This window comes from Hyla sarda, chromosome 7 (assembly GCF_029499605.1).
Source record: "Hyla sarda isolate aHylSar1 chromosome 7, aHylSar1.hap1, whole genome shotgun sequence".
Lineage (NCBI taxonomy): Eukaryota > Metazoa > Chordata > Amphibia > Anura > Hylidae > Hyla > Hyla sarda.
The window spans coordinates 110859801-111148158 of NC_079195.1; the positions used below are offsets into that span (position 1 = coordinate 110859801).

A 288358-nucleotide genomic window follows, 5' to 3' on the forward strand; every position below is an offset into this window, starting at 1 on the left:
GGAATAATTTGACAAAATGGTCTGTAGAGCATAAATTAATTACTATGATTAAGTCCCAAGAAAAAAATGGTGGCTGAACTGGGGAACAGAGAATCTTAGAAACTTGCGTTTCTTGGATGAGGACAGATTGGACTTCTGTAAATTCATGATGAAGCCTAGACATTCCAAAATCCTGATGGTTTGATGATGTGTTGACAAGAATAGATTCTGATGGAGCTTTAATCAGTCATTCATCCATATACAAAGATTTCTTGCAACCTCAGCAACGCAGTCAGAACTACCACAACCTTCATAAATACTCTGAATGCTGAGCAGAGCTGTAGCTAGCTCTTTTTGTTCAAAGAACAGAAAATTTAGGCTTGCGACACCCTTACCGAATATTTTGTTTCATATGTTTCTTATGTAGCTTACAGGACTGTTTTATGCAGCGACTCACAAATTACATATTCACTGATCAGCGTTATTCTCTTTTTTTTTTCACTATCTGGCTATTCAGGGCAGAACCTGCAAGACAAACATATTAGTATTAGGCTCTGCACTTTTCCTGCATTGCCCTCCCCTTTTCCCCACAAATGATTCCAGCCTCCTCCAAACACAATGCCACCAGCCTTCCCACAACACACAAGGGGGGAGATTTATCTAAACCTGTGCAAAGGAAAAGTTGCCCTGTTGCTCATAGTAACCAATCAGCTTGCTTCTTTCATTTTTAAAAAGGCATCTGCAAAATGAAATAAGCAATCTGGTTGCTATGGGCAACTGAGCAACTTTTCCTTTGCACAAGTTTTGATAAATCTCCCACAATGTTTCTAGCCTCACTCAAATGCCTCCAGAACCCCCCCCCCCCCCACACACACACACACACAAGAACAGACACACACAATGCCTTGTTCCTCCAGCCTTCCCCACACACAATGCCAGAGGGGAGACAGAGGGGTCTATGGGTTAACTGTGGGGTGTACAGGGGTGAACGAGGGGTTTAGAGGGGAGACAGAAGGGTGTAAGGCGAGCTCAGGGAGGACAGAAACCTCTTGTGGTGGAGAGGGGTGTCCAGGGGTTACAGAGAGGTGTAGAGGAGTGAAAGAAGGGTGGGGGTGCACTACCTCAAGCTGAGTAGGCCCTGCTCCTTCCCTCCATCCACATCATTCTGCTGAGGGACCAGGGAGAATCCAGAGTCCAGAGCTGCTCCACAGGAGAAAGAGGATAAACGAGGATTGGAGCTGCAGCATCACCTGTCCCGGCACTGCATACAGACCTCCATCCCGCCCGGCCTGCATGCCTGTGACTCACAGGTGCACAGGCCTGGGCAGGAAAATAAAAAAATTATTATGGGGGCAGCTATCTTGCTAGAGCTGTTCCTAACAGAATTTTCTTTACAGCAGGACGTAGCCTACAATAGACAGGACCTTTCCTATTTGGAAACATTACTGGGAATTCTTTGTGACCTCTTCAGAGGTCAGTCTTAAGGGAGGGGGATGCTTATCTATTAGCAACAACTATTGTGTGTTCTTCTGTCATCTGTATACTAGTGTCACCTTTTTCTGTACTTGTGATGATAAGAAGGGCACTGCTGGGAAGTGATCTGTACAGAACAGGAAGTCTTGGCTTAGTTTTAGGCCTAATGGCCAGAATGAAAATGGCAAGATTTCATGATTATTTTAAAATATAGATTGTAAAATGCAAAGTTAGAAAAAACATCACCAAAACCCAATTTTTTTATATAATTGATATCAAATCTTGATTAAAGCATTATTTTTGCATAACACATTCCCTTTAAGGGCATCATACAGTTGAGTACAATTTCTGGAAGAGGATAAGAGCACTTCATACACATTTTTTTTTTCTTTCAGATTCTTTACTTACTAAAATCAGGAAAAAAAAATAAAAAATCTCAGCAACACTAGTGTGCCAGTGGTAGATTCTTTCACATACACATGCATGACTGGTATAGAAACCTACCAAAAGAAAAACAGTGGGAAAGGCCTGCAAGACAAGTCCACTAACCAATGCAGCCCTGCAAGAGTATCTTTCTCTCAAAGGAACAAATGTACTCAGTGAACAATTCCAAGAATTTGCTAAGGAGTATTTAAACTCAGAAGGGGGGCTGTTACTGAGACATGGTTTAATGAAAGGAATGACAGGGACATATCCATACCAGGGTACTCTTTAGACAGAAGAGACAGAGAAGGCAAGAAAGGAGGAGGAGTGGCCCTATATGTGAAAGATAGCATAAAATCGAACCTAATACAAGTTAGTGAGGCAACCATAGAGTCAGTTTGGGTTACGTTGCAGTTCCCTTGACAAAGTCGTGGATGACGAAACGTACGTTGGGGCAGGCAGAGATGGCATAACAATATGGGTGAGTGATTCTCATATACTATTACAATTGGGTCTTAGGTCTGGGTATTTTTTAGAGACAGAATGGTCTATTAGTACTCAGTGCACTTTACTTGCTGTAGATATACCAGTTACCATGCCCATGTTAAACTTATGATTAGCTACCCATATTGTCTTGCACATTATGCACCTTGTTGCATTACTATTGATTTTATATTAGCCATCATGCTTACCAATTTGATTTTAAACTTCTTGGTTTTTTCTTATGAGCATTTTTTGATAAAGATATTTTTAGCAGTAGCTATTGCTCCTTTTCTTGTCTGTATTCAAATTTTGGCAATCATGCAGTAGCTCGTGTAGATGTGATATATAGACCACCTGGCCAAGTTAAAGAATTAGATGATCTACTAGTTGAAGAAATATCTAAAATGACAATGAAAGGAAAAGTTATCATTATGGGAGACTTCAATCTTCCGGATATAAACTGGAAAACCAAAATAGCTAGTTCTGCCAGGAGTACAGATATTCTAAATTCCCTACTGGGATTATCTCTACAACAAGTGGTTGAGGAGCCAACCTGGAGGGAGGCCATTTTGGATTTGATATTCACAAATTGGGATTTGGTATATAATGTTATTGTTGGCGAAAGCTTGGGATCTAGTGATCACCAGTCAGTGTGGTTTAATATAAGAACAGTGAAGGAGCCACACCACACAAAAACTAAAGTTTTAGATTTTAGAAAAACAGACTTTTCAAAAAGGAGATTAGTCATAAATGAGTCCCTATCATACTGGAACAAATTACATGGAGTTCAGGAGAAGTGGGACTACTTAAAAGATGCTTTATTGAAGGCAACAGAAAATTGCATTAGACTTGTCAGTAAAAGCAGAAAAAGAAAGAGACCACTGTGGGAGTGGCCAAAATCATAAAAAACTAAAAACTAGCATTTAGTAATTATAAAACAACCCAGAGCAATGAAGATAGGGAAATCTACAAGACTAGGCAGAAAGAGGCCAAGCAAGTTATAAGAACTTTCTAAAGCGCGGGCAGAAGAAAAACTAGATCAGTCTGTGAAAAAAGGGGATAAGACATTCTTCAGATATATAAATGAAAAAAGGAAATTAAAACAAGGAATAACTAAATTAAAAACAAAAGAAGGAAGGTATGTAGAAGAGAATAAAGGGCTAGCCGACTGCCTTAATAATAAATACTTCTGTTCAGTTTTTACAGAAGTAAAAGAAGGAAAAGGACCTCAATTAGAGAGGAAAACTATCGTTTGATGCATGTGTCTTTACAGAGGAAGAGGTTCTACGTTCGCTGTTTAAAGTGAAGACAAATCACAGGGGCCTGATGGGATACACTCAACATTATTAAAAGAGCTTAGTGGTGAGCTAGCAAAACCGTTAACAGATTTATTTAACCAATCAATGGTAACAGGAATGGTCCCGGAAGATTGGAAATTAGCAAATGTCGTGCCCATTCACAAAAAAGTTAGTAGGGAGGAATCAAGCAACTATAGGCCAGTAAGTCTGACATCAATAGTGGGGAAATTAATGGAAACCCTACTAAAGGATAGGATTGTGGAACATCTAAAATTCCATGGAATGCAAGATGAAAAATAACATGGGTTTACTTCAGGGAGATCATCTCAAACAAATCTTATTGATTTTTTTGACTGGGTGACTAAAAATAATAGATGGCAGAGGGGTAGTAGACATCGCATATCTAGATTTTAGTAAGGCTTCTGTCCCACACAGAAGACTTATCAATAAACTACAGTCATTGAGCTTGGACTCCCATATTGGTGAGTGGATTAGGCAGTGGCTGAGTGACAGACAACAGAGGGTTGTAGTCAATGGAGAATATTCAGAGCAAGGTCTTGTCACCAGTGGGGTATCTCAGGGATCAGTACTGGGACCAATATTGTTAAATATCTTCATTAGTGATATCGCAAAACGTCTCGATGGTAAGGTGTGTCTTTTTGCTGATGACACAAAGATATGTAACAGGGTTGATGTTCCTGGAGGGATAAGCCAAATGGAAAAGGATTTAGGAAAACTAGAAGAATGGTCAGAACTCTGGCAACTGAAATTTAATGTGGATAAGCGCAAGATAATGCACCTGGGGCGTAAAAACCCTCGGGCAGAATATTGAATATTTGATATAGTCCTGACCTCAGTATCTGATGAAAGGGATTTAGGAGTAATTATTTCAGAAGACTTAAAGGTAGGAAGACAATGTAATAGAGCAGCAGGAAACGCTAGCAGAATGCTTGGATGTATAGGGAGAGGTATAAGCAGTAGAAAGAGAGAAGTGCTCATGCCGCTGTACAGAACACTGGTGAGACCTCACTTGAAATATTGTGCGCAGTACTGGAGGCTGTATCTCCAAAAGGATATAGATACTCTAGAGAGAGTTCAGAGAAGAGCTACTAAACTAGTACATGGATTGCAGGACGAAACTTACCAGGAAAGGATAAAGGACCTTAACATGTATAGCTTGGAAGAAAGAAGAGACAGAGGGGATATGATAGAGACTTTTAAATACATAAAGGAAATCAACATGGTAAAGGAGGAGAGCATATTTATAAGAAGAAAAACTACCACAAGAGGACATAGTTTTAAATTAGAGGGGCAAAGGTTTAAAAGTAATATCAGAAAGTATTACTTTACTGAGAGAGTAGTGGATGCATGGAATAGCCTTCCTGCAGAAGTGGTGGTGCAAACACAGTGAAGGAGCTTAAACATGCATGGGATAAGCATAAGGCTATTCTTCATATAAGATAGGGCCAGGGACTATTCATAGTATTCAGATTATTGGGAAGACCAGATGGACCAAATGGTTCTTATCTGCCAACACATTCTATATGTTTCTAAGAGTATGATAGACATGTCCATTTACTAGTAGAGCACTAGCTGCACCAGAATCAAAGGAGAACCGCCCCTACTTGAGCAGTTGACATCAAGAAAATCGCGTCAGGAGCAAAACAGTGCAGGCAGATTAACTGGCGGACATCACCTCAGATGGCCCCAGAGCCCTGTAGTCAGAGCCAAGGAGGAATAGGCCCAGTATGTGTTACCAACCAGGTGGGAGACTCTGGGAGCTGCACAAGCAAGGTACCCCTTACAGTTCTAGCAACTTAGCTAATAAAAACAGGAAATACTCAGCCATCATCTACTAAGAGCAGTGCTGAGATCTTCTCTATTGCCTGCAGAAGAAACAAAATGCTGGGTTTTATAGAGCGCCTTAAATAGTATTTACTTGATTACTCTTGAATGATTGATTATATTTGTTTCTTTTGCCCTTGAAGGAAGGGATAACAAATTAACCCATATGTTCCTGGGATATCATTGGACACTATGGAGTTGTCAATATCCATGTTTTATGCTGTTATCATTGTACACACAGAGGACATATCATTAACAATATACTGTGGGGAACAAAAGTTTGGGCACTCCAGGTAAGCATTTGTATTAATGTGCATAAAGAAGCCAAGGAAATATGGAAAAATCTCCAAAAGGCATCACATTACAGATTAGACATTCTTATAACATGTCAACAAAAGTTAGATTTTATTTCCATCAGTTACACTTTCAAAATAACAGAAAACAAATAAAATGGCGTCTGCAAAAGTTTGGGCATCCTGCAGAATTTATAGCATGCACTGCCCCCTTTGCAAAGCTGAGACCTGCCAGTGTCATGGATTGTTCTCAATCATCATCTGGGAAGACCAGGTGATGTCGATCTCAAGATTTTAAATGCCCAGACTCATCTGACCTTGCCCCAACAATCGGCACCATGGGTTCTTTTAAGCAGTTGTCTAGAAATCTGAAACTGAAAATAGTTGACGCTCACAAAGCTGGAGAAGGCTATAAGAAGATGGCAAAACGTTTTCAGATGTCAATATCCTCTGTTCGGAATGTAATTAAGAAATGGCAGTCATCAGGAATAGCGGAAGTTAAAGCAAGATCTGGAAGACGAAGAAAAATATCAGACAGAACAGCTCGCAGGATTGTGAGAAAAACTATTCAAAAGCCACGTTTGACTGCACAATCCCTCCAGAAGAAAGAGATACTTGTACAAATATGGTCTTCATGGAAGAGTCATCAGAAGAAAACCTCTTCTATGTTCTCACCACAAAAATCAGCATTTGACCTTTGCAAATGAACATATAGACAAGCCTGATGCATGTTGGAAACAAGTTCTGTGGACCGATGAGGTTAAAATTTAACTTTTTGTCCGGAATGAGCAAAGGTACGTTTGGAGAAGAAGGGGAACAGAATTTAATGAAAAGAACCTCTGTCCAACCGTTAAGCATGGGGGTGGATCAATCATACTTTGGGGTTGTATTGCAGCCAGTGACACAGGGAACATCTCACGAGTAGAAGGAAAAATGGATTCAATAAAATTTCAACAAATTTTGGATGCTAACTTGATGCCATCTGTGAAAAAGCTGAAGTTAAAGAGAGAATGGCTTCTACAAATGGATAATGATCCTAAACACACCTCGAAATCCACTGGGAATTACATCGAAAGGCATAAACAGAAGGTTTTGCCATGGCCTTCACAATCTGCTCACCTCAACATAATTGAAAATCTATGGATTGACTTGAACCCCTTAAGGACCAGGGCGTATGCATACGCCCCCTGTTTCCGAGTCCTTAAGGACTCAGGGTGTATGGATACGCCCTGCGTTCTCACACGGCAGGGACCGGACCGGGATGCCTTCTGATATCGTTCAGCAGGCATCCCGTCATATCGCCCAGGGAGGTCCTGAGGTCCCCCCATATCGGTGATCGCCGCAAATCGCGCGTCAATTCAGACGTGCGATTTGCTGTTATTCTGGGTCAATCGGGTCTCTGGTGACCCGGAAAAAAAAGGGTGAATGGGGTGTCCGAGACAGCCCCATTCACCCTTACTCAGCAAGAGTGAGGTGGCACGGGTGCCGCCTTGCGATCACGTGATTGATCGGTCGGAACGACTGATCAGTCACGGACCTGCTGGGGACAGCGATCGGAGCAGAGATCGGCACCGGAGGGGGTCTCCTACCTTGCCCTGGTCCGGTGGGGGTCCCCTCTGGTGTGGTGGTGGCGACAGGAGCAGCAGGATCGGCTGCAGCAGCGGCGGCGTCCCGGGGCAGGATACAGCAGGAGGTAAGGCCTCTTCACTTCCTGCTGTTGCTTAGCAACAACTCTCGGCATGCTGGGAGTTGTAGTTTTGCAACAGCTGGAGTTCCAACTACAACTCCCAGCATGCCCTTTTCTAGTCTGTGTATGCTGGGGGTTGTAGTTATGCAACAACTGGAGGCACTTTTTTTCTATGAAAAAGTGTGCAGCCAGCTGTTGCATAACTACAACTCCCAGCATGCACAGACTACCAAGGGGTATGCTGGGAGTTGTATCAGTGTTCCTCCAGCTGTTGCAAAACTACAACTCTCAGCATGCCCTTCGGCTGTCAAAGAATGCTGATTGTTGCAGTTTTGCAACAGCTGGAGACACATTGGTTGTGAAACAGAGTTTGTTACCTAACTCAGTGTTTTGAAACCAGTGTGCCTCCAGCTGTTGCAAAAATACAACTCCCAGCATGCACTGAGAGACTGTACATGCTGGAAGTTCTAGTTTTGTAACAGCTGGAGGCACACTGGTTGCGAAACACTGAGTCAAGTAACAAACTCTGTGTTTTGCAACCAATGTGCCTCCAGCTGTTGCATAACTACAACTCCCAGCATGTATGGTCTGTCAGTGCATGCTTGGAGTTGTAGTTAGTTTTGAATCAGCTGGTGGTTTGCCCCCCCCCCCCATGTGAATGTACAGGGTACATTCACACGGGCGGGTTAACAGAGAGTTCTGCTGCAAGTTTGAGATGCAGCAAATTTTCCGCCGCAGCTCAAACTCCCAGCAAAGAAACTCACTGTAAACCTCCGCCTGTGTGAATGTATCCTAAAAACACTACACTACACTACACAAAATAAAAAGTTAAACACTACATACCCCTACACAGTCCCCCCCTCAATAAAAAAAAAAATATCTTGTACGGCACTGTTTCCAAAATGGAGCCTCCAGCTGTTGAAAAACAACAACTCACAGTATTACCGGACAGCCACTGACTGTCAAGGCATGCTGGGAGTTTTGCAACAGCTGGAGATACTCTGCTTGGGAAACACTGCTGTAGGGTATTTTTGTGATGGATTCAAATCCCCAATTTAGTCCTCAAATATGCATGGTGCTCTCTCACTTCGGAGCCCTGTTGTATTTCAAGGAAACAGTTTAGGGCCACATATGGGGTATCTCCGTACTCGGGAGAAATTGCGTTACAAATTTTCGGGGGGCTTTTTCTCCTTTTACCCCTTATGAAAAGGTAAAGTTGGGGTCTACACCAGCATGTTAGTGTAAAAAAAAAAAGAATTTTCCACTAACATGCTGGTGTTGCCTCATACTTTTAATTTTCACAAGCGGGGAAAAAAAATTAAAAATTTGTAACACAATTTCTTCTGAGTACGGAAATACCCCATATGTGGGCGTAAAGTGCTCTGTGGGTGCACAACAAGGCTCAGAAGTGAGAGCGCACTATGTATATTTGAGGTCTAAATTTCTGATTTGCACAGGGGTGGTTGATTTTACAGTGGTTCTGACATAAACGCAAAACAATAAATACCCACATGTGACCCCATTTTGGAAACTACACCCCTCATGGAATGTAACAAGGGGTATAGTGAGCCTTAATACCCCACAGGTGTTTGACAAATTTTCGTTAAAGTTGGATGTGAAAAAAAAATATATAATTTCACAAGGCAGAATAGGAAAAAAGCCCCCCAAAATGTGTAACCCCATTTCTTCTGAGTAAGAACATACCCCATATGTGGATGTAAAGTGCTCTGCGGGTGAACTACAATGCTCAGAAGAAAAGGAGCGCTATTGGGCTTTTGGCAAGAGAAGGTGTCTGAAATTGAAGGCCATGTGTGTTTACAAAGCCCCCATAGTGCCAGAACAGTGGACCCCCCCCCCCACATGTGACCCCATTTTGGAAACTACACCCCTCACGTAATGTAATAAGGGGAACAGTGACACCCCACAGGTGTCTGACAGATTTTTGGAACAGTGGTCCTTGAAAATGAAAAATTTAATTTTTCATTTACACAGCCCACTGTTCCAAAGATCTGTCAAACAGCATTCTAGTGAAAAAAATCGAATTTTTCATTTTCATGTCCAACTTTGTCAAACACCTGTGGGGTGTTAATGCTCAATGTACATCTTGTTACGCTCCTTGAGGGGTGTAGTTTCCAAAATAGTATGCCATGTGTTTTTTTTGCTGTTCTGGCACCATAAGGGCTTCCTAAATGCGACATGCCCCCCAAAAACCATTTCAGCAAAATTTTCTTTCCAAAAGCCAAATGTGACTTCTTCTCTTCTGAGCATTGTAGTGCGCCAGCAGGACACTTGACGTCAACACATGGGGTATTTCCATACTCAGAAGAGATGGGGTTACACATTTTGGGGGGCATTTTCTCCTATTACCCCTTGTAAAAATGTAAACTTTTGGGGAAAACCAGCATTTTAGTGAAAATTTTTTTTTATTTACACATCCGACTTTAACGAAAAGTTGTCAAACACCTGTGGTGTGTAAAGGCTCAGCGGACCCCTTGTTGCGTTCCTTGGGGTGTGTAGTTTCCAAAATAGCATGCCATGTGGGGGGTTTTCTGCTGTTCTGGCACCATAGGGGCTTCCTAAATGTGACATGCCCCCCAAAAACCATTTCAGAAAAACTCACTCTCCAAAATCCCATTGTCGCTCCTTCCCTTCTGAGCCTTGTAGTGCACCCACAGAGCACTTGACATCCACATATGAGGTATTTCCTTACTCGATAGAAATTGGGTATACAAGTTTTGGGGGGCTTTTTCTCCTTTTACCCCTTGTAAAATTTCAAAAACTGGGTCTACAAGAACATGCGAGTGTAAAAAATGAAAATTTAGAATTTTCTCCTTTACCTTGCTGCTATTTCTGTGAAACACCTAAAGGGTTAACACACTTTCTGAATGTTATTTTGAATTTTTTTGTGGGGGGGGGGGGGTGCAGTTTTTATAATGGGGTCATATATGCGGTATAGCTAATAAGAAGACCCCTCAAATCCACTTCAAAACTTAACTGGTCCCTGAAAAATTCCGATTTTGAAAATTTTGTGGAAAATTGGAAAATTGATGCTGAATTTTGAAGACATATTGTATATGTGAATCAATATATAATTTATTTGCAATATCCATTTTCCTTACAAGCAGAGAGTTTCAAAGTTAGAAAAATGCTAAATGTTAAAAATTTTCATGAAATTTGGGGATTTTTCCCCAAGAAAGGATGCAAGTAACGATGAAAATTTACCACTACCATGAAGTAGAATATGTCACGAAAAAATTTCTCGGAATCAGAATAATCGGTAAAAGCATCCCAGAGTTATTAATGCATAAAGTGACAGTGGTCAGAATTGCAAAAAAGTCCTTAAGGTGAAAAAGGGCTTAGTCCTTAAGGGGTTAAAAGAGCAGTACGTGACGGACAGCCCACAAATCTCAAAGAACTGGAAGACTTTTGTAAGGAAGAATGGGCAAAGATACCTCAAATATGAATTGAAACACTCTTGGCTGGCTACTAAAAGCGTTTACAAGCTGTGATACTTGCCAAAGAGGGCAGTACAAGATATTAACTCTGCAGGGTGCCCAAACTTTTGCAGACGCCATTTTTTTGTTTTCTGTTATTTGGAAAGTATAAATGATGGAAATAAAATCTAACTTTTGTTGACATATCATAAGAATGTCTAATCTGTAATTTGATGCCTTTTGGAGATTTTTCCATCTTTCCTTGGCTTCTTTATGCACATTAATATAACTTTTTACCTGGGGTGCCCAAACTTTTGATCCCCACTGTAATATGCCATATATATAGGCATATTATATTATAATAGGCCATAATTTAGGAATAAACCCTAGTAGCAAGAATTTGTAAAGTTAGCTCTCAATATGGTTGTCTTCTGTCAGAACTCTGGTGCCCACAGATGAATAAATCACCAGTTAGGATTCTGACTAATCAGCTACTGGTCTGACTTCCACCAAGGCCAACCTTTGAACTGCGTGTTCTCTGTATTGTGTTTGTTGCTGTGACCTCACCTGAATTACTATTTCAGTGTATAAAGTCCATTTTCAGGCATTAAACAAAGTGCAGGCACACAGCACAACGTTTTCTCCAGACAGCTGAGCTCTCCAAGCAGTATGGGGGCAATTATCAGAGCCGTAGTGCTTTGTCTGGCACTTAGTATAGTAGCTAATGCAGACGATGTAACTCAGAATAGTACAAACACTGTAATTCCTCCTGAAGATTCCTCATCAGACTGGGGCCTTGGAACAGTACGGGATGGATTTGAAGCAGTCAATGGGTATTTTGATTCCTTTTTGGAACTCCTTGGTGGAAGAAATGGAGTTTGTCAATACAAGTGCCGCTATGGTAAGTGTTATTTAACTATAGCCTACAAATAATAAGTTAAGAAAGTATATAGTAAACCTACAAAACTTGCCCAAATATATATACGTAAAATCCACAAAAATTCATGTACAATCAAATAATATGCTTTATTGGAAACGTTTTTTGCACAGAACACATAATTGATAAATCCCACAAATACACAATAGATAAATTAAAATAAATTAATGGGGGAACATCCTGGATGACATCCAATCTCTACAACTAAATACTAGATAGTAGCAATTATGTAAATATGTATATATAAGATGGTAACTGTTGTATGGCTATACAACAAACCAGCCGGATTAAATATAAAATATAAATAAGGTTACCCGTGGCATATATGTAACACATATAGTGTATATAAATCAAAATTATATACACCGCTTCCGACGGCTACAAATTATATACACCGCTACACTGCATCCGGCGGCTGACTGCGGGAGGTGACGGGTGGGATCTGGAGCGGCGTGGCACAGCAAGCGCCATATAATTGTGGCTAGTACATCAGGAGATGTAGAGGAGGCCGTAGGAAGGCATCAACCCAGCAGCACAACTGCTACCTCCACCTTTGTGCAAGGAGGAGCAGGAGGAGTACTGCCAGAGCCCTGCAAAATTACCTCCAGCAGGCCACAAATGTGCATGTGTCCACTCAAACGGTCAGAAACAGACTCCATGGGGGTGGTATGAGGGCCCGACATCCACAAGTGGGGGTTGTGCTTACAGCCCAACACCGTGCAGGATGTTTGGCATTTGCCAGAGAACACCAAGATTGGCAAATTTGCCTCTGGCACCCTGTGCTCTTCAGGTTCATACTGAGCACATGTGACAGACTTTACGGAGTCTTGAGATGCCGTGGAGAACGTTCTGCTGCCTGCAACATCCTCCAGCATGACCGGTTTGGCGGTAATGGTGTGGGGTGGCATTTCTTTGGGGGGGGCTGCACAGCCCTCCATGTGCTTGCCAGAGGTAGCCTGACTGCCATTAGGTACCGAGATGAGATCCTCAGACACCTTGTGAGACCATATGCATATGCGGTTGGCCCTGGGTCCCTCTTAATGCAAGACAATGCTAGACCTCGTGGCTGGAGTGTGTCAGCAGTTCCTGCAAGAGGAAGGCATTGATGCTATAGACTGGCCCGCCCGTTCCCCAGACCTGAATCTGATTGAGCACATCTGCGAAATCATGTCTCGCTCCATCCACCAACAGACTGTCCAGGAAATGGCACCACAAACTGTTGCACCACAGACTGTCCAGGAGTTGGCAGATGCTTTAGTCCAGGTCTGGGAGGACATCCCTCAGGAGACCATCCCCCACCTCATCAGGAGCATTCTCAGGCATTGTAGGGAGGTCATATGGGCACATGGAGGCCACGCACACACTACTGAGCCTCATTTTGACTTGTTTTAAGGACATTACATCAAAGTTGGATCAGCCTGTAGTGTGGTTTTCCACTTTGATTTTGAGTTTGACTCCATATCCAAAGAGGAAATACGATTAGTTCATTCATTCAGATCTAGGATGTGTTTTCTTTCTTTTTTAAGCAGTGTACGTCAGAAAGTCAAAATTGATTTACTGAACAAATAGTAGAAGCAAAAAGTAGTTTGAATGTTTCTGGGTCATAAATTGGGAGCACTGGAAATTGGGCACCAGTGAACTAAGTCTCCATGTAAGTCTCCATACTGCAATGTATATGTACATCACATTCTCTAAAGGATTCCAGTACAGAAAGATTACAGACTGAGTAAGACGTAAGCAGGCTGTGTTCACACATTGCTCTTTTTATTTAATAGTGTACCCGGTTAGTTTTTTGCCTTTCTCCATAAATATTCAATATGCACCAGAAAGGGTGCACAAAGATTATCTCATTATACTATTCCTCTTCCACTGTTTGAAAAGGTGGTTTAAAGAGTAAACTTTTGATATTATATTTCTTATGAAAAGTTAAGCCTATATGCCATATACCTTCATTAATTAAAATCATTATTTCCATCACTTTTTTCTACTGTTTAAAAAGTGGCCACTAGGGGGTCTCTCTTCTATAGTGTTCAGCAGGCCCCGCATAGCCTCCGCATGAAGTGTGGGTGGGTTGGGACATGAGTGCGGCTCTGCTCATCTCTCGCTCCCTGCCTGTCAAGCATGCAGGCGGGAGCTAGCGTTGTGCATGCCGTGCACAGGGCTCTCTGAACACAGAGATATCCAAGGCCCCCCTGCCACTTGTCCCCGCCCCTCAGAAAAGCTTTGCCCAGCCGTCAGCGCTCACTGCAGCTTAGTGCAGCTCTGATGGTCCTATGTGACAGAGTGTGGCATAGTTATCTGACCTTGTATTACTCAATGTAAGTATATAGTATGGCACAGTTATCTGCTCCGATCGAGGTCTTATATTACTCAATGTAAGTATATAGTGTCTGCCGTGCTGTGATTGGCTCCCTGTTCTATGCTCACTCCCGAGCATAGAACAGGGAAGGGCGGAAGCGTTACTCGGCAGGCTTCAGGTGACATCACGCCTGCCGGGTAACGCCCTCATGCAGCAGAAAAAGCTCACAGGAAGTGAGCAGATTTTATAAAGCCATAATAATGGGCGAAATTAAAAAAGAAAAAGTGCAGTGGACTCAGGATGAAGAAGGGAACACACAAAGAAGAAAATAATCCCACTTTACTTAGGTACTCTTTAAAAAATTATGCTGGAATTTATTCTGGAAGTGATTATTTTATAACTTTGGTGAATACTTAGGTATAAGACAGAAGATGAGAGATGTAGAAGGGTGATGTGACTATCTGACTGAACAGGGGCTAGATGATTCTGATGACAGCCCTATACCTTCAGAAAGGTAGCTGTTACGCCGAGCGCTCCGGGTCCCTGCTCCTCCCGCGGAGCGCTCGCAGCGTTCCTCTGTCTGCAGTGCCCCGGTCAGACCCGCTGACCGGGAGCGCTGCACTGACACTGCCGGCGGGGATGCGATTCGCATAGCGGGACGCGCCCGCTCGTGAATCGCATCCCAAGTCACTCACCTGTCCCGGCCCCCGGCTGTCATGTCCTGGCGCGCGTGGCTCCGCTCCTTAGGGCGCGTGCGCGCCAGCTCTCTAAGATTTAAAGGGCCAGTGGTGCACCAATGATCAGTGCCTGGCCCAATCAACTTAATCAGCTTCCACCTGCTCCCTGGCTATATTACCTCACTTCCCCTGCACTTCCCTGACGGATCTTGTTGCCTTGTGCCAGTGAAAGCATTTAGTGTTGTCCAAAGCCTGTGTTCCAGATCTTCTGCTATCCACATTGACTACGAACCTTGCCGCCTGCCCCGACCTTCTGCTACGTCTGACCTTGCCTCTGTCTAGTCCTTCTATCCCACGCCTTCTCAGCAGTCAGCGAGGTTGAGCCGTTGCCGGTGGATACGACCTGGTTGCTACCGCCGCAGCAAGACCATCCCGCTTTGCGGCGGGCTCTGGGGAAAACCAGTAGCAACTTAGAACCGGTCCACCGACACGGTCCACGCCAATCCCTCGCTGACACAGAGGATCCACATCCAGCCTGCCGAATCGTGACAGTAGATCCGGCCATGGATCCCGCTGAGGTGCCGCTGCCAAGTCTCGCTGACCTATCCACGGTGGTCGCCCAGCAATCGCAGCAAATTGACCAACAAGGACAGCAGCTGTCGCAGTTGACCGCCACGTTACAGCAACTTCTGCCACTGCTACATCAGCAACCATCTCCTCCGCCAGCTCCTGCACCTTCTCCGCAGCGAGTGGCCGCTCCTAGCCTCCGCTTGTCCCTGCCGGACAAATTTGATGGGGACTCCCGACTTTGCCATGGCTTCTTGTCTCAATGTTCCCTACATATGGAGATGTTGTCGGACCAATTTCCTACAGAACGGTCTAAGGTGGCGTTCGTAGTGAGTCTTCTTTCTGGAAAGGCCTTGTCTTGGGCCACACCGCTCTGGGACCGCAATGATCCTGCCACAGCCACAGTCCAGTTCTTCTTCGCTGAAGTCCGTAGTGTCTTCGAAGAACCAGCCCGAGCTTCTTCTGCTGAGACTGCCCTGCTGAACCTGGTCCAGGGTAATTCTTCAGTAGGCGAGTACGCCATCCAATTTCGTACTCTTGCTTCCGAATTATCTTGGAATAACGAGGCTCTCTGTGCGACCTTTAAAAAAGGCCTATCCAGTAACATCGAGGAGAGATTCCTGCCAACCTGCAAGAACTTATCCATTTGGCCACCCGCATTGACATGCCTTTTTCTGAGAGACACCAGGAGCTCCGCCAGGAAAAAGACCTTGATCTCTGGGCACCTCTCCCACAGTATCCTTTGCAATCTACCCCTGTGCCTCCCGCCGAGGAGGCTATGCAAGTGGATCGGTCTCGCCTGACCCATGAAGAGAGGACTCGCCGTAGGGAAAAAAATCTATGTCTGTACTGCGCCAGTACCGAACATTTCTTGGTGGATTGCCCTATTCGTCCTCCACGTCTAGGAAACGCACGCACGCACCCAGCTCACGTGGGTGTGGCGTCCCTTGGTACGAAGTCTGCTTCTCCACGTTTCACTGTGCCCGTGCGGATTTCTCCTTCTGCCAACTCCTCCTTCTCAGCCGTGGCCTGCTTGTACTCTGGTGCTTCTGGAAATTTTATTCTGGACTCTTTGGTAAATAAGTTCTTCATCCCGGTGTCCCGTCTCGTCAAGCCGCTCTACATTTCTTCGGTCAACGGAGTGAAGTTGGACTGTACTGTGCGTTACCGCACAGAACCCCTCTTAATGTGCATTGGACCCCATCACGTAAAGATTGAATTGTTCGTCCTTCCCAACTGTACCTCTGAAGTCCTCCTCGGTCTGCCATGGCTCCAGCATCATTCTCCCACCCTTGACTGGACCACCGGGGAGATCAAGAATTGGGGCCCTGCTTGCCGCAAGAAATGCCTCACGTCTCCTCCCAGTCCCGTCAGGCAAGCCTCAGTGCCTCCTCCTACGCCTGGTCTCCCCAAAGCCTATCAGCACTATGCTTTGCCTCCTCATAGCCCCCATCCTGGTAACACTCTGCCCCATGCCAAGCTTCACCCTCTGCCCTCCCTCCCCATTCCCACTCCTGCTGAACTGTCTGCCTTTGATGGGGAAACCCTACAAACGCTCCCAGTGTTCTCGTCCCACGTGAAGCAATTGCCGGACAAAAAAAGGGGGAGACCTAAGGGGGGGGGGGGGGTACTGTTACGCCGAGCGCTTCGGGTCCCTGCTCCTCCCCGGAGCGCTCACGGCGTTCCTCTCTCTGCAGTGCCCCGGTCAGACCCGCTGTCCCGGCCCCCGGCTGTCATGTCCTGGCGCGCGCGGCTCCGCTCATTAGGGTGCGCGCGCGCCAGCTCTCTAAGATTTAAAGGGCCAGTGCACCAATGATTGGTGCCTGGCCCAATCAGCTTAATTAGCTTCCACCTGCTCCTTGGCTATATTACCTCACTTCCCCTGCACTTCCCTGCCGGATCTTGTTGCCTTGTGCCAGTGAAAGTGTTTAGTGTTGTCCAAAGCCTGTGTTCCAGATCTTCTGCTATCCACATTGACTACGAACCTTGCCGCCTGCCCCAACCTTCTGCTACATCTGACCTTGCCTCTGTCTAGTCCTTCTGTCCCACGCCTTCTCAGCAGTCAGCGAGGTTGAGCCGTTGCCGGTGGATACGACCTGGTTGCTACTGCCGCAGCAAGACCATCCCGCTTTGCGGCGGGCTCTGGGGAAAACCAGTAGCAACTTAGAACCGGTCCACGCCAATCCCTCGCTGACACAGAGGATCCACATCCAGCCTGCCGAATCATGACAGTAGCCATATGCATATGATAGCTCATACAGCCAACACTTAGCCCTCCTCATCACCTTATATATGAACACTCATTTATGTATTCTGAAAGGAGAGAAAGCTACTGCCAGATTCATCTTTTCCTTCCAGACACCTCTGTCAGAAAATGATCTCCCATAGAACAAAAGGTTTCAGTAGGTGAACACCCCCGACCCTTCTCTTTTCCCAACATCATCTATCAGGAGAGAGTCAAAAAGGCCCACATACACATTGCATGGTTGGCTAAAATTTGTGTTGCACTGACTTTTCTGTAACCCCTTGTCTATTAATACTAAATTACTCATAGGCTTTATGTTCCAGAGGAAGTTGTGGAGTTCTTTCTAATCTGTCCACAGTGCTCTCTGCTGCCATGCATGTCCATGTCAGGATTTTCTATGGGGATTTGCTACTACTCTGGGCAGTTCTTGACATGAACAGAGGTGGCAGCAAAGAGCAGTGAGGTCGGACTGGAAAAAAATGATACAACTTCCTGTGGAAGCATATAGCAGTTAAAAAGTACTGCAAGGCTTAAGATTTCTAAATATAAGTAATTTACAAATCTGTATAAATTTCTGGCATCGGTTGATTTACAATTTTTTTTCCTTAGTACCCCTTTAAGGGTGCATTCACACCACAATTCTTTCATACGGTGACAGATCTGGCTGGGAGATGTAAAATCCAGGCACTCCTGTACCCCATCTGGACCCAGCCCATATCTAATTCATTTGAATGAACTGACCGAAATCACATAGTGACTCCGTTCGGCTCTTTTTTGCCCCGTAGCCGGTTTTGTGACCAGACTGAAAACGGTAGTATACTACGGTTTTCAGTCTTGGAACAAATCCGAATATGACGCAAAAATGAGCCAACCAGAGTCACTATCTTACTCTAGTTGGCTCATTCAAAGGACCATTTATAAAATTAGCCAGAAATGGCAATAAACCATAACGGAAATTGATGCATTTCAGTCACAGAGTTATATGCTGCTAATCCCTTTAGGTTCTGTTGTAGCAGGGTCCACGGATAAATGTCTAGCTGGACAGCCCAATAATGATGCATTTTGCGTAATTTCAGTTAAACACAAATTTTAAATAAGTAATGGAATGTAAAATATAAAGCTGTAAACCTCCAGTACTATCTCTCAGTAAATACCAGAATGTAAACACCAGAAAAAAATTAAGCAAATAGTCATTGACTGGTATTTGCTAAGACACTTGCCTTATCTGAGACTCAGAATTAAAAATGTGTCTCTCCTTGACCCTAATTTTGGTATAACTAAATTCTGTATGTTAATTTTCCCTTAGTCTCCTCAGCAGCACAATGTGGGGTGTCTCTGCCCCTGTGAGCTAAAATAGGACTGGGATTTTTTAATCAAATTAAACAAATTATAGGGACCTCCCCTCTCCTTGACTATACAATACCCCCTTCACATCAGGACAGTGAGTAAATTATAAAGTAAAAAATAATAAGGGAGTGAAGCTTGTGCTGCTTAGGAGAGGGAAAACAAATTAAAGGGGTTCTCCGGTGCTTAAACATCTTATCCCCTATCCAAAGGATAGGGGATAAGATGCCTGATCGTGGGAGTCCCGCCGCTGGGGACCCCCGGGATCATGCACGCGGCACCCCGTTTGTAATCAGTCCCCGGAGCCTCCCGCCCTGTAGTCGCCGGTAATCAGTCCCGGAGCGAACACACTCTGGGGACTGATTACAAACGGGGTGCCCCAGCGGCGGGACTCCCGCGATCAGGCATCTTATCCCCTATCCTTTGGATAGGGGATAAGATGTTTAAGCACCGGAGAACCCCTTTATCATACAAAATGTTGTCTTCCCTGTCGTCCCTCAGCTGAACAATTTGGGGATTTAGCAAGAATAACCCCTAGGGAGAGCTCTCCTGCCTTGCAAAATTTTGAATGGTATTAGCAAAAATAGTTTCACTAGACAAGAAGGTATCAACTCTATAGTGCTTTAAGAAGGTTAAAGGTGAACTCCAGGTTGTAGACTGGCAAATATATTCTACAGGGACAGAATTACGTTCTGCCCAAGAGGCAGAAATAGACCTCGTGGAGTGTGCTCTAGTGAACTCCGGTGCAGTCAAACCTTTAGAAATAAGTATACAACCTACAAAATAGGACCACTGCATGTGAGTGGATACATAGAATAATAAAGATTATTAATTCTTGAATGATCTGGAAATGGATGGTTTAGATGCCTTAGCACCTTTCTTTCACCCCTTATGTAAAATAAGAAGGTTCTCAGATTTTCGGAAGGATTTAGTTCTTTCTAAATAGATCCTTAAACATCTTACCAGGTATAGGGTAGCAAAGTCCTTTTGAGAAGATCCAGGCTCAGGAGAAAACTGTGGAAGAGAAATCACTTGATTAATGTTTGCAAAAGAGGCAACTTTAGGCAGAAAGGATGGGAGAAATCTCAAATGGACTTTGTCAGGCAGAAATAAGAAGTAAGGTTCGACTGAAGCTAAAGCTTGGAGCTCACTAACCCTCTTGGCAGTAGTAATGGCCAATAATAAAACCTGTTTAAGAGTTAGGAACCTAAGTTCCACCTCCTCTAAAGGTTCAAAGGGTTGAGCACAAAGTTGTTGCAGGACTAACGCCAAATTCCATGGAGCAACAGTCTTCACAGATCTTGGACAAATCCTAGTGATGGCCTTAATAAAATACTTTACAACCAGCTCTTGAGTGAGACATCTATGGAGGGATGCTGATAAGGCTACTAACTGGACTTTGAGAGAGTCCCTTTTCAAATCCATCTTGCAAAAATTCTAGAATTGATGGAATAGAAGGAGAAGAGGGGTCATCTTGGCATCACACCATCTGTGGAGAATTCTTCTAATTCTGGCATAAGTCCTGTTAGTCGCCTCACTCCTAGAGTGAGATAGCATCTCGAGTATATGTCCAAAAACCCTCTGGCTTTCAATAAGGACCTATCAACCTCCATGCAGTCAGGCTGAATGTTCTGAGGTTGTGGCAGAGCTGTGTGCCCTGAGACACCAGGTTCTGCTTGGTGGAAAGTCTTCAATAGATTCTTCTGCTCATCTGGATGAGCTGTGAGAACCTGGATCTCTTTGGTCAGAATGGAATGATCACAATTACTGAGGCCTGATCCTGTCTGATCTTCATCAATACCCCTGGTATCATGGAAGTTGGCAGAAAAATGTAAGCCAGGTTGAAATTTCAAGGAATTGTCATGGCATTTATCCAAGAGGGTTTGTCCGCCGGATATAGCGAGCAGAATCTCTCTAGTTTGCGATTAGCTCTTGTGCCCATCAGATCTACTTCTGGGAGACCCCAAAGATCTACAAGCTGAAGGAATACTTCTTGATTCAAACCCCATTCTCCAGGTATTGTCAAATCTCTGCTCAAGCAATCTGCAATGACATTCTGGACCCCCTTTATGTGGACAGCAGATAACCTGAGTATCCGAGTTTCTGCCCAACGGAAGATTTTTGCTACCTCCTGAAGTAACAGAACTGATCTTGTTCCCCCCTGTTTGTTTATATAATAAACTGCTGACATTTTTTCTATTCTCACCTTGACAGCTTCTCCCAGAAGAAGGGGGGCAAAATGCAGAAGCGCATAGTAAATAGCTCTTAGTTCTTTGATATTGGATGAGAGAAGAAGTTCTTCTGGTTTCCATTTCCCAGCCACCTTTCTTCCCAGCAGATGGGCTCCCCAACCAGACCCTGAGGCATCTGTTGTAAATACTAACTATGGAGGTTCTATAAGCGACATCCTGTAGTGGGGAACAGCCCACCAACTCAGGGATCTGCAAAAAGCAGGAGAGAGTCTGAGTAGAGAGTCTAGGGAGGAAATCCTTCTGTCCCAGGTGTGTAGAATCTCTGTTTGTAGTGGCCTCATGTGCCAGAGTGCCCACGGGACAGCTTCTGCTGAGGAGGATAGGACATCTAAGCATCTCATGAGAGTTCTCAAAGAAACTTGGCAAGGAACCCGAAGAAATTGGTATCCCTTGGATATCCTGTCTTTCCTCGCTGGAGATAGATAAATCTTTATGTTGTGGGAGTCTAGACAGAATCCCAAGAAGGTTATTACTCCGACCGGAGTTAGGTAAGATTTCTCTAGATTAATTACCCATTCTAGCCTGTGAAGTAAGTCCTGAGTCAGGCTGGTGTGAAGGTGGAGTTCTTCCTGTGACCTGGCTAAAATGAGCCAGTCGTCTAGATAGGGGATTATCCTGATACCCTGAATCCTGAGGACTACCATCATGGAAGAGACCACTTTTGTAAAGACAAATGGGGCGGTTGAGATCCCAAAGGGAATAACACAAAATTGGAGATGGTGAAGAACTCCCCTGATGAACACTGCAATCCGCAGGAATCTTCTGTGGTTCTGGCAGATGGGTATATGGAAGTATGCATCTTTGAGATCCCAAGACGCAAGGTAGTCGTCTTTCTGTAGGATCGTTTTGACAGACTTTTCTTTACAATTAATCTGTTTAGATATCTGACATCTATCATGAGTCTCCATTTTCCTCCTGGCTTGGGTACAAAAAACACAGGAGAGTATACACCTTTGCCTTTTTCAGCTAGGGGAACAGGTTCTACAGAAGCATTTCTTCATCTTCAGAAGTGGATGATTTAGTCTCATCCACAATCCTAAATTCTTCATCAGAATGGACAATAGAGGGAGTCTCGCCCCGTCTAGGCCTCTTGCTTGCGGGAGGGGCTATAGCTAAGGAATCCTTTAACTCCTTAATAGACCCAAACACGAACTCTTTAACCCAAACAAACATGTCTTGCATGGATGTTTCCAGATTGGGTGGTAGTCTGGGACGCAAGAAGAGCAAATAGGGTAATCTGATCCGTCTGGTAATGGAACTTTACAAGATGTACATTCCAGATGTCTGCGCTTATGGGTAGACTTTCCATGAGGCTCTCTACATCCACCAGACCCTCCAGATTCCATAGAAGACATCTAAGGAAAAATTATATATAGAAAAAAAATCAAGTATTAAGTATAGCAGAGTAAAAGTAAGGGAACCCTTGAAAAGAAGACGTACATTAATAGAGATGATCAGCTCTTAAAGCAAAAAGTAGGTAGCAAAACTGAATGCAAGCAACAGAAAACCACTTAGTAGTATAGGCTCCAAGAGACTGAGCCAGAGTAAAAGGGGGGTTTAAATAGATGCCAAATTAGTGTCAAATAATTAGGCCCTGCCCACTTCCAGGTAACGGGCTTACTATTTTAATTCCTAAAAATAGAGAAAGAAAAAAACAGTCCTGCAGACCCCAATCCATCACCGTTGCGGCCCAAGGAAGAAAAAACTTCCGGTGACTTCACCGGAAGTGATGTGCCGCGGCTCTCAGCCCTCGCGTCTAGGCTCTGGCAAGATGGCGCATCTCCGGAAGTGATGCGCAAGCCTCCGAGCTCCAGCCCGCGACCTCCGGACCACTGGAAGAGGGCGCCCTGCACGGGGCTTCGCACGGAAAAAAGATCCTAAAGAGAAAGACAAGGTGATACTGTGGAAAGGGGCAGCTCAGGAGCATCCATGCTCATATCTGGACAGAAAAAAACTCACTGTCCTGATGTGAAGGGGGTATTTTATAGTCAAGGAGTGTGGAGGTCCCTATGATTTCTTTAATTTCATTAAATAATCCTGATCCTATTTTAGCCCACAGGAGCGGAGACACCCCACATTGTGCTGCTGAGGGATGACAGGGAATAGACAATTGCATTCCTAGTAACTCCCCAACATAATGCTTTTATTTGAATCACTCCCTCTAATTTTGGGTCTGATCGAAAGGGCTTAGAAAAAAAGAGATACATTTGTAAGACAAAAACCTTAAAATTTCCCAATGGTCTATATTTTATTATTAAATCTAAGAAAGCTCCTTCTAAAATTGGTAAAGGGAAGAATTCCATTAGGCCCAGATGTGTAGAACAGAAAAAGGTTTCAAGTTCTACTTTACACTGTAATTTCAGCCTGAAAATCTGATGCAAGAGGCAGTAATAAGGTCATTTATAAGAAAGCACCTAAGGTTTCGGATACCAAGCACCCTCTCTTGGATTAGATGCATCTATTTAATTGAATTATTTTTAGTACTCATCAATTCCCAATAAACTCTTTGTTGCCCTAAGGGTCTAATCACACGGGTGGACTTTTCGCACCAATTCCGTTTCTGCTTCCTTGGGTGGTTTCTGGCTTGTGCAGATCTTGTGTGGAATTGGTGTGGAATTGGTGCAGAATTGATGCAGAAATTCAGAAGTGTGGAATCCCATAGTCTATTGGGCTTTCATTTGAGGCGGAAATTCTGCCCGTGGGAATAGACGCTAAGGGGGAGATTTATCAAAACCTGTGCAAAGGATAAGTTGCCCAGCTGCTCATAGCAACCTACCAGATTGCCTCTTTCATTTTGCAGAGGCCTTGTTAAAAATGAAAGAAGCAATTGGTTGCTATGGGCAACTTTTCCTCTGGACAGGTTTTGATAAATCTCCCTTAAGAGTGCTCTTACACAGTGCTGTTTTAAAGGGGTACTCCGATGGAAAACTTATTTTTTTTAAATGAACTGGTGCCAGAAAGTTAAACAGATGTGTAAATTACTTCTATTTAAAAATCTTAATCCTTCCAGTACTTATTAGCAGCTGTATGCTACAGAGGAAATTCTTTTCTTTTTTAATTTCTTTTCTGTCTTGTCCACAGTGCTCTCTGCTGACATCTCTGTCCGTGTCAGGAACTGTCCAGAGCAGCATAGGTTTGCAATGGGGATTTTCTCCTGCTCTGGACAGTTACTGATATGGGCATCAGGTGTCAGCAGAGAACACGGTGGACAAGACAAAAAAGAAATTCAAAAAGAAATGAATTTCCTCTGTAGCATACAGCTGCTAATAAGTACTGGAAGGACAAATATTTTTTAATAGAAGTAATTTAAAAATCTGTTTAACTTTCTGGCACCAGCTGATTTAAAAAAGTGTTTTCCACCGGAGTACCCCTTTAAAGCAAAAAACAGAAGTGTATCACAATGAATTGAAAATAAAGAACAGATGCTACTTCTACTCATTTTTGAATTCACTTCTGGTGTGAAATGGATTTTAAAAAGATAAAGTAGAAGTTGCACTGGTTCATTATTTTATCTAATTCATTAAGATCCACACTTGGTTTTGGCTTTAAAACTGCACCTCAAACCCCAAACAAAGCTGCACTGTGTGGGTTCACACTACGTTTTCTCCCATACGGGAGCGCATACGGCAGGGGGAGCTAAAACCTCGCGCTCCCGTATGCCTTCGTATGCGCTCCCGTATGTCATTCATTTCAATGAGCCGGCCGGAGTGAAACGTTCGGTCCGGTCGGCTCATTTTTGCGCCGTATGCGCTTTTACAACCGGACCTCAAACCGTGGTTGACCACAGTTTTAGGTCCGGTTGTAAAAGCGCATACGGCGCAAAAATGAGCCGACCGGACCGAACGTTTCACTCCGGCCGGCTCATTGAAATGAATGACATACGGGAGCGCATACGAAGGCATACGGGAGCGCGAGGTTTTAGCTCCCCCCTGCCATATGCGCTCCCGTATGGGAGAAAACGTAGTGTGAACCCAGCCTTAGAGTATGCTTAAACTGTGATACCAGTCAAAAATGAGGCTTTGGTTTATTGAGTAACATGTAAAATATTTAGTGTTCAACAGGTCAGCTTTCTTATAACTGATACACCTGGTCACCTGCATAAAGAAAATCCTCATTGGAAGTATTCTTTTAGGGTATGTTTACATGTACACAGATTTGATGCACAGGATTTTCTGCTGCAGATTTCAATGTAAACTAAATGACTGAGCACAGCTTCTAATCTGCAGTTACAAATCCTGCACATCAAATCTGTACAGGATCCTGTATGTGTGAACGTACCCTTAACACACTTAACAAGGTAGATAGTGATATCAATATCTGTGTGTTATGCCACGCCCCCTCCCATAGACTTGTATTTAGGGGGCGGGGTGTGACATCACGAGGAGCAGAGCCATTACATCACGATACTCCAGCCACTGTATTGTGAGTCATCAGCCACGGAGCAAACTTAGCTCCGTCCAGCTGATGACTCGGGGGCTGCAGGAGAGGTCGCGGAGGTCCCCAGCGGTGGGACCCCCGTGATCAGACATCTTATCCCCTCTTCATGCATAGGGGTAAGATTTCTAGGGGCGGAGTACCCCTTTAAGCAAGTTCCACATTTCCCAGTAAATTGTATAAGCTTCAAGGAAACCTATCATATTGCAAATACAGTATGATCTGCAGGCAGCATGTTATAGAGCATGAGGAGTAGATTTATATATAGTTTTGTGGAAAAGTTTCAGGATAACTTGTTTTTTATTACCGTAATGTAAATCTCTACTCATTTTGAGATAAGTCATGTGGGCAGTCCTACTCAATGATTGACAGGTGTCCCCAATTACAGAATAGAACCACACACTTAACTACTTAGCCCAGATTGAGCAGAGCCTTACATGGATAAATGAACTAATATTGTAAATCTTTTTCCACAAAACTATAAATCATTCTGTTCAGCTCCTCCTACTTTCAGATTGGACTGCATTCTCAATGTGACAGGTTCCCTTTAAGCCACTAAGATAGCATAGATTTTACACCTAACTTAACCAAGAAAGTACACAAAATAAAAACTCAGAATTGGCCCAGCTCCCGAGACCTCTATGACTTTAGAATGAGTAAAGAAATTAAGCGGATCCCTCCAGGGAACAAACCAGGATAGAGGCAGCGCACAGGACTTCAAAGGTAAAATGGTTTATTTACCCGGCATGCAACGCGTTTCGCTGGATAACCAGCTTCATCAGACATGCCTGATGAAGCTGGTTATCCAGCGAAACGCGTTGCATGCCGGGTAAATAAACCATTTTACCTTTGAAGTCCTGTGCGCTGCCTCTATCCTGGTTTGTTCCCTGGAGGGATCCGCTTAATTTCTTCGCCTGTGTGTCCAGGAGCAGCTGCCGCTCTTCGCCCGTTGCAGGGTCACTTCACGCCTTCACCATAGTTGTACTTGGTCGCAGTAAAACTAGACTTGGTGAGCAAGTTTTCTTGTCTATTATCTTTCTTTTACATTACGCTATCACACTAGGAGCGCTCTCCTTGTCTGTCTATTTAGAATGAGTAGGGAGACAGTGCAGCCCTAACCAAACCCAACTGGATCAGAACAGTAAGTTTTGTCTATTCCAATTCAAAATTCAAAGCAGGGGTCCGGAGAAATAGGTAGACATCAAAGTCCAGGCAATGGTAGTACAGGCTTCAGGAACACAAACGCCAATAATTTAATCTGGCACCCTCAGGCAGCGTGGAACACTAGCTTGAGCCCTGATGGCCCGTCGTCTCAATCTGCAATACATAAGGTGTCACTCTGGTGCTATGGCTGCCAGCTCAGCGGGACTGGTTAGCCTCTTGCAGCCATAGCACCAGAGCTTCTGTATCGCAGAGTGAGGAAGACCAGTGATGCTGCTGGATAGGGGTTAGTTCCTCATACCAAACCTTAATTTTACAGTCCAAATGTCATGATTATTATTATTTTATTAATGGATTTTTACAGCTTTTAGTATTATATTATAACTATCATTAAAAAAAAAACCTTTGACATGTCACAGATCTTAGTACTAGGACCCCAACCAATCAGGAGAATGAGCAAGGGTAAGAACGTAGTAGCGTGCTTTACTCCCTCGGGGATCTTTCTCTCTCTGCCCCATAGACTAATGGAATAGCAAAACAAAGATCGCAAACTTATCCCCACTCCTGATCATTGGGAGTCTAAGCACTGATGGGGATATTTATTAATGTTGCCTGTACAATGCTGTTTTTCCTGACAGAATTTGATGTGCTTATTTTGGCTGTTGTGCATCAAATTTACTATGAAGGTGCAAATATTTGCAGCTTTTGGTTTCAGCCTTCTGATTTTGCTGGCTCCAGACACAATGAAAATCTTGCCTAGACATGGAATTAATTTGTTGCTTGTTTAGAGACAATAATCCTTTTTATGTGCCCTTTTGCCAAAAGGCAGAAATAGTAAATATCGTCCACCACTTTGGGAAGTATCCATTGCTGTATTTCACAGGCAGTTAAAAAAAAAAGGTATATATTAAAAAGGCGCAACAAAAAGGCGCATTAACACACTGCGCTCAAAGATGCGTCTTTTTGCCGCTACAAAAACAGTATAAACACAATAGTTAATGTCCCCTCGAGATCCCAACTGATCAAACCATGTAACAAGTTTTTTTTAAATGACAGTAAGACTTTAAACTCATTGGGAGCTTAATTAATCTATACCCAGTGAGCTCCACCATTGGTAACAGTTTCAAGGCAAGTAGAGTAAGCAGTTCAGTTAGGCCTCCTTCTATCTTGGTAGTCACATGTCCTTTGGTGAATACTCCACTGAACTAAGTAAGAGATACAGTATAATACAAAGGCAATGCATGTACTCAGTTCCATAAAATGGAGAGCAAAATGCTCTAAACCAGTGTCAGGGTTCTATTCCCTTAAATATGTTTACAGGACCCCTTCAAATACAAGACCAGCCAGCAATGTAGGATGGGGCAATTCTAAAGGTTTCCCGGTAGGGGGAAATTTTTGTCAGAAGTTTCTCCATGATAAAAGGGTTGGAATTTACTTTCATAGACAAAAAATGTCATTATAAAATAAAGGCCTTGTCTACAGATAACAGAATGTAAAGCTGGCAAAAGATATGAAGAGATATGACAGATTCAACAATGAACAATACACTTCGCTTTCACTGTAAAGGTCAATCCTTTTCATCTATCATCAAACATATCTTTTCCTGTAAGAACATGTAGACCTTTACTAGTGATTACATTTATAAAAACATCTCTAACCAGCTCCAGATAGGAAAGGTCAGACAATTCTGTAGAACAAGCACCGCGATCTATTTGGTAAAAGTAGTTGCAAAATGGGTGACAAACACAGTCATGGCTGTAAATGTTGGCACCCCTGAAATTTCTCAAGAAAATGAAGTATTTCTCACAGAAAAGGATTGCAGTAACACATGTTTTGCTATACACATGTTTATTCCCTTTTTGTGTATTGGAACTAAACCAAAAAAAGGAGGAAGAAAAGCAAATTGGACATAATGTCACAGCAAACTCCAAAAATGGGCTGGACAAAATTATTGGCACCCATTCAAAATTGTGGAAAAATAATATTGTTTCAAGCATGTGATGCTCCTTTAAACTCACCTGGGGCAATTAACAGGTGTGGTCAATATAAAAATCCCACCTGAAAGCAGATAAAAAGGAGAGAAGGTCACTTAGTTTTTGTATTGTGTGTCTGTGTGTGCAACACTAAGCATGGACAACAGAAAGAGAAGAAGAGAACTGTCTGAGGACTTGAGAACCAAAATTGTGGAAAAATATCAACAATCTCAAGGTTACAACAAGTCCATCTCAAGAGATCTAGATTTGCCTTTGTCCACAGTGTGCAACATTATCAAGAAGTTTGCAGCCCATGGCACTGTAGCTAATCTCCCTGGGCATGGTAGAAAGAGAAAAATTGATGAAAGGTGTCAACACAGTATAGTCCGGATGGTGGATAAGCAGCCCCAAACAAGTTCCAAAGATATTCAAGATGTTCTGCAGGCTCAGGGAGCATCAGTGTCAACGCAAACTATCTGTTGACATTTAAATGAAATGAAACGCTATGGCAGGAGACCCAGGAGGACCCCACTGCTGATACAGAGACATAAAAAAACAAGACAATGTTTTGCCCAAATGAACTTGAGTAAGCTAAAATCCTTCTGGGAAACTGTCTTGTGGACAGATAAGACCAAGATAGAACTTTTTGGTAAAGCTCATCATTCTACTGGTTAACGAAAACGGAATGAGGCCTACAAAGAAAAGAACACAGTACCTACAGTGAAATATCGTGGAGGTTCAATGATGTTTTGGAGTTGTTTTGCGGCCTCTGGCACTGGGTGCCTTGAATGTGTGTAAGGCATCATGAAATCGGAGGATTATCAATGGATTTTGGGTCGCACTGTACAGCCCAGTGTCAGAAAGCTGGGTTTGCGTCCGAGATCTTGGGTCTTCCAGCAGGACAATGGCCCCGAACATACGTCAAAAGGGGCACCAGAAATGGATGGCAACAAAGCGCTGGAGAGTTCTGAAGTGGCAGCAATGAGTCCAGATCTAAATCCAATTGAACACCTGTGGAGAGATCTTAAATTTGCTGTTGGGAAATGGCGCCTTCCAATTAGAGAGATCTTGAGCAGTTTGCAAAGGAAGATGGTCCAACATTCAGGCTGAGAGGTGTAAGAAGCTTATTGATTGTTAAAGGAAGCGACTGATTTCAGTTATTTTTTCTAAATGGTGTGCAACCAAATATTAAGTTAAGGGTGCTAATCATTTTGTCCAGTTTCTCCATTTTTGGAGTTGTGTGACATTGTGGGAGATTTATCAAAACTTGTCAAAGGAAAAGTTGACCAGTTGCCCATAGCAACCAATCAGATCACTTCTTTCATTTTTCAGAGGCCTTGTTAAAAATGAAAGAAGCGATCTGATTGGTTGCTATGGGCAACTGGTCAACTTTTCCTCTGCACAGGTTTTGATAAATCTCCCCCATTATGTCCAATTTGCTTTTTTTTTCTCCTGTTTTTGGTTTAGTTCCAATACACACAAAGGGAATAAACATGTGTATAGCAAAACATATGTTACTGCAATCCTTTGCAATTCCTAAAATTTTAGGGGTGATAACATTTATGGGCATGACTGTATATTGGACTTTAGATGATTCGATAGTGAATGTTTCATGTTCATACAAAGTTTCTTTTGAATTTCTTCAAGGTAAAGCTCCGCTTCCCCGACCAGACTACAAGCCTCCAGAACCCAATGGCTGCAGCTCCTATTTCCTTGGTCTCAAGGTACCAGAGAGTGTATGTACTACTAACATCTATTCAAGTAGACACAATTGTTAACATTATTAAACATTAAGATGGCCATCATGCCCCCTCCAATAGACTTGCATTTAGGGGGCACGGCCGTAATGTCACACGCCTCCGGCGCTGCTGCCGACACTCCAAACGAACTCCGGGTGCAGCAGGGAGATCGCGGGGGTCCTTTGGATAGAGGATAAGATGTCTAGGGGCAGAGTACTCCTTTAAGGTTTCTAAGTAACCAGGTTTCTAATTCCTGTTACCTATGTCAGCCCTGCTTTTGCTGGGTCTGGCTATAATTCTCCTGCTTATTAAAGCTGCCAGCTTCAGATTTCTGGGGCAAAAGGCACCTTCTGATGATGTCAGACCAGAAAGTAGAGGTTCTTTTGTATGCCTTGTGAGTTTCTAGCTATACTGATTCCAATTCCATCACGGAAATGATTTTCTAATGCTGCCTACATTTTCCACATATCTGGCTTTGCAGAGAGTCAGGGTGGAGTCTCATCACTGCACATGGTGATCTAATAATCTGGAAGTGGGTTAGGGTAAGTTCACATTGTGTGAAATTTTGATGTCTTTTCTTATTTAAAGTCTTTTTTTTTAGAGAAATATTGCTATTAGGTTAAAGTGATTTAACCTATCATCACAACCGAGGTGTTTTATGAAGATTTGAAGTTTTCAGGTTATATTCACATGTTGCATTTTTACAGCTTTTTCGTGGTGTTTTGTACCACATTGTGCCTTGTGTTTTTCTGCAGGTCCATTTAAAGGGGTATTCCAGGCCAAATCTTTTTTTTATGTATCAACTGGCTTTGGAAAGTTAAACAGATTTGTAAATTACTACTATTAAAAAATCTTAATCCTTCCAATAGTTATTAGCTTCTGAAGTTGAGTTGTTGTTTTCTGTCTAACTGCTCTCTGATGACTCACGTCCCGGGAGCTGTGCAGTTCCTATGGGGATATTCTCCCATCATGCACAGCTCCCGGGACGTGACATCATCATTGAGCAGTTAGACAGAAAACTTCAGAAGCTAATAACTATTGGAAGGATTAAGATTTTTTAATAGAAGTAATTTACAAATCTGTTTAACTTTCCGGAGCCAGTTGACATATATAAAAAAAAGTTTTGCCTGGAATACCCCTTTAATTTAATTAGAAGAAGCCGGCTCGGCTTCGAAACACATTGTACATTTATTCTTTTGTTAAATTTTATACATGTTGGCATAGCACGCCTTATCATTTGGCAGTGCCCGATCATGCTCCTTGATTTGGAGTGTGGAGTTGGAGTTTTGCCATTTAATTTAATGTAACAGTTGCAAAAATGTCAATATTATATCCGCTGCTTGTAAACTTAGCGTTAATGTGATAACTTGCATTGTGAGGGATTGCAGACAATAAACAAAAATGATTTGCCAAACCATTATTATGCAGGTACGGCTTCATTAATAAATAATCTGACAATCTCTGTGCCATTTGGTATTTTATAAATAACCCAATTTGTGCTTCCCTGTAACAAAGTCACCTTTGCAGTTTCAGCATTACATAATTATATATCCCTCATGAATATTCATAGCAGAAATGGGAGATTCCGTAACATTTTCTGTGTGGTCTGTACTCATAGGTTATAGAAATTGCTGAGCAAAACGAAATGCGGCAGGATCAAGCATTCAGGCATAAATATTTGTTGTGAGCAAATACTGTGTGCCGGCAATATAGTGCCACTCTGCTGACTGCACACACTTGTTTATTAGCCTCCGTATGCAGGTGTTGTCTGCAGAATAATTCAATGAATCCTAGACGCAGTGAAAGGAAAAAGGAAATTCTACATACAAACAGTGGTACTGCAGATCCCCTCCAATGTCACTCTTACACCAAACCTTCCAAAAAGTAGAAGATATTTATTTGACCCTCCCTGAGTTTGTTACACTAAGTTTATATAGCTGAAGTAGGTGATGTCCAGCTCCCTTCCCAAGCCCGTAGCGCCCGGACTGGCGTGGGCAACGCCTGGATATGTAAGTACAATTACAGAGGAATGTCCAGCGCAGATAGATGCAGAACGGTGCCCTTTATTGCAATAAAACTTCAGTACATGTAAGACATGGACACCGTTGACGCGTTTTGGCCCTGGCGTCGGGCCTTAAGGCCCGACGCCAGGGCCGAAGCGCGTCACCGGTGTCCGTGTCTTACATGTACTGAAGTTTTATTGCAATAAAGAGCACCGTTCTGCATCTATCTGCACTGGACATTCCTCTGTAATTAAAGGGGTACTCCGCCCCAAGACATCTTATCCCCTATCCAAAGGATAGGGAATAAAATGTTAGATCGCGGGGTCCCACTGCTGGGGACCCCGGGGATCGCTGCTGCAGCACCCCGCTATCGTTACTGCACAGAGCGAGATCGCTCTGCACGTAATGATGGGCAATACAGGGGCCGGAGCATCGTGATGTCACGGCCCGCCCCCGTCAATACAAGTCTATGGGAGGAGGCGTGGCGGTCGTCACACCCCTGCCATAGACTTGCATTAAGGGGACGGGCCGTCATGAGGGGTGGAGCCATGACGTCACGCTGCTCCGGCCCCTGTATCGCCCGTCATTACACACAGAGCGAACTCGCTCTGTGCAGTAATGATGGCGGGGTGCCGCAGCGGCAATCCCCGGGGTCCCCAGCAGCGGGACCGCAGCGATCTGACATCTCATCCCCTATCCTTTGGATAGGGGATAAGATGCCAGGGGCGGAGTACCCCTTTAAGGCCCGACGCCAGGGCCGGAACGCGTCACCAGTGTCCATGTCTTACATGTACTGAAGTTTTATTGCAATAAAGAGCACCGTTCTGCATCTATCTGCGCTGGACATTCCTCTGTAATTGTACTAAGTTTATATAGCATTATACACAGAAATATACAATCTTATCAGAATTCTTAAATCAACCACCCCAAAAAACTTTTTATTTTGGTCACAGACAGCCAAGACTCTACCACCTAGCCTCAGGGCTCAGTTCAACTAAGGGCCTATTCACACTACGCATTTTCTGAGCAGAATTCTGGTGAATTTACGGTGTGGCAGCCTCCTTATATTTTCAATGGGATTCTGCTGCATCATTAACACAACGGAATGTTCTGTGGTGGAACGTCCGCCGTGGAAATTTCGAATCCCAGAAAGAGTTAAATGGGCACTGTCATTAAAAATTTTTTTTGCTATTGCACTCCTTATGGCAAATAAAACATATTTGTAATGTACCATACTTTGTTTAAAAAAAAGATTTCTATGTTTTATTTGTGTTTAACCCCTTAAGGATGTTTTTTTTCCTCCTTGCCTTCTAAAAATCATAACTCACATCCACAGACTAGTATGAGGGCTTGTTTTTTGCGTGACCAGTTGTTCTTTGACAACACTCACTTTACCATTAAATGTATGGCGCAACCAAAAAAATACTATTTTTGTGGGGAAATGGATAAGAACGCAATTTTGCTAATTTTGGAAGGTTTCGTTTTAACGCTGTACAATTTACGGCAAAATAGACCTGTTTTCTTTATTCTGTAGGTCAATATGATTAAAATGATACCCCATGATTATATACTTTTCTATTATTATACCGCTTAAAAAAAATCGAAAACTTTTTAACCAAATCAGTACGTTTAAAATCCCTTTATTTTGCTGACCTATAGCTTTTTCATTTTTCCGTATAAGCTGCGGTATTAGGGCTCATTTTTTGCGCCGTGATCCGTAAATTTTTTAGATACCACATTTGCATATATAAAACTTTTAATACATTTTTTTATACATTTTATTTGGAATAAAATGTTATATAAAAGCAATTTTTGACTTTTTTTTTTACGTTCACGCCGTTCACCGTACGGGATAATTAACTATATATTTTAATAGTTTGGATATTTACACACGCGGAGATACCATATATGTTTATAAAAATAATTTTTTTACACTTTTTGGGGGTAAAATGGGGAAAAACTGACAATTTTCATTTTTATTCAGGGAGGGGATTTTTCAAATTTGTTTGCTTTTAATTTTAACTTTTATTTTTACACTTTAATAGTCTCCATAGGGGACTATTTATAGCAATCATTCGATTGTTAATACTGTTTACTCCTATGCATAGGACATAGCACTGATCAGTGTTATCGGTCATCTTCTGCTCTGGTCTGCTCGACCTCTGTCTGCCGTTCTGGATGATCGGATTTCCATGGTAGCTCTGCGGGCAATCAAATCATCCATTTTAGTGACTGCACTGCCGCAGATTCCGTGATCTGTATTGATCACGGCCTCTGAGGAGTTAATGGCGGACATCCGCGCGATCGCGGATGTTGGCCATTACTGGCGAGTTCCTGGCTGCTATCAGCAGCCAGGACCTGCCGAGCATGGCTCCGATGCTCGCAGTTATGTATAGGACGTAAATGTACGTCCTGGTGCGTTAAGTACCACCTCACCAGGATGTACATTTACATCCTGCGTCGTTAAGGGGATAAAAAAGCTGCCACTAGGTGTCTCCCTACTTGTCCAGAGCACATTTCCCCCCTCTTGCACAGACTTTGGACTCCTGCTGGCCTGTAGCCAGGGACCCGCCGGTAATGGCGGACATAAGCGATCACGCCGATGTCCGGCATTAACCCCTCAGATGTCGTGATCAATACAGATCATGGCATCTGCGGAAGTGTAGCACTTAATATGGATGATTGGATCCCGCAACACTGCCGCGGGGATCTGATCATCTGTAACGGCGGCCGGAGGTCCCCTCACCTTCCTCCGGCCGTCTCCTGGGGTCTTCTGTTCTGGTCTGAGATTGAGCAGACCAGAGCAGAAGGTGACGTTAATACTGATCAGTGCTTTGTCCTATGCATAGCACTAAACAGTATTAACAATCAAATCATTGCTATAAATAGTCCCCTATGGGGACTATTAAAGGGGTACTCTGGTGCTAAGACATCTTATCCTCTATCCAAAGACATCTTATCCCTTGTCATGCCCCCTCCCATAGGCTTGCATTGAGGGGGCAGAGCGTGACGTCACACAGGGTCGGAACCGTGACTTCACAATACTCCGGCCCCGTGATCGGCAGTCATCAGACCCGGAGCAGCGAGAAAGATCACGGGGGTCCCCAGCGGCGGGACCCCCGCGATCAGGCATCTTATCCTCTATACTTTGGATAGGGGATAAGATGTCTTAGTGCCGGAGTACCCCTATAAAGTGTAACATTTTTTTTTACAAAATGTAAAAGTAAAAATGTGAAAAATTCCCTCCCCCCCAAAAAAGTAAAATGTCCGTTTCTCCCATTTTACCCTCAAAAAGCGTAAAAAAAAATTAATAAACATATATGGTATTGCTGTGTCCGTATATGTCCAAACTTTTAAAATATAATGTTAATTATCTTGTATAGTGAACGGCGTAAACGTAAAAAAAAGAAAAAGTCCAAAATTGCTGCTTTTTTGTCACATCATATTCCAAAAAAATTTATAAAAAATGTATTAAAAGTTTTATATATGCAAATAGGGTATCAATAAAAAGTACAAATTACGGCGCAAAAAATTAGCCCTCATACTGCCGCTTATATGAAAAAATTATAGGTGGTCAAAATAGAGGGATTTCAAACATAATAATTTGGTTAAAAAAAATTGAGATTTTTTTTAAGCGGTACAATAATCGAAAAATATGTAATCATGGGTATCATTTTAATCGTATTGACCGACAGAAAAAAGAAAACGTAATTTTTATCGTAAATTGTACAGCGTGAAAACGAAACCTTCCAAAATTAGCTATATTCTGGTGTTCTTTTCAATTTCGCCACACAAATAGTATTTTTTGGTTGTGCCATACATTTTATGGTAAAATGAGTGATATCATTACAAAAGATAACTGGTCGTGCAAATGACAAGCCCTCATACTCTTCTGAAGATGAAAATACAAAAGAGTTCTGATTTTTAGAAGAAGAGGAGGGAAAAATGAAAATGCAAAAATAAAATTGGTCTGGTCCTTAACCCCTTAAGGACTCAGGGTTTTTCCGTTTTTGCACTTTCGTTTTTTCCTCCTTACCTTTTAAAAATCATAACCCTTTCAATTTTCCACCTAAAAATCCATATTATGGCTTATTTTTTGCGTCGCCAATTCTACTTTGCAGTGACATTAGTCATTTTACCCAAAAATGCACGGCGATACAGAAAAAAAATTAATTGTGCAACAAAATCGAAAAAAAAATGCCATTTTGTAACTTTTGGGGGCTTCCGTTTCTACGCAGTGCATATTTCGGTAAAAATGACACCTTATTATTATTCTGTAGGTCCATACGGTTAAAATGATACCCTACTTATATAGGTTTGATTTTGTCGCACTTCAGGAAAAAATCATAACTACATGCAGGAAAATTTATACAATTAAAAATGTCATCTTCTGACCCCTATAACTTTTTTATTTTTCCACGTACAGGGCAGTATGAGGACTCATTTTTTGCACCGTGATCTGAAGTTTTTATCGGTATGATTTTTGTTTTGATCGGACTTTTTGATCACTTTTTATTCATTTTTTAATGTTATAAAAAGTGACCAAAATACGCTTTTTTGGACTTTGGAATTTTTTTGCGCGTACGCCATTGACCGTACGGCTTAATTAATTATATATTTTTATAGTTTGGACATTTACGCACGCGGCGATACCACATATGTTTATTAAATTTTTTTTTTACACTGTTTTATTTTTTTTTATGGGAAAAGGGGGGTGATTCAAACTTTTATTAGGGAAGGGGTTAAATGGCCTTTATTAACACTTTTTTTTTACTTTTTTTTTGCAGTGTTTATAGGTCCCATAGGGACCTATAACACTGCACACACTGATCTCTCATCCTGATCACAGGCGTGTATTAACACGCCTGTGATCAGCATTATCGGCGCTTGACTGCTCCTGCCTGGATCTCAGGCACGGAGCAGTCATTCGTCGATCGGACACCGAGGAGGCAGGTAAGAGCCCTCCCGGTGTCCGATCAGCTGTTCGGGACGCCGCGATTTCACCGCGGCGGTTCCGAACAGCCCGACTGAGCAGCCGGGATACTTTCAGTTTCACTTTAGAAGCGGCGGTCAGCTTTGACCGCCGCTTCTAAAGGGTTAATACCGCACATCGCCGCGATCGGCGATGTGTGGTATTAGCCGCGGGTCCCGGCCGTTGATTAGCGCCGGGACCGACGCGATATGATGCGGGATCGCGGCGCGATCCCGCTTCATATCACGGGAGCCGGCGCAGGACGTAAATATACCTCCTGCGTCGTTAAGGGGTTAAAGGAGTATTCCAGGCAAAAACTTTTTTTTTATATAACAACTGGCTCTGGAAAGTTAAACAGATTTGTAAATTACTTCTTTTAAAAAATCTTAATCCTTCCAATAGTTATTAGCTTCTGAAGTTTTCTGTCTAACTGCTCAATGATGATGTCACATCCTGGGAGCTGTGCATGATGGGAGAATATCCCTTGCATGATGGGAAAATATCCCCATAGGAGCTGGACAGCTCCCGGGATGTGAATCATCAGAAAGTAGTTAGACAGAAAACAGCAACTCAACTTCACAAGCTAATAACTATTGGAAGGATTAAGATTTTTTTAATAGAAGTAATTTACAAATCTGTTTAACTTTCCGGAGTCAGTTGATATATAAAAAAAAGATTTTGCCTGGAATACCCCTTTAAGGCCAAAATGGGCTTGGTCCTTAAAGGGTTAAAGGGGTAATCCAGTGGAAATTAAAAAAAATAAACTGGTGCCAGAAACTTAAACAGTTAAATCATTATAAATAATACAGAAAAAAAGGGTGGCACCTAATGGTAAATAGAGTGCAAAAAATATTTAAATGGAAATATCCAGGAATGTTGATAAATAATCAGTGTTCCTAATACACATGATAGTGACAATCCATTGTTAAAACTTGCTCCATGTGTTACGGTGGTGCCAGGACACAGGTAAGTAGTTTACACAATGTATGTAAAAAAGGAATAAGTCCGGCAACTCACCGTTGATACGCTGACTGCTGCGAGGCTCAAATCATATTCATGAGGCGGAGATCAGTGTGGGAGACTCAGGAGGCAATTAACCGGTTGATTTCGTGCAAAAGCACTTCATCCGGCCTCTAAATTACGTAATTGCAACCCCACTTATATATTCGGGTCGAACTTGATCACATGACCCGGTCCATATAATAGAATGAAAAAATATAAACTTTATTAGAATGTGCAAAAAATAGCAAAATAGTGCACTCGTATAAAAATACTATTGAACAAAGGATATATCGCTTAAAAATGTAGCGATTATGGTATATTAATAAAAGGAGAGAGATCTACTTTCTCATTTAAACCTGCCGGCCCTTGTGCTCCAAGGCGGATAATCCATTTAGCCTCCGCCCTGATCAGCATCGCGTCACGGTCTCCACCGTTCTCAGGTATTTTAACCCTCTCTAGACCACCAAATTTCAAATGATCCGTCACATTGTTATGACACTCTTGCATATGTGATATCAGGCGGGTTGTACCTCTGCCAGTTCTTATTGTATAAAGATACTCACGGAATCTTGTATTCATTTGTCTTTCCAATATAGAATTTTCCGCATTCGCATACAATATAGTATACCACATATGATGATTTGCAGGTTATCAACTCTGGAATTTTATGCACATATCCACCTAGCGTGATTATTTCAGTAGCTGCATTAAATCTGCAGTAGCCACAGCCTCCGCATCTTCTATTGCCTCTCGGCCCGTATTTAGTTAACCAGTTACCTTGCATTTTATTTCTCTCATTATTCCTTTTTTTTTATATAGTCTGCAATTGTCCCATTTTTTTTATATGTAATTATCGGATATTCTTTTGTAATGTCTGAAATATCAGTATCTTTCTGTAATAGGAACCAGTTGTTGAGAATAGCACGTCTAATCGCGTCATTCATTTGACTATTTTTAAACACAAAAAAAACATCTTTCTTCATTATTCCTTTTTTTCTTATTTCTGTTTACTTTCAATAATTCTTTCCTGGAATATTTGTTGATCTTATTTCTTGCTTCTTGCAGGACTCGACTAGGATAACCTCGTTTCTTTAATCTGGAGGTAAGTTCATTAAGCTGTTGTTCACATTTACTTTCCTCACTGTTGATTCTCTTTAATCGTGTCATCTGACTAAAAGGTATAGAGTTCTTTATTCTGTCCGTATGAGAACTATCATAATGCAAATATGCATTCTTTGCTATCTGTTTACGAAAGCCTTCGGTAAATATCTCATTGTCATTGATAGTAATGTGGACATCTAAAAATTCATGGACATCTCCTCCAAATGCACTGGTAAATGTCATATTCTTGTTATTAACAAAATTTAGATATTTCACAAAATCCTCAAAGGTCTCTTTAGAGCCCTCCTATATAAGAAGAACATCATCTACATACCTCATGTAACCCTTTATATTGCCAATATAAGGGTTAGATGTTCTGTAAATATATTCTCGTTCGAAAGCTGCCAAAAATAAATTTGCATATGTGCATGATGTTGGTCACCATAGCCACTCCGTACTTCTGTTTATACCAAGTGTTATTATACTGAAAGATGAACTTTGTGAATAGTGGATCCTTATTTGTCTCCTTTAGGACTTGTTGGATCGCCTCCATACCCTCATCATGTGGGATGCGGGTATAGAGGCTCTCCACGTGAATTGAGCACAGTTGGTAACCAGGTTGCCATGGGAAATCACTCAGAAATCATAGCAGATCCCCCGTATCTTTGAGATACGATGGGGTAGTACTTAAAATAGGACGTAATATCCAATCGATATACTTTGAAAGGTATTCGGTTACACTACCTATACTGGCCACAATTGGCCATCCAGGCGGATTAATCCAGGTCTTATGTACCTTAGGAAGTATATATATTATTCGTTTAGAGGGATTGGATGGGATAAGTTTTTCTGCTTCTTTTGTGCTGAGCACTCCTTTTGTGACTTGAGAAAGGTGCGTAACTTATCCAATATTTTTTTCGTGGGGTCAGCACTGAGTTTTTCATATGTATTATCGTCACTGAGCTGACGTATAACCTCATTGTCATATTGTTCCGCAGACAATATGACAATGCTACCTCCCTTGTCTGAGCGAGTCACAATGATATCAGCATTCGAAGCAATCCAATCCAATGCCTCTCTTTCTTGTCTTGATAAATTAGGAACTTGTTCAGGATAGATCAATGCTTTCACTTCTCTTAAAACCGCATTATTAAACAAATCTAAAGGAGAACCGGGAGCAATGGGAGGATTAAACGAAGAAGGCTTACCCTTAGTAAATCTGTTACCATCACCTTCGCCATGTGTATTAACATCGGCAACTGTGGTGGAAACGTCACTATCGGACAGAGTCGCGAGTAAATGTACAGTTTGCAATTCTGTAGTGTTCAAGTCATATGTGGGTATAAAACCCAGAGGGCCTATCGTACATGGGGTATTTTCTTTACCATGATCTACATTACCAGTGCATTTGGAGAAAAAAAATTTCTAATGGATTTTCCTAAGTGCTTTAAATAAATCAATTTCAAAGGAAACAAAATCAAAATTTTCACTAATACCGTAATTAAGTCCTTTGGATAATACCTTATAACAAATCTGTGAGATCTCAATACCAGATAAATTTACTACCAGTCTATCTTCTTCTAACTCCTCCAGGAAACTGTCTTGCGTTTGTAGTACGGATGGTGATGATAAGTCTCTCTGTTTCTTTCTCTTTCTTCCACCCCTCCTCTTTTCTCTAGAATAATTTTAACCAAGTTATTAGCATGAGAGATATGTGCTGCCTTCCAGGTGGCAATAATTATGGGATCATTAAGGAATTGAGAGGGTGTTTTAAATGCCCGCAACCCGCGAGGTGCCCGGCCACAGTCATAGTAGGCCTTCAATGAGTTAATTGTCCAAAATGTACGTGTCTTTCTCTCTGTGAGGTTAAAATCCTGTTTTTAAGTGCTTTAACGCTTAAAATTTGTATTTCATTTTGTGTGTTGCATACGTTAAAAAGTCTTCCACATCCGATCTTCCTGCCTCCATTGCTTTAACTTGGTTAAAATTATTCTAGAGAAAAATCAACAGGAATACATTAATATTACAGAAGATCTAATTAGATCTAAAAAATAATATAGAACAAGAGTATCAGAAAATCAGTTCGATAGTTTTTTTTTAGGAATATAGAGAAAAATAATTTAGTACTTCAAGCAGAAATAAAAGAGAAAAAGAGAGATAAGTTCCTTAGAGACAAGAAAGACTACGATACTAAGAATGATTTTCCTGGAAAACCAGCATTAATAATAGAGGCGGTAAGAGGAATTATAGGAAGAGAAACAATAGAAAGAAAAGGAGTCCCGATTATTGGACCACAGAATCAGACACCTCAGATGAGTCATCCAGAGATGCCCCTAATGCAAAGAGTGAACAGGGTCCTAGTGGCCCTTTAGAAAAAGAAAGAGGAGGGGTGGAAGAAAGAGAAAGAAACAGAGAGACTTATCATCACCGTCCTTACTACAAACGCAAGACAGTATCCTGGAGGAGTTAGAAGAAGATAGACTGGGAGTAAATTTATCTGGTATTGAGATCTCCCAGATTTGTTATAAGGTATTATCCAAAGGACTTAACTACGGTATTAGTGAAAATTTTGATTATGTTTCCTTTGAAATTGATTTATTTAAAGCACTTAGGAAAATCCATTTGAAATTGTTTTTCTCCAAATGCACTGGTAATGTAGATCATGGTAAAGAAAATACCCCATGTACGATAGGCGCTCTGGGTTTTATACCCACATATGACTTGAACACTACAGAATTGCAAACTGTACATTTACTCGCGACTCTGTCCGATAGTGACGTTTCCACCACAGTTGCCGATGTTAATACACATGGCGAAGGTGATGGTAACAGATTTACTAAGGGAAAGCCTTCTTCGTTTAATCCTCCCATTGCTCCCGGTTCTCCTTTAGATTTGTTTAATAATGCGGTTTTGAGAGAAGTGAAAGCATTGATCTATCCTGAACAAGTTCCTAATTTATCAAGACAAGAAAGAGAGGCATTGGATTGGATTGCTTCGAATGCTGATATCATTGTGACTCGCTCAGACAAGGGAGGTAGCATTGTCATATTGTCTGCGGAACAATATGACAATGAGGTTATACGTCAGCTCAGTGGCGATAATATATATGAAAAACTCAGTAATGACCCCACGAAAAAAAATATTGGATATGTTATGCACCTTTCTCAGGGAGCAAGTCACAAAAGGAGTGCTCAGCACAAAAGAAGCAGAAAAACTTATCCCATCCAATCCCTCTAAACCAAAAATATATATACTTCCTAAGGTACATAAGACCTGGATTAATCCACCTGGATGGCCAATTGTGGCCAGTATAGGTAGTGTAACCGAATACCATTCAAAGTATGTCGATTGGATATTACGTCCTGTTTTAAGTACTACCCCATCGTATCTCAAAGATCCGGGGGATCTGCTACGATTTCTGAGTGATTTCCCATGGCAACCTGGTTACCAACTGTGCTCAATTGACGTAGAGAGCCTCTATACCCGCATCCCACATGATGCGGGTATAGAGGCGATCCAACAAGTCCTAAAGGAGACAAATAAGGATCCACTATTTACACAGTTCATTTGTGAAGCATTGCGGTTTATTCTAACAAATAACACCTTTCAGTATAATAACACTTGGTATGAACAGAAGTACGGAGTGGCTATGGTGACCAACATCATGCACATATCCAAATTTATTTTTGGCAGTTTTCGAACGAGAATATATTTACACAACATCTAACCCTTATATTGGCAATATAAAGGGTTACATGAGGTATGTAGATGATGTTCTACTTATATGGGAGGGCTCTAAAGAGACCTTTGAGGATTTTGTGAAATATCTAAATTTTGTTAATAACAAGAATATGACATTTACCAGTGCATTTGGAGGAGATGTCCTTGAATTTTTAGATGTCCGCATTACTATCAATGACAATGAGATATTTACCGAAGGCTTTCGTAAACAGATAGCAAAGAATGCATATTTGCATTATGATAGTTCTCATACGGACAGAATAAAGAACTCTATACCTTTTAGTCAGATGACACGATTAAAGAGAATCAACAGTGAGGAAAGTAAATGTGAACAGCAGCTTAATGAACTTACCTCCAGATTAAAGAAACAAGGTTATCCTAGTCGAGTCCTACAAGAAGCAAGAAATAAGATCGACAAATATTCCAGGAAAGAATTATTGGAAGTAAACAGAAATAATAAAAAAAAGAATAATGAAGAAAGATGTTTTTTTGCATTTAAAAATAGTCAAATGAATGACGCGATTAGACGTGCTATTCTCAACAACTGGTTCCTATTACAGAAAGATACTGATATTTCAGACATTACAAAAGAATATCCGATAATTACATATAAGAAAAATGGGACAATTGCAGACTATATAAAAAAAAAAAGAAAAAAAGGAATAATGAGAGAAATAAAATGCAAGGTAACTGGTTAACTAAATACGGGCCGAGAGGCAATAGAAGATGCGGAGGCTGTGGCTACTGCAGATTTGACGCAGCTACCGAAATAATCACGCTTGGTGGATATGTGCATAAAATTCCAGAGTTGATAACCTGCAAATCATCATATGTGGTATACTATATTGTATGCGAATGCGGAAAATTCTATATTGGAAAGACAAATGAATACAAGATTCTGTGAGTATCTTTATACAATAAGAACTGGCAGAGGTACAACCCGCCTGATATCACATATACAAGAGTGTCATAACAATGTGACGGATCATTTGAAATTTGGTGGCCTAGAGAGGGTTAAAATACCTGAGAACGGTGGAGACCGTGACACGATGCTGATCAGGGCGGAGGATAAATGGATTATCCACCTTGGAGGTTTAAATGAGAAAGTAGATCTCTCTCCTTTTATTAATATACCATAATCGCTACATTTTTAAGCGATATATCTAGAGATGAGCGAACTTACAGTAAATTCTCGGCTCGGCAGTTGATGACTTATCCTGCATTAATTAGTTCAGTTTTCAGGTGCTCCCGTGGGCTGGAAAAGGTGGATACAGTCCTAGGAGACTCTTTCCTAGGACTGTATCCACCTTTTCCAGCCCACCGGAGCACCTGAAAACTGAACTAATTTATGCAGGATAAGGCATCAACTGCCGAGCCGAGAAGTTCGTGACGAATCGAATTTACTGTGTTCAATAGTATTTTTATACGAGTGTACTATTTTGCTATTTTTTGCACATTCTAATAAAGTTTATATTTTTTCATTCTATTATATGGACCGGGTCATGTGATCAAGTTCGACCCGAATATATAAGTGGGGTTGCAATTACGTAATTTAGAGGCCGGATGAAGTGCTTTTGCACAAAATCAACCGGTTAATTGCCACCTGAGCTTCCCACACTGATCTCCGCCTCATGAATATGATTTGAGCCTCGCAGCAGTCAGCGTATCAACGGAGAGTTGCCGGACTTATTCCTTTTTTACATACACACAGATTTGTAAATCACTTCACAGTGCTCTCTGCTGACCTCTGCTGTCCATTTTAGGAACTGTCCATAGAAGGAGAAAATCCCCATAGCAAACATATGCTGCTCTGGAAAGTTCCTAAAATGGACAGCAGAGGTCAGCAGAGAGCACTGTGGTCATGACATCAGAGGAAATGCATTTCTTTTTTGGATTTCACTTTAATATACAGCCCCTAAAAAGTACTGGAAGGATTAAGATTTTTTAATAGAAGTGATTTACAAATCTGTTTAACTTTCTGGCACCAGTTGATTTAAAAAAAAAGTTTTCCTCAGGAGTACCCCTTTAAATTGTGGTGTGGTGTCGGGGTGTGAGGTGCAGGGTAGATGCAGGGCAGATGTTATGGCCCAAGGGGCAGATGGTATTAACCCCTTCTTGTCGTGACGCCAGGGAGTGGTTTAGCCTTAACCACCCGAAGGTAATACCGCTGATCCTGGGTTAGGCAGGGGCAATGAAGACACCAACGCCAGATTAAGGATAATGGCAGCTTTTCTGAGGCAAGACAGGTGATTTAGTCTTTGCAGTACAGCCAAATATCCCAGGGAGGTGACCAGTGACACAGGGGGACCTCGCAGGCTTGCTGGGAGTTGCAGTAGTTAAACTAACATTAGTGCAGGCCACGGCAACTACAGATGGACTTGACTTAACAGAGATGGTGACTGACAATAAGATCACTTGACTTACTGATGACCCACTTGTGGCTGCAGGACTTTAGGCTTGAGGCCTCCAATTCTCTGGACACAGACACTGGATCAACTTGACTGCACTGGACCTCAGGAGGAAAGAGGAAGATTGCAGCCCCTCCCCTGGTTATATAGGGGGGCTGTGCAAGGAGCTCATAGGTCACATGAGGGGTCACCTGGTTACTGGAGCCTCCTGGGTAACAATCATGTGGTACAAACATTAAAGAAACAGTATACTTTTATAATACAAACATATATACATTATAGTGATACTATAAGGGGGACCCTGGGGACATGCTGGGACTCTGCCTGACAGGGCAGGAGGACAGTGCGGGGCCACACCATCCCGTACTGGGACACCACAGTGGAATGTGATTCTTCACTGGTCCCTGCTGTGATATTTACCAGTACACTACAGGAAGCTAGCACCTCTACTACTAAAGGAGTACTCCATCTAAAATTAACTTATCTCCTATCCACAGGACAGGGTATAAGTAGCTGGTCCAACCACCAGCCACCAACCACTGTGACCCCCACGATCTCAGGGATGGGACACCCCATCTGTCTCAGTGGGGAGTGCATGTCAACTACCGGTAGACAGCAAGCGAACCATTCATTTTTATGGGAGCACCGATAATGCCCGAGTGCTGTTCATGGGTCTTTTCAGTGCCAGCGCCTGTTCAGGAGATCGTGGGGGGTCTAAGCAGTTGGATTCCCCGCAATCACTTACTTATCATGTGGATAGGGGATAAGTTAAAGGGGTATTCCGGGCAAAAACATCTTGTCCCCTATCCAAAAAGGATAGGGGATAAGATGTCTGATTGCGGGGGGGCCTGCCACTAGGACCCCCCACGATCTCCCTGCAGCACCCACATTCTATGCGGGGATGTGTGTCCAGTTTCAGAAATCTCTGAGTTTCCTGGACTGGAGAGTGGAGACGCAACGCCACGCCCCCTCTATTCATTTCTATGGGAGAGGGCATGAGAATCTATATGCCCCCTCCCATAGAACTGGGGGGTTAACCAGGAGAGTTGTGGTGTCTGGGGTGTTGCGGTGATGTGAGTGCAGGGTCTGGAGGTATTAACTCTTAGCTGTCATGACGCCAGGGTGCGGTTTCCTTAGTGTTAATGGTCCTACCTCCAACCGTCCCAGAAACATCAGGGAAAATAACGGAATGTCCACAGCAGACTTTATGAATAAACTGAAGAACTTTACTTGAAGATTTTATGCAACAGTCTTTATACATAACAGTCTTTTAAGAGGCAACCGGAATGCAGGTTCCTCACAGGTTTTGCTGGGACTTTGAAGCAATGAGCTTTGTTGCAGGCCACTGTGCTACTAATTATAATATTTTAGCTGGTAGTAGTCACACAGGATTTGGTAGATTGAGCTTTGTAACTCACGGTTTAGTGGCTGCAGGTTCTTAGGGTTTGGGCCTAGATGAATTGAGATTTCTGCTGAGATGTTTGGGCTTCTTTAGTGTCCAGGTCTCAAGAGAGTAAGAGAGAGAATTTAGTGGCTACAGCCCTTTATATAATAAGGGGCTGGACTAAGCTCATTGGTCAGAAAACCTGTAAGTCCTGAACCCAGTGAACTCTGGGTACATCGCATGACCCTGGAAGGTCCTTGAACAATAGTACATTACAACTGTACATCATGTGACCCGGGAAAGGTCCTATACATATATATTTCCTATACATTAATATTATCTTTATATATTAAACAATATACAACTTATATGAGGTGACCAGGGGTAAGCCCTGCAGGAGAGCCCTATGGGAATGAAGGGACTCTGGCTGAGGGGACTTTAGACAGGGACAGGACCAGGTCCTGTACCGGGATACCACAAACCCCCTTACTTGAGAAAAGTCGTTCTCGACGTAGGTCCCCTAAGGTAGAGGGACGGAATGGCCATAGGGTTGGATGCAGTCCTGAGCATTAATACAAATGTCCATATTCAGACTGTTGAGGAATAAGTGCAGAAAATATATATAGTCTCTGTGCATGTAAGAATAGTATAGTAGTATGAACTTATCTATATCCTTTTGGTATCTCCATTTTAGTTTACTTTATTATGCACCTATTGACTATTCATGAAATTTAATAACAAATAACATTTGATTTACTTTTTTTTTCTTCTTGACTGACTAATACACGACTAGAAGTATGTATAATGAATTTGATGTTTCTACATACCATAATAAATCTCACTGTCAAATTTTTTCTTTTTTGACATACCTTAGATATTATACCACACATTATTATACCACCTATTATTTTCTAGAGTTATACACTGGTTGCGGATTGGGTTGCCTGAGGCTTTCTGCCCAATGCCTTAGCTGCTAGGGTCTATTGGTACTACACACTTACCCCTAGAACTGTGGATTTGGATATGTGTATTTTTAGTTAGCTGCAGGAATACCTTCTGGCCAGGAAGAGCATCCTGAACAAGTAAAAGACAAAAGAACATATTAGTGCATGACATTAGTGCATAACAGTGGTATGGACTGAGATATAGCATGTCCCTAAGACTTAGTTTTGTGTTTTTGTGAGATATATATTTTTTTCTGAGTTACGTGTACTGAATTCTGAATGTACACTGATGAAGTTTATGTACTATGTGTACACTGTATTTATGAATGTTGTCAGTCTTGATACCTAATTGGTATGTTTTTGGTAGGCACTAGTGTAGGGTGGCATTATTGTTACTTCCATAGGAGCTGGGAGGACACCTTTACGTAAACACTATAACACCTGAAAAAGATATGTATTTTGTGTACAGGAATTGGATATTTCTGTACAATAGCCACTTACATTTGTTTGACATTTTATTTATTAGAACACAAGGGCTACTTGATAGTAGCACAACATTTGATGCATTCAGGTAACATTTACCTGCTGTTGGGTGCAACATTTTATGCAAAAAAATATATTACTAGGAGGATATTTACAATAAACAGACACACAAGGATCAGCTTTCCACCTACGTTATGAGTAAAAAAAAAAAAAAAACATCACGGCTGTTACTAGAGCTGGGCATAAACTTACAAGGATCTCCTCAGGCAAGGAGTCTCTGGGCCTGGGGCCGGGCACAAGCTTAAGAAGCGGTTACCTTGCTGAACGATGAACTTCTTGGCATAGTCCTGCCAGGCACTTCTTCTTGAACAGGTTACCAAATGAAGAAATATGTAGAAAATAAAGGTACTGGAGTACCAACAGTTAATGGCAAGCAGAGAAGAAAAATGAATTAAACAGGAAATCTTCTTGACTCCCAACCTTGCCTATCAGCATGCTTCCGGCTCTGAGACGTGTAGAGGGGAGCACGAGGTTGGGATTCTGTCATGGGGTTGAAAGCAGTGTCCCATGAGACGGTGAGTCGAGACTGTTACACTGAGGGGTTAACGCTCACCACAAAACTTATAGCAGCCGCTTAGGCAACTTGTACTACCGTTGGTGCCGGTTGGTCTGCCCTCACCTCCTTGGGTCGAGTAGGCCGCGGCACTTCCGTCGGTGCCTGCTGTTTAGGCCACACCTCCGGGCATGGAGAAGGCCTAGGCACATCTGTTGGTGCCCATTGCTTAGGCCTCACCTCCTCAGAGGGAGTAGGCCTGGGCACATTGTCCGCTGGAGCTGCTGCAGAAAAATAGGACCTCGGCATATACTTGGGGCCCATGACGGGTGCTCTGTACTCCTCCTCTTCACAGGCTGTTTTAGGCAGCCTCAACGTCCCGATTCCGTGGGATCTGTGTCCCTGTCTTCCGAAGGGAAGTACGCGAAAGGAATTTGTGTCGGGTTCTTTGGTCTTGTCACACCTGCAGCCCATTCACCCCGCAGACTTTTGACTGGGGTGTATTCAACAATCTCCCCTCACTCCAGGGAGTGATAACTTTCGGGCAGGTAGTCCCGTTGAATGGCCCTTCTGTTGACCAAAATTGTCCCTCCGTGTCGGCAGTCCAGGAGAATCCTGAAGCCTCTGGCTTTGTCAAAATTGACCACTGTGGCGCGTCAGCGCTCTAAGGGTTCTTCACCCTCTCATGGGTAGTCCAACATGTGGATATACAGCGCTTCTAGTTTCTTGGTGTCTCTCTGCTGTTCCACACGGACCTCATATGGGGGCGTTTCAGCCCATATCTCCCCCTGTGTTCGGCCTTTAGCTTCTCCATGAGGCTACCGATTTCAGCCTCCCTGCGGGCCCTTTCTGCTTCTGCTGTGGGGACCGGTGGAGGAGACTTCCCCAGCAGGGGAAGGACGTGGTCCCTCATGTACTGTATTAACGCCGGCTCATCGCTAAACAGCCATTTCGGGAGAGGGGGTGATCGTGGGCGTGAGCTAGCTGGAGTCACCTGGGACAAGGGGACTTCTCTCTCTGGGCTGGATGATGAAGAAAAGGCGGCTTCCGCCGTAGTACTCACATCCGAGTCTTCGGTCGGGATCTCGGCCCAGGATCCCCATGTGCGGTGGTGAGGGGACAGCCTCACCGGTGATGCAGTTGTGTATGTCCTGGGTGATGCCCCTTTCGGGGTAGCCAGCCACTCGTCATCCTCCGGTAGCGGGGGTAGGTTGTAGGCCTCCTTGGCCCCAACTGACAGCTGCTGCAAGCGGTCGGCAAGATCTTGAAAAAGTTGCTCTGCGGCAGCGACAACTTTCCTCTGACTCGGCGCCATGTTAGGACTCTCTTCACGTGTTGCGGTGGGCTCCGTCATCTCTGTACACCTTGCTGCAATCTCGAGACTGTAGAGGTCTGGCCGCGTGGCTGCTTTTATATGGGGCTCCCACAAGATGGTCGCCAGCCGGAAGGATGTCATCGGTGCAGCTCTGACTTCCTGTCCTCCGGCAAACACAAGGAAAAGATTACAGTTCCACTTCGGCATTGAAACGTGTACGCAGGGGCGGGTCGCGGACCAGCGAGGGACTTTTTCGCGCACTTTTCTGGTAAGTCTTTAACACTTTCAGGTACTTGTTGTAGCGGAGAGTGCAGCATGGCTGCGAATTTTGCACATGGCCACAGAAAGACAATCTTCACCTCCCCACTTACTTTTTCTTGCGCCCCTGCTAAGCACAATCTCAACAGTAAAGTCCTGTACACTTCTGGGCGCAATTGTATTTGCTACATGCGATAATTCTGGACAGTTCAAAAAGCACATCTCTGTATAGGGGGAGGACTATGGCTTTTGTCAGGGTAGTAAAGTTCTTTAACCCCTTAAGGACCAAGGACGTACCGGTACGTCCTTGGTCATGCTCTTCTGTTATAACGCGGGGTTACACAGTAACCCCGCGTCATATCATGGCGGGCCCGGCGTCATAGTGAAGCCAGGACCCGCCTCTAATAGCGCGCAGCGCCGCGCGCTATTAACCCTTTAGCCGCGCGCTCAAAGCTGAGCCGCGCGGCTAAAAGTGAAAGTGAAAGTTCCCGGCTAGCTCAGTCGGGCTGTTCGGGATAGCCGCGGCTAATCGCGGCATCCCGAACAGCTGACAGGACAGCGGGAGGGCCCCTACCTGCCTCCTCGCTGTCCGATCGCCGAATGACTGCTCAGTGCCTGAGATCCAGGCATGAGCAGTCATGCGGCAGAATCGTTGATCACTGGTTTCTTATGAGAAACCAGTGATCAGCATAGAAGATCAGTGTGTGCAGTGTTATAGGTCCCTATGGGACCTATAACACTGCAAAAAAAAAGTGAAAAAAAAAAGTGAATAAATATCATTTAACTCCTCCCCTATTAAAAGTTTGAATCACCCCCCTTTTCCAATAAAAAAAAAAACACAGTGTAAATAAAAATAAAAATAAACATATGTGGTATCACCGCGTGCGGAAATGTCTGAATTATAAAAATATATCATTAATTAAACCGCTCGGTCAATGGCGTGCGCGCAAAAAAATTCCAAAGTCCAAAATAGTGCATTTTTGGTCACTTTTTATATCATTTAAAAATGAATAAAAAGTGATCAATAAGTCCTATCAATGCAAAAATGGTACCGTTAAAAACTTCAGATCACGGCGCAAAAAATGAGCCCTCATACCGCCCCATACACGGAAAAATAAAAAAGTTATAGGGGTCAGAAGATGACAATTTTAAACATATTAATTTTCCTGCATGTAGTTATGATTTTTTCCAGAAGTCCGACAAAATCAAACCTATATAAGTAGGGTATCATTTTAATCGTATGGACCTACAGAATACATATCAGGTGTCATTTTTACCGAAAAATGTACTACGTAGAAACGGAAGCCCCCAAAAGTTACAAAACAGCGTTTTTTTTTCAATTTTGTCGCACAATGATTTTTTTTCCCGCTTCACCATAGATTTTTGGGCAAAATGACTGACGTCATTACAAAGTAGAATTGGTGGCGCAAAAAATAAGCCAACATATGGATTTTTAGGTGTAAATTTGAAAGAGTTATGATTTTTTAAAGGCAAGGAGCAAAAAACGAAAATGCAAAAACGGAAAAACCTCCGGTCCTTAAGGGGTTAAGGCACACACCCGTATCCTGTTCGTAAGGTGCCAAAAGAGTTGTGGTGAACCAGGAGAGTTGTGGTGTCTGGGGTGTTGCGGTCATGTGAGTGCAGGGTCTGGTGGTATTAACCCTTAGATGTCGTGACGCCAGGGGGTGGTTTCCGCAGTGTTAATGGTCCTACCGCCAACTGTCCCTGAAACGGCAGGGAAAATAACGTAATGTCCACAGCAGACTTTATGAATAAACTGAAGAACTTTACCTGAAGATTTTTTGCAACAGTCTTTATAGATAACAGTCTCTTAAGAGGCAACTGGAATGCAGCTTCCTCACAGGTTTTGCTGGGACTTTGAAGTAAGGAGCTTTGATTCAGGCCACTGTGCTACTAATTATAATATTTTAGCTGGTAGTAGTCACACAGGATTTGGTAGATTGAGTTTTGTAACTCATGGTTTAGTGGCTGCCAGTTCTTAGGCTTTGGGCCTAGATGAATTGAGATTTCTGCTGAGATGTCTGCTTTAGTGTCCAGGTCTCAAGAGAGTAAGAGAGAGAATTTAGTGACTACAGCCCTTTATATAATAAGGGGCTGGACTAAGCTCATTGGTCAGCAAACCTGTAAGTCCTGAACCCAGTGAACTCTGGGTACATCACATGACACTAGAAGATCCTTGAACAATAGTACATTACAACTGTACATCACGTGACCCGGGAAAGGTCCTATACATATATATTTCCTATACATTAATATTATCTTTATATATTAAACAATATACAACTTATATGAGGCCACCAGGGGTAAGCCCTGCAGGAGAGCCCTATGGGAATGAAGGGACTCTGGCTGAGGGGACTTTAGACAGGGACAGGACCAGGTCCTGTACCGGGACACCACACATGGCGTGGTGTGATGTCACAAGGAGGCGTGGCATTACGTCACATGTCCAGTCCCGGAAACCCTGAGGTTTCTGAAACTGGAGACCCAGCCCCGCATAGAATGCCCCCCGCTATCAGACATCTTATCCCCTATCCTTTGCATAGGGGATAAGATGTTTTTGCCCAGAATACCCCTTTAATTTTGGATGAACATCTCCTTTAACTCTACCCTTACTAAAACCTTCAATTGAACTGAGCATCTGTTTTTTTTTTTTTTTTTTTTATAAAATTCTATTGCGGTTTGTAGTTTGCTTAATATTTTACCACAGGAATCTGTAGTAAATCATTTGCTCATCCTGTTAACACAAATTACAAAAGTTTTGGCTTCTTTTTATAGAGAGCAATACAAATTGGATCTTCGGCATTGCTGGGTGTATACCTGAGACATTGTTAATACCAGAGAAATATGATCTGGAAGCACTACACAAAGAAAATCAAATATTGACTGAATGTAGACATTGTAACATTTTAGTGAATCTCCAGTGTTTTCTTTGGCTCCGAAGACAAGACATGCCCTGCCAGGCTGATAAAATGGTTACTGGAGCTGGGAAGACTGATCGCCAAGTTGTAAAGTAGCTGAGTCTGTAGCTTGTTGGCTTTCATTGTGTTTGCTTTTATTAAATCATGCATTATAAAGTGTATCTGTCATGAGATAGGAGATTTATATATATCTCCTATCTCATCACAGATACACTTTATTATTTAAGTTTTCAACATATGTTCCTCCTGCCGAGTTATAATTTCTAAAAGTTCCATTGGCTATACTGCCTCTGGTCAATGATCTGTAGAAGAAAGTTTGATCACTGGTTTCCTTGCTTAATGTCTACCTGTGGTTTTAAAAGAATTTAAAAAACCTGCATGGTTTGGTTACTGTAACCCTTCAGAATCGGAACAGTTGAATTTTTGTTCTCTCACTGCTGTCATTAAAGGGGTTGTGCGCTGCCCTGCAGTTCGGAGCTCCGCTCACAGCGTCCGGAAGTTCATTACTCCGAACGCTATGTGCGGGCTTTCGTGTTCGCAGCCGCCGGGGGTGATGTCACGCCCGACCCCTTCGTGACCCCTTCCCATAGACTTTGGTAGAGGGGGCGGGCGTGACGTCACGAAGGGGCCGGGTGTGACATCACGCCCGGCGGCCGCGAACACGGAAGCCCACACACAGCGTTCGGAGTAATGAACTTCCGGATGCTGTGAGCGGAGCTCCGAACTGCAGGGCAGCGCACAACCCCTTTAAGTCCTTGACAGTCTACTGAATGGCTCAGAGCTATTTCTCATTCTCTCCATATCAGGGGTGGGACAAGAGATAGGCTGTTTGGCAGTGGTACACACAGGCACTTCCTCCCTTACTTGTCTGGCCTACATTCTGAAATGTCATGATATAGTGGTGGTGAAAATGCACTGAAAAGGCTGCAGGGTACGGGGGAGGATTTACATAGTACAGTGCAATAGCTAGCATGTGGGGAGAAAGGCGCTACCTGAGCAGAACAGAATGGGTTAACTTAGAGCTAAACTATTGCTGCTGAGATGGGAGGGAAGCCTTATTTTACCTTTCATGGACAGTGTGTATTCTCTTGAGGTTAAAGAAAGCCTTAGCTTGCAGGTACACAGCCCTTGGTCACTCTCCTTCCCCCTTTCCTTCACATAGCACAAGCTAAGCCTCACTGTCACTTTCTATGTTCCATCTTGCAGTCTCCGTCAATAGAGATGAATTTTCCCTAACAGGCAGTAGACAGTAGATAGCAGAGAAGTGACACACCTAGTGGCCAAGACCTTAAGGGTACGTTCACACATACAGGATTCTAAGCAGATTTGATGCGCAGGATTTGTAACTGCCGATTAGAAGCTGTGCTCAGTCATTTAGTTTACACTGAAATCTGCAGCAGAAAATCCTGCGCATCAAATCTGCGTATGTGTGAACGTACCCTAAAGCTGTTTTTCTGGACTAAGGAGTCATTGTTTATTTTTACAATGAACTGATTTACATATATGTTGTAGATCACACAGGCTATAAAATAAATGGAACTTGAAATGACAGTGACCATTTAACAAACAGTAAAAATGCTTCCTCTGAGTTTATGCCCTGGATTCTTCCTACTTTCTCATATATTGTAAGACATTCATCAAGGTCATATAGTAGTGAGCTGAAGAGGTTACAGGGAGATGAATCCTGTAAAGAGGCTGACAAAAGCATTAACCGATGCTGCAGTGTCAACCGGATAGAAGATCTGCAAGCATGGAATAGATTTTCCAGCAATTCTTATTTTCCAGCAATACCTAATACGAGTGGGAAAAGCATGTCATTATTAACATAGGAGGCCTGATCAACTTCACTAGTCAATGAGTTATTGAGAATAGAGTAAGAGATAGATGGGAAAAATAGAATCATAAAATATTTATCATATTTGACAAGTAAGGTCAAAAGCAAATATTCCAGTGTAACTGAAAAAGCCAGTGGTTTAAAAGGCACCGACAACAGGCAAACCAATGTACTGGCTCAGTAATAATCATTATAATGGTACTCTTAGCAGTACAGAGTATTCCAGCTCATCATATGGAGTGTCCTGTGAAAGCAAGTGTCATTTCACAATGTATTGGCTAATCTGAGTAACCAGGAATTGACATAGAAGGAGATTTATCATTCTTTTCAAACATATGGCTTTTATATGACAATTATTTTTTTTTACTTACTTTTGCTTATGTGCAACCTACTGTATTTTTCGCCATATAAGACGCTCCGGCATATAAGACGCACCCAATTTTAAAGGAGGAAAATCTTGAAAAAAAAGATTCTGAACCAAATACAATGTAAAGTATAGGACAGTGATCTTCAACCTGCGGACCTCCAGATGTTGCAAAACTACAACTCCCAGCATGCCTGGACAGCCGTTGGCTGTCCGGGCATGCGAGGAGTTGTAGTTTTGCAACATCTGGAGGTCCGCAGGTTGAAGACCACTGGTATAGGAGGTAGTACTCACTTGTCCCCGCCGCTCCGGACCCGTCACCGCTCGTCACCGCTGCCCTGGATGTCGCCCTTCATCGCTGTCGCTGCATCCCCGGGGTGTCCCCATCACTCCGGAATGTCTCTGCTGCCCGGTATCCTTGCTCTCCATCGCCGCCATCATGTCGCTACGCACGCCGCTCCTATTGGATGACGGGACGGTGTGCGCGACGACGTGATGAAGACGAAGGAGAGCGCCGCCATGTAAGGGATCCCGGCACGGAGCAGTTATTCGCTGATCGGACACAGAGGAGGCAGGTAAGGTCCCTCCCGGTGTACTGTAAGCTGTTCGGAATGCCGCGATTTCACCGCGGCGGTCCCGAACAGCCCGACTGAGCAGCCAGGTTAGTTTCACTTTCGCTGCAGATGCGGCGGTCAGCTTTGATCACCGCGTCTGAAGGGTTAATACAGGGCATCACCGCGATCGGTGATGTCCTGTATTAGCCGTGGGTCCCGGCCCTTGATGGCCGCAGGTACCGCCGCCATATGACATGGTGTATTTGCCGTATTAGACACACCAACTCTCCCCCCCCCAGTTTTGGGGAAGAAAAAGTGCATCTTATATGGCGAAAAAATACGGTATTTATCAATTAGTCGCACGACTTTGATAAATAAATCACATGTAAGCAAAACCCAGGAAACCCGATTACAAAAGCATTTTTTTAAAGCAGAAAAGTTTTCCCTTATGTTAATAGCCAAAGTTCTTTATCTACCCTTTATTACCAGTAGTGTTGCTAGAGAGTGACAGGGAAGGGGGGCATACCGCATCGGGTGACACCCTACCTGGCCTGCCTGGCACTACATAGCTGTACTCCAACTATCCTGCAACATCCCATCCACCCTCCTTAGAAATGTAAAAATATTTAAAAAAAAACATACTATGCCGCACCATGAATATCCGTACTCTGGAGGCTTTTTTGTTTAATTTTGAGCCCGCATTTTGTGACATTGGTGGGCGGAGTCTTGCATCGCTGCGCTGAGGCCGGAGTTTACATCAAGAAGGAAGACAGCGCAGCACCAACAGGCACATAAACAATAGTGTAGCCACAAAAAAAAAAAAAAAAAACTGCTCAGTACGTTACCCACCCCAAAGTGTGCATGAAGCTGTATTACTATGGATGTTTCTTTTTTTTAAGGAAAAATGTTAGTGCCACATATGGGTTATTTACGTAAGCTGAAAAAATTCTTACACAATTATTTTGTGCCTTATTCTATTTTAACACAACATTAATTAAAAATTCAGTGGGTACGCCAGCATGTACGTGTCCTAACATTAACAAGGTGTGCAGTGTGTATTTTCAACCTTAAAATGAATAGTTATTAGTTATATAATTCTTTTTTTCTATAATTAACATTAATGTAGTAGCATACAGTATATGCATATGGCACCGCTATCTGCCAGGGGTAAAATATGCCTCGACATACGCAGAAGAAATCAGAGGGTAGCTACGGATTTCTGCTTTGTATTATGACTCATATGACCATGTGCCTTTTTGACAAATGAGAGATGCACTACAATGTAGCTGTACAATGGGGGTACTGCTGGGTGGTAGGCTGTATTAGTAAAATACCTCAAAGGGGTTGTCCTTGATTAGAAAAACGCTGCTCTTTTTTTTTTTCAAAAACAGCACCACTCCTGTCCACAGGTCGTGTCTGGTATTGCAGCTTAGCTCATTTAAAGTGAATATGACTGAGCTGCAGTACTACACGCGACCTGTGGACAGAAGTGGTGCTGTTTGTGCAAAAAAAGAAGTATTTTTCTAATAATGGGCAACCCCTTTAAAGTGGTTTTCACCCTGTAATCTACTTCATTTTTTGCAACACTCCAACAAGTAAACAAGCTGTCCTTTGAAGGAAATAAGATACTTTTAATAGATAGATATGCCAGATCTCCACTTCACTGGTTAACAGACGGTGGTCCTGAGTAATGAACCCCCTTTATAAAAGGGAATCTGTCATCAGTTTCACCTGCACTAACCAGTTGGTAGAGGCTTGTAGTGCGGATGAGCCACATCAAAATCCCAATCCCAAGTAATCCCAGTGTGGCCGGAGTCTTCATAGTAACGCCTCCTGCAGAGTGGAGCTCCATTCTGCAGCAGAGGAGGCTCAGCACAGGAGAGGAAGTGTAACTATGAAAATGCTGACTGGATGCCAACGTGCACCATCTTATGGAACACCCCACGGGCACCAAGCTCTACGTTTGCTTATGCCGAATACCGGGAATTACTGAAGAATAGGGACAGAGCGAGGAACGGTAGTTTTCTCCTCATTGTCACCCACACTACGAGCCTCCACCTACAGATTAGGGCAGGTGATCCTGAGAACAGATTCCCCTTCATTTAGAATACTATAAGAGGGTATATAGAAAAGGATTCTAAGCCAGACAACTGGTAAAGATAACTGTAAAGATCTGTTCTGTTTCTCTTTTCAGTTGGATATGGGCATCCCAGCTATGACAAAATGCTGTAACCAGCTGGATATCTGTTATGACACTTGTGGGGCAAATAAATACCGCTGTGATGCAAAGTTCCGCTGGTGTCTGCACTCCATCTGCTCTGACTTGAAGAAAAGTCTGGGGTTTGTCTCTAAAGTTGAAGGTAAGTGGGACCTTATGTATAAGTATTTCCAAACTGTATATTTTTAACCATTCATGGACCATTCATAACTTTATCCCTTTTCCACCCTGTGTCCTACTATGCCATCATGGTAAGCAGATGCTTTTTGTGAACTGGTGTTCTAGTACAGGGGTTTCCAAACCTTTAAGTATGAGGCCCACGTCATATATTTTATACATTTTTGAGGGATAAAGAAAGAAAAAAAAGTTTTCGAAATTAATACGATTAAAGCTGTATATTACTAGAAGTTTTGTGATATTAAAAATGACAGAAAATATTTAATGAGTCTGTGCCCCAGAGACCAATATTTCATTGTCACCAAAAAAAAAAAGCATGTTTCCCATCCAGTGCCCCTCCCCTCAGAATGTCCCCTATTCATCCAGTGCTCCACCTCAGCATGTTCCCCATCCATCCATCCACTTCAGATTAGCATGTTTTCCATTCACCAGCCCCTCTCGATTAGCATGTCCCCATTCATACTGGGCACCCCTCAGCATGTCCCTCATCTATCAGCATGCCCCTCATACATCCAATGCCCCCTCAGCATGTCCCCCAGTATGTCCTTTTTCACTCATGCAGCCCGTCTTCTTACTTGTATTGGGCCGCAGCTCGAGTGAAGCTGGGGGGAGAACGCCGCTTCCGGGTGTACGGAACGCGGCCCTCCCCACCAGACCTAGAAAAAGGAGTTAGACTACGAGGATAAGTTCATGAATATTCATGAGCCGGGCGGCCTCTCCGCCCAGCTAGAATGACGTATAGCCGAGTCCGAGATGAAAACACCTCCCACTGAGTCCCAAGCCAGGAAATAACAGAAAACTAAAAATAAAGATATCTGAAGAAGCGCTGAACCATTTTTAACCTGGTAAGAAGCGTTTTAATCAGGATCACCCGCACTACAAGCCTGTGTAACAGGTTTAGTGCGGGTGATTCTGATGACAGATTTCCTTTAAATATTCAAAAAAATGTAAACAACCACATTACAAAAGGTTTTTAATTTTCTTCAGTAACAACATATAACATGCCCATTTAAAGCTAACATTTAAAGATATTTGGAAAAACATATTATTCTATGCTATTTAGGTGTTCTTGAGTTGAGATTTATATTTTTCAATGGATACCTAAATAAAACGGAGTAACTTTGTAAATATACAGTCATGGCCATAAATGTTGGCACCCCTAAAATGTTTCTAGATAATAAAGTATTTCTCACAGAAATAGATTGCAGTGACACATGTTTTGCTATACACATGTTTATTCCCTTTGTGTGTATTGGAACTAAATGAAAAAGGGAGGGAAAAAACAAATTGGACATAATGTCACACCAAACTCCAAAAATGGGCTGGACAAAATTATTGGCACCCTTAACTTAATATTTCGTTGCACACCCTTTGGAAAAAAAATAACTGAAATCAGTCGCTTCCTTTAACCATCAATAAGCTTCTTACACCTCTCAGCCGGAATGTTGGACCACTCTTCCTTTGCAAACTGCTCCAGGTCTCTCTTATTGGAAGGCGTCTTTTCCCAAAAACAATTTTAAGATCTCTCCACAGGTGATCAATGGGTTTTAGATCTGGACTCATTGCTGCCACTTCAGAACTCTCCAGCGCTTTGTTGCCATCCATTTCTGGGTGCTTTTTGGGGTCATTGTCCTACTGGAAGACCCAAGATCTCGGACTCAAACCCAACTTTCTGACACTGGGCTGTACAGTGTGACCCAAAATCCATTAGTAATCCTCAGATTTCATGTTGCCTTGCACACATTCAAGGCACCCAGTGCCAGAGGCAGCAAATCAACCCCAAAACATCATTGAACCTCCACCGTATTTCACTGTAGGTACTGTGTTCTTTTCTTTGTAAGCCTCATTCCATTTTCGGTAAACAGTAGAATGATGTGCTTTACCAAAAAGCTCTATCTTGGTCTCATCTGTCACCAAGATGTTTTCCCAGAAGGATTTTGGCTTACTCAAGTTCATTTTGGCAAAATGTAGTCTTGCTTTTTTATGTCTCAGTGCTAGCAGTGAGGTCCTCCTGGGTCTCCTGCCATAGCGTTTCATTTCATTTAAATGTCGACGGATAGTTTGCGCTGGCACTGATGCTCCCTGAGTCTGCAGAACAGCTTGAATATCTTTGGAAATTGTTTGGGGCTGCTTATCCACAATCCGGACTATACTGTGTTGACACCATTCATCAATTTTTCTCTTCAGACCATGCCCAGGGAGATTAGCTACAGTGCCATGGGTTGCAAGCTTCTTGATAATGTTGCGCACTGTGGACAAAGGCAAATCTAGATCTCTGGATATGGACTTGTAACCTTGAAATTGTTGATATTTTCCCCCAATTTTGGTTCTCAAGTCCTCAGACAGTTCTCTTCTCCTCTTTCTGTTGTCCATGCTTAGTGTGGCACACACAGACACACAATGCAAAGACTAAGTGAACTTCTCTCCTTTTTATCTGCTTTCAGGTGTGATTTTTATATTGCCTGCACCTGTTACTTGCCCCAGGTGAATTTAAAGGAGCATCACATGCTTGAAACGATTTTATTTTCCCACAATTTCGAAAGGGTGCCAATAATTTTGCCCAGCCAATTTTTGGAGGGAGTTTTCCCTCCCTTTTTTTTGGTTTAGTTCCAATACACACAAAGGGAATAAACATGTATATAGCAAAACATGTGTTACTGCAATCCTTTTCTGTAAGAAATACTTCATTTTCTTGAAAAATTTCAGGGGTGCCAACATTTACGGCCATGACTATATAGCTTTTCTGTTCTTATGCTCTTGGCTGTGATCCAGGCTACAACACATGATCCCAGGGACCATTTAATGTATTTGCAAAAACTATTCAAGCTGGATATAATAACTGACTAATAGTATGTATCTATGATTTGTGCTTTGTTTCCTTGCAGCCTGTGAGTCAGTGGCTGACACGGTATTTAACACTGTCTGGACCTTGGGATGTAAACCTTTCATGAACAGTCAAAGATCCTCCTGCATCTGCAATGAGGAGGAAAAAGATGAACTGTAAGAACAATAGAGGCTTCAAGCAAACATCATAGAGGATTGCTGTAGTGCATAGCTTGGTGGACAATGTAGGGACCCTACAATGGTGTGCGATTATCTCCTGGCTGATTTGTAGGTTAAGTTTCATTAGGCCATCTGGATTTTATAACTGCAAATGTGAGACCCTGAAAGCCCGTCATTTCAGGAATGGATTTGGGAGTTGCCATTCTTCTTTCATGTCCAGACACACATTTATCTAATTTCCTTCAGAGAAAACCTTTATTTATTGTGACATTCAGTGTTTGTTATCCCATGGAACTAGACAGAACAACCTTTTGTATACAACTCGCAGTAACCACTCAGCCAGAGACATGATAGTCAACAATTCCCATTGGCTGTAATCAGGTTTATGGCCTTAGTTAATTAACATAAGTAGAGAAGGTCCGGAATAGATCACATTTTGCCATGAAGATCAATTTTATTTCTTATATTGTACAGCAGAAAAGCTCTCTGAAAAGTTGTGTGTGTATGGCGGTCTGTGGTGTATACCAGCTAGGGCTTATGGAATGGAGATTTTTCTATTTTCCTACTAATTAAAGGGGTACTCCGCTGCCCTTCTTCGGAAGCTCCGTTCCCCAGCATCCGGAAGTTTCTTGTTCCGAACACTGCGTGAGGGCTTCCGTGTTCAGGGCCGCCCCTCGTGATATCACACCCGCCCCCTCGTGACGTCACGCCCGCCCCCTCAACGAAAGTCTATGGGAAGGGGGCGCGACGGCCGTCTCGCCCCCTTCCCATAGACTTTCGTTGAGGGGGCGGGCGTGACGTCATGAGGGGCGGCCCTGAACACGGAAGCCCTCACGCAGCGTTCGGAACAAGAAACTCCCGGACGCTGGGGAGCGCCCGGAACAAGTTCCGTAACAAGAGACTTCCGGATGCTGGGGAGCGGAGCTTCTGAAGCAGGGCAGCGGAGTACCCCAAATTAATCCGCCCTAGAGTCATAAAATCTCTCTCATACCACAGCAAGACTGTATACATGGTTTTCTTATCTGTTCACATTTGCTCAAGAGGTAGCATAACCATGTTTCCTATTTTATATTTCTATACCAGTATACAAGAAAGTTTAATCCCATTTCGATGCACCTGACTCTCAATAAAGAAAGATTTGATTAAAGAGAAGAATTGTTATTTTTAGGTGTTGCTTTGTGCGCACAAAAAGTCGCACGTGTGCCTAAGCATTCTCTTGTGCGACTTTTGTGGGTAAGCAAAAAGTTACAACAGCCTTACCATAGCAAGTTTCAGTTTTCACTTTGCAGTGGTCCTGAATTTAGGATGTGCAAAAGTGTCATGTAGGCAAAAAAAAAAAGTTGCAAGCCCCCTTCAAAAAGTTGCAAGTCTGCTCCAGGTCTGACCTGGAATACAAAACTCCCGTACGTGAGCAAATTAAAAAAAAGTTGCAAAAAAATTGTCTCACAAAAGTCTCAGCTGCCACTTTTTTGTTTTGCTTATGTGCTCCATATTTATCAACCCCCTGTGATAGTATGATAAATATGTAGCACATAGGCAAAAGTAAAGCAAAAAAATAAAAAATGCCTTCAGAACTTGCTTACCAAAGCAACAATGCTAAACGTCCTCCATAGTTTAAAGGAAATCTAGAGAGAGGAAGGAAGGCGCCTCATGTGCGGGATCAGCAGATCTTGTTAGTGGGGGTGGGGGACGGTGATTCCCAAGCCGCTTCCCAAAGTTGGTTGTGCGCCCACACACAACAAGGTAAAATGCAGAAGAAATATAAAACAAGGTCCACTGCAGCCCTCCTGGGTAGAAGTAAAAAAAAAAACGAATGACCATGGATTCAGGAGTTCGTCCGGCGCAGAAAGGAACCATCAGGAAGCCAAGTAAAATCAATGGATTTATTAAATGCAACGCGTTTCGCTGCGCATGCGCAGCTTCATCAGGTATGTTGAATGCCTGATGAAGCTGCGCATGCGCAGTGAAACGCGTTGCATTTAATAAATCCATTGATTTTACTTGGCTTCCTGATGGTTCCTTTCTGCACCGGACGAACTCCTGAATCCATGGTCATTCGTTTTTGACCATAGTTTAAAGGGGTACTCTGGTGGGAAAAATGTTTTTTTAAATCAACTGGTGCCAGAAAGTTAAACAGATTTGTAAATGACTTCTCTTAAAAAATGTTAATCCTTCCAGTACTTTTTAGCTGGAAGGAAATTCTTTTCTTTTTTGGAACACCGTGCTCTCTGCTGACATCTCTGTCCATTTTAGGAACTGTCCAGAGCAGTATATGTTTGCTATGGGGATTTTCTCCTACTCTGGACAGTTCTTAAAATTGCCAGAAATATCAGCAGAGAGCACTGTACTACAGAGGAAATTATTTTCTTTTTGGAACATTCAGCAGTTATTAAGAACTGGAAGGATTAAGATTTTTTAATGGAAGTAATTTACAAATCTGTTTAACTTTCTGGCACCAGTTGATTTAAAAAAAAAAAAGTTTTCCACCGGAGTACCCCTTAACGACGCAGGGCGTAAATGTACGTCCTGGTGCGATGGTACTTAACACACCTGGACGTACATTTACATCCTATACATCACCGCACGCATCAGAGCGATGCTCAAGTCATGCGCAGCAGGTCCCGGCTGCTGATAGCAGCCAGGGACCCAACGGTAATGGCCGACATCCGCGATCGCACGGATGTCCGCCATTAACCCCTCAGATGCAAATAAAAACAAAACCCATATTCTCCTACCTCACTCTCTTGGTGGTTACCCCCACTTATTACTCCTCTTCTTATTTCTAAGACAATGACGACCTGCTCAGCCAATAACTGCCTGCAGTGGTGTCCTTAGGCCGTGATTGGCTGAGTGGGCAGTCACTGCTCAGAAGTAGGAAGAAGAGTGTGGAGTTGAAAGATGTCACAGGGGGGAGCCCTAAGGAGTGAGGTAGGTGAGTACATGTTTTTTTATTTTTACATTGTGCCCAGCAACATAAAAAAATTTAAGCATTCAGTATACTCATTTAAAGGAATAGTCGTATGAAGATAAACTTTATTTGCAGATGGAAGCTGTGATTGCTGGGTAGAATTGTCATCAGCTATAAATTTCTTTTGCAAAGCTCAACTAACACATGGATGACAAGTTCACCAGAGTGAGAACCTCTGAGAAGTGTTAGCATCTCCCTGCTATGGCACATAAAGGGGGCGACCCTAACAGGAGACCCCACTCTGTGATATTAACATGTCAGGTATTGTCTTTGCGAGACCAGTTCTTTAAAAAAACATACCATGGGTACAATTTCCTTTCTTTTTTTTTCATTTATTTTTATAATATTTCATGTTATTTACAATCCGAGATTTGTGAGTTACAAAAGCCTTTTACTGAAAAGATCATAATATGATGTAAGAATTCAATCCCACTGCTATTTTTCTTGGAATCTCATCATATATTACACTTGTAGGTTGACCCCTCATAGATGTACCTACAGCAGTGGTCGTGCCATTGATATTGAAGTTGTTACTAAGATCTCTGTATGTGCCTGAAAACATAACGGGACATCAGCAGGAGGAAATTGGTCCAGGACAATATCAAAAACCAACAACTAGGGCTGCCCCTATCTGATAACAGAGGTTTTGAATACTAGGTCACAGTGCCTTTGTTATGACATATTACCCAAGCAGAAGTAAACTATCTAGTGCATATGGCTGATTTCTAATAACTTGTCAAAATTTTGGCTGTTTTTTTTTTAACGCTACCAACAAAATAGAACCAGATCATGTAAAATGACTTTTATTAACACATATGCAAAAAAATACATACAATAAAAATAATAAAAAAGAGGATAAAATAAGGCACTACAATAGCAGTCACAGAAGATGGGAGCAGGCAAGTGGTGTAGCCCTACATGGAGTACAGGGAATAACTGGTGTACCATAGAAAGTACAAATGTAAACATGGAAGAGGTCACTGGATATTATTGAAAAATGTCTATAAACATATGGGTAACAAATAATGTAACAGTGACACAAAGAATGTCCTAAATGGGAAAGAATACAATAAACAGAGAGTAGCCAAGGGAGAAATGAATGAGACACCATAAAGTCCTCCTGCCATGCAGCCACACACCTACCTCCTCCTACCCCAACGTACGTTTCGCCTGTGCCACGCCCCGACGAAGCACAGGCGAAACGTACGTTGGGGTAGGAGGAGGTAGGTGTGTGGCTGCATGGCAGGAGGACTTTATGGTGTCTCATTCATTTCTCCCTTGGCTACTCTCTGTTTATTGTACTCTTTCCCATTTAGGACATTCTTTGTGTCACTGTTACATTATTTGTTACCCATATGTTTATAGACATTTTTCAATAATATCCAGTGACCTCTTCCATGTTTACATTTGTACTTTCTATGGTACACCAGTTATTCCCTGTACTCCATGTAGGGCTACACCACTTGCCTGCTCCCATCTTCTGTGACTGCTATTGTAGTGCCTTATTTTATCCTCTTTTTTATCATTTTTATTGTATGTATTTTTTGCATATGTGTTAATAAAAGTCATTTTACATGATCTGGTTCTATTTTGTTGGTAGCGTTATGTTATAGCGGACCAGACGTGGTTTCTTTACTTAGTTGCTGTGTATGTATGAATTGTGGTTTTTTTTAACCAGTTGTGGGGCTGTAGTTTGACAAATACTGCTTCTTATTCATTCTGACATTTATGTAAGCACAATTGTAAATGTCTGTATAGGTCTAGCAGAAGTGTGCCATAGGTTAGGGTGCATTCACACCACATTTTTTTTGTTACAGCCACCGGATACAGCTGGGAAATGTGAAAACCGGGCACTCCACTATCCCCGCCAGACCCGTCCCGCATCTCAATAATTTTCTAACTGGACTGAAAGCGATTATATGCTACGGTTTTTAGTCTGGCCAGAAAAAACGTATACAGGGCAAAAATGACCCGACCAGAGTCACTATCTGACTCGGCTCATTCAAATGAATGAGATGCGGGCCTGATCCAGATGGGATACAGGAACACCCGGTTTTCCCATTTCCCAGCCAGATCCGGTCACTGTAACAACAAAACGTGGTGTGAATGCAGCCTTATACAGATTTTCTATGAACAGAATTCCAGCTCTTCGGAGGAAATGAACTCCCAACAATCCAATGTTACAGCACAGGATAGCAGTGCTACTGCCCTCCCTTTAGGAGGAAAACCCATAGAGGCAACGGAGAAAGGAAAGGTCAGAGAAGTTCTGTAAAGTGAAAAACCGTGTCATGGCACCAATAAGCACCCTCCTTACATAGTCAACTTGTCTAATGTGACTGTCTCAGAAGTAGTGCTTCCTAACTTATCCAAAGGGTTAAATCTCATAATAATTGAGCCTATCAAAATAGATCAGTTGAAAATAAATCTGTTCTTTGATATTAGACTATTTAAAATTAACATAGATTTATTTTTCTAACAGCATTTAAACTCCAGCTGTAGGAAAATAGGGTAAGATACTCTGTCCTGTAGGCGCTCTGGGGTTTAGAAATTTACCAGCGAGGAGAATGAGTGCTCGTGTATTTTGGCAGCCATGATGAGCATTTTGGTGGTCCAAGTGTTGATACTTTACTGGAGGGACTAAATCAAAATTTAAGCCTCTTATTCCTCAAGGATATATATATATATATATATATATATATATATATATATATATATACACACACTCAAGTCTGTGATAAACAGCATTCTGCATTAATTTATCCTTAAATGAAAGCATTCGACTAGTTAGCAGCCAAGGATGACTTGGTTGTCTCTAAGGCTGACAAAGATGGCTCTATCGTCATATGAAACAAAGCAGACCATGACTGGGCAGTCAATAGGCAGTTCAAAAACACAAATATTTATGAACCCTCGTTATCTCCTACTTGTGATCTACTACTTGTTTGTATAGGGTTAGGTCCTTTCTTCGAATTTCAGTGGAGAAAGAACTTACTTCAAAAGGGACTGATGCCACAAAGCTCCCAAAAAGGCTAAGTTTCTACGTGTTTTTTTGTGTGTGCATTTTTCCCCCCAAAAAACGCCAAAATAGCCCCATGCGGCCAGATGTTAGCTGTAGATCAATGAGAAATCACAAAATTATTTTTCCACTTTGTGTTTTTCAGTTTGGCGGTTTTTTTTTTATCCTTTTGGCGGTTTTTCACTCTTTTTTAGCTCCTTTGCAATTTTGCAAAGTCGCAGCATGTTGAGCCTTTGGCATTTTTCCCCCCTAAAATCGTGGCTTTTTTCTCCCATAGAAGTCCATGGGAGTAAAAAAAACGCCAAGAAAAACGTCATGTGGGTCTTAACTTTGGCGTTTTTGCTTGTGTTTTTTTTATTCTTTTTTGGACTTAAGCGATCCAAAAAAGTGATGGGGTACCATTAAAAAAAAAAAAATAAATAAAGATACAGTAGTGATGGAAAAAATTGTATCTAACAAAATTTATTTTTTATAACAAAATTTTTATTATTTTTTAAAACAGGGATAAATTTATCTGTGCAGGCATGGCACTAAAAATTTAGCCGTCAGTCTGTTCCATGCTGAGAGTAGTAGTACTACCTAAAAATTAAAAAAAAAAGGAAAAAAAACGCACACACTGTATTAAAAATTCATTACAATTTTGGGAAAAAAAGGCAAAAAAAATAAAGCCAAACACAGGAAAATGCTGTGGCATTTTTTTCTGGCGCTTTTTCTCGGCCACAAAAAAAAAAACAAGTAGAAACTTAGCCTGAGATGTATACATTACCCAAGGTCCAAGTAGAGTCAAGATCCAGGTCATCCGATCATGGTGGGAATCGACTCAAGTGACTAAAGCCTTGTCAGGATATTTTGAATGGCTACTTTCACCACTACTCAAAATGATCCCTTTCTATCTCGGGGACATTGGGGATTTGATTAAAACGTTGGCTGGGTTTCACTTGCAGAGCACCTAAAAGTTTGCATCAATTGACAATGAATGCCTGTACACCCGCATCTTCTTCATTTTGGAAGCATAAACAAACGAACATTCATGACAATTATAAACCTATAGTTAACTAGTCACCTTTAAAAAGAATAAGACAATAGGAGTTTATATATAAATGAGAAAAAACGGGGGAAGCAACTAATAATATAACTAACTCGATAACAACGGTGTTACCTAAAAGTAACTATTTCTGTTAGAAATGCCCTGTCTGTGAAAACTCTGTCTAACTCAAAGCTATTTAAGACTAGGAGTTTATAAAATATATATTCCCATGCGGGATGTATTATATAGGAAAGACAAAGAGTCAGTAGTGTAGCCGAATAAAAGAACATGTCTACTTCCTCAAATCCGGCAAAGGAGTGCCACCATTCATCGTACATATGCATGAGACACACGGAGGTGATGCCCAGTGTTAAAATATGCCGGTGTACTGAAGATTTCTGTGTTTTGATATAAAATGTGATAGATGACTCAGCACATTTCAGTGCTGCACTAAGGTTGCTTTATTGGCGGACATGCGCACACCCGTCCTCTGCCATTGGTTCTTGGGGTGGGTGTGCGTGTGTCACATGACCAGCCCCACCAAGTGGAAGGGGTATTTTTAAATACCCCTTCTTCAGTGGTATTACACCACTGAGGAAGGGGTATTGAACTCTGTCTTTATACCCCGAAATGAGTTTGGTTATGATAGCTATGCAATAAAGCACTTGAAAAATTGCCATTCATGCTTTGTGCATCTCTTGAAGAAATAGAAGTGCTCCACATCACATTCCAGCAAAGAGAGAAACCTGCAAAAAACATGCAAAAACATGCCATACTATACTCAAACAATTTACCTGAACAAGAGAACGATAAGAGACTTCATATAAAGAATACAACTAGAGCGCACGCTCTATCCCGCCTGGTCAGCTGACTGCCCACCTCACACGCCACCGGGTAGCTCGCTGGAGTGAGCGGTCGCACATAGTGTGATACCACCACTGCCTCCAGCTAGAGCAGAGGAACATCGCCAGCAGACAAACGTGGAGTGGTGAGTGGCATGCTGTGCCCAAATCTTTTCATTTGCAGGCATCAAACATCGACTCCTGCCAGGAGCGCCTCATTACATAGCGGGACTTGGCCATTTGTTTTCACTTTGCAGGACTCATATTGAATGCATCATTACAATACAGCAGAGCATTGCTCCATTTACTTTCTCTATAGGACCCACAGTACATAAATATCTATCCACCATATGAGACTGTGAATATTTAGCCATTGATTGCTACATGTTTTTATTTGCAGGACATTATCTACAGCATCTGCAGAACTATATTGTTTTCATTTGCATGACTATTTGTTACAGCATTTATGGAGCACAATCAATCTCAGTAAATTATCTATATATTGTTTTAAGGCTACTATAATTATAACTGCATATCCTTCATATTTTTACAGTTTGAGTAAGACATACCTGATAATATCAGGGTATACTATTGAGAATTCATGTGTGTGCGCCAACTAGGGGTATTAAATGTTATTTAATTTTATTTTAAAGTGCACAACCGTAGGGCCCTGCGGTTTGTGCTATATTCAATTTTAAACTGTTATACATGTTGCTAAAATTTTAAATAAATCACACATACTTAAGATTGGTCCAGTGAGTCCTACATTTTTTAACCTAGCATATTGATTACTGTGAGCTGCACAAACAATCTTTCATTTTTTACATATTTTTCATACCTGTATGAGAGATTCTTTCTTCCATTGTGCTGAACAACACTTACAGGGGTACTCTGTCGCTAAGACATCTTATCCCCTATCGAAAGGATAGGGGATAAGATGCCTGATCGCAGGAGTCCCGCCGCTGGGGACCCCCATGATCTTGCACGCAGCACCCCGTTACAATCAGTCCCCAAGGCACGTTCGCTCCTGGGCTGATTACTGGCAATCACGGGGGCCGGAGCATTGTGACGTCACGGCCATGCCCCACCCCCGTGTGATGTCACACTCTGCCCCCTCAATGAAAGACTATGCGAGGGGGCGTGACAGCTGTCACGCCCCCTCCCATAGGCTTTCATTGCGGGGCGGAGCGTAATGTCACACGGGGGCGTGGCCGTGATGTCACAATGCTCTGGCCCCGTGATCGCCAGTAATCAGACCCGGAGCAAATGTGCTCCGGGGGACTGATTGTAACGGGGTGCTGCGTGCAAGATCACGGAGGTCCCCAGCAGCGGGACCTCCGCGATCAGGCATCTTATCCCCTATCCTTTGGATAGGGGATAAGAGGTCTTAGCGCCGGAGTACCCCTTTAAGAAGCCAGATGGGAGGGGATACACAGGGTGTCTAGGTCCTTGGTCAAAGGAGAGTGTTGCCTGATTGCCGCAGCTGTGCTCGGAGAACTTTGTCTTTATTCACATTGGGGGAGATTTATCAAAACCTGTCAAGAGGAAAAGTTGCTGAGTTGCCCATAGCAACCAATCAGATCGCTTCTTCCATTTGTTTAGAGGCCTTTTCAAAAATGAAAGAAGCGAGCTGATTGGTTGCTATGGGCAACTGGTCAACTTTTTCTCTTGACAGGTTTTGATAAATCTCCCCCATTGTGGATAAGTGTGCCATATATTGTAGCTCTATTTATAGGTCTAATAATGATCTTAGAAATGCATTGCTTCCAGAATAAGACACAAACACAAAAGGCTGAAACATTGTTATAATCAATAAGGTGAGATTCTACAACTTTCTGAAAGAAGATGTAAATAAAGTTTTAAGTCATGAAACATAAATAACATTTTGTGTATGGAAATGGTAATAACACAATGTTTATAAATGAAATAAATGATTACCACATGGGCTCTGAATTTGTCCAAAATAATAAAAAATAAAAATTACAGGTGTATACTCATGAGCAAAGGTTATCCCCCACATACTGGGACCCCAACTGATTGTGAGATCAGCAACGTGCGTGAAAGGCCAGTGCTCTATTCATTGGAGGACATTAGTTTTCTGTTCTTAAAATCGATGTGGGTGGCAGCAGCCAGTTCCCCAGTAATCCACTAGTTATCCCCTATACTGGGGATACTGTGTAAATGGGATATCATTTTGGACATGATAATACAGAAATCCAAAAAGGCAGTCTTAAAGTGACACTGTCATTTCATTGAAATTTTACATATCATGAAGACATGTGAGGGTCCGAAAACAGAGACAGACACCAATCTCTTGACTAAATCATCATAACTGCTTGGCTAAATACATTGCCCCTATGGGTGCTGTCTGCATTTGTTGGCTTTCAATGAAAAGCTGAGGCCGCCCAATACCTTGTCTATTGGGGATCTTTACTGAGGCCAAGTGCTTAATCGAGATGTGGAAAGAATCTCAGCCATTTGGCAGCACTAATAAGGGTCCTGAAGTGTAAAAAGTATTTACTTAGTGTAAAGTATTTACAATGGATAAAAAATGGATCAATAAAATAAGTTTTGAAGCATTTTATATACAGCACTGTGGTTCTGAATGGAAGGAAAAAACTATTCCTCCATGTCTATTACTATGGGGCCTCCAGTGAGCATGTGGCTTGACAGGTGGCTTGTTTCTTCTTCTATATTGGCTGATCTGCGCATTCGACGGCGACAGCCTTGAGCACACCGCGATCGCTCATCTGTGGCTCCACAGACCAGAACTTGGCAATGTAGGAAGACCTCCTGGATGATAGAAAACAAGAAAAGTTGTAAGTTGGTTTGTAATACACACACAAAAAAAAAACAATGTTCATCTCAAATTTGGTTAAAACCGAATGATACAACAGTAAAAAGAAAAAAATTAAAAAACTACATATTTTATTAACATTTTTTAACACAATCTAGTCTGAACATAATCTACTATATACATAGTTATCATCAGGGGCGGATTAAGAGCATCACGGGCCTGGTGCTGAAGATTTTGGTGGGCCTAAAGTTGACACAACTGGGTTGAGGCTATTTGTGGGTTTTAGTGCAATGCCATTTACTTACATTATGTGCAAACAGCATGATACACAGAGTGTGACGTAGGTAGGTATTTAATTGGGTTGTTGGCTGGCTAGATAGGTAGCGGGGTCGGTTGTAAGCTTGCTGGGTAAGTAGTTTTTTTTTATTTTAATCAGAACATTTTTATTAAACATTTTAGCATAAAACTAAAACATACAAATACAGAAAACCCCAGTCCCCGTGTCTTTCTTTCACAGTGGATCCGACACAATAGTACAGAGAATATGGCAGTGCAGCACCGAACCTCTACCCATGGGCGTGGAAAATAATTGCTGGGTAAGTAGTTAGGTAAGTAGCTAGCTAGGTAGCCATGTAGGTAGCCAGCCAGGTACGTAGATAGGAAGGCAGGTAGGTAGGTAGCTATCTATAATCCCTATCAGAGCAGTTTTTACACATTGGTGGGCCCAGTGTAAGACTTTAGACGAATAGTGGTGCAGTTGCCCATAACAACCAATCAAATCGCATCTTGCCTTTTGAGAAATGAAAGAAGCGATCTGATTGGTTGCTATGGGCAACTGCACCACTCTTCCCCTGTACAGGTAATCTGCTTATAGGCCTGTATGTTTATAATAGATGATCTATTATAACCAGGGCCAGATTAAGGCTGCCTGGAAGACGGAACACTTCATTATGTTGGTACAGTTCCCCAGATTAGGTGCAGCATAGTTCCCCACATTAGGTGCAGTACAGTTCCCCCACATTAGGTGCAGTACAGTTCCCCCACATTAGGTGCAGTACAGTTTCCCCCACATTAGGTGCAGTACAGTTCCCCCACATTAGGTGCAGTACAGTTCCCCCACATTAGGTGCAGTACAGTTCCCCCACATTAGGTGCAGTATAGTTTCCTCCACCTTAGGTACAGTATAGTTCCCCACATGAGGTGCAGTATAGTTCCCCCACAGACATACACCCTCCAGCCATATACAGTGTATGGCTGGAGGCTGTATGCCTGTTTACTGCCCAAGTGTTCCGACCACCACTCCTCCGGTCTGGGGACCCCGGTGACAGGTGTCACAGTCTACTGCTAAGGCTTATGGGCCACAGCAGTAGGTCCCGGGACCGGAGGTCAGAACACTGAAGATGACGTGCCGCTGGTGACTTACCATGCGCGAGTCCTCCTCGATACTCTGCTCCACTCTGCTTTACTCCTTTGGGCGCACGCACGGGACGTCAGTGACGTCCCTGCGTGCGCTACCTCCCGGTGGCCCCTGCATTTTTAAAGTTAACACGAGGGCCGCCGCAGAGAGGTAACCGCCGGGACATCCTTGTGTCCTGAAAAGATTTTTCGGTACACAGGGATTTCCCGAATGTGACGGGGGCCCCCTGCGGGCACGGGATATCACATGGCTGGCCCTCTTTTTCTGTAAATATAGCAGACCGTCCGTGCTGGGCTATTTTAACGTAGGGGCCTGGAGCGACAGCTTCATCCCCCCCCCCCCCCTACGTTAATCCGGCCCTGGTTATCATAGAAGAGATACAGCTTTCAAATGTTCTATTGTATACTGTAGACATACAGACGTTTATATAGTTCTTTTATATTATCCCACTAAAGAACCACATAATGCAATAAAGCAACTATTATACTCAGTAAATCATTGATTTTCTGGCTGATTCAGGATATTAATATTACAACTTAGCAGCTAAATGTATGGAGAAAATAATCACCCTAAATACTAAAAGGACACCAACAAATGTGGGCAATGAATACATGTTTCCAACAAGGATTTTAGGTTGGTTACATAAGGTGTATAACAAATACACAGACTGCACTTTACCCTGCTATGTATATGGGGGTTCAAGCATTTACTGTATTGTAAAGATGAATGGGATCCTCACAATATATAAGAAATTGTAAGAGACTGATAATTCTTTCTATTATGAAGATACAGGCTACGGTAGGAGTGACTGAAAGATATCTTCCTTGTGTATTTTATGTGTGTAACATTAATGTGAACATAGGGACATAAGAGAGGGGTCCATAGCAAAGAACAAAATGGGCTCCCTATGGCTATGTTCACACTGCGGAATTCCGTGAGTGAAATTCCGCACAGTGAACGTTAGCATCTGTGTGAATGGGTCTTCCGCGAGATCAGTTCACGCTGCAAAATTTAAGCTGAAATTGTTCCGCGCAAAGAAAGAACATGTTCATTCTTTGCGCGGAAGTCTGCAAGCACTGCATAACCATCAATGGTGATGGCGCAGTGCCGCACGGTCCTACCGCCGCCGCTGGCTGCCAGGCTGAATCACCGCTCGCTGAATTCCGCAAACGGAGATTCAGCTACAAATCCGTAGTGTGAACATACCTTATTGGTGAAAGGAAACCTAGATAATGTTTCCCTCTCCAGGCTCTTTTAATGACCTTTGGGCTTATTTGCATTGGCTTGGCATGTTGCTCACATTAGCACAGTGTTTTGCACGCCCCGTCCTCAAGTACCACCAGCAGGTCATGTTTTCAGGATTTCCTTAGTCTTTCACAGGTGATATGACTATGATCAGTGCATCAGGCATCAGCACAAGTGTTCTCTGTATGAGACATCCTCAAACCATGACCTGTTGGGGGTACTTGATGACTGCCCTTGGGAAACACAGCATTAGCATTTACCTTTACTGATATATCTATCTATCTATCTATCTATATATATATATATATTTATTTATTTATTTATTTTTTTAAGTATTTATTTTGAACTTTTGCATAAACAAAACAAAGATAAAACAACAACACTCCAGAGAGCTCCCCAAAAGCGCCATTACATCCACCAGGAGAATAATACAAGGCAAGACAGCAATCACAAGCAAGTACAGGGAAATTATGAAGTCCCTGGAGTAAACAGCCCAACGACAACCACACACACACCACTCAAACACCCACGGGAACCCTACCACACCATTCAAGGGTAAAGTGCCATACAAATTTAATGGGGAGAACTCACATGTGCAGAAGGCACAACCAACTCCCCCAAGATCAACCAAGGCATCCAGACTTTATCAAATTTTCTGTACTGATAGCTTTTAAAAATATTCTTATAAACAAAGATTTTTAGTGATATTAGGCCTCATGGTACTGGATCTTCCGTGGATAAAGCTTATTTTAATACTTACCTGCACGGTGGCAACAGCTCTTGATCTGGGCATTGGAGCCTACAAGGGGTTCAAAACGCTGTCCTATGTGGCAGGTAAGATGATCTTTTCCCTTAGTAAAATACTGTAAAACTATTTGTTCACCATATGGTGGTATTATTGGTCTTTATGTAGTTGTTTCTTTCAGGGCCCTACATTGTGACCAAAATGATACTAATGTATCCAAATAGTGACTAATATATGCAAACTGACCAACTGCGGCTACTCTTGTGGCTGTGATTAAAAAAAAAGTGTACAAACCAAATGCTCCATTCTAAATGGCCAAAAGTAACGTTACACCCCGGAAGGGGGCTCCTATAACCATCTTAAGAATTACTGTAATAACTAAAACTTACAACTTTTACATCTCTCATCTGAACTGTAAAAGACTAAACCACAACTCCTATAGAGCCCCCCTCCTATAGAAAAAAAAAGCAGGGGGAGTGGCGCTACATCGGAAACTCCAAGCTTTCATGTTCAGAACGCCGTCCTGGAAATCCCCCCTCCCCGATAGGGGATAAGAGGTCTTATAGATGTTGTAAGATGTAAAGGTGTTAAATAGGCCTTGATGCTGGCATAGTGATGAAGTATTCTGGCCTTTATACATCACTACATTTGTACTATATGAACTATAAACTAACGATAAGATAGACAGTTTCAATTATCTGTTGGTAATATGTGTTCATGGTATTGGAGGTAGAATGTATCTCTTATAAAGTCATACGGGTAAAATTCGCCTTGGTATAGTGGGTTTTGTTCAGTAAAGGCAAGTTCATGCTGAAAATGTCAGCTGAGAAACTCCAGGTGTAAACAGTTTTGCAGCAGCCTCCCATTGCTGTTAATGGAATTCTGCAGAAGAATTTTTACTTGCAGATATTCTGCTGTGGAATTTCCACCAAAAGAATCAATATTAGAGATGAGCGAAGATATAGTGATTCAATATGTCACAAACTTCTCGGCTCGGCAGTTGCTGATTTTAGCCTGCATAAATTAGTTCAGCTTTCAGGTTCTCCGGTGGGCTGCAGACTCTCTCCTAGGACTGTATCCACCTTTTCCAGCCCTTTTCCAGTCAATGGGGACGGTGCATGTCTGCGTGGTCATAGCGGTGACAGCACCAGCTGCACTTAAGATCTCTGTCTGGGCAGAAATTCTCAGTGTGAACTGCCCCTACAGTATGATGGAAATATGTATGTTCATCATATTTGCTCTGGATGGAGTGGTGTATACCATGTCACTTTTAGAACTGAAACGTGTTTTGTGGAGTGATGAATCATGCTTCTTTATCTGGGCTTGGTCTATGTCGCATAGTTTAAGTGAATGGAAATCTTAATGCTGCTTCATACCCAGACATTCTGGACAATTGTACACTTCCACCTTTATGGAAACAGTTTGGGTTTGGCCCTTTTCTGTTTCAGCATGCCAGTACCCCAGTGCACAAACCTAGGTCCATAAAGGCATGGTTGGAGGAGTTTGGTGTCAAAGAACTTGACTGGCTCACACAACACCCTGACCTCAACCCCATCCAACATCTTTAGGATGAACTAGAATGGCGATTGTGAGCCTCTCAATGGAAGTGATTATCATTGCAAAGGTGGGACCAACTCCATATTTATGCCTATGCATTTAGAATAGGATGTTGGTGTAATGTGTACTTCTGTCCATATATTGTAGGCAAATTATTTGACTACTCCATAGTGCCTATATTTTTCAAAGGAAGGGGAGCAATACACATGCCTTGGGGCACAATGACACCTGACAATGGACGACATATTTTCTGCAGAACCTGACCTGGCACACAAGATGGGTGTGCTCTGGGGTCAGTAATTTAGGGGTTTGGGGTGTGATAATTTACAGGTCTGATTTTGGGATCTTGACTTGGGAACGTATCAGTGCTTAGCTGTTTGTTACGCTATTCCTACATCTGTAAGGGCTTGGCACACAAGACGACAGAGATGTGTTTCTTATTTTATTTGACTTAGCAGAAAGTTTTGTCCATTGCTTTAAGTTTGATATGAAGCTTGGGTTAGGCAATTTAAAGTCTGCAATGGGGCACAGCCTTTCTGTCTCTGCTTTAGAACAGTTTTAATTGCTTGCACTTGATAAATTTGCTTTGGAATTCAGGCTCATGCACAGCATTAATCTAATGCACTGAGATGCCCAGTATAGATATGTAGTTAGTCCTCAAGTATTGATGATTATGCACATACCTATCACTTCTTATGAACAGAGGTGACCTTTATACCCACACCTATTATCTAGAATACACTAACGTAACAAAAGCCTCTCTCATCTGCAAAACAACTCTCTTTAACCTGTTTGGATACAAAAACTGTTTAAATCATTTTATCCCAACCTGGAATAAATGTTAGAGACTGGGTCAGGGGGTGGCATATTAATGAGCTGCTTTGCAGGCAGCAGAGTACAGTGCTAGCTCCAGCAGCTCCCATAGACAATGAATGAAGCATTGTGACTCCAAAATCATCCTCCTCCTTAGACTCTGTGCCACCTCCCTCATCTTACTCCTCAGCTTCCATTACCTTTCTCTCAGCCTCCTCCACAGCCTCTGTACCCTCCTCTCTCACCCTCCTCCTCCAAAGTGAAACCTGGGACCTCCAGGAGAGAACGGATAACTTCAGTCACTGAGAGACCACAGATGCCAGGTAATAGTGAACAGAGTTTATTCCCTCAGGCCTGTTGAAGTGCTAAGGCGGGAAACACATTGCATGTTGGGAATAAACTCTGTTCACTTTTACCTGGCATCTGTGGTCTCTCAGCACCCGAAGGTATCTACTCTCTCCTGGAGGTCCCTGGTTTCACTTTGTTTTCTATTATGGAAAGGTGGCATTCTTTCAAGCTCTCGTCCTTTGTTGTGCTGGGGTCCGCACAACCTTCATTGGTAAGCGCCCATTCACATGAAGCAATTTGAGTGACAAACGCAGTTTTAAACTATGGAGCGCTTTTTTTTGCTATTTTAGTCCTCCTCCTCCAAAGCCTCCATGCCCCTATCCTCCTTCTCAGCTTCCTTGTTTATATTCTCCTCCTTTGCCTCCATGTCCTAATCCCCTGTCCTCCTCCTCAGCCTCCAAGCACTCTTCCCTCAGCCTCCATGCCATTCTCTGCCTCAGTAGCCTCCATGCCCTTATCCTCCACCTTAGTCTCCTGGCATTCATCCTCCTTCTCTGCCTCCACATCCTAAACCCTCATCCCCTTCCTTAGCCTTCGCTCTTATCTTCCACCTCAGGGTCTGTGCCTTTCTCCCTCCCCCTCCTCTTCAGCCTTCAAGCCCTCCTCAGCCTCCATTTCCTCCTCCCTCATCCTCTACCTTCACCTCTGAGCCCTCCTCCCTCATCATCCTTCTCCTAGAATCCAGGTCTCTCCATCCTCTTTTTCGGCCTCTTTGTCCTTATTCTTGTCCTCTGCCTCATCCTCCCTGGCCTCCTCCCTAATCTTTTTTTCTCAGCCTCCATGTCATCATCCTCTTCAACTTCCATGCCCACATTCTACTCCTCAGCCTCCAATCTTTTTGCTCCCCTTCATGTCCTTCTCATAAACCACTGAGCCAACATGACCTGACAAAATAGGAAGGGTAGGCTGTGGCATTTTCTGACTCTGGCCTGATGAGTCTGTCTTATTGTCCAATGTCTGCTATAGCCAGCCATCAACTTTTACCAACCTAGTGGGGCCTGTCTACCTAATGTTGAAAACTATCTTTCTACTGGGGACACCTACCTACCAGGATAACTTGTTTACTTATTTGGGGAACCTGCTTACTGGGGGCATCTATCTACCAGAGGAACCTGTCTATCTATTGGGGGAACCAAACTACCTAATGTGAGAAACTATCTACTGTGGGCATCTACTTACTAGCGGGACCAGTCTACTTCCTCGTGAAACTGACCGTATGGGGTAAACTACCCACTGGGGAACCTGGGAGGATCCTGGGAGGATTTCCTCCTGGTTATTGGCAACAATGTTATATGATAATTACATACAGAGGGGTAAAAAGTAAATTGCTCAAAAAATAAAGGGAACACTAAGATAACACATCCTAGATCTGAATGAATGAACTAATCGGATAAAATACTTTCGTCTTTACATGCATAGTTGAATGTGCTGACAACAACATCACACAAAAATTATCAATGGAAATCAATATCAACCCATGGAGGTCTGGATATGGAGTCCCACTCAAAATCAAAAGTGGAAAGCCCCATTACAGGCTGATCCAACTGTGATGTAATGTCCTTAAAACTAGTCAAAATGAGGCTTAGTAGTGTGTGTAGCCTCCACTTGCCGGAATGATCTCCCTACAATGACTGGACATGCTTCTGATGAGGTGGCGGATGGTCTCCTGAAGGATGTCCTCCCAGATCTGGACTAAAGCATCCGCCAACTCGTGGACAGTCTGTGGTGCAACGGGGTGTTGGTGGATGGAGTGAGACATGATGTCCCAGATGTGCTCAATCGGATTCAGGTCTGGGGAACGGGCAGGCCAGTCCATAGCATCAGTGCCTTCCTCTTGTAGGAACTGCTGACACACTCCAACCACATGAGGTCTAGCATTGTCTGGCATTAGGAGGAACCCAGGGCAAACTGCACAAGCATATTATTTCACAAGGGGTCTGAGGATCGCATCTCGGCACCTAATGGCAGTCAGGCTACCTCTGGCAAGCACATGGTGGGCTTTGCGGCCCCCAAAAGAAATGCCACCCCCAAACCGGTCATGCTGGAGGATGTTGCAGGCAGCAGAATGTTCTCCATTGCGTCTCCAGACTCTGTCACATCTGTCGCATGTGCTCAGTGTGAGCCTGCTTTCATCTGTGAAGAGCACAGGGCACCAGTGGCAAATTTGCCAATCTTGGTGTTCTCTGGCAAATTCCTGCACGGAGTTGGTCTGTAAGCATAACCCCCACCTGTGGACGTATCACCCTCATGAAGTCTGTTTCTGACCGTTTGAGTGGACACATGCACATTTGTGGCCTGCTGGAGGTCATTTTACAGGGCTCTGGCAGTGCTCCTCCTGCTCCTCCTTGCACAAAGGCGGAGGTAGCGGTCCTGCTGCTGGGTTGTTGCCCTCCTACTGCCTCCTCCACGTCTTTTGATGTACTGGCCTGTCTCCTGGTAGCGCCTCCATGCTCTGGACACTATGCTGACAGACACAGCAAACCTTCTTGCCACAGCTCGCATTGATGTGCCATCCTGGATGAGCTGCACTACCTGAGCCACTTGTGTGATTGTTGACTCCGTCCCATGCTACCACTAGAGTGAAAGCACCGCCAGCATTAAAAAGGGACATCAGCCAGGAAGCATAGGAACTGAGAAGTGGTCTGTGGTCACCACCTGCAGAACCACTCCTTTATTTGGGGGTTTCTTGCTAATTGCCTATAATTTCCACCTGTTGTCTGTTCCATTTGCACAACAGCATGTGAAATTGATTGTCAATCAGTGTTGCTTCCTGAGTGGACAGTGTGATTTCACAGAAGTGTGATTGACTTGGAGTTACATTGTGTTGTTTAAGTGTTCCCCTTTTTTTTTTTTTTGAGCAGTGTATTATTCAGCCACCAAATGTGAAAGTTTTCCCACTCAAAAAGGTGAGAGGCCTGTAATTTTCATCATAGGTATACCTCAACTATGAGAGTCATAATGAGAAAAAAAAATCCATAAAATCACTGTCTGATTTTTAAAGAATTTATTTGCAAATTATGGTGGAAAATAAATATTTGGTCAATACAAAAGTTAATCTGCATATTTTGTTATATACCCTTTGTTGGCAATGACAGAGGTCAAACGTTTTCTGTAAGTCTTCACATGGTTTTCCCACACTGTTGCTGGTATTTTGGCCTATTGGCCCATTCCTCCATGCAGATCTCCTCTAGAGCAGTGATGTTTTGGGGCTGTCGCTGGGCAACACAGACTTTCAACTCCCTCCAAAGGTTTTCTAAGGGGTTGAGATGTGGAGACTGGCTAGGCCACTCCAGCACCTTGAAATACTTCTTACAAGCCACTCCTTCGTTGCCCGGGTAGGGTGTTTGGGATCATTGTCATGCTGAAAGACCCAGCCACATTCCATCTTCAATGCCCTTGCTGATGGAAGGAGGTTTTCACTCAAAATCTGAAGATACATGGCCCCATTCATTCTTTCCTTTACACGGATCAGTCGTCCTGGTCCCTTAGCAGAAAAAACTGCCCCAAAGCATGACGTTTCCACCCCAATGATTCACGGTAGGTATGGTGTTCTTTGGATGCAACTCAGCATTCTTTCTCCTCCAATTACGACGAGTTGAGTTTTTACCAACAAGTTCTACTGACCATGTGACATTCTCCCAATCCTCTTCTGGATCATCCAAATGCTCTCTAGCAAACTTCAGATGGGCCCTGACAAGTACTGGCTTAAGCAGGGGGACATGTCTGGCACTGCATGATTTGAGTTCCTGGCGGCGTAATGTGTTGGTGATGGTAGCCTTTGTTACTTTGGTCCCAGCTCTCTGCAGGTCATTCACTAGGTCCCCTGTGTGGTTCTGGGATTTTTGCTCGACGTTCTTGTGATCATTTTGACACCACGGGGTGAGGTCTTGCGTGGAGTCCCAGATCGAGGGAGATTATCAGTAGTCTTGTATGCCTTCCATTTTCTAATAATTGCTCCCACAGTTGATTTCTTCACACCAAGCGGCTTGCCTATTGCAGATTCAGTCTTCCCAGCCTGGTGCAGGTCTACAATTATTTTCTGGTGTCCTTCGACAGCTCTTTGATCTTGGCCACAGTGGAGTTTGGAGTGTGACTGTTTGAGGTTGTGGCAGGTGTCTTTTATACTGATAACAAGTTCAAACAGGTGCCATTAATACAGGTAACGAGTGAAGGACAGAGGAGACTCTTAAAAAAGAAGTTACAGGTCTGTGAGAGCCAAAAATCTTGCTTGTTTATAGGTGACCAAATACTTATTTTCCACCATAATTTGCAAATAAATTCTTTAAAAATCAGACAATGTGATTTTATGGAATTTTTTTTTCTCATTATGTCTCTTATAGTTGAGGCATACCTATGATGAAAATTACAGGCCTCTCTCATCTTTTTAAGTGGGAGAACGTGCACAATTGGTGGCTGACTGTATACGTCTGCCCCTCACTGTCACTCCCTTTATTGAAATTTAGTTTCTGCCCATCTGACTGATTCCCTGAATTCTCAGACAAACTATAAACCCTCATTTCTCAATAACAGAAGAAGTATCAAGAAACTGTAAATAGGTATGTGGTCAGGGTACACTGAGCTTTTAAATGATACTCCAATCTAATTTTTTGGTTGGCCATAGATCCTCTTGAAGACCCTAGCAATGTCCCTGATGTAAATAGTATTTTACATAGCAAGGCATAGGTGGTTGTTCTACCTCACACTTGAAGTTAGCCTATAGTTGGTGGAGGTACCCTGATAGGTTAACAACACAATACCCTAGACACCCTTAGGCTAAGTTTCCACTTTTTTTTTCTGGCAGTTTTTGGAAAACTGCCACTGCAGTTATTGAGCCAAAGCCAGAAGTGTATTCAAAAGGAATAGGACATATAAAGGAACGACTTACACTTCTCCTCCCTTATGGATTGACTTCTGACTTTGGCTCAAAAACTGCAGTGGCAGTTTTCCAAAAACTACCGGAAAAAAAAACAAGTGGAAACTTAACCTTAATCTGGCTCTGAGCCAGAGCTGCAGCAGTAGAAGCCTAGACAAATGGGCTGGGTGACCTAGAAAATCTGGCCTAATAGATCAAATGGGGGTTTAGTTTGGAAATAAAATTTATGCCAGTAATGTAGTGAGTACATTCCCTACATCCCTGTAATTTGCACATCATATTGGCCTGATACATTACATAGCACACATCACTTGTTACATGACATGAAGGATCGGCCTCCTGGGCACTTGTAATAGAGCTGGGACATTAAAACAATGCAGCCTGCACGGCCACAACCCATGGTATGTTTCTACTGTGCTTCTTGTCCTCTATTTAGTGCTGTCAGCAGTTTTGAGGGCTCAATCTGCTGACAGACTCTATTTAATGGCTTCTGCTAAAATTGCTGCTGCAACTATTCAATCCAGGCTCAGAGGAATATGAAATCACCAACGTTATAAGCTTGTTACATTAAAAAGCTTTTCTTTTATAAAGTACTGACCTAAAATGTGAACTATAACTCGTGAGGTCAACTTGTGGCTAGAATTTTCTCCTTTTAAAACTGAATGTAACTGTAAATGCCAGTTCTGTATCCAAAATTAATGGGGTCGATATATGCCAGACTTCAGAGCCATTTGTTCTTCTCATTTACAGTTCATTCTGTTAAATTGAATTAGAAAAAGCAACAACTTCTCTAATTTTGGAAAGTGAATGACTATAATTATTATGAGGATTTCCAGTATAATTAATCATTGAGGGTAGTGTATCTACATGCTCCTCTTCACAGCCCTAGTGAATAGCATAGCAGCTTATTATGGGTCAATGGAATACTAAGCACATATACATAGAACGTAATGTAAAACCTGGATTTACATTTTATTATCCTCTGATATATCATATTAAATCTCTCTGCATTCTCCTTCGCTCAGGATTCTCAGCATACTTATAAGAAATGACATCACCGGTATAACTAGCATTGTTCATGTGCTTTATATTCATTAACAATCAAAGAAATTCAGTTTAACTATCTATTGCTTATTATTCCATTTGGATCCATCATTCACATTGTGAAATATATGAAAACTCTGACATATACCTTGTTGTCTTTTCCAACAAACTTAAACACTGGGACCTGGAAGTGTTTGGCCAGATGATCTTTTGATGTATATTGCTTGACAGCCTCATCTGAGACACAACTGGGGAAAAAAGAGCAAATTTTCAGATGACATGTCAGCCCATGCTGTAGTACATGCTACATGTAAAACTGCAGATCTTCACATGTTATTGTTTCGCTTGTGTTTATCTCTAATAAAGTCAGTGAGATTAAAGGGAATCTGCCAGCAGCATCACCCGCACTTACGTACTGTTCATGCCTGTTAGTACAGGTGACACTAATAACAATAATGGTTATCTTATCCTTTTAAGTGCCGCCGTTCCTGAGAAATCGATAAAATCAATATATGTAATTAATGCACTTGGGGTGTGCCTAACCTCAAGGTGCACTGATTTGTCTTCCTGGTTGGTCCCCTACTGCGCGTAGTTGCTACATGCTGAGATCCTAGTCCTGACCATCTTGGATTTTAGCACATAGCAGCTACGTTCAGTAGGGGAATATTTAAATATCGGTATTTATTAGGGGGTGTAAGTAAGGAACCAGCCAGGAAGAAGAACCGGTTAACCTTGAGGCTGGGGAATGCATTAGTGCACCAAGAGCCTCATTTACATATATGGATTTTTAATGGTTTCTCAGGAACGGTGGCACCTGAAAGATAAGGTAACCACTAGAGACGAGCGAAGTTACAGTAATTCGATTCGTCACGAACTTCGCGGCAGTTGCTGACTTTAGCCTGCATAAATGAGTTCAGCTTTCAGGTGCTTTGGTGGGCTGGAGACTCTCTCCTAGGACTGTATCCACCATTTCCAGCCCACCGGAGCACCTGAAAGCTGAACTCATTTATGTAGGATAAGTCATCAACTGCCGAGCCGAAAAGTTCGTGACAAATCAAAATACTGTAACTTCGCTCATCTCTAGTAACCACCATTTTAATCAGTGTAACCTGCACTAATAGCAAATGCCAGCAGCTGACAGAATTCCTTTAAGACCTCCCAAAAATATTTTCTAAATACCTTTGATCACTGAATAGTCACAAAACCCATTGGATTTCTGTAGAGGAGAATCTGCTTCCCACTTTCCTTAGGATTCCATTTTTTTTGTTTGTAGTTTAACATGGATATTCGTGTTCTGCCCTTCATTCTCTTTTTCTTTACCAGCATGAAATAGGTTAAAATATCAGTATCCACCTTCACCTACCCTTCATTCAGAATTCACTTTCTGGATGTTTCTGTCTCAGTTTATGGTTCAATATTTTGTATTCCAAGTTTTATCTAATTGACTCTTCCTTCAGCCCAACATTTCAACCAAAAAGCCAACAATCTCATCGGAAGAAGTTTAAAAAAAAAACCCACAGCTGCCCTTTTCCAAAACCAGCACCACACCGGTCCTGTGGTCATGTTTAATATTCTATGGAATTGAGCTGCAATACCACACACAAACTGAAATACAAGAGTGGTGCTGTTTTTGGAAGAAAGCAGCAATGTTTTTTAACTTCTTAAAATTTTTAACTTTTGTACCTTCAGAGTGTGGTCGAATATCACCTAATTCTCTCTAGGTGACCTTTTCTTTTTCATCTGCTAAACTGTTGTTCATGATTTGCTTGGAAGAGGTGTATGGTTTGAGAACAAGTAGAATGGAAATGCATTTAGTATATATAAGTGGTGGCAGTAGAGTACAAAGTTTTCATACACTGTTATTCATTCCCACATGTACAGAAACAAGTTCCTTGGGGTATCTCTTTGAGGGAAGGTTGGTAGTATAAGTCTGGTTGGTGGAGAGGCTAAGGTGAAGAAGATTTGAATCTCCGGCAATTGTATGATATACTCAGTTACAGGAATAATGATGCTTGTTTACAAAATATTTTCCTTTTCAGGAACCATATGAAACTCCTACATCAATTTTATGTTTTGGCTACCTAGTGGAGAGATCATGCAGATGCCCAGCTGGACTGGATTATGATGTTAAAATATATGTTTTTATGCAAATATTATGCAAAAATTGGTGAGTGTGAAAAAAGTGTAAGGCTATGTTCACACTATGGAATCCAATGCCAACTCGATCAGTCGGCGCTAAGACCATGCAGACACTGCTGTCCCCAAATCTAATAAATGTAGTGAAAGCACCTCATGTTCTAAAAATAATGGTAATTTTTTTTGACTGCAGTTTCTGTGATAGGAAAAAAATGACCAGGTATGAACACATCCACAATTCAACTGTATTAAAGGTATTTACACTGTAGCAATCATTTATAAATAAGAAAAAGGATGCTAAAAAACAATCTCATCATGTGGAAAAATGATACAAAAGCAAATAACTAAACATTGATTCATCGTTTTCAGTGATATTATCCTATGGGTAGACTATGACCCTACCATACTGTTTTAGCATTATATAGCACATAATTCAGTCTGAAGCATCAACATGATATTATATTTATAAACATATCCTATTGTACTATAATAATAAATTATTTAATACTTGCCCATCTTTTATTAGATAGTATTTCAGGATTTCATCATTTTTGGAAGATGGGGTTGCAAAACAATTCTCCACAAGGGTTGCCAGTCCACCGACGCGCATCAGAGGTTCAATGCCAAAGTAAAGCGAATCTCTGAGCTTAAGTGTTGGCAGAGTTTCCCTGTAAGGTTCGTCAAAGTCTTTATCCTTGAAAATTTCCAGGGTGAAGGGAAATGTCCCTCTGTTGCGACCTATAATTTCGAGGGGTGTGTTTTTAAGATTGGGTACATATCCTTCTGTGATGGTGTAAAGTCTGGGAAACTCACATGTAATAGGGATTATTATTTTGCTTGTACGAATAATAATGTCCCCATTGCTTCCTGGGGTCTGCTTAGGCATACCTGTGACTAGGTTGGTAGCAATAATTTTATCACTTACTACCTGTAAAAGATGGAAATACTTGAAGTCAACGGCATGTGGTAAACAAGTTTCTAAAATAAAGCAAAACATAATACATCAAATTCACTCCAATACAATTGAAACTAGACAATTTTGGATGCAGGTTTACTACTATAACTTGTTAAATATCCTAACTTTCCCAAAAGAAAATGAGAATGTTGGAAGACATATCCCAATTTATGGTAAGACGATATGTACAACCGGGGCTGTGGTTAGGGCACCAATTCTCCTCCTATTTCCTACAGTAACACATGTAGGTAGATCAGAAATCCCTACGATGTCAACTTAGTATTATAAGCCCTTTTTCGTGATATTACTTGCTGACATAATGCTGACAGGCAGAGATTATATAAAGCTCTTGGGCACCAGTGTATTTTTTTTTTTTTTTTAGCAAAGTCCTCAAGTACCATTTAATAAACTGGTGTTAAGAGGTATTTGGGTACCTGAAAGCACTAATACTGAGCAACTGCTAGCTCCCCTACAGCTACACCCCAAGGGAATGGCATCTTTAAAATTGGAACCATTGTTTCAATGACTCCATAATGATGTTGAAGGTTTAAAAACTGATGTAGCTGGAGAGAGATGGAATTAATAAAGAGAAATTGCTTTAGATCTCAAGGAAGCCGGGCCCATAGCCATAGGAATAGATACTCAAATAAAAGCAGCACATCCAAAAGAAGGCTTCAATGGAGCTGGGTGCAAGCACAATAGAACCTCAGTGTCCCGGATCACAACTTGTATAGATTAAATGCAGCACTCCCAATTAGTGTTGAAAAAAAGACTTGTGATTTATTCCATGATGCCGACAACGTTTCGGCGGTGAGAGATTGCCGAAACGTTGTCTGCATCATGGAATAAATCACAAGTTTTTTTTCTCAAATCACAAGTTTTTTTTTTCTCAACACTAATTGGGAGTGCTGCATTTTCTAATCCATAGGAATAGAAAGAGAGAATAATTGTTTATTCTACACACATTGATAACTGTCCCACAAGCCTTGAGGTTGAAGTTGATATTGACATGGGTGCCGTTAGAAACACCCTTGCAGGAGGAATTGGTAAGCGACAGTTCAAGTCCACCAACTAGATCCTTTGGAACAGAGACCTCTATGGAACTTGGCTTGCATAACACTGGAACTGAAAGACAACGTAGTGAAACATTAGAAAGTGTATAACCTTCATTGTAAACTTCAGCTATTTATTCTGCTGGAGAACCAGAACGAATCAGGTCACAGTGAGAAAATGCAATTTGCGATTACTTCTATCACCTTTCTAGTATGAGAATCCCTGGTGGTTATTAGCAATAGAATTAAATGTTCAATCCCAGACAGATCTATGTAACAAAGCAGAACATTAACTCTCTGCAACAGGTCAATGGTCTTCTATGACTTTCACACCAATACACACTGAGAATGACAAGTGCTGGTAACAAAGTCTGCACACGGTTAGTAAGTGTGCATCAGCCCAAGCCACTGCATACAAAAGATGTGGAGGATTATGATCTTTACTTGGAAAGAAGACACCCAGCATTATACAAGTATAACACAGCAATGCTGTCTGGGCTGCAATGTCAGATACACAAAATACAGAATACTGTTGTTGGCACAAAATGAAATAAAAATAATAAAAAACATCATATGGCATTTAATTATAGCAAGCACTGCTGTGTTCAGTAGAGTCAATTGCATTGGTCTATGCCATTTTATGTTAAACATGAGCTCTAGGTATATTGATAATATTGTAACTTAAGGTTATTATAACTTTACTTAAAACCTTTAGTATAAGCTTATTTTGATAGAAAAATAAGTATCCCCAATACAACCTGCATAAAAAGTCTTAACATGACATAACTGGATAGATCGATATAATCTTTTTGTTGTATGATACCTTGACATGTGTGGTTATCCTCAGACAGGATAAGCCCCCGTGGGCACAGACAATGGTATGAATCCCCCAATGGTGCACAGGTATGGCTGCAGCCTCCATTATTGATCTGACATCCTTCAATATCTGATGGAAAAAGATAAAACAAGCACCTTATTGAAACATGGAGAAATTAAAAGGGGAAAATAAGAATAAATTTACAAGATACTTAAGGAATGCTAGCAGGCAGAATATATATATATATATATATATATATATATATATATATATACACAAGCACATATACACACACATACACGGCAGTTCAATGATGCGGATGCAAAATCTTAGCACAATCTTGTAATACCTTTTTGATTGGACTAACAGTATTTTGTAAAAACAAGCTTTTGGGAGTCCTCCCTTTATCAAATGAAGAGGAGACACAATGACTCCCTTACTGTCAAACAGCTTTTAGTAAAGGAAAGACTGCTGACAGCTGAAGCAGAGCTTAGTGGGGTGTAGGGTTATCTAGGGGACTGGTATAGTCACTACCCACTCACAGACTTCAATGACTATAAGGCACAGAGCACCCACTAACATGGAGTAGTGAACCGGGTCTTGGTGGACCGGGTCCCAGCGTTCCGACCCCACCATAGCATGTCCTAGTGGGAATGCCTCAGTTGATTATAGATGTGAGAGTCAACCCACCAGTAAGTTGCACAAACAAAGGTGGTCAGATTAAAAAAAAAGAGGTTAAAAAATTATGGACACCGTACAAAGCCGTCCAAACTCCTGAGACTTGCAAGAGACTACGGGTGTTCCATGTATGGATTTGGAGTAGGCTTGCATGGGACTTTCACAAAATTTGTAGATTGAGCAAAGAGAACGAAAGTCTCTGTGTAGACTAGTAATTGCGCCCAGGTGTGGATATCCACCAACTCCACAAAAGACTATATTCACAATAGAAATGTATGGGCTTCATAATGTCCGTTTAAAAAAACTCAGGCACTCACGGTTAGATGAATTCTTTTTCTTTTTGGTTTTATTCCAGAAGTTCTGTAGTTTTTTCACAGCTTATTGATGGTAAAAGGCAAACATCCATCCTAACAGAGGTCTTACACACTAGTTGGGAGCCATCAGGGTCTGACGCGACGTTTCATAAGGGGGCGGTCCCCCAAAATGTCGCGTCAGACCCTGATGGCTCCCAACTAGTGTGTAAGACCTCTACTAGGATGAATGCTTACCTTTTACCATCAATATGCTGTGAAAAAACTACAGAACATATGGAATAAAACCAAAAAGAAAAATTATTAATCTGAGTTTTTTCAAAGGACATTATGTAGCCCATACATTTCTGTTGAGATTGCAGATTGAACACCCCTAGTCTCACACAAGTCTCAGGCAACGGTGTGGAAGTTTAAGCATATATTCTGCAGCAGAAACCATCACTGGATGTATGCTTTGAATTTCCCAATGAATCTAAACTAAAAAACTAATCAACTTTGTAATACTGGCTCTGTCACCCTACGGCTAAGCACCATTAGCGGCATTTCTGTTATAAAATGGTGGGAGTTTAGTGGGTGAAAAATTACTGCATGTCCGGTATTTTTTTTCCTGCTACCTCCTCCAAAATAAGGGACACCCGATGGACCCCATACAAAGTCAATGGAAGCCGATGGGACCCGTGGGTGCTTGTTGTGCTCTGATCCGTTTAGAGTCCATTAAGCACAAATAAATAAAAAAAGAGCCTAACAGACCCTTAATGAGACGGAGCACAGCTGTAGTGTGAACCTAGCCTAAGCCTTATTTAAAAATGTTCTAACATTTTGGGACATTTATCAAAACCTGTCCAGAGGAAAGTTGCTGAGTTGCACATAGCAACCAATCAGATCACTTCTTTCATTTCTGAAATTAACTTTTCCTCTAGACAGGTTCTGATAAATCTATGTGTGGTAAATCAACAAAGATATTGGCCCAAATTTATCAAACTGTATGAGAAAATAAATGGAGTGATTTTCCCACAGCAACCAATCACAGCTCAGGTTTCACTTTCATGGTAACTGAGCTGTGATTGGTTGCTGTGGGAAAATTACTCAATTTTTTTTCTCACACAGTTTGATAAATCTGGGCCATTCTGTATAGCTTAATCCTGTAGTCTTGTAACATAGTGACATAGTGACATAAGGTTGAAAAAAGACCAGAGTCCATCACGTTCAACCTATAACCCTACTGAGTCCCTACTGAGTTAATCCAGAGGAAGGCAAAAAAACCTCATACTAGAGGTAAAACATTCCTTCCCGACTCCAAATATGGCAGTCAGAATAAATCCCTGGATCAACGTTCTGTCCCTATAATTCTAATTTACATAACCAGCAATGTTCTTACTCTCCAAAAATGCATCCAGACCCCTTTTAAATTCTTTTACAGAATTCCCCATGACCACCTCCTCCAGGAGAGAATTCCACAGTCTCACTGCTCTTACAGTAAAGAACCCCTGTCTGTGCTGGTGTAGAAACCTTCTTTCCTCTAAACGGAGAGGATGCCCCATTGTTATATATACAGTCCTGGGTATAAATAGATCATGGGAAAGATTTCTGTACTGTCCCCTGATATATTTATACATAGTTATTAGGTCTCCCCTAAGCCTTCTTTTTTCCAAACTAAATAACCCTAATTCTGATAATCTTTCTGGGTACTGTAGTCATCCCATTCCCCGTATTACCCTGGTTGCCCGTCTTTGAACCCTCTCCAGCTCCACTATATCTTTATTGAACACTGGTGCCCAGTACTGTACACAGTATTCTAAGTGTGGTCTGATTTGTACAGCAGAAGAATTATTTCCTTGTTTCCTTGTTAATGCACCCCATGATTTTATTTGTCTTGGCAAACACTGGTCAACACTGGTCACTACAGCTAAATTTACTGTTAACTAAAACTCCCAAGTCCTTTTCCACGTCAGTCGTCCCAAGTGTTCTCCTATTTAATACATAATCCCAGGCCGGATTTTTCCTCCCCATGTGCATTACCTTACATTTATCAGTGTTGAACCTCATCTGCCACTTCCCAGCCCAAGCCTCCAACCTAACCAGATCCATTTGTAACAGTGCCCTGTCCTCTATTGTGTTTACCGCTTTACAGAGTTTAGTATCATCTGCAAAGATTGCTACTTTACTATTCAACCCCTCTACAAGGTCATTAATGAATATATTAAATAGGACATGACCCAATACTGACCCCTGTGGTACCCCACTAGTAACAGTCACCCAATCAGAATAAGTACCATTAATAACCACCCTCTGTTTCCTATCACTGAGCCAGTTACTTACCCACTTACACACATTCTCACCCAGCCCCATCCTTCTCATTTTATGCACCAACCATTTATGTGGAACCGTATCAAATGCTTTGGAAAAATCCAGATATATGACATCCAGCGATTGCCCATGGTCCAGTCTGGAGCTCACCTCCTCATAAAAGCTGATCAGGTTAGTTTGACAGGACCGATCCCTCATAAAGCCATGCTGATATGGAGTCATACATTTATTTGTATCAAGATATTCCAAAATAGCATCTCTCAGAAAACCCTCAAACAATTTACATACAACCGAGGTTAAACAAACAGGCCTATAATTTCCGGGGTCACCTTTTGTCCCCTTTTTAAATATTGGCACCACATTTGTCATGCGCCAGTCCTGGGGAAAAGTCCCTATTACTATAGAGTCCATGAATATTAAAAATAGAGGTCTGTCTATAACACCATAGAGGTTGCAAAGGTCGCCATGGCAACCGGGCCCGACAGCCAGGGGGGCTCGCGGGCCCCCCCCTGCCACTACACTTAATGCTGACAGGTCGGCACTGCGCGGGCCTGGGGTGGAAGGGGGCGTAGCTGACAGCAAATTCCTTCATACCGGACCGTGTCCTTTAGAAAATGAGCACAGCAGGGCTGGACTGACCATCGGGTCATCTGCCTGCTTTAAAGCATTTATTTTTAATGCATGCGGCTGTGGCCGCCCTGCCTCTATGATACCCCATAGATAGTTGCAGGGACTGCTGGGAAATTACATGCCGCGCGCAGTCACGCACATCGGCTCCAAGCAAGTGCCTGCACTCAACCCTGCCACATTATACTGTAAACGGAAGCAGCAACCCGCCTCATACATCATCTGCGGTTACATGCACCACAATCTCATCTGGCGCCGACCCCGCTACTTACCTGGCACCCGGTAAGCAGCAAGCCGCGGCAGTGATCCCCAGGAGCCGGGTGAGTGAACTGTGGGGTGAAGATACAGAGGATGGGTGTGTATGTGTATATGATAGATGTGTCTGTATGTATGCATGTATGATAGATGTGTCTGTATGTATGCATGTATGATAGATGTGTCTGTATGTATGCATTTATGATAGATGTATCTGTATGTGTGCGTGTATGATAGATGTCAGTATGTATGCGTGTATGATTGATGTGTCAGTATGTATGCGTGTATGATTAATGTGTCTGTATGTATGCGTGTATGATAGATGTCAGTATGTATGCGTGTATGATTGATGTGTCTGTATGTTTGCATGTATGATTGATGTGTCTGTATGTATGCATGTATGATTGATGTGTCTGTATGTATGCATGTATGATTGATGTGTCTGTATGTATGCATGTATGATTGATGTGTATTTATGCATGTATGAAAGATGTGTCTGTATGTATGCATGTATGATAGATGTGTCAGTATGTATGCGTGCATGATTGATGTGTCAGTATGTATGCGTGTATGATTGATGTGTCTGTATGTATGCATGTATGATTGATGTGTCTGTATGTATGCGTGTATGATTGATGTGTCTGTATGTATGCATTTATGATAGATGTGTCTGTATGTATGCGTGTATGATATATGTGTCAGTATGTATGCGTGTATGATTGATGTGTCAGTATGTATGCATGCGTGTATGATTGATGTGTCTGTATGTATGCATGTATGATTGATGTGTCTGTATGTATGCGTGTATGATTGATTTGTCTGTATGTATGCATGTATGATTGATGTGTCAGTATGTATGCATGTATGATTGATGTGTCAGTATGTATGCATGTATGATTGATGTGTCAGTATGTATGCATGTATGATTGCTGTGTTTGTATGTATGCTTGATAGATTTGTGTAATACTACAGCTGCAGGTCTGAAGAGGAGGCCTGTTGCTGTCAGCATACTTATTTATTTTAATTCTGGGCCCTTAAAAATAAATAAATAATAATAATTTAAAAAAAGCTAAGGGCAAGCTCTGGCCGCTTTTCCCCCTGCAGGAGCCTCACTCTGGGCCGGCCGTTAGCGCAGTAAGATTGGGCAGGGACACTGCCCCCTTAAGAGCAGAGGGCTGCTGCGAGCAGAAATGCCCCATGCAGGTAAACACATCTGTTCCAAGCCCCTGACAGGTCCCTGCCTGCAACCGCTGCTACATCCACAGCATCTGCAGAAAAAGCAGCAGCCTCTGCTCCACTCCATCCCCTACAGTCACCAGCGTATAATCTCCTCTGCCTCGCTGCATCCCCGGCACCTGGTGAGTGGCAGGCCATGGTGCAGATCTCCAGGAAGGTGAGAGGTTGGGGATGTGTGTATGTATTATAGAATGCGTGTATGTATGATATATGTATGACATATGTGTGTATGTACAATAGATAGATGTATGTATGATGTATGTGTGTGTATGTATGATGTATGTGTGTGTGTGTATGTATGATGGATGTGTGTATGTATGATGGATGTGTGTATGATAGATGTATGTATGAATGATAAATGTGTGTATGTATGATAGGTGTGTGTATGTATGATAGAGTTGTATGTGTATGATATATGGGTGTATGATGTGTAGATGTATCATACATCTATCATCATACATATACACATCTACCATATATACACCAGTCACATACACATCTATCATACTTAAATACATATACTGTACATCAATGCAGAGGGGTGAGGGGCCAGGGTGTGTTTGGCTACAGGTCAGATATTGGGCTCTGGGGAAGGGGGCAGAGGAGCCTGGAGCAAAATCTGGGGATCTAGGGAAAGGGGAAGAGGAGCATGTAGGAGGACATAGTAGGGGGGTCAAAGGAGCCTGGAGAGGACTTAGAAGTCTGAGAGGGGGGTGTGGAACAAAGGAGCCAGGAAGACGACAGGTTGGATTCAGCTAAACTGAGAAGAAACTGTCTGAGGACATTATTATTATTATTAGCACAGTGTGTGGCAGGGTTATATTCAGAGGGTACAGTGTATAGCAGGGTTATATTTTGTGGGTTTTTATTGAGGGGCATTGTGTGGCAGTATTATATTCAGGGGCTACAGTGGGTGGTAGTATTATATTCATGGGCCCAGTTTGGCAGTATTATAATCAGGGGATACAGTGTGGGGCAGTATTATATTCAGAGGGTACAGTATGTGGCAGTATTAAATTCAGAGGGCACAGTATGTGGTATTATTATATTCAGAGGGTACAGAGTGTGGCAGTATTATATTCAGGGATATAGTGTGTGGCAGTATTATATTTAGGGGGTATAGTGTGTGGCAGTATTATATTCAGGGGGTAAAGTATTTGGCAGGATTATAATGATTTTGTCTTTATACAGAGGATGAGGATCTACTGACAAAGTGAGCAACCAATGGTGTCCGGGTGGACTCTGCAGAGAAGATGGAGCTGGAAGACGTCCTGACATCTGGACCAATTGAAGAAATAAAGGAAAGACAAGAGAGAAGAGGTCACTCAGGTCACTTTGTATATTCTTCTGACTGTCCCATCAGCTGGAGTCACTTGTAAGGTCTGCAGTGATGATGGCTGTATCCATGCTTGGCTCTTCAGCTGTTGCAAAAGTACAACTCCCATAATGCCTGATGCTCTACAGACATGATGGGAGTTATAGCTTTACAACAGCTGGAGAGCAACTGGAACCAAGGTGATTGGTGGGGGTCCCAACATTCGGACCTCCACCCAAAAAAAATGGGCTGCTTATTTTAAAATGCCCGGGTGTATTTTTGATACCAGTCCGGCCCTGTCTGTTAGTCACTTATATAGTTGTGTATTCTCTTGTGCCATTCTGTTTTAGTTGTTTAAATGCTTTATTTTTTGTCATTTATTGCCCCTTAACATTTTTATTCATCCATATTGGTTTTCTTTTATTCCTGACCCTTTTATTCCCATAAGGTATATACATCTTACAGTGAGAGTTTAAGATATTTTTAAAAGTCTCCCATTTAGTGTCAGTATTATTGTTTTTGAGGACATTATCCCATTTTATATTGTTAAGGGCTTCTCTGAGTTGGTCAAACTTTGCCTTCCTAAAGTTCATTGTTTTTGTGGCCTCTCGAGAGATTCCCTTATTGAAGAACAAGTTATAATGTAATATATTATGATCACTATTTCCTAGGTGTCCTTCAACTTGCACATTAGTTACTCTGTCAGGTCTGTTGGTTAATATTAAGTCTAGTACGGCGCCCCCTCTGTTCGGGCTCTGCACCATTTGGGACAGATAATTGTCTTTAGTTATAGTCAGAAACCTGTTTCCTTTAAGAGATTCACAGGACTCAGTCTCCCAATTTATATCAGGATAGTTATTTGTTACCTACTCTGTGCTAATATACAGCTGGTAAGATAGAAGAGAATAGTCATGTGTTCTAGTCATGACCAGGTTTTGTCTTTATAGGAGCTGAACGAAATGGTTGGAAATGGTTCACACCTATTGTAGAGTTGCTTCATTTTGCCTTTTTTATTTCCATAGAGTGAATACATTTTTAATGTACCCTCATGAATAATATGGGAGCTCCAGCATTAAATGTTTTGAAAAAAATGCCCCATACAATGCCCAGTGAGTGAGTAGGTAGACGCCAGTTATAATATTATAATAGTATAGCTGTTAATCTTACAATGACAATATTATATATTTCTTAAACCAACTCCCAAGTGGGTCATGACAATGGAATTCCATTCCTAGCCCCTGGTCAGACTGTAGCTATGTCTCAGTGGAGAATCAGAAAGGATTTCCAATGGAGAACTATCCTAGTAACCTGGTCAAATAGTTATACATAGGGGAAATGTCCCTCTGGTCATTCATTTCCAAACTCTAAATTCTGTCTGGCTATTGGCCAAAAACGCAACAAATTAAATGAAATTGTTAAAGTTATCCATTGTTAGCTAGACGAAAGAACTTGACCAATTGGTAACCCACAATTACTATTGGGGGAGATTTATCAAAACCTGTGTAGAGGATGAGTGGTGCCGTTGCCCATAGCAACAAATCAGATCGCTTATTTCATTTTTCACAGGCCTCTTTAAAAGTGAAAGAAGCGAGCTGATCGGTTGCTATGGGCAACTGCACCACTGTTCTTCTGCACAGGTTTTGATAAATCTCCCCGTGTGTGTGTACAGCCGCCTATAAACAAGGTCTCACAGCACAGTACAGATAACCTGCTATAGGTTTCCTAAGGCAACCAAAAGAATTTTCACAAGAACTATCCATATACAATAAATGGGGAAATAAAGCTATCTACAGAAATACAATAAAAGGAAGACTGAAAAACTTTACTTTTACAGTAGACTGAGCTATTACATATGAGATATTACATTTTTAAAGGAAGGTAATATCCACAGCAAGAGACATGAAAATGTAATTACCTTCACAGGTCTTTCCATCTCTGCCCAGCACTCGTCCCTTCCCACAATCACAACGATGAGAGTTCTTCAGATTGATGCAGGTCTCACTACATCCACCATTATCATGCTCACATTCATTTTCATCTGTAATACAAATCAATCAAAACAAGTTGGCTTAAAGGCGTACTCAACCCATATACATCTTTTCACCTATCCCCAGCGGTGGGACCCCTGCGATCTCGGCTGCAGCACCCCAGACATCTGGTGCATGGAACAAACTTTTCTCCGTGCCGAATGACTGGCGATGCGGGGGCTCGTGACATCACGAACCTCAAGCGCTGCTCTCGATTCTCTAAACGAATGCCAGATGCAGCAGGGAGATTATGCAGCGGCGGGCCCCCCATGATCAGTCATCTTATCCCCTATCCTTTGGATAGGGGATAAGATGTCTAGGTGCAGAGTACCCCTTTCAGGTTTAAGTCATGAACAGTTGTGAACCTTATACATCTATTTTTCCCCTAAAAATGTCTCCTTTGTCTTTAACTCCTTAATGTATACTGCCGTACATATATAGCATTTTGTTACATTGACACCAGCTCCTGTGCTAATGTCATCCATAGCAGGTACCGTAGCCTTGTGTTGCCGGGCTCTTGCCGCAACAATGATACCAATGAAAATGTTAACTTATTTCACAAAAATGTTTTGGCACCCCAAAGTCCCTACAACTTTATATGATGCCTATAAAATAGCCAAAATAAAAGAAGACCCCAAAATTCACTAGGTTCTCCTTCATATCGAAGGCCTGTATGTAAGTCATGTAACGCTCTAGGGCCACATGAGATATTTCCAAAAACGTAAGAATTAGGGGAACAAATGATGATTTACATTTCTTACATGTTGTGTCATATAAAATATGGAATAAAATGGAATATTGGCAAAAAAAAAAAGAAAAAATTTTAAGTCCACCTCCACATTGCTTTAATTTTCTATGAAACATCCACAGGGTTAACCCCTTAAGCACCAGGGGTTTTTCCGTTTTTGCACTTTTGTTTTTTCCTCCTTACGTTTAAAAAAAAAATCATAACTCTTTCAATTTTGCACCTAATTTTTTTGCGCCACCAATTCTACTTTGTAATGACATCAGTCATTTTACCCAAAAATCTATGGCAAAATGGAAAAAAAATTAAAAAAAAAAACCATTTTGTAACTTTTGGGGGCTTCTGTTTCAACACTGTACAATTTTCGGTATAAATGACACACTCTTTATTCTGTAGGTCCATACGATTAAAATGATACCCTACTTATATAGGTTTGATATTGTCGTACTTCTGAAAAAAATCATAACTACATGCAGGAAAATTTATACATTTAAAATTGTCATCTTCTGACCCCTATAACTTTTTTATTTTTGAGAATATGGGGCGGTATGAGGGCTCATTTTTTGCGCCGTGATCTGAAGTTTTTAGTGGTACCATGTTTGTGTTGATCGGACTTTTTGATCGCTTTTCATTCACTTTTTCATGATATAAAAAGTGACCAAAAATACGCTATATTGGACTTTGGAATCTTTTTGCGCATACGCCATTGACCACGTGGTTTAATTAACTATATATTTTTATAATTCGGACATTTCTGCATGCGGCGATACGATACCACATGCTTATTTTTATTTACACAGTTTTTTTTAAATGGGAAAAGGGGGGTGATTCAAACTTTTATTAGGGAAGGGGTTAAATGATCTTTATTCACTTCTTTTTCACTTTTTTTTTGCAATTACACTGCACACACTGGATCTCAGGCACTGAGCAGTCATCTGACACCAGGAGGCAAGGTCAGGGACCCTCCTGCTGTGTCTCCGCTGTTCGGGATGTTGCAATTTCGCCGCGGCGATCCTGAACAGCCCCCTGAGCTAGCCGCCGTTTTAGTTTCACTTTAGACGCGGCGTTCAACTTTGAATGCAGCTTCTAAAGGGTTAATAGCGTGCGGCACCGCGATCAGTGCCGCGCGCTATTAGCCACGGGTCCGTGGCCCCGCATTATAGAACGGGAGAGGACTCAGGACGTACCGGTACGTCCTTGGTCCTTAAGAGGTTAAAGGGGTTATCTAGCATAAGAAAAACAGAGCTGATTTCTTCAAGAAACAGCACCACATTTGTCTGCAGGTTGAATATGGTTTTGCAGTTCAGTTCCATTGCAGTGAATGTTGCCAAGTTGTAATACCACACACAGCCTGTGTGGTGCTGTTTTTGGATTAGGTCTGCTTTTCTATTGCTGGATAACCCATTTAATAAACTTCCTAAATGTCATTTTAAATACTTTTGTTTTTAAAAATGGGGTGATTTATTGTATGAACCCACAGGTGTGTGAAATACACTTCAGTACTGAAATGAACTTTCCCAGAGGGGCCTGACGAAGTGCTGATTGCGCGATACGGACCGTCGCCCAACCCTCTCCCCCACCCCTCTGTTTCCCTCCGCTCTCCCAGGCATGTTTGTACGCTGTCAAGCTAATATGAAATAAAGAAGCTTGCTGACATCGATTGACCTGGTGAGTGCTCCACTTCTTTCTAGCCTATTATGGAATATGTATTTGGACTGTTTTGTGTGAGCACCAGGAAGGTCTGCCCATAGAGAAGAGTCTAGCGGATTAGTGGATAGCGAAGTAGCAGTGCCAGATTGCATGAAGTGCTATCTATGTTTAACATTTCATGAAGTGCCTGTGCATAAGTCTCTAGGGATTTTATGGAGAGGACATTGGATCAGAAATATTTGTTGAATTGCTGATATTGCACAATTTAGTTCTTTTTTCCTCTTCTATATCTTTACTTATTCTGTATGTCCTTTACAAGTGATATTAACAACTCTGCTGTCCTTTCTCTTCTTAAGATGCCACCTTTGTAATACAATTCTGCAGGAATAAATGAATGGATCAGTAATAGCTGCTGGCAGATGATTTTTCCATCATGTATCAAGTCCGAGGTGCTATAAATCAGAATGTACTCAGAGTCTGCTCTTGTGGCAGATAGAAACTAAAAATATACCAGGCCCTTCCCATAGAGTGATCTAACCTGCTTAATCCTTATCTCTAAAAAGACAATCCTGAATAATAACTTAGTCCTAGTACATTCTAAGAGACCAGTGCCTGATGTATTCATGACTGAACGCTGTAAAGACAACCGTTGATAAAATTTAAGCCCAGTTGCCAACCTAAATTTACATTTTTTTTCTTGACAATTTAATAAAAAACCACAGGCCAAAATATTTTACAGACAATTTGGAAAACCATAATGAATAATAATAATAATAATAATAAAAATCAAGACATTTTAAAAGATTACAAAGGTATACATGGCTGCATAAACTGACAACGTCATTAGCAGTGTGTACTGTGAGCTGTAAAACGATGATAATTCCAATCACAATGTCCTGCTAAATGACCAACAGTATTCAACTATGAGGAATGTGAAATGATGTAATGCATTTGTTTTTTTATTTACTCTGGACTATGAGGGGGATAGTTGCTTCCTGGAATTCCTCAGAAGTCCCCACGTAATCTTAGCAGTTTATTACAGTATCTCACATAAATGAGTGCACCACTCACATTTTTGTAAATATTTTATCTTTGCATGTGACAACACTGAAAAAAATGACTCTTCTACAGTGTAAAGTAGTGAGTGCACAGCCTGTATAACAGTATTTAACCCCTTAACCTCTTCAGGACATAGGGCGTATGGATACGCCCTGCATTCCGAGTCCTTAAGGACCGAGGGCGTATCCATACGCCCGTGGGAATTCCAGTCCCCACTGCTAGCCGGTTGGGGACCGGAGCCGGATGCCTGCTGAAATCGTTCAGCAAGCATCCCGGCATATCGCCCAGGGGGTTCATTATGCCCCCCCTTGTCGGCGATCGCCGCAGATCGCTGGACAATTCAGTCCAGCGATCTGCGGCGATTCCGGGTCAATCGGGTCTCCAGTGACCCGGAATTACTGGCTGTTCGGGGCCGTCGGAGACGGCCCCGAACAGCCAGAGCCTGCAGGGGTGAGGTGGCACTGGTGCCACCTCACGATCGCCCTGATTCGTCGGCCGGATTACCGGCCAACCAATCAGGGCGCCTGCTGCGGGTGTCACTCCCGCAACCCTCTTCCGGAGGACGTGAGCGGGTGCGGGACGTGCACCCCGGGTGCTGAGGACCCCGATCCCCGGCGTCAATGTTGGGATCGGGGCCCCAGGAGCAGCGGCGGCGGCGACGAGGGACTGACCTCATGCGGCTGGATCGTTGGAGGTGAGTGACAGCCTCCTGCTGTTGCTTAGCAACAGCTCCCAGCATGCAAAAAGGGCATGCTGGGAGCTGTAGTTATGCAACAGCAGGAGGCAGACCACCACAACTCCCAGCATTCCCTTATGGGCATGCTGGGACTTATGGTTTTGCAACAGCTGGAGGCACATTTTTTCTATGGAAAAGTGTACCTTCACCTGTTGTATAACTACAACTCCCAGATTGCACAAACAGCTAAAGTGCATGCTGGAGTTGTAGTGGTGCATCTGCTGGTTGCATAACTACAACTCCCAGCATGCCCGTTGGCTGTCGGTGACTGCTGAGAGTTGTAGTTTTGCAACAGCTGAAGGCACACTGGTTGTGAAACTCAGAGTTTTTTCTTTTACCTAACTCAGTGTTTCACGACCGGTGTGCCTCCAGCTGTTGCAAACTCCAACTCTCAGCAGTCAATGTACACCATGCACCGTACATGCTGGGAGTTGTAGTTTTGCAACAGCTGGAGGCACACTGGTTGTGAAACACTGAGTTAGGTCACAAACTCTGTGATACATAACCAGTGTGCCTACAGCTGTTGCAAAACTAAAACTCTCAGCATGTACAGTCTGTCAGCGCATGCTGGGAGTTGTAGTTTTGCAACAGCTGGATGTCCCCCCCCCCCCCTCCCAATGTGAATGTACAGGGTACACTCATATGGGCGGAGGATTACAGTAAGTATTTGGCTGCAAGTTTGAGCTGCCGCAAATTTTCTGCCGCTGCTCAAACTGCCAGCGAGAAACTACGGTGAACCCCCGCCCGTGTGACTGTACCCTAAAAACACTACACTACACTAACAAAAAATAAAATAAAAAGTAAAAAACACTACATATACACTTACCCCTACACAGCCCCCCTCCCCAATAAAAATGAAAAATGTCTGTTATGCCACGGTTTCCAAAACGGAGCTTCCAGCTGTTGCAAAACAACAACTCACAGTATTGTCGGACAGCCGTTGACTGTTCAGGCATGTTGGGAGTTTTGCAACAGCTGGAGGCACACTGTTTGGGAATCACTGGCGTAGAATACCCCTATGTCCACCCCTATGCAATCCCTAATTTAGGCCTCAAATGCGCATGGCGCTCTCACTTTGGAGCCCTGTCGTATTTCAAGGCAACAGTTTAGGGCCACATATGGGGTATCGCCGTACTCGGGAGAAATTGCCTAACAAATTTTGGGGGGGTATTTTCTGCTTTTACCCTTTTAAAAAATGTAAAATTTTTGGGAAAACAAGCATTTTAGGTAAAAAATTTTTTTTTTTTTACATATGCAAAAGTCGTGAAACACCTGTGGGGTATAAAGGTTCACTTAACCCCTTGTTACGTTCCCCGAGGGGTCTAGTTTCCAAAATGATATGCCATGTGTTTTTTTTTTTTTTGCTGTCCTGGCACCATAGGGGCTTCCTAAATGCAGCATGCCCCCAGAGCAAAATTTGCTTTCAAAAAGCCAAATGTGACTCCTTCTCTTCCGAGACCTGTAGTGCGCCAGCAGAGCACTTTTCACCCCCATATGGGGTGTTTTCTGAATCGGGAGAAATTGGACTTCAAAATTTTAGGGGTATTTTCTGCTATTACCCTTTTTAAAAATTAAAATTTTTGGGGAAAACAAGCATTTTAGGTAAAAATTATTTTTTTTTTTTTACATTTGCAAAAGTCGTGAAACACCTGTGGGGTATTAAGGCTCACTTTACCCCTTGTTACGTTCCCCGAGGGGTCTAGTTTCCAAAATGGTATGCCATGTGTTTTTTTTTTTGCTGTTCTGGCACCATAAGGGCTTCCTAAATGCAACATGCCCCCCAAAAACCATTTCAGAAAAACGTACTCTCTAAAATCCCCTTGTCGCTCCTTCCCTTCTGAGCCCTCTACTGTGCCCGACGAACACTTTACATAGACATATGAGGTATGTCCTTACTCGAGAGAAATTGGGCTACAAATACAAGTAAAAATTTTGTCCTTTTACCCCTTGTAAAAATTCAAAAATTGGGTCTACAAGAACATGTGAGTGTAAAAAATGAAGATTGTGAATTTTCTCCTTCACTTTGCTGCTATTCGTGTGAAACACCTAAAGGGTTAAAACGCTGACTGAATGTCATTTTGAATATTTTGGGGGGTGTAGTTTTTATAATGGGGTCATTTATGGGGTATTTCTAATATGAAGACCTTTCAAATCCACTTCAAACCTGAACTGGTCCCTGAAAAATACCGAGTTTGAAAATCGGAAAATTGCTGCTGACCGTTGAAGCCCTGTGGTGTCTTCCAAAAGTAAAAACTCATCAATTTTATGATGCAAACATAAAGTAGACATATTGTATATGTGAACCCAAAAAAAAAATGTATTCGTAATATCCATTTTCCTTACAAGCAGAAAGCTTCAAAGTTAGAAAAATGCTAAATTTTCAAATTTTTCATCAAATTTACGGATTTTTCACCAAGAAAGGATGCAAGTTACCACAAAAATTTACCACTATGTTAAAGTAGAATATGTCATGAAAAAACAATCTCGAAATCAGAATGATAACTAAAAGCATTCCAGAGTTATTAATGTTTAAAGTGACAGTGGTCAGATGTGCAAAAAACGCTCCGGTCCTTAAGGCCAAAATGGGCTCCGTCCTGAAGGGGTTAAAGGGGTACTGTACTCCGGTGGAAAACTATTTATTTTATTTTTTAAATCAACTGGTGCCAGAAAGTTAAACAGATTTTACAAATTACTTCTATTAAAAATTCTTAATCCTTCCAGTACTGAGCGACTGTATACTGCAGAGGAAATTCTGTACTTTTGGGATTTCTTTTCTGTCACGACCACAGTGCTCTCTGCTGATACCTGCTGTCCATTTTAGGAACTGTCCAGAGCAGCATATGTTTGCTATGGGCATTTTCTTCTGCTCTGGACAGTTCCTGACATGAACAGAGGTGTCAGTAGAGAGCACTGTGGTTGTGACCGAAATGAAACCCAAAAAGAAAAGACCTTCCTTTGTAGTATACAGCCGCTAATAAGTACTGGAAGGATTAAGATTTTTTTAATAGAAGTAATTTACTAATCTGTTTAACTTTCTGGCATAAGTTGATTTAACGCCCCCTCCTATAGACTTGCATTGAGGGGGCAGGCGTGGTGTTATGAGGGGGTGGGGCTATGATGTCATGAGCTCCTGGCATCAGCTCCAGTGTTCGGAACAGTTTGTTCCAAACGCTTAGCAGCGGAGTACCCCTTTAAGATTTTGTCTCTGCCACATGAGGTCTAGCATTGTCTTGCATTAGAAGGAACCCAGGGCCAACCGCACCAGCATATGGTCTCACAAGGGGTCTGAGGATCTCATCTAGGTACCTAATGGCAGTCAGGCTATCTCTGACTAGCACATGGAGGGCTGTCCGGCCCCAGAAAAAGAAATGCCACCTCATGCTGGAGGATGTTGCAGGCAGCAGAACGTTCTCCATGGTGTCTCCAGACTCGTCTGTAACATGTGTTCAGTGTGAACATGCTTACATCTGTGAAGAGCACAGGGTGCCAGTGGTGAATTTGCCAATCTTGGCGTTCTCTGGCAAATACGAAACATCCTAAACGATGTTGTGCACAACAACCCACCTGTGGATGTTGGGCCCTCATACTACCCTCACGGAGTCTGTTTCTGACCGTTTGAGTGGACACAATGCACATTTGTGGCCTGCTGGAGGTCATTTTGCAGGGCTCTGGCAGTGCTCATCCTGCTCCTCCTTGCACAAAGGTGGAGGTAACGGACCTGCTGCTGGGTTGTTGCCCTCCTACAGCCTACTCCACGTCTCCTGATGTACTGACCTGTCTCCTGATTGCGCCTCAATGTTCTGGACAGTACACTGACAGACACAGCAAACCTTCTTGCCCCAGCTCGCATTGATGTGGCATCCTGGATGAACTGCACTACCTAAGCCACTTGTGCGGGTTGTAGACTCAGTCTCATGCTACCACTAGAGTGAAAGCACCGCCAGCATTCAAAAGTGACCAAAACATCAGCCAGAAAGCATAGGAACTGAGAAGTGGTCTGTGGTCACCACCTGCAGCACCACTTCTTTATTGGTGCTGTCTTGCTAATTGCCTATAATTTCCACCTGTTGTCTGTTCCATTTGCACAACAGCATGTGAAATTGATTGTCAATCAGTGTTGCTTCCTGATTGGACCGTGTGATTTCACAGAAGTGTGATTGACTTGGAGTTACATTGTGTTGTTTAAGTGTTTCCCTTTTTGAGCAGTGTAGGTTTAGTGAGGGTGATCTTGAGTAAAACTATGTATTCCTTACTCCAATCCGTTCAGCTGTTTCCGAGACATAACAGAATATTGCAATATGCAAATTAACTCAACCTGGAGACTGGTTTGAACCTCTGACATCATCCCTTGGGTCCCATTCACGCTTCCTTGCTCATCAATATTGATCTTCTTCTCCTTGGTTGGCAGGGAGGTGCGAGCAGGACCCAGGGACCTCCAGTGCAGTTAAGAGTTTATCTGCATATTGCAAGATTGTGCTATATTTCAGGAACAGCTAAAAGAACTGGGGCAAGGAATACATTGATCAGGTTAGTGGGGTTGATCCATCTGTCAGTTTCCCATTAAAAGCCATAAGGGTATTTTCACACGCCAGTATTTCCACATGTGGATTCCACATCAAATTTAAGTCCATTAGGTTTCAATGGGATTCCGCACTCCCATTCACACTTCAGAATTTCAGCATATGGATTCCACACCGATTTTGCGTGAAATTCTGCGGTGTGATTATACCCTAACTCTTTCAATTTTCTATCTACGGAGAGCTTGTTATTTTTTGTGTGACCAGTTTGTATTTTGCAATGTCATGTCTAATTTTACCCTAAAATCTATGGCAAATCACCTCAAAAATTATTTGTGTGTTAAAATTAAAAACAAAAATGTAATTTTGCAACTTTGGGGGAGAGGAGGGGGTAGTTTTCAAGCACTGCCCTTTAAGGCTAAACTAACACATTAGTTTTATTCTGCAACTTTGTACCACAATGATACCCAATTTATCTAGTTTTTTTTTTATTTTACTACTATAACATTTTGTTTAAATTAACATGCTTTAAATTGGCCTATTGTGGAATATTCTTTTTTATTTTTCCATTTGCAAGGATGTATGAAGGCTCATTTTTTGCAATACCTCCATTTTCTTTTTATATATATATATATATATATATATATATATATACACGCCACACAGGATAATAAACATATTTTAATGGTTTAAAGCACACATGCATCAATACCTAATATGTTTTGTTTGTTGTTTTTTATTTTATTAACATTTTTGTATTTGAAAAGGAAAAATTTTGCTCCTCTGTATTCATACATATTGTATTCATACTTGCTTGTTTTTTTCTTTTCTTTTCAGAAACAGATATACCGTAGAAATACAATATAAAAAAAGAGACTAAAGATTTTCTTCTTACCCAAACATGTTTGTCCATCTGGACCTAGAACTGTTCCAGAACTGCATATGCAATCTCCATTGTCCAGACATGTTCCTCCACACTCCATCTGATCACAGATATCATAAAAGTCTAAATAACAGATACAGCGTTAAATAATAACTAGCAATAAACCAAACAATTGCTGAACTGAATCATTTGTTGGTCCCCAGTTTTAGTAGGTAACATAACACACTCACAACTGGTGTATTTCCATTGTTGAAATAAAAGTGACCATACATTTTCTATATTGATTACTGTATTGCTGGAAGGCATATAATTTGGGTGTGTAGATACCCCTGTACTTTATTGTCTATACTTTTTATTCTGATTTATAGGGAAGCATGCATGTATGCAAAGCTTTTAACATATCCAGTAGGTTTCCCTATAAAAACCCCCCCAAAGGTTAGAATGCAGTTTTAAAAGGGGTTTTTCATGTGTATAAAAAATAGCCCAATAGAATTAGGCTACTACTAAGGGGGTCCCTTCTGGTCTACACCGGTCTTTGTTGCAGCAATGACATTACATACATCTACATAACCACTACAGTCAGTCACTGGCCTCAGCAGTGAACCTGCCATGTACGGCCCCAAACCGCTCTGTCATCGGCTGCAACAGTATAGTGAATGGACATAATGAAATTGCTGCAGTAAACTTTGAATGGCTACTGAAGAAAAAAAAAGGAAAAAAAATATATGTTTTCAAATCAACTAGTGCCGGAAAGTTAAACAGATTTGTAAATTACGTCTATTTAAAAATTGTAATACTTCCAGTACTTATCAGCTGTTGTATATTACAGAGGAAGTTGTGTAGTTTTTTCTAGTCTGACCAGAGTTCTCTTTGCTGTCACCTCTGTCAGATTGGAAAGAACTACACAACTTCCTCTGTAGTATACAGCAGCAGAAAAGTACTGTAAGAGACTGTCCACAGCATAAGAGTTTTGCTATGTGGATTTGCGCCTGCTCTGGACAGTCCCTGACACGGATAGAGGTGGCTGCAGAGATTACCCTGTCTGGCTGGAAAGACTACGCGACTTTGTCCAGAGCATACAGCAGCTGATAAGTACTGGAAGTCTTTAGTTTTTTTTAAACAGAAGTATATTAAAAATCTGTATAGACTAGCAGGCACCTCGACATCATGGTCCGAGCACCAAGGGGTTAATTTTATTTAGTTAATCACTTTGCAGGATGTCAGACAAATTTTTTAAACTTCAGAAACAAAGCCTTTAATGTGAGCACAAAAATAATTAAACTCAAACTCTTAATGGGTCTATCCTGAGATTAAAATATTTACAATATAGGTAAAAAGTATGTGAGTGGTGTAGGTCCAATGGCTAGGGTCCATGTTCACCAGAACAGAGGTCTCTTTCCCCGTGTGTGTGAATGGATTGACTGTTCAACATGGGCTCACTTGTTATTCGAGCTACGACAGTGTAGGAGGGAGATTTATCAAACCTGTCCAGAGAAAAAGTTGCTGAGTTGCCCATAGCAACCAATTAGATATCTTCTTTCATTTTTGAAAATGCCTCTGAATATTGAAAGAAGCGATCTGATTGGTTGCTATGGGCTACTCAGCAACTTTTCCTCTGCACTGGTTTTAGTAAATCTCCCTATAGCTGTAAGACCCACAGAGAAAGGATGCAGCAGCATGAATGCTTCACACAGGTGAACAAAGGACTCGTTTTGGTAATTTGTGGGGATCCTAGTGGTCGGACCCCACCAACTAGATACATATCACCTATACTGCGAATACACATTGAGTTTTAATCTTCGAATGACCCCTTCAAACTTAAAAAGTTCTACCACATTAGATAAAATATAAAATCTACAGGTTAAGAGCTGATTATTGAAGAGAAAAAACAAAGAACACAGGTCCAGATTTAGCAACAGGGTTTACAAGCCAGACAGACAGTCTACTGATGCAGCAGAATATCCCAGTGGCTCCAAGCAGTTTGATACATTTGATGCAGTCTGTCTAAGGGTATGTTCACACTGTGGAACGCACGCTGAATCTCTGCTCGTGGAATTCATCAAGTGGAGATTAAGCATGGCAGATGGTGTCGGTTGCTGATGTTAATGTTCACTGCGCGAACGTACCCTAACTTTCTTGTCAACTTGAAGGCACAAAAAGTGTCTAAAACACATAAGAAATGTGTCTTTGGTAAAGATACATTACAATGCACCAATATGTGCCATAGCTGAACTGCTATGTTGAGCAGCAGAGAGAATAGTAAATGTGGCCCACTATTCTTGTTATCAACTAAAAATTGTAGATAAGTGATCCTATTATTGTAGAAACCCTAAGGTCATATGACAACAAAAATCTGTTACAAACTATAATGCAATGCATGTGTAAGGGTGCGTTCACACGCTATTACTAGCAGTGGGTTTCCCGCTGCGGGAATCCCGCTGCGAGTTACGCTACCATTGATTTAAATGGGTCCACAGACAGTCCACAATAGTGTCAGATTTGCGGACTGTCCGCGGACCCATTCAAATGAATAGTAGCGTAACTCTCAGCGAGAAAACCCGCTGCTAGTTACTAGCGTGTGAACGCACCCTAAATGAGGTTTCTACATTTACATGTATCAATTTTATTAATCAAATGAATGCAACATGATTGAACAAGTGCCACTTGAGAAGCCTTGGCATTGGTGTGCGCGCTCAGGTATGTCCTTCATATTAGGGTTAGTTATAAGTCACTGTTTACATCTACCACAGTAGTGCACCTAAATTTATGTATTACTCTTAATAGTTACACATCCACAATTTTAATCAGGTGTAGGGTGCCATTTTGGCACTTGTCTGCTGCAGGCATCCCCCATTGTATGCACCTCCAAATCTAATGGGCCTTAATCACTATTAGGGTGCATTCACATGCTAGTAACTAGCAGTGGGTTTCCCGCTGTGAGTTACGCTACTATTCATTTGAATGGGTCTGACACTATTGTGGACTTTAAATCAATGGTTGCGTAACTCGCAGCAGGATTTCCGTAGCGGGAAACCCGCTGCTAGTAATAGCTTGTGAACGCACCCTAATAGGTAGCATTTTTGGTGCACCTGTGAGGCCGACAACATATCAGCCAACTTGGGTGGGGCTCATAGCCTTCTTCCCTCCTCCCACTGTATGCATGCTTAGCCACACTGGAGGTAACTGGGAGCAGGCTGTGAGTCGGACCTAATGCCGCTGTAATGGCCCACTGGCCTCTGGTATTGCCCATACAGCATAGGTAGGTTTAGTGTTATGTCCTGTGCCACTTGAGAAACCTTGGAGTTGGTGTGCGGGCTCAGGTATGTCCTTCACATAAGGAAATACTGGCTAATGTCTCAATTTTAACATCAGTTTTAGGGTTAGCCATATGTCACTGTTTACATCTACCACAGTAGTGCACCTAAACTTATGTATTATAACACCTTCAGAGTTTGCGTCAGTACACAGTAAGGGTCTGACCACCATGAATCCTTCAGATCCAACAGGAGCATTAAAGGGGTACTCCCCTGGAAAACATTTTTTTTTTTTTAAATCAACTGGTGCCAGATTTATAAATTAAAAAATTGTAACCGTTCCAGTACTTATCAGCTGATGTATGCTCCACAGGAAGTTCTTTTCTTTTTGAATTTCCTTTCTGCCTGACCACAGTGCTCTCTGTGGACACCTCTGTCCATTTTAGGAACTGTCCAGAGCAGGAAAGGTTTGCTATGGGGATTTGTTCCTACTCTGGACAGTTCCTTTGTTCCATCTCTGGACAGAGATGTCAGCAGAGAGCAATGTGGTCAGATATAAAGGAAATTCAAAAAGAAAAGAACTTCCTCTAAAGTATACAGCGGCTGATAAGTACTGGAAGGGTTACAATTTTTAAATAGAAGTAATTTACAAATCTGTTTAACTTTCTGGCACCAGTTGATTTAAAGAAAAAAAAAATGTTTTCCAGTGGAGTACCCCTTTAAGCTTTTCTAACAGGGGACACACTATGATTGGATCCCTAACAATTGGACATTGGTGATATATCCTGGCACATGCTATCATGCTATGTTATGAGAAAGCTTCTCCAAGCATACCATGCATGAAAATAATTCCTTTACTTATGATACACGACATTCATGCCGTAAATTCAACTTGAATTTTACAAATCAAACTTAATTTGTGAATACTAGAATACTGAGTACTTACGCCCACAATAGACATGGAAGCAAACATTTGGCTTTGTTAGTCGATACACATAATACCCTCCTGTACAGGCCTTGATGTCCACAGTTGTGTTCCATTGGCAGCAGTTATTACTGAAGCTGGCACAGGCTTGTCTTTGCACAATTCCCTCTGATTCACTTGGGTGGCTTCCATTGAGCCAGATTGGGGCATGTGTGCCACAGTGGTTTTCTGGGATACAAAATGTTGGCATGGCGTCTCCTGCCATACCAGTGAAGCGATACCACTCCCCATCCAGGTGGTTGTCGCACATTGGTTTGTCTTGAGATTCATTAAATAAATGGTCTGTGTTTCTCCAAGGTTCATTCAGACTAACATAAGCCGAACACGGATCCAAGGCTTGAAATAAAGGAGAGAGGTGTTCAGAAATGTCTACTGTATGTAGTAGAGATGTACGAACTTACAGTAAATTCGATTCGTCATGAACTTCTCGGCTCGGCAGTTGATGACTTTTCCTGCATAAATGAGTTCAGCTTTCAGGTGTTCCCGTGGGCTGGAAAAGGTGAATACAGTCCTAGGAGACTCTTTCCTAGGACTGTATCCACCTTTTCCAGCCCACCGGAGCACCGGAAAGCTGAACTAATTTATGCAGGAAAAGTCAGCAACCGCCGAGCTGAGAAGTTCGTGACGAATCGAATTTACTGTAAGTTCGCTCATCTCTAGTATGTAGTAAGTGTAAACAATGTGCCAGAATACACACAAATGAAATACATTATTGTGCATATTTTTAAATACACTGCTCAAAAAAATAAAGGGAACACTAAGACAACACATCCTAGATCTGAATAAATGAACTAATCGTATGAAATACTTTCGTCTTTACATAGTTGAATGTGCTGACAACAAAATCACACAAAAATTATCAATGGAAATCAAATTTATCATCCCATGGAGGTCTGAATATGGAGTCACACTCAAAATCAAAGTGAAAAACCCCACTACAGGCTGATCCAACTTTGATGTAATGTCCTTAAAACAAGTCAAAATGAGGCTCAGTAGTGAGTGTGGCCTCCACGTGCCCGGATGACCTCCCTACAATGCCTGGGCATGCTCCTGATGAGGTGGCGGATGGTCTCCTGAGGGATGTCCTCCCAGACCTGGACTAAAGCATCTGCCAACTCCTGAACAGTCCGTGGTGCAACGTGGCGTTGGTGGATGGAGCAAGACATGATGTCCCAGATGTGCTCAATCAGATTCAGGTCTGGTGAACATGTGGGCCAGTCCATAGCATCAATGCCTTCCTCTTACAGGAACTGCTGACACACTCCAGCCACATGAGGTCTAGCATTGGAGCAACCCAGGGCCCACCGCACCAGCATATGGTCTCACAAGGGGTCTGAGGATCTCATCTCTGTACCTAATGGCAGTCAGGCTACCTCTGGCAAGCACATGGAGGGCTGTGCACCCCCCCCCCCCAAAGAAATGCCGCCCCACACCATTACTGACCCACCGCCAAACCGGTCATACTGGAGGATGTTGCAGGCAGCAGAATGTTTTCCACAGCATCTCCAGACTCTATCATGTCTGTCACATGTGCTCAGTGTGAACCTATTTTCATCTGTGAAGAGCACAGGGTGCCAGTGGTGAATTTGCCAATCTTGGTGCTCTCTGGCAAATGCCAAACGTCCTGCACGGTGTTGGGCTGTAAGCAGAACCCCCACCTGTGGACATTGGGCCCTCATACCACCCTCATGGAGTCTGTTTCTGACCATTTAAGTGGACACATGCACATTTGTGGCCTGCTGGAGGTCATTTTGCAGGGCTCTGGCAGTGATCCTCCTGCTCCTCTTTGCACAAAGGTGGAGGTAGCGGTCCTGCTGCTGGGTTGTTGCCCTCCTACGGCCTCCTCCATGTCTTCTGATGTACTGGCCTGTCTCCTGGTAGCGCCTCCATGCTCTGGACACTATGCTGACAGACACAGTAAACCTTCTTGCCACAGCTCGCATTGATGTGCCATCCTGGATGAGCTGCACTACCTGAGCCACTTGTGTGGGTTGTAGACTCCGTCTCATGCTACCACTAGAGTGAAAGCACCACCAGCATTAAAAAGTGACCAAAACATCAGCCAGGAAGCATAGGAACTGAGAAGTGGTCTGTGGTCACCACCTGCAGAACCACTCCTTTAATGGGGGTGTCTTGCTAATTGACTATAATTTCCACCTGTTGTCTGTTCCATTTGCACAACAGCATGTGAAATTGATTGTCAATCAGTGTTGCTTCCTGAGTGGACAGTGTAATTTCCCAGAAGTGTGATTGACTTGGAGTTACATTGTGTTGTTTAAGTGTTCCCTTAATTTTTTTGAGCAGTGTACATGAGACTGAAAATCCCTTTTTATGAAAAAGCAAAAGATACTATGCTGTAGTATACAATGAAGGTACTACTACTGCAACATGTAATAGCATATTGAGAAAAATATTAGTTAAAGTCTGTCTTAGAGCCATTTAGAGCTGCAATATTTGTGTATTATTCTAGAAGTTTAGGTAGATATGTCCTTTAAATACTGTGCTTTAAGGCCAGCATATTACAGCTACAGGACAGCTGCAGGGGAAAAAATGAACAACATTTTAATACTGACCATTTGAAAAAATATAATGCAGTAATAAAAAAAAGATGTCAGAGGTGTCTGTGGCCTTTAAATGTATTTAAAAGGGTATTCCGGGCAAAAACTTATCCCCTATCGAAAGGATAAGGGATAAGATGTCCGATCGCGGGGGCCTGCCACTGGGACCCCCCGAGATCTCCCTGCAGCAGCCCGCATTCTATGCGTAGCTGCATCTGCAGTTTTGGAAACCGACGGGCTTCTGAGACAGGGATGTGACGTCACACCACGCCCCCTCCATTCATGTCTATGGGAGGAGGTGCTGCGGCCGCTACACCCCCTCCCATAGAAATGAATGGAAGGGGCGTGGTTTGACATCACGTCCCCATCTCGGAAGCCCGGCGGTTTCCGAAACTGCAGACGCAGCTACGCATAGAATGCCGGCTGCTGCAGGGAGATTGCGGGGGTCCCAGCAGTGGGCCCCCCCACGATCAGACATCTTATCCCCTATCCTTTCGATAGGGGATAAGATGTTTTTGCTCGGAATACCCCTTTAAAGTGAATGTAAAAAAAAAAGTGTATATATATATATATATATATATATACTTAAATTAGGAACCAATTGTTGGCTTATACAAACATTATATTTGACCTTTGGCTGATACCCAAAGCAATTACTGTACATTGATTCTGTACAACCAATACCCCCACCCCCTCCCCTCCCACCCAGAGATTCAAGGAATCTTAGTATTAGTATTTTGCATCAGTATCTTTCCATCTTAGCTTTTCTTTAGGTTAATTGCACTTCTAGCTTTGCTTAAAAATACATAATTAAAATACTGACCAAAATATTTATCATGCAAATGTTGCCTAAGGCTGTGTTTTCAAACATTGCTAAAAAGGGTCTTGCATATATTATAGCTACCCTTTAGGTTTTACAAAATCCAATCTAACCAAAATCTGCATCAAAATGCATTGTATCAACATAAATATACATATATAAACTAGCAAGAAAGACCAGGCACCGCCTGCGTGGATTCCAATAAATATAGCTGACAGGCAACAGGGTGGGAGTATCAGTCCTTAGCAGACCAGGAAAATAGGGAGTGCTTCACGTAAGTAGGTATGTGGAATATAACAACAAAAAAAAGGAGAAAAAGACGGAGCACACACCTGGAAATCCTGCTGTTCGGTCAGAACGTAGATAGGACATCTCCCCAAGATGCGAGCAGTGCTGGAGGGCAGGAGCGTGCACCCGGATTGGTACAGGCTCCTGCCCTCCAGCTCTGCTCGCATCTTGGGGAGATGTCCTATCTATGTTCTGACCGAACTTGAATAAATCGTTGCAGCAGGATTTCCAGGTATGTGCCCCGTCTTTTTCTCCTTTTTTTTTGTTGTTATAAATATACATATAGTATAAACCATTGAAGTAGAAATCATCTTGAGTATACGAGAGTTTCTTGATATAGAAAGGGCTCGCACACTGTTCACAACCCCAAAAAGAGGAATTTATAGACTGTCCAGACAATTTTTATTGTACCCCAATCATTTTTTAAGGAGTTTGCCCCATGATATGCATTATGGCATCATTATCCAGCATTTTTAATAAGGGAAAACCACAATATGCCTATATAAGGCAATAGTGGCTATTATCACGGTCCGTTGGCAAAAACCAGTTGGTTTTCATTGTAGCAAAACTTTCAATCAGATATGAAACTATATAATGAGCATTATAGGACAAACACATATACACAGAGCGTACATTGATTGGATCTTTAGTATATATTTGGTTATGGGAAATGATTGTACAGTTCTGCGTTATAAAAGTACTTAGGACATATAATGATACTCACCCAAGGGGGTCACTTCAATAAATCTGAGGTAGAAACAGAAGCTCAGGAGAAAAAGCATTATTAAAGATCCAAGTGTAAACTGAAGACCAAAACCTAGATCTCTTTGTAAGGAACGTTGTCAGATAGTCTGTGTCCTCTCTGCCTCTGAGGAACAGATGATCTTGTTTTTCTTTATTTATCACTATGACCTCTATGTTATCATTTTCGGTGGACACATTATCAGAAGGAAGAGGATGAAATGGGCCCAACCTCTGACCCCTCCAGCACGGATCTGCCTTGTAAACAAGGATATTTTTACTGATTGATCCTGATGTCTCATCCTCTCATTGTCTTCACAAGCTGGAATTCTCGAAATGATACATTGTTATCCGCAAGGGAACCCTGAGATGGGACACTCAGGAGACAGGTCATTAGCTGAAGTCAGCCCTTCCGTTCATCCTGACCTAAGTCACATGCTTATTTAGAATAGCGATGGTCCATAAATGGCCTTATAGAAGAAAAGAATATGGAGGTTTAAATCATTACCATAATCCTTATTGTGTGCTCTAAATATTAAAGCTGGCCTTGGGTGCACAGTGGATATCATGCAAGATAGATTTGTCTATCTTGTAAATGACAGCTGAAAGCAATAATAAAATTTTCATTTTTGCACCTAAGGTAGTGTGCAATGATCCTGAATTTCATATATAGCTGCATGATTTAGTTACGCATTAAGATAAATCCTTATAGTGTGTTCAGCCATCCGGCTTCCTTGTCAAAATGACTTGGTTTTATGGCTTTAAAAAAAAAATCTTTAAAAATATTCTTGTCAGGGATGGATATACCTGTAGGCACAATAAAGAAATCATGGAAAAGAGAACGTGTATAGAGAGGATACTGCTCTCATGTTGTGAGAAGCCTACAGTGCTTTCTCTCATAGAATTAGAAGACGGACCTACACAGCAGTATATATGAGGTTAAAGATGTCTAACAAAAAAAAAAATGTATTTCCTTTCTTGCGCAGGATAGGGGATAAGTGTCTCAACGCGGAGGTGGGGGGGTTGGGGGGTCTCTAACACTGGAACCCCCGCAATCTCCTGTACAGGGTCCCAGCTCTGCTCCTGTAAAGGACATTTCGTCAGCTGGTCGAGTACAAAATGCGCATTAGCAGAGCCGTGGCCTGTACAAGCCGGAGAGCGCGGTGGTGGTGGTGGTGCGGTGGGTGGGGCTTGGTATTGCAGCTGTTAGAATGTCCCCGCCTTCTCCCCATCCTCACATTTCTAGTGAGAATAACAGATGAATAGCATAACATGGAACTCTAAAGAAAATTGTTCCAGAATTGTTACTTCCTGGGGGATACAATGTTCTTTTTCCTAATTCCCAGTTTTTCTGGTTTAAAAAATAATGGCTATTACAGAAACAATCATTTACCTAATAAGTTCTTATGAACTTATGAACAATCAGACTCCTACAAAAACTGCATTAGACACTAAAGTCATGCTAAATATAAAATCTTTATTAGATCAGTAAACACAAATGAAATGTAATTATAAAATATGGACAAAGCAGCATTCAGATGATACATTGCAGGGTACAACAATATATAATGACCATACAAGCATATAACCGAAAAAAGAGGTATGTGTACATCTGATAGAGCACAAAATGAAAAATAAATGGTGCACAAAGCAGACACAGTTACAAATATGCACATTGCCTGTTCACACCCAGAAGTCCACTTCACTGCCACAATTAAATTCACCAGGAATCACAAACAAATAAGGTGACTACGTTCTCCAAAGTAACCTCGCTGTCCCATAGACCTGGAAAAGGGGATACAACTATGTCCCAGTCATTACAGCGCTGAACAAGCTAATGCCCCACAAGTTAGAAGGATCCCCACCAAATAAGGAAAGTCTATGTGCAGCAAAAGATAAATAAAAAAAGGCATAATAATGCTGATGGGCAACGTGATGTAGCATCACCAAGGTTACACCCCGATCGGCAGTGCATGCAGGACACAAGCCCAGCCGTTCAGCCAGACCAAGATAACACATATACAGAGTAAGGGTAGGTAACACATGCTATATTTGTTGCCTATTTTATATATCTGACTTTGCTACCCATTGACTTCAATGGGTAGAAAAATATGCCGCGGCAAATACTCCACAACATATGTTACCGGTGACACTCCCCTAAGTGGACAAACCTCACGACAAATAATGCAGCAATAAAGGAAAAAAATAAGAAAAAGTTCCATAAACGTGATAAAGTGCCAAACATGCTCAGTGTCACACTGCGTGAACAAAAAATAATGAAGTACATAAAAATATATATATTGTAATATATGAACTGGTCAACCCTCTACGTGTACATTAATTGAAAAGGTACATACAATACTGTATATTGTGCACAAGTAAGTATGATACATAAAGTGCATATTGCAGTCAATTAGAAGGGAATCCTCTTGAGACAAATGCCGATCCAAGACTATACACAGCAGAAAGGTGTTTTCTTGATCCTCAAGTAGAAAATATATGGACAAGAAGCCCAGAAGAAAAAAACAAAGACAAGAACAAGTAAGCAATTATGTTACACAACAATAACAGCGATCTATAAGTATAAACAAAGGGTTTAAGAGGGACAAAGACAAAGAAACAAAAGGGAGAAGGGTGGGAGAAAGGGGAAACTAGCGTCCTCTTATATCTGTTATTGTTCATTTATGCCAGCATCCACCAGGGAGGGAAATCCAACCAAGAAATACAGGGCGACACTAAGAATTGGCTATTCTGGAATAATGAATGGATCGGTATGTACAAGACTTTTAAAACTCCACCTACACCTCCCCAGTGTATTGGGATTTAACTTGCGACAATAGTCGCAATAAGTTCCTCCACTCTGTGGAACAGTGAAATGTCTGCAAACTGTTCAACCAAGGAAAGAGGTCCTGTGTACCTGTCATTAGCAAAAAATGTTTATATATTGAAGATAATACCATTATATTTATATCCGTAATATAAATTGGTTAAAAAATGTGTATACCTCTACTCCATAGTTCTCCATGTTAGGACTTTCATTCAGTGATAGAGCTATGCCTATTGATTTGTGATATAAGGCCTCATTCAGATAGATGTGCCCTAACCATGATATAGCACTATGATGTGAGTCTTAATGCTTTAGTTTAATTGAGATTGCTCTTTTTCGATGAAGCTGTATTGTTTGTTTTGCAATTGACGCTGTTTTATGAAATGTATTCCTGTTCTATTTTCACTAAAAGTTTTTAATGAGAAAAAAAAAATGTGTATACTTTTGGGTGAAAAATGCTGTCCCTACAGCTATTTCCTGTGTGTCTCTGTGAGAAGACCAAATACAGGAAGTGTGGGTGGAACAAGCAGAGCTCTGTGCAGGCTCCTGGTTGTCAGTCAGCCTGCTGTGTGAGCCGAGAGCATGTCACAGAGCCTCAGTGTACAGAGCCCTGCTTGTCCGCCCACACTTCCTGTATTTTGTCTTCTCATAGAGACACATGGGCAATAGCTGCCGGGACAAAATATACACATTTTTTTAACCAATGTATATTACAAATATATCAACTGTTATTTTCTGCATTATATAAAAAGTTTTTGCTAATGACAGGTACAATTTAAGTTCAACTTAAGTCTTTAGGCCAAACCCTGGTGAGATTAAGTAGATTAGAGTTCCATATATTTGGGCCACCAAACCATTAACTATCAAGAGTTCCAGACAGTCAGTGTACCGTTTACACATTTGATGTGTATAGGATGAACACATGTATCTAATGTGTATGACAGGGAGCAGGGAGTACTTTCTGAGGTAACTAGAAATTAAAAAGAAAACATTACTTACTTTAAAAAAAGCTCAAGTCCGTGTAGTAATGTTCCCTAAGACCTGTGTGCATAATAATAGGACTGTTATACAGTATATATATATATATATATATATATATATATATATATATATATGTATATATATGTATATATATGTGTGTGTGTGTGTGTGTGTGTGTGTGTGTGTGTGTGTGTGTAAAATACCTTTTGATCTATGGATTATTATGCTCAGTCTTTTTGCACTTCTCTTGAAGGCTGGGGGCATTTCTTCAGGAGCATGACTAGCTCCTTTCCTCCTCCTTGTCATGAGATCTGCACAAACAATTTTACATTTGCAAAGCTTTGTGCCTAATGTGCTTGCTCCATATAGCTCTAATGCAGCCATGTGGAACTTATATGGTGCTAGTACACAAGAAATACCTTCATTTTGTGGCAAAAAACATATTTTTTTTTACATTTGCACAGCTTTGTGCCCAAAGTGCATGCTTTTATTTTATTTTAACCCCAAAGCAGTAATGTGTAACCTATATGGTGCAAATACACAAAAATAAGTTCATAAAATGAAAAATGAGAAACTATTTTGCATATAAATAATTATAGAGCATTGTATTGCTTGTCAGTGTGCACAGAAATGCTGCTCTTCTGAAACGACTGCAAGCTGTCTAACACTGGTGAAAGCTGGCTGATACACTGCGCTGAGGTACAGCAGGGAGCAGAGCAGGGGAGAACCCCACTCTTACCCAATCCCCTTAGCAAGTGGGTCCAAAATACCAAGTTGCTGGGCCAAAAAGACTTGGTTACCAGGGTTTGTTTGCAAATTTAAAGAGACAGAAACCCCTAACGGCAGTTGTTTAAACCAAAACATATGTACATAACTGTAGTCCAAGGAAGTGTTAATCTCAATTAGAGAACCTCCTTTAAAGGTTATAAATAGTTGTTGTTTTATCAGAAATTCATACTGGTTTGGCGTAGGGCCAAAGCTTTGTTCACACGCAAGAATTTCTGCATGGAATTCGGCATGAAAATTCTGCATTCATTTATAGCCAATACACTTCAACGTGATTCCGCTGTCCCATTCTCAAAGCAGAATTTCTGCTGCAGGAATTCCAATGAAGTGGATTGGCTATAAATTCATGCAGTTTTCTGAGCAGAAATTATGCCTTATGAACATAGCCTATGTATTCCCCTGGTTTTCACCCATTGTCCCGCTCCAGGATGCGGAAGCTGGTCTAAGCTGCAGGGAAACACTAGGTCGCTGCCACAAAAGTGCTCCTGGTAAGTGAAAGCTGGCCGAGCAGGCCAGAACAGTCTGGAGCCAAACCCCCTAGATACAGGTAGGTGAGTGCGACCTGACACTAAAATGAGAACACAGCAGGCGGAATCAGATGCAGCAGGGCTAACCAGGTGGTTTAGAAGAGCTGGTGCTGTTAAAACAGCAGAGTTGAATAGCTCAGTGCAGCTTGGTGGAACAAGCTTGCCAGCATATAGAGGCAAAGTCAGACAGTCTGAGATGATACCCTGGAGAGGCTAAACTGGAACAGAGGGGAGTCCGGTAGAGACGTCAGAAACAGGCATGGGTCAGAGAACTGGAATGTGGGAACACAGCAGATAACACCTTCGCTTACAGAAACTACAGTATTGCTCAGGCAAGGAAAGGAGGGCAGAGAGCCCTTTAATAGGTGATGCATGTCAGGGATTGAAGGGGAGCAGGATCAGCGGCGTGCACGAACCCTTAGGCTAAGCTTCCACTGGCAGTTTTTGGAATACTGTCACTGCAGTTTTTGAGCCAAAGTCAGAAATGTATTCAAAAGGAATAGGACATATAAAGGAAGGACTTCTCCCTTATGGATCCACTTCTGACTTTGGCTCAAATACTCCACTGGCAGTTTTCCAAAAACTGCCAGAAAAAAAAACAAGTGGAGACTTAGCCCTAAATTGACAGACCTCATGAGGCCCCTACTGGATGCACCAGACACTGTCGCTGCCTGTAGAGGGAACAGTCCGGAGCCTGCATCGAGGAGAAGGAGGAGCCGTGCATGCAGTTATTTTCATTTTACATGAGAAAAGGGGGGGGGGGGGAGGAGCGATAGTTACTCAATTATTGAAATTTGAATATTAATTTGTGGCAAATTATAAAAAGGAAACTTTTTAAGCTCCACCTCTTTGCAATATAACATCGGTCATCATGGTTGTCTCACTAAAAAATTCCAGGCCAGGTTGTACTACCTGACTACACAGTCACTGCACATGCACTTACATTTAACCCCTAGAGGACACACAACATAAATGTAAGTCACTGGACCCTGGTAATTAGCGAACAGCCACATACATGTATACATATACATTGCGACCATTAACCCTTTAGACATCATGATCAATACTGATATCTATATCTATTTTTCTTCAGACATGATTCATCCACACAGATATAACTAGTCTGGATACGAATAGTGTATTGATCAAATGTTACGTAAACAAGCTTGTTCCCGCCCAAATTTTCCAAGATTTACAATTTGACGCCTAACCTAAGATTTTGGCACGAAAAAAACTAAAATGGAATGAAAACCCCCAAAAGGGGTGTAAAAATGAACTCTCCGATAATTTTAAAGCAGCACGAGGGACCTTTGAAAACGTGAGGAGAAAGAAAACATGATTAAAGGAGAGCTACAGCCATAGACACTTATCCCTTATCCACTGGATAGGGGATAAGTGTCTGATCGCAGGGGGTCCGAACGGTGGGACCCCCTGTGATCTCCTGTACAGGGCCCCAACTCTGACGCAGCTCTCTCGTGTAGCAGGCGTGTCGGCTGCAGCCCGTCCATGTATCTCTATGAGAGAGGTGAAGATGCAGCATTCTAGAATCCCCGCCTCTCCCATAGAGCTGTATGGAGAGGGCGTGTCGTTGTCCTCAGTGAGGTCGACAACATGAGCATTAGCCGCGGTAATGCCGGGTCCCCATACGGGAGATCTCGGGGGTCCCAGTGGATAGGGGATAAGTATGTATGGCTGCAGTACTCCTTTAATATTGGAATACACAGAGTAGTCATTTTTAAATATGTTCACTATTTTTGGAAAAGACACCACAAAAATGAATGTTGGAAATGAAAAAAAGTGTCCATTTTGGGATTGTTCAGAACAAATACCTAACCACGACGTGGCTCAGAACACAATGCTTTGGTTCTTTCTAACATTTCCTATATAGCTACAGTCATGGCCATAAAGGTTGGCACCCCAGAAATTTTTCTAGGAAATTAGGTATTTCTCACAGAAAACACATGTTTTGCTATACACATGTTTATTCCCTTCTTGTGTATTGGAACTAAACCAAAAAAGGGAGGAAAAAAGCAAATTGGACATGTCACACCAAACTCCAAAAATGGGCTGGACAAAATTATTGGTATCCTTTAAAAATTGTGGAATTAAACTCACCTGGGGCAAGTAACAGGTGTGGCCAATGTAAAAATCACACCTGGAAGCAGATAAAAAGGAGAGAAGTTCACTTAGTCTTTGCATTGTGTGTCTGTGTGTGCCACACTAAGCATGGTCAACAGAAAGAGGAGAAGAGAACTGTCTGAGGACTTGAGAACCAAAATTGTGGAAAAATATCAACAATCTCAAAGTGACAAGTTCATCTCCAGAGATCTAGATTTGGCTTTGGCCAGAGTGCGCAACATTATCAAGAAGTTTGCAACCCATGGCACTGTAGCCAATCTCCCTGGGCGTGGACGGAAGAGAAAAATGGATGAAAGGTGTCAACGCAGGATAGTCCGGATGGTGGATAAGCAACCCCAAACAAGTTCCAAAGATATTCAAGCTGTCCTGCAGGCTCAGGGAGCATCAGTGTCAGTGGGACCTATCCGTCGACATTTAAATTAAATGAAACACTATGGCAACCCAGGAAGACCTCACTGCTGACACAGAGACATAAAAACGCAAGACTACATTTTGCCAAAATGAACTTGAGTAAGCCAAAATCCTTCTGGGAAAATGTCTTGTGGACAGATGAGACCAAGATAGAGCTTTTTTTGGTAAAGCACATCATTCTACTGTTTACCGAAAATGGAATGAGGCCTACAAAGAAAAGAACACAATACCTACAGTGAAATATGGTGGAGGTTCAATGATGTTTTGGGGTTGTTTTGCTGCCTCTGGCACTGGGTGCCTTGAATGTGTGCAAGGCATCATGAAATCTGAGTATTACCAACGGATTTTGGGTCACACTGTAAAGCCAAGTGTCAGAAAGCTGGGTTTGCATCCGAGATCTTGGGGCTTCCAGCAGGACAATGACCCCCAAACATATGTCAGAAAGCACCCAGAAATGGATGGCAACAAAGCGCTGGAGAGTTCCGAAGTGGCAGCAATGAGTCCAGATCTAAATCCCATTGAAGACCTGTAGAGAGATCTAAAAATTGCTGTTGGGAAAAGGCGCCCTTCCAATAAGAGAGACCTGGAGCAGTTTGCAAAGGAAGAGTAGTCCAACATTCTGTCTGAGAGGTGTAAGAAGCTTATTGATGGTTATAGGAAGTGACTCATTTCAGTTATTTTTCCAAAGGGTGTGCAACCAAATATTAAGTTAAGGGTGCCAATCATTTTACCCGGCCCATTTTTGGAGTTTGGTGTGATATTATGTACAATTTGCTTTTTTCCTCCCTTTTTTGGTTTAGTTCCAATACACACAAAAGGAATAAACATGTGTATAGCAAAACATGTGTTACTGCAATGCTTTTCTTTGAGAAATACTTCATTTTTTAGAAAAATTTCAGGGGTGCCAACATTTACGGCCATGACTGTATATATCCTCTCCTAAAGGGGTACTCCGGTGGAAAACTTTTTTTTTTTTTTTTTTTTTAAATCAATGCCAGAAAGTCAAACAGATTTGTAAATGACTTCTACTACAAAATCTTAATCCTTCCAGTACTTATTAGCGGCTGGATACTACAGAAGAAATTATTTTCTTTTTGGATTTCTTTGGATTTCTTTTCTGTCATGACGATAGTGCTCTATTGGCCAAAACTCCACTGTAAATATGTAGTAATTCCTTTAATTGTTGTGATCCTTTACTGTTTGTAAAATATAGGATTCATTCTGTATGTGAACTTTTTGTATGTGACTCCTCTGTCCATTTTAGGAACTGTCCATTTTAGGAACTGTCCAGAGAAGGAAAAAATCTCCATAGCAAACATATGCTGCTCTGGACAGTTGCTAAAATGGACAGAGGTGTCAGCGGAGAGCACTGTGGTCGTGACAGAAAAGAAATCCAAAAAGAAAATAATTTGCTCTGTAGTATACAGCTGCTAAGAAGTACTGGAAGGATTAAGATTTTTTAATAGAAGTAATTTACAAATCTGCTTAAAGGGGTACTCCGGTGGAAAACTTTTATTTATTTATTTATTTATTTATTTTTAAATCAACTGATGCCAGAAAGTTAAAACAGATTTGGAATTTACTTCTATTAAAAAAATCTTAATCCTTTCAGTACTTATTAGCGGCTATACACTACAGAGGAAATTCTTTTCTTTTTGGATTTCTTTTCTGTCATGACCACAGTGCTCTTTGCTGAAACCTCTGTCAGGAACTGTCCAGAGCAGGAGAAAATCCCCATAGGAAACATATGCTATGGGGATTGGACAGTACCTGGATCTGGACAGTTCCTAGAATGGACAGAGGTGTCAGCAGAGAGCACTGTGGTCGTGACAGAAAAGAGATCCAAAAAGAAAAGAATTTCCTCTGTAGTATACAACCGCTAATAAATACTGGAAGGATTTAATAGAAGTAATTTACAAATCTGTTTAACTTTCTGGCGCCAGTTGATTTAAAAAAAAAAAAGTTTTCCACCGGAGTACCCCTTTAACTTTCTGGCATCAGTTGATTTTAAAAAAAAGTACCCCTTTAAATAAAAACTATGAATCACAGAAAAGATCAAGAGTAACTACCAGTAACAAAAAATTTCAAACAAAAACAACTAGAATGCTTAGCATTCCAAGATTAGGTCATGCTAACCCGCTGAACTGGCTACAAATAAATTCAGACAGTCACCTGTTAAACATGATGTATAGGGGGCCTCATTTGAACGATGTTGTGTATAAGAGATAACACTACATTTCCTACCAGTGGTTATCCAGTCAAGGACATTTCAGACCTTACATCTTGTAAACAACCTGTCAGTTTTGCCAAAATGAATATAATTTATCAATGTAGCACAGATATTACAGGAACCCCCACTAGTTTCCAGTAAGGCACAAGCTGCCTAACCTCAGTGTACATTCACAGCCAAATACTTTACAAATGAGTTTATTACTTTATCATCAGCCGGTCTCATTAATAATGTGCTCAAGCAAATGGCCAAATAACAGTTTAGAATGATATTTCCACAGAGGCACCTGTAGGCCACAAGTAGTATTACACCATATCAAAAATAAAGATGACAGACACCCTTGGGGTCTATTCACATGGCAGAATTTCTACATGCGGATTCCTCCTCAAATTAAAGCCCAATAGACCTCTACGGGATTCGGCACTCCCATTCACACTTCTGAACTTCAACATTTGCGGATTCCGCACAAGCCAGAAACCAACCAATGCAGAAGCGGAATTGGTGTGAATGTGTGGAAATTCTGCCGTGTGAATAGACCCTTAAGCAGTCACACTACCTTTTGATATAGTGACCAGTAGATGTCCAAACAGCAAGACTCTTCCACACCCACTAGTAAGGGTCTATTCACACAGCAGAATTCTTGCGGAATTCTGCCTCAAATTAAAGCCCATAGACTTCTGCTAGTGAAAATTCAGAAATGTGAATGGGAGTGTGGAATCCCATAGAAGTCTATGGGCTTTAATTTGAGGCGGAGTTCTGCAAGCGGAAATTCTGCCATGTGAATAGACCATTACAGTTAAAGGGGTACTCCGGTGGAAAACTTTTTTTTTACTTTTTAAATGAACTGGTGCCAGAAAGTTAAACAGATATGTAAATTACTTCTATAAAAAAAATATTAATCCTTCCAGTACTTATTAGCAGCTGTATGCTACAGAGGAAATTCTTTGCTTTTGAATTTCTTTTTTGTCTTATCCACAGTGCACCTCTGTCCGTGTCAGGAACTATCCAGAGTAGCATAGGTTTGCTATGGGGATTTTCTCCTGCTCTGGACAGTTCCTGATACGGGCATCAGGTGTCAGCAGAGAGAACTGTGGACAAGACAAAAAATAAATTCAAAAAGCAAAGAATTTCCTCTGTAGCATACAGCTGCTAAAAAGTACTGGAAGGATAAAGATTTTTAATAGAAGTAATTTACAAATCTGTTTAACATTCTGGCACCAGTTGATTTAAAAAAAAAAATATTTCCACCGGAGTACCCCTTTAAAGATAGGTAGATTAACAAAGCAATCCATCACCTCTGTAGTGCCCTGGGAATGAAGTATTTGCAGTGTGTACTGTTTTGTTAACTTCATCACAAATAAATAAATGATTTGCCTTAGGAATGAGTGTAGGAAGGAAGGGAATACTTTATATGTATCACAGAGGGGTACACAATAATAAAATATAGCTTTTAATGGATACTTTAAAACAAAAAAAACCACAACACACTTATACTTAGTGTAAGGACACCCTTAAAAAGGGGCACTGAGGACTAGTGCCCTGTCACAGGGAATGACAGACTGTTGGGATGATATACGTCTGTATGAGGATTGTAAGGGAGAGTAGGGCCAGGACAGGTATAAAGTCCCTAGTTGACCCTAATGGGGAGATGTGGTGAGGTCTACCCCTACTCCCACAGGGACTGCCGGGGCACTCGCCCTAAAAAGAGCGACCTCTGCCCCGAACTACCCCTTGGACTACACCCTAGAAGTCCCTAGGTGATATAATTAACTTCCTTGCACTGGTATCACCCGACGAGTTTCTCCCACATCGGTGGCTTCCTCAGGGGTTAACCAGGCAAATAACAACAGTAGTTTAAAATTACACAAGGAAAACAAAAAGTGGTATCACCATTAAATACAGGGGCGCATAAGGAAATAAATCACACACGGTGTATTAACTTTATGTTGTTTAATACACCGTGTGTGATTTATTTCCTTATGCACCCCTGTATTTAATGGTGATACCACTTTTTGTTTTCCTTGTGTAATTTTAAACTACTGTTGTTATTTGCCTGGTTAACGCCTGAGGAAGCCACCGATGTGGGAAAAACGCGTCGGGTGATACCAGTGCAAGGAAGTTAATTATATCACCTAGGGACTTCTAGGGTGTAGTCCAAGGGGTAGTTCGGGGCAGGGGTCACTCTTTTTAGGGCGAGTGCCCCGACAGTCCCTGTGGGAGTAGGGGTAGACCTCACCACATCTCCCCATTAGGGTCAACTAGGGACTTTATACCTGTCCTGGCCCTACTCTCCCTTACAATCCTCATACAGACGTATATCATCCCAATAGTCTGTCATTCCCTGTGACAGGGCACTAGTCCTCAGTGCCCCTTTTTAAGAGTGTCCTTACACTAAGTATAAGTGTGTTGTGGTTTTTTTTTGTTTTAAAGTATCCATTAAAAGCTATATTTTATTATTGTGTACCCCTCTGTGATACATTTAATCTTTTTATGGTACCCTTGGTATCCCACAAGTGGACAATCTGTGAAATTGAATACTTTACATGGATAAAAATATTGGAATACCCATATTGCAACAATAGGAGCTTTTAGGACATCGTATTCTTTGTCCAGAGAAATAAAATTGAGTTGGTGCCCCCTTCTGCAGTTAGAACAGCTTCCACTATTTTGAGAAGTGAATATAGTTGTATAGGAAAAACACAGCAGAGCTCCTGATAGCGCAATATGTTTGAACACAAATGGAAAGTTGAAATAGGTGAGAGAGAGCCCTTTGTGGGTAACCGCTCACCTGGGCCTGTTGTGTGGATAGACACAACAGCTAATAAGAGCAATCATCGATGACTGTGGACGGTGCAGCCGCCGGGTGCCAGTCTATGATACAAGATCCACTGGAGCAGGAGATATGGTAGGTATACGGAGAAGAAAAACACCCCGGACTTCAGGCGCAGAGTAACCGTTACATAGAGAAAGTAATACTTGTGCTGGTAGTAATTGGTACTAGCTTCACTTTATTCTGATACACGATCTTGGGAGAGATGAAAAGAGAAAACAGGGGGGGGGGTGTGCTCCCTTGTAATCTATATCGACTTGTTGTGACCCTCCACCCCAAGTGATATACCTATATACCTAAGTGATATATCACCTATTTGGGTGAAGTAGCTCTGACCCACGGCTCCTAGGGGTTCTGGCTCAAAGAGACCAGTGTAAGTAAGGATTGGGTAGGTTTAAGGATGGCTGCCACACTCGGACCAGATCTGGACTCCCCTATAAGGGCCAGCAGAAGTATGCAAGTAACAGGAAAAAAGAATGGTCTTGGAGGCGCTGCTTAGAGGGTTGTCACAAATTGGAAATACTCAGGTCAGCACAGGACAATAAATAATTTCTTCTTGACAATATGGACGACCTGTTCGGCACACAAGGAGTGTCTTCCTCAGGTCCAAAAATATAATGCACTTCTCTAAGATAGTAGAGTGAGAGGGTGCTGGTAGGAAGCGCTGGCGTTGTCTAATAACAAGTTATTATACACCAGTCAGACAAAAGAGGAAGGAACCAGAAAGAGAAGACATAAAAGAGGATGTAGGGGCAAGGGAAGAAAAAAAGAAGGAACAGCTTGCTAAACAAATCAAAGAAAAACAAAACAATAAGAATTTTTAATTTATCCACTCACCTACTGTCAGAAGGTAATCTGCTAAACTAAGGCTTGTCCTAATGCCCTAATACTAAAATTGACAAATTTCAACTATATGATAGAGAAAACTTACTTTAAAACGCCATTTCTCCATTCAAGAACATGGAGGAACTAAGGGGCCTATTAAGATGAATTCGACTGAACCAAGCATGGGTCCAACTTTGTGCCCCCCCCCCCCCCCCCCCCATTCCTACTGATCTAAACCGAAAATCTTCCTTTTTTCCTCTACACCACAGAGGCAATCACTTGGAGACTTTCTTAGAATCCACCAAATGTAAGACCATCAATGAAGGAGTAAGTATACAGAAGAATTTAACAAGGAATGAAAGCGAAGCACTAAAGTCTCTTTCCAAGAACATGAATATAGTGATTAGGAGTGCCAATAAAGGGGGCGGGGTAGTCATCCAGGATCGGGAGGATTACATTGCGGAACCTAATAAGATTCTATCTTATGAAAGCTATTATCAGGTCCTTTAATCAGACCCTACCAAGGAATTTTCTGATGCATGTAGTGTGCTTTATCTGCATGGCGTTATCTGCAGGTGTGATTACCAAAAAGAGAGAGATTTTCTAATAGTTAGACATCCACGGATGTCAATTTTCTATCACCTGCGAAAGGTACATAGGTCCCTTGTGAATCCCCCAGGTCACCCTATTATTTCAGGGATTGAATCCATAACCTGCAACCTTTCAGAATATGTGGATGTACACTTTCAACGGTTTGTCTTGGATCTGAAATTGTATCTAAAAGATACAGCCACTTTAATCAAAATATTAAAAGATTACAAATGGAAGGAGGGCTACAGGTGGGCCACCCTGGATATTATGGCCTTATACTCCAACATCCCCCACAACCTCGGTATAGACACAGTCATTTCCGTCCTTGAAGGGGACCCTACTTTGCCTGTAGAACAAAATAAATTTATTATCGATAGTATCGATTTCATTTTACATCACAATTTCTTTATATTTGACACTCAACTGTATCTTGAATGCACAGGGACCGCAATGGGGATGCGCTTCGCGCTGGCTTTTGCAAATTTATATTGATATACTGAATTGATACGCGAATTGATATACTTGAACAACCCATGGTCTGAAAAGATCAAATTATATCGCCGTTTCATTGATGACCTGTTGTTCCTTGGGGATGGCACCGAAGTAGAATTTGAGGCATTTGGGAACCATACAGTCATGGCCGTAAATGTTGGCACCCTGGAAATTTTTCTAGAAAATTTAGTATTTCTCACAGAAAAGGATTGCAGTAACACATGTTTTGCTATACACATGTTTATTCCCTTTTTGTGTATTGGAACTAAACTAAAAAAGGGAGGAAAAAAGCAAATTGGACATAACGTCACACCAAACTCCAAAAATGGGTTGGACAAAATTATTGGCATCCTTTCAAAATTGTGGAAAAATAAGATTGTTTCAAGCATGTGATTCTCCTTTAAACTCACCTGGGGCAAGTAACAGGTGTGCGCAATGTAAAAATCACACCTGAAAGCAGATAAAAAGGAGAAAAGTTCACTTAGTCTTTGCATTGTGTGTACGTGTGTGCCACACTAAGCATGGACAACGGAAGGACTTGAGAACCAAAATTGTGGAAAAATATCAACAATCTCAAGGTTACAAGTCCATCTCCAGAGATCTAGATTTGCCTTTGTCCACAGTGCGCAACATTATCAAGAAGTTTGAAATCCATGGCACTGTAGCTAATCTCCCTGGGTGTGGACAGAAGAGAAAAATTTATGAAAAGGTGTCAACGCAGGATAGTCTGTATGGTGAATAACCAGCCCCAAACAAGTTCCAAAGATATTCAAGCTGTCCTGCAGGCTCAGGGAGCATCAGTGTTAGCGCGAACTATCAGTCGACATTTAAATTAAATGAAATGCTATGGCAAGAGACCCAGGAGGATCCATCTGCTGACAGACACAAAAAAGCAAGGCTACATTTTGCCAAAATGAACTTGAGTAAGCTAAAATCCTTCTGGGAAAACGTCTTGTGGACAGATGAGACCAAGATAGAGCTTTTTGGCAAAGCACATAATTCTACTGTTTACCGAAAACAGAATGAAAAGAACACAGTACCTACAGTGAAATATGGTGGAGGTTCAATGATGTCTTGGGGTTGTTTTGCTGCCTCTGGCACTGGGTGCCTTGAATGTGTGCAAGGCATCATGAAATCTGAGGATTCCCAACGGATTTTGGGTCGCACTGTACAGCCCAGTGTCAGAAAGCTGGGCTTGCATCCAAGAGCTGGGGTTTTCCAGCAGGACAATTACCCCAAACATACATCAAAAAGCACCCAGAAATGGATGGCAACAAAGCGCTGGAGAGTTCTGATGTGGCCAGCAATGAGTCCAGATCTAAATCCTACTGAACACCTGTGAAGAGATCTAAAAATTCCTGTTGGGAAAAAGCACCCTTCCAATAAGAGAGACCTGGAGCAGTTTGCAAAGGAAGAGTGGTCCAACATTCCGGCTGAGAGGTGTAAGAAGCTTATTGGTGGTTATAGGAGGTGACTGATTTCAGTTATTTTTTCTAAAGGGTGTGCAACCAAATATTAAGTTAAGGGTTCTAATAATTTTGTCTGGCCAATTTTTGGAGTATGTTGTGACATTATGTCCAATTAGCTTTTTTTCCCTTCCTTTATAGGTTTAGTTCCAATACACACAAAGGGAATAAACATGTGTATAGCAAAACATGTGTTACTGCAATCCTTTTCTTAGAGAAATACTTCATTTTCTAGAAACATTTCAAAGGGGTGCCAACATTTACAGCCATGACTGTATCAATTCAAATGACCGCAACTTGGTCTTCTCAGAAACCTTCTTCTGAGGTATCAGTTGAATACCTGGATGTGGTGATATCTTCCGAGGGGGAAAAGATCATCACCAAAACCTTTTTTAAGAAAGTCGACTGTAATAGTCTTTAAGATTACAACAGCTGCCATTTTTTGAAATGGAAGAAGAACATTCCCTTCGGTCAATTTCCTAGGGTTAGTCGCAATTGCACAGACTGCTGATTTTAAGATCCAGAGCCGGACAATTAAAGATAGATTGGAGGAAAAAGGATACCCGAAGAGTTTGATAAAAGCAGCATATAAGAAGGCCATGCGGGAGAGACACAGACCCAGGGAAGAAGGATCCACTGATCAAGTTACCCTACATGAAGCAAAGAATGAGGACTTTTTTGGATTCAATTTTATTACTAACTAGCTTAGTACCCGAAGTTGCCTGGTTTTTCCTTCCTAATCCTTGTTGTGGAGGAAAATCAACAGAGGAAGCTTTTGACTTCCCGTCCTTATATATTGTTGTCACATCCCGACCTCCTATCCCGTCCTCATATCCCATCCTATTATCTCAACCTTCTAACCCGAGCTCATATCTCCAGCCGTACGGAAGTTATGTGGGAACATACATTTCCCATAGATTTGCATGGGACATTAAACAAAAAACCCAACCCTCACAAATGGGGGTAGTTAAGGGTTAAATTAACTATCCTATATTTTAAGTGGACATATAAGTAACATGTGACCAACTATTATTGAAATATCTCCAGCCGTTTGGAAGTTATGCAGTAACATATTTCCCATAGACTTGTACGGGACTTTGAACAAAAACCCAGACCCTGGCAAATGGGGGTGGGTAAGGGTTAAATTACCTATCCTTTGTTTGTTGTTGACATGTTGGCAGGCTGCAGCGCTACCCCAGCTGTATGAAAAAATACACACAGGTAGAAAGCAGCTGGCACTGCACTTTCTCTTATTTCCCCTCCAGCCTTTAGGTCCCGCCACAGTCACTCGCTGTTGCTTGGATGTCGGTGGTGCACAGCTCAAACAATAAAGAAGATGCAATATGGCTTGAAGCAGAAGAAACAAGCAGCAGCTCACCGTACTGATAGCAAACAAGCTGGTTTATTACAGCATATGTGGGATACAAACTAACAGACTAACACAAACGAGAAACGTCCGTTTCGCATGAAAAGTGTTTCTTCCGGCTCAAACAAATGACATACAAACACTTTCTTATATGCAATCAACAACTGACAACAGCTGAGAGAGGGCGCCAGCTACTCCGCTCACTTCTATGGCCATACTCTTCAGGTGACGTCTACATTACATCAGCATGAATCAGGTGCTCTGTTGCCATGGATACGGGCTGGAAGCGATGCCGGCGCAGAACGAAAAACCTCGTCATTTGACCCATCTTGGCTTCCCCTCGTCTCCACAGCAACCCAGCATCCCATGACCATCTCGTCACTGGGAAGGAAGGTGCACAAAAAGAAGAGAGGGTAAGTACTATGTGACTTGTGACATTAAAACAATGGTTAAAAACAAAAGGATACTATATTACAAAAACATACTCATATCAGTGTTATCATTCAGTCCTGCAGTGCCTATGGCACCCGTTCTCAGGATCCATCTAGTTTCGCGTTGCAGGAGGAGTTTATCCCTATTGCCCCCATTTGGTAGGCAATTAACAACTTCAAGACCCGCAAATTTCAGGACTGATATCTCACTATTATGGGCTTCCCTCACATGCTGAATAAGTCTAGGGCATCCTACTCCTGTAGTGATGAATTTTAGATGTTCTCTTATCCTAATATACAAGCTCCGGATGGTCTTTCCTATGTAAAAGCGGCCGCACACACAGGTAATTACTTAAACCACAAATTTGGATTTGCATGTTATAAAGTCCCTCACCTGCCAGGTTATCGGGGGGATAACCTGGCAGGGGAGGGACTTTATAACATGCAAATCCAAATTTGCCCCCCCCACCCCCACCAAGGTGATGTTTTTTGTTTCCGAATTATGGGGGCATTGGTGACATTGCTTACACTTAAAATTACCTTGGGGTCTCCCTCTAGACAACCAAGTGTCCACTGTGTCTTTAAATTGATTAGGGCCTAACAGGCTACCCAAAGTTTTATTCTTTCTGTATGAGAACAAAGGTTTATTGACAGCAATGTCATTCAAATCATGGTCTCCCTCAAAAAGGTGCCAATGGCGTCTAACAGCCGACTGAATTACCTGGTTCATAGAGCTATGCTTGAAAGAAAACAAATCTATCAGAACCTCCTGTATGTTTTCTATGGGACCTTACCTCATTTTCACTCAAGCTTCTTGCTCTGACCAACGCACTTTCAATAGTATCAGAGGGGTACCCTCTATTTAACAATCTGTTGGTCAACTTGAGTGCCTGTCTCTCAAAAGATTCTTCAGTGCTATTCAACCTTCTTAGCTGCAGGAATTTACTAAAGTAGATTGATTTCTTGATGTGAGTGGGGTGGAAACTTTGAAAATGCAACAAGGCATTTACTGCAGTGGGTTTGCGAAAACCACTGGTGACAAAACCCCCCTCCGTTATCTCCACCCTCACGTCAAGAACCTCTAGGGACTTGCCCCCCAAACACAGAAGTGAATTTCATGTTCATTTCTCTATTATTGTTCAGATACTCCACAAAATCACTGAACTGCCCCTCTTCTCCCATCCAAATTACAAAGATATCATCCATATATCTAAAAATGGATGAAATGTACCTGGAGAAGGGGTTATTCCTGGTGAAGATTCTTTTTCAAACATGGCAAGGTACAGGTTGGCTAGAGAACATCGCCGTCCCGCTAACCTGCCTTTACCATTGCTCACCGAACCTGAATGTGTTGTGCGAGAACACATACTCCAATGAGTCACAGATGAAGTTCATCAGATTGGCATCAGTTTCGATCTCCGTAAGGAACTCTCATTACCCGGACCCCCACATCTTGGGGGATCTGGGTATAGAGACTCTCAACATCAACGGAGGCGAGACTAGAGACAGGCATACAATGGACATTTTTGAGAGCAGCAAGAAATTTCCCAGTGTCCTTGAGGTACGTAGGTATCTCCGAGAGTTGAGGGTGCAATAGCCAGTCCAGATATTTACTGAGGCATTCCATCACTGAGCCAATTGAACGCCCCAGGGGGCGGCTCAGTGACTTATGTAACTTCGGGAGATAGTACCAATAGGGCTTTCTGGGGAACCTGGGTAGCAATTTGTTGGCAACATAATTAGACAATACACCTCTTTCCACATAATATCCAAGCAGCGACTGTAACCGAGTACGGTATCCACTGGTAGGGTCACATTTAAATTTTATGTAGGTACTAGCATTGTTGAGCTGTCTATAGAATTCCTCCTTCTATTGCTCAACGGACAAGACAACAATGTTTCCACCCTTGTTCGCTTTACGATAAATTAATTCCCTATGATTTCTCAACCATTTGAGTGCCCTCTGTTCTTTACTGGAAAGATTGTTCTGCTCCTCGGGATAAAGCACTGCTTTAACATCTTCTGTAACTAGTGAACTAAAGAGGTCCAAAGTCCCCCCTGGTTGAATAGGTGGGCAAAATGTGGACTTATTACCCCCAGTGAATACTGACTCTGCTGCTGTGTTAAATGAAGGCACAATGCTGTCCTCTCATAGTAATTGGGCTGCTTCGATAACCTCCTCCCCCAGATCTGTCATGACACTAAATCCCAAAGGGTCAATGCAAAGGGGCTTTTCTCCACATTAGGGACGAGGAGGTAGCTGGTCATTCCTCGCAAAATGCTACTTGAGTTCCATTTTCCTGACCGCTTTGAATAAGTCAATCTGAAAATTAACCTCATCAAATGGTTCCACTACGCTAAAGTTCAGGCCCTTCAATAGCAACATTACACAATCTTCGAGCAAGGCAACATCAGTTAGATTAATAACATTGATGGTATCTGTCTTACCAGTTTGTGCTATCTCCACAATACTTGTTTTCTCTTCTGGTTTCTTTTGTGGCGATTTGGGCCCTTTGCCCCACCCCTACCTTGTCTTCCTTCTGTGGGTGCCCCGTTTTTTGGACCCCCTGTAATGTGGCTTGCATCCTCACCAGCTGTGGGATCATCTGAACGGCTAGAATCCGAGTGGGTAGTCCACTGATCATTGGTCCTATTCCTCGGAACGATTCTTTCTTCTGACTTGTTTACGATTCCCCCACTCATAAATCCGGCCATTCTCAAAATCAAGCTTGTCCCCGAGGAACTTGTCTCTTTTCCGGTCTTTTGTTTCATCTTGAGTGATCAGTAATTTCCTTTCCAATTTTTTAATAAAGGAGGTGAATTGCTCCTCTGCATGGCGTGATCTCAGTTCAATTTTCGCCCGGTAAAGTTCTTGTGTCACACTGTGGTACTCTACCTCGTTTCTTTTGAGTACAATTCTCATGAGGTGTAAGGAGTGCTCTAGATGGGCTGATTTCCATTCCTCAAGGAGGCTGTCATCATCCAAGAACTGTGACGGCTCTTTGTAGGTTCTGAAACCTCTGGAAGCTCTGTTACATTCATCATAGGAGCGCAGAGAATTCACGATCCAAAAAAAGCGAACCTCTTTTTCAGACAATAGCATAACTTTTTGCTCCAAAGCTCTAAGGATGAGCATCTGTAAAGTATCCTTTAATTCACAAGCTGTGAAGTAGGCTCCTGCATCAGTACGTACCACACTGAGAGACTTGCCGACTTCAGGTTCTGAGGGTTCCCCGTCTGTATCCATCATCAAGCGGGTGGGAGGTAGGCTCCAACGCCAGCATGCTCAAGCATTAAAGCAAAAGTCCAAGTACTCACACACTGGTAGAAAGCAGCTGGCACTGCTGCCCCTTCCGAGAACACTTTCTCCCTTATTTCCCCTCCAGTCTTTAGGTCCTGGCACAGTCACTCGCTGTTGCTTGGATGTCGGTGGTGCACAGCTCAATCAATAAAGAAGATGCAATATAGCTTGAAGCAGAAGAAACAAGCAGCAGCTCACTGTTCTAATAGCAAACAAGCTGGTTTATGACAGCATACGTAGGATACAAAGCGATGCAGACTAACACAAACGAGCAACGTCCGTTTTGCACAAAAAGTGCTTCTTCCGGCTCATACAAATGACATACAAACACTCACGTATATGCAACCAACAACAGACGTCAGCTGAGGGAGGGCGCCAGCTACTCCTCTGGCTTCTCTGCCCACACTCTTCAGGTGACGGACACTTGGTTGTCCAGAAGGGAGACCCCAAGGTAAATTTTAAGTGTAAGCAATGCCCCCATAATTCGGAAACAAAAACCATCACCTTGCCATCAACCTGGCAGGTGAGGGACTTTATAACATGCAAATCCTAATTTGTGGTTTATGTAATTACCTGTGTGTGCGGCCGCTTTTACATAGGAAAGACCATCCGGAGCTTGTATATTAGGAGAAGAGAACATCGAGAGATCGGTCCAGAAATTTGCGGTTCTTGAACTTGATAATTGCCTACCAAATGGGGGCGATAGGGATAAACTCCTCCTGCAGCGCGAAACTAGATGGATCCTGAGAACGGATGCCATGGGCACTGCAGGACTGAATGATAACACCAATATGAGTATGTTTTTGTAATATAGTATCCTTTTGTTTTTAACCATTGTTTTAATGTCACAAGTCACATAGTACTTACCCTCTCTTCTTTTTGTGCACCTTCCCTCCTAGTGAAGAGATGGTCATGTGATGCTGGGTTGCTGTGAAGACGAGGGGAAGCCACGAAGGGTCAGCTGACGTGATTTGCTGTTCTGCACCAGCATCACGTCCAGCCCGTTTCCACGGCAACAGAGCACCTGATTCATGCTGATGTAATTTAGACGTCACCTGAAGAGTATGGGCGGAGAAACCAGAGGAGTCGCTGGCGCCCTCCCTCAGCTGACATCAGTTGTTGGTTGCATATAAGAGAGTGTTTGTTTTTTTTTAATCAGAAATGTTTAGAGTATTTAGCATTTTACAAACAAACAACAAATCAAAAGCCATATAACCTGTCCCCCCTCCCCCACCCACAAAATACACCCACCCCTCAATCCTAGGTCGCGTGTCACACCCTCCTACAAAAATTGAGGTAAAACTGCTAAATGGAAAAAATAGTGCATACAGTGCATGATCCGTTCACAGATTGCATAGTTATCGTACACTCACAACTCAACTAACAAGAACAGGTTAGCTATAAAAGTAGAGAAAGGAGGGTCACCATTCCAGATAGTCTGCATGAACCGCAGGTGAGCATATACATAAGGGGATGCTAAAAAATTACAAGGGAGACCCCATTCGGAAGCACGGAAAGAGTCTTACAATCGCAAAACAGACAACAGTACCAGGCGAACACAGGACTACAAAACACATAGCACAAAAGGAACACAGTGAAAACAACAAAAAACAAAAGGCAGACAAATGACCTCGCTCCCCCCAACAGCACTTCCATAGGGGTCCTCCGCAAATATACGGAAGGCAGACCCAGGGTATCAATCCAAGGTCCCCAGATAAGTTCAAATTTGTACATGGCTTTCCGTTTAAGATAGAAACCTAATAATTTGGTTCAGTTTCATTATAAGCTCAGATACAGTAGGTGGAGAGGCTCTCAGCCAATGTTGTGCAATCAATTTACAAGCCCGATATAAAATTCTATTGGTACCAATGTATAAGCTGCAATCCTCATCCAAACCATCTATGTATCCCAAAATACACGTTAAGGCAGACAAAGTAAGCGGACATCCGAAAACTCTCCTTAGCAATTGCCCCGCATCAGCGCAAAACTGTGTGAGAGACGTGCAGTTCCACATCATATGAAGCAAATGGACATCAGATATAGAGCATCTGGGACAGCAGGAGTCCAGGCGCACCCAATTCTATGTAAAAATACTGGAGTGCGATACACCCGGTGTAACAGGAACATTTGGGACACCCGTGAGCCTCTGACACTGCAAGACGCGGGGTCATAGTTAAAATCTGTACCCATTGTTCATCCGACAGGGGACCTACGTCCGCCTCCCATTTTTCCCTAGAGTGTAGGGGATAGGCCTCATGGTAAGAGGATAACAGTTCCTTATATAATACAGATATCACTCCCTTAGTAATAATTCACCACCGATGAGGGACCGACAGTCAAGCCACCCGCTCGGGACTGCACATCAAGGGCAGAATAAAGAGAGGTAAAGAGAATTCCTCCTGCAGCTGAGCAAATGACTTCAGGGTCGACCCATCATACAACTGGGAGAGGTACAATATCCCATAGGAGAGCCACAGAGCAATACCAGGCAGGGAGTGCAGTTAAGAGAGAGTGTTTGTATGTCATTTGTTTGAGCTGAAAGAAGCACTTTTCGTGCAAAATGGACATTGCTCATTTGTGTTAGTCTGCATCTGCATCACTTTGTATCCCACGTATGCTGTAATAAACCAGCTTGTTTGCTATCAGAACAGTGAGCTGCTGCTTGTGGTGATATGAAAACATGCAATTAGCCATTTAACCCCTTAAGGACCAAGGACGTACTGGCATAGGCGTGCGCAGCCTATTGCATTAGGGTGTGCACCCCAAAGCACAAACTCACGCTGCGCGCGTGCATATATATATATATATATATATATATACACACGCACACAGTTAGTATAGTTCCCCCACATTAGGTGCAGTATAAGTCCCGCCACATTAGGTGCAGTATAGTTCCCCCACATTAGGTGCAGTATAAGTCCTGCCACATTAGGTGCAGTATAGTTCCCCACATTAGGTGCAGTATAAGTCCCACCACATTAGGTGCAGTATAGTTTCCACACATTAGGTGCAGTATAAGTCCCACCACATTAGGTTGGCAGTATAAGTCCCCGCACATTAGGTTGGCAGTACAGTTCCCCCACATTAGGTTGGCAATACAGTTCCCCCACATTAGGTTGGCAATACAGTTCCCCCACATTAGGTGCCACCTAATGTGGGGGAACTGTACTGCACCTAATGTGGGGGAACTGTACTGCACCTAATGTGGGGGAACTGTACTGCACCTAATGTGGGGGAACTGTACTGCACGTAATGTGGGGGAACTGTACTGCACCTAATGTGGGGGAACTGTACTGCACCTAATGTGGGGGAACTGTACTGCACCTAATCTGGGGGAACTGTACTGTACCAGTACAGTTCCCCTACATTATGTGCAGTACAGTTCCCCCACATTATGTGCAGTACAGTTCCCCTACATTAGGTGCAGTACAGTTCCCCCACATTAGGTGCAGTATAGTTCCCCCACATTAGGTGCAGTATAGTTCCCCCACATTAGGTGCAGTATAAGTCCCCGCACATTAGGTTGGCAGTACAGTTCCCCCACATTAGGTGCAGTACAGTTCCCCCACATTAGGTGCAGTACAGTTCCCCCACATTAGGTGCAGTACAGTTCCCCCACATTAGGTGCAGAACAGTTCCCCTACATTAGGTGCAGTATAGTTCCCCCCACATTGGGTGCAGTATAGTTCCCCCCACATTGGGTGCAGTATAGTTCCCCCCACATTGGGTGCAGTATAGTTCCCCCCACATTAGGTGCAGTATAGTTCCCCCCACATTAGGTGCAGTACAGTTTCCCCACATTAGGTGCAGTACAGTTCCCCTACATTAGGTGCAGTATAGTTCCCCACATTAGGTGCAGTATAGTTCCCCCACATTAGGTGCAGTATAGTTCCCCCACATTAGGTGCAGTATAGTTCCCCCACATTAGGTGCAGTATAGTTCCCCCACAATAGGTGCAGTATAGTTCTCCCACATTAGGTTGGCAGTATAGTTCCCCCACATTAGGTTGGCAGTATAAGTCCCCGCACATTAGGTTGGCAGTACAGTTCCCCCACATTAGGTGCAGTACAGTTTCCCCACATTAGGTTGGCAGTATAGTTCCCCACATTAGGTTGGCAGTATAGCTCCCCCCACATTAGGTGCAGTATAGTTCCCCCCACATTAGGTGCAGTAGTTCCCCCACATTAGGTGCAGTACAGTTCCCCCACATTAGGTGCAGTACAGTTCCCCCACATTAGGCTGGCAGTATAGTTCCCCCACATTAGGTGCAGTATAGTTCCCAGACATTAGGTGCAGTATAGTTCCCCACATTAGGTGCAGTATAGTTTCCCCACATTAGGTGCAGTATAGTTCCCCCACATTAGGTGCAGTATAGTTCCCCACATTAGGTGCAGTATAGTTCCCCCACATTAGGTTGGCAGTATAGTTCCCCACATTAGGTGCAGTATAGTTCTCCACATTAGGTGCAGTATAGTTCCCCACATTAGGTGCAATATAGTTCCCCCACATTAGGTTGGCAGTATAGTTCCCCACATTAGGTGCAGTATAGTTCCCACATTAGGAGCAGTATGTTCCCCCACATTAGGTGCGGTATAATTCGCCACATTAGGTGCAGTACAGTTCCCTACAAAAGCAAAATAGACATTGAGGCCACCAGCATCTGGGGGTGCTACCTTCCTACTGGCAGGAAGAGGGGGTTAATTTGAGGGTACTACCTTCTTACTGGGGGGGGGGTTAATCTGGGGGTACTACCATCCTACTGGGGGGGAGGGGGTTAATCTGGGGGTACTACCTGCCTACTCGGGGCCCCAGATTAACCCCCTCCCCCCTGTAGGAATGCAGTACCCCCCAGATTAACCCTATCCCCCCACCCTGTTAGAAGGTAGTACCCCCCTGATGACCCCCTCCCCCCCCAGTAGGATGTAGTACCCCCCAGTTTAACCCCCTCTCCCCCCCTGTAAGAATGCAGTACCCCCCAGATTAACCCTATCCCCCCACCCTGTTAGAAGGTAGTACCCCCCTGATGACCCCCTCCCCCCCCAGTAGGATGGTAGTACCCCCCAGTTTAACCCCCTCTCCCCCCCTGTAGGAATGCAGTACCCCCCAGATTAACCCCCTCCCCCCAGACCCAGTAGGCAGGTTGGAATAACATTCACTCACTCAGCGCGGTAATCCTGCGAACCGCGTACCGTCACGCTCTGGGGCCGGCGTCCTTGAATACAGCGTGACGTCCTGATGGTCATGTGACGGCAGTAACGCGCCGTCACATGACCGGACCAACTGAAGGTGAGCCAGAGCGGAGCGGGGCACAAACAGGAGTAGGAGGCAGCGCTGTGCGGTGCGCCTGACGGACAGGCGCACCGCACAGCGGGGGAGCGGGGGTCTGGGCTGGTGAAGGACGGTCGGGCACAGATGGGGGGTGCTGCGGAGCGTCTTGGTGTCACCCGGTGCGGGTTGCAACGCCACTGGTGCCACCCCGTGCGCACGTCTATGCGTACTGGTACGTCCTTGGTCCTGCTCCGGTGATATAACGCAGGGTTACATGATAACCTCGCATCATATCACGGCGGGCCCGGCGTCATAGTGAAGCCGGGACCCGCCGCTAATAGCGGCTAAAAGCGAAAGTTGCCGGTTAACTCAGTGGGCTGTTCGGGATAGCCGCGGCGAAATCGCGGCATCCCCAACAGCTTACAGGACAGCGGTCCTGCCTCCTCGCTGTCCGATCGCCGAATGACTGCTCAGTGCCTGAGATCCAGGCATGAGCAGTCATGCGACAGAATCATCGATCACTGGTTTCCTATGATAAAGATCAGTGTGTGCAGTGTTATAGGTCCCTATGGGAGCTATAACACTGCAAAAAAAAGTGAAAAAAATAAGTGAATGAATAGCATTTAACCCCTCCCCTATTAAAAGTTTGAATCACCCCCCTTTTCCCATTAGAAAAAAAACACTATGCAAATAAAAATAAACATATATGGTATCACCGCGTGCGGAAATGTCCGAATTATAAAAATATATCATTAATTAAACCGCTCGGTCAATGGCGTGTGTGCAAATAAGTCCTATCAATGCAAAAATGGTACCGTTAAAAACTTCAGATCACGGCGCAAAAAATGAGCCCTCATAACGCCCCATACACGGAAAAATTAAAAAGTTATAAGGGTCAGAAGAAGACAATTTTAAACATTAATTTTCCTGCATGTAGTTATGATTTTTTCCAGAAGTACGACAAAATCAAACCTATATAAGTAGGGTATGATTTTAATCGTATGGACCTACAGAATAAAGATAAGGTATAATTTTTACCGAAAAATGTACTATGTAGAAACGGAAGCCCCCAAAATTTACAAAACAGCGTTTTTTTTTTCAATTTTGTCGCACAAGATTTTTTTTTCTATTTCACCGTAGATTTTTGGGCAAAATGACTGACGTCATTACAAAGTAGAATTGGTGGCGCAAAAAATAAGCAATCATATGGATTTTTAGGTGCAAAATTTAAAGAGTTATGATTTTTTTAAAGGCAAGCAGCAAAAAACGAAAATGCAAAAACGGAAAAACCCCCGGTCCTTAAGGGGTTAAGTGAACAGAGCCAAGTTTAAATACCACACAAAACCTGACCACTACCTTTACCATTACTGACCTGGGCCAACTCCAGGCTTCCTTAACCTGTTGGGGACCAAGGGGCGTACAGGTACTCCCTTGCATCCCGGTAGTTAAGGACCAAGGGCGTACCTGTACGCCCTTGGAATTTCCGGTCATCGGCGGTGCCCGGTGGTGATTGGGATGGGATGACTGTTGATATCGATCAGCAGCCATCCCGACACATCGCCTAGGGGGAGCCCGAGACACCCCCATAACGGCGATCGCCGTGATTCTCTGGTCAATTCTGACTGGCGAATCACATTTTTTCCAGGCTAATCGGGTCTATGGTGACCAGATTGCCTGGAAAATAAGGGTGATCAGTGTTGAGAAAAGCATGGGCAGAGCGGGGGGGGGGGGGGTGGGGTGGTGGCGATCCTGGTGAGTCTGTGGTCTTTCCTCTGTAAATTTATAGTACAGTAGACATATTGTATTTGTGAATCAATATATCATTTATTTCTATTTTCCTCACAAGCAGAGAGTTTCAAATTTAGAAAAATGCTAAATGTAAAAAAATTTCCTGAAATTTTGGCATTTCTCACCAAGAAATGAAGCAAGTAAAAGCATCCCCGAGGTATTAATGCATAAAGTGACCATGGTCAGATTCGCAAAAAACGGCCTGGTTCTTAAAGGAGTACGCTGGAAAACATTTTTTTTTCTCCTTTCTGCCTGACCACAGTGCTCTCTGCCCACACCTCTGTCCACCAGTTCCTGATTTGGACAGAGGGGTCAGAGAGAGCACCGTGGTCAGACAGAAAAGAGATTCAAAGAGAAAAGAACTTCCTGTGGGGCATACATCAGCTGATAAGTACTAGAAGGATTAAGATTTTTAAATAGAAGTAATTTACAAATCTATTTAACTTTCTGGCATCAGTTGATTTAAAAAAAAAAAAAAGTTTTCCCAGTGGAGTACTCCTTTAAGGTAAAAATGGGCTTGGTCCCCAAGGGTTTAAGGAAACCACTGAGGCACTGGAGGAAGGCTCTTCCTTTCGTATTTAAGATGTCCTGTCCCTAGGGTCCATCTCTCCGGTGGTGTGGTCGTGACACAGTGGAAAGTGCTAACAATCCTTCTAAAGGGGTATTCCCACCTTAAACTTGTTATCCCCTATCTATAGGATATAGTTCCAATCGCTAGAATAAAATTGTCCCCAGAATAAAATGTTGCGCACCACATGTGCACAGCTAGCAACCCATTGATTCTTTATTGCATAGGTCAGTGCTCGGTAATGTGCACCGGATCAATAGAGAATTAATGCGCACAATTTATTTTGGGAAACATGTTGTCCCTCCTCTTGGGATAGGTGAAAATCCCAGCTGTCTGATCCCCACCAATCAGCTCCTTATCCTTTTTTTTTTTTTTTGCCAGAGAACCCTTTGGCAGCTTATTTACAAAAATTGTATCCCCCACATTTGTAATATTATTGTTGTTATTTCAAATGTATATAATTTTTTTTTTCTCCATTTACTCTCACCACCTATCAGTATGACTGCTGGTCTGGAGTAGAATACAGAATGTAATTTAGGATCAGTACAGGATAAGTAATGTAAAGTATATCAGGCCTCAACCAATGCCAGGCACCAGGTTGCCATGGTGACACATTTTGACACTAACACCTGTGTTCTCATCAGCCCGTTTTATATAGTTGTCACAGCTGCCCGATCTTCCGCTCCCACATTTTGCCGCCGACCAATCGGTTTGTCCTTCGCAGTGCATTTCAAAGCTGAGCTGCCATTTAGGAGTCTGGGAAAAAGACCCACATTGTGACATCCATGCTCATTGTCACTCAACTTTCTAGGAAAAGAAAGAACCAAGAAATTTCTTGAGGTGACATTGATGACTGTGACAGAGGGAGAGATGCAAAAACACTTACAACTGATCAAATAACATTGCGTCCTGTGGTGGGCAGCATCCTAACTTTTTGCTGACTCCTAGATCCATATCAAATATATGTCAATATCCTGATCCTGAATCCACAAGCAGAATAGTAAATGTAGCTCAGGAATACAACACCAGATGTAACGCAGGACCAGTACAGGATTAGTAATGTATGTACATAGTGACTCCACAAGCAGAATAGTGAATGTAGTTCAGGAATATAACACCAGATGTAACGCAGGACCAGTACAGGATTAGTAATGTATCTACACAGTGACTCCACAAGCAGAATAGTGAATGTAGTTCAGGAATATAACACCAGGTGTAACGCAGGACCAGTACAGGATTAGTAATGTATCTACACAGTGACTCCACAAGCAGAATAGTGAGCGCAGATCTGGAGTATACCAGATGTTGCTCCTGAATTGCATGCTTTATTTAATATAAGATGTAACTCAACAGTAACATCTGTATACTCCAGAGCTGCACTCACTATTCTGTTGGTGGAGTCACTTTGTACATACATTACTAAATCTGTACTGATCCTGATTGACAGTCTGTATTACACTTCAAAGTTGCACTCATTCTGCAGGTGGGGTCACTGCGTACAATTGCAATACTTTTATCCTGTACAGGAGATTAGATTGTAATGTATATACACAGTGACTTCAGCTCAGGATAGTGACTGCATCCCTGGGAGTATAATAGAGGATGATCTCTCATGGAGGTTCCCTGAAGGCTCTCATCTCTCCGGGAATAGCCCCAACATGTAATAGTCACATCACTGACATCACCACAGCTCCTACACCTCCAGCATGCAGCATATGTTATAAAAAAAAAAAAAAAAAAAAAGGTTCTGGTTAGTCAGTCAATGCTGTTGTGTGTTGATTTCTGCTCCTCAGTGACTGTCCGATCAGGAACTGCTCTGTATCTGCTAGATGGCAACCAGAAGCCGCAATTACAGAATTATTATGTGTACCTCCCAAGAGAATTGCTTCATATTCCTGAGAGTATGTGTACCCCAGGTTAAGAACCGCTGCCGTATTCTATGGATAGTGGGGATAACAAGTGGGATTACCAACAAGAAATGCTGAGATTTTAGCTGTAGTAGCACTAACCTAGAACACCATATGACATTTTGTAATAGCTAAGGAAGGCAGATGGTTTACAAAGTTGCTCAAATTCAATTGATGGCCATTTTAAACTCCCAGACGATGCAGGGCATAAATTAATGGTCTTGCCGTCTAGGACTTAACGTACTAGGGAACAGATGTGAGACCTGGCGCATTAAGTAACTATGAAGCGAGCAAAGAAGTTGTGCTTACTTTATAGCATGAGTGCCGGCTACTATTAGTAGCCAGACACTCACCGCTAATAATACTGCCCATCATTATTCCTTAAAGGATTACTTAGTCTCAGTGCTGGAGCCCCGTACAGGAGATCACAGGGGTGGTCCCAGCGTTAGGAAACCCCACGATCAGACACTTATCCCCTATCCTGCAGATGTATTAGGCTCCAGTACTCCTTTAACATGCCGTAATGAATCAGCTAAGGTGATCACAAAGCTCCGATGAACTAAAATGGTGGCGGAGGGTCCCCTTACCTTTCTTTGGCTGCCTGATGGCTGATTCAATGATGCAGCTGTATCAGTGGAGTGCTGATCACACTGTATAATGCTATGAGCAAACATATGAATTCAGTACTGGTGCTCAAGATCCTATGGATAAAGCCAATATTTGCAGCCGGCAATGACTTGTAAAATTATTTAATGAAAAAATAAAATATTAATAGCGAAATGTAGATAAAATCGAATGTCAATGGGTGTCCCTCCATAGGTCAACACAAAATTACAAATATAAAAATGGTAAGAATAGTAGTAAAGGGGCAAAATGCAATGCACCTGAATGCACGAGAATTACTCTGCTACTGATAACCCACAATGAAACAAAGTCCTTGATACGGTAGCACTGAGCAACCGTCTGGTATAGAAAACGGTTAATCATTTATGCGATGTGTAATACTACAAATCCGATATAGGATACGTTCACACATACAGGATCCTGTGCAGATTTGATGCGCAGGATTTGTAACTGCAGATTAGAAGCTGTGCTCAGTCATTTAGTTTATATTGAAATCTGCAGCAGAAAATCCTGTGCATCAAATCTGCGTATGTGTGAACGTACCCATATAGATGATTGCGGCTCTGATACCATTAAAAGGAAATCTGTCACCAGATGACAACGGTACTCACCTTGTCCCGTTCATCTTTGGTAATCTTCTCCGTTAGTTCTGCTCCAGGCACCTGGCTTGGGGCACGGGCGGAGCTTAGTGACGTCACCGCTGCTGCAGCCTACTGGGTCCCGCTGAGAGAGAACAGCAGCGAAGACGTCACTAAGCTCCGCCCGTGCCCCAAGCCGGGTGCTCGGAGCGGAGCTAACGGAGATTACCGAAGATCCCTGCCACAGAATGGGACAAAGTAAGTACCGTTGTCATCAGTGTCACCTGCACTGTCTGTACCAACAGGTTAGTAAAGGTGAAACTGGTGACAGATTTCCTTTAACATCCACTGTACTAATAAGGCTGCGCATACAGTCAGATAGTAAGTTGGTACACTGTACCGCTCACCCAAGCTGTGCGTGCGTGACCTCTGGTTCTTGCACAGACCACGGCCTCCCACGGTCCTGGATGTGGGCCGTCCGTGCGTGCAGACCTAGATGGAAAGGGAAATGTTCCTCAACATAAATGGAGAGTGTTCTGGCAAGATAACTTGAAGTCACTCGCTGATCCTTGGAGTGTTGGTGTGCAGCCTGCCGACTTGTTAAGTCCTGGTGGCATCCTTGTGGTGTGAATGCGCGTCAGATAGAAAAGGTTCATAGGTTCTGATGGGGATATGATAGTAGATGGGAGTCAAAGCCATCTAGTGCAAATGTCCTTGTGGAAATAATAATAATAAAATTAGCAGAATATTGCTGATTTAGACACATTTCAAAACCATCTTAGGTTCCTTCATCAGTAAAAGCAATATTAGAATAAAAAACCTGACATAGCACAACTTATATAGAAACTCTGGCTCATCAGGAATTGACTTGAAGTTTGGGACAACATGGATCAAATGGGACATATGCATATGGCAGTGGCTATAGGAAATAATATAAAGTATATGGTTATTCATATAAAGAAGGAATTGATCATGTTAAAATATAAATATAAAAATAGAGATATACAGAAAATATACAGATAAACATATATGAATAAAAATATATAATATATATATAAAAATAAACGTGAACAACAGTGTAGATACTGATGTGGTTGCTAGACATGCAAGTTTGGCATAATACATGCTAGAAGGGCAAGGTATGACACCTGGCTGCAAAATGCGGACTGGATAACAAAGAACAAGAAAATAACTGAATAATAGAATATTAGAATATCAAATCTACAATGACCATGAAGACAAATAAGACTTTATACATGATGTCTGAAGGGAGAACCTATAGATACGGCCATATGCATATGTGCCAATTGATCCATGCCATGTTTTGTCCCAAACTTCAAGTCAATATCTGATGAGCCAATCAGAGTTCCTATATAAGTTGTGCTGCGTGTAAGGGCTTTTTATTTCAATATTGCTCTGATACTGCTACTGAAGAAGGAACCTATGGTATTCCGAAACGCGTCTAAATCAGCAATATTCTGCTAATTTTTTGCACAAGGACATTTGCACTAAATTGCTTCGACTCCCATCTACTATCGTATCCCCATCAGAACCTATGCACCTTTTCTATCTGGCGAACATTAACACCACAAGGACTTACCAAATTGTTAAGCTTCACACCAACGCTCCCAGGATCAAGAAGTGATTTCAGGTAATTAATTGAGGAACATCTGCCTCCCCATCTGGGTCTGCACGCACAGACAGCCCACATCCAGGACCCCTGGAGGCCACGCTCTGTGCAAGAACCAGAGGTCACGTTCAGCTCTGGTGAGCGGTACAGTGTGCCAATTTGCTATTATATGACTGTATGCACAGCTTTATTAATACATTGGATGTTACACAATCACCTATATGTCGAATTTGTTCTATTGCACATAGCATAAGTGATTAACCGTTTTACATACCAGACTTTTGCTTAGAGCTACGGAATCAAGGACTTTGCTTCATTGTGGGTATTATCAGTAGCAGGGAAGTTCTTGGGCATTCAGGTGCATTGCATTTTGCACTTTTATTTGTTACATTTTACTATTCTTACTATTTTTATAGTTGTACTTTTGTGTTACCCGATCTACAAGGGCCCTGTGGAGGGACACGCATTGTAACATTTGATTTTCTTTCTATTCCGTTAATTTATTTTATTTTCATTAAATATTTTATAAGTCCTTGCCGGCTGCATTTATTAGCTACATCCATTACCGAATTCATATACGTTTGCCCATTTTTTTGCACCAAGGGTGTAGGTGCCTATCTGATTAGCTCGATCCACAATCAGTGTTCCTAAAATGAGAGCCATTCCTATATTATTTGTATTATTTATAATGCTATGCAACTATTCAAATTTAAAAAATACTAAAGGCCCAAATGCAGATTTTTGTTCACATCTCAGCAAGACAAAAATGGTACTGACAAAAACTATAAATCTCAGTGCAAAAAATTTAGCTCCATATACAGAAAAATGTAAAAGTTATAGGGGTTAGTTAAGCATGCATATTGTTTAATAAGTGACTTTTTTTTTTTAAGTAGTACAAAAATAGAAGCAAAAATTGGACACTGTTTAAATAAAGTGCACTGTATAAAGAATAATAGTAAAAAAAAAAAAAAAATTGCTGATTTTCAAATCCCCCCCCCCCCCCCCCCCCAAAAAAAAAATTATGTTTTGGGCTTTGCCGTATATTGTAATGACAGCTTTCATTTTACTATAAAAAAAAAAAAAAGTACAAAAAGGTTGTGCAAACAACAAGCCCACTTATCGGTCTGTAGATGGAAAAATAAGAGTTACGGCTCTCAAAAGGCAGAGAGGGAAAAAAAATAAAAAAATAAAATTAAAATTGGCTGTGCTTAAGGCCAAAATGGGCTGTGTCCTTATGGGATTAAGGATGCAACAATTTTTACATTTTTTCTTGTCTTTCATATCCATAACACTCTCCATTTATGTTACAAAATACAATGGGCCCTGCATAAAACAAGCCCCATATGGCCAATGTGCACTATTACAAGCAATCGTTCGATAAGACTGAACAATACTATGCCATAGAATAGCACTGATCAGTGTAATCGGCAATCTGGCAGATTGTATAAGAAGCCTGAAGATCTGCAGCACAATGGTAAGTTGAAGACCTCTGATGGCAATTCTAACCCATCAACCCACGGCAATCGCACAGCATTTATAATACAAAGGCATTCATACTGTATAATTTCAAATTAGTTTCAATTGCAGCATCTAAAGGGTTAATGCCGGACATCAGCGTGATCACTTACGTCCATCATCACCAGTGAGTCTCAGCTGCCCATAGCAACCGAAACTTACCCGGTATACAGTGCACTCAGCACGTGAGTGCTTTATACACCATAGTGAATACATGTACGCCCAGTATTGTTATGTTAAGGGACTTTTTGGTTGCATTAAAAAGTCTTATTAGAACATAAAAAAATAAAAAACAAAACAAGAATATCTTACATGTTATAGCCTCAGACTTCATGCTATGCATTTGAAGTAGAAATTGGCAAATATCTGCAATATATCACATATATACACCCACAATTCCACGTGCAGTCTATGATTACAAGCAAAATAAGAAAACGTGAAAACATCGCCTCTCTCCTAACTTAGGAAGCAATCTGCAGGGAACAGACGAAGAGAAGTGACATGAAATATTTATTAAGAAATACCTCCTTGCAAACATGAAAGCTTCAGTCATTTTATTTAGAGAAAGAAATAAGCCACCGTACACTTTCACTTTTCTCAGCAGTTCATATCTTCTTGTGTGTTTTGAACATTGTTATAAATTCACACGTCTTATTCAGCATATTTTTGATACTTGATAACACATCAAGCAAAGCTGTACTGTGAGTAGAACTAACATAGTAAAAAGATGGATTTTTGCGCCACGATCTCTATGAAGGTGCAGTACAGGTGAGGTTTGTATAAAGAGTCCTTTATCCGTACGTTTATTTAAAGGAGAACTCCAGAGTATAAAAATTGTCGCCCATACTGCCAGCAGTAAAAAAAATAAAGATGTACATACCTTCCTCCGCTCCCCCGGGGCCTCCGGTAACCGGCTCCGGTCTCCGCCGTGATCCTCTTCCTAGTTGCCGGTGGTCAGAGAGTCTTACTGCGCTCAGCCAATCACCAGCCGCAGTGAAGTCCAACTCGGCCGGCGATAGGCTGAGCGGCAGTGTGACGTTTTCGGCCCCAACAGCAGGTGCCGATGTAGTGAAGAATTTTGTGTCCTGAAGCGTTCTCACACTGCTGCTCAGCCTATCGCCGGCTGAGTCGGACTTGGCGGCGGAGACCAGAGCTGTTTACCGGAGGCCCTGGGGGAGCGGAGGAAGGTATGTACATCTTTATTTTTTATCTGCCGGCAGTATGGGCGACAATTTTTATACTCTGGAGTTCTCCTTTAAGTCTTAGGCTGAGTTGGCACATAGTATTTTGCTTAATATTTTAGTGAAAACAGTCTAAAATACAGAAAATTTGACAAGTCTTTCAATCATAGTTTTGCAGTGTCCGTTTCACTCCTAGGATCTATCCATTAATGGTACTGGGGCAGGGAAAAACTCCTCACAGTGAATGACCATCTTGAATACAATCAGGGCCGGTTTTAGACTAAGTGTGGCCCTGGGCAAAAAAATGGGGCCCCCCAAATTGCAAGACCAAAGATCACTATGTTGAGCTCCCTGAATTGTGATGCATCTCAGCTAATGCGAGTAAATGAGATCGCGCTGCAAACCCCAAATGGCTGTGACTACAACATGAGAAACTTATTAATTCCATCCAGGATGAATTTGTGACTGCAGTAATTTAGGGGTTGCAATGTGACTCCATTTAGTGAAAATCTGCTCAGCTCCCCCTTTGGCAAGAAAGAAGTGCACGGACAGCTGTGGAGCAACAGCAACTTTTAAGGACACAGAGAAATCCAACGAAAAACAGCATCATAAAATGTATGGTCACAGAAAACCACAGGGTACAGGAAGCCATACATTTTATGATGCCGTTTTAAGGGTTAAACAAACCAACTAAAGAGCAAGAACTGATTTGTGCTGGATTTCTCTACGTGTGTCTACATTTACTTACATTAGCTGAGATTCAGCACGATTCAAGAACAACATGGCGATCTTTGACTGTGCAACCCATTTTTGACATGTAGCCCTAAACTAATACCGTCACCTTGTTCTTTATACAACAATAGTCACCACACACAGATAAACAGTAATCTTCTCAATGCTACACATCAGTAATAGTGCCCACATGTACTATAAGGCTATGTTCACACGACGGAACGTCCACACTGAGAATCTCAGTGAGGATATTCCGCAAACTGCGGGGCACTGGCAGAATATGCCAGTGCTAGCACGGCACAGGATTGCGCCGTCTCATACATGGCTATGCATTCTGTGCGGACTCCGCACAAAGGATGAACGTGTTCATTACTTGTGTGGACACAGAAAATGGAATTTCCGTGCTGGAAACATCTGGCATGGAATTTCCGCCGTGTGCACAGAGCAGCAGAATCCTGTTGAATTCAACGAATCAGCGGAATCTCCGTTCCGGATTCCAATGCGGAATCCAGCACGGAAATTCTGACGTGTGAACATGGCCTAACAGTGATCTTCTCAGAGCTGCCTGTCAGTAATAGTGCTCATTTTATTCTTCACACAGTAATAGTTTTCCTCTTAATGCCCCACACTGTACAAATGCCCCTTTTGTGCCCCTTACTGTGTAATAATGCCCACCTTCATGCTCCTTACTGTACTAAAGATCATGCAGAATAAGCAGAACATGTCAGTTTTACCATATTGTGCACTGCATAAGTACTAAAATCCTCAAAAAAGTTTAATTGCGCCATACATTTTATGGTAGAATGAAAAAGAAGAAAGGTACAAAAGTGTTATTACAAAACACAATTACCGTATTTATCGGGGTATACCACGCACCCTCATTTTTCCAAGGATATTTGGGTAAAAAAAAGTTTTTTGCCCAAATATCATTGGTAAAATGAGGGTGCGTGTGTATACCCTGATAGACTGTTTCTGAGCCCGCAGAAGCCCCCCAGGAAAGGCAGGGGGGAAGAGGCAGTCGCTGCCGCTTCTCTCCCCCTGCCTTTCCTGGGGTCTATAGTCCTGCTGCTGCCGCTTCTCTCCCCCTGGCTATCCAGAGACTGCCGCCGCCGCTGCACCATTACCTCCCCCATCCCCGTTTTTTTAATTACCTGTTCCCGGGGTCCACGCTGCTTCTGGCTCCGGAGGCGTCCTTAGCTGTCACTGTGCGCAGGGCCACTGACTGACGTTGCGTTGAAGGCGTCAATCGTCATTGCGCAGCGCATAGCAACAACGCAGGAGACCGCCGAAGCCAGAAGCAGCGCGGACCCCGGGAACAGGTAATTACAAAACTGGGGATGGGGGAGGCAATGGGGCAGTGGCGGTCTCTGGACCCAAGGATAGGCCTGGGCAGAATAGCGGGCAGCGACGGCAGGTCTCTGGAACGGCAAAAGCCGCTGCAGTTCATTGATTTAAAGCGCCCGCTTAAAATAATTGAACTGCAGCAGCTTATCGGCGTATAACACGCAGATAGACTTTAGGCTAAAAAAATTTGCCTAAAAAATGTGTGTTATACACCGATAAATACGGTAATAGTGCAAAAAAACAAGCCCCATATGGGTCTGTGGATGGAAAAATATAAGAGTTATGGCAAAAATCTAAAGGGGTTAAATCTCCCCCAACAATATCTATTACTGGTTCCACACTGGATAGGCAGAGATATACACTGCTCAAAAAAATAAAGGGAACACTTAAACAACACAAAGTAACCCCATGTCAATCACACTTCTATGAAATCACACTGTCCACTCAGGAAGAAACGCTGACAATGAATTTCACATGCTGTTGTGCAAAGGGAACAGACAACAGGTGGAAATTATAGGCAATTAGCAAGACACTCCCAATAAAGGAGTGGTTCTGCAGGTGGTGACCAAAGACCACTTCTCTGTTCCTATGCTTCGTAGCGGATGTTTTGGTCACTTCTGAATGCTGGCGGTGCTTTCACTCTAGAGGTAGCATGAGGTGGAGTCTACAACCCACACAAGTGGCTCAGGTAGTGCAGCTCATCCAGGATGGCACACCAATGCGAGCTGTGGCAAGAAGGTTTGCTGTGTCTGTCAGCGTAGTGTCCAGAGCATGGAGGCGCTACCAGGAGACTGGCCAGTACATCAGGAGACGTGGAGGAGGCCGTAGGTGGGCAACAACCCAGCAGCAGGACCGCTACCTCCGCCTTTGTGCAAAAAGGAGCACTTCCAGAGCCCTGCAAAATGACCTCCAGCAGGCCACAAATGTGCATGTGTCCACTCAACGATCAGAAACAGACTTCATGAATGTGGTATGAGGGCCTGACATCCCCAGGTGGGGGTTGTGCTTATAGCCAAATACCATGCAGGGCATTTGGCATTTGCCAGAGAACACCAAGATTGGTAAATTCACCACTGGCGCCCTGTGCTTTACACAGATGAAAGCAGGTTCACACTGAGCACATGTGACAGAGTTTGGAGATGCTGTGGAGAACGTTCTGCTGCCTGCAACATCCTCCAGCATGACCGGTTTGGCAGGTCAGTAATTGCGTGTGGTGGCATGTCTTTGGGGACCGCACAGCCCTCTCACTGCCTTTAGGTACCGAGATGAGATCCTCAGACCCCTTGTGAGACCATATGCTGGTGTGGTTGGCCCTGTGTTCCTCCTAATGCAAGACAATGCTAGACCTCATGTGGCTGGAGTGTGTCAGCAGTTCCTGCAAGAGGAAGGCATTGATGCTATGGACTGGCCCACCCGTTCCCCAGACCTTAATCCGAATGAGCACATCTGGGACATGTCTCGCTCCATCCACCAACGCCACATTGCACCAGAGACTGTCCAGGAGTTGGCGGATGCTTTAGTCCAGGTCTTGGAGGACATCCCTCAGGAGACCATCTGCCACCTCATCAGGAGCATGCCCAGGCGTTGTAGGGAGGTCATACGGGCACACACTAGTGAGCCTCATTTTGATTTGTTTTAAAGGACATTACATCAAAGTTGGATCAGCCTGTAGTGTGGTTTTACACTTTGATTTTGAGTAACTCCATATTCAGACCTCCATGGGATGATAAATTTGATTTCCATTGATAATTTTTGTGTGATTTTGTTGTCAGCACATTCAACTATGTAAAGACAAAAGTATTTCATACGATTAGCTCATTCATTCAGATCTAGGATGTGTTATCTTAGTGTTCCCTTTATTTTTTTGAGCAGTGTAGGTTATATAATTGAATATTTTAAATCCCCCCCTCTGCCTCCCCATTTCCATCCATTGTACAGAGCCCATACAAAGCACAGACTTCACTATGGATCTTCCAAGACCTGCAATTACATAGTCAGGAATCCTAGCCTATATGAGTCATCACAGGTTATAGCAGATCAATAGTAAGTCTGTATATGCTGTATATAGGCTCTTTGCAGCAAATACAGCTTTAGGGCTATACTCACACTACTGTATTTTGCTGGGATTTGCTCAAAATTGCAGAAAAAACAATGCTATTATGTGCAAATTGCAGCAAAATGCAGTAGTGTTAGTATTGCCCTAAATCTTTTCAGGTGGGGGCATTGGGCAACTGCCCGGGTTGCTCCCCCCCTAACGCCAGCCCTGAATATAATCGATTTTTTTTATGTTAAAAGGGAATCTGATAATTCACAGAATGGGTACAACATGTTAAAACCTTTAATACTAATAATAAAGAGAACCCCACAAAAAAAAAAAAAAAAAAAAAAAAAAAAATACAGAAGACTACAGGACAGATGTAGGTATAAAGTAAACTCCCACCCTGTGAAATAATGCTTGTGGAGCTGAGAATGACAATAATTGCCACAACGCCACACTAGTATTCAGATAAAGGGAAGTCAGGGACAGGTCTAGGTACAATGACCCTAGAAGTCCCTATCATGAGGGTTTGTCTAGTGAGACTACCCCTACTTGCTCAGGGACTACTCGCTAATAAGGGCGACCCCCGCCCAGTTCTATCCCTTGGACTCGCCCTAGAAATAACTCACAAAGAAGAAAAAAAGACCCTAAATATCACCCAATGCGTTTCCACCACATAAGGTGGGTTCATAAGGGGTTAATACACCACAAACATACACTTGTGAGGTAAAAGAGCTACTAGAAATCGCAGCTCCAAAACAATTGGGGATTACAAAGAGTTAATCAATCAATCAGTGAGTACCATCTTAAATGTACATACAAAATAAAAACCACTGCCACACTTCAGATTATTTAGTCTGCAGCACTATGGTCCTGTCAGCAGACTCCTAATGCAATTACAGTCATGTCATGACTAAAAGTTATATGAAAGAACATAGGGGTGTCGCTAAAATATTAACATTTATTATTCCTCATTAAAGATATCACCAGATAGGATATAGTGGAAAACCAAAATGGTGTGTAGGAGTACTCAAAAGATTTTTTATTTTTGGAAGGCAACCGGAAATAGGGGGATGTTAAGATATACAATAACGCCTCCCTATAATCCGTATTACTATAGATGTCCCTAATAGATACATGAGATGTTCATCTATAATTGGGCACTAAATAACCAGGGTTACAGTATCTCAATTTCACCCTTAGTTATTGTGCTCCAACAAAAACAACAACCGTTCCCTCAGAACAGCATATCATGCATATTTGAACCGTTTCCAACGCGTTTCTGTCTATGTGCTAAAAGGATGCACAGACGTCCTCAGGGGAACCTCAATGAAGTCACTTGAAAAGTTAAACAAGTAAACCGTTGCTATTAGAAACGGGCATAATTAGCCCCAATGCATACAGATGGTAAACAACACAGGCCAGTGATTTTGTCAGCCCCTGCAAAACAAAAATAAAACAGAATGCCATAATGAATCACCTACCCCTTCCAGCCGTCATCAGAATAAAGATTATGGGAATATGCATACTCACAGTATTTGTATGAACAGACCCTACAATGAGAGAGGAAGGGGGAGGTAGGTATGGTCACATTGATGGAAGCCCGTACCCTACAACAGTGTTAGAGGATTATTCTGCTATTTACAATTTGCGCTGTGTAGTAACAAGTAACGCTGCTCCTGCAGCGACAGGAGGACGGGAAGGTGTCCTGGCGTGCACGCGTGGCTTGGTGAAGCCGGCGCCTAGCATAAAAAGCTGCGCTTCTGGCTTTTAACAGAATCCAGGTCCGTTCCCCTCCCGGCGTCATGGGACAGGGCGTGGCCACGCCTACAGAGCGTTTGCATCATGGCACTCATATGAACAATCATGCTGCGCGGAACTGGGCAGGCATTCTAATACATGAATCGGCTATATTGGTTTAGGGCAAGCAAAAGGGCAGGGCTAGAAGCAATATAGAAGTCACAGGATACACGCACTGGATTCTGACAGCAAGGTTACCGGAGTCAAATAAAAGTGTATTGATAATAGATTGGCCATATACAATAAATATCACTCACTGTTAAACGCCAGTCTCTCAGATGTAAAGAATAAAAGTGCACTAGAATTGGGATATAGTATAGGATAGTAAATTATAGATAATACATTGTTGGGAAAGAGTAACACAGACATGTTAACCATAGTCAACCCATAAATGTCCCATATGGATCGGTTGGTGACCAAAAAGGGGGGGGGGGGGGGAAGTCCTCAAAAGGGATGGGGAAAGGTGTAAGCCGGGCCCCAAGATCCTAACCAGCCCTACATACAAACCTAGTGAGGGGCCCTAAACCCTAAGCGGCAGTGACATCCTAACAAGGACGGTACCGATAGCAGCATACCTCCTACCCATCCCTACAACACCCTAATGCTAAGGAGGTGGTACTAGATTATGGTCCACTGGGACTCTCCCTAGCTACCTACAACCATCTCCAGCTCACCAAGCGGAACCCATGGGGACTGATAACCCTATAAAAAAGGGGAAAACTTTAGTTCATTCAACCCGTGGGGGGCTACAGTTTTTAAGTTAAAGATCCACTTGCATTCCGCAGCAGGATTTGGTTGTGGTCACCACCACGAGGGGATGGATCAAACTTTTGGATCCCCACAAATCTCAATCCTTGAGTATCTCCTGCATGATGTTCCCTCATATGACAGGCCACTGGGTTATTCCTGTTGTTCCTAATATCCCCCAAGTGCTATAAAATTAGTTTACACAGTTCTCTATGTCTTCCCAACATAGCGTTTATTACACGGGCATGTGGCAACATAAATAACAGACTTCGTGGTACAATTGATAAAGCTCTTAATGTAATATGTCCTATCTGTTATGAAAATCACGTGGTATTTCATCGATGTAAATGCCAATATCTTCATGACTAATAAAGTGCAAGTGCAACTCAAGTGTGCAGACACAGTAAACAACATTACACACTAAATAGCTTAGCCGGCAGCCCGATGGTTCAGTTTGCAGACTCCAAGTGCAAAAAACAAAATGCACATACGGCAGATGGCAAATTAAAGTGCGTTTATGCTGGTGCCGGTTAGGAAAGACCAACACAGCTGGTTACTCACGGTACCAAAACACACAGTGGTGGTTCAGGAAGTAGGACTGCAAGTCCTCAGCCCAACAGCACTCTCCAGGCTCCAACACGGGAAACACATTGGGTCATACTAAGGGTACTAAATCTGAGGGATTTCTAGGGCAAGTTCAAGGGGTAGAACTGGGCAGGGGTCGCCGTTATTAGGGTGAATGCTCTGACAGTTCCTGAGCGAGTAGGGGTAGTCTCATTACACAACCCCCGATAGGGTCATTGTACCTAGACCTGCCCCTAACTTCCCTGCATCTAAATACTAGTATGGTGTTGAGGTAATTCTTGTTAATATCAGCTCTACGAGCATTATTCCCGAGGATGGGAATTTACGGTATACCATCATCCGTCCTGTAGTCTTGTTTTTTGTAGTGGGGTTCTCCTTTATAATTAGCATTAAAAAGGTTTAAGCGTACCTTTCAGATCACCCAAAAAAAAACACAATAAAAAAAACACTATATATTGCTCAGTATCTCATCCTGATCATGTACATGTATTCTTTATGGGTGGCATTTATCAATGTTTGGTTATGTATTCTTTTTTTAGTTATTTTTTCCTTACAATTTTTTTTGCTTATGTGTGACGTATTTATCAACTGGTTTCAGCATGTTGATAAATTTTTCACTTAAGCAAATTTTTTTTTTTTTTTTAACTCTGGTATTGGTTTTGTCTGCTCCATGTGAGCTGGAGTAAATTTAGTAGGTTTATTCATGCCCTGCGACTTTTTTGCGACTGTCGCATTTCATAAATTTCTGACCACTGTAAGTCAAAATCGTTTTTCTACAAAAAAAAGGGAAAAAAATTTGCTTTTCTCGCTGTGAGAACAAAAAGTCACACGGAAAATCGTGCAGGCGCAACTGCGACAATTTAGCGACAAAATTAGAAGAAAAAAAAATTGACTAAAGCCGTTGATAAATGCCCCCCTATGTGCCTATGCCCAATATTTCTCTTCTAATTCACTTCATTTACTTGGAGTGATTGCAAAGTGAAAGTACTTTTCATTTACAGAAGGGGGGCGGGTTATCACTATGATGACCACTCCCCCTCTCACTGCTCTGGGAGCGGTAACCCTTTTCTTTCTGGTTTTATGCTATACACACACACACACACACACACACACACACACACACACACTGTGTGCCTACAGCTTTTGCAAAACTACAGCTCCCAGCATGCTCACACATCCTATGAGTTGTAGTTTTGCAACAGCTGGAGGCATATGATTGGTAAAACTGATTTTCAGCAGTGTTGCGGCAGGCTGTTCTCCTCCACTTGTTGCAAAACCACAACTCTCAGAATGCCCACACATTTGATTGTAGTCCCCCTGTAACACACACATACATATCCACACACACTAACTATTATATATATATATATATATATATATATATATATATATATATATACACACATATACACACACACATATATATATACACACACACACACACACACAGGGACACTTTTTAAATAAAGAAATCCTCCAGTCTTCTGTCTCCTGCTCAGTCATGGCAGCAGTGTGCTTCTACCCCTCCCACCTTCTCTTCACATAGCAGACAGTGAGTGAGCCTGTGCTTCTGCCCCTCCCCCCTTCTCTCCACAGGAGCACACAAGCATCAGCTTTAGACCTGCAGACCTGTCAATCATGAAGTGGGTCTATGACACAGATGACGACAAGTGGACACAGCAGGTCTAGTATGTATCCCAGGAGGCAGTTCTTTGATTGGCTTTTTCATTATGAATTACTGAAAATGTTCTACAACATATCCCATTTAAGTTTTAACACGTTGTAACCCTTCTGTGAATTATTTGCTGCTCACTTGGTACATTTGATTCAGGGTGATAATTTGCTACCACTCTTTCTGTGAATTAAAAAGGAATCTGTCATCAGTATCACCTGCACTAACCTGTTGTATAGGCTTGCAGTCCGGTTGACTGATGTAAATGATACTTACCAGTCCCAGTTTCTTGCCTCCGTTCTGCCACAATGCTGGTTCTTTGGTACATGCAGACAACCTATTTGGGGCATGGGGGGGAGGGGGTAAAGTTTCCAAGCTCCCCATACATGATATCTGGTCAGCATCTTCCTATTAATGCTTCCTCCCCTGTTCTGAGCCTCTGCAGAGTGGAACTCCATTCTGCAGCAGAGTAGACTCAGCACAGGGGAGAAGGTGTTAATAGGAAACAGGTCAATTGAATGTACCAAAGAATACAGAGATTGCAGCCATTTGGAGGAAGATTATGGGGACTAAGTATCATTTTCAAAAGTTTCACCTGCAGTACAGGCCAGTAAATATGACAGATTCATTTTTCTGGGTTGATTGATCAGGGCTTAAAATTTGTATGATGAGAAAAGGTTGTCAATGTATCAAGATCATAAGCTTGAACAACAAAACCTTTTATTTGTAGAAAACGCTTTCATTTTTTGGAGGCCTTTTAAAAAAATGAAAGAAGCGACCTGATTGGTTGCTATGGGCAACTGAAACTTTTCCTCTGGACAGGTTTTGATAAATCTCCCCCTTTGTCCTCACCACTTTCCATCTGCAACGGTTAATGGTATGTGTATTTGAAATGGGAAAAAGGAACAAACAAAATAACCATAAGTTTCATATATGGTAATATGGCTGCTTTACAACATCCTAAAGATGAACTAATAATGCTGGGAACCAAAAGCTGGGGGGGATGGGGGGGGGGGGGGGGGGGAGGGAAGGTACAAACTGCTTCATCCTCATTGATAAGCGAAGTCTTAGGACCCAGTCAGTCAGTGCCCAAACAGTGGCCATGTTCATCAAGTAGAACGGTTATTGTATGTTTGAAAGCCAAAAGGAAAAGAGAAAAGAATAAACTTTACTTGAAAAACTGAATAAGTGTTTATTGTTGCAGAATTACATTTTTTTATACATATTTCATAAATGATACAGGATTTTACACATCTATATTTTGCTTATTTATAGGACATTCCTCCATGCTCCAAACCTCCCCACACACTCACACAAACCAGACCCTTTAGAGACAATTCCTGTGTTTTACTGTTCTTTTAAACCTTTTATAAAACAGGATCAGGCTATTTGCTGCCAAAGGAGCCTATGTTGTTATTTTCTCCAGCGCCTTCAGCATCAGAAGTGCAAATGGCAAAATAAAAGCTTTCATTTTTTTAGTGTTAAAATAAAAATCTCCTGTTCAAGATCAGTGTTACCCAAGCAGAAACTTTAGGATTAACGCTTTGGCCATCATCATGTGAAGATTTCTTGTAGTATTAAGTTGCCTTTGAACATTAAAAGAAATGATGGTGATTTCAGACAACCAAAGATCCGTATTGTTATTCGGGCCTCTAGATGTAGATGATTGTCGATCAGACTTATTCCATAGCAGACATTCACGCCCAATAGATTTCCATAATTTAATGGGCACACTTTGAAGATATGGATATCATACGAAGGCATGCTACACCTCCAGAAAACCAAGATCACACATTACGCCTAGAAGCGGTTTATTGCCAATCTTCTGTACGCTGTGTTCTGCATGGATCTACAATCTTGAAAAAAATACAGGACACAATAGAAAAGATAGAAACAAACAAGGAAATATGGAAAATGGATTAAATCCACCTGAGAGGAGAGTCTTAGGTTAGAGGCAGTTACTTAAGACTACAGTTGGCAGCATCTGCCAGCCATGTTCAATGTGGGCACAAGATTTAGGCTGGCAAGGAGTCCATGGTAATGTAACTGCCAGTTAAATAATACATGAAGAGAACACATACACACTCTCCTCTCTGTTTCAATATATGCAAGGCACCAGTCAACTGGCTTCACTTCTTTAGTTCTGTAATCCTTTCCCTGAAGTAGGAGCCTTTCACAGTGGGGAGTCCTTAAAAAAATTGTCTCTGCAAAATAGAAGCCCAATACCACCCATCATTACCCCATGCCAACCCCCAACAAGAGACTGCACCATTTTGATATTGAAAGTCTGTGGAAGAGCAGCTTATTCCAAAGGAAAAAAAGGCAAGAGAACCCCTGAAAACTTTGGAGCAAAAGAGAGTTGATATCTCAGTTGTTGCCACTCTCCAGTCCTTCAGTGGTACATCGATAATGTACACAAAATATAGACAAGGCCAGATATGAGATATTTCATCCAGGAAGATGTTGCACTTCTGTCAACAGGGGATGAACCAGAAGATTGAAATCTCTATGAAGATTTTCATTGCATTAGAATAAGGTGGTAACCCCCTTCATATTCATGCAACCCTGATTTTCTACCCAACTGATCATCCAATCAGGAGTGTAGAACAGGGGAACATCTCCCTCCCAATATAAAAAAAGACAAAAACAAATAAAAAAAAAAAGACATAAAAGCCTATCATGCATTGAGCCCCTGAAGTATATATATATAGCCAAGGCAGTGGGAGGGAGAGGGATGGGGGAAATGGACGTTTAATAAAGTGGTTACAAAGAAAAAGAGAGTGAAAAAACAAAGTCACGTGCAGTTTCTTAAAATGCATAGCAGGAGGTTTCACTGTTTTGGGGGCTTGGATTAAAATTGAACAGTGCTGTATCTAAACACAGAAAGGCATGTGCATGAGCCTGGAGCTCATCATGACAGCTAGGCAGCAGAAGGCCTTCACATTGTTACAACAAATGCTTGAAGACTGCAGACTAGCTTTATAGTGAGGTTACTACTGGTCCACGGTTTCTCCAAATGGCATACTTCGTGCCCTGTGTTACGCGTGTTACCAGTGAACCAGCAGACCATTAACCCAATGTGCCCCACAGGAACCTGCCACATTCTAACTTGCCATAAAACGAGGAAAAGAAAAAACAAAAAAAATCTAATAAAAAAAATAGTTATTCATAGTCCAGAACTTTTATACTTTTGTGTATCATTCATCTGCATTTCTTGACAAGTAAAATAATTGATATGGACTAAATAAGAACCTTTTTTAGCCTCAGAAGGTTTAACAAAGCCAAGGCTCCAAGTTCTCCTTAAATTCACTTCTGTCTGGTCTTAAGCAGCAGCCTAAAAAGTTTTAAAAAATACAAAAAAATAAAAAAAAAATGTATGGAAGAAACACAAAATAAGAGGGAGACATGATCACCCATCCCAATACCACATCCCAGCTACCACCAATAATGCTTTAATTTCAAAGGCAAGAGATATCCACAGGTTTTGCTGGGGATTTAGGAGTTTTGCAATCTTTCTTTGTCATCAATTTGTTGGATCGGGAGATGCATCTGCAGAGGATCACGCAGTCTTTTAAGGTCCAACTCAACCTATAGGAGAGAAAAAAAAAAAACCTTAGTTTTAGTTTAGCTTGCAATGTAATAATGTTTCTGCAACTCCAACTAATAAAGAAAGTTACCAAACTCTGCAAAAATGCTGTTTCAGAGATTTGATGCACAGGATTTTCTGCTGCAGATTTCAATGTAAACTAAATGACTGAGCACAGCTTCTAATCCTGCACAGGATCATGTATATGTGAATGCACCCTTAGTCAGAATTTGCTTTCAAAGCTGTACAAATACAGCATACAAAAAAAATGCAAAAAAGTTACAATGGATTTTGTTGTTGGATCTCACCCGTATACAAAGGAAGAAGTAAATCACCATTCCATGACACAATAAGCAGCTGTGACTGCAAATCTGCAGGTAAAATTCACAGCTGTTCTGAACCATGTGGATTCACCAGAAGGGAATTTTTCTTTCTCCAGACCAGGATGGCAGAACCAGCTCCATCAAAAGTATTTAAGATTTTTTTTTTTACTCTTTTAAACTCACTGAAGTGCTTCTCAAAACACAGACCCACAGGTTCCTAATAGAAAAGACAGCCCTGTCTCTCTGGCACTAGCCAGATAAACCCACTCTTGTGGACCGGGCATGCCCATGTATTACATTATCCATTCATTTGAAATGTCTGACTTTGCTAGCCTACTTGAAGGGACAGTCTCAAAAATGTGTAACTTTTTAAATCTGGGGCAATTTAAGACTGTGTCAGATGTTTGCTCTTCAGTTCTAAGTTTAGACCAGTTTCTTTCTGGCTCCTTTTGGAACAAATCTTTGTGCCAAAATGTTGTTGCATTTGTGGTGTATGGAATTGTAACTTTGGCCACATCCCTTTCTTAGAAGGACATGCCCCCTTGTTAGTTGTGACCCAGTTTTAGTACATTTTAGCAGTATTCTGCTTAATAAACTTTTCTTCATTGCTGTGAGCCACAATTTTAATGCATTCTGGCACAAATTGTCTTAATGAGACAGGCCCCCCCCCCCCTTTTTTTTTTTAAAAACATTTCCCTTGGCTTAATGTGAATGGAATGACACCTCAGCACTAAGGTTGTAGTTTTTAAAAATAAAAAAAAACAAGTGAGAAAAACTGACTTTGTTGTTTATAGCAGCCTATCACAAAACAGCTTTCATTTGATAGGAGCACATTTACAAATAAAGGGTATGTTCACATGTGTATATTCTGATGCAGATTTTCTGCAGTAGATTTTGATGCCTATTGAAGTCATAATCTGCATCACAATATGCATGTGTGAACATACCCTAAAGCTGAGCTCTGATTCAAAGGCAATAGACCGTTTTCTCTTAGGCCGTTTTGATAAATCTGCCCTTTAATGCTTTGACAACTACTAGACCACTAACACTACTAAAAAAAATAAACTGGCAAGAAAAAAAAACAACCCAATCCTAATAGACAGAAAATAGTCCAATAAGGGTTTCTGGGAGAATGCTGGACAGATCAACCAACAAAACCACAAATTCCTGCAGTTCGGTTAATCTTAATTATACCAAGAGAACATACATATATGTGTAAAAAACAAACATACCTGAGCAATATCATCCTTGAGTCGATTGTATTCTACATAATTAAAACCTGTTTTTCTGGCCGTTTTATGGAAAAAATTAAGGAACTGTCTGTCTGTGGCATCTGGATAAATATATTCCTGTAATGGAAACAAAACATTTATATTTAGCAAAGTCAGAACTTTCCTCATCCTTTTTCATTGACCATGTTATGACTGGCGATCTCAATTTCCCTATCCCTTCTAGAATGGCTAGCTGAATATGAGTTTGGAGGAACTGATTTCTGGGTCACAGGGTCGATTCAACCCCTTTCTTAAAATTTGGAATTTATGGAAACTCTTGATTCAGTTGTTTTCACCTCTCTTGTGCAATACATCAGTATTTTCAGAGTCTTGCTAGTGGACTGAGCTGAGATTAAGCTACTGTCACCCTGGTTTTACGGGATATACCCCTTTTTCCATTCTCCTACCCCCTTTCTTTATCTCTCTCATTATTGTTCTGTCACCATGCCAACCCTCCGCCCCTACCCACCATCCATCAAATTAATTTAAAGGGTTCTTCATCAGTATTTATTTTGGTATTATGCTTATGATTACCCCACACACAGTCTCTAAGGAAGGAGAGCATTTACTCTCCAAAATGCATAGGAGGCGTGAAAGAGCTTGCTGTGGTGACATGATGGGCAGAGCATTTAGGCACTGTGCCAGTAGACCATAAGGGGAGTGCTACCAGCCTGGTCACTCACTGATCGCAGTGTCAGGAATTAGCCTCTAGGACACTTTCATTTTTTACTCCCGTTTAGAGAATTACCAGCTCGGCATTGATCTAGGATACAGAGTGGGGATGCAGTGCGGTCACCAACAGAGGCAGGTAATCGCCCCCACTACTTATCCCGCACGGGTGTACAGGGATTCTTACTTTATTTAGCACAGTAGGGGCAGAGTGTGCTCTGCCTATACCTGTTACTACTGCACGGCATACACTCCAAGCTAACATATGCCTAAAGGTGCCTGTTTTATAGGAATTTCCCTTGAGTCTGATACATAGTATTCCTTTTAAGTTCTTGTTTATGCTATTGTTTTTATGGCCTATTTTTGGTGATTATCCTTTATTGAGGACTCTCTGTAATACATCACAAATAACACATTATATATATGTTCCTTTCAACCAATCATCAACCAATTGTTCTTTCAGTGTTTATTTTATTTGCTTTCTGCCCCTTTAAAATCAATAAAAATGAGATTATACATAGTTATCAGGTTATACTCAATACTACCAAATGTGGTCAAGATAAGGAATAATTTAATAAAATTAGTATAACCTCCTAACTAGATCACCCAAAAGTAGTTTTTTTTCCCATCAAGAAAGCAAATTCTCACTTCATCCTTTACTAGCAATCAGTAGCGCCATGTAAGGACTCTCCAGTATGCCACAATGGCCTCCCCATGAAATTACAGACCAAATACCGCTGTTTGCCTTTGTGTCCACTCATGTCCTGCTTTCATTTGGCTCAGCACGATCATTACAAAAAAAAAAGAAGGTGCTTCATGTTTAGGATCTTGAGAATGCAAGGTAGGGGGAGGGGAGATAGCAGCCGCTTACCAAATCAAGTGGTGTAAGCACATACGAAACAATGGGGAGCGCATAAAACTGGAGATGTAGGTGTCATCCGCAGCTTTCCTGGAGTGTATAAGGATATCATGATGGTGACTAAGGCCGATGCAGGAATATCTTCGGTGCTGAACTAAGGAAATCAGAGGGGACCAGAGGAATAAAACCAGGCTTGTTTATTGTACAAAGATGCAACGCGTTTTGCTGCGCAAGTGCAGCAAAACGTGTTGCATCTTTGTACAATAAGCAAGCCTGGTTTTATTCCTCTCGTCCCCGCTGATTTCCTTTGTCCAGCGACGAAGATTTTCCTGCACCGGCCCTAGTCCCCTTCAGTACTGTCATTAGGACACCGTCCTTTAGATCTGATCTATTGAGGCGCTTCTTAGCCAATTCATGACCAAAGCTAAAGTTAACTGTAAGATTATCAGAAATCAGCTTATACGTTCCTTCAGGAGAGGAAAGGCACTGATATCAAGCCAGTTAGAGAATACATTATCTGATGGACTTTACTGATGGCAAAATGTGTAGAACACAAAGAAAGAATATAAAAAATGGAGCCTTTCAGTAGTATGAGTAGTTTGCCTTTAGTAAATACTAACCTTTGAGACACAATTAACTATTGGGGACCACCTTGTATACAAAATTCTTCTAACATGACATAATACTACCTCTACATAATAGATGGGCAACTCAACTGAGCTGGTGATACTGTAGCAGGTATTCCAAGTTCCAATGATTACTCATGTTTTCTAAATGTATGAACTGATGATCAATCTGAGGTCTACTGCTACATCAATCTGTAAACAGGAGTTTCTGTAGTTTGGCACAACAGACTGCCTACAGTCTAGTTGCTAGACAATGGGTAGCCCATGGGAATTTTTAAGTCCCGCAGGTGCTGATCAGTAATGTCACATGACTATTGAGATGAAACTTGTGTGCTTATAGAAGTACACTAAGGGTGCCGCCGCGATGCCGCTGATAGAATACTATTCATACATCGCGCTGTAGCCTGCAGGGGCATATTATATAGAAGTGCTGTGGGGGCTAGATATATAGTATTATCTGGCCCCCACAGCACTTCTATATAATATGCCCCTGCAGGCTACAGCGCGATGTATGAATAGTATTCTATCAGCAGCATCGGGCCTGCAGTGGCTGGTGCGACGCTCTGCCAGTAAAATACTATTCATACATCGCGCTGCAGTAATGACATATGCGCTGGCAGGGGGTCATATAAATGCGCTGGCCGGGGGTATATAATTATAAAGGCGCAGGCGGGGGGTTACATTATAAATGCGCTGGCGGGGGGGGGGGTCACACATATATATACTGCGGGGGGTATATATTTTTGCGCTGGCGGGGGTTATATCTTTATAAATGCGCTGGGGGGCTAGATATATAGCGCTATATATTTTGTCCCCCCACAGCGCTTTTATTATACATTGTCCATTTTTAAAATCCCTGCAGGGAGCCCTGATTGGCTCCTCGGTACCGGCCATTCAGAGCTCCCCGCGGGGAATTTAAAAATGAAAGTAAAATACATCAGAGATCGCAGGGTTGCAGACCATGCCGCCCGCTTCCCTGCTTAACTTCTGATCAGATCGGGTCTCACTGCAATCAATCTCTCAGCCCCTGTTCTACTACCCCCATCATGGAACAGAGTCTGATCCATGATGGGGGTTGTAGTACAAACACTAATGTAGTCCCCCCCCCAGCCACCGGCAGACTCCTGCAGACAGGGAATTACTACACCCATCATGGAACAGACTTGTTTCCATGATGAGAGTAGTAGAAGTCCCACAACACTGCAGGAGTCTGCTGATGTCATGCTCAGATGTAATTACGGATATTTTAAACCCTGGTGCAAACGGATGACATTAAAGGTTCATCCGTTTGCCATAGACTTCAATGTTAAAATTATGATGTCCGTGTTTTCGTCCTATTTTTTCACGGAAGAAAAAATACTGCATGTGCCAATTTTTTCTTCCCTGAAAAAAACGGAAATGAGTGCAAACGGGTGCACACGGATGTAAACGGATTGCAAAAAAATCCCTTTGACATGAAGGGGATTTTTTTTAAACCGTTTTTAATCCGTTTACAATCTGCAAAAACGGAGCTGAAACAGGGATAAAAAAACGGGGACAAACTGCTTTGTGAACGCACCCTAAAAAATGACTATTAAACAACCTCTATCAAACAAATGTATATTTTTACACACAAAGTGATTGGGCTTTACATGCATATGATCGCAATAGTCAAGCAAGAAAAGTGTTTTATTTCTGAATTATTGGCACATCATTTAAAAGCAACTTTTCCATCAATACCTTGTATACCTAAATACATTTATGTAGCATTTAAAGGGAACCAGTCATCAGATTTTACCCAATATAACGCTTGGCAAAGCGTTATATAGGGTAAAATCTTTATTTTCACCATTCCCGGGGGATGCTCCTGCCCCCATGGATGGTGAAGATATGAAGTTATAAACTAGTCACCGCCGCCGCCGTAAGTAGTCACCTGGGCGGGGAGCTCTCCTCCCATACTCCCGTTCTTCTGCCGGGAGCGACGCCCCCTCCGCTTGATTGACGGGCCGCGTCATCGCTCTGCTCCGTCTGTTCAGTGAGTGGAACGATGACGCGGCCCGTCAATCAAGCGGAGGGGGTGTCGCTCCCGGCCGAAGAACGGGAGTAGATGAGAAGAGCTCCCTGCCCAGGTGACTACTTACGGCCGCGGAGGTGACTAGTTTATAACTTCATATTTTCACCATCCCTGGGGGCAGGAGCATCCCCCGGGAATGGCGAAAATAAAGATTTTACCCTATATAACGCTTTGCCAAGCGTTATATAGGGTAAAATCTGATGACTGGTTCCCTTTAACATGCTAAACTATCCAAAAATATGTAACAGTATAAAGTATTCTCGAAGCATTAAAGAGTACCTGTCATGATCTTGTTAAAATGTTATAATCCTCCCCAGCAGGCGTGACATCATCTAAAGCCATACAGGGGAGAATTTCCACCACCCACTCTGCTACACATGAGCTATGATTGGCTAAGGCTGCAACTCTCCCCTCTAACCCCCAAAGACTGCACCAAAAACCATGCAATGCACTGATCTAACATTGTCACCAGTATGGAATATGAATTGAAGCTGACAAATTCCCTTTAACCTTATTAAGATGGACATATATTTATGAAACTACTAATGAAAACTGCTAATATTTCAGCTATGTAACTACTACATACAAAAATAGTTTAATGTGCTAGCCAAATCATTTCTGTTGTCTGAAGTCAATGGACAGCTTAAAAAATTCTAATGACATTTTATTATTACTGTTGTGAGAGAAGGAAGTTTTACTCACCTTGCCTGTAAGTAGAAAATAACAATACATTCCAATGATACCGCTATACGTGATGAAGTAAGTGACAGGCTCCATGATATCCCAGGAGTATTCCCACCACGTCAGGCGAGCGAGGATTCCAAACTGTACAGACATATAAGCTAAGCCGCCCCACTGGACAATCCTGGTCATCTTCGCTGCTTTCTGAGCTGTCTTAAGCCGAGCCTGTGCAAACAAAAATCAATTGCCGATAGACTTTATAGTTTTTCTTTCATCTTAAACAAAACTGTATCCACCCCTCTCCCAAAGAACAGAAGCAGGAAAAAAACAAAACAAATCATCAAGAGGTAATTTGATCTTGAAGTCTCCAATTGGTGCAGCTCCCACCTACACATGTGGCAACTGCTGGCCTTTTTGAGGGGGGGGGGGGGGCGGCAGTGACCCCTGTTTTTCCAGCTTTTGGGATCCCATATACGAGATACCCACCAATTGAGCATTTAAGGCATACATTGTGGTATTGTCATTAGAACTAGAATTTTTTTTTTAGTTACTATGTTACTTATTCAACCTTAAAATATCGCTGATTGTAAAACTGCTACATTGTACTATGCCTAATGTTTTAAATACACTATAGGAGCTTTTATTTTCCCCATTATAAAAGTACCCGCCACCACCCCCTTAAAATTGGTAAGAGGAGGTTTTCAGGCTTTTCTTAAAGTTGCTTGGGGCAGGGAATGGGAGGACAAAAGAAAAACAGTCCTCAACAAAAAACTGTACTCCTCTGCTCCACCTGCTGTGGGGTGCCAAGTGGAGGTTCCCCAGTGATGTCCCTCTACACTGGGTCCCTGCAGCCAATAATTGGCCTCAGCAGTCACCTAACCATAAGTAAAAAGTATATATAAATATGCATTAATCAGCGCTAATAGTTATGGTGCAATAGTCTGCAGTTACCTGTGTAGTAATATATGTAGAGGAATCTGAACTGTAAATGCTGGACGGTTTAATAAGGTGCACTGTGCTGTAAATACAAAGAGTATAGTCAAATAGGTGCAACATTCTGCTTAGAAAATGTATTAAAATATGTATATCTGCCCCTTACTTCTCAAGGGGATTCATTTTTCTCCCAACCTATAATAACATGTTAATGGAGGTAAAGTGCACTGTGCTAGAAAAGAATTGATCTATAAGCCGGGCATACATAGGTGTCAGTGCCAGATGAGTTAGTACTTCTCTTGGGCGCAATGCTCTGCATCTGTAATAATAAAAATACCTGTAGATCCTTTTTGTTTTGATGAGCTTACTGTTGTATCGAGAATCCACGATGTCAGTAGTAGATATGCAGCGGTGTAGAGTGTGGGACACGGGCGGGAGATGCCACCGGCCAAGGCTGTCTCCCGTCCATGTGTCCCACACTCTACACCGCTGCATATCTACTACTGACATAGTGGATTCTCGATAAAACAGTAAGCTCATCGGAATAATACATCAAAAAGAATCTACAGGTATTTTTATTATTACAGATGCAGAGCATTGCGCCCAAGAGAAGTACTAACTCATCTGGCACTGACACCTATGTATGCCGGGCTTATAGATCAATTCTTTTCTAGCACAGTGCACTTTACCTCCATTAACATGTTATTATAGGTTGGGAGAAAAATGAATCACCTTGAGAAGTAAGGGGCAGATATACATATTTTAATACATTTTCTAAGCAGAACGTTGCACCTATTTGACTATACTCTTTGTATTTACAGCACAGTGCACCTTATTAAACCGTCCAGCATTTACAGTTCACCGATACCTCTACAGATCTTACTACAGACAGGTAACTGCAGACCATTGCACCTTAACTATTAGCGCTGAATAAAATAATATGGTCCCCTATATACCATATACAAAAAGTATATATAAATTAGTGATCGACCGATGTTTTTTTAGGGACGATACCGATACTTATACAGATATTCCGGGGATAAGTTTCAGATTGTGGGGGGTCCGACCGCTGGGGCCCCCCACGATCTCCTGTACGGGGCCCCGGCTCTCTGGTTAGAGAAGGAGTGTTGACCACCGCACGAGGCGGCGGCTGACACGCGCCCTCCATTTACTGCTATGGGAGAGCAGAAGCGCTGCCTTCGGCAATTTCCGGCTCTCCCATAGCAGTGTATGGAGGGGGCGTGTCGGCCGCTGCTTCGTGTGGTGGTCAACACTCCTTCTCTAACCAGAGAGCCGGGGCCCCGTACAGGAGATCGTGGGGGGCCCCAGCGGTCGGACCCCCCGCAATCTGAAACTCATCCCCTATCCTTAGGATAGGGGATACATTTTTCAATCCCGTAGTTCTCCTTTAAAGCGGGCACTTTAAATCAATGAACTGCAGCGGCTTTTGCGGTGCCAGAGACCGCCTGTCCTGGGGTCCTGACTCCAATCACCCACCCCCCCACGCCGCACCCCCCACGCCGCACCCCCCACCACCGCGCCGGCCAGAGACAGTCACTGCTGCTGCCCCATTGCCTCCCCCATCCCCGGTTTTATAATTACCTGCTCCCAGGGTCCACGCTTCTTCTGGCTCCTGCGCGTCCTCCTGAGCTGTCGCTGTGCTAGAAGTAGCCCCGTACCCTGGGAACAGGTAATTCTAAAACTGGGGATGGGGGAGGCAATGGGGCAACGGCAGTCTCTGGCCGATGCGGTGGTGGGGGGTGCGGTGGTTGGGGGGGCGCGATGCGGTGGTGGGGGGGCGCGATGCGGTGGTGGGGGGTGCGGTGGTGGGGGGGCGCGGCGTGGCACAGTGCGGTGGTGGAGCGTGCGGCGCGGTAAGGTGGTGGAGCGTGCGGTGCGGTAAGGTGGTGGAGGGTGCGGCACGGTAAGGTGGTGGAGGGTGCGGCACGGTAAGGTGGTGGAGGGTGCGACGGGGTAAGGTGGTGGGAGCGGTGCGGGTGGCGGGGCATTATCGGAATTTCACAAGGTAATTGCCGATACCGATAAAATCGTGAATATCGGCCAAACCGATAATCGGTCGATCCCTAATATAAATATGTATTAATCGGCAGCTCAGCCTGATCTTGTCCACCCTAGGTAGCACTTGTAGTTTATATTTTTAAAGTCACATAACCATGCTACGTGTAAAGGGACGACATCAGGGAATTTCTGCTTGTAAAGCCAGGAGTTAGTATAATTTCTTTGCCCTCTCATTACTTAGCTTTGGCCAATTTTGGGAAAGGATTTCAAACCTCCTTTAGAGTATGTTTGCACATTGTTACAAAAATTTCACACAAGGAAATCCATAGCATGTAATTAGCAGGTATCTCTACATAGCTTTAAATCCAAAGCATTGGGTGCAGATTTTGAGGATTTCATTGTGGATTGTATGCTGTATTTAATGACAGAAGAAGAATACATTTATTTACTGACTCTGCTGAAAGGGCTAGGCATATAGCAGTCTAACAAGCAAACCGGCATGGAGGTGGGAGCAAGGGGGAGTTTCAGACGTCAGCACTTAAAGGGGTTCTCCGGTGCTTAAACATCTTATCCCCTATCCTTTGGATAGGGGATAAGATGCCTGATCGTGGGAGTCCCGAAGCTGGGGACGCCCGTGATCATGCACGCGGCACCCCGTTGATAATCAGTCCCCGGAGCGTGTTCGCTCCGGGTCTGATTACGGGGAGACTACAGGGCAGGCGGCGTGTGACGTCACGCCTGCGCCCCCGTGCGACGTCACGCTCCACCCCTCAATGCAAGCCTACGGGAGGGGGCGTGATAGCTATCACACCCCCTTCCGGAGGCTTGCATTGCGGGGCGGAGCGTCACGTCACACACCGGCGTAGGCATGACGTCACATGCCGCCCACCCTGTAGTCGCCCGTAACCAGACCCGGAGCGAACACGCTCCGGGGACTGATTATCAACGGGGTGCCGCGTGTATGATCACGGGCGTCCCCAGCTGCGGGACTCCCGCGATCAGGCATCTTATCCCCTATCCAAAGGATAGGGGATAAGATGTTTAAGCACCGGAGAACCCCTTTAAAAGGGGTACTCCGGTGAAAACCTTTTTCTTTTAAATCAACTGGTGGCAGAAAGTTAAACATATTTGTAAATTACTTCTATTAAAAAATCTTAATCCTTCCTGTACTTATTAGCTGCTGAATACTACAGAGGAAATTTTCTTTTTGGAATGCTCTCTGATGACATCACGAGCACAGTTCTCTCTGCTGACATTATTATAATAACGCTTTATTTATTGTTGTCCTTAGTGGGATTTGAACCCAAGTCCCCAGCACTGCAAGGCAGCAGTGCTAACCACTGAGCCACCATGCTGCCCTTAGCATACATCTGCTATGCATGGTTGCTAAAATGGACAGAGATGTCAGCAGAGAGCACTGTGCTCGTGATCAGTGTTCCAAAAAGAAAGGAATTTCCTCTGTAGCATTCAGCAGCTAATAAGTACTGGTAGGATTAAGATTTTTTAATAGAAGTAATTTACAAATATGTTTAACTTTCTGCCACCAGTTGATTTAAAAGAAAAAAAGGTTTTCACCGGAGTACCCCTTTAAGGGGCTTGGGAATGCCTCTAACTTCTGGCACCAGAAAATGAAAGCACGTTCCTACGTTAAGATAGTACAGATAGATATTTGAAAGGTACCAAATGTCTCCTTGCCTTAACCACCATTGAACAGTGTCAGCAGTTTGAGATGTGAATTGCTGTTGACTGATTGCACTTTAGCATATTTCATTATTTTTCACCCTAGATGGCTGTACTTTTTTTTCCATAATACAACAGACAACCTCTCTAAAAAGGAGTTATTCCTATAGAAGACCACATATTTAAGCTTTACCAGCTGTTTAGAAAAGGTCACCTATTGCTCCTATTCAAGCTGTGTCATAAGAGTACAGCAGGCACTCACAGTGGTTTCCTTAAAGAGTACCTGTCACCAAACTAAACTTTTAATATATTGTTCTTTATGTAATTATAAGACACTTTGCTATTTACTTGCTGTTAAAATGCTCAACCTTTATGCTTTTAATGTGATTTAAAAAACGTCCACTAGTTGGCTCTGTCCTGTTACCTGCCGCAAGTCAAACCGTTAGATTGGTCTTCCCCCGACCTGGCAGGAGACCAAACTCAGGAAGTTTGTGCAGGGAATGGTGAGGCACAGCTCTCGCAGGTTTCAGCGACGTTGTGCCTGCTGGGAAACTCCCACTTTCACCTGCGGGTAGTTCACACAATGTGAGCAAAGGGAAAGGTATGATACAGAGAATTTTTAAGAGCAGGAGGGGTGTTAGGAGAAGTTAGGGAATATAATCTGAGTTACTTTAGAAAATATGGTTTGATGACAGGTACTCTAAGCATTTAATAAGTGCTGTCTAGATTAGAACCCAAGGTACCTTTTCATGAGGTTCAAGCTGCCCCTGAAGCTGCTCTAGTCGACTACAGAGCTCCTTCTCCCTGCTGACCTGGAAATCCTTGATATGCATAGAGCTGTGCAACTGCTGCACAAGATGCTTTACGTCATTCATAGTCGTTGCATGTTCATGGCTTAACAGTTCTGAATATACGAAGAAAAAAAAAAACACCACAATGTTATGTTTTGCACAGAGCTAATATAGCGTCCGGACTCCCGCGATCAGACATCTTATCCCCTATCCTGTGGATAGGGGATAAGTTGTCTAGCAATGGAGAACCCCTGTAAGTACATTAGCCAAGTGATTCAGGTTAGCACTATCAGTCTAAATGAGTTTATAGAGAAGGAACCCGTATGAGTCTCATAAGTTTGACTGTGATGTTTCTAAAAGAAATTTAGTTATAAGCAAAAAGCAACAGATTAGTAATAATTAGTAAAAGTGCCAAAGAATATCAAATTCTTAGAGGGTACCTCTTTGAGGCAGGTGGCAGGACCCCAGGGCAAATTTCAGCAATCTACTTGCAATGCGGGTGATTGGGTCTTGCTCACTTTTAGCAGATAAGAACAACGTTTCCAGGGTTTTGAGCTGGGCTCCGGCTGCCTGCCTAAAATGAAAGGACGCAAATGTACATCTTGGTGCCCAGGTACTTACAGCACCAGGATGTACATTTACATAGTGTACATGAAACGGGCACAGGAGCTGCGCTCGGTCCATGCACAGTAAGTCCCAGCTGCTATCAGTAATGGCAGACAGTAGCTATCGTACTGATGTCCCCATTAACCACTCAGATGCCATGATCAATATTGATCTTCAGCAGTGCGGCTCTTCTAATGGCTGATTGGATCACTCGCCGCTCTCCCAGGGTCGTCTTCTCTGGTTTGCCTTGTAGCGGAAGTGAATAAGCCCCTCCCCAAATAAAAGTGTAAATTGTCCCTTTTTCCATTTCTCACACAAGGCGTAATAAATAAATTCACATATTTGGTATCTGTGCATGCATAAATGTCCAAACTACCAAAATATAATGCTAATGGTATTCCCGTATTGGAACTAGCATTTAAAAATACTAACAATTACTGTTTTTTTATCACATCACATTTCAAAATATAATAATAATGCAATAAGTAGTGATAAAAAGTCACATATACGTAAAAGTGGTACCAATAAAACTTACACATCACAGCGCAAAATAATGAGCCCTGTATACGGAAAAATTAGAGGGGAAAGATGATAGGTGGCCAGAATAGTTCTGTTTTTTTTTTTGTTCTTTTTCTTAAATACGTAGTGCAATAATAGAACAACATCTAAAACATTGGTATCATCTTAATCGTATTGACCCACAGAATAAAAAAAACATGTCATTTACCGTAAGTGTACAGCGAATTGCAAAATGTTTTCAATTTCCCCACACAAAATATATATTTTTTGTTTTGCAATACATTTTATGGTAAAAATTACGTATTAACTCCTTAAGGACACAGCCCATTTTAACCTCAAGGACGCAGCCCATTTTATTTTTGCGTTTTTCGCTTTCACGCTGTACACTTCAAGGTAAAAATGACATGTTTTCTTTATTCTCTGGGTATTCAAGGATGTGTGAGGACTCATTTTTTGCACCATGATCTGTAGTTTCTTTTAATATCACGTTTGCGCATGTAAGACTTTTTGATCGCTTTTTATTAAAAAAGAAAATTGCAGTTTGAGGTTATAAAAAAACAAAAAAAAAAAAAACGGAGATTTTGGACTCCCCCTCCCCCCCCCCTAGGTTTACACCGTTCGCCGCAGGGGATCATTAACATTATATTTTTTTAGCTTGGACATTTACCCATGTGATGATACCAAATTTGTTTATTATTAATCTTTTTTTACGCTTTTGTGTATTAAGGGGTGATTTAAAAACTATTGAGGGAGTGGCTTTTTCAAACAAAAAATTTCCCATTTATTTTACCCTTTTATAGTCCTCATAAGGGACTATTTATAGCAATCATTAGATTGCTAATACTGTTCAGTGCTATGCATAGAGTGCTGCACTGTCACAGATGCCGTGATCTGTATTGATCACGACATAGGAGGGTGTTAATGGCAGACATCAGCGTGATTGCTGATGTCTGGCATTACCGACTGGTCCGGGCTTACGACAGCCGCTGGGATCAGCCGGGAATAAAGCGAGCGCAGCTCCTGCGTTCGCGTCCCAGCCCCGCAGCAAAATGTACGGCACTGTGCGCGAAGTGACGCTTTGCAGCGCCGTACATTTACGGCTCATTTCCTTAAGGGGTTAAAGTACAATTGTTTGCACATAAAAAAAAAAAAAAGCCCTCATATGGGTCTGTGGATGAAAGTTTATGAAAAATGATGGCTCTCAGATGATAAGGAAAAAACAAAAATGCAAAAAATAAAACTGTGTCCTTAAGGCCAAAATGGGCTTGGTCCTGAAGTGGTTAAGGTAAATTAATTTCACAGAACATTACCTCTTTTTGGTGTCCGCACATCGTATATTTTATCATTAATGGACAGTTTGAAGTCATCTAGTAGAAGAACATCAATGCCTGTGGAAGAGGCAACACGGGCTCCATCTGAAAAAGAATATATGACATATCACTATATAATTAGTATACCAGTCTATATGCCCTAATGGGTGATGTGATCAATAGAGAGTGGTGCTATTAGGGCATATGAAGTTAATGGTAAGACTGGTTCAACTAACAGGCAGAGCAGACCGCTTGTGTAAGAACATCACTGAGAAGGCCACTGATTATCTCCTGCCCTGTAGATGACAGCTGAACACACAGGGTCCCCGCAGCAGGACATTCCATGTGCATCAAGTCCTACTTTATTAAAAAGGAGATCCCCCAAAGAGAACCCTTTCCAAACACAAGAACATAAAGCTTAAAATCCTGAAACTGCCTTTATAATTGAAAGAACGCATTTTGAGGTCAGGTACAGTAACAAGCTGTCAAACCTGCGGAGTAGATAGCTACTCTGTCGATTCCCCGGTCTTCATCCTGGAGCTGCTGCAGAAATACTCCCACAGAATCTGAAATAGGCTTCAGTGTAAAGCGGCATTTCTCTTGTCGGGATGGCAGGCTGACTGTTACCACCGGCAATCCATTTTGGTAAGCCACAGTCACAGCTAGGAAATAATGAAAAAAATAAAAAACATAAAAAAGGTCATTACTAATACTTGTGCATCACTTTACTAAATATGTTTTATATAATTTTATTGGGGTATAAAAATAATATATGAAACCCACAGCTTTAAAGCTTATCTGAAATCAGCCAGCTTGGTGGTATCCTCAGGGAGACACATTGCTCCCTCAGTTCTACATGTAATATTAGGTCAATAGATTCAGAGAACAAGAAGTAATGCACCTACTCACCATCAGAGGGCGATGCTGCACTGCAAAATGCTACTTTTTGGCTCAGCCATGGAGGAAGTCTCTGGTGCACCTAGAAAAACACAAGTACATATATTATTTTTATTAATCATTGGGATGTTATCGTGCAGCTTTAACTCTATTAGGACCCATTAAACATTCTAATGTCTACCATTTCTAAGACTTCATTGACCTACAAAACTCCAAGCACCTTCAAAGTTATCAAGTACTAATAGGATTAAGCTTTAATATGAAAATAAACAAATTATTATTTCTGGTCATTTCATGGTCTTTAAAATTTCAGGGGTGTTTGGTCTTGACAATGCATAACCCACATATTTAGTAATCTTCCATCACCTGTCATACACACAGATCAGGAGAGCGTCTCACTTTCTTATCTGTTCGCTCCTATCTGCACAATATACTCTCCATGTCACATCACCTTTGGACTGGGAACAATGGTTAATAATTACCAGTACTCCTGATTAGTCACAGCTCCATTAGAGTTCCCCTCCTTTCACTTTGCTGCACCTATGTTCATATAGATCTGCAGGAGGATAGCAGTGCTGGATGAGGTGATAAGCCTACACAAGACCCAAACTTCCCTGGACAATACCCGTTTGCCGTGTTTTACCTGGCAAACTACAACCAACCACACCAAAGAGAGATTGTATTGTGACCCTTAACAGATACATTACACTTTAGACCACAGCCCATACACTTTCGACAAAAGTCCGTGAAATCTGCTGCCACCGGAAGGTTCTCCTGACTGCCTTAAAGGGGTACTCTGCCCCTAGACATCTTATCCCTTATCCAAAGTACATCCGATGCATGGAGTGAGCTTCGCTTCGTGCCAAATGACTAGTGATGCGGAGGGCTTGTGACGTCATGGTCACGCCCCGCTCATGACGGGTAGTGGATAAGATGTCTAGGGGCGGATTACCCCTTTAAGTCTATAGTGGTCTCTTGACTCTCCGTCTACAGACTTTGCAGATGGAGACAAGGGTTGGACATTCAAATGGGTTGGATTTCAAATGTCCAACCCTACTGTTTAGGTGAAATAGGTCACCACTCTGGTGGCGACATACCCCTCCCTACACCATAGAGAACACACAAAGGTTCGAGAGTATATGGGAAGGTTGGAAAGATAGGTGATCAGTTATTAATAGTGTATAGCCACAGTAATGTACACTGAGATAAAACATCTTTATCTAAACAGGACTGAGACTTTGACATGACAGCAGACGAGGGAGATATATATTTTAGTGAACATCTCTGTTCCTCAGTCCCTCCAGTGTTTATGACCTGGAAGGAACTTATAACCAATGGAGTAAAGTCCCTTCAACTGGCCACTAATGTAGTCACTCCACCTACAGTGGTGTACACAGCTCCTTAAAAACAAAACAATGGTCCAGATTTACTAATACTTAAACAGTGCAAACTGAAGAGCCAACAGGGGCATCTGGATGATTGACCCTTATGTATGGAGCCTTCACATGGCTCAAACATGTGCAGGCTGGGCCACATGAATGATCACAGGGTTGACCCTTTACTTTGTCAGCCGCACATCATTTTACACAGGGCAACACTTGACAACAAGGACTTTATGGCCTTAAAGACCTTTCATGCTAGATTCTATATTAGATTCTATTACAAGCAGACAGATCACTATTAAAGAAGCACTTCAGAATTTTGTCTTTTGGCTAATATAGAGCAGCATAGGCTATTAGAGAACAATTTAGAAATTCTTGTGTATGCCTAATGCTTACCTGTTTTAGCACAAGTTTTCAGCCATACTGATTACAATTCCATCCCTGAAATGATTTTCTAATACTGCCTACATTTCCTATGCATCCTTTGGCTTTGCAGAGATCGGAAGTGGTGTTTTATCACTGCACCTATTGATTTAATTACCTGGCTAGAGTGCAGCAGCTGAGGCTCACAAGTGGGTTGAGGACAATTCACAACGTGCAGATTAAAATGCACTCTCATTTAAAGTGCGTTTTGTTTTTTTAGAGAAAAATCGCTGTGAGGTGAAAGTGATTTGACCTACCACAACAAGTGAGGTATTTTAGGAAAAGGACCCAGTTAAAGTAATGAAGCACATTAATGCAGCTGTGCTGGAATAAAACAGATGGCACTGTAGGACTAGTGAATGTGCAATTATATAGGCAAAAAAGATGCAAAAATCCTGAATGTTTCTTTAAAAAAAGGTATAAACCAGAAGGTAGAAAGAATGTCTGCACTCACATTTGTTGCAAAGGTAGAAAATACTTTATAGTGGCATATCCAAACAAAAGCCAAACTTCACCCGGTGCAGGGAGGGAAAGGCCGCTCCATGCCCGAAGCAGCGGCATGCCACAGGAACGACCGTATCGTTTCGCGTCACAGGCGCATCTTCCGGTTCCTATCTCCAAATGTTAACAATCCAGTATAAATAGGTAAAGGGGGAGGAGTGACCCAACACCAGGATAATAAATAGGTAAAAAATAATAATTGTACAAAACAATATATAGTTAGCATTATTAAAAACAGAGATACATCTTATCCTGTGGTGCTCATAAAAAGAAGGCCTAATGCTTTAAGTTTTATAATCCAAATCGCTTTGCATTGTAATCATTTTACATGCCTGGATGGTACTATTTTAAAAAAATGTAACAATAGGTCTGTTTTGTGCTGTGTCCACCAGTAACTGGTCCTGCTCTAAAATAAACCAATTGGCCAATATTGCATTTTTTATAATCTGATTCATGGGACTGTTACCAAAGGAGAAAACAAATCACTTATTACTATTTTCTTTTTAAATCTATTTGGAATCAGTAGCTCTTTTCGCTCTCTATTTTCTGCTTTACGGAATGCCTCCTCAATCACAGATTCGGAATAGTTTCTCTCTCTGAGGAGTTTTTTTTTTTTTTTTTACTCTTCGGCTTGTTGATAGTAAGATAAATTGTTATTTATTCTCTTGAGTCTGACAAACTGAGTAGGGGATATTGTTTTTTTTTTTAATGTAAAATGGATGTGAACTCTGGTAGTGTAGTAAAAAATTTCAGGCTACGGTACCTCTCTTCAAAAGCCGGTAGTGTTTAGCACTTGTCCATCAAGACATAATGTTACATCTAGGAATTCTAGAGTTTTTCCACCAAATTAAAAGGTAAATAGCATGTTCATACTGGCCCATATTTATCATTGCCTTTAGACTGCTTTTTGTGTCTACAAAAGGCGCAAAAAAGGCACAAGCAGGGTTTATTTGCGCCTTTTGTTTTACACATTTCTGCTGATTTTGAGTTGTAATCCACAGATTTTGGCAATACACATGATATGGAAGGGTTTTAAGAACTGCACCTTTTTGTGAAAAGGCGCAAAACCACTGAAAAGTCTCAAACTACACCAGCCCAGACTTAGCTTTTTGGTGTATGTGAAGGGAAAAAACTTAAGAAAATGTGACCTGCACAAAATTTATCAAATGCTCTGTGACCATTTAATAAATTTGGTGCTCCTACACATTACCAGCACACAAAAAAAGGTGTAGAAAAATGCTTCACTTACAATGATAAATGCAGGCCACTGTTCTTATTTAAATAGTTAACAAAATCTCTATATTCTTCCTGTGTGCCGTACCACACTATCAGAACGTCATCCACATATTTTAGGAACAGCTTCACACACCTGATGAAGGGGTTCCTGAGAATGTGGACATACGTCTGTTCAAATACCACTAAATAAAATATTGGCTAATGTACAGGATACAGGGCACCCCATAGGTGTCCCATGGACACGTCTGTACCAATGATCACTGTAACGAAAAGTATTATTACTTAGGCTGGATTCACATCACAATTTGAGTGTCCGCTGCAGAGATACAATTTCAGAAGCTCAAATCGCCTGAAATCGTATCTGTGCAGGGACAGGTACTGACAGATATGGAGCCATTAACTATTATGGAGCTGCGGTCCCGATCGTAGTCTGCTAGTAACTACGATCTGGTCCTTTTCTCAGCAGCTCAGATTTTTGACAGGGACTGAAAATCGTGGCAGACCACGATTTTCAGTCTGTGTCAAAAATCTGACATGCTGAGAAAAGGACCAGATCATAGTCACTAGCAGACTACGATCGGGACCGCAGCCCCATAATAGTTAAAGGGGTTCTCCAGTGCTTAGACATCTTATACCCTATCCAAAGGATAGGGGATAAGACGCCTGATCATGGGAGTCCCGCCGCTGGGGAACCCCGGGATCATGCACGCGGCACCCAGTTTGTAATCAGTTCCCGGAGCGCCCCTCAATGCAAGCCCACGGGAGGGGGCGTGACAGCTATCATGCCCCCTCCCGTAGGCTTGCATTGAGGGACGGAGCGTAATGTCACATGCCGCCGGCCTTGTGGTCGTCCGTAATCAGACCCGGAGCGAACACGCTCCGGGGACTGATTACAAATAGGGTGCCGCGTGCATGATCCCGGGTGTCCCCAGCAGCAGGACTCCCGCGATCAGGCATCTTATCCCCTATCCTTTGGATAGGGGGATAAGATGTCCAAGCACCGGAGAACCCCTTTAATGGCTCCGTATCTGTCAGTACCTGTCCCTCCACAGATACGATTTCAGGCGATTTGAGCTTCTGAAATTGTATCTGTGCAGCAGACACTCAAATCGTGATGTGAATCCAGCCTTAGAATGAAAGTAAGGGCTTCAACAACAAAAGTAATGAAATCAGATGACTTTCCCTGAGGAAGCCAAAAAATGGGACATAGCCTGTACACCCCCATCCCAAGGGATGCAGGTGTACAGACTTAAAACGTCCAACAATACAAGATTAAAGAAATCTTGCCACTCAAAATCAGACAAAACACCCAACAAATCACTGGTGTGTCTAATAAAACAGGGGATGGCTGGTAGGAGGGGGGAAAGTAACTATTCAAGGTAGTTGGATAAGGCTTCTGTAGCCAACCCGATCCCTGCCACAATCAGGAGACCAGGGGGTCGGGTCAGCGATTTTAGTTCATTTTTATGAGCACCGCAGGGTAAGATGTATCTCTGTTTTTAATAATGCTAACTATATATTGTTTTGTACAATATTTCTTTCTTACCTATGTATAATCCTAGTGTTGGGTCACTCCTTCCCCTTTACCTATTTATACCTGATTGTTAGAGTTTGGATATAGGAATCCGAAGATGCGTCTGACGCGAAACGGTGCTGTCGTTCCTGTGGTATGCCGCTGCTGCAGGCTTGGAGCTGCCTTTCCCTCCCTGCACCGAGTGAAGTTTGGCTTTTGTTTGGATATGCCACAATAAAGTCTTTTCTACTTTTGCAAAAAATGTGATGAGTGCAGACATTCTTTCTACCTTCTGGTTATTGCTGTGGAATTGCTATATCCCACTAGTGTCTGGCACCCCACCTACTGCATTCACCTGGGACTGAATATACAGTAGTGCTTTACAAGGCTGGTGATTTGAAGTCTAGCAGTGCCCATCCCCCCCTCTGTGTTTTGGCATTTCTTTAAAAGGGTTATCAAGGAAAACAAAAACAGAGCTAATAACTTTCCTCCGGTTGTGTGGTATTTTAGCTCAGCGCCACTAAACCAAATAGAGTCAAGTTGTAATACCACACAACATAAGGTCAATGGTTATACTGTTTGACATTAGCCTTTTTTCTATCCCTTCACAAGGATGATTTCCTTTCTACACACTTTGAAGTAAGCAGTCATGTTTTTTAATTTTTTTTTTTAAATGCTTACTAGATTTGGTTATCGTGCTGTAAAAGGAGCACATCTAGCAAAAACATAAAATATGTCCATGTTTATCTGATAGTACTGCAGTATAAACAGGGTAGTCTTGACAGAGCAGTACTGAATTATGTATGAAGGGAATTATCATAGGGTTTAATAGAAATGCTGCGGTGGGCTGTGATACACTGGGACAAAGCAAGCTGCAGCAGGAAAACAAATTCTGCTCAGGAGGGTAAGAAAAAAAAAAAAGTGGGTGTCTCAGGACTGTCGAGCTTTACTGTAGTCGTTTTTTGCGCACATTAAAATAAGCCATTTATACAAAACCAACAAGCTTTTCATGAGCCCGGCCGCTCTAAATGATTCCAGCTGCGGGGAGATGAACTAAAAGCCTCTTTATAGTGACATTCACAAGGTGTGCACAGGCAATAGAAAGGTTCTCCAGGAATCCCCTGCATGGAAGGGCTGCCTGGTAAAATGGAGGTTTGTCAAGGAGGGTTTTTCCTTGGGTCTCCCACCTATTTATATGCTGGGAAAATGATGCACTCAACAGTTCAATGCATTCATAATAAAAGAGTAAACCGCTGCCTGCGAGAACAGTAAACACAATAAGCTTTAATGGAAACGGGATTGAAAAAAGTAAAAAGAAGATGCTGATATTAACCCCTTTATAGGAGAGGAAACTGTAAATGTGCTTCAGTAGGCTAGTTGGATTACTGCAGGCTAGGGGGGACATGTCCATATTACTGCAGGCTAGGGGGGGGGGGACATGTCCATATTACTGCAGGCTGGGGGGGGGCATGTCCATATTACTGCAGGCTGGGGGGGGCATGTCCATATTACTGCAGGCTAGGGGGGGCATGTCCATATTACTGCAGGCTAGGGGGGGGGGCATGTCCATATTACTGCAGGCTAGGGGGGGCATGTCCATATTACTGCAGGCTAGGGGGGGACATGTCCATATTACTGCAGGCTAGGGGGGGCATGTCCATATTACTACAGGCTAGGGGGGACATGTCCATATTACTGCAGGCTAGGGGGGGACATGTCCATATAACTGCAGGCTAGGGGGGACATGTCCATATAACTGCAGGCTAGGGGGGACATGTCCATATTACTACAGGCTAGGGGGGACATGTCCATATTACTGCAGGCTAGGGGGGGGCATGTCCATATTACTGTAGGCTAGGGGGGGGCATGTCCATATTACTGCAGGCTAAGGGGGGGCATGTCCATATTACTGCAGGCTAAGGGGGGGCATGTCCATATTACTGCAGGCTAAGGGGGGGCATGTCCATATTACTGCAGGCTAGGGGGGCATGTCCATATTACTGCAGGCTAGGGGGGGGCATGTCCATATTACTGCAGGCTAGGGGGGGCATGTCCATATTACTGCAGGCTAGGGGGGCATGTCCATATTACTGTAGGCTAGGGGGGGCATGTCCATATTACTGCAGGCTGGGGGGGGGACATGTCCATATTACTGCAGGCTGGGGGGGGGACATGTCCATATTACTGCAGGCTGGGGGGGGGAACGGACATGTCCATATTACTGCAGGCTAGGGGGGACATGTCCATATTACTGCAGGCTAGGGGGGGCATGTCCATATTACTACAGGCTAGGGGGGACATGTCCATATTACTACAGGCTAGGGGGGGGGCATGTCCATATTACTGCAGGCTAGGGGGGGGCATGTCCATATTACTGCAGGCTAGGGGGGGGCATGTCCATATTACTGCAGGCTAGGGGGGGGCATGTCCATATTACTGCAGGCTAGGGGGGGGCATGTCCATATTACTGCAGGCTAGGGGGGGGCATGTCCATATTACTGCAGGCTAGGGGGGGGCATGTCCATATTACTGCAGGCTAGGGGGGGGCATGTCCATATTACTGCAGGCTAGGGGGGGGCATGTCCATATTACTGCAGGCTAGGGGGGCATGTCCATATTACTGCAGGCTAGGGGGGCATGTCCATATTACTGCAGGCTAGGGGGGGGGGACATGTCCATATTACTGCAGGCTAGGGGGGGGACATGTCCATATTACTGCAGGCTGGGGGGGGACATGTCCATATTACTGCAGGCTGGGGGGGGACATGTCCATATTAATGCAGGCTAGGGGGGGCATGTCCATATTACTGTAGGCTAGGGGGGGGCATGTCCATATTACTGCAGGCTAAGGGGGGGCATGTCCATATTACTGCAGGCTAAGGGGGGGCATGTCCATATTACTGCAGGCTAAGGGGGCATGTCCATATTACTGCAGGCTAGGGGGGCATGTCCATATTACTGCAGGCTAGGGGGGGCATGTCCATATTACTGCAGGCTAGGGGGGCATGTCCATATTACTGTAGGCTAGGGGGGGCATGTCCATATTACTGCAGGCTGGGGGGGGGCATGTCCATATTACTGCAGGCTGGGGGGGGGGGCATGTCCATATTACTGCAGGCTGGGGGGGGAACGGACATGTCCATATTACTGCAGGCTAGGGGGGACATGTCCATATTACTGCAGGCTAGGGGGGCATGTCCATATTACTACAGGCTAGGGGGGACATGTCCATATTACTGCAGGCTAGGGGGGGGCATGTCCATATTACTACAGGCTAGGGGGGGGCATGTCCATATTACTGCAGGCTAGGGGGCATGTCCATATTACTGCAGGCTAGGGGGGGGCATGTCCATATTACTGCAGGCTAGGGGGGGGCATGTCCATATTACTGCAGGCTAGGGGGGGGCATGTCCATATTACTGCAGGCTAGGGGGGGGCATGTCCATATTACTGCAGGCTAGGGGGGGGCATGTCCATATTACTGCAGGCTAGGGGGGCATGTCCATATTACTGCAGGCTAGGGGGGCATGTCCATATTACTGCAGGCTAGGGGGGCATGTCCATATTACTGCAGGCTAGGGGGGGGGGACATGTCCATATTACTGCAGGCTAGGGGGGGGGACATGTCCATATTACTGCAGGCTGGGGGGGAGGCTAGGGGGGGGGGACATGTCCATATTACTGCAGGCTAGGGGGGGGGGACATGTCCATATTAGTGCAGGCTACGGGGGGGGGCATGTCCATATTACGGCAGGCCAGGGGGGGGAATGTCCATATTACGGTAGGCCAGGGGGGGGAGGTATGTGTATATTATTCCAGGCTAGGGGGGGCATGTCTATATTACTCCAGGCTAGGGGGGGGGGGGGGTGTCCTTATTACTGCAGGCTGGGGGGGGGGGGCATGTCCATATTACTGCAGATTAGGGGTGACCAATCCAGATTACCGCAGGTTAGGGGGGACAGGTCCATATTACTACAGACCAGGGGGGACATGTCCATATCACTGTAGGCTGGGGGGGGTCCATATTACTGTAGGGTGGAGGGGGAGGAGAATGTCCATATTACTGTAGGCTTAGGGGGATGCTACTACTGTAGAATAGGGGCCGAATGCCCCCATTACTGTAGGCTAGGGTCACATATCCAGAAAAAAAAACTACTGCAAATGACATTGTGAACTGTGAGAACACTACAAATCATAGGCCAAAATGCTTGTCCTAGGCGTACATGTCTATCATTATGTGGTCATACAACAATTTTGAAAAAAAAAACTAACTGCAAATTAGCCACGACTTGTGACCAGACTCCATCTGCAAGACATGGATGCAGCTTCCACATGTAAACTATATTTTCATTCACTAAAAGCAAGCAGGATTCTTGAAAGCAGGAAGGTGAAGACAGAACTTTCCATTTTACAATGACTCCACTTTACAAGGAAACAACTGATTTACACACATTTACTATTGTAAACCCGACTTGTTTTGTCGGGTTTTTTGGGGCATCTTTGTCTGCACCATGTCGCAGACATCGTGCGCCAGTCTGCGACACGATGCGACATTTTTTCCCGACGGACCCGATGTGGATTCTCCCAAACCCCAAAAAGGGGCGTAACTCGACATTTCTGGGCTTTCCCACGTATTTATAAAGGTTTCCAACCCGAATTTGTTGAATTGTTGTGGATTTTTTACCAACAACTCAGAGGAGTTGGAAACCAAAACCAACAAAACCCAAGTGCGACAAACAGGATGCGACATAATAAATACCAGGGGAAAAAAGCAAGATAGACTTACAACCCTATTTTCTAAGTAAATGAGGGCCAATTTCCGCCATTATTCCACAGAAAACAGCCAGGTACACGAAAGCAGGTAACATTAATACATAATGCAACACTATGTTATTGTAATGTAAATGCAGTCACAACAACGCTACAAATACTCAGCTCTGAGTTAGAGATGAGCGAACTTACAGTAAATTTGATTCGTCACGAACTTCTCGGCTCGGAAGTTGATGACTTTTCCTGCATAAATTAGTTCAGCTTTCAGGTGCTCCGATGGGCTGGAAAAGGTGGATACAGTCCTAGGAGACTCTTTCCTAGGACTGTATCCACCTTTTCCAGCCCACCGCAGCACCTGAAAGCAGAACTAATTTACGCAGGATAAGTCATCAACTGCCGAGCCGAGAAGTTCATGACGAATCGAATTTACTGTAAGTTCGCTCATCTCTACTCTGAGTAAATCACATTTACAGGAAATAGGCTTACAGGGCCTCGCCCATAGAAATTACTATCTTATTAGAATGTCTGAAATAGCCAAGTGACCTCTATGGCAGCTGCTGGGATTTACCAGGGAACTTCCTAAGATCATGTGAGGTTATAGAACACCAACCCTGCAGCTGTCTTATTGTTTAATGCCGATCAATACGTTTCTGTCTCTTTGTGAAAGGAAATTAATCTCTTCACTGCATTATCAACAAGCTCGCCCATACAGTAACTGGTAAGAGATCACCCACCAGGGGCCACACATCTGAAAACACTCAGGTGTAGGAAACACTGCCTTAATCCTAGGGTCAATGATAGTACTATTCTTCAATAGAGATAGCATGCATAGCCATTTCCTAATATATGTCTCTCATGGGAAGAGCATGAGTGGGTACAATGCGACAACTGAGCAAAGCAGCAGCAGTCCTCCAACAGGACTCAACACTCATGTCTCCTTATCAGTAACCGTACCGGCCCACCCATCAGCCAAGCATATAGATGTTCGTGCCGCACGCTTCCTGACCAGAATACCACTATCGGTGACAAGAGTCTTATCTCTAAGAAACATATGGAAGGAAAAGCTAGTGCAGTGCCATCACAAGTGTACTACTGGAATATGGAAAACAGAAGAAAAGAAGAAAGAGAATAATATATATATATATATATATATATATATATATATATATATATACACACATATACACATACATACATACACACACACACACACACACACACACACACATATATATATACACACACACACACACACACACCTATATACACACAGTTTCTTTTTCTCCTGGTGGATAACTCTCCCAGGTTTTTGGCAGCCACTTACCCTTTCGCCCAATACGATTAGGCGGTTACACTGATTTCAATGGACCAACTGAAGTCTGAAATGTGGAGATTCTTTAAACAGAGGTAAAGTTGCCCAATGGCCCATAACCAATCAGATTGCTTCTTTAGTGTTTAGAAGGCTTCTGAAAAATAAACGCTGCAATTTGATCGGTTGCTATGGGCAGTTGGCCCTCTTCCTCTGCACGTCGGCATTAAAAATTTCTTGTGTCTACTCACACAGCAATACATTTCCTTGCGGAATCCGCAAAAACACTGAACCTGTTCCTGATCAGTCATGGAAATTCTGTGTGCACAGTGCAGCAGAATTCCATTGATATAAATGGGAACAAGCTGCAGCAGAATGTCAATGCAGAATATTCATTTGGAATTCCGCACAGACGTTCTTCCGTGTAAATTCATCGTAAGAGTGACCACACTTGGTCCAGCACAAGGCTGGGACCACATCATGATTTTGCAATACAATGAGCATATACATCTTAGTGGATGAAAAATATATTTGAGCTTATAGCTCGATGTACCCATACACTTCTATTGGCAAAAAAAGTAAAGTGTATATTGTTAACTACGTTCTTCTTTAGTTTGTGCTATGAATAGTTTTGCACGGAAAGTCTTATGTTTCCATACATAACTTTTTTATTTTCAGTGCAGTAACAATATTTCAAATTACTGTTTACAAGAAAACTACTTGTCAAGACTGTAGGACTACAGGAAAAAGATTTTTTACGTGAAATTATATGTCAAATGTGTAACCAACGTATAACTAGCTAAATGGCTTTAAAAATGGTAGGCGATTCCTGTTTCTTCCTGTCCGGGTATAGGGAGAGATCTAGTGATCAGGACCAGGGAGGCAGGCAGAACCCACCAGGGACCACCCTGATGATTCATGGTTCAGGCAGCATAAAAATGACGACCAGTTCTTTTTAAAAACATTCCCATTGTTAATGTCAAGAATGACAGCACCTAATAAACTATTACCTTTATTATTGCTGCCAGTTAGACTTTGTTCTTTTAAAAGGTGAAGGTTTACCAGCTTGTTAATATCTCTACAGAGAGGCATATGTTGGCACACAATTCTGTGCAGGTCTAAGACACTGACTGACTCGCGGCTCCCATACTGGTAAGACTTATCTGGGAGATCTTTCTGGCAGGCACACTAAGTAGACAATTAAATATTTTCACACATGAGTAAAATATTAGTAAAGTGTCAAAATTTTTTATAATCCCAAGGCTGACTGGGGCAATGAGGTGGTGAAAAAAAGAGAATCCAGAGAAAGAGTGAAATTGTGCTGCTCTGGGACTTGTTCCAAAATCTAAATGAACCTATAAAGAAAAAAAAAAATCCTTGAAGCTGGCTCCATACTAGAGTCCTCTTATTGATAGAGCTGTGCCCCTCTCCTGCACAGTCTTTACAGAAAATCAAATGAGGACACCCCATCTGGTTTAGAACTATGCAGTATACTAACCAACGAGGATGAACTCAGAACAAGTCTAGGCACTAAGGCTATGTTCACACTACAAAATGTCCGCAGAGAATCGGCATGTGGACATGCAAACTGCAGGACATAATATGCTGGTGCTAGGACTGCACAGGAATGCACTGTCTCAGACGGCTATGCATTCCAAGCGGACTCCACACAAAGAATGAACATGTTCATTCATTGTACAGATCCGGAAACTGGAATTTCAGTGCCGGAAACACCTGGCACGGAAATTCCGCTGTGCGCACAGCGCAGCTGAATCTCTGCTACAACCGTCTCTCCGTGCCGAATTCAAATGCGGAACAGGGCCTCAGACTGCAAACCATGGCGGTTAGCACGATCACAAATCCAATAACTGCAGTGGATAGTGCTGGATCAAGGGACTGATCAGCGATTGCCTGGATTATCCCACACATGACTTTCACTATCTTACATTATAGATCTAATTCCCTGGGAGCCAAGGAAAATATCAATGCTTCACTGGCACAATCCCCCGATGTGAAGCCGTGCAATGTCCAGCCAGAACACTTGTGATTTGTAATAAGAACATGGCTTTTATATTATACGACCACAATCAAACCACTTGTTTTGAGAGAGGAATCCCCCTTCCTCAGATCCATAAACGTCAATTATGTATTTTATATTTATGGACCTGAGTAAAAGGGGATTTTTTTTTCAAAGTTATATTTATATTTCTTTTAATAATAACCTAAGCATTTCGGCTGGAATAATATTGCACGGATGCACATCTGACAGTGGAGGATTGCACCAGTGAAGCATTGATTCTTTTCTTGGCACCAGGCGGCTAAGAATTTCATTGTGGCGCCCAGGTTTTTGTCAGCCCTCTCCAATATGGGTTGTCCATCTTTAAAAAACTGTTTCACTTACCTCTGCCTCAGTTACTGTGATGATCCCCCGTTAAGTCTGCGGTCCAGTGTTCCCTTAAGGGTGCGTTCACACTATTACAAGCAGCGAGTTGACCTCTGCTAGTTACACTACCATTGATTTAAATGGGTCCACAGACAGTCCGCAGCAATAGTGTCAGATTTGCAGACTGTCCGAGGACCCATTCAAATGAATGGTAGCGTAACTCGCAGCGGGAAACCCATTGCTAGTTACTAGTGTGTGAACTCACCCTCACAGTGATTGTCAGGTGGCCGCCACAGCCAAACAGAGGTCATGCTTGGTACTCAGAAGGGCTGCGGCTGTCGCATGACATCGGAGCACCAACAAAAGACATCCAAAAGAGGTAAAAAGAGGGATCAGCATGGGAACAAGAGTCAGAGTTTTTTTGTGTGTGTTTTTTTGAAGATGAGAACACTTATGACTGACACACGGGGAGAGATGAGGGGACAGCAATAAGTGACACACGGGGGTGATGAGGGGACACTAATGACTGATCATATTTCATCACTTACCATCCCATTGTGTGACATCCTGGCTCCTAACTTTTTTTGCTGGCTCCTTGATTCATAACAAAGTTGTCAAACCCTAACATAACCAGAGGAACTCACTGGGAATTTAGGCGGTACGGACACCACCCTGTCAACTGTTTATTTAATGCCTACGGTGGTGTTGTGGCCAGAGCGCGACCCAAGAAAGGTGTGCGCACATCTGCTCTTAATATTTTAATAACTGCACATGTACGGCTGCTCTTCTCTGTTCTATCTTCATTTATATGAGAACTATCTTTTACATGTAATGTTTGTGTAAGGCCGTGCACATTCTCAACATGACATAGAACACGAGGGAGGAACATTTTTTCCATGAGAATATATTATTTAAACAGATGGTGCAAACCTATTATAAACGATGTCACTTTCCTTTCAGCCATGAATGCTTATCAGACACATGGATGACAGATTTCCATACTTTTTCTTTTGTTTTTTGTTTGATTTAAATCACGATTACAACTGGAACCTGGAAAAGGCCCTTCATATTTACATAAAGAAATAATGAATTTAAAGGGAAAGATTATAAAAAAAATTCTGGTGGTTTAAGTACTTTTTTTGTCATTTATAAGATTAAACCATTCGGTCCCCATCATTACCACAGCCCCCCCCTCATAATCCTAAACGGTTGTTGCTATGCTGCACCCATACCCTATAGGGGTGTATGGGTAGCGGCATAGCTGCACTGCTCTTCCTTGCTTCTGCAAGGTGGGATTTCTCCTTATTGAGGACATGACTTGCCCTTGCATTACAGTACATGGATTTTCCTTTGATTTAACCAGGTTTCCTGTATAACTTAATATCCCATGCAGCTATACTATACGAAAAATGAACAGACAATAGCCACTTTCCCGTCATATCAAACATCCTACATAATAAAAAAAATCCCTAAATCCTGTTATTTCCCTGAACCACTTCACAGATCAATTATATTTGACCCCAACCATGAATATACATTAAAAATACATGATTTATTATGAAGAGCTGTTTGCACAATGATTTCTGCCCTGTATCCAGACAATTTCCATATAGATTACCATCTAAACTAAAGTTTATAACCTCAATTGACAGCTGTAAAATCTAAGGGCAACACATACAATGTCTATGCATGGCTAGATTTCCAACAGAAAAGTCTTACAGGTTATCAAGCTTGTTTGCCTATATAGTCTCATATCTTAATACTATTAAAGGGATTTTTACTACAAAGATAAATACATTTAAATGTATGCATTATGTGAAATTAAAGATATTTCCTATGTAAAAGCATTTCGGAAAATGTACTGTGTGAGATTACATTTGCACTTACAAATCCCCCTTGTGTCTTCTTTGCCTTTCTGTTGGTTATAACTATCTTAGGGCAACCAATATGCCGGTCAGGCATGCTCAGTTAAACTGAAAATTGCTTGTTATCCTCTACTGTGTCTGCAAGGAAGGGGTATTGTGGGAAAGTGTGTGCTCTGTTGCCTGGCACAGTAGAGGGGTGTAGGTCATTTTCCCTAAAAAACAGCACCTTTGTCCTTTATATAGTGCTAAACATCATTTACTTTGTGGGAAAACAACTTTAATAGAGAAGGGAGAACCTAGCTTATGGTAGTACTACCAGGAAAAACTCAACCATCTTATTTGGTCCTTATTAGAGTTCGAGTTCACACTACAGAACCTCTGCGCGAAGATATTCTAGGTCAGAGTCCATCTTAGCGGTCGCTGTTGAAATTCTTTATAGCAATGACCGTCACAGCCCTGCGCCATCACAACTGACAGTAATGCAGTCCACGCGTGCATGTTCATTCGGCGAACGGCTTTTCTCAGCGGAATTTTTAACTGCTGAAATTCTGTAGTGTGAATGGAAGACCCGTTCTCAACAATATTAGATTAGTGCGGCAGAATCTCCACACCGAATTTGGCACGATAATTCCATAGTGTTAACAAACCGTAAATTTGCATGGGTTAGATCTGGTGCGAAAGATTTCTGGAGCAAACTTGCACAAAAAAAAAAAAATCTGACTTCTGGCGTAATACTGCATTTAAATAGGGAAGGTTTGTTCCATATTTATACCAATTCTCATTTCCCACAATTCTTGGGTCTTACAAAAGCAATGGTGACTAAGGGTCCTGTGCTGTTACCAGCGCAAATCCCCATATGAAAAGGACTTTGAAAAAAAACTTTCAATGTGAATTTACCCTTAGCATGCCACCGTATGAAAAGCATTGTCAACAAATTAATTTAATTCCCTCACTATAAAATCTGGATTAGAATTAGCAATGACTGTCACCTGCAGAGACTAAAAGAATGTGATGGAATTGGATTTGCTATAAGAAACTGATTACTGGTCATTCCCACTTGTACAGTCACACAATAAATTATTAATGTGTTATATCTGACAGATGCAGACAGATATAGGTTAATGCCCTCCTAAACACACTCCTCGCTGTGGTGTTACAAGATAGGAGATGTCACGCTACATCTGCTGTGACATACCCAGACAGTCATGTTTTTTTATAAGTCTCGTGTATTACCCTCAGTAACAAGAGCAAAAGGGTCTGGTTGCTGACCTGGGAACCATATAGATGGCCACTCACCTTAAGAAAAAGTAATGTAAGCCCCGCACACCAGTGATAATGGGGTACTACAGATCCAGAGTCGCTGCTCAGCCTTCTGGGTCACAGGGGCAAATGAACTGCTGTCCTGGTGCGAACATAAGGAGATACCAGAGGAAAAAGACCCCTGCAGAATGGCACTGCAGACTCCCAGGTAAGGATGCAAGTAGACCAGGTACGGGTACAAAGACTCAGCAGAACAGTTTATTGATATATACATGTAAAAAACAGGTGATTACGCGTTTCGGGAGAAGCCCTCCCTTCCTCAGATCAGAATACATAGTTGACATTAACCCCCATAAATGGAAAAAATTGCGCCAAATACAAAAAGGGGGCGTGGCTAAATGACAGTATACAAAACCATACAAACCGTAAGATACAGTCTTTTCAATACAGTAATAGGACAAAATATAAGATTATTAGTGAAAAACATACAGTGAAGCAATATGTAAAACAATTAAAAGACATCAGATTCCATGGTTAAAAGTAGTCAGCTAAGTGCAGAACCGGCACGCCCACTGGCTTGAATAATAAAGTAACAGAGACACGGAGAGCATCTCGACACTTAGTTTCCAGGGACGCGTTGCTACGTGTGGAGGTCATATGACTGCAAAACAGCCAATCACACGGGACCTGGATCCTCCTGTTGTAAACAGTGCGATGAGTCCATTGCAGCGCTGACAGCTGCTGTAACGGATGTGCTATGTGCCGCTGTACCACCACTGTGTAGGCTAGTAAACAATGAGCTTTATGCAAGAAGTTTCAGTAATGACAGTCGCCGTATATGATACGCTGTGTGCCGCTACAATGTCTGTGCTAGTATCTATTTTGTACATAAGTCAGTGTATAGGGTAGTATAATTCCTGTAGACAGGTATATGTTAGGAGGTAAGTATTGGGAGTTGGCTACCAGGGGATAGCATACGGACAGGTATTGGTTACTATAGGATAATCAAAGACAGACCCGTGCATAACATATCTATATAGTGGGTTAGGAGTATGCAAATACACAGATACCTCAAAATTGTTGTGAATATGACAGAAAATCTAAAAACATAATAGGATGACTCATTCTTGCAGACAGGCGCGGTTGCAGCATAGAGGCACGAAAACAGTACTTTTCAACTGAAAGATCAGTGTTTTATTCACACTTTGCAAACAGTCTTTAAATGCAGAACAAAGGAAAACATAACAAAAGTCCACATGTATTTCCTAGGTGTTTGTTCATACCTCAGTCCATGCCATTCGGCATCAAGCAAGTCTTTTCCAAGCCTCCAGCCATTCTGCTGACCAGCTTCCAAACTCTCAGGGAAGAACTCCACACTCCGCTCTCTCTGGCAGTATGAGCTGCAACTAGCAAATCCCCCTCAGCTGGTGAGGCAGCCTAGCTTTCAGGCCAACAAAAGACGGCCTGGATTTGGGGAATGGCCCCCACCCTACACTTGACCATTCCCAGTAAGAGCCGTCCCGGATTGGACTTCCAGCCATACTACGGCCACAGTGTCAGTCTGCATCACAGCACAGACCCTGAATACATACCGTCTCTTACTTCAAGTCTTGATCAATATAGGTACTAAGATATAATATATGCATTCTTTAAAGGGGTACTCCACCCCTAGACATCTTATGCCCTATCCAAAGGATAGGGGATAAGAAGTCAGATCGCCGTGGTCCCGCTGCTGGGGAGGCCCGGGATCCCCACTGCGGCACCCCGCTATCATTACAGCACAGAGCGAGCTCTGTGTGTAATGACGGGTGATACAGGGGACAGAGCAGCGTGCCGTCATGGCTCTGCCCCTCGTGACATCGCGGCCCGTCCCCTTTATCCTTTATGCAAGTCTGTGGGAGGGGGCGTGATGACCGCCACGCCCCCTCCCATAGACTTGTATTGAAAGGAGCGGGCCGTGACGTCACTAGGGGCGGAGCCATGATGTAATGATGCTACGGCCCCTGTATTGCCCGTCATTACGTGCAGAGCGAACTCGCTCTATGCTGTAATGATAGCGGTGTGCCGCAGCAGGGATCCCGGGCCTCCCCAGCAGCGGGACTGCAGAGATCTGACATCTTATCCCCTATCCTTTGGATAGGGGATAAGAAGTCTAGGGGCGGAGTACCCCTTTAAGAGAATAATGGTAAAAGGCAGAAGCACAAGATAAAACAAAAAAAAACAAAAAAAAGGGTCCACAGATACGTCACCATATTCATATCATGCAAATACACTCTCTCTATATATATATATATATATATATATATATATATATATATATATATATATATATATTTCTGTCATATTCACAACAATTATGAGGTACCTTTATATTTGCATACTCCTACCCCATTATATAAACATATTATGCACGGGTCTATGTCTTTAATTATCCTATAGTACCCAATACCTATCCATATGCTATCCCCTGGTAGCCAACTCCCAATACTTACCTCCTAACATATCTGTCTACAGTAATTATACCACCCTATACATTGGTGGAACAGTGGCAGACAGCGCATCATATAACGCGACTGTCATTAATGAAACTTCTTGCATAAAGTTCATTGTTTACTAGCCTACACAGTGGTTGTACAGCGGCTGTCAGCGCCGCAATGAACTCATCGCACGGAGCGCACTGTTTACAACAGGACGATCCTGGTCCCGTGTGATATGCGGTCATGTGACTTCCGCACATAGCAACGAGTCCCTGGCAACTAGGTGCCAGGATGCTCCCCAAATCTCCGCTACTTTTTCATTCAAGCCAGTGGGCGCTTCCGTTCCTGCACTTAGCTGACTACTTTTAACCTTGGAATCTGATGTCTTAATGTTTCACATATTGCTTCACTGTGCATAGGTTTTTCACTGATAAACCGATAGCCTTTGGCTGTCCGGGCATGCTGGAAGTTGTAGATATTTTGTCCTATTACTGTATTGAAAAGACTATCTTACTGTTTGTATGTTTTTGTATACTATGATGCCCTTTTTTTGTACTTGAGGACCTTTTTTCTATTATATCTGTGGGTTACTGTCAACTACTATGTATTCTGTACTATGTATGAGGAAGGGAGGGCTCCTCCTGAAACGTGTAATCACCTGTTTTTATTTTATTTTATATCAATAAACCGTTCTGCTGAGAACCTTTGTACCAATACCTGGTCTACTTGCATCCTTACCTGGGAGTATGCAGCGTTATTCTACAGGGGTCTTATTCCTCCGGTATCTCCCTATGTGACCATCAGGAATAGTCCAAGACTCAGAAAGCAAAAAACTTTTATTTTCCCATGACCTGCAATGGTCAATGAGTTACTAGTAAACAAATATTTCAGCTTTTTGTATTCTCCAGATGCCACAAAGTAAAAAAAAAAAAAAAAAAAAGAATCAGAATCAAGCTACTTCCCCCCCTGTATTCTACTTTTATACACTGCTCAAAAAAAATTAAAGGGAACACTAAGATAAGACATCCTAGATCTGAATGAATGAACTAACCGTATGAAATACTTTCGTCTATACAATGTTGAATGTGCTGACCACAAAATCCCACAAAAATTATCTATGGAAATCAAATTTATCAACCCATGGAGGTCTGGATATGGTAGTCACACCCAAAACCACACCGTAAATCAAGTCAAAATGAGGCTCAGTAGTGTATATGGCCTCCGCCCCCTTAAAACACCTGGGCATGCTCCTGATGAGGTGGCGGATGGTCTCCTGGGGGATGTCCTCCAGGACCTGGACTAAAGTAGCTGCCAACTCCTGGACAGTCTGAGATGCAACGTGGCGTTGGTGGATGGAGCAAGACATGATGTCCCAGATGTGCTCAATCAGATTCAGGTCTGGGGGATGGGTGGGCCAGTCCATAGCATCAATGCCTTCCTCTTGCAGGAACTGCTCACACACACAAGCCACATGAGGTCTAGTATTGTCTTGCAATAGGAGGGACCCCGGGCCAACCACACCAGCATATGGTCTCACAAGGGGTCTGAGGATCTCATCTCGGTACCTAATGGCAGTCAGGCTACCTCTGGCAAGCACATGGAGGGCTGTGCGCCCCCCCAAAGAAATGCCACCCCACACCATTACTAACCCACCGCCAAACCGGTCATGCTGGAGGATGCTGCAGGCAGCAGAACATTCTCCACGGCGTCTCTAGACTGTCACATGTGCTCAGTTTGAGCCTGCTTTAATCTGTGAAGAGCACACAATCTTGCTGTTCTCTGGCAAAAGCCAAATGTCCTGCACAGTGTTGGGCTGTAAGCAAAACCCCCACCTGTGGATGTGGGGCCCTCATACCACCCTCAGAGTCTGTTTCTGATCCTTTGAGTGGACATATGCAGATTTGTGGCCTGCTGGAGGTCATTTTGCAGGGCTCTGGCAGTGCTCCTTCTTGCACAAAGGCAGAAGTAGCGTTCCTGCTGCTGGGTTGTTGCCTCCTCCATGTCTCCTGATGTACTGGCCTGTCTCCTGGTAGCGCCTCCATGCTCTGGAAACTACGCTGACAGAACACAGCAAACCTTCTTGCCACAGGTCACATTGATGTGCCACCCTGGATTGAGCTGCACTACTGAGCCACTTGTGTGGATTGTAGACTCTGTCTCATGCTACAACTAGAGTGAAAGCACCGCCAGCATTAAAAAGTGACCAAAACATCAGCCAGGAAGCATAGGAACTGAGAAGTGGTCTGTGGTCACCACCTGCAGAACCCCTCCTTTATTTGGGGTGTCTTGCTAATGTGAAATTGATTGTCAATTAGTGTTGCTTCCTGAGTGGACAGTGTGATTTCACAGAAGTGTGATTGACTTGGAGTTACATTGTGTTGTTTAAGTGTTCCCTTTATTTTTTTGAGCAGTGTATATTACATTGATGCCAAAATAGAGAGGCAGTTAATGGCTATAACAAAGGGGGGAGGGTACATCTTCCATCATCTCAAACAACTGGTATGTTCCTTACTTTAACAATAAAAATAACAAATGAAAATGTGTCCATGGCCTTTATTTACTGGATGCAAAATGAAGCAACTTTCTAAACAGTCTTCATTAGAAAGTCCCTACCATTGAGCTGCTTCTCAGAGAAAGCCAAGATAAATTTATCAGATAGACTTTCTGCTCTCCCTGTTCAATATAGTAGTCGAGAGCAAGCTACAAACCAGTTCAGAGAGTGAATAAAGGAGAGAAAAGGAGGAGAACAGCTCACTGAGGCTGTATATAGAGAGAAGAGCAGATACAAAGCCATGCACAGGAGCAACACACAGGCCATGTACTACTGTTAAGAAAAAAAAAAAGGTTACGTAGAACATTGTGAAAAAAAACTAATTTCAAACAAATATACCCCCAAAAGAATATCTACTCTACATTTTATATGATATGAAGTTTGGAACAGAAAAATAATTCAACTTGGTCCCATCAAATTTTATAGGTGCTATACGTGCCCAAAAAAATTTAATCCCTTCGGCTGTCTTTAGACTGCCATAACAGCCAGAATGCCTGATAACAGCCCCCACCAGATCGATCTACTGGCCACATTTGGGTAACTATATATACATAAGGAGACCCACGTTCAGTAGACCTGTAGGTGGACTGGATGTTGCAGCCTTAATGCAAATGTTAAAATGCGGCTGTACCATTGTAAGCTGCAGAGCCTGCAGGTTTGGCAGAATACCTGAATCTCATTTTAAGCTTTAAAAGAAAATAGCATGGTAATGCCAGCATTAAACTATGAGTGAGACAATCATTCAAAATCCTAGGAAAAGACCAATCCACACAGCCTTGGGTCTCCGGTATTCTCTGGCAAGCATACATGGCAACTCCTCCATATCACAAAGAACAGCACTACAGCATTTGATGGCACTGTGATATTTTAACTCCTATATTTGTAGCGCACAGGTTTTTGTAAAACCCCATGAAAACTGAATTTATCAGGCATATGCTGGGTTTTCTCCACTGACAATGTAAAAATTGGTTGAATTTTATTCCAGGAGAATGTTCCTTGAAGAGAAGCAATTTTTAACTAGGCAATGATGCAAAAAAAATGGGAGTATATGAGGTTATAATTTAAAGGACATTGCTTTGGTGCGAAAATAAATTCTATTTAGTAGTGGTGCAAAAAATGAGAAGCCAGTCGCTTTGATCAGGGTGCCCATGCTTGCCATTACTACATGGCTTCTTGAAATTTCTAGCCACGACCATTTACTTGAAACCAGATCTAGCGCTCAGTCTTTCATGCAGCAGATAACCTTGGTGGGGACAACTGCAAGGTCACAGCATTATCACCACTCTTATTTTATCCTCATCGGTGTATGGTTATTCCTTGGGAAAGGAAAGAAAATACTGCAGAACACGACTCCTCCTGCATGCTGAGCACATCACAAAAGAAAAAAAAAAAAAACATAAAAGCCATGCAAGCGTATCCTAGGATCCCCGGTAGATGAAGAAACAAGGCTTCCACCACTGTAGAATCTCCACTAAGCATTAGTCACAGGTCATCAAGGTAGGCAGATTACTAAGTACTCCCTGTAACTAAATAGTCAGATATCCTCCATCATATATATATTACATACACACACATACATACTATACATGCCTATGTTGGCTCAGGAAAGCCATAAAAACTTAGCACCAGAGAACCTGGTTACTACTACAACTCATTGTTGCCAAACCAAAATGCAAACAGTGAGTCAATTCTTCTGCAGCCTTGGTCCCACAGCAAACAAAGTTACTGCTTGCAAATGCTTACAGAAATATTTAAACCACCCACTGCCAATGATTGGATACTTCATTACTAGACAAAATCTGTTCTATGCTCTCTGGCTATCCGACTCTACAGATATATAGCACTGTATTTCCACGACTAATGCCAAATAGATTGAGAGAGAAATAAGGAGAATGCCTGGCTGTCTGAACCCATCACTTTACTCAATCATTTCCCAGCGTCCATCACATTCATTACTAGGCTGCTGTCATGACTGAGGAGACGCCTGTCAAACTTCTACACAAATAGGACACAGACCTGCCGGTCTATACCAAAAATACATATAGGAAATAATATACAAAACCTTACATAATGACTTTAGTTAAAAAATAAAAACCAAAATGCTAACTGGACATAAGGTGAACACACTATCTTAATGACCGTATTAAAGAAGCATTCACTTTTGGGTGCTGCAGCCGACAGATCATTCAGTCCCCGATATGGGGACCGTGCTTGCAGGGGGAGAAGCAGAGCTGCGCCCACGGGTCACATATCAATCATCTCCCTATGTGGGGACATTGCGCTTGCTGGGGGGGTGGGGGGCTTGGGAGAAGCCGTCAGCTCTGCTTCTCCCCCGTAAGTATGATCCCCACAGCGGGGAATGAATGCTGTGGGAACCAAGCACATACTAAAGAGAGCGGTGTTACACACACAGTATACGTGGCCGCCAAAACCGCCAAGAACCAATGGTAGAGAGCGGGTGCTGGATCATGTAACACATTCCATGGCAAGACAAAATATGGCACTACACTGGCAAAATAAATAAATATATCTATATCTGTTAACTTGTTTTATTTTATTTTATTACAATGTTTAGCACAGGCTATTACTAGAGAATAAAGTGAAAGGGTGCCTGCAGGGAGTTGCTCCGGGCCCCTGCTGCAATCATCTTCCTAAGCTGCAGCGTGATGTTTGGGGCCCAGTGTGTCATAATGTCGCTAAGTGGAACGAGACATTGCTGCGTCCAGTGATTGGCTGAGCTTCAGTATGAAAGACTGGGCCCAATCATGTTGCTGTGGCTCAGGAAGAGGATCAAAGCTGGGACAGGAGCAGGATACCGAAGGAATAGCAGTAGTACTGGAGGCAAGAAGAGGTGTATCTTTTAATATACTTTAGAATGGGCATTATTCAAAAAATAAATAAAACACACCTGCAGGATGACCCCTTTCACTTTATTCTCTAGTAATAGCTTGTGCTGAACATTTTAAGAAAATAAAATAATATGATTTGTGTTAAGCCATATCTGACAAACCAATCCTTACAGGGCGCTGACTTTTGGCTTTACTCTTTAAAGGAGTACGCCGCCCCTAGAAATCGTATAAAATGTCCGATTGTTGCGATCCAGCCTCTGGGACCCCCTGCGGTCTCCGTGCAATACTCTGCGTTCTGAACATTATGTTCATTACGCTTGGTTGGGGCGGCCGTGGTCGTGAGGTCACATCACACCCCCTCTTGATGACACGTCATGCCCCCTCCATTCATGTCTATGGGATGGGGAGTGGCGGTTGTCATGCCACCTCCCATAGAAATTAATGGAAGGGGCTTTGCATGACATGACTATGGCTGCCTGCACTTTGGATAGGGGATAATATGTCTAGGGGCAGAGTACCCCTTTAATACTGATTATACTGTCCAACCATAACCATCTCCATTTGTACTGAATCTACTTATTTCCATGTTAAACCTATTGACAAAATGGTAATAGAAAAGAAAAAAAATAGGGCGACTTAAAAAGAGCAGGTTTACACCCAAGTACGTACAGAACTTTTCAAGGCAAATACTTTTAATGGGCCAAGAGGCAACTCTTTTGGGAGACAGCAGTCAGAGCAGCCTTACAGTAAAGTTTGTTCCCAATTTCAATACTCATAACCTTGTCATACCTTTCACACCATGTTTGCTCATACATCATATGCATGCATTAAAACACATGTATAGAAAAAAATAATGTACCATTTTACTGGTTAGACTTGTTTTGGTTAGTGAAATGTGTAGACACAATACAGCAAAATATATTGCAGACAAAATGTTTAATGCTGTATGTGCTGCACATTTGGTGGAAATACATACGTACTTTGCTTTTATTTCGAATTAGAAACTGAAAGCAGCACAATGATAGGACACACGGGCAGCCAAGCAAGTTGAACTTCAACCAAGTTTTTGTCTCTTACAAGCGGTTAATTTGAACTAATTCAATTGTAAAACCAGCATCAACCCCGCACAACACAAACATTAAAAAGGTGGGTGAACAGACCAAAAAATAAATAATTTTACTATTGCTCTTGAAAGCAGGACCATAAAGCACCTGGGCTCTTGGCAAGGTCTTCTCTGCAATGTTCAGCAGAATGGCGTTCATGAAATTAGCCAGATGAATGGCTAAATAGAAAAGGAAAATAGAAACAAATGAAGTGCAAAAAGCATTACTAATGTCTAGTCCAAACTCACTGAAAATGGTACCAAACACTAGACGGAAACAAACCAACAACTTTTATCAGGCATAAGGGCAATGAATAATACCTGTAACAAGCAGTAATACATTTTTTTTTTAAAATCTGAGCACTATACTTTTCAATCTTTAGCACCCCTTTAGAAATGAATGTAGCAGCAGTACACACACACACACACACACACACACACACACACACACACCACCTCTGCTCCATTCAGCAAAGAGACTCAAGGGCTCTATCAAAATTTCTAATCTGACCCACTGAGATCACAAAAGAAAAAAAATAAATCACAATTTTATTTTCTATTTGAGAGTCAAAAAATATATATATCTTAAAATATTTTAGTTTTCACAAAGGCAACTAAAGCACACACAGGAAGCTGTCACATTTTTTCAATTGTCAGCTTTGCTGTGTAGACTGGGACAAGTCAGCAGAGAATGAAGAAAATTTAATAAAACAATAGGCTGACATTTTCTGTTGTTCCTTTGCCAGCCTAGCTTTGTAGAGTAGGACAAGGTCTGACACGCAGAGAGAGAAAAAAAAGAAAAAGAAAAAAAAGGGACTGTAATGACTGCTCTACTGTTCTGCTGGAAATAAAGACTGATAGCAACACTGTACATATAGCTAATGCTCTGCATTCAGGTCCCCTGTCACTCCATAGTCTCTAGGGCTGTGAGCTGTACTTCATAACTGTAGACTAAGACTTGTTTCATACAAAACATAATACAGCACTATCATAGCTTCTAATTCAAACCAAATTGAGCTTCTAATTATTTCAAAGGCATTTATAAGTTATTATTTCAAGTCATTAGACAAGTGACCAGACTGGATTTGCAACCATAACACAAAAGTGTATAAGGCTTATGTGAAAATGGACTTCTATATTATGGCATCAACCCTCATTCATTTTATTTCACTTTTACAGACACAAATCTACTTACTGAAATACTAAATTCAATTTATGAGACATCTTTAAAAATCTACTTTCTACAACTATATGACTCACAAAACTATCCGTGTATTTGGTCAGTCCGCCTAGGGATAATAAAGCAATGGCACTAGTACAAGAAGCCCGAGAACCCTCCACCACACCACAGACATAATTTATTCCTACTACATCCCCTCCATTTATCAACCCAGACAGAGGCACTTTTCATCTGTCTGCCTATGCATCCTTCCACAGCTGAGTGGAAGAGTTAATGTCCTGCGAAGCCCATAGAACACCATAAATACAAATTTCATTAAAAACCAGGAGTTAAAAGAGGAAATCCCAAGCTGTGAATCAGCTACTGTCTCCATCCGACAAATGCTGATTAATGGTAATCGGAATTCATGAACAATGTTACTTATTTGTAACACATGGTGCAATGGATGTACTCATACACAGAGTACCTTACACCAACCATACAAACATTAACTGTGGAGCTCCTCCATCTAAAGCAGAGGAATAGCGATGGCATAGCAAAAACCTGAATCTTGTGACATTCATGCTACCACACCTTTATAAGAAAGGCTTATTGTCCACCTGAGAGAATGATTGTGTTGTAGAATCTGGGTGCAATATATTATATATATATATATATATATATATATATATTATATATATATATATATATATATATATATTATTTTTTTATATATTATACCACTTGAGAAAGCCAGTGTGAGACTACTGGTGAAACAGTCTGCTGCACATTTTTGAATTAATCCACTATATTATTCTACTACGTGGTGTGCTGCATCTATTTTACCTATCTGGATTGTGGATCTGGTGGACCGAGGTTCCAGATATGCGGGCACCCCAACACATTAGCTTTACTTGCCTGGATGTGCCGTTTCTATTTGACATATATATAGTACTTATTAGTCATGGCCTTAAAATGTTGGCTCCCCTGAAATTTTTCAAGAAAATGAAGTATTTCTCACAGGAAAGGATTGCAGTAACATGTTTTGCTATACACATGTTTATTCCCTTTGTGTGTATTGGAACTAAACCAAAAAAAAGGAGGAAAAAAAAGCAAATTGGACATAATGTCACACCAAACTCCAAAAATTATTGGCACCCGTTCAAAATTGCGAAAAAATAAAATTGTTTCAAGCATGTGATGCTCCTTTAAACTCACCTTGGGCAAGTAACAGGTGTGGGCAATATAAAAACACACCTGAAAGCAGATAAAAAGAAGAGAAGTTCACTTAGTCTTTGCATTGCGTGTCTGTGTGTGCCACACTAAGCATGGACAACAGAAAGAGGAGAAGAGAACTGTCTGAGGACTTGAGAACCAATCCGTCGACATTTAAATGAAATGAAACGCTATGGCAGGAGACCCAGGAGGACCCCACTGCTGACACAGAGACCTAAAAAAGCAAGACTACATTTTGCCAAAATGAACTTGAGTAAGACAAAATCCTTCTGGGGAAACATCTTGTGGACAGATGAGACCAAGATAGAGCTTTTTGGTAAAGCACATCATTCTACTGTTTACCGAAAACAGAATGAGGCCTACAAAGAAAAGAACACAGTACCTACAGTGAAATATGGTGGAGGTTCAATGATGTTTTGGGGTTGTTTTGCTGCTTCTGGCACTGGGTGCCTTGAATGTGTACAAGGCATTATGAAATCTGAGAATTACCAATGGATCTTAGGTCGCACTGTACAGCCCAATGTCAGAAAGCTGGGTTTACGTCCGAGATCTTGGGTCTTCCAGCAGGATAATGACCCCCAAAGATATGTCAAAAAGCACCCAGAAATGGATGGCAACAAAGCGCTGGAGAGTTCTGAAGTGGTCAGCAATGAGTCCAGATCTAAATACCATTGAACACCTGTGGAGAGATCTTAAAATTGCTCCTTCCAATAAGAGACCTGGAGCAGTTTGCAAAGGATGAGTGGTCCAACATTCTGGCTGAGAGGTGTAAGAAGCTTATTGATGGTTATAAGACTGATTTCATTTATTTTTTTTCCCAAAGGGTGTGCAACCAAATATTAAGTTAAGGGTGCCAATAATTTTGTCCAGACCATTTTTGGAGTTTGGTGTAACATTATGTCCAATTAGCTTTTTTTCCTCCTTTTTGGTTTAGTTCCAATACACACAAAGGGAATAAACAGGTGTATAGCAAAACGTCTAACTGCAATCCTTTTCTGTGAGAAATATTTCATTTTCATGAAAAATTTCAGGGGTGCCAACATTTACAGCCATGACTGTGTCTAAAATAAATAAATATATATAATTATTAAAAGGGGTTATCCAGGAAAAAAAATTTTTTATATATCAACTGGCTCCAGAAAATTGAACAGATTTGTAAATTACTTCTATTAAAAAAGCTACTTTCAGTACTTATGAGTTGCTTTCTGGAGACAGTTAAAAAAAAAAAAACAACAACATTTTTTTCCCCCTTGAATACCCCTTTAATATTATGATGGCGCTGGGTGGCATGATCCATAAGCTTATTCCAATATGGTAGTGAATAATAAATGTTTATGAGCCCCCCCCCCCCCTTACCTCCATCTAGTTTGGCACCAACTATTGGTGAAAATTAGTAATACAATACAATTCTTTTCTTGTCTTTAAGGCAAAGAACTAAACAAAAACAATATAACACGGCGGCCCAGGAAATTTATAATGTGCATATTGCTATGTAGCTTAGGAGTCACATAATTTACTGAATTATGACTCACAGGGCTATAAGAAGCAGCAGTCAATTGATATGTTACAAGAAAAAACAAGAATGTCTTCCACTCTCTATCACACGGCATAGTGTCAGGCAGTGCGTAGGAAGAAGGGTGAGCTGCAGCAGCACACACTAATCATAGTCACAAGACTGCAACCATGGGGCTGTGAAGACATCGAACTGGGCACTGCCTACATGCAGGGGCAGCAGGGTAAAGTGTGCCCTGGGGATGCTGTTAACAATAAGCCAATGGAAAGACATTGATCTGTAATCAGGTCTTTGGGGACTCGGGAGGGTTGGGATTCCAGTCTTTAATTATTTAGGCATTCCCAAGGGTTAAAAAAGAAAACCAGAGCAATAGGCAGCTGGCGGAATGACCAGTGAGATTTCTACGAGGCTAGGAGTCAATATTCCTCCAATACCTCACAGTGGTAATTCTCGATCACAACAGAAAAGATCTTCTCTGGATCTGAAGTAGGAAAACTAAGGGTTATTTTTCCTTCTAGAAACCAGGTCAAGTTAGTGATGATCAGTCATAATAAATTCAGTGGCAACAACCAGGTAGTTGCCGCTTTTCCAACAAAACACTGGCATGACACAACCTTTGTCTTTTCTAAGCATCATTCATACTAGCTCAGAGGCACTACAGTCTTAAAAAGACCATCTCTCTGATGTGGGAGAAGGGTTCTGGAGTTTCCTGGAGGCTGTCTGAAACCATCTGAGATTCTGAGAAGAAAGGATCAGTGTTACTGTGAAATAAAAGACCTTTAAGTCTGAGATACCTAATATTTTCAGGTCTGATAGACTCGAGAGATTTGTTTTATACCCCAGTATGCAGTTCTCAGGCTGAACAAATAAAAGGTTAATGAAGACATGTTATATAAATTACATCCATGGGTAGATCGCTATGGACTCATCCAAAGTCCATTGCCGATTGTTAGAGCCCTAGACGAGAAAACACAATATTGAGATAGGCGCAATACCTTATGTTAGAAATCGGTTCAGAAAAAACGTGGCTGAAACAGGGATTTCATATTGAGCTGAATATCAATAGGTAAATTTTTTATTTTTATTTTCATCATAGCTTTTGAGTGCTTTAACCACTTAGGGACCCCCCTCCATGTCGGCAATCGCCGCAAGTCGCTGGTGAATTCACACTGGCGATTTGCGGCCATTCCGGGTCATACGGGTCTCCGGAAAATAAGGGGGATCAGAGATGTCCAAAACACCCACGATACCCCTGAAGGGATAGGAATGAGGTGGCAGGTGTGCCACCCCTCCTATCTCGGCTATTGGTTGTCCAGAAGCGACGACCAATAGCAGATCGGGGGCAGGGAGGGGGTTAACGTTCTGTTCCCCCGCTCTGCCCACCCACTGTACTCCGGACAGAGTGGGGGAACCGAATTTTTATTACAGATGGATGGGGAAATGAAAAGCACATGAAAAAATTCTCACTAAAATGTTGGCGCTATCCTAAATTTTTAATTTTCACAAGGTAAAATAGGAAAAAAGCCCACCCAAACTTGTAACCCCATTTCTTATGAGTAAGTACATACCCCATATGTGGATGTAAAGTGCTCTGTGGGCACACTACAATGCTCAGAAGAGAAGAAGCGCCATTGGGCTTTGAAGAGAAAATTTGTCCGGAATTGAAGGCCACGTGTGTTTACAAAGCCTCCATTGTGCCAAAACAATGGATCACCCTCCCACATGTGACCCCATTTTGGAAACTACACCCCTCATGTAATGTAAACAGGGGTACAGTGAGCATTTATGCCCCACAGGTGTGACGGATTTTTGGAACAGTGGTCCGTGAAAATGAAAAATGTAATTTTTCATTTGCACAGCCCACTGTTCCAAAGATCTGTCAAACGCCAGTGGGGTGTAAATACTCACTGCACCCCTTATTTAATTCTGTGAGGCATGTAGTTTCCAAAATGGGGTCACATGTGGGGGGGGTCCACTGTTCTGGCACAACAGGAGGCTTTGTAAACACACATGGCCCCCGACTTCTATTCCAAACAAATTCTCTCTCCAAAAGCTCAATGGCGCTCCTTCTCTTCTGAGCATTGTAGTGCGTCAGCAAAGCACTTGACGTGCACACATGGGGTATTTCCATACTCAGAAGAGATAGGGCTACACATTTTGGGGGTCATTTTCTCCTATTACCCCTTGTAAAAATATAACATTTGGGGAAAAAAACAAAATTTTAGTGAAAAAAGAAATGTCTTCATTTACACATCCAACTTTAACAAAAATCGTCAAACACCTGTGAGGTGTTAAGGCTCACTGTACCCCTTGTTACATTCCTTGAAGGGTGTTGTTTCCAAAATAGTATGCCATGTGTTTTTTTTTTGTTCTGCCAACATAGGGGCTTCTTAAATGCGACATGCCCCCCTAAAACCATTTCAGCAAAATTTGCTTTCCAAAAGCCAAATGTGACTCCTCTTCTGAGCATTGTAGTTCACCCGCAGAACATTTTACGTCCCAACATGGGGTACATACTCAGAAGAGATTAAGTTACAAATTTTGGGGGGAATTTTCTCCCATAATTTTCTTGTAAAAATGGTAAATTTGGGAAAAAAAACTGCATTTAAGTGAAAAAATTTTTTTTTTCTTAATTTACACATCCGACTTTAACGAAAAAGTAGTCAAACACCTGTGTGGTGTTAAGGCTCACTGGACCCCTTGTTACCTGCCTTGATGGGTGTAGTTTCCAAAATGGTATGCATGTGTTTTTTTTTCTGCTGTTCTGGCACCATAGGGGCTTCCTAAATGCGGCATGCCCCCCAAAAAACCATTTCAGCAAAATTCACTCTCCAAAATCCCATTGTTGCTCCTTCCCTTTTGAGCCCTCTACTGCGCCCGCCGAACAATTGACATACACATATGAGGTATTTCCTTACTCGAGAGAAATTGGGTTACAAATTTTGGGGGGGCATTTTCTCCCTTTACCCCTTGTAAAAATTCCAAAACTGGGTCTACAAAAACAAGCGAGTGTAAAAAATGAAGATTTAGAATTTTCTCCTTCACTTTGCTGCTATTCCTGTGAAACACCTAAAAGGTTAACACATTGAATATCCTTTTGAATACTTTTAGGGGTTCAGTTTTCTATGGGTATTTATAATATGAAAGCCCCTCAAATCCACTTCAAAACTGAACTGGTCCCTGAAAAATTCTGATTTTGAAAATGTTGTGAAAAATTGGAAAATTGCTGCTGAACTTTGAAGCCCTCTGATGTCTTCCAAAAGTAAAAACATGTAAACTTTTTGATGCCAACATAAAGTAGACATATTGCATATGTGAATCAATATAGAATTTATTTGGCATGTCCCTTTTCCTTACAAGCAGAAAGCTTCAAAGTCAGAAAAATGCTAAATTTTCTATTTTTTCATTACATTTTGGAATTTTTCAGCAAGAAATTATGCAGTTATCGACAAAAATTTACCACTAACAAAGTAAAATATGTCACGAAAAAATTCTTGGAATCAGAAAGAAAGGTAAAAGCATCCCAGAGTTATTAAATGGGTATTCCAAGCAAAAACTTTTTTTTATATATATCAACTGGCTCTGGAAAGTTAAACAGATTTGTAAATTACTTCTATTAAAAAATCTTAATCCTTCCAATAGTTATTAGCTTCTGAAGTTTTCTGTCTAACTTCTCAATGATGATGTCACGTCCCGGGAGCTGTGCATGATGGGACAATATCCCCATAGGAGCTGGATAGCTCCCGGGACATGAGTCATCAGAAAGCAGTTTGACAGAAAACAGCAACTCAACTTCAGAAGCTAATAACTATTGGAAGGATTAAGATTTTTTAATAGAAGTAATTTACAAATCTGTTTAACCCCTTAAGGACGCAAGACGTAAATGTACGTCCTGGTGCGGTGGTACTTAACGCACCAGGACGTACATGTACGTCCTGTGCATAACCGCGGGCATCGGAGCGATGCCCATGTCATGCACGGCTGATCCCGGGCTGCTGATCGCAGCCAGGAACCCGCCGGCAATGGCCGACGCCCGTGATCTCGCGGGCGTCCACCATTAACCCCTCAGGTGCCGGGATCAATACAGATCCCGGCATCTGCGGCAGTGCGCGATTTAAATGAACGATCGGATCGCCCGCAGCGTTGCTGCGGGGATCCGATCATTCAGAACGCCGCACGGAGGTCCCCTCACCTTCCTGCTTCCGGCTCCCGGCGTCTTCTGCTCTGGTCTGTGATCGAGCAGACCAGAACAGAAGATAGCCGATAACACTGATCTGTTCTATGTCCTATACATAGAACAGATCAGTATTAGCAATCATGGTATTGCTATGAATAGTCCCCTATGGGGACTATTCAAGTGTAAAAAAAATAAAAAATAAATATAAAAAGTAAAAAAAAAAGTGAAAAATCCCCTCCCCCAATAAAAAAGTTAAACGTCCGTTTTTTCCTATTTTACCCCCAAAAAGCGTAAAAAATAAATTTTATAGACATATTTGGTATCGCCGCGTGCGTAAATGTCCGAACTATTAAAATAAAATGTTAATGATCCCGTACAGTGAACGGCGTGAACGTAAAAAAAAAAAAAAAAAGTCCAAAATTGCTACTTTTTTAATACATTTTATTTAAAAAAAATTCTACAAAATTTATTAAAAGTTTTTTATATGCAAATGTGGTATCAAAAAAAAGTACAGATCATGGCGCAAAAAGTGAGCCCTCACACCGCCGCTTATACGGAAAAATAAAAAAAAGTTATAGGTCATCAAAATAAAGGGATTATAAACATACTAATTTGGTTAAAAAGTTTGTGATTTTTTTTAAGCACAACAATAATATAAAAGTATATAATAATGGGTATCATTTTAATCATATTGACCCTCAGAATAAAGAACACACGTCATTTTTACCGTAAATTGTACGGCGTGAAAACGAAACCTTCCAAAATTAGCAAAATTGCGTTTTTCTTTTTAATTTCCCCCAAAAAATAGTGTTTTTTGGTTGCGCCATACATTTTATGATATAATGAGTTATGTCATTACAAAGGTCAACTGGTCGCGCAAAAAACAAGCCCTCATACTAGTCTGTGGATGAAAATATAAAAGAGTTATGATTTTTAGAAGGCGAGGAGGAAAAAATGAAAACGTAAAAATTTAATTGTCTGAGTCCTTAAGGCCAAAATGGGCTGAGTCCTTAAGGGGTTAACTTTCCAGAGCCAGTTCATACACATACACACATATATATACATATATACATATATACATATATACATATATACACATACATATATATACATACACATACATATATATATATATATATATATATACACATACATATATACACATACATATATATACATACATATACATACATATACATACATATACATACATATACATACATATACATACATATACATACATATACATACATATACATACATATATATATATATAAAAAAAAAAAAAAGTTTTGGCCTGGAATACCCCTTTAATGCCTAAAGTGACAGTGGTCAGAATTGCGAAAATGCTCCCGTCCTTAGGGTTATAATGGGCTTGGTCCTTAAGGGGTTAAAGTGTGTCATATGCCACACCAAAAAAAAAAAAAAAAAAAAAAGTTACATGTTACTCAGTACCTAATCCTCGTACATTTAATTTTTGTGTCTAGAATCTATATTTCTCTCACAAATAACTTTTACTGTTGCTCACTTGGTTTGTCCTTCAGTGCTTTGGAGTGTCATTACTCTGCATGACTCAACTAATCTGTTGTATGTATATGCACAGCATGGTGAATAAAAGTTAACCGCATAGGTGGCTACGTTCCATGTATTTAACATATTTGGGAAAAAAAATATTGAGTGTGTGCTATAAACTTTACACACTGGGCTGAATAACCACGTTACATCCAGAAATATCCACTCCTAGAAACAGTTTTTATATCAGGGCTGTCAGGGCATGCTGGGAGTTGTAGTTTTGCAATAGCTGGAGGCACCATGGTTAGAAAGCACTGCTCTATATAATCTGCATTTTCAATAAGTAATTGCTACAGGCAGATCTATACACTAAGTAAAAGGTAAAAACCCAAGCAGCTCCTGAACCTTCCAGAAAAAGCCTGTATTTAGCGTTAGGAAGGTATACCTGGTTTTTAAGCATGCTGTGCTTTCTAAGCAGAGGATTTTGGATGGCGATATTTGTTTCTTGTCCGAATAAAAAGCAGGAGAGATTGTGTGCGTCGACAGCGCAATGTAGGACCCATCAAGGGTTAAGCCTGAAGAATCTCTATTCTATCTGACGTAACCACAAATATCCCAGGAATCAGTGAACACGTTCTGGCCTGACTGTATGGCCCAGCGCTCCTCCTAAACCAGATTCTCTATGGTAACAACAGCAACACAGATAACCAGTTGCAGCTGTATACCCCCAGCACTGGCCTTGGACTATGTTAGCTTATAATATCCTTATTACCATACATGGAAAATATGTCAGCACAAAAGGAAATACAGATATAAGCCATTTATGGGTGCACAGGATGCATGCAGTCTTTTCAATTATAATATCAACCCCTTAATGCTCTCATGTATATACAACGCGATAGCAGGGAGGTATGAACCAACATTGTCCACCCCACTAGTCATTACCATAAGGTCAGCCCCGATTCCATACCCTAAACTTAACATCTAAAATATACAAGAAAAGCCCTCCATAGCCTAGTATGCACAATGCAAGAGGATAATGGAGGAAGCGGGGTGAGGAATACGCTTACCCCAGAAGGTTGTGTACTCCATACACAAAATGTGAGGGATGATCATTCTGCAGCCCTTCCACCTATTAGATCAATGGACACTGAACAAGCTTGCTTCAAGGAGGTGGGTATGCATGGTGCTGAACAGATAAAGACAGGTAGTATAAAATCCACAGGTTTATTTCCCAAGATGCAACACATTTCACAGCAACTACCAGCTGCTTCATCATGATGTGTTACATCTTGGGGAAAAAACCTGGGGATTTTAAACTACCTGTCTATCTGTTCAGCACTGTGCATACCAACTTCTTTGAAGCATGCTTGTTCCGTATCTAAAATTTAACCCATCAGAAACAATAGATTATGGATTGTCTTTTACCAACCCTATGATTTCTTGCATAGTAGTCCACGTAGAAAGCTATACAGAGCTCCATCCTCCAAGCTTATTCTCCTTACTTTAAAGGGGCACTCCAAGCATGCTGCCAAATTTCCCCTCTGCTGCACTGGCATGTTGCACAGAGACCCCCTGCACACTGGATCACTGTGTGTAGCAGGGTATCAGCAAGTTAAATAGACGTTCAATATTAAAGATTTTGCTGAGGCAACGCTGTAAAAGTCCAGATATGGACAGAGGGGGCAGCAGAGCGATGCCAGATGTATGTGCCAGATGTATGTGCACTACAGAGCTTCCAGTAGATAATATGGGGCACAGAAAAGTTGCTACATTTAATTAAAACATTTATTTTACAAAAATGTAAATTACAAAGTTGTATAATGTTTTAAAAAGTAACTAATTTGACTTGTTCCTGAAGGACCCCTTTAAAAGGATATGCTCCTACATGGCAGATATGTTGCAGAGATTTCTAAAAATTAGAAATCCATTCTTTACACAGGGACAAGCTCAAAGCTCTGAATCAAATCTGCTGCAGTACCCTCTTATGCAAAAATGTGCCAAAAGGGCAAGTATACACCAAACAACAAATCCCCTGAGGATTCCAGGGCAAGGATACTAACAACAACAACAACGTTTACGGGTACTCCCCCCAAAGGGGTTAACCCTAAAAACAGAAATCCTCCCTATTAAAATCTTGAGTGTTTGGTGCTTATTAAAAACATGATCTGTGCTCAGCTAAATAAATATGTGCATCCAATTGTATGTCAAGCTTCCACTCTTTTTATATGTAGCTGTTCGCTATGGACTCACACTTATATGTACACTGGCATTTGTGGTCACTATTTAAAATGAATTGCTAGCCATCCACCCCCCGACGTTTCGTCAGACCACGCTGACTTTATCAAGGGAGTCCAAATAAGAATAAACCCCAGCCAAGAGTTCAAATATGCAGGATTATATATCGTAGGACAGGGCTTGACAAATTCCAGGCATGAGGTCACTAGGAGATGTGAAGGGCCGATTGCACCCCCAATGCCTCCCTGCTCTATGTAACCGCGGGACGTCAATCAGCTCTCATGCCAGTCCAAGGCCTGTACTTGGCACGGTGCAGGCCGTGAGTTTGCAATTGACACAGCAACAAGTGCTTATAAAATGCCTACGGTAGGGCCAAAAAAAAAGTGTAAATTAAATATTTTTTTTTTAATCACGGGACCCCCTGCGATCATACATCTTATCCCCTATCCTTTGATAGAGGATAAGATGTATAAACCCAGAATATCCCTTAAAGAACAGACATCAGGACTGGTAACAAGAAATCTGAATAGCATTCTGACAATCCTGCAGACATCATGTATTTACTGAGCAGTACTACCACACACAGTTTATGTCACCACAGTTATTTACTGCATACACCAGATGGGCAGATGTTAGCGGGAATGAGTTTAAGATTTAAAGAGGGACATAATCAATAAGATATTCAGTTATTGATGGACGGGACATCAAAATCTTTAAGGCGAGATGTTGAGTCTATAAACATGTCTGACTGGTCCTTTAAGATCTGGGGTTCTGCAGCACACACTTTACAGCATGCAGGCTCTCAATAATTCACAGCCATCTACAACTTTACCTCCAGCATTTTAGGGAATTTCCACTACACCATATGGCGTGTGACTAGGAGACAGCTCGACTGTAATAAACAGACCCATTTAACTCTAATCAATAAAAACAAAAAAAGGAATTTCTTTCCTAAGTGTAGTACTTCCAGCCAGCGTAGTGCCTATGGGTGGCTCCAGCATCTACATGGTTACAGGGTGGAGGAGCTTCTACACGATGATGATGAAATCAATTGCTTACAATTTTTATTGTGGATTATTAATGCAGACTAACTCCAGCACAATACAAGTAATGGACTCCTCAATTCACTGGGAAGCTAGATACATCTCACCGGTCCATTGCCATAGCTACAGCATCATGGAAGCTTCCATCAATCTATTACTATCAGCATTACAAGACCTTTTCATTTCCATAATGGTTTAGACACATACATAGGCCCCACAAGAATTACACCACCATTTCCCCATTTTACAAAGTGGTAAGAGACCCTGGCTGGTCCAGGTCTTCATATTGCTCAATAATATCCTTTTCAAGACTTGTTCTAACCACTGAGGTTTCTGTATGACGAGGAACTCCGGCTCACATCAGGGCTTCTCTATACACGCGATATCTCAACATCTCTGCTCAAGGTCACAGTATGTGTCATTGAAAAACAACTTGTTTTTTCTCTCTACACATTCAAGACAGAGAATTAGAAATAGAAATATATGACCTTCATGTCACTAGAAATGTTACCACAAAATGGCAGCGGATAAAATAAAACAAAGCAAGGAAAACCGTACAGTATGTAAAAGGATCAGTACTGCAGACTAAATACATGAGAAAAATGTCAGCACAGAGTTAAACAGTGCTGGAATGTAGTTATATTTAATGCCTGGAATGTACGATATATTAAAAAACAAACTTCTCAAAAAATCTAAAAATACTGGTTTGATTTTTTTTCTACCCTGCACATAATCTCACATCTCTGAAGGCAAGTTGTGTGCTGCATAGGTGCCAAGGAGACCCTAAGGCCAGCATTCCACATGGTAAAATTTAGGCAAGAGGCTCAGTTGTAGATTTTGCACTGGAGCCAGGAGTTATGCCTTTGGGCAGGGCCCCTTGCACTAAAGAGTTGTCCTTGTGTGCCTGCAACCCACCATTGTGTCTCAAAAGGGACAGAAATGGAGACTCTGCCTCTGAAGTTGTCAAAAAGGCTTAGGCCATGTCCACATGGCCGCAAAATGTGTGGAATGTCAACCCCAAAAAACACAGGTGAACATTCCACCCATTTGAATGAACCATCTCATAGACGGCAATGCATTTCTGAGTGAATCCTCAGATAGATTAGACATGCTCATTCTTTCTGCAGATGCCCGAATCGGGATTCCGCCATTTGCACAGTGCAGCAGAATCCCATTGAAATCATTGAGACTCTGCCTCAGCGGAATTTTCTAGCATAATATATTCCCATGGAATTCCGCCATGTGAACATTAGGGTGCATTCATACTACAGAAATTCCTAGTGAAATTCTGCTCAGAAATCCAGCTGCACGATGAAAAAGATTTGAATAGGTTTTCTGTTGACTTATTCACACTGAGGAATTTCAGACTCTGGAGAGAATAAACATGTTCATGTACTATTGGCGGAATTCTGCGCAAACTGCATTGGAGTCAATGGTGTCGGCACAGGCGAGCACAGTCCTAGCACAGATTTTGGTGGTGTTCGGGTGTCCGCTGCAGACTGAATCTACTATTGGAATATATCTTAGCAGAGATTGTTTTATAAATGCACCCTCAGTGTTTTAGTGTAAAGAAAAATCACAGGTCTTTAAAAGAACCCTCCGAGAACCCTGTCAAATGCAAAGAAAAAAAAAGGATAAAAGGGTGTCCACACTAGGCGCTATCTCCAGATGAAGAAATGAAATAAAAAAAGAATGAGAATCCTCTTTCTTAAATAAAAACTTGTTTAATTAAAAAAAAAAATTACTACATCAAAGCAAGACGCGTTTTGGTGTTGTACCCCCCTTCCTCATCTGCAACTGAGGAAGGGTGGTACAAAACCCTAAATGCATCTTGCTTTGATGTAGTCTGTTATTTTTGTTTAAGTAAGATAGACACCTGTCAGACAAATTAACTCAACAACTGGTCAACAAATCCCTTATTTTTATGGTCAGTATAAAGATAGTCAAACACAAAATATCGGTGAGCTACCTCTCCTGATCCCTCCCCAGACACATGAACGCTCAGTTGAGCAGCTGTCTGGCTCCCTCTCATAGGTTACCAAGAATAAAAGGACTGAGCAACAAATCCAATATGGCTGACCCTTCTCTCCCAAACATCATTCATCAGTAGAGAGTCGGGAGACCTCCATTTCCATTACACAGTAGGCTGGCTGTTCCAAAATAGTCATTCAGACAAAGTGTCTAATGTGTATGGGGGCCATAAAATGACCAAGCAATAGGCCTAAGTTGACCTGACATTAGCTTTATGAGAAGGTTTATGTGTAGGAGAGAAAACGTTCAATTATTGCTGTTTTCCAAACTCTTTAATCTGGTATTACAGCAATCTAAATTCTGAAGAGAAAATATATATGAGAAGCATAAAACATTGCCAGTCTAAGCATCTAAACACTAATCTATTGCCAACTGCACAGCATTCTGCTTTCTGCTCCTTGGCACATACACTGAAGACTTGGAAGAGAGCAACATCTATTATAAAATGAGAGAATAGGGATTTATCAGGAGCCAGGTATGTGGTGAAGGTCATGTACAAACAGTATCTTACAGGCATGCGTGAAAAGAAAGCAAAACCGTAGCAGAATCTACAATTTACAGATGCAGCCACAGAAGTAGTCAATGCTCAATGTTATCCTGATTGGGGGGTGGGGTGGGGTGGGGGCTAAACGTCAACAGATTATAAAACTGTAATTTAACAGAACTAGGTATTTTATGCCAAAAACAGGATTAGAAATTATCAGGGGAACACATGGGCACCTTTCCCAGCCCCTATTTCTCTTGGGAAACTTCTCTGCTTTAAAATAAATGCCATTCAAGCAAACCATCCAAAAAGTGCCATGTGAATAACTGCTATATAACAGTGCTAGAAAAATGCTCATTTCTATGATGCCATCATATAATGACAGATTGGGGGGGGGATAGCCAGGAAAAAGTGGAGGAGACGGATAAGGTGAAGAATAGAAGGTCTATAAGAAAGGTGGAAATCTGTTCCAATAAAGTTTTAAAGCAGAAACAGCAAGAACCAGAATTTAGACTCCGCACAAGGTGAGGTGGTAATCTGATGGTAATGGTATAAGACTTTGTATTCATCTTTAGTTGCTCCAAGAAGGCTGGATACCAACTCCTATCACAGTGGCACAGTATCCACACAACGATTTCCTTGGTTCCTCCAGTCTGCTGTGGGGCCTGAGGTAAAGACCTTCTCAATGTCTTCTGTCTAAAACACCTCTTTTTGGAAAGAGGTGTCGAGGTAGTATTCCTCTTTAACACATTATACTTTACCCTTCCTCCCTGCTTTTTATCTCCTGCACCTTTCAGATATCTCCATCAAATCTTAATGCTGCTAGCGCCTGTAACCCAGCAATGTGGAGACAAAGATTTAGACATATGGAGATGCAACATGCTTGATACTTCAGCAGCCTAGAGCGAGTTGGGTGACCCCAAGGATGCAAGGTGTTTCATCTAACATGTACAGGCACCTTAGCAAGAAGTAACTTGTGGTCTAACAGATCTGCAGTGGAATTTCTTTCGCAGACTATTAATGATACATAGAATATATAAAAAAAAAAAAAAAAAAAAAAAAAAAAAAAAAGAGAGCAATTGCTAGTTAGGCAGTTCAGTAACCTGCCCAGCAAAGATAATTTGTAAATGTTAATATTTTTTAGGTTGGCACTATTAAGTCCAGAGTACATGTTTTGAGGCTAATTTAAAAAAAAAAAAAACCTTTTGACAAGTATTGGCCCCATTCCAGTTTCATTAAAAGCTTTCTAAACCTCAACAAATGTTTCCAAAAAAAGCAAGACATGCCATCTAGTGTGCAGCCCGTGATGGACTTTCCACACCTGTTGCAGCGCGTGCAGTCACAATGAGAGGATTGGGCTAGAGCAGCTAAGTGAGGACAGAAGGGCTTGGTCAGTGTCAGTGTTGTGAAGGACAAGTATTAACCTCAATTTTTACAAGAGGAGACAATCTAGACATTTGTTTAAAAAAGTTTCATCTGGAAAAAAAATGTGGAAGCCCCTTCTGTGCGTGTCTCTCCACCACATGACACCCGATCCAGGTACATTCCCAGTCAGATATTTCAGTCTGACGTCACATGTTTGCTGCTCATAAATCTAAGGTTTCATGCCGCCTCAGCGAAACATTCCAAGTGCAAACCAAACATAAAATACAGTCAATGGGCTAGGATCCTGCTTGGGACAAGCTAGCATGGTTGGTATTAGGAGTCCTATTTATCAATATAGGAAAAGAAATGCATGTTACCGATAAGAAAAAAGGAGTCCCTACTTGCCTAACCCAGGGATTAGGACAAAACAGAACATTTATTTACAAAAATAACATTTATAATTGTTCAAAGTGGTATATTCTCAGCACAATAACCACAACCCATATATTCAGTTCCCAGCATAACAGTGTAAGGGTCCCCTTCCTAGGATCGATCTCCACCAGGCAAAGCAAGAAGACAGTAAGTGAGAAAAACCTCTCCCCAAAGGATATTTTATAGGGAACCATGTCAAATGACATTTGTAATGTTCCCTTCACCAGTACTTTACCTGATCAAACTTTATCTGGTACTTTTGGTACTATGCAGTTCTGCAGGCTAGGTTCACAGTGTTAGAGCCTTTTTCCGAGGTATCCTGTTTTCGTAAACTGTAGTGGAGGGCTGCAGTTCCCATTCATTTCAATGGCCCAAACGGAGTAACCCAAGATCTGCAAAACTTGTGGCTCCATACTCAAGACGACCAGGGGTGGCTGTTATTAATGCTATGAATACTTATGTCAATGCAATTTTTCTTTTTATTTATTTTGTTATAGTTTAGTAAAAATGTATAATTTTCACTGTCATTATGGGGTGTTGAGTGCAGAATATTGGAGATAAACTCCAATATAACAAAAAGAATAAAATAAAAATAAAGTAAAACAAGGCTGTAAACTTTCAGAATGCATTGTAATCTGCGCAAGGGTTAAAGTTCTCTCTATTTGTACTGGAAATGGTCTGGAGTTTTCAAAGCACATGGGTGGAGAACATACCTTAGTAACAGAACCTATGTAAAGGCCAGTAGGAATATATTTTAAGCTGAACAATGTACACATTCTGTACAGTGTATGTCCCCTGATGGGAGAACAAGGACTAGCCTACACACCGGTCTGGCAGCATGCTTTGAAGGGAAGGAATCCACCCTAGCTAACAGCAGCAACAGATAAAGAAAGATCAACATGTAGAGATAGGGGCACGTCAATAGAGAACGCCACAAAGTGATCTGCCTTAGAAACTAGGGATGCCGAAATATTTGGGGGGGCTGTTTTGTTATTGTTGCATGACTTGCAAATTAGCCGGTCGGACATAGGGCAGTCAGTATTCATTGCTAGACACCATGCTGCGGCTGGCTCTTACACTGGCTCCCAAGGCCACTGAGACCACCTGTTCTCCAGCAGCACTACATGCAGGTAGCTGACCCCCTACCACGCCTCTCTGACTGCGGTAGGTGGAGGCACTCTACAGGGGACGGGTCTTACTTGTTTGTCAGGGGACAGGACTCCGGCATCATCCATAGCAGTGATCTATAACCTTTGGACCTACAGCTGGTGCAGAATCACGACTTTAGTTCAGTAACAGCTGCAGAGCCACAGGTTATAGATCATTGCTCTGTAGCAGCAGTGCCTGTATGCACAACATTTATTTGTGTTTTACCAGGCTGGCAGTAGCTGCAGCAGGTACGGTGATAGAGCACATGCACTTTATTTTTTGTTTTACCGTCACTTCTGCATGTACTAGCAGTTGTCATTGCCTGCTGAGAGTTTTCGGTTCCGGATTAAAATGTTAGTTTCAGTGCACTCCTGGTGAAAACCTTTACTTGCCTCTATCCTAGGTGGTTACAGAAAACACATGGATTCTTATAGCTATGAAGGATTCCTATTCGGTAGGCTTTGTACAAGATTGTTTTGCTAAATTTATTCTGCTGATAAATTCTTAATGGACAAACTGGTAACACCGTCGATCTGCATACTTTAATACATCTAGGGGAATCATTTTCTTCTAACATAGGCCCAAGATTTATCAAACTGGTTGCTGTGGGGAAATCACTCCACTTTTTTCTCTCACTCAATCACAGCTCAGCTTTCACTTTACCACAGCTCATTAGCCGAACTGTGATTGGCTTCTGTGGGAAAAATACCTATATTTTCTCTCAGGCTGCATTTAAATCTCGTTTTTGCAATACGGTTCCCATATCAGGTTTTTTGTAATAAAAATGTATGTCTCAAAACCGGACCGACCTGTATACAACCATATATACCTCTATACAGTTTTAAACCTTATACGGTTTGAAAACTGATGTCGATTGCATACGGTTTAATATGTTTTTTGAAAGAAAAAACAGATACGTTTTTAGGTTTGTTCTTAATTAAATAAAGTTCTTGTTCTATTTGTGGGAAGAACTTTCAGTGTGCACCGGATGGAACCGTACGCACATACGGTTCCCATAGACCACCATTTTCTAAAAAAAACGTATACAGGTTGTATCCAGTTTTTCACCCGGACATAAAACTGTAGTAGACAACGGTTTTGTGTACGGGGAAAAAACGGAAAACACTGTAAATGATGCAAAACGTACACAACCGGATGCTGCGGTTGGCATATGGTTTTCAATGAAATGTCTATACATACGGTTTGCAATACGGTTCCATACGTTTTTTTCACCGAAACCGGATACGGGAACCGTATTGCAAAAACGAGATGTGCATGCAGCCTCACAGTGTTTGATAAATCTGGGCCTAAGAGTATACTGAAAGAAATAATAATAATAATAATAATAATAATAATAAATTAGGGCTCTGCTCAAATCTGCTTTGTGGTTTTTATTCATTCCAATGCCAACCAGAGCATTGTGCTGAATGGTACTATGATAAGGCTCAAATGACCCCACTGACTGTGGCAGTGTTTCCCAACCAGGGTGCCTCCAGCTGTTGCAAAACTACAACTCCCTGCATGCCCGGACAGCCTTTGGCTGGGAGTTGTAGTTTTGCAACAGCTGAAGGCACCCTAGCTGGGAAACACTGGACTTTGGGGTTCTGCCAAAATATTCATTGGTTTGACTGCAAAAATAGTGAACAAGCCATTGATCATCATGTTGTCCGCATTCATTGGATAAATGCCAGCAGAATCTCCCAATATTCTAACCAGTATCAGGTCATCCTGAACATCTGAGGGCAGACAGGGGTGAAAGAAGGATTGGGCAGGGTTCATTATAACATGGCGGATTATTTGTTCCAACAGGAGATAAACTAATGTCATAAGTGTCTGGCAGCGCCCCGCCTGTTATTGTACTATTGAATAAGCATACAAGTGCCACCAAGTGTTCATGTTTATAGGAAGGTCGAGATATCGCTATCTTATGCTACTTTCGGCCTAAAATCAGACATAGTGGCCATCTTCACAAAAATTCTGAATATCACATCTGTCACCATTGAACAGTGATCCCTCATTAACACTTCATGTGCCACTGCCAGCCTCCTCTGTCAAGATTATAATGAAAAACAATAAGTTATCCCAGCTAAGCGCTCACTTAGGTCTGATGTATTCGGACATGCTCATATGCTTGATCATTGACACGCTTTGGTCCAGACAACATCACCAGACGTGGCATTCTGCATACAGGACTGCGCAAATGGCCTGATACTGATAAAATGGCCCATCCGCCATTTGACAGCTCCTCATATATACACGTTCATGCATATAATGCTATTATTCAGTGTGTGGGTTTGGGGAGCCGGCCTCATTCTCCCTCTTTTAGAGTACGTTCCTCAGCTTTATATTGAAATGTATTGTATCAAATTTACATATATCTATGTATTACTGAGCATCTTCCCGTCTACAACATTTTAAATATGGAAATACATATTTAATATGTTTTTACACAGGAAAAATGCTTATGTGGCTGTTCCTTGGAAAAAAGTAAATTAATGGATGCTACAGGTTACCCAAAAGTATTAGGCCTCATGTACAAAACCTTATTATGCCTCCATACTAATTCTAAGCTGCTCAGGGCCATATATAGCAGCAATACTATCTAGTAAGTATCCCTCCACCTCCATTTGCCACTGTATGTTTGTACAGAAGGTTTCTGTATGCACTGTGCGCGCCATGGTCTGGATGTTGCACGAGTGCCAAGTTTCCCCTTAGTAATTGCTCGGAAAAAAAAAAAGATGATAAAAAGCATGCATTCATGTCTGGGGAGCCTTATAACACCTCCAAAGTGGTGCAGATGTTCTTACCTAAACTATTGGCCTTAAAGCACAACTGTCATGAAATCTGGGTGCAATAACCTGCACACAGCCTTTGTACCGTGTGCAGGTGGTGGGTATAGCAATGTTTTTACCTAATATTTGCAGGCCTTCATGACACCAAAAAATGCTTTTGATCAAAGCCACTGACGGTTTGATAGGTGTGGCGTAAAGTACCTGATGCCTTGCCGCCACCACGCCCACCCCCTGTATGTCAGCGCTGGGACTGCTGTGTGACACGTCCCAGCGCATGCGCCCTTCAGCTAATTTTACATGCGCACCGCTGCGTGTCATCCAGCAAGCGCTCGCTCCCGCCGCAGTCTTCCTCCTCAGTGCGCCTGCGCAGTGCTAGCTGGATGACACACAGCGGCGCGCATTTTAGATTAGCTCAAGGGAGCATGCACTGGGACCTGTGTGCCAAATCACACAGCAGTCCCAGTGCTGACATACATGGGTAGGTGTGGCATTGTGTACCTCACGCCATGCCAATGTGACCTAGATTTTTTTTTCCTGATTAGAACTAAAAATACTAATGTTCTATTTTCCAATAATAATTTTTCAAATTTTATTTTAGTATATTAGGTTTTGTTTTTAAAAGCATTAAGAAATATGCTTTACAGCAACTCCTAAGAAAGAACATCTCCAGACCCTATTCTTGTATTGGACATGTTTGTAAGCATGCTTTGTGACCTGTATAGAGGTCATTCTCCAGGGGAAGGGAGGCTGAGCTCCTATTGTCTTCACTATATACTGGAGTCACCTTTATTGCATAGATCACTTTCCAGCAGCCCCCCTCCTTATCAGAGACAACACAAGAAGAGTCAGCTTGGTTTTAAGCTTAGAGGCCAGAATGTAAACTACAAGAGTTCCCCATTTTATAATATAGATAGCATCACCAAAATTCTTATACAATGTTTAACAATATATTTTGATTTAAACAATAGGTCAAACTGCAGATGACAGATCCCCTTTCATGTGGGCCACCCAAGGTCCAAAAATAATTCCTATTTAAGTACATCCATCCCAAAACTATGGAAGTGCCAATGTTACCATCTGTAGGGTGCATTCACACCACATTTTGGAGATCCAATGGGAGATCTTCAAAACCGGCCGCTGCCGCACTAAATTCACTTCGATGAGCCGGATGGAGTCAGATAGCGACTCTGGTCGGATAATTTTTGGACATATACGGTTTTGTTGCTGGACTGAAAACTGTGGTCTGCTATGGTTTATATTTCGGCAATAAAACAAGTATGGCTCAAAAATTAGCCTACTGGAGTCCATATCTGACTATCCAGCATGGCAGGGATACCGTATCCGGCTACCGTATCCCCAAAACGTGGTCTGAATGCACACTAACAATATACTGAAATATATTTTATTTTTTTTACAGACTGGACAACACGGATCCTAATACGTTTATAGCATTATGTGATTGGGGACCATCGTAAGAAACCTTACCAATATAGGAGAAATGTGTCAAGCCTTAGTTTTACCCTACATTGAATAGGGTCCTTAAACCTAGCAGCACCTTAATATTCAGGCATTGCTCATACATCACAGTTTAGAAACTGTCTAGAGGGCAGCTTTCAGTCTGACTTGTTAATATCACTGCCTCTTCAAGAGCAGAAAAATGCATTGATCTTCCCTGAAAATAAATGGTAGACAACTTAGAACCCAAGCCAATCTGAAGAATCCAATCAATGGGAGTCCGCCCGCTATGTGTAACACATGCCCCCGCTCTAATACCGCCATCTGACACGAATATCTGACACATTCCACTGTGAAATGGAGAGATGGAGAGTTAGAGCAAACTCAACAATACCTCCAATACTTACCTGTATCCCCTTAACACATGTACACATTGTGCCGATGTGAACTAGGGCTGCACAAGATATAGCAATCGAATTGCGATTTTTGTGAACTGTGATATAGCAATATATTTTGTGGTTAGTCGTGGTTAAATCAGTGTTTCCCACCAGGGTGCCCTCAGCCAATGGCTGTCCGGGCATGCTGGGAGTTCTAGTTTTGCAACAGCTGGAGGCACCCTGTTAATTGTTTAACGGAAGTACTGGCTGCTTCCACTAAAGTGGATGAGTGATGTATTCATGCCATAATGTTAAGATGCCTCTTTAAAAAGGGTACTCTGCCCCTAGACATCTTATCCCCTATCCAAAAGGATAGAGGATAACATGTCTGATCGCAGGGGTCCCGACACTGGGACCCCCGCAATCTACCTGCAGCACTTGGCGTTTGTTTAGAATGCCAGAGGAAGCGTGGCAGTGATGTTATGCACACCCACTCCCATAGACTTGCATTGAGGGGGCATGGTGTGGACCCCTGAAATCAGACATCTTATCCCCTATCCAAAGGATAGTGATGGAGAAAATCCTACACTGCCCCATCACCCCAGCACTTAGTACAGGCCAAGTACACGAGACCTAAGGACTAATATTACAGATCAGGAGGTCTAATAAACAGTATTCCATATTAGCATGGTTTACAGTCGGATAGTGTAAATATTGGAGCAGGTAGCAGCAGCGGATCAGTGGAGTTCTGTTTAAAGCCAAGGGCCCATTCCTATACAGTTCAGATGAATGACACACTTTAATCCATTTTAGAAAATTGGATATTGCTGTTCTCTACATAAAACCCTCCATGTTTCTGTGTCTAATGGGCATAAATAAACTATCCACTTCTTAAAGCCCAAATCATTTCAAAGCCGAGCAAGCCAGGGTAATGGCAGAATCGGCACACAACCAATCAAAGGGATGGGCACGTCATGAGCCCAAGGCTTCACAGTCAGAGTTCAGCTCAAAGTCAGCTAAGAAAATCGATGCAAGAAAAACACTGCCAGAATCACCTTAGAGACCCATAGCCTCACACGAAGTGCCGATATTGCAGTCAGGAGCTGAAGAACAGACTAGGCTTATAACAGCTACAGGTCTGTTCTTTAGGAAGAAATAAAATTACTCTTAGGCTGCTTTCACACTATAAAGTTGTTCCGTTAAAAGATCCGTTCTAAACATCCGTTAGAAAAGCCTTAATAACGGACGTTAAACGTCCGTTGCAAAATCCCATTCAAGTCTATGGGATTTTTCGATTATCCGTTCTGACCCGTTATAGTCTGTCATGAATAACAGACGTTATTTGTGACAAGAAAAAACGGCACATGCACAAATATTTCTTCCGTCACAAGAAACGGGTAAATTAACGGTCGTTATTTTTAACATTGAAGTCTATGGCAAACGGATGAGCCTTTATGTCATCCGGTTGCACCTGGTTTATAATATCTGCTATTACTTCTGAGCATGCTCAGAAGAGGTGACATCAGCAGACTCCTGCAGTGCTGAGGGACTACTACTACTACTCCCATCATGGAACATACTTGTTTCCATGATGGGAGTAGTAATTCCCCAGCTGCTGGAGTCTGCAGACAGATGGGGAGGCTACATTAGTGTTTGTACTACTACCCCATCATGAAAGAGTCTGTTCAATGATGGGGGTTGTAGTACAGGGGCTGAGGGATTGATCGCACCGGGTCTCACTTCTAAGACCTGATGCGATTAGAAGTTATTAAGCAGGGGAGCGGGCGGCATGGTCCACAACCCTGCGATGTATCGTGTGTTTTTACTTTCATGTTTAAATCCCCCGCGGGGAGCCCTGAATGGCCGGTAAGAAGAAGCCATTCAGGGCTCCCAGTGGGGTTTTTAAAATGAACATTGTGAGTGGCAGTGGGGGCCATATATATATTAAAAGCGCTGTGGGGGCAAAATATATAGCGCCGCAGGGGGCCAGACATATAGCCTATATATCTAGCCCCCCAGCGCATTTATAATATGACCTCCCCCTCCTGCACGCAAATTATATATATATATATATATATATATATATATATATATATATATATATATATATATATTATATATATACATACACATACACACACACGTACATACACACACACACACTGTATACTGTTTGCACATTTATAAGGTGACCCCCCAAAATCATTTGTCATAATATGCCACTGCAGCGCTATGAATGAAAAGTATATCAGCAGCGCATAGGTCCAGCAGCCGGCTGCTGATAGATATCCTATAGCCGGCTGCTGCGGGGGTCATGTCTTTATTAATGCGCTGCGGGGGGGGGGGGGGGGGGGGGGGGGGTGTGTGTGTGTATGTGTATGTGTGTGTGTATGTGTGTGTGTATGTGTGTGTGTATGTGTGTGTGTATGTGTGTGTGTATGTGTGTGTGTATGTGTGTGTGTATGTGTGTGTGTATGTGTGTGTGTATGTGTGTGTGTATGTGTGTGTATGTGTGTGTGTATATATATATATATATATATATATATATATATATATATATATATATATATATACACACATATATACATACATACACATACACACACGTGCTGGTTGGGGGTATAAATATATTAATGCGAAGGTGGGGTATATATATCTATATATGCGCAATACAAAAGGGGAGGTAGCTCTAACCACAAAAGCAGGTTGAAATCTCTATTGTGCCAGATGAGTACTAATGTGCAACGTCGTGTACCCAATGCGGCCTGAAAAACAATTGTATGAATAAAAGGGGCGGGGGGGGGGAGCACTTTCCGAGGAAAGTGCTTCCATATATTATTATATATATATATATCTCTCCAACAAAAAATGGCGCAGCACTCCAACGAAATTTCCAAAAAAAAAAAAGTTTATTCACCACATGTTACCAACAGCAACGTTTCAGCTCAACACTAGAGCCTTTTTCAAGCATGCTTGAAAAAGGCTCTAGTGTTTAGCTGAAACGTTGCTGTTGGTAACATGTGGTGAATAAACTCACAGTTTTTTTGGGAAATTTCGTTGGAGTGCTGCGCCATTTTTTGTTGGATATCTTAAGGGGTCCCTATCAGACCTAGGACGCTTGGCACCTACATGCATTGTTGGGCATATTATAAATGTGCTGGGGGGCTAGATATATAGGCTATATGTCTGCCCCTCCCCCTGCAGCGCTATATATCTTGCCCCCCCCCCAGAGCTTTTAATATACATATGGCCCCCGCTGCCACTCTCAATGTTAATTTCAAAGATCCCGCTGGAAGCCCTGAATGTTGGTGCCGGCCATTCAAGGCTCCCTGCGGGGGATTTAAATATGAAAGTTAAAACACACGACACATCGCAGGGTTGTGCAGCATGCCGCACGCTCCCCTGCTTAACTTCTGATAGCATCGGGTCTCAGAAGTGAGACCTTGTGCGATCAATCCTTCAGCCCCTGTACTACAACCCCCATCATGGAACAGACTCTGTTCCATGATGGGAGTAGTAGTAGTCCCAGCTGTGGGAGTCTGTAGGCAGAGGTGTTCAAACTGCCGTACATGAGGGATGTTATAATGGGTCTTAACGGACGAATATGTCCATTATGTTGACAGACATTATTCAGCCATTAGCACCCGTTATTTCATCCGTTATTATACATCAGTAATTACACAGAAAACTGATGTTAAATAACGGATGAATGCTCATAGTGTGAAAGGAGCCTTACAATTTTAGTTACTAGGAGTACAGAACTGTAGCCGTAATAAGCTGCTCTTACATAAGACACCATACACACCAAAGGGGTGGCTTTAAAGTGGTACTCCAGGGGGGGGGAATTCAACTGGGGCCAAAAAGTTATATCTGTGTGTGTAAAATTTTAAAAATCTTAATCCTGCCAGTACATATCAGCTGCTGTATGCTTCAGTGGAAGTTGTGTAGCTCCTTTCAGTCTGACCACAGTGCTCTCTGCTGACACATCTGTCCATGTCAGGAACTGTCCAGAGGAGGAGAGGTTTCCTGTGGGGATTTGCTTCTGCTTTGGACAGTTCCTGACAGAGAGGTGGTAGCAGAGAGCACTGTGGTCAAACTGGAAAGAACTAGAGAACTTCCTCTGGAGCATACAGCAGCTGATAAGAACTGGAAGGATTGAGATTTTTAAGTAATTCACAAATCTGTTTAACTTTCTGGCAAATCTGCTTCTGATCTGAATGTGGCCTTACTTGTACGACTACATGTACCGCTTGGGTTTTCATGTACATCTAATATTCCATCATTGTAATGTTTGCCTTTATGTAAGAAGAGTAAAATAAATAAATAAATTAATAGTTCCCGGGTTGATAAGAATAGCAGAATACTTTTAAGCATTTTGCATTATTAAACAGTGAAGTATTGCATACAGGAAGAAACTACATGCAAGTAAATTGTTGGTTTCCATTCCTATCAGATGCAATAGGATCACGGTACAGTGTTCGGGAAAATATAAAAATAACCTGATTTTTCCTTTCCCAGCTCACATCCACAATGACTGGAGCATCAAAGGTAAGGTAAGACAGGCAGAATCCCATTTGTGCTGGGTGGCTCGCCTTTCACAGCAGACTGCATTCACACTAATGAGAACCTGACTGATGCTGATGGGAGCAGCGCACATGATGAAAGGTGACCCTGCGCACATTGGGGTCACCGACAAGTTTGCACAGCATCCTTGGGGGATATAAGACTTTAACAGGAAAAAGCACAAGATAATCGAGCATGTCAATATATGAGCAGTGAGTTCAAGCTAATTTTGTTTAAACATTTGCCCCAGTAAAACCGGACGTACGCTATCAACACCCGTACACAAGCAGTGCTAAGACCCTGCACATGGCCGTCAGCCCTGTCAAGTTACTTGCTCCAAATGCACGGCTTTAATTTCCATGCTGTGAAGCCAGCTGCCCCTAGCAGGGATAATCTCCGCTTCATTCATAGAGAAGGAGCGGAAGTCTTTTGGAACTTTGAGACGCGTAGCTTCAGAGCATATGTACAGAAAAAATACATGAGAATATATATTATATATATATATATATATATATATATATATATATATATATATATATATATAATATATATATATTTCTCATTATTCCTTATACAATAACTTACGCAAATCAGCTGACAGCTAAAAAACACAGAAAAATACTAAAAGGTTGTGAATTTCCAGCTTTAAAAAGGGGTCTCTGCCCCTAGACCTCTTATCCCCTATCCAAAGGAGGGGATAAGAGGTCTGATTGTGGGGGTCCCGCACAGACCCCCACAATCTCTGTGCAGCACCCACAGTCCGTTTAGAACACTTTGTGCCGGTGGCAGGGGTCGCGACGTCACAACCACGCCCCTCGTGACGTCACACAACGCCCCCTCAATGCAAGTCTATGGGAGGGGGCATGGCAGCAAGGCCCCAAGTGAGGATATTTCATAACATGTGACCACCACAGGCTATGATCAGACACAGCAGCCATATGACAAGTCATCACCAGGGACAGATGAAATGGGACTAGAGGAGAATGCTAAATGCCATTTTTTCGTTAATTTGTGGATTCTGAAGTAGATACATTATTCCATAGCAAAAGCTGCAAAACACTGGTTTGGATTCTGACTTTCCCCCACTAAACTCAATGGGACAATCCTGCAGCAAATTTGTCACATTAAAGGTAAATGTTTGCACAGAAAATTATTGCAGCACATAGGTAAGAGGTGTTAACATCTCATCACGACACAGTGTAAGTCTATGCTGACATCTGCGCTGTGGCTTCCATTCATTTCAGGTGGCAAGACAGATCCCAATGGCACCTATGGTAAGGGTCTACAAGGGCTTACATTGATCTGACCACAAGAACAGCACTAGAGGAAGAGAGTATGCTGTACTGTAAACTTATAGCTTTAGGCCCAATGTTTATTCCCTTATCCCTCTGACAAGATCTTTAACTGCACAGAACTGTAAAACAGCAGTTTGAAGAGGGTTAGGATTTTGGATTTTTTCTTTTAAAAAAGGAAAACTGTCGGCATGTTCACCCACACTAAACCCAATACACTGGGTTATAGTGTGGGTGAACAGAAGTCCAACAAGGGGGTCACTTACTTAAAGGAGAACTGCAGCGCAACACTTTTCCCTTCCCTTGTGCTGCTCGGCTTCTTTGGCTCGGATCGTCCCACTGCCATCAGCGTATTGCCGCCCGTAGTGACGTCCCGCCGCGGCAGTGATAAGCTGAGCGCACTGTCATGTAAGGAGCCCGGGCAGCTGGGAGTGGCGGAGGCAGGACATTGCTGTGGCGGCGATATGCTCACTGCAGTGTGACAATGTGAGTCCAAAAAGCAGAGAGCTGAGCAGCACCAGAGAAACCGGACGCAGATATTGGCACAACGGGGGAACGTAGGAAGGTGAATTTAAGTTTGTACTTTAGTTTTTGCAGGCCGGGCACAAGGGAAAAAAGTGTTTCTCCTTTAAATATGTCAAGTAGGTCCTGAGATATGACCCCCAGAAGATACTTTTCTAAATTCAGTGAATCGCGCACAGGGGGCAGGGCTCCGCCGACTATTTACATATTCACTGTCGGTGACCACTTCACTAGGATATACACTAGGATGTGGAGTCACAGACAATGAATATGTAAATTATGTGGGCAGAGCCCCGCCCCCTGTGCGCGATTCACTGAATTCAGCAGAGGATCTTCTGAGGGACAGATCTCAGGAGCTACGGGACATATTTAAGTGAGTTGGGTTAGTGTGGGTGAACAGGCTTTCAACCAAGTTCAGATACAGTGCATTTGATGGAGATTTTTGGTAAGGATTCTCAACTGCAGGGAGGGTTTCTCTGATAAATTGCTCAGGTTGCAGTGAAAGAATTAAAAGTAGTATACTTACCCAGCCCAATCCCATACCAATGCTGTATTCCCTAACGTCCAGTCTGTATGGCGCATCACATAAACAAGGAAGGGAAGAACTGCAGGGGGACCAGAAGCTCAGGATTGGGCCAGGTAAATATACTTTTTTGATATGTTGTTTGGGTTACATAAAAAATACTCTGTGCTGTAAAACCCATTTAAGATCCTCCAGCATGCTTATTCTGCTACGGAAATGCGTGTAAAACATTCAGATTTGGCCGAAGACTGTGTGTGGATTTGCTGTTAGAAGTGATCTGACACTTCTGGGCTGAGCTATAGCCCATTGTCACTTTATATTTTACCACTAAAAGTAAAGCACTGCAATAACCAAATCACACATAAAACAAACTCAGCCATTCTCAAAAGGGTACTCCAATGGAAAATATTTTTTTATTTTTTTCCCCAAAACAACTGGTTCCAGAAAATTACACAGATTTGTAAATTACTTCCATTAAAAAATCTTAATCCTTCCAGTACTTATCAGCTGCTGTATGCTCCAGAGGAATTGGAGTTCTTTTCTGTCTGGCCACAGTGCTCTCTGTGGCAACAAAGTGACAAAAGAACTTCACAACTTTCTCTTGAGCATACAGCAGCTAATAAGTACTGGAGGGATTAGGTTTTTCAAATATAAGTAATTTACAAATCTGTTTTACTTTCTGACACCAGTTGATTTGAAAAAATTAAATTAAATAAAAATCCACTTTTTAATGCAGCAACCACATCATTGAACGACATACCAAAGAAAAGAGAACACATGTACGTGTACATGCTAAATAAAAATCATGGATTCAGAGGCCCCCCGGCCTAGTTTAGAATTCAGCAGGCATCAGATTTAAGCAAAGCCAAAAGAGACAGCTGCATTTTACAACCAGTTGAACTTGGACAGAAATACACACCGCCTATGATCAGATTTTCTTATAGTACAGCAGAATGAACCAGACTCCTCTTTAGTGGCTTAGGCAGATGAATAAATTGATGAACACTAAGTTTACAAATAAATAAATACATAAATAAAATAAAATAAAAATAAAATAAATAAATACACAGTAAATAAAATCTCAGGCGGGGAAAAAAAAAATAAAAAGATCAATGCCCTTTCCATACCTGCTCTCAGAACCTGCAGGGTAGAACCCAAACAATCTCTCTGGTGGGAACATGGATTGGGGGTGGGGGCTGGAGTTATTGCTTGCAGATTGGGCTGCATTTTTTAAGTGGCAGGATCACTTTGAAATAATCTGTTGGATTTAAAGGCGTACAAAATTCACACTGTTGCAACCAGTGACTGGCCTCAATGGTTTTGTACCTTCCACTCAAGCATCACTGCTAACCCAAAGATAGGCTGCTGTGGTCACATAAATGATGCAGATGCTGCTCGGAAATGCATTGCTGTCTATGAAGACGGCGGATTTCTGAGCGATCCTAGCACCTCTAACATTATACACCGTGTGAACATAGCCTTAGTCTTCTCTCCTGGGTAGGACTGCTGTACTGTCCTACCCAGATGGAGTGCTAGTTTAAAAGTGAGGGCGCAAGTAGGCAACAGTCCCCTGGTTTACATTAAATGGCTACAAATGTATGCTTTAAAGGGGTACTCCGCCCCTAGACATCTTATCCCCTATCCAAAGGATAGAGGACAAGATGTCTGAGGGGGTAGATCCCTGTAGCTGGGACCCCCACGATCTCTGTGCAGCACCTGGTATTCGTCTAGAATGAGGCCAGGCCTCTCGTGATGTCACACCACCTCCCATAGACTTGCATTGAGGGTGTGTGACGTCATGACCCCTGCTTCAATCGTTCAGAACAAAATGTTTCGAATGCTGGGAAAGCGGATTACCCCTTCAATGGCTTCTCTCTATTTTTCTCATTAGTAGGATATGCCATTAATTTACAACTGGTGTGTTACCGCTGGGACCCCCATAGTTTCTGTGAGAATGAAGTGGGAGACATACAGCTGTATTCTGTGCTCTGTTTTCACACTACAAAGTACCACTTAGCCATGCGCTGAGGGGAAACCACCCAACCAGTGAAGTGACTGGGGCTGCCTGTCATTCCCTGCACAACCCAGTGGCTGGGAGTTCTACCATGAAGGGAATGCCCTGCTGTCACACCTGGATGCCTTTATTTCTCAGGATCAAGAGGTATACCAGGTCAGACCCAGCAGTCAAAGTGATTGTGATATGGCATTACTTTATAAGAGGGAAAAACCTCTAACATCTATTAAAAGCACAACCATTAACAAAGAGCAGGTGTAATAGATGAAGCGCTCGGCACAGCTTCCGCAGTTATCCTATCGACAGGTATATGACGCCCAAGGGCACTAAAGTCCGTATAAACTTCAATGGGGTGCTCAATCAGAAAATCAGTATGAAACATGCATATAGAGAATGATGATGGCACTCACCATGGGATGAAGAAAGTTATGGTTTATTGGTGAAACCGGAAGACTACAGAATGGGGAAGAGGGATGAAGTGAGCGTATGGCTCAAGGCATCCCCCTTCCCCTGCTGTTGCCTGCCGGTTTCACAAATAAAGCATAACCGTTTCTTCATCCCATGGTGAGTGCCATCATCACTCTATATGCATTAAGAGTATATACCTGTATTACAACATTGGGGACATTTTTGCAAATTTTCATTTTCTTCAGCTATATACATTTTCAGAACAATTAGCTCCACAAAGGACATAGCTATTATCATTACATAAGAAAGAGAAGGGCTTATCCTAGATCAGCAACAATTAGGATTTATAGAAGACAACCTCTGATCTCTACAAGACGGCATGTTAGCTGCGTTGTCTACAATAGGAGCAGGCAGTCCTTTCTAATAAGCTAATAAGAAAATGAAATCCATTTCTCCTGGGAGGACGCATCATGAAAAGTGCCAAACGCACTGAGCAAAAAATTAACAACTTTCAATGCTGGAGTCTATGATGAGAATACAAAATTCCTGACTTGTCTCTTTTAGTAGATATACTACAGCAAAGGTAAATGAAATGGAGCACTCACCCGGTCAGTTACTTAAAAACTTTAATTTCATCGGTAGGAGAAACATGCGGTGGAGCGGACAGGGGGGGGGGAAGGGTGTTGGGAGTGTGTGGGTACTGTCCATATCGCGCACGTTGTGCTTCTTCAGGCCCCCACGGGGGCTTGAAGAAGCGCAACTTGCACGATACGGACCGTTGCCCAGACACCCCCTCCTGCACCGCTCCAGTCCGCTACCCTGTATGTTTTTCCTACTGATGACATAAAAGTTTTTAAGAAGTAACTGACCAGGTGTGGCTACTATAGGGAGAAGGAAAAGACGAAAGTGCAAAAACTAAATAAATAAACTAATAAAAACCTACTTTACATACTATTTTTGTAAAAATTATTGTGTGTACCAGGACAAGTGGATCATCATGAGGGAAAAGTAGATTTTGCTCAGTTGTAGTCCCTTGGATTGATCTCTTTTCAGCTCTCATGGTAAACATTTTGGTGGGGGTCGCGAGTGGTGTTAATAGAGCTTGTAGTGATGTGACCGCTGCCACACTTTGTAAAATGTTAAAATTTAAATTAAGCCCTCTAATGTAAAATCAAGTAAATAACTAAGATTAAATACAAAGACAGCAAACAAGGTTAAGAGACTCATTTACAAGACAGATCCAAATAGATATGCCTGACTGTAAAAGTGGCCTGAAGCCAACATCTTACATGCTTTTGTGCAAGACATTTGTTCCCCCGGCATCTGACATCTGCACTATCACCAGACATCTGCCTTCTTTCTGCATATGTTCTTAACACTTCAAAATTTTAAACTTTTAAATTATGATGCATACCAACCTGTGCACCCAATGTGCCACTATACCCTCCACATCATAGTCTTGGTGACTTTCCAACATACTCCACAAGTTCTAAAACTACATGGGCAACTCATCAGAATGATGATATGCATGCATCTGAAGTCGTCACAAGTATAGTCTATGGCAGGAAGAGCCATTGTGTTCCACATTACAACATAATAGTTCCTTGAGCGCAACACAGCATCAACAGTACATGCATATATATCAATAAAGCTCAATGGGATAGGGGATAAAATGTCTCATTGCGGGGGTCCCGCCGCCAGGGACACCACGACCTCTGCTGCGGCACCCCAAACATCCGGTGCATGGAGCAAACTTCGCTCCATGTCGGAAGACTGGCGATGAGGGGTGGAGGCGTGTGACTTCACGGTCACGCCCCACTCGTGACTTCACGGCCATGCCCCCTCAATGCAAGTCTATGAAAGGGGGCGTGATGGCCATCACGCCCCCTCCCATAGACTTGCATTGAATGGGCATGGCCGTGAAGTCACGAGCGGGGCGTGACCGTGAAGTCACGAGCCTCCGCCCTGCATCGCCAGTCTTCTGGCACGGAGCGAAGTTTGCTTCATGCAGCGGATGTTTGGTGCGCCGCAGCCAAGGTCGTGGGGGTCGCGAGTGGTGTTAATAGAGCTTGTAGTGATGTGACCGCTGCCGCACATCGGACGTAGAGCTTGTATGCTTGTACGTCTGTGGGTGGAGTCTAGCTGCGCTGCACTGAGGACGGTGCCGATGTCCGGAAGGAAGACCACATTAGCAAACAGCAGCAGTGGAGCCATAGGAGACTGCTCAGTTCATTACATAGTGGTTGTTTTAGGGTGGATGGGGCATGGGGAACAGTCATAGAGAGAAGGGGGTGAGGGGATGCAGGCATGAGGAACAGTAATGGAGGGGAAGGGGGGGGGTGGGCGTGAAGCATTGTAATGTGTATAAATTCATAGTATGAGGGGGGCGCCTGATGGGGGCATCTATGTGAGGGGCACATGCGGCCCAGCCTCACCGAGCAGTTACCTCCAGTGGCCCCCAGATAATTTGAGTTTGAGACCCCTGCTCTAAGCGAATGCTAGATGCAGCAGCGAGATTGCAAGGGATCCCTTTAAGATGTCAATTCTCCATTTTGGAAAATAAAAAGTGACCTCGGATCTCTGCATTAGAATTCTGTGACCACTGCACATAACCTTTTCATAACAATTTTCTAATATATATATATATATATATATATATATATATATATATATATATATACACATACATACACACAGTCATGTTACTTATTGATGTATACATACATTTTACGTTATTTTAAAATCTAGATTAAGAAGTGAATCATCGACAGCATTTATTTCCTAGGTTTTCCCACTGGCTTCCACGCACACTATAAATTGATTTATGTACAGGTTTCCTGTGAAGTTGACCCCAGGGTGCCAGTGCATGGGACACATAGGGACTGATAGCTGTTCAGAGATAATACATGGGTTCTATATAAATATCTGGAAAGAAAAGAAATCCATTTCAGAGCTGCACATAATTCACTATATCTTCTGGACCTTTACATTGTACCACCCAGAGTTAATGGAGACAGCAAGGCCAGAATGATCAGTGCAGGCAGGATGAGTAAAATTTAACGAAATGAGCGCATCATATTCAGCCTTGTGACAAGACAGATCACTGGAACCTGGGAAAGAATAAACCACCAGGTAAAAAATACCCTACAGGGCTAAAGAGGGTGCCACTCCCCCTGAAATTTGCAGGAGTGGCACCCTCTTAAGCCATGCACCCCTCCCTGTTCACAAGAGGAATATTTTAATTGATGTATTGTATCCTGCATGTCACCCAGTCAGAGGCTATATGCCCAGCAGAGGTGAATGAGTGCGTTAAGGGTCCCATTCGAAGTGAGGCCACCTCCGCGTGGTGAATGGGGGGACACATTTTAAACAAAAATTGCACCAAGTCTCCATTTTTTTAACCAAGAGTGCTGCTGCAACCTTCTTTTTGTATAGAAAAAAAATATACCCTACACCACAAGGGCATAAAATACACCCCCTAATATACAGTTTAACACCAGGTCCTACTTACTACTTCTACCCTAAACTATCAAGGAAGGTGGCAATGCTATAGAAAACCAGAGATGACCTATAAGATATTAACCACTGCCTTACCATGGTCCACCAGGAAAGACTTTTCTTATTTTTATATTTTTAATAAGTTTTTTTCTAAAATGGACACTCATTAAAGTTTATTTTTGCTATTGCACTCCTTATGGTGAATAAAAAATATTTCTAATATACTTTGTTTTGAAAAATAAAGTTTTCTATGTTTTATTTGTGCGTAAAACAGCTCAAGAGCACATTTTCCCCCATCTTATACACAGACTTTGGACCGAAGCCCAAACACAGGAAGTGCAGCCTGGAGTGCTGAGGGGGGGGGGGGGGGGGGGTCCAACCAACAGCATATGGCAGTTAAGGTTGAGAGGAGCTATGATTGGTTGAGGCTTGACACCCCCCCCCCCCCTCCCCCTCAGCACTCCAGTCTGCCCTTTCTGTGTTGGGACCTCGGTCCTAAGTCTGTGTATAAGATGGGGCAAAATGTGCTTTTTTTTTAAGCACAAACATAGAAAACTTCATTTTTGTAAACAAAGTATATTAGAAATATTTTTTATTTACCATAAGGAGTGCAATAGCAAACATTTGTTCTATTGATAGTTACCCTTTAAGGCTGCACAACCGTAAAGATAACTTTTTCATGTTGTGTTGATTTCTGGGAGCAGGCTCATATGTATCTGTAATAATGCCCCATCTACAGGAAGGAGAAGCCATAATGCCGATGCTTGCTGGGAGGAGAGGGATAAGGTTACAGACCTATATGACAGACATAATTCTCACTGCTGTCAATACGGCTCAGCCCTAGATCAGCACAGACTGGGAAGCTCTTACATAACATCCACTTATATTTATACTATGAGCAAGGCATTTTTCCCTTTTTATCCTAATAATGTGTGAAGACTGAAGAAAGTGAATATGGTAAGTAAAGCAGTCAGTGACCCAAATTTCCATCTCCTCACTACTCTGTATAATGCACTCGCTCTGTTGTCTTGTCAGCAGTGAGCGAGCAGCTGGCAGCAGCCCAACAAGGCGAAGAGCAGAAATAAGTGTGAAATATTTCAGCAGGTAAGGAGGGATCAAAGCCATTTTCTTCTGTAAGAAACACCCCCTTGTCAAGATACAGAGCAATACATATTGCTTTTTCTTCTTAAATAAGGGGCATACACCATTTAGAACTGGTTAACCAAGGTACATGTCTCCATAGTTTTGCCAGAAATGACATAGGAGAATCCTAATCACATATGGAGTGCATAGTTACATAGTAACATTGTTCATAAAGTTGAAAAAAAGACCAGAGTCCATCAAGTTCAACCTATAAGCCTACTGAGTTGATCCAGAGAAAGGCAAAAATCCCTCATACTAGAGGTAAATATTCCTTCCCGACTCCAAATATGGCAATCAGAATAAATCCCTGGATCAACGTTCTGTCCCTATAAATCTATACATAACAAGCAATTATGTTATTACTCTCCAAAAATGCATCCAGTCCCTTTTTTCTACTCTTTTATCGAGTTCACCATGACCACCTCCTACGTTAGAGAGTTCCATAGTCTCACTGCTCTTACAGTAAAGAACCCCAGTCTGTGCTGATGTGGAAACCTTTCTGCTAGACATAGAGGATGCCTCCTTGTTATAGAATAGATACAGTCCTGGGTATAAATAGATCAAGGGAGAGATCTCTGTACGGTCCCGATATATTTATACATAATTAGTTCGCCCCTAAGCCTGCTTTTTTCTAAACTAAATACCCCAATTCTGATACTCTTCCTGGGTACTGTAGTCCTCCCATTCCCCGTATTACCCTGGTTGCCCATCTTTGAACCCTCTCCAGCTCCACTATATCTTTCTTGTACACTGGTGCCCAGTACTGTACACAGTATTCCATGTGTGGTCTGACTAGTGATTTGTACAGCGGTAGAATTATTTCCTTGTCGTGGGCATTTATGCCCCTATTGATGCATCCCATGATTTTATTTGCCTTGGCAGCAGCTGCCCGACACTGGTCACTACAGCTAAATTTACTGTTAACTAAGACACCCAAGTCCTTTTCCACATCAGTCATCCCAAGTGTTCTCCCATTTAATACATAACCCCAGCCCGGATTTTTCTTCCCCATGTGCATTACCTTACATTTCTCAGTGTTGAACCTCATGTGCCACGTCTCAGCCCAAACCTCCAGCCTATCCAGATCCATTTGCAACAGTGCACTGTCCTCTACTGTGTTTACAGCATTAGGGTACGTTCACACGTGCAAATTTTTTAGCGGGTTTTCCGCTGCGTATTTGAAAGTGGGCGGGCTCTTCTCAGCTGTCCGCTGCAGATTTTCAGCGACGGAATGTACACTGCGGAAAATCTGCCGCAAGCCCCATTGATGTCAGTAGGGACTGTGGAGGATTTTCCGCAGCGTAAATTCTGCCGTGGAAAATCTGCTGCGGACAACCGAGAAGAGCCCGCCCACTTTCAAATATGCAGCGGAAAACCCGCTATAAAATCTGCGCGTGTGAACCTTACAGAGTTTAGTATCTGTAAAGATTGCTACTTTACTATTCAAACACTCTACAAGGTGATTAACCTGTTAAGGGCCCTGAGTCCGCTGCCGTTCTATAATGCGGGGCCACAGCGTGGCCCCGCGTCATAGCAGGTCGGGACCCGTGGCTAATAGCAGGCGGCACTGATCGCTGTGTCGCGCGATATTAACCCTTTAGACGTGGCATTCAAAGTTGAACGCCGTGTCTAAAGTGAAAGTCAAACAATGCCGGTTAGCTCAGGGGGCTGTTCGGGATCGACTTGGCGAAATCGCGGCATCCCGAACCGCTTACATGACAGCCGGTGGGTCCCTGTCTGCCTCCATACTGTCCGATCGCCGAATGACTGCTCAGTGCCTAAGATCCAGGCATGAGCAGTCAAGCAGCAGAATCATTGATCAAAGGTTTCCTATGAGAACCTCCCTATGGGAGCTATAACATTGCAAAAAAAAAATTAAAAAGTGAAGATCATTTAACCCCTCCCCTAATAAAAGTTTGAATCACCCCCCTTTTCCCATTAAAAAAATAAAAATTAAATACTATCGAAATAAAAATAAACAACATGTGCGAAAATGTCCAAATTATAAAAATATATCATTGATTAAACCGCACAGTCAATGGCGCAAGCGCCAAAAAAAAATTCCAAAGTCCAAAACAGTGTCATGAAAAAATGAATAAAAATCGATCAATAAGTCCGATCAATACAAAAATGGTAACGCTAAAAACTTCAGATCACGGCACAAAAAGTAAGCCCTCACACTGCCCCGTACGCGGAAAATAAAAAAGTTATAGGGAGTCAGAAGATGACAATTTTAAACGTATACATTTTCCTGCATGTAGTTATGCTTTTTTCCAGAAGTTTATTTTTCTATTTGGTCTCTCAATTATTTTTTTCAGTTTTGCCGTAAATTTTTGGGTAAAATGACTGACGTCATTATAAAGTAGAATTGGTGGCGAAAACCCCTTAAGGGGTTAATGAATATTTTAAATAGAATAGGACCCAAGACTGACTTTGATCGCTTTTTATTCATTTTTTATGGTATAAAAAGTGACCAAAAACACCCTATTTTGGACTTTGGAATTTTTTTGCACGTGCGCCATTGACCGTGCGGTTTAATTTACGATATATTTTTATAGTTTGGACATTTACACACGCGGCAATACCACATATGTTTATTTTTATTATGTTTTTATATGGAGTTTTGGATAAGGGGGGAGTTTAAAACTTAAGGAAGGGGTTAATGTTTTTTTTTTCCCTTTCTTTTTACACTTTATTAGTCTCCTTAGAGGACTTTTAGGAGGAATCATTAGATTCCTCATACAGATCAATGTGGTTCCATAGAACCATATTGATCTGTGTGATCTGCACTTGATTGATAAAGCATGGTCCTGCCAGGCTTTATCAATGCGAGAGCTTGGACCTGCACGGAAGGAGAGGTAAGCCCGGGGGGAGGGGGTCAAGCCAGCCCACTGGACCACCAGGGACTGTTAACAGGGTTCTTTAGACAGCGGCGATCTAAAGGATTAATAGCCACCCATGGCGATCGCCGCATGTCGTCTCGCGATCGATTCGGGAGCCCATTTCATGCCCGGTTAACGGCCATTGGACGAGTATACACGTCCATGGTGGTTAACCAGTTAAACTAACAGGTCTATAATTCCTGGGGTCACCTTTTGACCCCTTTTTAAATATTGGCACCACATTTGCCATTAGCCAGTCCTGGGGAACCTTCCCTGTCACTATAGAGTCCCTGAATATTAAAAATAGGGGTCTGTCTATTACATTACTTAATACCTTTAGAACACGGGGGTGAATGCCACCTGGACCTGGCGATTAGTTTAGTTCGATTTTTTTTATTTTATTTTCTTTAAGCGCCACTGTACGTCTTCCTCGGTTTGACAGGTAACCTGCACGGAGGAGTTTACCTTATCTCGCTGTATTTCACCTGGCATTATCTTTTCCTCCGTGAATACAGTGGAGAAGAATTTGTTTCATATATTTGCTTTTTCCTGATCCAGTCTATAATTTCTTCCTCATAATTTTTTAAAGGGCCAACACTTTCATTTTTGACCTTTTTGCTATTTATATAGTTAAAGAACATTTTGGGGTTAGTTTTACTCACTTTGGCAATGAGTCTGTCTATTTTTGCAGCTTTTATCTGTTTTTTTTTACATAATTTACTTTTTTTCTATAGTTTTTCAATGCTTCTTCACTGCTGTCCGGTTTTAGTAGTCCTCTGCTAAAAACCATGGCTATGACAGAATAAGGTGCTGACAATCATCACCAGTCTTCCCCCAGCTTGGACCCCCACTGATCAGCTGAAGGGTAACCAGTCACTGAGTAAGATTTTTCTGCAGCGCCACCACAGTGGGTTGTAAGCATTACACCGTGCCCTTGTTGCTGCTAATAGCTGAAGACACCATTGAATAGCTGTCAGTTCCAGAAAAGGTAGTTTGCTTTGATACGGTGGGTTCACACCACCATATTGCTATACGGTTCCTGTATCAGGTTTTTGATTTAAAAAAAAACGGATTCCTCAAAACCTGACTCAACTGTATCAAAACGTGTGTACAAAGTTTTATTTGTATACGGTTGAAAACCATATGCGGTTTGAAAAATGATGTCCAGTTGCATCCGTTTAAGAAAAAAACCCGAATACGTTTTGAACTTTTCACTCCATTATTAATAAAGTTTCACTTGTTTGAAATTCCAAGAAAAAAAAATGTTGAAAGTCAATAACCGTATGGTGAAAACTGGATGGAACCTTACGCACATACGGTTCTGTACGGTTCACATTGACTCCCATGTTTTAAAAAAAAAAAAGGTATACGGTTTAATACGGTTTTTCACCCAGACCAAAAACCGTGGTAGGCCACAGTTTTCGGTCCAGAAAAAAAAAAGTAAAAAAAACGTGTGGTTTGAAAAGCGGAGACAACCGTATACAATATGATGCATACGATTTTGAATGGGAAGTCTATGGGCATGGTTTTCTGTGCGGTTGCATATGTTTTTTTTTTAATGAAACCGTATAGGAATAGTGGTGTGAACCCACCCATAATCTAACAACTATCCAACTGTGTCTGCAGCCCTTAGCAGCAAGTACAGCTGACAGAGTCCCCTTAAGAGATTACTTATGTAGTCCCAATAATGTTTTCTAATGTTATAAAAGTGCAAAAGGACAAAAACCTATTCTATAATAAAAAGAACAGAGCCATGGTCATTATCACATACAATTCACATGTATACAGATATGCAGGTCCTAATGCAGTAAGTCATTGCCAGGATGTTTGTTATATAAGAATTTCTACTCCAGGCTGTGGTGTACAAATGAACTGCACGTATCATGGTATTAAAGTTTTCAACCAACATAATTGTGAATACCCAGTTCATAACTATCTTTATTACTAGCAATGTGCAGAATGTGTTGCTTGGTTTTCCAGTAAAATAACGATAATGCTATGCAGCCACAACAACTTGGCAAGATTCCTGCATGCAGACATCTGCCACTGCACAGATATACAGGATATTCCATAGGCGAGAGGCATTCCTAATAAATATGTTAACATGACCTCTGCAAGTATACATCAAAGAGTACTGGAATTATTCATGTGAAATGGCACCAACACCTATAGACTGAGAAGTGTAACTAGTGCAGAGGATACCCTTCTCACTTTCTCACCCAGTTTACTTCAACAGCCAACATCTGCAGGGAGGAAGTAAAGGGCTGCAGTAAATCTGTCACCTCTTACTATGACCCACAGTAAAATGAATAGATTGTGCAACCAGCAATGAATGCAGCTACTAAAAATGTAAATAGCACTTATGTTTTTAAAGGGGTTATCCAGGAAAAACTATATATATATATATATATATATATATATATATATATATATATATATATATAAATAAATAATCAACTGGCTACAGAAAGTTAAACAGATTTGTAAATTACTTATTACTATTACTTATTACTATTAAAAAAATCTTAATCTTTCCAATAATTATAAGATGCTGAAGTTGAGTTCTTCTTTTCCGTCTGGCAACAATGCTCTCTGGTGACATCTCTGCTTGTCTCGGGAACTGCACAGAGTAGAATAGGTTTGCTATGGGGATTTGCTTCTACCCTGGACAATTCCCGAGACACGTGACATCAGAGAGCACTTAAAGACAAAAGAACAACTCAACTTAAGCAACTCATAAGTACTGAAAGAATGAAGATTTTTTAATAGAAGTAATTTACAAATCTGTTTAACTGTTTAACCAGTTGGGCCTGACCGAGCCATATATATATTTTTTTTATCAGGGATCCAACAGGGGTCTTTATGTCATTTTATACATCTGTTAAAAGACAGCACCTTAAGCACTGCATGTTCTGTTTTATGTGTAAATTTATCTTGCTGTTGTCGCAGACAAGTTATGTACATTAGTGAATGAATTAAACCATGCTAGAGGAAAAATACTATTCTGTAGTGTGTGTGTAGACGTGACATTAATATCAGATCACAGCAAATAGACATCTGATCAATTTGCACTTTTATACATAGAAATGACAGAATGAATGTGGGCAAACCTTGTCAAACCTGCTACTAGATGAAGTCAGAATAAGACTTTGAAGAATCCAGTAATATTACTGCTATACATCCTATCAGATTTGCTATTCAGAATTTGTATAATAACCCCTATGGAAAAGAAAAAGGTGTGGTTTCCATGGAGGGTAGAAACAACAATTACGATAACCAACTGATTCACCATTAATAAGCAAGGATATGACTAGACATGAGCGAAGTTACAGTACTTCTGTTCTGCACGAATCTTGCAGCTGCTGACATTAGCCGGCATAAATTAGTTCAGCTTTCAGGTGGGCTGGAAAGGGTGGATCCAGTCCTAGGAGACTCTCTCCTAGGACTGTATCCATCTTTTCCAGCCCACCAGAGCACCTGAAAGCTGAAATATTTTATGCCGGCTAATGTCATCAACTGCCGAGCCGCAAGGTTCGTGCAGAATCGAATCACTGTAACTTCGCTCATCTCTACCTTACTGTGAGATCAGAGGGGTGGGGTGTAACCTATGAGAACCCAAATTACTGAAGAGCTTATAAATTAAGTGCATGCGTATCAAATATGCACAGGATACTGTACATGTGAACACATTGTAAGGGTTGGGTCACATGTGGCACATCCGCAGTGAGTGTCCTGAAGCTCAAATTAAGCTTGTGGAATCTCAGTAAGCAAATGATGATGCTACCGACTAAAAATGTGTTCCGCTTGCGGAATATTATTATCTGCAAGACACCCGCTGTGGATGTGCTATGTGTGACCCTTCCCTTAGGATGTATTTACTAGAGATGAGCGAATTTACAGTAAATTCGATTCGTCACGAACTTCTCGGCTCGGCAGTTGATGTCTTTTCCTGCATAAATTAGTTCAGCTTTCAGGTGCTCCCGTGGGCTGGAAAAGGTGGATACAGACCTAGGAGACTCTTTCCTAGAAATGTATCCACCTTTTCCAGCCCACCGGAGCACCTGAAAGCTGAACTAATTTATGCAGGATAAGTCATCAACTGCCGAGCCGAGAAGTTCGTGACGAATCGAATTTACTGTAAATTCGCTCATCTCTAGTATTTACAAGCACAGTATCCTGCGTATATTTGATGCTGCAGATTTCAATGTAAATCTGCAACATGAAATTTGCAGCTTTAAACATGCACAGGATACTGTATGTGTGAACACACCCTTAGATGTGTTTCTTGACAACCTTCCTGGTTATCGGCATAGTGCTTTGGGTTACGTCTTCAATACAGCTGTGCCAAGTTCCTAGATTTCTCGTAAAATCTCCCAAGTTAATGAGCAGCAGTGTCTTGTGTGAAAGTAGCACAGAACAGGCCCTAGAGATGACAAATCAGATCTGCGATAAGCTACGCTGATAGGAAATGTACATTTTCCAATATGCTCATTATGTCAACACCATTTACACTAGCGAAGAAGCCAATACTCCGGTGTATAATTGCTTCACTCTGATTTTCCATTCAAGTTCAATCCCACAAGGATTATTACAGCATTTCATAAGGCACCCACACATACAGAAGCGGAGAGCCGCAGAACAGATTGGATCACTGTATGGAATAAATGTAAGGCAAGGCCTAAGCGTGCAAGGCTTGAATGGTTCTGCAGGAAGCAAATTGTCATCTAGGGGCAGATAAAATGTTTCAGAGATTGAAAGTTGTTGCTGTGGGCGGCACTAGCATCATAATAAGAAAATTACTACACTATATTAACAAACCCTTTTAATTAAAGGGGCTGACTATCAGAGAGAACCTATTTCCATGTGCATTAAAGAAAAACCTAACACCATTTCTAAAAGTGGAAGGGGGGGGGGGGGGACACTAGTAAAAACGCTTAAGAAGCTTTTTTTACTTCTAAGATACAGATACATGTTTTTCTAATTGGTTTATATTTTCTGATTGTAATGTGTTTTATTTTATTTATCATTATTATGGGAGCTGCAATCTTGTCTGAGCTGTTTTTAACAGCATTTATAGATATGCTTTACAGCAGGACCCATGGATATAGGCAACAATAGACAGGAGCTGTCCTATTCAGATGAATTAGAAAAGTTAAAGGGGTACTCATTTGGAAACATCTTATCCCCTATCCACCCCCCCACCCCCGCAATCTCTGGGCCGGCAACGGTGGCGTCAGGAACATGGATGCTTGCAGCTTCCACGTTTATGAAGTCACGCCACAGCCCCTTTATTCATGTCTATGGGAGGGGGAATTACAGTTAGTACATAGCAGTCACACCTCCCCCCCCCATAGAAGGGAATGGAGGGGGCATGGTGGCTTGCATCACCAGTCATCGGGCACAAATCGGAGTTTGCTCCGTGCACCGAATTACAGGGGCGAACATCTTATTCATTCTTTGGATAGGAGGTTTCCAATGGAGTACCCCATTTAATGGGTATACTCTGACTTTGCAAAAGTCAGTTCCAGGTAAGATGCTTAATCTCATTCTACTCTATCTACTGCCATCAAATTTCACTGTAAGGGTAGGGTCACACACAGCACATACGCAGTGTATTTCACACTGCGACCAATACGTAGCGCATTATGCCATTTCCCTGCCGCAGCCCTGTGTGTACAGCAAGGTTTGGAGGTAGGCAGCGCGTGCCCACGTGACTGATGTGCGGGCTTGCCTCCAAACCTTACCCCACACACACACACACACACACACACACACACACACACACACACACACACACACACACACACACACACACTGCTGCGAAAGCATTGTGTGTCTGCTCATGGCAAAATGCTCAGCAGATCTTTGCAGCATAAAATACGCTGTGTATGCCCTGTGTGCGACCTTACCCTAATGCTGTATAGATCACTTTCCAGCAGTCTCCTCCTTAGGCTGTAAGACTGTGCAGACATTGCAAAATTGCAAAAATGCTTAAAATTTCTTAAACATAAACTTTGCTTGTTCACATAAAAATGTTTCTATATGTTTAGTGTGTACGCTAAGTGAGCTTCTAGAAGCCTAGACTATTACATACCTTAAATAAATTACGCCATATACATGTTACACTTATAGAGGGAGATTTATCAAAACCTGTCCAGAGGAAAAGTTGCTGAGTTGCCTATAGCAACCAATCAGATCACTGCTTTCATTTTTCACAAACCTTTTTAAAAATGAAAGAAGCGATCGGATTGGTTGCTATGGGCAACTCAGCAACTTTTTCTCTGGACAGGTTTTGATAAATCTCCCCCATACTGTTTATTACGCGGATCTATGGGTAACTGATGCCACTGTAAGGCACCTACAAAATGTATATGCAACAAGCTTTTCATTAACTGCTAAACAGATGCATTAGAGGGGTTGTCCCAGCAGTTACTACCTACCCTACCCAGAGCCCAGCTTGAGCGGACCAGGGCTGTGCTGTAACTATAATGTAACCCTTGCATGTGGGCCAACGACTGCATGATGTGCAGTACCAATCTAGTCCCAGCCATGACAAAACAGCTTACCCCCTTCAAGCAGGTGATCACTTTTTCTATGTTGGGACAACCCCCAGCAATAACACCTAGCTTAAAGGGGTACTCCGGTGAAAACCTTTTTTCTTTTAAATCAACTGGTGGCAGAAAGTTAAACATATTTGTAAATTACTTCTATTAAAAAATCTTAATCCTTCCTGTACTTATTAGCTGCTGAATGCTACAGAGGAAATGCCTTTCTTTTTGGAACACTGATGACATCACGAGCACAGTGCTCTCTGTTGACATCTCTGTCCATTTTAGCAACCATGCATAGCAGATGTATGCTAAGGGCAGCATGGTGGCTCAGTGGTTAGCACTGCTGCCCTGCAGCGCTGGGGACTTGGGTTCAAATCCCACTAAGGACAATAATAAATAAAGCGTTATTATAATAATGTCAGCAGAGAGAACTGTGCTCGTGATGTCATCAGAGAGCTTTCCAAAAAGAAAAGAATTTCCTCTGTAGTATTCAGCAGCCAATAAGTACAGGAAGGATTAAGATTTTTTTTATAGAAGTAATTTACAAATATGTTTAACTTTCTGCCACCAGTTGATTTAAAAGAAAAAAAAGGTTTTCACCGGAGTACCCCTTTAACAATTGCATCTACTGCCATATGGGTAATGTTGTATTCATTTAAAATGAACCTTATCAATTGCTAAAGGGATTTTGCCACCACAGACAATTCTCTCCTATCTGCCGCTCCATTAATTGTTTACAGGAGTGATTAAAGAGTACCAGTCCCCAAACTAAACTTTTAATATATTGTTACTTATGTAATTATAAGACACTTTCCTATTTACTTGCTGTCAAAATTCTCAGCCTTTATAATTTTTTATGTGACTGAAAAAACGGCCACTAGGTGGCTCTGTTCTGTTCCCTGTGCAAGTCAAACAGTTTGGTCTACTCCTGGCCTAGCAGCAGACCAAATCCAGGAAGTGTGTGCAGGGCATGGTGAGACACAGCTCTTGCAGGCTTCAGTGACGTCACAGCTTCTGGGGAACGCCCACTTTCTCCTGCCGGGAGCTGACACAACGTGAGCAAGGGAAAAAGGTATGATACAGAGCTTTTTAACCCCTTAAGGACTAAGGGTTTTTCCGTTTTTGCACTTTCGTTTTTTTCTCCTTTTAAAAATCACAACCCTTTCAATTTTCCACCTAAAAATCCATATGATGGCTTATTTTTTGCGTCGCCAATTTTACTTTGCAGTGACATTAGTCATTTTACCCAAAAATGCACGGCGAAACGAAAAAAAAAAAATCATTGTGCGACAAAATCGAAGAAAAAACACCATTTTGTAACTTTTGGGGGCTTCCGTTTCTACGCAGTGCATATTTCGGTAAAAATTACACCTTCTTATTCTGTAGGTCCATACGGTTAAAAGGATACCCTACTTATATAGGTTTGATTTTGTCGCACTTCTGGAAAAAATCATAACTACATGCAGGAAAATTTATACGTTTAAAAATGTCATCTTCTGACCCCTATAACTTTTTTATTTTTCCACGTACAGGGCGGTATGAGGACTCATTTTTTGCGACGTGATCTGAAGTTTTTATTGGTATGATTTTTGTTTTGATCTGACTTTTTGATCACTTTTTATTCATTTTTTAATGGTATAAAAAGTGACCAAAATACGCTTTTTTGGACTTTGGAATTTTTTTGCGCGTACGCCATTGACCGTGCGGTTTAATTAATGATATATTTTTATAGTTCGGACATTTACGCACACGGCGATACCACATATGTTTATTTATTTACACCGTTTTATTTTTTTTATGGGAAAAGGGGGGTGATTCAAACTTTTATTAGGGAAGGGGTTAAATGACCTTTATTAACACTTTATTTTTACATTTTTTTTGCAGTGTTATAGGTCCCATAGGGACCTATAACACTGCACACACTGATCTCTCATCCTGATCACAGGCGTGTATTAACACGCCTGTGATCAGTGTTATCGGCGCTTGACTGCTCCTGCCTGGATCTCAGATGTGTGGTATTAGCCGCGGGTCCCGGCCGTTGATGAGCGACGGGACCGACGCGATATGATGCGGGATCGCGGCACGATCCCGCTTCATATCGCGGGAGCCGTCGCAGGACGTAAATATATGTCCTGCGTCGTTAAGGGGTTAAAGAGCAGGAGGGGTGTTAGGAAATATAATCTGAGTTAATTTAGAAAATATGGTTTGCTGACAGGTACTCTATTAGTCCCCATGCTAAAGATTACACGTGGTCCCAGGAGCACACCCCTCCACAATCATGCATTAATCCCTCATCCTGTGGAGAAGTGTTTATAGTTGCAAAAACCTTTTAACCACTTAACGACATAGGACATAAATGTACGTCCTGGTAATTAACGCACCATGAAGTACATCTACGTCTTGTACATGACCACAAGCACCAGAGTGGTGCTTGTGTCATGCACGGCAGGTCCCGGCAGCTATCAGCAGCCAGGGACCTGCCGATAATGAGGCACATCAGCAATCGCACTGATGAGTGCCATTAACCCCTCAGATGCCGTGATCAATAGAGATCATAGCATCTGCGGCAGTGCGGTCACTAAAATGGATGATCGGATCGCTTGCGGCGCTGCCGCGGGGATCCTATCATCCAATAAGTGAAAAATCCCCTCCCCCAATAAAAATGTAAATGGTCACTTGTAAAGAAAAATGAAAAAAAAGTTATAGGTTGTCAAAATAAAGGGATTTTAAACGCACAATTTTTTTAAAAGCGGTATAGTTGTAGAAAAGTATGCAATCATGGGTATCATTTTAATCCTATGGACCCACAGAAGAAAATGTTTTCTCATTTTTACCGTAAATTGTACAGCGTAAAAACAAACCTTCCAAAATTTTAAAGATTTCATTTTTTTTCCTCAATTTCCCAACACAAATAGTATTTTTTTTTATTTTGCCATACATTTTTATGGGGAAATGAGTGATGTCATTACAAAGGACAACTGGTCACACAAAGGACAAATGTTTACGCAAAAAACAAGCCCTCATACTAGTCTGTTGATGAAAATATAAGAGTTATGGGGGAGAATTATCAAAACCTGTCCAGAGGAAAAGTTGGCCAGTTGCCCATAGAAACCGATAAGATTGCTTCTTTCATTTTGCAGAGGCCTTGTTAAAAATGAAAGAAGCGATCTGATTGGTTGTTATGGGCAACTTTTCCTTTGGACAGGTTTTGATAAATCTCCCCCTATGATTTTTAGAAGGCAAGGAGGAAAAAACGAAAATGCTAATATAAAATTAGCTCCATCCAAAATGGGCTGTGTCCTTAAGGGGTTAATTGATAAGTAAAAAAAACATCAAATATGTTAAAAAGGTAAACATTAAATCACATATATGTAAAATAGATAACACATCAGTCACAGGTTTTTAGGGTATACAGTGGGGCAAAAAAGTATTTCATCAGCCACCAACTGTGCAAGTTCTCCCACTTAAAAAGCTGAGAGGCTGGATCTCCGCTTGCTGAATTCCACGAGCGGAGATTAAGCTTGATATCCGCAGTGTGAACATACTCTAAGTGGGAGAACTTGCACAATTGGTGGCTGACTAAATTCTTTTTTTACCCCACTGTACTTGAGGAAAAGCTATGCAAGGCAAAAGCCCTCTGGAAACATATATACAACATAGAAACTACAAGTATATAGAATTGAGCACGATTTACTTACTGTTCTATCCTGATCAATGTAAACAATGAAGGCCTAACCCCAATAAGATAATTGTTACATAAAGCAGCCTAGAGCTGTAAACCGATAAATCGTTCTAAAAAAACTGGCTAAACATGATTACAAGAAAAATATAAATTTTTCGTGGTATGAGACTTACCAAGCAGAGGGGCATCCTAACCCAAGGGAACAAACAGCTATCCAAGTGGGGGAGATCAAAACCTGTGCAGAGAAGAGTAGTGCAGTTGCCCATAGCAACCGGATAGCTTCTTTCATTTTTAAAGATGAAAAATGAAAGCCTTCGACTACTCAACCAAACTCTTAGCCCCCTCCTAAACTTCAGAATGGGCAGATTACTTATCTGGTTCTTTATAGGAAAAGCTGACATTTACTGAGGGGAGAACATGTAACTTCAGACTACAGAAGCGGAGAATGTTTTTTGGCGTACCTAGAACCTTGATACACTGCAATTCTCAATGTAAAAGAAGTGTTTTTCCCACAACACATGGACAGAAATTAAACCTTCTGCCAATGCCTATGACGTCAAGGGAATACTACAAGGAATTTCTCTTTGTTCAGGATACAGACATGAATGTGCACAGATAACCTAGTTAGGGAAGAAAATTGGGCAGCGCAGGCAGTAATTTTCTAGAACGATGCCAGGTTTTGCCTCCTAGCAACAGTCTGCTTCCGATCCTATAACAACATACTTTCTTTAAAACGCCCTGGAAATTTGTTCAGCTTGTATTAGGAACTTGCATCACACTCTCACAATGTGAACCCCCCATAATGTATTTTGTCTACTCTATCATTTGATCACGGTCAATGTTTCCAGTATTCAAGCTGGGTCCACACTGTTTGCCCAGTTCGTCACAAGCATATCTTGGCATCCTGTCCAAGGGATGCCATGTATACGATGGGATACTGGCCACAGATGCAGTTTAATATCCCAAACAGTCATTAAAATTTTTTTTACCGCAGGAACTTTGAATTCAATAATGTGTGAGTGGATGCACATCTCTTTTAATGTCTAAAAGATTATATAATGATATAATGATAAACAGTCCTGCGGCAGACCTCTTGTTTACATCAACATAAATAAAATGTTATCTATTTAATTGGAATCACTCACTGGACACTAACTTCTATTCTCTAACCTGATTTAGTCTTCCTCCTCATTATACTCTTGAGGACTGTTTATCATTATATAATTTATTATATTATCTTTTTGCATTTTGTGGAAGTGGGCATGACTTGCAAGCTGGAGCAATGCACAAAAAGGGTAGAAAGAAAAAAAAAAAATATAAGGGTTTGTCCAAAAGGTGTGGCTTTGCGAGATGGGGTGTGGCCGGACTGAAACACACACACCAGGAGATACAGAGCTTGTAGAGTAAGGTACTGGAAGTCCTATATACCTGCATGTGACTTAAAGGGGTACTCCGGTGAAAACCTTTTTTCTTTTAAATCAACTGGTGCCAGAAAGTTAAACATATTTGTAAATTACTTCTATTAAAAATAATCTTAATCCTTCCAGTACTTATTAGCTGCTGAATGCTACAGAGGAAATTACTTTCTTTTTGGAACACTGATGACACCACGAACACAGTTCTCTCTGCTGACATCTGTCCATTTTAGCAACCATGCATAGCAGATGTATGCTAAGGGCAGCATGGTGGCTCAGTGGTTACCACTGCTGCCTTGCCGTGCTGGGGACTTGGGTTCAAATCCCACTAAGGGCAACAAATAAAGCGTTGTTATAATAATGTCAGCAGAGAGATCTGTGATCGTGATGTAATCAGAGAGCATTCCAAAAAGAAAAGAATTTCCTCTGTAGTATTCAGCAGCTAATAAGTACAGGAAGGATTAAGATTTTTTAATAGAAGTAATTTACAAATATAATATACAAGGAGAAGGTGAAAAAAGTCGGCAGACTCACCAAGGCTTCTTTTTTCAGGGTTGCTTCTTTATTGAATACTCACATACAAAACTTTGTGCGAAGGGGGGAGAGAGGATCACATGGAGGGGGGTATTCACTGTCTGGCGACAGAATCTGTTTCACTCGGTAGTCGAGCTTCCTCATGGCCAGAGGAAGCTCGACTACCGAGTGAAACAGATTCTGTCGCCAGACAGTGAATACCCCCCTCCATGTGATCCTCTCTCCCCCCTTCGCACAAAGTTTTGTATGTGAGTATTCAATAAAGAAGCAACCCTGAAAAAAGAAGCCTTGGTGAGTCTGCCGACTTTTTTCACCTTCTCCTTGTATATTGTATTTGACTCGTCTCACAAGTCAGAGCACTACCTTAGCTTCGGGGACTACTCCTATCCATCCTAGATCCAGGTCCTTTTCGGTGGTCAGCAGCAGTGCCGGACATTGATATCTCTGTTTTCTGCCTAATTTACAAATATCTTTAACTTTCTGCCACCAGTTGATTTAAAAGAAAAAAAGTTTTCACCAGAGTACCCCTTTAAGACAAAAACCCATCCTTCATGTAAGGGGTATGTTAGGGTTAATTTAACTATCTAATTTAACAGAAGCAATTCGGAGTCAGCGGACATACTTGATACGTCCACTAGCCTCTGAAGTTCCGCCCCGCACTAACAGGTAACAGGTGTATTCCAGAGGTGGAGAAAAGCACAGTGGGGATAGACTTCACACCTTGGAGTGACGCAGTCCACCATGTGATTCCGAGAATGCCTATTTAGCGCAGCTTATTGACATAGCAAATGGTGAGACAAAAGGAAGCGCAACTGCACAAAACAATTGTCGCTCGATTCCAGTGAACGTACTTGCTATTATCCATGCGATTTTGCTATCCCAGAATAAAGAAGGTGTTGGTTTTTCCATCAGTGCTGAGTGCAGTCCCGTTCTTACTCTCTGGACACTATTTTTGCTTGTGGACTTAAAGGGGTACTCCGGTGCTTACACATCTTATCCCCTATCCAAAAGGATAGGGGATAAGATGCCTGACTGAGGAAGTCCCGCAGCTGGGGATGCCTGTGATCATGCACGCGGCACCCAGTTTGTAATCAGTCCCCGGAGCGTGTTCGCTCCGGGACGGATTACGGTCGACAGCAGGGCTGGCGGTGTGTGACGTCACGCTCCGCCCCTCAATGCAAGCCTACGGGAGGGGGCGCGATAGCCAAAAGAGTTTATTTTTTGAGCAGTGAAAATTTAAGTGTTTCACAAGCATGGTAGGATTTATTTTTGGCAACATTATATAGTATGTGTGTTTCTATATATATATATATATATATATATATATATATACACACACACACACACATGATTTGCGGTTCTACTTATGTAGGTATTGTCCTTCTCTAGGGGTACAGTTAACTAGCCTCAGGTACTTTTTTTATCTGCTATAGTGAGCTACATGATTTATTTTTCCCCTTGTATCTCTTAAAGGGGTATTCCGGCCCAAATTTTTTTTTTTATCCCCTATCCCAGAATACCAAATGCCTGCTCTCCTCTGTATATACCCCATTGTGCCTAAATTTTCACTGCCATAAAACTTCCATCTGCTGCTACATTAGTTTGTCCATGGAAGGCTAGGGTCAGTATGGTCATTTGTAAGGCTTGGAGGTAGAGATTTATCAAACCTTGTTCATAAGAGAAGTTGCCCATAGCAAACAGATTCCAGCTTTCATTTCTCAGAGACCTTTTTTAAAAATGAAAGCTGTATTCTGATTGGTTGTTCTGGGCAGCTGCTCCACTGATCCTTGATTAACAGTCATCTGCTGCTTAGTGTATCTGCCTTAGGCTATGTTTACACAGTTCTGTAATTCCGCAAAGAAAAGCAGAATCTTGATCGGTATTAAGGTGAATATTCTGTGTTTTCAAAACACAGATTCCGCTTGAATTCAGAGCACCATTAACTTCAATGAACAGAATTTCACATGTCTTATTTTGCGGAATCTGGAATGCTGAATGTCCTCGGCGTGAATGGGACAGTGGAATCCCTATTGAAGTTAATGTGCAGTAAATGTTGCCACATTTTTGCATCTGTATTATGATCACAAGTCTGGGTCTGACCACAAGGATTGGTTTTAGCTTTTAGCGCAGGTCATTAAAGGTTTTGTGGGTTTTTCTTAGTAATCTGCTAAATCTACCCAATGGTTAGGAGACAGGTCCTTCTGAGGGTGTGTTCACAGTGCAGCAGCAGTTCACAGGTGTTCACAGTGCAGCAGCAGTTCACAGGTGTTCACAGTGCAGCAGCAGTTCACAGGTGTTCACAGTGCAGCAGCAGTTCACAGGTGTTCACAGTGCAGCAGCAGTTCACAGGTGTTCACAGTGCAGCAGCAGTTCACAGGTGTTCACAGTGCAGCAGCAGTTCACAGGTGTTCACAGTGCAGCAGCAGTTCACAGGTGTTCACAGTGCAGCAGCAGTTCACAGGTGTTCACAGTGCAGCAGCAGTTCACAGGTGTTCACAGTGCAGCAGCAGTTCACAGGTGTTCACAGTGCAGCAGCAGTTCACAGGTGTTCACAGTGCAGCAGCAGTTCACAGGTGTTCACAGTGCAGCAGCAGTTCACAGGTGTTCACAGTGCAGCAGCAGTTCACAGGTGTTCACAGTGCAGCAGCAGTTCACAGGTGTTCACAGTGCAGCAGCAGTTCACAGGTGTTCACAGTGCAGCAGCAGTTCACAGGTGTTCACAGTGCAGCAGCAGTTCACAGGTGTTCACAGTGCAGCAGCAGTTCACAGGTGTTCACAGTGCAGCAGCAGTTCACAGGTGTTCACAGTGCAGCAGCAGTTCACAGGTGTTCACAGTGCAGCAGCAGTTCACAGGTGTTCACAGTGCAGCAGCAGTTCACAGGTGTTCACAGTGCAGCAGAATCACATTGTAAAACATTGCTGCAATGGAATTTCTGAGCTTAATTTTTCAGTCTGATTCCACTCAGAAATTCCACCATACGAACATAGCCTTAAACATGGCAAGGCCTGGAAAAGTGGAAACATTTTTCCCCATGACGTTGAAATTACACAACATGGCTGTCTGATCACTACTACAGTGCAGTGTGGGGCAGGGAACCAGTTTATGTATTTTTGCCATATACACTTCAAACAGTATTTCCATGAAGAAAGTTCTTTTTCTTGGCTCCCTCTCACCTGTTTGCAGCTGTCAGAGGTGGATGGGAGGGCAGAAGCAGGGAGACCATGTTTATTCTACATATTTTTTCATGAAATTATTTGGGGCATACATAAAAAGCCTACTCTATCACAACTACAGGTTGTAGTGTAGAAAGCCATTATATGTATTCCCTCATACATGATAAATACAGGGGTAGCGGGAGAGGTCTCTAACCTATGAGGGGAGATTAGCAGATTATTTCAGACTCCCGCTGAGGTAATGCATGTGCTACAAAGCTGAAAACTAACCACCACCCTGAGGAGGGGATTTATATTAAGAAACGCCTGCCGGCTTTACCACTACATGGAGAGTACATGAAAAGGTAGCCTTATCTTCAAAAGGAAAATTTCTGTTTTACATACATTACTTTGAATGAAACGTACATGTTATGGACACATTTATTTCTCCTACGTTGACATCCTACAGATAGTCGGCATCTGGTCGCCATTTCTAAAGTTTTTGTAATGTAAATGTCTACAGCAGCCAAGCGGTCAGAGATGTAAGTGTTGTTCAGCCTTGGGGTGTAAATTTTTTCTTTAAAAGTTATGCGCATGTTTTCCATGGATATATTAAAGTATCCGTATAACTTAAAAAGCTATAAGTTGCTTAAGGCTAGAGCTACATAGCGACTCTGGTTACACAACATGAAGATCGCAATGTTGCACTGCGACAGTGCATCTAAAGGTTGTCAATGTGGTTATGTTGGGACCTGCAACTTTGCCAGAATTAGTTTCTATGCAAGTCGTGTGGCACAGTGACCTGCTCGTCACTGCTATTTGGCTATTTTTTAACAGCCAAATCAAAACTGTAATACAGTTGTGTCCAAATATATTGGTTTCACAATGTAGATGCCATTTGCACAACACATGGTCGCCATATAGCCCTACACTTTTTTTCCGAAAAAACCTTGCTCTATCACGTCTGCATGTACCCTGCAAGTCCAGAGCTCAGTGTGTTTGTTCATTCTTCAGCTGACCGCTGTGATCATCACTTGTCAGTTACACATCTCCACGTATAACCAGTGGTTGTGCTGTCGACAATAATAGAAGGGATCCTACTTCCACTGGATCATTCATACAGCCCTTCACTCACAATAAGCACCGTTCAACTTAAAAGGGGTACTCCACCCCTAGACATCTTATCCCCTATGTCTGATCGTGGGGGTCCCACCACTGGGAACTAGGGATCAATCAATTATCGGTATGGCTGATATTATCGGCCGATAATCACGAATTTGGGCATTATCGGTATCGGCAATTACCTTGCCGATAAGCAGATAATCCCCCGCCCCCACCTCACCGCGACCGCTCCTCGACCGCCCCCCCCCGCGTCGCACCCCCCCACCGTAGTGCTGGGCGGTATATTGGTATGGATTTTTGCCCATACCGCTATACCGGTCGAGCCCCTCCCCCACCCTCTGAGTCAATAAAAAAAAAATTAAACTCACCCGTAATGGGGGTGGTCCGGGCCATCCATCGTTCCTGTAGTGTCCGGGGGCGTTCCGGGTGAACCAGTCCGGGCTGTCCTTCTGCGGCAGTCATCTTCTCCACTCCGGGCAGGCTCCGGCCTAGTAGCTGCATAGACGCCGCTACGTCAGGTGCGTCGCTGCGCACGGGCGTCACTGCGCGGCGGCGTCTATGCAGCGTACTAGGCCGGAGCCTGCCCGGAGTGGAGAAGATGACCGCCGGAGAAGAAGGACAGCCCGGACCGGTTCACCCTTCACCCGGAACGCCCCCGGACACTACAATAAGGATGGATGGCCCGGACCACCCTGACAGGTAGGGGGACAGAAGCGGGTGGTGGCGGCGGCGGCGGCGGCCTATGGCACCGCAAAAGCCACTGCAGTGCATTGATTTAAAGCGCCCGCTTGAAATCAATGATCTGCAGCGGTGTCGCGGGGGGAAAAATAGCCGATAACTTATACCAGAATATCGGTATAAGTTATCGGCTATTGCCCCTAAAAAAACGATATCGGGCGAACCCTACTGGGAACCCCAACAATCTCTCTGGCAGTCATCCGGTCCATGGATCAAGCTTCACTCCTTGCCTGATAACTGGCGATGCAGGTGCTGGAGGATCGTGATGTCACTGCCCCACCCCAATAATGCAAATCTATGGGTGCGGGCGTGGCAGCCGTAAAATAAAAATAAATAAATAAACACATTAAAAGCCTATGTGTGACTGTGGCCTAATAACATAGACCTGCATTTCTAGTCTAAGAATAGAATAGCATGAAGCCAATTACATTACATTAAGGAGAAAATCTTCATATACATTATAGGAAAGTTGGGATATTCATTTGAGGAAAAGAAAATACAAAGATACACAATACTGGCAAAAAACTAACTGCCCATACAATGTAAAAAATATTTACTGGGCAAATCTGAAGTTACAAGACTGGCGCTAAATGTCAATACACATGTCCAGTGTCTATGGCCTTCCGTAAGTAACCGGTTTAACAGCTTTACTACAGTCCTGTCATAGTGACAACTTTTTTTTGGTATAAAAATAAAAACTATCAACTCCAGAAAGCAGGTCGTATGTACATCAGATATAATCTAATAATTGGCAAATGCTTAAGAACTCATTCAACAATTTATACTGACCTCATTCATACAGTCCCTGGGGGAGGATGTGCATTAAGCCTTTAGTATTCTCTATTAGAAATGACATTGGATTCACTGCAGACTTCCCTATCCTTGGAGGACTCCTTTATTACATAAACAAGCAAATGAAATTCTAGGCCGTGTTCACACGTTGCAATCTCCGTGTGACCAATACCACCACTTACAAGGAAGTCCAGGCATCTGTCAGGTAACTTTTCACATCCAATCCTGACTGTGAGGATAACCTTAGTGTGAGCAACAGCTACAGATTATCCAATGGACCTGGTTCTCCTGTTATCATTGCACCATGATGTGTGGGGGATGGAAGGTTAGAGAACGTATATGACGTTCTCCAGAGCTCAGAACTGTTATTACAGCATTGTCAGCATTCCATGGAGGTTAATTCACCAGATGGATGTCCATAGGGTGTGACACACAGGAACTTCCTTGCCATGCGTGCAGGTGTCAGGACTAATGCCACTGCAGTGCTGAAAGATTTATTCACACTGGTGCAAGAGATGCCCATAGCAACCCAAAAGAATAATCTATGTTGAAGGAATTTAAATCAGTTTTTATCTTCTATGGGATTTTGTTCTGCCCCCAAACCACACTAAAATCATCACGTTTCTGTCTAAAGCTGGCTATACACTTTAAACATGTCTACTAAATCTGCTTATCTAATGTATGTGGGGGCATCTCAGCTCCCCCAACCACCAATCCAATCAATGGTAGATATAAGAGGAGAGAAGGATCAGGACTCTTGGATTTCAAATGCCTGATCCTTTTGTTCACTGGTAGAAGATAGGTTGCCTCTCCCTATTCAGAATAGACATGTGCAGGGAATCAGGAGGGATAGTGGTCAGTCAAACATTCTGTCAACAGCTCTCCTATGCTGTTTATGCTATGGTTAACACACTGCACTGTATAGTTTCTAGCTCCAATAAGGAAACCTTCTTCTGTAAGGCATGGAAGATCAGTAGATACCTGCAGATGAAAAATAGGGAGGAAAGAGGGAACACCTGCAGCAGTATACAGGAAGTTCATGTGTGTAGATGGATACTGCACAAGCTAATCTAGGTACCAGCGAAATCCATAAGGGTACGTTGACATATATGCAGATTTGATGCACTGGATTTTCTGCTGCAGATTTCAATGTAAACTAAATGACTGAGCACAGCTTCTAATCTGCAGTTACAAATCCTGCGCATCAAATCTGCACAGGATCCTGTATGTGCGAACGTACCCTAAAGGAGTTCTCCGGGATGTAAAAATTGTGTTTCAGACTGCTGGCAGTAAAAAAAAATAAAAGTAGGGCTGCAGCTAATGATTATTTTAATAGATTAGTTGTCAATTATTTCACTGATTAATCGGAAAAAACGTAAAAATGCCAAAAAAGGGGTTTACCTGATTCTAAAATGATGTACAACGGCAATATTAAAAGTTTCTAGCATCTGATGTGACCAAACAGCAGCAATTTTGGATTTTATTTATTTATTTTTACAGCCAGCAGTTTGAAACACCATTTTTACATCCCGGACTACTCCTTTAATTGGACAGTACACTTTTAGTAAACTGTGTGCAAGTCAACAGTACAAGTGTCTGTAAGCAACTTTTTAATATAGCTTAAAGGGGTTCTCCGGTGCTTAAACATCTTATTGGATAGGGGATAAGATGCCTGATCGCAGGAGTTCCGCCGCTGGGGACCCCCGGGATCAGGCACGCGGCACCCCGTTTGTAATCAGTCCCCAGAGCGTGTTCTCCCGGGTCTGATTACGGGCGACTACAGGGCGGGCGGCGTGTGACGTCACGCTCCACCCCCGTTTGACATCACGCTCCGCCCCTCAATGCAAGCCTACGGGAGGTAGCTATCACGCCCCCTCCCGTAGGCTTGCATTGAGGGGCAGAGCGTGACATCGCATGGTGGCGCAGGCGTGACGTCACACGCCGCCCGCCCTGTAGTCGCCCGTAATCAGACGCAGAGCAAACACGCTCTGGGACTGATTACAAATAGGGTGCCGCGTGCATGATCCCGGGGGTCCCCAGCGGGATCTATAATGTCCCTTATGTGTCCTGATTGTGTGCTATAGGAGAGCAAGATCCAATCTCCAATGTGTGTGCAGTGAATAGGTGCCATCAGGTAAGTTTCCACTTGATTTTCTTTCTGGCAGTTTTTGGAAAACTGCCACTGCAGTTTTTGAGCCAAAGTCAGAAGTGGATCCATAAGGCAGGAGACATACAAGTCCTTCCTATATATTTCCCATTCCTTTTGAATACACTTCTGGCTTTGACTCAAAAACTGCCAGAGAAAAAAACAAGTGGAAACTTAGCCTCATAGAGGTTAGGGTGCACCTACTATCTCAGAAATAGGATCTAACAGAGACTCAACATGGTATAAATCTGTGACACATTTTCCAGATTTGCCAATTTTCTGCTTGTTGATTTTGTTGTGTGTGGAAAATCCAAAGCATATTACAGGACCAGCACGGTGAATGCGATTTTAAGTCTCTTTCACACAATGTGGAAAAACCTGCATGGCATCTATGCAGAAACTGACCTGCAGAATTTATATCCACAGCAAAACCAGTTTTGAAGTATTTTAATATATTAACTTTTTTATTCCTCACTTTAACATGTTTTGCACTTAATCCTACAACATTTTTCATGAAATCTGAATAATTAACTGTGATAACGCCATAGCACTTCAGTCCCATGTGAAAGCGCACACACAACTTGAAGCTCTCCAAGTAAATACTATCATCATTTATTAAAATAGATGTTTGGGCAGTAAACAAATGTATTTGCATAGAATAAAATCCTAATATGCTTAATATTTTGGTAAAACCTAACCAGTATTAAGAATACTTGGAGAGCTGTGCAGTTCGTCCTGTACTTGGATGCGGACCACTTCCCGTCCACAGAAGCCAACAACTCCATCAGCGGCATTCTGCTCATTCACTAACTCAAGTTCCCAAAAAGATATTCCATATTAACAGTGACATATTTTATTAATGAGAAGCTTCCTACCAAATATAGCTCCTAGATGCAAGTCTGCCAGACTACAGATAGCAAGGTGCCAAAAGAAGAAAATGAGAATACGCTATTCCAGCACCTGGACGTTGCTGCGCTCGATATACAGACGATTGGTCTGCACAACCTGTTTAGTAAAGTTACACAAGATACACCGACAAGGAGAATACAAGCTTTCCGCCCAAGTTGTGTGACTTGCAGTACATTCCTTACTTACAGTGGTTCTTCGCCTCTAGATAAGTTATCCCCTATCCAAAGTGGCCACCACCGCCGTCACACCCCCTCTATTCATTTCTTTGATAGGGAGTGAAGGCTGTGTACTAGCTGTTACACCCCCTCCCAAAGACATGAATAGAGGGGGCGTGACATCACAAACACAAATACCCCAGGCTTTATGTTCATGAATGCAGCAGTACCAGCCCAGGCACGATTGGGTCCCAGCAGCTGAACCCCCCGCGATCAGACATGTTATCCCCTATCCTTAGGAGAAGTGATAACATGGCTAGGAGCAGAGCACCCCTTTAACGGCTTAAAGACAACAGGTTATTTATTTCTGCACTTTTGTTTTTTCGTCCCAATAGCCATAACTCTTAATTTTCCTCCTACAGACCCATAGACACGTGTTTTTTTGTACCACCAATTGTACTTTGTAACGACATCACTCATTGGATCAAAATAATCTACGGTGAAACAAAAAGAAAAAAAACACGCCATTTTGCAACTTTTGGGGGTCTCCGTATCTACGTAGTGCAATTTTCCATCGGCCGTCATATAGACTTGCATTGAGGGGACGGGCGTGACGTCACACGGGGGCGGAGTCGTGACGTCACAGACTTCTGTTCCCGTAATCAGGACCCAGAACCTCCAGCGCTTCCGGACAAGAAACAGGTGGGTGCCGCATTCTATATTGCGGGGGTCCCCAGCTGCGGATAGGGGATAAGATGTCTAGGGGTGGAGAACCCCTTTAAACTATTCCAACACCCAGTTTATATAGGATTTGTTCTATTTTACTACTTTTAAAAATTATAACTTTTTGTATGAAAAGAAGTATGCTTTAACAATTCCTCGAGAAAGAGGGGGGAACATTTTTGAATCATAATCTGTAGGTTTTTTTTCAATATATTTGTTTTGATTGGGCCTTTTGAATGCTTTTAATGGATTTTTTTCTGCTATATGACGTGACCAAAAATAATCAAGTCTGGACTGCGTTTTATTTATTTTTTATTTTTTTACCATTTACCACATCTAAAAAGGGTTAGTGTCAGACCTCGGGCCAATCGACAATGTCCTGCCATGGAGCCTGGCTGCAGTCGGGACTCACCAGGTATGAAGCACATGTAACTGCTGAGCATGCATTAAACAGTGGGAGAGGGACTAGAGCGTAGGGTATGCACTGTGAGATTAAAGGGAATGTGTCACCTAGATTTTTTTTTCCTGATTAGCACAAGATACTAAAAAATATGTTTTCTCTCTAATCTGTTTTTTCTGATTGCAATTTTTTATTTGACCTTTTCTACATTATTATGGGGGCTGCCCTCTTGCCTGAGCTGTTCAGCATTTGATATGATTTAGCATTTGCTTGATATGCTTTACAGCAGGACCCATGGGCTATAGACATGCTGTAACATTCAGATAGTTTGGAGACATTACTGGGAATTATCTGTGACTTTTCAGAAGCCATTCTACAGGAAATGGGGAGCTGTTCTCTGCTGTGAATGGTGGTGGATCCCATGTTATCTATATACTGTGGTCACCTTTCACTGTACTCCTGTTTGTGCTTTACTGGGAATTACTGGGAAATGATCTGTACAGAACAAGTAGTCTCAACTTAATTGTAAGTTAAGTGGCCAGAATAGAAACAGCAAGATTTCAGGATTATTATAGAATATAGAAAATTAAGTGTAAAATTGTAAAAATACAGTTAATATAAATAACTTCTTAAAAACAAAAAGGTCATTTTCTGTGACACATTCCATTTCAGGGGAAATTCCTTGCCAGAAATGTACCACCACTGGATATGCCTTCCTGAACATTGTCACAGGGTCTTGATGTGCTTCTTACTGCTGATATACCTTGAAGTCAGTGACTTTACACAAAACTCAAAAAAGACATGAAGCACAAGCGGATTGGCTGGGGAGCCAACTTTTACAATTTTATCATTAAAAAGGTGAACAGCATTTCATTATATTTTTTTGACAAGCCTTGAAGTCAATGAGCTGGATGGACACCATATACTATAAAGTACACATACAGCACTATAAAGGTTTCTACTTGGATTTTTGGAAACTGAAGAATCCCTTTTTTTTTCTCATAGCAACCATTTTCATGACAGCACTATGTAAGGAGCCATTCCAGATAAGCTAAGAGCAGGACTCTTGCTTGGATGACATTAGTAGTGACTGGCAGTAGGAACCAAATGAAGAAAGTCGGGATTTCTCCAATCCTACTTGCAGTTATAGCCACTCAAAAGGTTGCCCTCCAAAATAAGGAAATTGATTTCTATAGAGGTTCAAAAAGGGGGACCCGATAGACCTTGTAGAACCGTACGGAGACCCCACCAGAGAAAAATATGTCTAATGTTTAAACTAACACCTTTAAAAAACCTTTTTATCCACCTGTCTTTGGCTAAAGGGAAGTTAAAGGGGTACTCCGGTGAAAACCTTTTTTCTTTTAAATCAACTGGTGGCAGAAAGTTTAACATATTTGTAAATTACTTCTATTAAAAATAATCTTAATCCTTCCAGTACTTTTTAGCTGCTGAATGCTACAGAGGAAATGCCTTTCTTTTTGGAACACTGATAACATCACGAGCACAGTGCTCTCTGCTGACATCTCTGTCCATTTTAGCAACCATGCATAGCAGATGTATGCTAAGGGCAGCATGGTGGCTCAGTGGTTAGCACTGCTGCCTTGCAGTGATGGGAACTTGGGTTCAAATCCCACTAAGGACAACAATAAATAAAGCGTTATTATTAGAGATGAGCGAACTTACAGTAAATTCGATTTGTCACAAACTTCTCAGCTCGGCAGTTGATGACTTATCCTGCATAAATTAGTTCAGCTTTCAGGTGCTCCCGTAGGCTGGAAAAGGTGGATACAGTCCTAAGAGACTCTTTCCTAGGACTGTATCCACCTTTTCCAGCCTACGGGAGCACCTGAAAGCTGAACTAATTTATGCAGGATAAGTCATCAACTGCCGAGCTGAGAAGTTCGTGACAAATCGAATTTACTGTAAGTTCGCTCATCTCTAATTATTATAATAACGTCAGCAGAGAGAACTGTGCTTGTGATGTCATCAGAGAGCATTCCAAGTAGAAAAGAATTTCCTCTGTAGTATTCAGCAGCTAATAAGTACAGGAAGGATTAAGATTTTTTAATAGAAGTAATTTACAAATATGTTTAACTTTCTGCCACCAGTTGATTTAAAAGAAAAAAGGTTTTCACTGGAGTACCCCTTTAAGAAAACTAAACAAAGTGCCGAACTGAAGTTTAAAGGGGTGTCCCATCTCAGTAATTAGCTTTTTCCAGCAACCTCCCCTCCAGCCTGTTTGCGGTGGCCAGAGGCATCAGAAAGTCAAAAGCAGCCGGAGTTTGGAAGTTATGTAGTTTGTGAAACTCTCATCAACTTTAATGGGAGAAGGGCTACCCTGTTAACAAAACTCAGGGTGCTCGATAAATAGCGTGGTTAGCATTTGCGTAACTACCAATAAAGTCAGTTAGAGTTACTCAAATTGTGTAACTTTCTTGCTTCAGCTGCTTTTAGCTTTGCTCAGTCCTTGCTTCATGGCTCCTTATGCCAAAAATCTATTGGATAGTATGAAACGTCAGAGTCACATTTCCTTTTGGTGTTTCACCCTTTAGCTGCATTTTTAGGCTCAGGGCTAGTTTTCCTAAATTAAAGCATTGGTGCTTTTTCAAGAAATCTTGGCGTTTCCTTTCCCATGGGCTTTAACCCCTTAAGGACCAAACCCATTCTGACCTTAAGGACCAGAGCATTTTTTGCAAATCTGACCTGCGTCACTTTTTAAGCATTAATAACTCTGTGATGCTTTTACTTATGAATTTGATTCCGAGAGTTTTTTTTTTACATATTCTACTTTATCATAGTGGTAAATTTTCATTGATACTTGCATCATTTGTTGGTGAAAAATTCCCAAATTTCATGAAAAATTTGAAAAGTTAGGATTTTTGTAACTTTTAAGCTCACTGCTTGTAAGGAAAATGGATATTCCAAGTAAATTATATATTGAATCACATATACAACATGTCTACTTTATGTTTGCATCATAAAGTTAACATGTTTTTACTTTTGGAAGACAGAGGGCTTCAAAGTTCAGCAGCAATACATGGCATACTATTTTGGAAACTACACCCCTCAAGGCCCCTAAGGTGAACAGGGAGCCTTAACACCCCACAGGTGTTTGACTTTTCGTTAAAGTCGGATGTGTAAATGAAAAAAAAAAAATTTTCAATAAAAAGCTGTTTTTTCCCCAAATTTACAATTTTTTACAAGAGGCAATAGGAGAAAATGCCCCCCAATTTTTAACCCCATTTTTTCTGAGTATAGAAATACCCCATGTGTGGACGTCAAGTGCTCTGCTGCCGCACTACAATGCTCAGAAGAGAAAGAGCCACATTTGGCTTTTTGAAAGCAAATTTTGCTGAAATGGTTTTGCCATGGCGCTCTCACTTCTGAGCCTTGTTGTGCGCCCGCAGAGGATTTTTCATCCACATATGGGGTAATTCTGTACTCGCGATGCCTATTTAATGCCTAAATTAGGGATTTGCATAAGGGTGGACATAGGTGTATTCTACGCCAGTGATTACCAAACAGGGTGCCTCCAGCTGTTGCTAAACTCCCAGCATTCCTGGACAGTCAGTGATTGACCAGCAATACTGGGAGTTGTTTTGCAACAGCTGGAGACTCCGTTTTGGAAAGCATGCCGTACCAGATGTTTTTAATTTTTATTGGGGGGGGGGGGGGGGCGCGTGTAAGGGGGTGTATGTAGTGTTTTGTAGTGCCTTTTAGGATCCACATTGGCAGCTGTAATCACACCACCTCTGCAAACAGGAGAAGGTCCTGGTGAAGATTTGGAGATAAGGGTGGGGGTGGCTCCTTTTTATCCAACGGTGTAGGGTTGGGGGCGACAAGGATCACACCTATTCGATCAACTACTGTAACACCAGCAAGATGGAGCCCAGCCTCATCCGAACTAAACTGACACCTTTTTCCTGCAGTGCCCCAAGAGGCGGAAAAGCATATTGCTCTCCATTTAAAGGAGTAGCCCATTGGTGGTCCCCCGCCACCTCCTGTACGGGGCCCCAGCGGCCGCGGGTTGACCACCGCACGAAGCGTCGGCTGACACGCCCCCTCAATACAACTCTATGGCAGAGCCGGAGTGCTGCCTGCGCTTTGTGCGGTGGTCAACACGCGCCATCTGGCCAGCAAGCCGGGGGCCCCGTACAGAGAGATCATGGGGGTCCCAGCGGTCGGACTCCCCGCAATCTGAAACTCATTCCCTATCCTTAGGATAGGAGATAAGTTTACTCACCGTGTCCAGATTCGCCCAGCCGTTATGTCGCAATTCGCCTCTTTATGCAAATGAGGGCCATACGACTTTAAAAATAAATAAATAGCGGGGATAGGGTCAAAAACGAGTTTGGGATTTTTTCCTCCAATTTTTCCAGGCCTTCCCACCCCTAGTAATGATCACTGTTGAGTTATAATATAAATTGTGGACAGGCTTCAACTTAGGTGCCCAAAGCACTCAGTATTTAGAGAGTACATGTCAAAGAATATTTTCTAATCTAACTCGGATTATATTCCCTACCTACTTCTAACAACCCTCCTGCCCTTAAAATTTATTTTGGAGCTTTAAAAAGCTCTGTATCATACCTTTCCCCTTGCTCACATTGTGTGAGCTCCCAGCAGGAGAAAGTGGGCATTACCCAGCAGGCACCATATCACTGAAGCCCACCAGAGCTGTGCCTCGCCATGCCCTGAACGTACTTCCAGAGTTTGGTCTCCTGCTAGGCACAGGAGGAGACCAAACTAAGCGTTTGACTTGTGCAGGGAACTGAACAGAGCCACCTAGTGGCCGTTTTTTCAATCACATTAAAAACATATAAAGGCTGACAATTTTAGAAGCCAGAAAATAGCGAATGGTCTTATAATTACATAAGGAACAATATCTTAAAAGTTTAGTTTGGTGACAGGTACTCTTTGAAGTTTTCCTTAACCCTCCTTTCATCTACAACTCCCGATTGGACCCTCAAGCCGTCAGACATAGGTGACATTAGGGGCCCCTAGACACTTGCAGCCGCTGGAATACATTCAGTATTTATTGGCTCCCTGACTTGTTGACAGGTCCACTTTAACATTGATCATGTGACACAATAGCCAACTGTGCTGAGGCCCGCCACTGGCCGCAGCTTCACTTACGTTGCGTCATGGCGGCAGGATTCACACGAGAGGAAAATTCTCTTCTATTTTAGTCTGTACAGTATTCTAAAAAACCCAAAAATATGATCTCATATTTTGTAAAACAATTAATAACGTTCGGATAAATGGCGGCCACTAGGTCAAAGGCTTCATCCACGGACAAAACGACTAAGACACAGCAGCCGTAACCCCTGACACTATGCAACAGAACCTCAGCTACCTCATAAAATGATGTGAGGCGGCACTACAACCGCTACCTGTCATCAGAAGTGAGGCGGGAACGATTTGACAGCGCGACCTCACCCAGACGTGGAGAGCCGCGCATCAGCAACGGCACATCTGCCAAGGGTCATGTGTGTGCAAGGCGATACACACTGTATATAGTTTCCCATCCAGTGTGCCTCCAGCTGTTGCAAAACAACAACTCCCAGCATGCCCGGACAGCCAAAGGCTGTCCGGGCATGCTGGGAGTTGTCGTTTTGCAACAGCTGGAGGCACACTGGATGGGAAAAACTAGTGTAGAGAAATGAGAGGGCAGGGATGACACTGTAGTGGGCACTTCCAATGCTTAGTACTCATAGTATGGCGGTGGAGAGGACACTGTGAGGACCCCACCAGTTACTGCAGGGGACTGACATCTGTGCACTCCCCTCCTCCATACATATACCTGCATAGTACTATATAGGAATGAATGGGCATGCAGTGAGTAATAGTAGTGTCTGTGAGGGTCACACGGGGATGTCCTATGTCACTGCAGTATGACATAAAGTTGTCACTCATGTCCGGGCTTACAGTGTGGTGTGCTGCGGCTGCCCCCAGTGCACTGCAGATAAGGAGCCGTCAGTGCACGGGTAGGGGCTGTCAGCGGCCCCTGCAGCAAGGGAGGCTCCCCCTCCACAGTCTGCGCCCACTCACCGGGGAGGAGGCACCGGCAGAAACGGCCAGCACCACCACTAGTTACTAAAGCAACCGGCGCTGCAGCCGCACTAGACGGGAGTTCCCTGGACACCCCGCCCCGGGCGACTCCCTCCTTCCCCTGCCACAGCTCACACACTTTCCTTCCTATCCCACCAGCACTGCCGCGCCGTCCCTTCTCACTCACCGTCCTGTGAGGCCGCTGTCTGCTGACTCCGAGTCCGGGAAAGCCCGCTGTCAGCCCCGCGACGCTCCTGGAGAGCACCAGCAGCCGAGATCTACCTGCCGTAGCCGCCATCCCTCAACTGGAAGCACTCCGGACCTCGGCGCGCAGCGGCGCTAGAGAGGCGTGGCTAATACACGTCGCTCAAAAGTGACAAAGCCAATGAGACGAAGGTGCTCGGAAGATGGGAGGGGCCTAGAGGCACTTATACCGCCCGGCTTCCGGGATTGTAGCGGAGTGAGCTTGTTAGGCTCCTCCTACTGGGGCGGGGCCCGGAGCTGCCAAGGAGCCTGGGCTTATGAAGTATTAGGAGGAGGTTGAGTTTGTGCAGAGCTCAGCAGGGACTCCAGCCTGACACTGTCCCATGTATAATGGATAAAGTTTACCCGGACTTTACAGTGGATATAAATACAGCTTGAGGCTTGTAGTATTCAGACCTACAGGAAAATGCTTTCTCACGCTCCTTACATGGTTCTGGTGAAGCAGAGCTGTAGGGGCTGTGGTGTATTTGTGTAGAATAGATGGCATCAGGTAAGGGTGGGTTCACACCACGATTTTACCATAAGGTTTCATAAAAAAAATACGTAAGCAACCGTACAGAAAACCGCGCCCATAGACTTCCCATTCAAAACCGTATGCACCATAATGTATACGGTTGTCTCCGCTTTTCAAACCATACAATTTTTTTCTGGACAGTAAACCATGGCCTACCACGGTTTTTGGTCCGGGTGAAAAACCATATTAGGCTGGGTTCACATCACGTTTTTCTCCCATAAGGGAGCGCATACGGCAGGGGGGAGCTAAAACCTTGCGTTCCCGTATGCCTTCGTATGCGCTCCCGTATGTAATTCATTTCAATGAGCCGGCCGGAGTGAAACGTTCGGTCCGCTCGGCTCATTTTTGCGCTGTATGCGCTTTTTCCCCAGACCAAAGACTGTGGTCAACCACTGTTTTTGGTCCGGTTATAAAAGCTTATACGGTGCAAAAATTAGTCGACCGGACCGAACGTTTCACTCCAGCCGGCTCATTGAAATGAATTACAGGAGCGCATATGAAGGCATACGGGAACGCAAGGTTTTAGCTCCCCACTGCCGTATGCGCTCCCTTATGGGAGAAAATGTCATGTGAACCCAGCCTTGAACCGTTTTTTTTTTAACATGGGAGTCAATGGGAACCATACAGAACTGTATGTCATACGGTTCCATCCAGTTTTCACCATACGGTTTTTGACTGCACAGTTTTTTTCTTGGAATATCAATCAAACAAGTGAAACTTTATTCACAATGAATACAAAACGGATGCAACCGGACATCATTTTCCAAAACGTATACAGTTTTAAACTGTATACGGATTAAAATTTGTACACATGTTCTGATACAGTTTAGTCAGGTTTTGAGGAATCTGTATTTTTTTTTTTTTCGTTTTTTTTATCAAAGACCTGATACGGGAACTGTATTGCAAAAATGTGGTGTGAACCCAGCCATAGAAAGGAGGTTATTTATCTGCACATGATGGGCAGATTTAGGTCAGCATGCCTATACACCTTTGATTATTGACAGCTGACTCAATCTCAGAGGGATCAGCCAAAAATCTATTGTGTATGGGGGACTCCCGACTACCCCAAAGGCAGATGTCAGGGAGGAGGATCAGGTAGTTGGATTACAACCTACTCAACCCTTTTATGCTCAGGGAAATGAGCCACATCCAATTCTCTCTTCCCTCCCCACATGCTGATCACATGTACACTCAGCCGAGTTTGCATAGGTGAGATTGCGAGACAGCCAGGGCTCAATTCCTGTAGGAATGCATGGGAACTGAGTTCCTGCACTTTCTCCACAGCAGGAACATAGCAGGACCAGCCAAGGGAGTTGAAATCTTGGGTGAGTTCCCACACTTTTTTCCCATGACTTGACCCCTGGAGACAGCTATCTGCAGTGTATGGCCATCTTTAGGAACATCTGTTGTTATTCAGGCATGCAGACGTGGTCAAGACAACTTTCTGAAGTTCAAAAAGAATGGGGAAGAAAAACGACTTTCTCTATCGGCTCCATTGGGGGACACAGACCGTGGGTGTATCTTGCGGTCTCTAGGAGGTGTGACAATAAGGAAACAAAAAAAGTCAGCTCCTCCCAGCAGGATACACCTGCCTTCAGGCTCTGAGTTCTCCAGTCTAAGCTTAGTGTCTGAGGAGGTGGATGTGGTCTGGGTTGCTCCAGACCAGGTCTTCTGATTTTTTTAATTTTACTAGTATAGGGACGTGTTAGTTTTTTAAATTCCTTTTATTTTCTGTTTTCAGGTGGGGACTCAGGGACTGCGGTTCCCCGTTTCCCCATTGCGAGTAAGGGGGCACAGACATTGCGTATATGCGCTGTAAACCCCTCCTCGCCAACGGTCAACACCTGGGTGGTACCTCATGGTACCGGGTCCCCCTATGTCTCTGCTCGCCTCGCTCGCGCATAGCAGCTAGGCCTGATGCAGGGACCATAAGCTGGCTGTAGACTTCACTGAAGACTCCATTAGGTACGTTCTTCTGACTGAGGTAAGTACTTTCCCCCCCCCCCCTTTTTTTTTTTCTCCATAGGTACGGACTCGCAACCTCTGGAGACCCCCTGTTTTTGGCCCACCTTTAGTTTTATGGGGCTGCATTTTACAGGGGCTGCATCTTTTTATTGGGGGAGCAGTGGCACCTAAGGGGGTATATATTACAAGGCACTTTACTTCTGGGGGCACTTTATTTTACTATGTGTGCGTGTGTGCTTGGTGCAATACTTCAGCGCCTTATATGCGGCTGTCTGCCGCGGCGCTGTTCGGGCCGGGTGCTTCCAGCGCCAGCTTGCTTTTGTTTTCCCTCAGCTCCTTATCCGCGGCTTACAGCCGCTGCGCCGCTTCGAGCCAGGCGCTTCTGCGCCGGCTTACTTTCACTTTCGCCGGCCGTGTTCACCGGCGTTTAGGCCGCCCGCTCTGTTCCCCCAAGCGCTATGCGGACTGGACATGGCTCTTGGGACAAGGAGCGGGCGCCATTACAGTCCTTCTCGGCCGGTCTTAGCTCCGCCCACAGGGCTGGGAGCTTCCAGGGGCGCGAAGCAGCCCCCAATCAGCGCCGTCGGCGCGATTTTCACAACTTTGGGGGGGTGCCTTACTTCGGGCACGCCCCTCCCTTTCTATTGGCTGGTCTTTTTTAGTCTCCTTAGCTGCACGGAGTGAGTTTTCACTGCAGCTGACAGGGGACACAGACCAGGGTGAGAACGCTAGTCCCTCTCTCCATCTCTTTTTCCACCATTATGTCCACTCCCAGAGCTGTTCTTCCCTCTAGTCAGAAACCTGGAACATCAGTAACTTATTATGTTTGTAGCACTGTAATACCAACATGTCTGGCTCTGCTGAGCCCCCTTGCCCTGCCTGCTCCACTGCTCCCCCAGGCCCCCTGGTACCCCCTGATGCCCTTTCGGTCCCGGTGGGTTCAGCCACTCACCACCCTGGGTTTCTCCCTGACCCAGTATATGGCGGACTGGACCCAAGTCTCCTGTTCGGTGGCTGAGGCCTTTCGGGTAGGGGTGTCCGCCCTGAAGGGGTCTTCCCTGCACGGGACCTCTGAGAGGGCCCGCTCCTCGTTCATGCTTCACGCTCCAACAAGCATAATAGGGGTGCCTCGTCTGACTCTTCAATTGAGTTTTCAGATAGACGTGGGCGTTCCCCTCGTGGGTCCCCCCCCCCCCTGTCATCTGGGCACGAACGTCGCTCCTCCTGAGGACATTCTCAGATTCGCCGCTCTGCCACGCCAGAGCTGCGTACCCAGTCAGGGTCGCCCCCCTCCAGGACTGCCTCTACTCATTCACTTCCCCTGGTGAACTGGTGGACAAGGCTTCCGAGCCGGCATCTGACTCAGAGGACCGCTCAGACTCAATTGCAACGGTGATCTCATTGGTGACAGCCATAAGAGACACCCTTCATCTAGAGGACCCAGGATCTTCGGATGTCTATCCTGAAGTATCCTTTCATCGTGCTAAGCCAGCACCTCAAAGGTTTAGCTCTCATGCTGACTTTGACGACATTCTGGAATATGCATGGAAACATCCAGGCAAGAGGTTCCCGGGAATCAAGACAATCCAAGAACGTTATCCATTTGTCAAGGACCTTGCCGCTAAGGTGGTTTCCCCTCCCTCAGCGGATCCACCAACCTCCCGGATCTCTAGGGCGACTAAACTGCCTCTGGCAGTTGCCGCTGCCTTCAAGGATCCCACGGACAAGAAGGTAGAATCCTTATCGAGGTTTGCTTCTGAGGCAGCTGGCTCTTCTTCCCATCTTCGCCTTGACATGGGTGCCCAAGGCCCTGTCGGAGTGGTGCCAAAAGCTCCATCAGGATATCTTAGCGGGATCCCCCCACCAGAGGATCTATCTGCTCTGGCTCTCCAATGCTCTAAAGCTGGGGACCTTCTGTGCGCAGCTTCCACGTAGTCAGCCCGTTGTTCTGCCTTGGCTGTGGGTCACCTAGCGGCTCTCCGCCGCTTTATGTGGCTTAAAGCTTGGAATGCGGATGCCGCTTCCAAAAGGTCTCTCTCTGAGGTTCCCTTTGCGGGTGGCCGTCTTTTTGCCGACCGCCTCGATGAGATTATCTCCGTGGCAACTAGAGGTAAGAGTTCCTTCTTACCTCAAAATAAGGCTCTCCCTTCTTCCCAATGGAAGTCCTTTTTCCTTTCGGTCATTTCAGACCTCTGGTTCCAGCTAAGGGTCCAGGCAGGCGCCCTCGCGGGACAAGAAGACTCCCTCGTGCCGGGCACGCCCGGCTTGCAAGTCGGACTCCAACCGGTCTGGCCATTTTGCGCCCAAATCAGGCAACCGCAAGCCCACTTCTGCTGAAGTGAGGCCCCCACCCGTGTTTTCTTTCGGGTGGGAGGTCGTCTCTTGTTTTCTGAGACATCTGGACTTCATACATTCAGGACTCTGGGGTCAGGGATGTGGTGTCCAATGGCTACTGGATTGAATTTGCCTCCCTTACGAGGGATCACGTTTTTTCAACCCCGGGCCCCCCGGTCTCCCCCTCTGGCGAAGCAATTTCGAGCGGCTCTCCAGTCTCTGCTTCTCCAGGGGGTAATTGTCCCCGATCCTCCAGGGGCACGTCTTTCGGGGTTCTATTCAGATTTTTTTGTGGTCCAAGATGGACGGTTCTGTGCGACCAACCATCATCTCCTCATCCACCACTTCAGAATAGAATCTTTCCGTTCGGTGGTGGCGTACCTGGAACAAGGGGAGTTACCTTCATCGGTGGACATCAAGGATTCCTACCTCCACCTGCCAATATTTCCAGGCTATCATCAGTACCTCCGCTTGCGGTTCCAGAGGGGCATTTTTACTTCGTGGCCCTCCCCTTTGGTTTGGCCACGGCTCCTCGGGTCCTCACAAAGACCCTTGCGCCAGTGTTTTGCCTGTTTGGTCGAGGGGAATCTCGTCATATCCTATCTGGACGACCCTCTCATCAAGGCTCCAACCAGAGCCCAGACTCTGGAGAATCTGGACGTCTCTCTCCACTCTCTGACTCACTTCGGGTGGATGGTCAACTGGGACAAGTCAGTCTTCTGTCCTACCCAGTCTCTAACCTTCATGGCCTTCAATTCGACGGCCTCTGCCCGCATTTGTCTTCCGCCAGACAAACGTCTGGCGCTCTGGTTGGGGGTCCGCCCCCTTCGGACCCAGGTGTCAGTCTCCACCTGCACAGTATGGACGTCCTGGGTCGGGTGGTGGCAACTAGACAGGCCATACCCTTTGCCCAGTTTCAGTACCGCCCCCTTCAACTGGCGATTCTCTCTCGATGGAACAGGTTTCCTCTGTCCCTCGATCATCAGATTGTTCTTCCTCACAGGGAGTCTCTGCTCTGGTGGCTCCGCTCCCCCCTTCTTTTCCAAGGGCGGTCCTTTCTTCCCCTTCTCTGGTGGGTTGTTACACCAGTTGCCAGCCTGTCGCCCTGGGGCGGCGTGTTCAGGGATTGGATGGTCCAGGAACTCTGGTCTCCCCTGGAGACCCCCCTTTTCCGACAAACATATTGGAATAACGGGTGATTCTTCTTTGTCTTCTTCATTGGGAGTCCCGTCTTCAGTCTTGTCCTGTCCGCATTCAGTCGGACAACGCCACAGCCGTGGCGTACATGATCGACACACGTTCCGGGAGTGTTCAACTGGGAAGCAGACTTCCTCAGTCGGTCTTCACCCGACCCTGGCAAGTGGTCTCTTCATCCGGAGGTCTTCGCGCAGCTCTGTGACCTCTGGGGCTTTCCGGACGTGGTCCTCTTCGCGTTCCGGCACAATCGGAAGATCCTTCCGTTTGTGTCCAAGTTCCGGGACCCTCAGGCTCTGGACGTGGACGCTCTAGTGATTCCTTGGGTGGGGTTCGCCCTACCTTATCTGTTCCCTCCTCTTCCGCTCCTTCCTAGGGTGCTGAGGAAGCTCAAGGCAGAGGACGTCCTCGCCTTTCTGGTAGCTCCAGATTGGCCCCGAAGGTCGTGGTACGCCGATGTAGTCAGGCTCCTGGACGGCGCTCCTCTGCGTCTTCCGCTCTGCCCGGTCCTACTCTCTCTCGGGGTCCTCTTGCCACCCCAATTTACAGTCGCTACATTGTTGGCGTGGCGGTTGAGACCGCGGTTTTGAGGGCCTGCGGGTTCTCTTCCCAAGTCATTCACACCATGCTCTAGGCTCGTTAGCCCTCCTCCGCACGAATTTACCACCGTACTTGGTGGTTTTTATTTTCGTTGATGTGAACCTCAAGACTTCTCAAGACCTTCTCGGTTTCCCGTCTTCTCTCCTTTTTTTGCAGTCGGGGTTGGAACTGGGGTTGTCTCTCAGTTCCCTTAAGGTCAGGTTTCGGCCCTGGTTTCTATTCTCATGTCCGGACCTTCATGCAAGGAGTGGCGCACGCTGCTCCTCCTTATCGGTTACCTTCTCCCCCTTGGGACTTGAACTTGGTTCTGAGTGTCCTCCAGGGTGAAACCTTTGAGCTACTTAGAGAGGTGTCTCTCCGCCTCCTTTCTTGGAAAGTGGCGTTTCTTGTTGCTATCACCTCCATCCGGAGGGTGTCTGAACTGGCAGTTCTTTCCTGCCGTTCTCCATTTCTGGTGATCCACCAGGACAGGTCGTTTTCCGGCCAGTTCCTTCTTTTTGCCTAAGGTGGTCTCGGTCTTTCATCTCAATGAGGACTTAGTCCTCCCGTCTTTTTGTCCGGCTCCTTCCCATCCTAAGGAGCGTTACTACACAAGCTGGTTGTAGTTTTGGGCTGTTCGGTTTTATCTCTCCATCACTTCTTCGTTTCGTCAGTGTGATTCCTTTGTTGTCCTTACGGAAGGTCATCGCAAGGGACAACCTGCTTCCAAGGCCACCATCTCTCGGTGGAATCGGTCCGCCATTGCGGAAGCCTATCGCTTTAAGGGGAAGATTCCTCCTTTTCAGGGTTGTGGTTCATTCCACACGTTCTGTTGGGCTTCCTGGGCTCTCCAGAATATAGCTTCGGCCTCGCGGATTTGTAGGGCGGCTACCTGGTCGTCTTTGCACACTCTCTCGAGGTTTTTCAGAGTTCATACTTTCGCATCAGCTGATGCTAGTCTAGGTAGTAAGGTGTTGCAGGCGGCAGTGGATCGGCCGTCTGCCTGACTACTTATCTGCCCACCCAATGGACGGCTTTGGTACGTCCCACGGCCTGTGTCCCCCAATGGAGCCGATAGAGAAAAGGAGATTTTTTAACACTTACCGTAAAATCCCTTTCTCGAAGGATCCATTGGGGACACAGCTCCCGCCCTCTTTGTTTTTTTTCCTTTGGTTCCCTGTCCGAGAGTGTGTTCAGTTGTGTTTTTTCTTCTGGTTCTCGGACAGTTTGGGGTTTTTCTTTGCCCTATTGGTCTCCTCCTATTGCTCTGGAACATAAACTGAATAGCTCAGAGCCTGAAGGCAGGTTTATCCTGCTGGGAGGAGCTGACTTTTTTTGTTACCATAGTGTCACACCTCCTAGAGACAGCAAGATACAACCATGGTATGTGTCCCCCAATGGATCCTTCGACAATGAGATTTTACGGTAAGTGTTAAAAAATCTCCTTTTGAATGTGTTGTGGTTTTTGGTGCCAGATGGACTGGTCTGAAACCAGTTAAATCAGTTGTATGGATGAAAATACCTTGTTGATGTCAGAGGAGAATGGGCAGACAATTTCAAGATGACAGAAAGGCAACAGGAACTCAAATAATTAATACAACCAAAGTATACAGAATACAATCTCTGAAGACACACAACCTTGAAGAGCATTACAGCAGAAGACCATTCTGGATGCAACTCCTGTCATCCTAGGACAGGGAATTAAAGCAACAATTCACACAGGTAAACCAAAATTGGACAACTGCAGCGCAATATACACTTATCCCCTATCTACAAGATAGGGGATAAGTGTTTGATCGCGGGGGGTCCGACCGATGGGACCCCCCCGCGATCTCCCTAACGGGGCGCCGCCATTAGCGCTCATAGTGATCGCTAAGGCGCGTAGCGTCGACCATCCCAATACAGTTCTATTGGGGGAGGCGCGGAGGCACGAACGCTGTCTCCCCGCCTCTCCCATAGAGATGTATGGAAGAGGCGTGCCGGCCGCAACGTCATGCTGCGGCTGGCACGCCCCCTGCATGGGACAGCCGCAGCCCCGTACAGGAGATCACAGGGGGTCCCAGTGGTCGGACCCCCGCGATCAAACACTTATCCCCTATCCTGTGGATAGGGGATAAGTGTTAATCACGCTGCAGATGTCCTTTAACCGGTCTGATGAGTTTCAATTCCAGCTGGAACATTCAGATGTCAGGTTCAGAATTTGGTGTAAACAACATGAAAGCATGGATCCATTCTGCCTTGTATCAACAGTACAGGCTGCTGGTGGTGATGTAATGGTGGGGGGAACATTTGTTTGGCACACTATGGGCCACTTAGAACCAATTGAGCATCGTTTAAACGTGACAGCCTACCTGAGTATTATGGATGACCATTGCACCCATCTTCTGATGGCTACTTCCGGCAGGATAATGCACCATGTCACAGAGATCACATCATCTCAAACTGGTTTCTTAAACATTGAACTCCAATGGCCTCCATAGTCACTAGATCTCAATCCAATAGAGCACCAGCACAGCGCCCACCCAGCACAGACGCTCGCACCACTCCAGTGTTAACTGCCTACCTGGCTACCTACATAGCTTCCTTCCTACCTACCTGGCAAGCTTCCTGGCTTCCTATTGTCTATGTGAATAGCTACATAACTGCCTACCTGGCTACCGACATAGCTACCTACCTGCAAACGTACCTACTTACCCAGCTACCTAATTATTTAACTACCTGCATACCTACCTGCTTAGCTACCTACCTGGCTAACTAGAAACCTACCTGGCTAAGTACCTACCTACCTGGCTTGCTTCTTGGCTACCTTCTTGCCTACATAGCTACATGTTTACTTATGTGGCCAGCTACCTACCTACTTTCCTACCTGGCTACATACTTAGCTATCTACTTACCTAGGTACCCGGCGACTTACCTACCCACTAACCTATCTGGCTGCCTTCTTAGCCACCTACCTACATAGCTACCAGATCTCAATCCAATAGAGCACCTTTAGGATGTGATGGAATTGGAGGTTCGCATTGTGGATGTGCAGCTGACACATACCCTGGAAAAAAGCAGAGTCTAAGATGTTCTGCAACTTCAGATTTTACAAATGCAGCAGTTAAACTTGCAGGACATGTAAAGTGAAATATTTGCCTCCTTCTCTTGATATTCTTGCAACTACCAATGTGCAGCGGATCCGGTGTGTGTGTGTGAATACACCCTTTAGGGTCCTAACTGGTGGATTTTCCACAGTATATTTGCTGCCATAAAATCTGCAGCGAATTTTGCTACCATTGACTTCAATGGGTCAGCAGAAAATCCGCAATAGTGGCAGATTTGTCACTGACCCATTAAAGTCAATGGAAGCAAAATCTGCTGTAGATTTTTTGGCAGCAAATATGTACATTTTCCGAATGATTTTCGTGAAGCAAAAAATTCTGCTTGTCAGGACCATAAAGGGGCCCGGAGGCACTAACACCCCTATTAGATTCCCACCCATAAAATGTAGCTTTTATTTGGCAAGATTAAATTAACCCTTTAAAATGTGCTTTAAAAACTAATAGCGTGATAGGGCAGTTAGAAAGTAAGACATATTTCAACAGGCCATTGCCATATTCTATCCTCTTGACAATGCCGTTGTGATGGCGAAACATGTTGAGGGTGGCAGGACACTCAATGTTTTGATTGCACACTGTGATAGTGTTGGGTCATGGTGTACTGCAGAACCAAATACAGATTAAAGGGGTACTCCGGTGGTCAACGTGTTTTTCCGTTTTTGACTTACCCTATTTGTTTTGTTTCATTTCTATTCTTGTTGTTTAGCCTACCCTATTTCCGTTCTTTGTTGTCTTTTTATCCCCCACTTTGTTTTCCTATCTTTGCTTCTATTTCCTGTTTCTTGCTGTGCTGAAAACTACAAATCCCTCGGGAGACAGGTAAAGGGGAACTCTTATCAGTGTTTCCCAGCAGAGGCCTCTAATTATAGTAAAACTACAACTCCCAGCATGTATTTGGCTTTGTGGGCATACTGGGAGTTGTAGTTTTACAACAGCTGGAGGCACCCTGGTTGGGGAACACTGATCTATCTGTCTATCTATCATCTATCTATCTATCTATCTCATATCTATATATCATCTATCTCATATCTATCTATCTCATATCAATCTATCTATATATCCTATTATCAATCTCATATCTATCTATCTATCTATCTATCTATCTATATCATATCTATCCCACTGCTGCCAGCATCTATTTTTCATTTACTTACAGCCTATTTAGACGCCGAGACAGAGAATAAGTTATAGATTGTGGGGGATCCGAGCGCTAGGACCCCCTACAATTTTCTGAACAGGGCCCCTGCAGTCTGCTGGAAGGGGGTGCTGAACCCTGCACGGAGCTGCCTGCGGGGGACATTGGAATGGCCACTTCCAGCAGACTGACAGGGGCCCGTTATGTGCCCCTCACTTATAATTCCCCCCTGTCATGTGCCCCTCACTTATAATGCCCCTCTGTCATGTGCCCCTCACTTATAATGCCCCCCTGTCATGTGCCCCTCACTTATAATGCCCCCCTTTCATGTGCCCCTCACTTATAATGCCCCCCTGTCATGTGCCGCTAACAAATAATGTGCTCTGATTTATAATGCACTCCTTTTATGTGCCCCTTACTTAAAATGCCCCCTGAGGCTGCAGGTCAGGGGGCATTATATGTGAGGGGAACATAACGGGGCATTATAAGTCGAAGCACATTATATATTAGCGGCACCAAGACAGGGGGGCATTATAAGTGAGGGGCACATGATGGGGGCATTATAAGTGAGGGGCACATGACAGGGGGGCATTATAAGAGAGGGGGACATGACAGGGGACATTATAAGTGAGGGGCACATGACAGGGGGCATTATAAGTGAGGGGCACATGACAGGGGGGCTCCTCACGTACAACGCCCCCCTGTCATGTGCCCCTCACATTTAATGCCCCCTGTCATGTGCCCCTCACATTTAATGCCCCCTGTCATGTGCCCCTTACTTAAAATGCCCCCTGAGGGTGCAGGACAGGGGGCATTATATGTGAGGTAAACATAACGGGGCATTAAATGTGAGGGGCACATAACAGGGGGCATTATAAGTTAGGGGCACATAACAGGGGGCATTAAATGTGAGGGGCACATGACAGGGGGCATTAAATGTAAGGGGCACATGAAGGGGGCATTATAAGTGAGGGGCACATAACAGACCCTCACTTAAAATGCCTGCCTGTCTTGGGCCCCTCACTTATAATGCCCCCCTGTCTTGGGCCCCTCACTTGGGCCGCTAACATATAATGTACTTCAGCTTATAATGCCCCCCGTTATGTGCCCCTTATAATGCACCCTGAAGGAGCATTATATGTGAGGGGAACATTACAGGGGCATTATATGTGAGGGGCACATGATAGGGGGGCATTATAAGTGAGGAACCCCCTGTCATGTGCCCCTCACATATAATGCCCCCGTCATATGCCCCTAACATATAATGTGCCCTGTCTTATAATGCCCCCCTGTTATGTTTCCCTCACTTATAATGCCCCTTGAGGGAGCAGGATTGGGGGGCATTATATGTGAGGGGAACATTGCAGGGGCATTATATGTGAGGGGCACAGCACAGGGGGCATTATATGGTAGGGGCACAGGACAGAGGGCATTATTATTATGAGGGGGAACAGGACAGGTCATAGTTATATGTAGGGGCACAGGATGGGGCATTACTACTATATATGAGGGGCACAGAGTATAAGGAATTTCTCGGGTAGTACGGTTTTCATTAGCCACAATACATCACGGTAATGTATTCAGTGGGATATTTAGAGCGTACAGTGTGTGGTAGTATTATATTCAGAGGGTACAGTGTGTGGCAGTATTATATTCAGGGGTACAGTGTGTGGCAGTATTATATTCTGGGGTACAGTGTGTGGCAGTATTATATTCTGAGGGTACAGTGTGTGGCATTATTATATTCTGAGGGTACAGTGTGTGGCAGTATTATATTCATTGGGTACAGTGTGTGGCAGTATTATTCAGTGGGTACAGTGTGTGGCAGTATTATATTCAGTTGGTACAGTGTGTGGCAGTATTATATTCAGTGGGTACAGTGTGTGGCAGTATTATATTCAGTGGGTACAGTGTGTGACATTATTATATTCAGAGGGTACAGTGTGTGGCAGTATTATTTTCAGTGGGTACAGTGTGTGGCAGTATTATATTCAGTGGGTACAGTGTGTGGCAGTATTATATTCAGTTGGTACAGTGTGTGGCAGTATTATATTCAGTTGGTACATTGTGTGGCAGTATTATATTCAGAGGGTACAGTGTGTAGCAGTATTATATTCAGTTGGTACAGTGTGTGGCAGTATGATATTCAGAGGGTACAGTGTGTGGCAGTATTGTATTCAAAGGGTAAAGTGAGTTGTAGTATATTCGGAGGGTACATTGTGTCAGAATTATATTCAAAGGATATGGTGTTTGGCAGTATTATAATAATACTTTTTTCATATAGAGGATCAGAATCCGCTGACAAAGTGAAGAGCCGTCTGGGCGTCAAGTTATGCAGCGAGAATATTTAGCTGGACCCGGTGGTATGTACCATCTGAATTAGATAAGGAAAGACTATAGAGAAGACATTACCTGTAGTCACTGATATCATTGTGTATTGTCCTGACTGTCCCATCAGAGCTATAGTCACTTGTAAGTTTTGCAGTAATGATGGGTGAAACAACTCCCAGCATCTCCTCACCACTACTTAGGTCATACTGGGAGCTGTAGTTTTAAATGGTAAAAACTTCTTTAGCGCTTTTCCATTCTGTGGCAATTGGTATATTTGATTATTATACTGGATACATTTAATAATATTGTAAGTTCTTTAAGCAACACCTTATTTTCTGTCCGCCAATGCAAAATTCTCTAATAGTGCCCCTTCCGAGACTAGACTCTGGATCCGCCCCTGCAGCACACTAATATAATCAGCCTTGGTTGGGATACACTGTCATACACACACAAAAGGGACTACAACTCCCAGCATGTGTCATTCAGGAGTCTTCAGTCTGTGGTATAACACCAGCATGCTGCCTCTGTGTTCTCCTGGGGGTTGTAGTTCACCACACCTCTGTAGGGCATACACCAGTGTTTCCCAACCAGGGTGCCTCCAGGTGTTGCAAAACTACAACTCCCAGTATGCCCTGACAGCCTTTGGGCATGCTAGGAGTTGTAGTTTTGCAACAGCTGGAGGCACACTGGTTGGGAAACAC

At 42.7% G+C, this 288358-nt stretch overlaps 3 protein-coding genes and 1 long non-coding RNA gene across 7 annotated transcripts; 2 read left to right on the plus strand and 2 right to left on the minus strand.

The window, feature by feature from the left end:
- Nucleotides 1-11542: 11542 nt before the first annotated feature.
- Nucleotides 11543-62478, plus strand: PLA2G12B (phospholipase A2 group XIIB). Of its 2 annotated transcripts, none has more exons than XM_056529610.1 (4): nt 11543-11816; nt 30452-30540; nt 58593-58758; nt 61679-62478. In XM_056529610.1, the coding sequence occupies exons 1-4, from the start codon at nt 11585-11587 to the stop codon at nt 61795-61797; spliced, it is 606 nt and encodes a 201-aa protein (XP_056385585.1). In that variant the 5' UTR covers nt 11543-11584; the 3' UTR covers nt 61798-62478. The 2 variants fall into 2 exon arrangements, with proteins under 2 accessions (XP_056385585.1, XP_056385586.1); XM_056529611.1 differs by having other exon boundaries at nt 30452-30528.
- Nucleotides 62479-71340: 8862 nt separating this feature from the next.
- Nucleotides 71341-137587, minus strand: OIT3 (oncoprotein induced transcript 3). Of its 2 annotated transcripts, none has more exons than XM_056530452.1 (9): nt 136791-137587; nt 111995-112369; nt 107807-107917; nt 98093-98215; nt 89455-89577; nt 88544-88704; nt 87137-87552; nt 84637-84736; nt 71341-72442 (listed from the first exon to the last, which is right to left on the minus strand). In XM_056530452.1, exons 2-9 carry the CDS (start codon nt 112281-112283, stop codon nt 72269-72271), a joined length of 1497 nt encoding a protein of 498 aa, XP_056386427.1. In that variant the 5' UTR covers nt 112284-112369; nt 136791-137587; the 3' UTR covers nt 71341-72268. The 2 variants fall into 2 exon arrangements, with proteins under 2 accessions (XP_056386427.1, XP_056386426.1); XM_056530451.1 differs by lacking the exon at nt 136791-137587 and adding an exon at nt 116424-116673.
- LOC130282327 (uncharacterized) lies at nt 86527-87279 on the plus strand. 2 transcript variants are annotated; one of them, XR_008846342.1, is made up of 3 exons: nt 86527-86655; nt 86818-86878; nt 87151-87279. It is a non-coding gene; the product is annotated as an uncharacterized LOC130282327 (long non-coding RNA). The 2 variants fall into 2 exon arrangements; XR_008846343.1 differs by having other exon boundaries at nt 86818-86844; nt 87151-87258.
- A 25210-nt stretch (nt 137588-162797) lies between the features above and the next one.
- Nucleotides 162798-274825, minus strand: MCU (mitochondrial calcium uniporter). The gene is made up of 8 exons (XM_056530454.1): nt 274428-274825; nt 180456-180525; nt 180038-180208; nt 179547-179651; nt 177064-177224; nt 171710-171913; nt 166762-166878; nt 162798-165208 (listed from the first exon to the last, which is right to left on the minus strand). The coding sequence occupies exons 1-8, from the start codon at nt 274536-274538 to the stop codon at nt 165116-165118; spliced, it is 1032 nt and encodes a 343-aa protein (XP_056386429.1). The 5' UTR covers nt 274539-274825; the 3' UTR covers nt 162798-165115.
- Nucleotides 274826-288358: the final 13533 nt, after the last annotated feature.

Bases quoted from the DNA above. Each gene is read 5' to 3' on its own strand.
- PLA2G12B (XM_056529610.1), top strand. From the start codon at position 11,585: ATGGGGGCAATTATCAGAGCCGTAGTGCTTTGTCTGGCACTTAGTATA. The intron at 11,817-30,451 runs GTAAGTGTTATT...AATTTCTTCAAG, and splicing joins TCAATACAAGTGCCGCTATG to GTAAAGCTCCGCTTCCCCGA. The intron at 30,541-58,592 runs GTATGTACTACT...TTCTCTTTTCAG, and splicing joins GTCTCAAGGTACCAGAGAGT to TTGGATATGGGCATCCCAGC.
- OIT3 (XM_056530451.1), bottom strand. From the start codon at position 116,481: ATGCTTTTTCTCCTGAGCTTCTGTTTCTACCTCAGATTTATTGAAGTG. The intron at 112,370-116,423 runs GTGAGTATCATT...CTTTATTTCAAG, and splicing joins TATTGAAGTGACCCCCTTGG to CCTTGGATCCGTGTTCGGCT. The intron at 72,443-84,636 runs GTATATGTCAGA...TCTATCATCCAG, and splicing joins TTGTTGGAAAAGACAACAAG to GAGGTCTTCCTACATTGCCA.
- MCU (XM_056530454.1), bottom strand. From the start codon at position 274,538: ATGGCGGCTACGGCAGGTAGATCTCGGCTGCTGGTGCTCTCCAGGAGC. The intron at 180,526-274,427 runs GTGAGTGAGAAG...GTGTTTTTCTAG, and splicing joins GACAGCGGCCTCACAGGACG to GTGCACCAGAGACTTCCTCC. The intron at 179,652-180,037 runs GTTTGACAGCTT...ATTCTTTTTCAG, and splicing joins AGTAGCTATCTACTCCGCAG to ATGGAGCCCGTGTTGCCTCT.